This window comes from Anabas testudineus, chromosome 19, assembly GCF_900324465.2.
Source record: "Anabas testudineus chromosome 19, fAnaTes1.2, whole genome shotgun sequence".
In the NCBI taxonomy this organism is placed as follows: Eukaryota; Metazoa; Chordata; class Actinopteri; order Anabantiformes; family Anabantidae; genus Anabas; species Anabas testudineus.
The window spans coordinates 15,477,768-15,727,463 of record NC_046628.1 but is presented as its reverse complement, the minus strand read 5'-3'; the positions used below and the strand labels follow the sequence as shown (position 1 = coordinate 15,727,463).

The 249,696-nt window shown below is 41.3% G+C and overlaps 9 protein-coding genes across 18 annotated transcripts; 6 read left to right on the top strand and 3 right to left on the bottom strand.

Moving 5' to 3' along the window:
- Nucleotides 1-22,402: 22,402 nt before the first annotated feature.
- On the bottom strand, nucleotides 22,403-67,232 carry tbkbp1 (TBK1 binding protein 1). The gene is made up of 10 exons (XM_026350795.2): nucleotides 67,034-67,232; nucleotides 47,644-47,902; nucleotides 44,762-44,887; nucleotides 41,324-41,428; nucleotides 39,982-40,129; nucleotides 38,332-38,534; nucleotides 36,752-36,813; nucleotides 31,709-31,824; nucleotides 28,827-29,614; nucleotides 22,403-26,762 (listed from the first exon to the last, which is right to left on the bottom strand). The coding sequence occupies exons 2-10, from the start codon at nucleotides 47,884-47,886 to the stop codon at nucleotides 26,634-26,636; spliced, it is 1,920 nt and encodes a 639-aa protein (XP_026206580.1). The 5' UTR covers nucleotides 47,887-47,902; nucleotides 67,034-67,232; the 3' UTR covers nucleotides 22,403-26,633.
- Nucleotides 67,233-71,771: 4,539 nt separating this feature from the next.
- On the top strand, nucleotides 71,772-78,487 carry pdk2a (pyruvate dehydrogenase kinase 2a). Its single transcript, XM_026350796.1, has 11 exons — nucleotides 71,772-72,038; nucleotides 72,501-72,642; nucleotides 73,156-73,227; nucleotides 73,409-73,593; nucleotides 74,741-74,830; nucleotides 74,977-75,054; nucleotides 75,450-75,526; nucleotides 75,644-75,742; nucleotides 76,439-76,549; nucleotides 76,887-77,000; nucleotides 77,190-78,487. Exons 1-11 carry the CDS (start codon nucleotides 71,921-71,923, stop codon nucleotides 77,331-77,333), a joined length of 1,230 nt encoding a protein of 409 aa, XP_026206581.1. The 5' UTR covers nucleotides 71,772-71,920; the 3' UTR covers nucleotides 77,334-78,487.
- A 2,549-nt stretch (nucleotides 78,488-81,036) lies between these two features.
- Nucleotides 81,037-84,220, top strand: LOC113156004. 2 transcript variants are annotated; one of them, XM_026350792.1, is made up of 9 exons: nucleotides 81,037-81,170; nucleotides 81,302-81,370; nucleotides 81,823-81,894; nucleotides 82,254-82,316; nucleotides 82,491-82,533; nucleotides 82,646-82,825; nucleotides 82,905-83,174; nucleotides 83,282-83,374; nucleotides 83,627-84,220. In XM_026350792.1, the coding sequence occupies exons 2-9, from the start codon at nucleotides 81,359-81,361 to the stop codon at nucleotides 84,034-84,036; spliced, it is 1,143 nt and encodes a 380-aa protein (XP_026206577.1). In that variant the 5' UTR covers nucleotides 81,037-81,170; nucleotides 81,302-81,358; the 3' UTR covers nucleotides 84,037-84,220. The 2 variants fall into 2 exon arrangements, with proteins under 2 accessions (XP_026206577.1, XP_026206576.1); XM_026350791.1 differs by having other exon boundaries at nucleotides 82,643-82,825.
- Nucleotides 84,221-85,137: 917 nt separating this feature from the next.
- Nucleotides 85,138-146,075, top strand: myo1d (myosin 1D). Its single transcript, XM_026350728.1, has 22 exons — nucleotides 85,138-85,563; nucleotides 100,027-100,235; nucleotides 100,580-100,673; nucleotides 101,976-102,141; nucleotides 102,223-102,276; nucleotides 102,569-102,664; nucleotides 103,155-103,271; nucleotides 103,386-103,589; nucleotides 103,979-104,124; nucleotides 104,273-104,387; nucleotides 104,535-104,705; nucleotides 111,172-111,242; nucleotides 112,195-112,269; nucleotides 112,586-112,718; nucleotides 113,273-113,439; nucleotides 115,832-116,039; nucleotides 121,929-122,152; nucleotides 122,793-122,931; nucleotides 123,302-123,406; nucleotides 123,596-123,709; nucleotides 128,862-129,016; nucleotides 143,297-146,075. Exons 1-22 carry the CDS (start codon nucleotides 85,469-85,471, stop codon nucleotides 143,451-143,453), a joined length of 3,015 nt encoding a protein of 1,004 aa, XP_026206513.1. The 5' UTR covers nucleotides 85,138-85,468; the 3' UTR covers nucleotides 143,454-146,075.
- A 3,123-nt stretch (nucleotides 146,076-149,198) lies between these two features.
- Nucleotides 149,199-153,571, bottom strand: cdk5r1b (cyclin-dependent kinase 5, regulatory subunit 1b (p35)). 3 transcript variants are annotated; one of them, XM_026350806.1, is made up of 3 exons: nucleotides 153,320-153,571; nucleotides 151,039-152,167; nucleotides 149,199-150,448 (listed from the first exon to the last, which is right to left on the bottom strand). In XM_026350806.1, the coding sequence occupies exons 2-3, from the start codon at nucleotides 151,941-151,943 to the stop codon at nucleotides 150,427-150,429; spliced, it is 927 nt and encodes a 308-aa protein (XP_026206591.1). In that variant the 5' UTR covers nucleotides 151,944-152,167; nucleotides 153,320-153,571; the 3' UTR covers nucleotides 149,199-150,426. The 3 variants fall into 3 exon arrangements, with proteins under 3 accessions (XP_026206591.1, XP_033182702.1, XP_026206592.1); XM_033326811.1 differs by having other exon boundaries at nucleotides 151,039-152,164; XM_026350807.1 differs by lacking the exon at nucleotides 149,199-150,448 and having other exon boundaries at nucleotides 151,035-152,167.
- A 1,163-nt stretch (nucleotides 153,572-154,734) lies between these two features.
- On the top strand, nucleotides 154,735-162,516 carry psmd11b (proteasome 26S subunit, non-ATPase 11b). Of its 2 annotated transcripts, none has more exons than XM_026352042.1 (13): nucleotides 154,735-154,863; nucleotides 156,308-156,409; nucleotides 156,508-156,704; nucleotides 158,005-158,062; nucleotides 158,269-158,463; nucleotides 159,803-159,947; nucleotides 160,061-160,121; nucleotides 160,426-160,488; nucleotides 160,744-160,869; nucleotides 161,025-161,060; nucleotides 161,153-161,204; nucleotides 161,315-161,457; nucleotides 161,554-162,516. In XM_026352042.1, the coding sequence occupies exons 1-12, from the start codon at nucleotides 154,773-154,775 to the stop codon at nucleotides 161,455-161,457; spliced, it is 1,269 nt and encodes a 422-aa protein (XP_026207827.1). In that variant the 5' UTR covers nucleotides 154,735-154,772; the 3' UTR covers nucleotides 161,554-162,516. The 2 variants fall into 2 exon arrangements, with proteins under 2 accessions (XP_026207827.1, XP_026207826.1); XM_026352041.1 differs by having other exon boundaries at nucleotides 161,549-162,516.
- Nucleotides 162,517-163,551: 1,035 nt separating this feature from the next.
- Nucleotides 163,552-181,997, top strand: LOC113156374 (vesicle-fusing ATPase-like). The gene is made up of 22 exons (XM_026351480.1): nucleotides 163,552-163,642; nucleotides 165,454-165,539; nucleotides 166,443-166,539; nucleotides 167,156-167,195; nucleotides 168,462-168,628; nucleotides 168,833-168,940; nucleotides 169,108-169,183; nucleotides 169,761-169,916; nucleotides 171,662-171,861; nucleotides 172,934-173,099; nucleotides 173,272-173,346; nucleotides 173,803-173,990; nucleotides 174,589-174,684; nucleotides 175,119-175,275; nucleotides 175,388-175,521; nucleotides 175,665-175,731; nucleotides 175,864-175,943; nucleotides 177,361-177,495; nucleotides 177,661-177,774; nucleotides 180,230-180,285; nucleotides 180,490-180,566; nucleotides 181,301-181,997. Exons 1-22 carry the CDS (start codon nucleotides 163,631-163,633, stop codon nucleotides 181,321-181,323), a joined length of 2,310 nt encoding a protein of 769 aa, XP_026207265.1. The 5' UTR covers nucleotides 163,552-163,630; the 3' UTR covers nucleotides 181,324-181,997.
- Nucleotides 181,998-184,793: 2,796 nt separating this feature from the next.
- wnt3 (wingless-type MMTV integration site family, member 3) lies at nucleotides 184,794-201,177 on the bottom strand. Its single transcript, XM_026351471.1, has 4 exons — nucleotides 201,007-201,177; nucleotides 189,577-189,818; nucleotides 186,786-187,051; nucleotides 184,794-185,273 (listed from the first exon to the last, which is right to left on the bottom strand). The coding sequence occupies exons 1-4, from the start codon at nucleotides 201,084-201,086 to the stop codon at nucleotides 184,794-184,796; spliced, it is 1,068 nt and encodes a 355-aa protein (XP_026207256.1). The 5' UTR covers nucleotides 201,087-201,177.
- Nucleotides 201,178-202,985: 1,808 nt separating this feature from the next.
- Nucleotides 202,986-214,619, top strand: ormdl3 (ORMDL sphingolipid biosynthesis regulator 3). Of its 6 annotated transcripts, XM_026351477.1 has the most exons (5): nucleotides 202,986-203,042; nucleotides 206,033-206,117; nucleotides 210,608-210,813; nucleotides 211,327-211,478; nucleotides 212,437-214,619. In XM_026351477.1, the coding sequence occupies exons 3-5, from the start codon at nucleotides 210,640-210,642 to the stop codon at nucleotides 212,570-212,572; spliced, it is 462 nt and encodes a 153-aa protein (XP_026207262.1). In that variant the 5' UTR covers nucleotides 202,986-203,042; nucleotides 206,033-206,117; nucleotides 210,608-210,639; the 3' UTR covers nucleotides 212,573-214,619. The 6 variants fall into 6 exon arrangements, with proteins under 6 accessions (XP_026207262.1, XP_026207260.1, XP_026207261.1 ...); XM_026351475.1 differs by lacking the exons at nucleotides 202,986-203,042; nucleotides 206,033-206,117 and adding an exon at nucleotides 209,718-209,996; XM_026351476.1 differs by lacking the exons at nucleotides 202,986-203,042; nucleotides 206,033-206,117 and adding an exon at nucleotides 209,718-209,996 and having other exon boundaries at nucleotides 210,569-210,813.
- The last annotated feature ends 35,077 nt before the right edge of the window (nucleotides 214,620-249,696 follow it).

The window sequence follows — 249,696 nt, the reverse complement described above, 5'->3', positions numbered from 1 at the left end:
CTATGACAAAACAGGGCAGCTGTGCATTTCCACACATTCCTCCGGCCTGCTCCATAAACGCAGATCGCCTCCCCGCCACTCAACATTGCCAGGTTTCCCTTACAGACACCATACCTCCCAAGACACATCCCCACCCTGCACCCACCTCTTATGCAGACGGACGGCCCTGCTCAGCCGCCGTCCACATGCCGTGGCCTCTGACTATTAAGAAATCATCACCCTTGTCAGGTCCAAGCTGACCCTGCTATACTAAGTGCTACTGTCAGGGTCAGTTGGTCCAGGGTCAGCTGCGCAGCTACTGTACAGTACTGTACACACAGAGAGCATTATGGAAGGAGAGTTAATGACTATTAAAGTCCTCAGTGTCCACACTCACACATTTTCTGTGTGGCTGAATTTGTGAATGATTGGTCATGCAGTTGTGCCTCTATTAGAAAAGAAGAAAATGACATATAATATTAAATAGTGATGTTCAGAAGTACACGGGAGTACATGGAGTATTTTGTTTTCAGACTGAGCCAGGCTAACCTCCCGTTTCCAGTGTTAATACCAAACTGAACTAACCATCTAAGGAGATAAATCTCAGATTAATTTTTCCTCTAGATCCTGACAAGAAGATGAATAAATATCAAACTGTTCCTCAGTATTTCAGATTCAGACTTTTTATGTAGATGATTTATATTGAACTAAGTTTACAATAAGCTCAAGACCATCTTTTTAAAATTGTGAACCACAAACTGCACTTTATTTTTATGCCTGAATGTTTATTTTATAATGCTTGGCTAACTTAATTAAGTTATTTGGGGCATGGAGAAGTGCAGTGTGTTTTCTTCCTGTGACAAGCTCTGTTGTCTTTGTCTATCCAGAGGGGCAGCTGATGTACAGCTGCCTCTAATACCTAATAATCAGGCCATAAATCCTGCTGAACTAGGAGCCAGGTGCTGTCAATTAAACCAAGGATTTTCATGGGACTGTGTCACCTATCCAGATGAAGCACAGTTTGTACATTTAATAATTCAGGGACACTTATACAAGTTCGGGGCATGTAGGCGCCTCACGTTGTTTCCGTTGTACTGTCTGCTCTGTCCTCTTAATCGCACTCTGACATGACACCATCCTTAACGTATGTTTAACTGCTGTGAAACATGAATAAAATGCTCAATGCTGTAAATACGAATCTCTTAGATTTTCCCCACGTTAACCTTCACCTCACTGTCCTTTCGTTCATATTGACCCACTTGCCCAACTCTGCTCATTTCCCACAGTTCACCTCAGCCACGCAGCAGGTACAGTAAATTTAGTTGCTGCAGAGAAGGAACATTATCAGATGAACTTCAGTGAAGCTCATGAAGAAAGAGGCTCTGAGGGAGCAGAGTGAATGTGGTTTGACTGTGTTCTGTCAGTACACACATCTAATAAAGTCTAATTAAGTCCTGGTCACAACCTGTGTCTGACTGTTCTATGTTATATGATGACAGAGATGTCACCATCAGGGAGGCATGATGACAACGAGTCTAAACATCAGCAGAGTCAGGAGGGACGATCTTCAGCAACAACAAGTCCTGTAGCGTTGGCACTTTTATACTTGAACCTTTAAACTTGAACATCAGATGGTGATTTTCCAGGTGCGTGTTTCTACCTTTGTGTTCTGCGTCACACTCTGAGGAAGGGGAAAAACCGTGTCACACAAATTTCCAGTAAACAGACACAGATTTCAAAGGTTTCTCTGGAGATATAATCAACTTTATCACTTCTATCACTTCAAACTTAGACTTGGTGAAGAACACTGCCGGAGAAGGTGCAGTCGATATTCACTTTTGAAGAAAATCTCTTGTGAAAGCTGTGTTAAAAGAAGCCTTTCCCCTCGCTCCTTAACGTCCTGAAAGCTTGACGCTGGGGGCCTCGATATTACAATCACTGTAATGAAGCCAGGATTGATTGAATGATTGGCAGCTTGAGACATGGACAATGAATGACCTGAGCTCTAGAAACAAACACGGTGATGGACACGCTGTTCTGGGGGATGTGAAGCCATGGAAAGTACAGCAGGGTTAAAGCACAAGAGGCTAAGACCAAAGTGTGTGTGTGTGTGGGGGGGTGGGTGTAGGCAGATGCTGGAGTCCGGCAGCCCTCGTTTGCTGCACTCGCTCCTGGGCGAGTGCTGGCATTTGTGTGCAACGTGTGTAATGTGAATGTGTTTATTTGTGTCTATGGCTTGAGTGGCAGGAGGCATAGGGGCAGTGCTGGGGGAGGTCACACACGACGAGTGAAGAAGGAGGAGGAGGAGGAGGAGGAGGAGGTGCACTGGTACCGAGCTGGTTTATTTATGTGTGTGTGTGTGTGTTGGGACTCAGATCAGACACGTTTATCTGGACCCGGTGGCTTTAAGCAGCGTTTCAGCTGACAACAGCTTGCCAACCAGAGGTCTTGCCTGCCACCGCCGCCACCTAAGCCCTCTGATTCATCTGTCCCTATCAGTCCACTGCTATCTCTATCAATCATTAGAAATCATTTATTTTTAGTGGGATGTGGCCTCTCGCCCTCCTCGCTGCCCTCTTGCCCCCTGCGGGCCCCCTATTGCCTCGGAGCCCCTCACTAATGAGTGTCAATCTGGAGGGCTGTGGCACTTTTACTGCAGACACCTCCCCTGACAAACGCAGGGCTTCAGTCAACATGAATCATGCATGGAGACGCCAGCAAAAGTGACAACGGTGCCATCCGCCGCCAAAGCCCTCTCCTCATTTTCTCCCCAGCCTTTTAAAAGTTTGTTCCTAAAAGCCACAACATCTTTTTGTTTTTCTTCGGATGCAGATGATGTTCATGCTCTTGCAAGCTGTTGGACACCTCGGCTACAGAAATACAACTTCTAACCTGTGTTAGAACCTGTTTTTTTACTGTATATTAGCATATGGGGTCATTGCCAGGTCACTATTTAAACCACAGCCTCCCTCCCCCCCAGCACTCAGTTTGCACGCCTGACCTGACTATTTCAAGGGTCCCTCTCTATGTGATGTAGTCATGATAATTTGAACCTTGACGACTCTGTTTTGTCAGGAACAGGGACACGCTCTAGGTATCAGGGTTAATGGACCTGAGTCTCCAGTCTAATAAATTAATCTAATTGTGTTTTAAGTCAATACAGAGTGTGTTTATCCTCTGTGTGCTTTTGATTCTTGGGATGCTGGCGTATTCTAGTAACCAGGCGGACGTCAGAGATCTATTCTGGATGCCTGGTGCGACAGCCGGCCAGCAACAGCAGCAGCAGCAGGGGGAAGGAAGGAATGCCGTCTGTCCGGAGGCCTGGGCAGAGTGATCGCTGATCCTGTCGGAGGAAGCGGAGATGGCGGCTCTCCTGTTTCATGGGTTGTGGAAGACAGAGAAAGAGAGAGAGAGATGTGAGGAGTGAAGGAGAGTTGGACTGGGGACATCATGAAAGGGAGAGTGAGATTGGTGGCAGCGTTGGGGAGGGGGGGTGAAGGCATTTGGTTTGGTGCCAGTCGAGCCAGCGTTCATGCATGCTGCATTCCAGGAGCTCAACACTACGGTGTTTCCTTTCACCCACACTGACTTCCATCCACCACACTGCAGCCCACCCCAACAGCACCAACTATTTTTCAATAAATCTTTATTGAACACGTAAAAGCAGGCGCTTGTTGTCTTGTTCAGCGTGAAATTAAACACACTGAGAGATAATTTAACCTTTAATATAACTTTTTCTGTCTTGTATGGGAGCTAATGTTGAGCTAATCGCTCTAAAACGGGTTAAATTGGTTCATATTGTTGTGTAACCAACATAACCTAGTTCTGCTAATGAGTGATTTAAGCGAGACAGTGGTGGTTAAACTCTTCCTCATGTTGCCCTTAAATATCTGCCCAACAACACAAATATATTTACCAGGTCGGTTTTGTGGTGCACGTTGATAGAAATGCTGGCTGCCGCTGTCAGTGCTGGGTTTCCAGCAGTGTGATGAGAGAGACGCGGTTCTTGAAGCCTTAAAATTTGATATCAATACATCAACAGATGATATACAGCCATCCAAGTGCATGTCATGGAAAGATGTTAATCATTACACTGAAATAATTCATGTCTCTGACATTAGTTTTGGAAGGACTTTGGAAGAACCTGGAAACTGTTCAACTCTACAGCAGCAGCGTGTTGGACGTACTGATGATCGACTGACATACTGTTGGTTAGTGGCCTTTATAAAATAGTAAAACATAGTACATGATGGGTTTGTCCAGAATTTACTGAACATAAATAAAAAAGATCATCCTGACTTAATCAGTGCCCCGTTTCATGGTGAGCAAAGTTAAATCAAATACTTTTTGCTGGACTATTTAAGCCGCCCGTGCCGCCCGTGCCATGCCGTGCCGTGCCGTGCCGTGCCCACTGTTTGACTGTATTGCTGGGCCGGCTGATTTGGTAACGTGCTAACTGTGCTCCTAAGACCACAGGCCTGTCGTGTTAGTGTGGTTTATCTCGGTGGAGGAAATCAACATGTTTGTGCTGCACTCTCTTCGGCTGCTGACTGACTTTAGCAACTCTGGTGGTTAAATGTTGGTAGAATTAGCTGAAGGCCTCAAGTCTGCTTCCTGCTTCCTGTTGTTTGGGTCCACAGGAGGGTTTTGCTGAGATGATGGACGTCACTGCTTCACTTCATCAAGCTAAGTGTTTGCAGGTTTATTATTATCTTTATTGTTTGCTAACACGTTTATCCTGAACTGATATCTTGGCTCTAGTGAGTCTGTATTTTGTGTTTGGTTATGTCCTGGAGTCTGGTGGTTGATCATTTCTGGTCCTGCTTTGATTTTACGCTTTTTTTTTTGTACCTACTGCCCTCTGACTTCCTTTGGTTGTTCTTGTGCCTTGTGATCTTTTCATACTGTTAAATATAAATCCCCATGTTTGAGTGTTGCAGGGTGAAGTGGTTTTGCATAAATCTTTTAGCTTCAGCTCGTGCTCCTCATTGAAGGCAAACCATGAGGCCATGTAGTGGTCGGGTGCTTTACAGATGATATTTCATCCTGTCAATCACCATAATTATCCAATTTAGCTGTAATATGAAGATTCTGAAGCACAAACGAGCGTCTGCTGCTGTGTGGCCTTCACCTGCTGCTGATTGTCAGGTGTATTATTGGATTTACATGTGTCTGTACTGAATGATGGGACAGTTTATTCTCTGCTGTTGATGATGTTGATGATGCTTTATTATGTCTCAGCACACTGTAGCACACTTTTTGCCTTAGTTTAGATTTTGGCTGACTGAAATGACGCCAGCTACGTGTCTATGTAACATGCTGGAAATGACACCAGTGACGTCGTCGACATAATTTCAGTTTCAGACTTGGATTGTTTCGCGTAGGACATTGGTGCTGTAGCTAATGACTCACATGGCAAGATGTGAAGTGACATTTTGAAGTGACATTTTAAACTTCAGGGAACATTATGCTCAGTGTGCGTGGTGTCACATCTTGGCCTCCTGCCTCCAAGTGCCCTCGAGCCAAGCACTCAATCCCAACCTGCTGTGGGGTCCACAATGAGTGTATGTATGTATATATGTAAGGGACAATATCTGCATCCCTTCAGCATGAGTTTGATTCTATCGTGTTGATCAGTCGCTATTAGCATCAAAATAAATGGATGAATAAAATAAACATGTAGAATCTTTAACGTCAATTCTCATATTTAGAAGATACACTTCACTCAAGCAACAACAGGTTCCACTTTACAATCTGGTTTCAAACCACAATGTGACGCTCATATGAACACACTAAATGTGAAAACCATCACGACCTTTGTCATTTCATAGTGCAATTCCTGGCTTGTTGTGCAGTTTTCTTTGATATATTTGTTTTAATCTATCAACAGTTGATCATCCTGTTAACATACTGTTCTTGGAGTCTGATTCTAGCTCTCTAGTGATGGCTGTGGAAGTTTTTTGTTTTCCAGAGGTTGAGACCTGGATGAATCCAGTATCAGCCGTACTCTACTTTAGGTTTTTTTCCAGTTTGTTTACTTGTAGCTGTTTAACTGTGTGATTATCTGTTTGTGTTTATATTTACATATTATTGACTTGTGGGAGATGAAATCTGTGCTTTAATCTGTTTCCCTACGTGTGTGACTGTGTGTAAAGGGAGATGCTTTTGTGTGGCTCTGGGTATTTTTGTACACTTGTGAGCGTCTGTGGATTTATACAAATCAGCGCATGTGTGCGAGCGTGCACGCCCGTGTGAGTGCACCGTGGTGGACGGACTGTCAGCTCAGGTTAACCTGATGCTGAGTGGCCACACCTCGGGGGTGTGCAGGCCTGTGAGGCAGGCTCTCTCTCATCAGCAGCATTAGGCCGCCGTGTGTGATGGCTGCTGACCCCCGGCAAAGCGCTGGCCCGTGACCGCTGGTTGGCCGGTGTTGAACCAATAATGCCAGGTTCTGGGCTCACTTCCTGCCAGGAGCAGCCCTCACTCTCCTGCTGTCAAAGAGTAAGTGGCCAAGGCAAATATGGCACTTTGGGTAATGTGTGCTGGGCCTCATCGAGGACACCCTGTTAAAATGTTAACATGCCCCATGTCTCTGAGTCATGAACCATGGAGGAGATGGACGAGAGGGAGGGAGCGACGGGAAAGTAGTGTGAATAAAACTTTCTCCACTTTCAAGAGGGAATCAAACAGTAATTAAAGTTGATTAGAAGTTCTGCAGATTTAGCCATCATGTCTGTCAGTTATGATAACACTCAGCTCACCACATGAATCGCTAAGATCAGGATATACACGCTTAAAGGCTGTCTACACACTATGCTTCTAAAATAAAACGTGATATTGGAAGCAGAACATGCTTGTGATGGTGGTGGAAAGTTAGATGTCAGCTAGACACAGGCACATCAACAGGACAAGAGATGTGAGGGAATGACAGAACGTATCTACCGTTGCTGGTTGTCTTTAAAAACGTCTCACAAAACTGTTGTCATCACACACATAATAGATCCTTGCTGTGTTGTGATAATTAAAAAGGAGCCAGGGGATTTGACTGAACTTAACTTTGAAACAAAAGGCAATAAATTCATCACCTAAATACTTTTAATTTTGAACTCTTAGTTTTTAATTCACATTTCTTTTGAGAAATCATATCACATGTCATTAAAACAATTTTTAGGTGGAGTTGCCCTTTAAAAGTGTTAAAAGATGTGTATGCAGGTTTTAAACAAACCCCACCGGGTTAGACTTCATTGGAAGAGAAAGTGAAGGTGGTTAAATGTTAAGATGATGACCCAACCTTCACAGTTGTTGTCAGAATTTACTACTGGGCTACATACACAATTCAGACACCCCCACCCAATGTAACACCAGCTAAGTAGCACTCTAAGGTAACATCACCTTTCAGGTTTGGCTAATCATCTAATATGAAATAAAAATGCTTCAACACAGTGACAGTGTAGGCATGTTGGATCCAGTTCAGACCTGTAATCTGTGAACGGAGACATTTGGCCCCCTGTTGTGTGATGGTCAACAACGGCAGCAGGTGCACCATGGGGGAGAACCACAGGGAGGCAGAGCCACCACCAGGAAATGACCCCTGCCACAAAAAACAACAATGAAAAAAGCCAAGGTTTTGGAGCCTTGAAAATATGAAGTGACAAAGGGTGCCCTTTGTGTGGGAATTGACATGGTATGAGGCTGACACTGTGCACCCTCTAGGGGTTGGACTTCCAGTCAGGATCAAATGCCAAAACTAGGTCAGGGGGAAGAGACAAGGAGGAGGGATTGTTAATATTAAGAAAAACGGTGGCAGTTTATTGTAGTGTTAACCAGAACAGGCTGTGCTGACACTATTTTCATCCACTCATCCTCTACGCTCAAACATTTCTTAAAAACCCAAAGCTGACAGCTTTATCAGACACAAGACATCAGTAGCCAGTAGACTCTGACAGACTTGTGGTTTTGTAGTGATGGTTTTATCCATGCTATTGAGAAGGCATCTGTGGTTGTTACCACAGGTCTCTACACACCTACAGACAAAGGGCAACAGATACTGACAAAAGCAGCAAATGAACTTTAGCTGAGTTTTATCAGCTAGATGTTTTGCAGGATGTTATGCTGCACAGAACAGTTGTTTGGAATAAATCTTTAAGCCCTAAAATTACATTTATGTTAGATGGTGATTGTGCAAAGCTCATGAATACCAAAGACTATCATTTTCATCCTGAATCCCACTTGTATTCTGGTTTCAGCAATAAAAGCAGTTTGGGGAAAAATGTTGTTTTCAGTAAAATATTAATAAAGTCCAACAACTGGTCTTTTATGTTTCAAGTGAGACCTGATTTTGACAATATTAAAGCAAGACTATGATCTTTCCCTCACTATACCAAGGTGCTTTCACTGTAAACTTACAAAGAAATAATATTTTCAGCTGCAGAGTTGATATTTTACAGATAAATTCAGCAGGAACCTTATGCAACTTGGCAGGTACATGTAGAACTTGATTGACAACTTTGGCTTTTTAAAAGTTTTTTTTTTTTTTTGCAAGTAATAGATGAAATGAGAAGTGAAACTCTGCTTTCGTATCACCACTATTATCAGAAGATGCTGAAAATGACACCCGGCTTCCTTCAGTGCAGATGAGAACAAAGAAGACCTGAAACAAGTAGCTGATTAACAGGAACAGGAACAAAGTATTTATATATATATATATGTATTTATATATATATAAATATATTTTAATATGTGTTAAAGCGCTGTTTTCTCTCAAACCAAACTCCATTTCAGGGCTGTGCATTTTCTAATTTGTGTTAACAAGGTGGAATGCCAAGTTCTTCACTTCCCCTCCAATAACCCTCTGCCTACCAGCCATGACTTGCCTGGAAAGTTCTCATCTGGGAACGCATGGTCTAGCATGGCGAGATGAACAACAGCAGTAATGACAACAACTGGGCTGATCTGCCCCCTCCAGAGGAACAGGGGTCTGGCTGGTCCAAGCACACCGGCGACCGACCCTCCCTCTGGCCCTTGTTTGTCACGAGCTGACCCTTCCATTTAATTAATTAAAATTAGCATCTGTCCCCTTGGCATTGACTTGTTACGTCAGATAGAATCAGCTTTTGTATCTGCGGGCCCCCGGGGCTGCTGGCCCTAACGAGGCCCAAGATCCTAATTAGACATTGTAAGAGGAAGGTGAGTGTGGGGGTAAGATGGAGCTGGACAAGGAAGAGAGAAGAGAGAAGTGGGGGTCTGAGCAGGGGGCCAGAGAGCGTCCTGCTGGGCTGAATTGGCCCTGTGGGGAAATGGGGTATTTATACACCCAGCACCTAAACATGATGGAGGAGGGGGAGGTGGAGGAGCCCTGAATCTTTCTCTCTATTTATTGTTGCCACACAGGCAGATTTAACTTTAAAGTGTCACAGTTCAGACTCTCTCCTCCAACTGTGAGGAGCTAAAACTAAACTTCCCCAAAATCTTCAACAAGGAATGTATTTTAGTATTTTAGGTGGTGGGAAAGAAAACTGGTTGTTGTGTGTCAGATACAGACGGAAATAAATCACTGGAAACTGTCATTTACAGTGTGAACATGTCCTCACCGTCTTACAGGCTTATGAATTACGTCCTCTGTGGACAGACATGTAAAAGACGCACATATTGAAACAAACTCTTTCAGGTTGTTTGGCTCCTATTTAGTCATTTAGTGTTCATTTAGTGTTCATTTAGTGTTCCTTAGATTCATTTAGTGTTCTCATTTTCTGTCTCAGTAGTTGTTCAGTGTCTCTGCAGCATTAGCCGTGCATGTTAGCTCATAACCATAATTCAGCTTTTCATAACTGATGGGTTTAGGTACATGGTACTTTCTGTTTTTGATTTGGAACAGAGTTTGGCTTCCTGAGCCCATCAGGCATGTTCAGTAATCCATATCTGGAAAACCAAAACAATACAGTCTAAAATGAATAAATGAATCATTAATAATAGAACTTTTAACAACTGTTGTTTTTCCTTCTTCACGTCTCACTTCAGTTGGTTCCAGTGATACTGTTAATTTTAAGTTTGCCTCGTGTCATGCACATACACATGTGGCAGATGTTTGACCCGCCCGCCCTACCTATCTCGTGTCTAAAACCACATCTATCATAGTTGCTCTTTGGTATCTGAAGCATTTGTCAGGGCTGGTGGCTCTGCCTGGGTTTCAGGCCAGTGTCATATCGTGATCAGCTCACTATCTGGGGTCGGTAGAGACAGATGCTGGTGTTCAGGCTGCTGCTGGTGACGAGGGATCAGCCAACACAAGCAGACAGGATGTGGGCAGCGACTTGTCCTAGATAGACGTCTGTCAGTAAAACAACGGGTGACATGGAAGGACGCCCGTGTGGTGGGAGATGTTAAAGCTTTCTGAAAGTACTAGAAGGAGACAGAAGTGAGAGCAAGACAGAGAGTGGGACTGAAATGTTTCTGGTTAAATCAACAGCAAACTGCAAACCTGCAAGAGTGAGAGCAGGTCTGTCTCTGCAGTAGGCCGAGGATGATGCACGCACACTCCTACAATGATGTCTGGTTTACTGCTTTATCGTATAGTAGAACCTCTGAGAAAACGCAAGTGTTCCGCTGGGAAAATATGGAACTATGAGCTTTTAAGATAAGATGGAGCCAGATTATTAAGTGCTTTATATGTGAGGAGAAGAGTTTTTAACTCTATTCTGGCCAATGGAGAGAAGCTAATGTAAGAGAAACATGATCTCTCTGCTAATTCCAGTCAGAAACCAGCTACTGGGACGTCCTGTCAATAATGAATTATTCCAGTCTGAAAGTAACTAATGCATGAACTAGTTTTTCAGCATCACTAATTTTACCAGTATTCTTCAGGTGGAAGAAGCAGTTCTAGAGATTTCTTTTATCTATGAAGTAACGGAGACACCTGGTCAAAGATGACCCCAAGACTGGACGAACAGCTGTCATGCTAATGTTTGCAGCTTAAATTACAGCAGGTACGGACGCTGGACCTCAACAAATATAGATCCGACTATTTCTTGAAATGTTCTTATCTGTCTTATCGTGATTAAATCATTAGGTTAATTTCCTGACTAAATATCACTTACGTAATGATTCTTTTTTTTTAGTTTAATATCTCGTTAACATGTGGTGCCATTTTGCAAACCACAAGCGAGTATCTGTTCTTCAAAGCTGTGTGTAAGTGTGTGTGTGTGTGTGTGTGTGTGAGGTATTTGAAGGGGGTGGAGGGTGGAGGGTGGGGGTTTAGTCAGTCAACACCCAGTTTGAGACTGAGCGGACTGGGACCACATGCCCTCTTTTATCCATGTCATATTGAAGTGTTCTCTCCAAATCATGTCCCTGTCACACACCAGCTTTTTTTAAATTTAAAATATATTTATGGACGTCATCATTTCTTCTTGTAAGTCCCGCTTGATATCATATTGTTAAATAATTGTTAATTATTGTCGTTTCTAACTTGGTGCAAAATAAAAAAGCAGCACAATTAATTGATTAAGTGATTAAACAACTTACATAGTTAAAATCATGATATAAATAAATTCATATAAGTAGAGAAAAATTAAACAGTCAACTAAATAGAGGAAAAATGGGAGAAAAGGAAAGTGTTGATTGCTGGCTGTTGTTCAGTGTGTGTGTGTGTGTGTGTGTGTGTGTGTGTGTGTGTGTAGCTGTGAGGAACTCCTTCAGCCAGTCTCCGTGTTTGTCAGCTGGCAACCATTCTCAATATAAGCTCTCTAATTGCTCAGAAAATTACAGCCAACGATGATTTCACTTGACACAGGCTGACATTATGGTGACACCACAACGCCTCGCGCGCCCCCAGCCCCCTCCCCCATTATCTTCACCTCCCCTCCCCTCTCTGCTCAACACCCTCCTCAGGATGTTGTGCCAGCCCCCATTGACTGGAGCCTGGCCCCTGGTGACCGCCGCGTGCCCTCTGCTTGTTGAGGCTGTCCAAAGCGGTGATGTCCCAAACTTCAGTCTGCTTTGGCGTCGCTCTCTGCCAGTCCTCATCACTCAGACAAACCGTGTGTCCGTCTGCACTTCACGTGTGATCTTCATAGATGCATCAGTGAGAATGTTTGTGCAGCATCCTTGAAGGTTTCTGTGCTTCTAACTACGGGTGCTTTTTTCTTCTTTAAGTCACTGTCCTAAACGACCATCTGATTGACTGTGATGGCAGCAATTCTCATAATGATGGAATGAAGATAGATGCATAAGGAGAGGGGACTTCAGAAATTCAACATTAAAGGGTTTATTAATTGTTGATGTGCATGTGCAGACTTTCTACTGTAAATGCATGCGTGCACAAGCGAATGTGAGTCAACGCCCGCGTGTGCACGTGCACAAACGTGTCCATATACCCGGGCCCCTGCAGGTCAGGATGTGTCACCTCTTTGTCTTGTCAGTGTTAATGTGAGCATGGCCAGCCAGGCGTGGAGCTGTGACAGATCAGCAGATGAACCCCTGCTACCGCACCCACTCCCACCTCCTCTGACCCTCCCTGCTTTCAGCACAGGGATTAAATATCCTTTACTGTCTGGGCATCACCTCTGGCATGTGGGATTTTTATTTAAGTTCAGGTCAGAACCTGCCCGTCACTGGTGCCCAGGCTACGATGCGTCACAGCGCCACAAGATGCCCAGTGGGCACTGCTGGGGTGACCAAGAGAATCAGGGTGATAGCGTTGTACACCGCACAGGCTGAAAGCTAGTGTCACAGCAGCAGTCTGCAGCTTTAACCTGTGTCATGAACCAATGCAACAGCACATACTGTATGTGATTGGTATGGATGCAGAACGGGTACGTATGGCTTGAGAAGCAGGTTACATGTGCTGCTCCTGTCGTACCGTGTAGTAAAAACCTCCATGAAGCTGACCTTTGCATTACACAGCTGTGTGCCTAGCACCACGTTCTCAGTAAACCTCGTGGCTTTGTGGGTGAAACTATGTAGTGCTACTTCTGATGCTGAAATGGGAAGATGTTCAAAGGCTGAGCACATCAGGCCTCAGATTTCGCCATGATAACAGATTTTATAGATTGAGTACTAAATTAAGTACCATCAATGTCAGCAGTGTTGTAGTGCATGAGATGAAGACACCCACCCTCAGACTTGTGCGAGCCATCACTCCAAGTTAAATGTGTTTGTGTGTATAACTTAAAGCCAGAGGTGGAGAAGTAGCTCAATACATTAACTACTGTACTCACATACAATTTTGAGGTACCACAGGGTTTCAGTGTCTTGTCCAAGGACTGCTCTACCAGGCTGTACTGATAGAAACTGTAGATGATTCATTGTACTATTGTCATATAAATAGTAATTTATAATTTATATTTAATAGCATTTTAGAAAATGTCTGAGCTTTTCAGGACATGTGATCATCTCTTTATATTTTATACTTGTATCTTATAATCTGACATTATTAGTTTTACACACAGTGGACAAACTGATAGCTGAGGACTCATTTCCTCTTACTGTAAATTAGCAGCTCCATCACAGTGTCACAGACACTGTAGGTGGGTCCCCCACACATAGAGGGTTAACACGCTTGCTCATAGTCTGTGTTACCCAAACTTAGTCAGTGGAAGCCTCATGACTCACAGAGTCGACCCTCCACTTACTGAGGGGCAGAGACCACTCATCCTTAGTGTAATGGACATGTTAACAAGAACACTGAATGGAAATTATTACAAGTGTGTATCATAAATATAGTTTATAATAGTTTCAGTTCTGTACATACTGTGGTTCTCCAAATGGTTTCCATTATCCCATCCACTCAGTTAATAATGGTCATCATCATTTGACCTTCAGAAGGTGATTTTGTGTCTTTGGTCGGATACGAACACGTGTCTGTGACGGATAATTAATCTGAAAAAGGATGTAATATCACTGCTTTTATATATTGGAATTAGTACAGACATGAGACACATAGGCGACAATTCAGAGATCTGGTACATGCTGTGGAGTTGGATCAAGATGGAAATTGTGACCTAAGGTGCACAGGAGCTACATGTTGGTGGATGAATGAGTCATTCTGTTGCACAGAGGGTGTGCAGTAACCACAGTGCCAATCATTGTAGGCACATAGTTGCTATTTGACCACACACATAAATCTAAATATATTCCTAGCACCACTTTGCCTATGTTTCGTCACTACAAGGCTTTGTATAATTTTAAGTCTTTCAGTACAAGTGCTGACACTGTTTTTGTTTTTGAGGAATATAAACTGCAGCAGAACTTTGCACAGATAAAATAGTAGATTTAAATCTGGAAGTGAAACTCATAAAAGTGAACTTGACCCAATTTTTGGCCAGTCATCTTATGCCAACTTTCAGTACCTGACAGTTCTACTATTCTAGTGTTGCATAGTGATTTCTACCAAAGAAAACATATAGAGATATTCAGTACTCATCCCTTCATGTTGCATTGCTTTAAAGCCTAAAGAGGAAGATGACATCAACAGCACCCAGTTCTCTTAAGGCCAGAGGAACTCCTCTTGGTCCCAGGAAGGTGAAATGTGAAATTTTTAATTGATATTTTCCACATATAAAACAAAAAACCTAATAATAGAGATGGAAGTGGGTCACAAACTGTTCTCTTCTTTTTTTTTATTGCATTATCTTGAATTAGAGAAACTGCAGACGTATCACAGTCAAATCTCCAATAATAAAATCTCAACATTTTCCCGTCCAACATCTCCACCCTCTAATTTCCTGTCAGCTAATAAGCCTCAAAGGCTTCTCTCATTATCTTCCCTGCCACCTTTACTAGACAAAGGTGGCAAAGCTTTAAGTGTTGCTGGGTTTCCAAACCAGCTGGCAATAATTCTGTGTAGCACGGACTCTAGTGAGCTGATGTGATGTTCTTCCTCATGTGTTATTTTTGATCTGCACTCCCGAAATCTAAGTTGATTTGTTAGTAAATGAAAATTGAATTCAGTTGGGCTCTAAAAGTTTTTGTTTTTAATCCACCCAGAGGACCCCTGGCTCTGCTGGGTGCTCCTGTCATTCATCCAGCCTCAGTGATGGAGGTGTGGCGGTAGAGGAGGTGGTGGTAGCGGTTGTTAGGGATGTGTGATGTGTTGTGACAGCGGGAGCCAGGGCTGGCGGGCGGTCACCATGCGGCACCATATTGCCAGGCTCCCCGGGGATGAGGGATCAGCATGCCAGCCTTGCCAAGAAGTGCTAATAGGCGCAACACGTCTTGCTTTCACACATTAAGGCAAGCGAAGGGTGACAGATCAGAGCTGTGATACTGCTGCCTGTAAGGAAAAAAAGGGGCCACACCGCCCGTTTGCCATGCAGTGCAGGCTAATGATGAAAACTCCCCGAGTCGAGCAGCATGCCCACCAATCACTGAGTTGATATATTTGTAGACAGACATTTCTCTGTCTTCCCCTTGTCACAGAGTGGAGACCAGTGCAACCTCGGTCTTCTAAGAGTGATGCTCAACTCCATATTGTAACTGACAATAAAGCTACAAGTGTTGAAACGGGATCAACACTTTTCGTGGAAGACATCTAGTTTCTCACCCAAAGCAGCCGAGGTCAAGTGGGCTGCTCTGGGCTACAACACCTTTGTCACATCTGTTACCAGAACCCACAGCTTGGATTCAGCCTGCTGATCTGAGAGCTTTGCGGCGGAAAGGAAACGATGCACTCTCCCTTGTTACTTCCACCTTAGGGTCCATATGGTTGATTTGGCAGATTCTCAAGCACCTGCCTCCGTTTGTTTGCCTCAAAGATGATTTGGGAGTGTTTTCACAGCAGAAGGGTGATCTGACTTCAGTTTACTGTCCAGTCGGAGATTTTCTCTAATGATTATTTTTATATTTAACAACTGTTAATGGCAAGATATTTTTTCATGTGCATACTTCTACTTCAAGGCTGTGTGTCATTGTATGAACGAGGTGTTTTACTGCTAGTGGAGAGATACAGTGGCAAGAAAAAGTACGTGAACCTTTTGGAATTTTATGGTTTTCTGCATTAATTTGTCATAAAATGTGATCTGATCTTCACCTAAGTAAAGAGTGTTAACAAATATAATGTGCCTAAAATGTTAACACAAAAAAATTCTGATCTTTTCTTTAATGGGAACAATCATAAAAACCTTGTGTGAGTGAAAAATTAATCTACAGTAGGTAAAACATCGAACAAGCAGGGTGTCTGTGGCGGGACACAACGAAGGAAGCTGCTGTTTACTAAAAAGACACTCCACAGCTGTATAGACTGATTAAACTATATTCAACTATTTGTAAAGAACACTCAGCACCACATCTGGTGTAAAAAGGTCACTGCCCATCACCATGAAAACGTCCCAGTCATAAAGTTTGGTGCAGGAAACTGTGTCTAGTACACAGTGATATTTTTGGCCAGTGATGCGTTTCTGCTGTTGCTTTGTTCTGCCTGCACACAAACAACTTAATAAAAAATGGTTTCCCTAGTTTGTTGTGAAAGATTTTGACTGGTCTGCACAGAGACCTGAACTCAACACCTTTGGGAAGACCTGGAAACCGACTGTGGGAGGTCTAATCACCCAACGTCAGGGCCCAGTCTCTGGGGCAAAATCAGAAAGACCTCGCCCATGTTCACTATTTTATTTAGACTCTTGTTCTGCAGCCAGGCTGGAGAATGGGTGGAAGTCTTTCCAGAAGAGGTTAAAGCCCTTAGTTTTAAAATGGTACACTGAACTTTAAAAATGTGAAAATAATTAGAACAAGGCTCTGAAAATATCTTCTCCCTGTAACACTGGGATGTTAGCCGGTCTGTCTTCAAAACATAATCGTCCCTGTCAGTGGAACAAAGATGAACTCACTGGAACTGTGTGTGTGTGTCAGGTGTGTGAGAGAGATTTGATGTAGGAACATACCCCAGTGAAGACATCAGTGGCTGCCTGTTCTTGATCAAATATTAAAGCAAGAGGCAGCGCTGACAGAAAAAGCTGGCACATTTTTAGAGTAGCTCCATTCTTACTGTGTTTACCTTCTAACATCTATAATGAATGGCACCTTCCAGAACATGCTAACACTGTACTGATACATTGCATGAAGCTGTGTACTGCACGGCTTCATGTAGGATTCTTAGTAGGCTTCACAGTGTAGGCCTGAGGCGTGATTAGAAAATGAAAGTGAAAGTAAATGATTTATGGAGATGGTGACTCACCTCGATGTCACCCCTGAGGTTGGTGGGGGAACCAATCTGCGTGGTCTTGGAGACGTCACCTGACTAGAAGAAATGAAAATGCTCCATCCAGATTCCTCCTACCAGTTGTTCCTAAGCTTTTTTTTTTTTTTTCTTGTGTCCCTTAAAATAAAACAGCTGTAAACCTGGATGTCTGGTTATCATAGAGATGTTTTAGACATCAGAAATGGTTCATTCACAGAGAATATCATAGCATCTACCATGTATAGGTAGATGATTAATGGGTCAGTTGTACATTTTATTTGAAAAACAAAGATCATATTTTTCTTTTTTTAAATACTTGACATCTGTGGTTTAAAGATTTTAGTTTTCACAAATGTTTGCACTGGATAAAAAATACAAATAATGTTTGTCCTATGTGGACACGTTGGACGTCATTTTCGGGACACTGGGCTGCAGCAGGTGTTGAACCTCACTGAAGCTGAAAGGGAAGAACATCTCCTCAGCCAAGCTTCAGTTCCACGTACTGTACTTTTGGCTATGGAGTCTGTTAATTATAAGAGACTCTTCTCCTCCTCATAGGATAAAGAGCTAAACACACACAAACACCACTGTGTTATCTTGTTAACACCATTCAATAAATCTACCTACTGGGCAAAACACACTGTACGTTAAGTCTCTCACTCCTCCCTCTTCTGTCTTTCTCTTTGTTATTGCACCATAACACCTTGAAAAAAAAAACTTGACTTGCCATACTTTTCACTCATCCATCCATCCACCCCTCCCTCCCATCCCCCCCCCCCCCGTGGACGCCTGCGGCCCCTGGGGCCACGCTATGCTTGCTGAAGCGCTGTGTTGTTGAGCGACCGTGCTGCCTGCCATCAATATGGGTGAGTTACAGAGGTCGCCAGTTCAAACGCAGTTCACCGCTTCACGCCGACACTAACTGTGCCTCTGCCCGTGCAGAATATGTGTGTTGGAGTGTCAGAGCGTGCAAGTGCGTTGGGACAGATGCGAGTGTGCAAAGAGTGGGTGTGTGTACGAGTGTTTTTGCTTCCTTAGTGCTTGCATGATTATGTGTGTTTGTGTGCTGTCCTACTGTGTTGTATTGTATTTTAAGGCCTTGCGTGTTTACTCACTCAGTCACAGCAGTGATGACTGGCTTCGATCTGTGGCCCGGGCCTTCTGCCAGCCGACATAATGAACACGTTATCACTGGAGCATGTGAGACACCAGCACTGATTCCTCCTAGAACCGCAGGTGGTGCATGTGTCTCCGATCCACGGTATCACTATGCAGCTCAGTCAGTAAAAGGAAAATGTCAGAAAACCATCAACCACAAATACTATGGTAGTATAGTAGTCATATCACTTGACCTTTCAATCATTATCTTTATGCAGAGGTGTGAGACTAAATGTGAAAATGTAGTTTATGTGTGATCATCTTATCACAGACCCAGCTATTGGGTCGTTCTTATTCACAGATTTTCCTGTTGTCCCACAACTAAACTAATATAAAATAGAGATTTGATTGCAGCTTATTAATACGTCTCTTTAATTAGACCATTACAAACTCTTGAATTTGCTGTAGAGCTAAATAAGGACGTCTTTAGAAATCAGAACATCTTTTGGAAAGCGAGTACCTCCTTTTACAAAACATTTAGAACAGTGACGACATGCGTTTTTTTTTTTTTTTTTAACGTCTTAAATTTTTAATTCTACTAAATTAATTAATTAATTATAATTTAATCTATAAAATAAAGTGTCTCTGGCACCTTAAAGAACGTTGACAGGCATAAATGTGGTGAGCCGAGCTTGTTCCTCCTTTGCTTTTACATTAAACGTGACAGACAACATGTAAATACACATGGCTTCAGTGGAGTGGTGCACGGTGAACCAGGGTAAAGTCCTGTGGTGTGTGTGGTTTATGTGGCCATCTAGTGGGCTGGTGAGACACTTCCCACATGGAAATCACATCAGGGATGGAAATGTTAAAAGGAGAAATAACTTTTTTTATTTAGTAAATAGCATCCAGCGACTGTACTGATGCTCTACTTTCACCTCATGTCCAAGGAGAAGATTTTGTATTTTGTTTGCACAGAAAAGCAGATTTAAAACTAAAAGTACAAATAAAAACTCTTCTTCTTAACAGTTTCCAGTACCCAGTGTAAACTCCTATAGTTAGACTGGCTGTTAACATGTGTGTGACGTGTGTGTTGTGAATAAGTCTGTTGAAATATGCAAAATAGAACCTGAGGGAAACTTCCTCACTTTACCTCCTACAACACTCCAGTTAAACACTTGAAGTTTTTACAGATCTTAAAATACTTTCTGTTTTTGGGCTTTTTGGTGGTGACATGAAACTCCTCTCTATCTATGATGTATTTCTGCTTTCTGTTAGATTTCCAAACCTTTTCTTTTCTACAGGTTTTCTGTCTTTAAGTAAAGTCTTACTGCTGTCAAAATGAGTAAAAGCCCACTCTGAAACCACAACGTTTCAATCCTGCTGAGCAGGTCGTCTGCAGCTGTGCTGAAACTTCAGTGTGTCAGTGTGGAGAGGAGAATAAGTCCTTTATATTCATTTCCCCTGCACTGATTTTATTATTTTTTTCCCCCATTCCCTCGTGCTGGTAGACATTTTACACTGTTTTCTATGGTGTTAGACAAACGTTAGCTTATATATTAACACAAGTCGAACACAATAAAGACAGTTTCACAAAAATAAACAGTCTAAAACGGCATCTGACAAAGAGTGAAATGCTGAATATTTTCAGTAATTCATACAAATTCTTCCAGGACATGTAAGATTTCAGCTCAAGTTGATTTGGTTTAATGCGATTGTTCAACAACCACCACCCACCAGTCCTGTTATAGACTGAGATAAATAGGTTTATGCCGTCTGTTTGTCTGAATATTAGTTATCTTAGTCTAAACTTAACGTCTTTGTGACACTGGCCTCACCATCACACCTCTCTCAGGATCCAGGTTTCAAGTGGAAAATCTACTTTGAGAACAAAAATGAATATAAAGAATTTGTTTTCAACATAAAACATTTGATGAAACGTCAGCAAAGGCCCAGAAGAAGGCGACAGTCTGTAAATGTCTGTCAAAACAAACAGTGGGTACAGTCGATACAATAGTTAGTAGTGTATTGAAAAAGAAAGAAACCACTGGTGTACTTAGCAACATGCACAGACGATGTAAGAACAGGGTAAATCTGGACTCATCAGACCACATGACCTTCGTCCATTGGACAGTTCTTAACCCAGTTTTAGTAGTTTCATCAACGTTTTCTTTGCTTGATTCATGCGGGCAGTGTATCTTAGGCTTGTACAGCTGCTTCTGAAACAGGCTGACTGATCTTTAGTGATGATATAACTCAAATCATAACTCTAAATTCAGAGGTGGAAACATTTTAGCTGCTAATTTACAGAGAAATACATCGAAATAAGGCAGAAACTTCATCATGCAGCAACAGGATGAACCAAAACACACGACCAACACAACAAAACACCGAATCAGAGGGAGAACGTTTAATCTGATGATGTATCGATCACCTTTTATTAAACTGTGATCTCGTCGCCATGAGCAGCAGGCAAAGTTCAAGATGTGGTGAAGGTTTTTGGAAATACGGCACTGACAGAAAATATTTTGACTTCTAAGAAGTGTGTTTGTGTACAAGACGAGGAGGGGGGAGGGGGGTGCATGTGTGCTGCTGTTTATTTGCAGTATCTGAACAGCGTATCATGTCTTGTGAGTTTGTCTGTGTGCGTTGTTGTTTTTCATCAGTGAGCAAAAGTTCTGCTTTTTATCACTTATTGACTGAGTTCGTGTGGTTTTCATCTCTTAGTTCTCGCTGCAGGTTTGTGCTGCTTGTAGCTGCTCATATAAGTCTACCAGAGTTTGTGGTTTTGTGGCCCGGATGGGTGGGTGCATTTTTCTTTTTCCTGAGGTAGGCTACGTATTGAGGTTAGCGGCACATAGCTAAAGATGTAGGAAACAAACTTGGTAAGATGCTTGGTGGCTGAAGGAGGGAGGTCATGGTTTGAGGTAAACAAAAAACGGCCTCACACAAATAACACCAGTCTGCAGAACTTTACTTTGACAAAGATTCTTTCATCAACAAACGTGAAATGTATTTTGAAACTGCAATAAATAAGTTGTGAAGGACTTCAGTAAGAATAACTAAACTAATGTGGGGCCTGTCGTGTCTCACTGGAACCTGCTGTTCTACTTGATGGAAGTCGGTCAGTCACTAAATCAGATGATAAAGTTGTGACATATAAGCTTCCACAGGCAGCTTAACCTGAATTCAACCAAAACCTAAAAATAAAGGTATTGATGCAGTAACTTATTATCATATGTAAAACTGATAGATTTTTATTTATTTATTAACAATTAACAGATGTTGAGGTCACTTCCAGTCTGTGTGTTTGAACCCTTAGATGTAATGCACCAGTAGCTTAGTTCAGTTATTGTGTTTTACTACTTAAAATGTTCATTTTATGCTGTTTTTGTTTTTACTACACTTGTGTTTAGAGGAAAATATTGCACAACATTTATCTCGCAGCTTTACTCACTAGTTACCTTGAAGATGTAGGTTCTCAGTTAATAGACATTTTTACAAACATTTGTTCAGCAGACAGATGCTTATGAACTTCATAAAGAGAGGTTCTGTCGAAACACACAGTCACAGAACAGCGCTGTTCACAGAGTGGAGATATTCCCTTTAAATGTTTCTGAGCAAAGCTCACACTTCAGGAAGTTGAAGTAGTTTTCTTGATGGTATTTATTGTTGTATTCATATTATGTGTGCAGGTAGAGCTATGTGCAAAGGCTAATCTAACGTGATTACTGCTGCATATTTTAAACAGAAATAAGAAGTTATACTGTAGCTCGTACTGTTTAACATTGAATATAACACACTCACAAAACATGTTTTTGAAGTTGCAAAATTGTGAAACAAACCCAGTTGATTATTCAGTGTGAAGTATCGTGTGTCAGCTACTGAGCCAAACTTCCCTCGTTCTTAACTCGTAACTTGATCAACTTTTAAATATTTTACACGCAAAAACAGATACTTCATTACAGTCAGCTCCTTCTGGGCAATATGTCTGTTATTGGAAGTGTTCAAAAACACAAATATTGAATAACACTCTTCTAGACGTATTTTCTTTATTATTTTCTTGACATTAACTCCAGCGACAACGTTGAGCTTCGTGTGCATCACATGCTCTTAAACTACTTAACTTCACCCGTGAATAAAGAAGCCAGTTCATAAAGTATTTCAGTGCAGGTTTCAGTTTATTTTCAGAATATTTACAGATGGAGAGAGAAAAAAGAAAGAGAAAGTGTCTCTTTATAAACCTCTGCGGTTGCGTTTGTTTAGTTTTTTCACACTCAAAGTTCCACCGTGCAAACGCTGTAGACATCACTTCTCATTAGTGTTGTGGAAAGTTTATTAGTCCAGAGGTCTCCGTGTGCCCTTCGTGTTACCCAGGAGAGAAACCTGACTCACACTGTTGCTGTAGCGGTGTAAGAATTGTTTTGAATTCTCCGTTAGTCTTAGCCATGTGTCTCCTGAGTAAAATCTGAGGGAGGTTTTTAAGTAAAGTTTCCTGATAAAGTTAAATAAATGTTTTATTTAAATGTGACAGGCCTCCTGTTCTCTCCTGCTGCTGGGACACAAAAAAGAAGAAGAAGGACAGATGAGATGATTTCAGATTTCAAACTTTCTATATCTCGACAGTCGATGGAGCACATTGTAAACCTGAAGTAGTGAAGGACCTCAGCACAGGCTGCGGGCGTGCAGATGTGTTGCTGGATAAACATCCGTCTGTGTGACATCGTGAGCTCATACAGGGTGTGCTCACCATGCATAGTTGCTGCTGCCGGCCAACAGTGTTGTGGTTATGAACATCCCAGCACCATTAACCACAAGGCAGCACCCCTCCACACACCAACACATACAACAACCCTGTTAATCATGTCTTCTGTTTCTCAAAATACAGGAAATCATTGGTCTTTGGTTGAGCCAGTGTAGGTCCTCTGAACTGGGGGGTTACATGTACACTGTTTGTGCACTTAAACATGTCCTATATTTGGGAGGAAAGTTGCTAAAGTGCTGTCAGACTTCAAATTAAATAAACGACAACGTCAAATCTCCAAATGCAATTCAGTTCTTGTTGCAACATTGCAACAGAACTGCATCGTGCACGTTTTCATGGTTGTGCTTCTTTCTTTCGTTCTTTGCTTCGCGATAAATCAGACAAGTAAAATATTTCTCTGTAATGACTGAAACTTTCAGGAGAACATAATTTCTTTTTCTTTTTCTAAACCCACTGTACTATAGGCAGATCATTTGATGTCATAGGTGAGAAAACCTGAAAGTGCTCACCGTCATATCCCACAGCTCAACAGCAAGTGTAGTTGGAAATTAGTTGACTAGACGGCAACAACTACATAGTGAGTAAAAGAGGGAATGTATGGGGGGGTTGTATATAACTTGCATATAATTTACTTTTAATGTGGTGGTGGCTAGAATTTTTACATATATACTGATTTACAGATACTCCAATTTGAAGTTGTTGAGTAATAGGGTACATGTTACATTACACACTTGTAAAATGTCTGTACACAGCTTTAAATACTTTTACACAGAATGACACAGGATCATACAGATAGTATAGAATAACTGGGAGCCCTCTTTGATTTAATGGTCAAGTATCCTCACACTGCCTTCAGGGTTTATTATCTCTGACCAGTTCATTTCAACTTTAACAGAAGCATTGTAATCACCAGGTTAACTGCAACATTGCTAACACAGGTTGTGTGGCACAACAAATAAAAGGAGGTGTCTAGATTATAAATACATATAGTTTATATTTGACACTTCTTTGAACTTCACAATTCTTCTTGTGAAATTCTGAATAGTTTCAGGGTTTCCCCCAGGAAACCGGTTAGCAGAGGTGGTAGGTGCTGCCTGAACTCTGCCTGATTGGACATCGATGCAAAGAGCAACGCAGCACAATGCTGTGCAGTAGTCGTCTAGTTGTTTATGCAGTATTTTATGCATATTCTCTTGTGTAAAGCGAGCACCCAGCTGGCAGTTATGACTCTAAAAAAAATAGCTAGGCTCCCTTGTTAAATATGTGTTATCTCCTGTGTAAAGTAGTGTCTGCTCATTTTCCCTGAAGCTTAATAAATTAAATTTTTATGACCTTAGTGGAGGCACTCTGAACTTCAGGCAAGACAGGTCACCTCCACCTCAATGTGATATGAGAAACTTTTTATTTCTTCATTTTTTATGAAGCAACTTGATGTTAAAAAAGCCAAATTTAAAAATGCAATATTTCTCTGTGTTACTCGATTGGCATCAGAGAACTCCAGAATTAATCAGCTTTTATTGACGGGTAACATGTAAACAAAACTATACACTGCTCTACCTGCAGAAAGCAGAGGGACCAGAGTCAATCTAAGGAGATTTCATTTGTTAAAAATGCTGTGACCGACCAGAACTTGCACGACCGTCTGACCATGAAGCAGCAACTACCACCATCCATTCATTTTCCCGACATCTTCTTTAGCAATGTCGCAGTGTCTCGGTGAATACAGTGTTTTCACTACCAACAGAGCCAGTGTGCAATCCTGCTGGAAAAAGGTCCACGTGACAATACACTAGCATTTTCCATTAATCTGATATTTTGTGATCCCTGTGGAAATAGTCTTTTCTCTAAAACTGCTAGAGCATGCACGGATTTAGTGTGTTGCCCAAAAGTGCTTCAACTCGCTGGAAGTTAGCTGACGCAAAGACCTGCTTCATTCTGCCACCACAGTCCCTGCTCTGTGTGCTCTGCTCTATTGCATGTCATCTTTTCAGTAACTTCAAACCTTTTTTAATGCATGGGTGGCTGTGTAGGGGCATCCCCAACATTAGAAACTGCACATATAACTGAAAGCCTCATATTAGCTGACATCAGTGTCACTTTTTTTTTCCTTTTTACATATTTTTAAAACTTTTTTCAATAATAAAAAAAAAAAAAAACAAGTTCAAGTCCTACAAGTAGATCTCAGTAAGATTCCACTTGTGGTAAAAATTAAATACGTGTATCAAAAGAAGAGTCTCGTCTTCGCTTAAACCCTGTTACTGAGAGGTGACGATGTATCGGGTGTCAGATCTCCAAGATAAAAACATCTGCCACTTTTTCCTCAAAGCAGATCAGAAGCCTTGATCTCATGCAGCCAGCTGTGTGTGTGTCTTATTGTTCAGTTTTTTGTTGGGTGGCCTGGGCAGTCGTGACATCAAACGGTTGTGAGGGTCAGATCTTCAGGAAGACTGAGGAGAATCCCAGTAGATAAGTTAAAGTCTGCACAGAAAAGTATCCCAAGCTTTGGGGATTTTGGACGTTGACTCCTCTATGTACAGAAGTGCGCACGCACATGGGAAAAACCTGTCACCAACGTGAGACGTGGTGCTTTAACGTTTGCAAAAATATATTTTCATATTTTTTGCCTTACAGATATAAATAGTAAATTACATGTGGAAACTGAAAACAGGTACATTGTATAGGTTATGCTAACGTAAAGTGCTAAGATACTAAAAATCTGAACAGGCCGCAAGCATAAAGGTATATTCTAAGGTATATTCCCCTCCACATGTAGAGAAGAAGCAGTAACATCGGTGCCCCGCCCTGCAGGGCATGGTCATAAATCAGTTAAAACCACCTTGAACTGGATCCAAACTTGCTTTCACATTCATATTCTCCAGCTTGTTAGATTTCTCACCAGATGAATCACTACACTGGAATGTTTAATACTTGTAACTGACATGGAAATGTTTTATTGTCTTAGAAAAGTGAAAGTGAACTGGCAGCAAACCCTGATCGACTAAGAAGTGGGCATCATTGTCAGATCATTTCAATAAGCCAGCGTTTACCAGATCACTGTCCTTGGCATGTAGTAGACAAAATCCTCTGCAAAATACACTGTACTGTGTGTGTGTGTGGGAAATTTCCAAGCAGGTGTGAAGTATGTAACGTTATGTGGTAAAAGACACCTAAAATCTCCCTGATCGTCGACTGCTGAACACTGAAACAAACCACTTGACGTGCAGAGCTCCTCGACCTGCCAGCCCGCTTATCACACCTCGTCTTCGGCTTACTTTGCCAAATCAAAGTGTACTAAACCGTGAAGTGAAGAACAACACAATACCTGAAACTGTCTGAAACCACACAACAAGACTCATAACAAAACAGCTGTGACCAGAGTCAGTGATTTTACAGGCAGAGCTGCGTTAAGAAGAACCAGTAAAAAGACTCTGCGCTCACAAATCCAAGACGGAGCCGCGTTTCCGCACTTCCCAGAAACACAGGAAATGCACGTAGGTAACTGGTTGTAAATGTAATTCTCTGTTCGGCCGGGTCTGCCAGCCTTTTATATAACATAAGAAAAGAGCGCAGGTGTGTGTGAGTGTGTGTGTGTGAGTGTGTGTGAGCTGGTTGCCATGGCAATCAGATCTTGCTGTTCTCCAGGTGGGAGTCAATGTGCTTGATGAGGGCATCATCAGGGTACCCGACAGGGAAAATCAGCTGGCAGAGAGGGCAGCTGCGCATGTCGCTCTCCTCGGTCTCCATCCAGAGCTGCAGAGCAACACACACACACACACACACACACACACACACACACACACACACACAGATATTTTGACATCAGGATCAATCACATGTGGTCCTCAACTTACTCACTGGATCGTATTAGTCATTGTGTGGGAAGCAGCAAAATTACATCACCACTTGAGATTTACACAACCATGGGCCAGTTGATCGAAAACAAAATAGACTCGTAGTAAATCAAAGTGGAAACTCTCACTGAGCTGCTGCTCTTTATAACACTGGAGAAATAGATTTGGAAATGATGCTTATTTGGTTTCTTTCCAAGAGTGAGATGAGATCTCAGATATCCATTTCTGTGTTTTAAGTGGAGGTTTGTTCAGCCACTTTTAATTGATTATTTGATTCTTTCCTAATTCAGAGGAATTTATTTACTGTGATTTTTAACTGTTGTAAAACATTTAACTCATCATTTCTACTAATAATCATGTTGAGGTATATCATTTACTTACTAACCTCTCTAAACTAGTCGTAGTATCACAATGAAGCATAAGTACACAATTCACAATAACATTGCACAATCAAGTTCTCCGACAAGCTGCTGAGGGGTAGTCTCTTCAACCGAACCATTTCCAACACGCCTTTATTATAAATGTGTAATATTAGTAACGGCAGCAGTTGTTATAATAATTGTAGTCATGAGGCCAGTCACAGGCCAGTTGTTTATGTTATTTATAACCTGCAAAAATGTTTAAATTTGAGCTGATATCCACACATATTAATGCAACGCATCAAGAAAACATACTTAGGTGGGATGAAGGACAGGTGTCTTAAAAAGTGTCTTGAAACAGGTGTTCTTAAGAGGACAGATATGTTTTGCATGCAGTTAGGATTCCTGTGACGTCGTAGAGACTCCACAGTCGAGATGTACTAAAGATGTATTCAGATGTGTATCAATAACTGATACACGACTTCAGCAGCCTGAATGAATCAGGTGTTAGCAGGTCTTTTAAAATTCCTCTTAAATCTCCTCCTTGTGAACACATCTTTAAAGCCTTTATTTTGAAATTCATAGCTGTACAAAGCACCTGTGCTTAAAGTTACAATCAATCCGTAGAATTTCTATCTGCTCTTAAAATCACTTTTATTCGAATCCCCTCCTTCACCTGACTTCGATGTCTGGAGTTCCCCTTTCGTGTTAGCCGACCTTCACCGTCATGGTTCACAGAAACTAACAACAGCGAGAGGAAACAGGAACAAAACGGTGGTCTTAAGTGTCAAAGTCTGATGTTTCGATGACCTATCCATCCTCCCCAGCCTCCTCCATCTGCGGACTTTGTGGCTCTCTGACCTCACGTTTATTTTTCCTTTGCAACCAATGGACAAACAGCCATAATTCCCATAGAGGGTTTTGAACATGTAATTATTGAATAATAATAAGTGTTAGTTCTATTGTCTGTCTCAGTCCAAATCTCTAAAGCTGTTCTATTTACAGTACCATCACTTCTGTGCAACATCTCTGGCCCCAGCTTGGGTTATTACTTGTTGGCGCCTACCAAACCTGGCAACCTCACTGGCTGCTGAAAAGCAGTTTTAACACATCAGCTCAGATGTAGTGCAGTGTGTTCATTTGCTGATTTTAATAGTTTTAAGGCCAATAGCTTAACTTCAGATTGAGCGGGACTAGCTGATTCTCTCTTTACGCTAAACCAGCCTAGACATGGTGCATGGCGGCCTCCGTTTTAATGCACAGTCATAAGATTAATATCAAACTTCTCATCTTACTCTGAGAATATAAGCAAACAAGTTTCTCAAAATGCTGAACGATTGTTTTAAAGGAAGTTGGAACTAGGAAGAGACAAGGTGAAGACAGATGCCTTGAGATGATTGTGACTTGTAGTGTGAAAAAAAACTTGGTGAAAAGATTCTGAAAAACAAGTTATTTCTGTGTACCAGCTCAGCATCCCTGCGGTAACTGCACTTAAGACAACGTGACATTGAACATTTTAAAAAATGTTGTGTGTTCACGTTTGCTCAGATGTGTATGTGCATTAATGCTTTTATACATGTAAGTGATATTTTATTTTAACTCACATTTATTGAAGGCCAGGACTGAGCATGCTCTGCGGACATGTATCCAGGCTGCGAGTGGCAGCTGAGGGTGTTAGGCCTCTGAGGGATTGGGAAGGCTGAGCAGGATGCCGGGCCTCTCATGACACCGCTGGGCCCTGCAGCAGAAAGAACGCCAAGTGTTCGTGGGGGGCTGATGGGATGAGGACAGGTCCACTCCTCCTCGTCTTCAGAGGACTGTGGGGGCTGGGGTGCTGGAGTTGAAGGAGGAGCGGGCTCAAAATGAAGGTGGGCCACCTCTGACAGGGGGAATGGCATCTCACGCGAGTGGCGCATTGAACTCTCCACGACACCCCCGTCTCCTCCAGCACCACCTTGATGGGGAGACGGGGAGCCTCTGTGCTGCAGTCCACCGTGAGGAGAGCCCACAAGTTGGGGCTGCTGTTTTGGGTAGCTGTCAATGTAAGGCCGAGACTTGGGCAGGGTCGAGACAGGGTCCAGGGAGAAGCGAGGTGGGCACTGGTACGCAGAGGGGTCAGCAACCTCAGAGTAACTGCGACGGCCCTGGAAGCTGGCCCTCAGGTGCTGGGTAGGCGGCCGGCAGGAGTAAGAGGCAGGTCCGTCGTTGATGTCCAGCAAAGGAGAGCGACGGTGCATGTCAGGGGAGAGGCGCTGCAGGACTGGGGAGCGTCTCTGTTGGATTGGGGAATGGTGAGGTGGGGGCGGGACTGGAGAATGGCGCTGAGAGATGGGCGAATGACGCTGAGATACTGGAGAGTGGCGCTGGTGGTGGATGGGAGAGTGAAGCTGAACTGAGGGAACACAGGAAACAGAAACACAGTATGAGCTTGAGCAAATCGCGATTGTACTGTACGAACATAAGAGAAATTCGATTGAACAACAATGTTGAATGGCCTGCACAGGTCACCGATCTCAGCTCCATCCACCCTCGCTAATGCTCTTTTGGCTGAAACGGTTCAAATCTCCAAAACTGAGGGGATGAAACCAGAACACCTGAGCCTGTCATAGCAGGTGTCTCTGCACTGTTGACCATCCACAACATGTTTTTACAGAAATAGTGAGTTACATAAATATATCTGTTGACATTTCCAGTACAAGCAAAAGAAAATGTTAGTGGTTCATGTTTGTTAGACTCAAATCTGACATTCTCAGGACACATCACTGCTGTTCCCTCTGGTACACCTGTTGTTCTCTTTCTTTTTCTTTACGGCACCGATCAGACGAAAGCTAATCAGAAGCCATGTGTGACCGTTTTCACAAAACAAACCTTCCAGTCACTGCACCCTGAGATTAAGTTAATAAAATGCGCATTATGTTCCTCTATGAATTCATAAAAAGATTTAGATCTGCACAAGTGTAGCTGTAGTGTTTCCTGTAATTACAAGATATGCTGATGAGTCAGTCACCCCTGTAGTCACCACCATAGCTCCACTTCCCATTTCAAAGAGGAAACATCATTTATGGCCGTTTGGCTGAGGTGTTAAAGGGGAGGGGGTGTTTGCGCTCTAGTGCTCTCTGAAGCTCTGAATGGGGAGGTAACGAGTCAAATGGCACTACTCAGCTCACGCTTATTCTTACAGTACAACACACAGGAGAATTTTTATGGCTCCACACTAACTCACAGTTATTGATTATATCAACGATTCATGAAAAGTATTTCATTTATCGGCCTCAGCCATGAAGCACTCCTATCACTTCCGACGTCACGCAGCTCGACTTTACGGAAAAGCCAAGTGGAGTTTGGGGTTTTCGCTGTTTTTCCCACTGTTCACTGCACAGAAATAAGCAGTAATTCACTGATTTACGCAGCACAGTTTTCCAGTTTGTAAAGGTAATGCATGCGGTGCCTTTTGGTTTGTGGTAGGTAGTAGATGCACAGTTGTGAGACATTAGCTATGTGTGTGACTGTGTGTGCAGGAAGAGAAAGGTGTTGCTACTGTTTAGCACTTGAAAGTCGAACTCTACAAGTCTGTGCTGCTATCTTTACTTTTCTAATGTGAGAAAACTAAATCACACCGACTAAATCACCTCTTTTAGTGTCGACGCACAGTGTAGATTTTAAACAACCTTTAATTTAATTCTGTTAAAGGAATTAAATGTCACATACAATAATTAAACTATCCTAATAGTAAAAATATTGTGCTGTAATAAGTATCTCAAATTTCAGATACTTTACAGGCGTATTTCAGTTTTATTCAGTTTTTATAGTACCTGTACCTGTGCTTCTTTTGGGTGCCATATTTAATTTGTGCACAGTTTGGCGCTAAATGAAAGACTACTTTAAATGTCGGACGATGTGCACGTACGAGCTCGATTTCAGTCAATTCAAATATTTTGGAAGCTAAACCCAAAACATTACAAAAATGTAATTTGCAGGAATAAAACTTGACAATGAGAATGGACATCGCAGAATATATTTAATTTAAAAAACTTAAAACCTAATTGAAAAATGTTTCCGTATTTGAAGATTTAGAACTTTTCAATTAGAAAAAATATTGAGGAAAAATATGTAAACATATATGACAGCAGGAAATAAAATAGTAGTAGTAAAATATACTGAAAGTAAGTGCAGGCATTGAATCTTTCGGTAGAGGGGAACTACCCAGCAGTTTATAAAGTGGCTCCATCAGTAAACAGTAAAACGGTACTCGGACATTGATGCATCAGTAATGAATCATTTTACTTGTGACACATTAAGTACTCATTAAGTATTATCTCTACTATCCTGAATGTAGTTCACTTATAACATAGCATTTGCACAGTGTGTTATTGCTACTTCAAGTAAAAGAACTACTGTAAATACTTTCTCCACCGCTGAGGGAGACGCTGACCCACTTTTCCATATTTGAGAAACACTAATCTGCACGGGCACTGTAGATACTAACCTGGACTAGCCTGCTCCTGTGAGGCTTTCCTCAGGATCTCCGTCTGCTTGGAGCTCAGCGCTTGGAGGCGTCCCAGTTCCTCTGTTAACTCTGTGTAGGCCAGAGCCAAATTCACCCTGGAGGAGGAAGGGAGGCAATTATGTAATTATCATAATCAAGTGCTTTACAACTGATTGTACAAACACTGTAATCTTTGTTTAGGCATTAAAATTCCTGCACCACCACTGAGGTGGTATGAAACTACTACAATCTACACCTACCCAACTATTTATGCTCTGCAGCGGTGACTGACGTGGCCTCACAAATCAGGTTGTCTAATTAAGAGCTTTGTAGTCTAGTATTTTTAGATTGTAAGTTGCAGTACATATTTAAAGTGCATTAAATCACACCATTTCATGCGAAATGTGTCATGACTCTCTCAGGGGCCGTGCTGTCAGAGCAACTCTATTTCAAGAACCGTAAACAAAGATGGCTGGCGTGCTGCTTCTCTGTCTTTGAACCATGGCAACGCTCCGTCTTCACCTCAACTCATTAGTTTAAAACTGATCTGAATCCCACAATAGAAACAAATGTGAGACGAGCATTATAGAAGTAGATATAAGGAACAATCCCTCAGCAGGCCGAACTAATCTTCTATTTGATAGCTTAAATCGGATAAAGAGTGATATTTACTGTATGTGGTTAAAAGCAGAGAGACTAAAACCGTGTAGACTGCAGTATGGAACAGGATTCTGTTCAGATAGAAAGAAGAAACTAGAGTAGTTAGTCACTGCTGCTGCGTGCCCTCAAATCTGATAACGCACTGCTTATCTCAAATGTCTAACCAATTTTTATAAACTCCTCAGTGTTGACCTGAAATTGATTCATTCCTGCCTGAGTGTTTTTTACAAGATGAGAGATGTGAAACCATGAAATCTAACTTGAAATCTGTTGAGATAATCAATTTGAGTAATTTCTTGTATAAAGATCAGCATTTCATGAAAAAGAAAGTTTTGATTAGTTTCAGATGCACCGGCCACTTTATTAGTAGGTGCATCAATCCAATACAGCAGCTCTGCCATGAATTCTACTTTTACAAGGTTAGAAATTCAGATTTTGTGTTAATAATTCTACTATAAATGTATTATCGAGGCGGTGCAGTTGTACTGGAGTGCATTAAATTAAAGGTGTGTTAATGTTTGGCCTTCTCGCATTGACCAAAAAATAAAAAAAACATAGCGGCGTAACGGCAAACATGAAAATCATCACATTCGGGCAGATGTGCAGACATCACATACGCTGACGATCAGCATAGAGATGGAACAAAAAGAGGACGTTGTTTGCACAAGTGCCAGATTATCGACAGACGCTGATCTGATAAAGCACTTGATACCCAATTTAACATCTTTGTTGATGAGAATTTGACTCAGCTCATTCCTTCATAGAGATCGTGGCAGATAAGAAGGTTACAAGCAACTCTTATGCACATCCTGGGCACTTACTGCATAAGTAGGAATAGACATGAATTCCACTGCAACACTGGCAAATGAGGAAAGGAAAAAAAAAAAGAAGAGAGAAACTCTTCTGCATCCTGCCAACACAGCAAATAAAACAACCTGTCAAATTAAAAAACATGTTCCCCTGCACCCCCGCGCGCTAACTTAATTGAGTCTTCCCACTTGTGTGTATGTGTTTATCCCGCTACTTCGATGACTAATAACAGCAGATTCTTAGTTTTACTGCTGAAGAACTATAATCTCATTCTTCACATTTATTTAACAGACGACTGCAAAGCCACACGCTGAGAGGCAGGTTTGGAAAGCTGCTCTGCACAGGATGCACCTCAAATTCTGAAAATCACAGAGAGGGACCCCGGCGTTTCAAGGAAGCTCACAATTTCATAAAAACTGGAAAACAAGTCAGAGCTTCCACTGGTTAGCTGGCTTTGCGACAGGCCCACTTAGTTTTTCCATTAACCTACTATGACTCAGATAGAGTGGGGTATCAAACCCCCTTCGTCCCCCACCTCACAACAGACAACAATCTTCTTTGTGGTACGAGTTGGAGGAACCAGTGCCACCGCTGAAATGATTCAGGGTCATCTGCACTGAAATGAGTGCTCTGCCTGTTTGTGGCTCTGAACAACGGCCTTCTGCAAACATACATACATTCAACGCATGAACAGGAACATAATCATTTAGGTTACTTACTGGCATGGTGGGTGGAGTGTGCTGTACAACACTGATATCTTATAATGCCATTGATCCGCTTGCTTTCACTACTCTTAAGTAACTCTCATCTGTGGCTGAACATTGTCTTTACTCTTTCTTAAATGCAGGTGTTTACTGAATTTCTTGACAGTTTACATTCATGCACCTCTTCCTTTTTCACACTTGCGCTATCTCACTTTTCAATTTTGCTGGTGTGTTTTGATGATTTGTGTCAGAGACCTGTGCCAAACTGTGACACCTCGCACCCGTGGTAGCATTTAGCAAAGCAGAAGTGTGAACATCTACACATGAGTGCACGTGAGGCAAACTTACTGTAACTTTCTGTGTTTCAGAGAGTGTGTGAAATTAGGGGCCCTGTTTGTTTTTGTTTTTTTGTCTCTGTGTGTCTAAAAATACTTTGCAAATTTTCCAGCGCGTTCAGTTTTTTTGCATTTATTTTCATTAGTTTCCTGTTGTTTGCTTGTATGTGTGTAACTGCACACACTGTACTATGTAGATTACAGTGCGTAGGAAGAGTGTGATAATGCTAAGAAAGCATTGATGAAAGGTAAATCAATCGCTGCAGCAGTATATACTGTACACCCAGCTGGAAGATGATTAGGTGGCTCTAACTAACACTAATACATCAATAAAGGTGGTAATGTTCAGTTTTTGTTCAAACTGTTGTTTAAGACTGAACATCATCTTGTATCTGAAATAAACTGCTGCCTGAGTGTGTGTGTGGGGGAGTTGAAGTGAGCAGTGTGTGGGCTGATATCTGACCTCTGATCGGATCAAGAAAGACCCATCTCCACATGTGAGCTCCTCTCTTTCTCGGAGCGATAATACATTTTACTTTGTGTCATTCACTATACAGAAAAGGCCCCAAGGGTGAAGTTAACGCTTGAACACACGGTGGTCATCGAGATGAAGGTGGATATTCACTGCTGGAGAGGACAGGTGTTAAACGACCATCACATTGTAGTCGGGGGTTTTCACACTCTGCAGTCCGTGCTGTCCTGTGCTACTTTGGCTGCGCATGAAGCTTTTTAAGCCGAACACAGCGAGGTGTCAAACAGCTTTCACACCAAGCCGCTGTGCAGCACACGTTCAGTGACGACTTCTGCTACACAGTTCAGCTTATAAGTGACATTTTTTTAGGGCTAACTATCAATAAAAATATAAAAATATATTTTAAAACACTGCACTATGATGTTAAGAAGTCAGGACGTCCTGAAACTGCTGTTACTTGGTTATTTTTTTAAACTAGAAACGGGAATTCCACTTCAGCTTGAAATCATTGCGTTGTGATTTATTGGAAACAGCTCATTTTCTGAAAGCTGAAGAGGGATTAGTCAGTCGCTCTATACGCTGAACTATAGGAAGGGAAGGGGGTGTATTGCCAGGTGGCTGGCAGCGTTTACAGTGTCTCTTGTGGTTGTGAGGGCTGCTGATTCACGTATTATTAGTTGCGAATGAGGTAGATGAAAATCCACAAATGTGATTGTGACGAAAATGTGTAAGTAGCAGACTTAGCCACAAACTGCAATGTTAGAAAATTAGAAAATAGATGCAAACAAGCAGAAAGAAAAAAGATGGAGGTGGTAAGAAGTAAAACATTAGATTAACAACAACATGTACAGATAAAATGTCTAAGATGTGTCTTCCACTCACAGATGTTCATGACTTTATACTGGTCAAAAAAGTTTTAAAATTATCACAGTGAGTGAAATTTACTGCTAAAAATAAATAACTTTTAACCTTTTCTATAGGTTAAATGCTTTTTATAATTAGGGTGAAGATGTTGTACTAATAACCACACACGAGATCTTTCATATCAATCTGTGCAGTTTACACTAAATGAGCCCAATTACAAGAAAGAGCACCAGGAAACAGGGTATAGGCATCGTAGGTTTTCAGTGGGAGTTTGTTATATTGTTGAGTAAAACCAAAAGGTGTGACCAAGGTCTGGAAAAAGCAGTAGGCCTACACCACACACTCTACAAAATCAGCCTTTCTTTGCTGCCTCACCATTTACTTTCAGTTTGCTCCCATCGAAACATTTGCGGGGTTTCATTGTGTGGGAGTTTTTTGCTGCCCAACTCTCTGTGGTTTTTATTTTCTCTCTCTCTCTACCTGTGACACCTTGTAAACAGTCATGCAGCTCTTGGGTTACTGACGACAGGGTTTGAAAATAAGCTACTTTCCCTCCTCTCTGAGTTCTCAGAAGGCGTCACCGCATGCAGCCCATAAGGACGGAGAAATGAATGGTCACAACCAGTTTGAATACTCACTGCGGCTCTTATTCTTTTGGTTTCGTGTTTGGATGATTAAAAGACAGAGTGCACAGATACAGTAGATGGGCTTCATGCCTCACACCGACATGAGGAAACGGACAGGAAGACGTCCTGCTACGTTCATACACTGCCCCCTGCTGCTCAGAATAATCTCTCACCAAACCTCCTGTAGCACATATTTAATCCTGGAGTAGTGGCGTTACAGTTGAGTGCACGTATAGCAGGGTATATATAACATGCAGCTTTGGTGCCCAAACCCTAATACTTTATTACGCTGCATTTGAACCCAGTTAGCCGGGGATGGAGAGCTCCCCTACTTTCTAATTAGGCCCCTGGAGGTCGGCCGCAGCAGGAGAGTAAAGACACAGTTGAGCAGCAGCTGGTGAAACATTCCTCTTTTTGCTCTCATCGTTTATTCTCTGTTGTTGTCGTAGATGATGCTACTCAACCCATATCTCCCCCTTACAGTGACTCCACTTTACTTCCATCTCTCGTTGTTTTGTTTCCTCCCCTCCCTCCCTTCACCTTCCACCCAGGGATCGGCCGTGGTCACTTACTGCTCGTCTCCCACCTTCTTTATCCACTCCACATCACACTGCTTGCACGGAGAAGTCATTTCCTGCCGAAGTAGAGCGTGAAATTAGATTAGCATGCAGGTGCTGGTGGAATATTGGACAGAATGTGACAGCAAGAGTCTATTGAGACGACATGTTTGAAGGTAACACTGTCAGATATGGTGGATCTGTGGGTAAAAACAGACCCCAGCTGATAATTATTATTCTCAGTTCTCAGTTAATAATAAGAGACTGTGATGTGTGAAGAACTTGCTGGGAATTAGCTTTCATGTTAAGAGTTTGATGAATCTGCAGAAAAACTTTTAAAAAAAAAGTTCTGAGCTCAGGGGTTAAGTGTCATGTTACCTTCTGACAGTCAGGTTAGCAGGTTCTCTCGCTTTAGCCTCGTGTATATATATATATATATATATATATATATTTTTTTTTTTATCTGCTTCTCATCAAGAAAGAGTAAATAAGCATAATTTCTCACAATGTGTAGTTAGATAGATACTGCATCTATATAACTACACATTGTAGTAGTCTGTAATCCCCTCGGTGGAGTCTGACACCACTCAGATGGGACTCTTCGTCCCTGTGCAGACCACTGATTTCAGCTGAACTGCCAGGGTCACGGCTTTAGTTCCCACTGGAGACACCCAAGCTAAAAATACATGCCTACTTTAAACACGGTATGATTTGGATGAAATGTTTTCTAATGTGATTAAAGCTGTGTGGGAATCAGTCGAGAAGCCACAGGAGTAAATGTTGGACAGTTATGTATCCCAAACTTTCAGGCCTGGCATGAAGGAAATTAGGTGCAGAGAGTATGTTTGAACTGGCACCCACTCATAAACGAGCAATTAATGTTGGCTGTACAGCGAGGCCTGGCCTTTTAGCCAATCAGAGGACTGCAGGGATTTCTAATGGGTTAGTGAGTTGTGTATCATTCTACCTGAAGGGTTGCTGAGCGAAGCAGAGCTGTAACACAGCAGGGATGTATTCTGCACCGGCTGAGGTTCCATAATGTAGCTTTAATCATCCGTTTCTACTTTAGTTAATAGTGTTCACATCAACAACCACATCAAAGTGACAACATGGAGACTTCTGAAAGCTCTGATATTTCTGATTTGACATTTAATGGTATGAAAACACCAGGTAAGAGTTAATGGTGTTTAATGGTAACGTTAGAGAGGGATTCTTCTGCGACTCTGCTGGCTATGAGTAATTTGTTTTAGATTAATTATAGGCCAATAAGCGGCTGGTCAGACCCTTTCTTATTAGACATTTCCAGCGAGTCTACATTGAAAGCTTTTCAACCTGTCGTCCCTCTCGTGTGTCTGAGAGAACAGATTTGATCCACTCAGGTGTAACGGCTCACAATTGTGTGTTGAGCTCTCAGGGCCACCGTAGTTTTGTGGTCTGAGTGCTTTCAAAGCATGGCTGACCAGCGCTCAGTAGACTACAGCACCTGAACGTCACCAGTGTGGACACAAACTGCTCAGATAAGACTAATCAGTCCTGCTTATTTTTGTCCTGATGCCATCAACTCCATCCATGTGACACACCAAGCGAATACTGACCCGCTCCCTCTGGCTGCTCTGCAGCTGCCTTATCTCCTCCTTCAGTCGCTCGCACTCCGCCTTAAACTCCTCTTCTCGCTGACATGCCCCCTGGGCCTCGTGCCGCGCCCCCTCTAATTCCGCCTCCAGCCGCTGCAGCTTCAGGTCAGACAGGGCGTCCAGGCTGCGGGAGCTCTGCAGGGTCAAGGCCGGACAGTCCAGCACTGGGAGGAAAGACAGATGAAAGGCAGGGAAGAAAGAAAGAAAGGGAGGGAAATGTAGATGTGAAATAACAAAGAGGACGCCACGTTTTCATAGCCTCTCTCCTGACTAATGCACCGTTCTGTGAAATAGATGAATATGAAAAAGCAAAAGAGCTGACTCCGTCCAAGGGCAGCATCTTTCAGTTTGTACCTGGGTGATATGATCTGCGTGGGCACGTTAGTGATTCAGCTCCGCTCACACAGACTCAGTCCTTGAGCCAGAAGACACAGCGGCAGCATCTTTTGTAACCCTGCTCCTCCTGCCTCCTCACCAGCACACTCGTACAGTATGTGCAGTCGCAGGTGCACACACACGCAGATATTATCTCGCATTTAACCATCATTCATTCACACACAGTCATTAATCAGCGCTGTACATCACTAAATTGTAAACTCCTAACTAACAAGTTAATGAAGGAAACGACAGAATAAGCTTTTAAAGACTTTAGCATTAGTGGAGACATCTGTTGAGGTGGTGGTGACACGTTTCCATCAGCACCTACGCTGTGGGAGAGGGCAGAGTTTATCATCTACCGGCTCTAGAACAGCTTAAGTTTAGTAGAATCTCCTATACAGCAACAGTGGCCTGCATATTTTATAATAAACCTGATTAAACCTGCTGATTTATCCTAAACCCTGAGTGATTTTTGCATTTTATTCCCCTAAATACAGTGAAAGCAGTGTAATGGTCTGGCTTGTTTGAAGGATATTTGAAATTTTTATACATTTCTGATGGAAGAATTAATTTGCATTGTAATAAGTCGAATTATCTGACAGGTTTTGTAGCATTTGGCAAAACAGACAAGTCACAATAGAGATCAGTTGGCTGACAGATGGAAAGAACAGGCTGAATAATACAGAGAAATGGTCAAAGTTACAGTACCACTCATTCCACTCCAAATGTTTGTGAAGCCAGAACGATTGAAATTCAATCACTAGCACCCGCTTAGTTCACAGGTCCAGTTTTCTACGACCGTGACTGAGACAGGATGTCCAAGATGGCTCTCTTCATCAGGCCGAGGATTCACCTGACCTCAATTAAAAATGCTTCCCGGACAGATTGTTGGATTTGATCAAAGCACGAGACACAGAAGAGAGATGAGCAGCGTAGTCAGTAACTTCAAGTGGTACTTGCACTTTTACTTGAGTATTGACTTTGTGGTCAATTTAAAAGACACATGAATAGAAGAAGACAAAAATAGACATTAATTAAATATGAGGTGAGAGTAAAAGTCAGTGTAAGCTTTGAATAAATAGTCAGAAATGTAAAAGAAGTTCATTAAGGCTCAGGCAAACAGAAACATGATTTAGAATAACGGAGTCCTGCAGCAAACTGTTGTGGCTTGGTTTGTTACAGTATATGATTACATCTACAGACGTGAATAAGTGGGAGCTGACGGTCACTTACTGTGTGCGTCTGGGCCGGCGTGGAGCTGCAGATACTGCATGTCCTTGCTGTGCAGCTGCATGTTGAGTTTCTGCAGAGAGTTGTCCCTCTGCCTCAGAGCCGACTCCAGGTTCAGGATTCGCTCCACGTGTTTCTCCACCAGAGTGGTCTGAAATCACACATTTGGAACCACCCTTTAGATCCCAAATATACAGAATAGAGTGTGGATATAAAAACAGTGCTGATGAGTGAGTGAGTGCAGAGCTGAAAGGTTAAAGGTCAACGAGACCCAGCATGAAGATGGAGCCCAAATTAATGATGGCGGCCCCACTCCAGGTGACACTGACACTGTGTCGGTCCTTGGAGAGTAGCTACAGTTCCAACATTGCTGGCACACCTCATCCCTTTATCTCTCTGACCACATAAAACTGCTGAGGCTGCTCGGCATGAGCTGCTCCGTGGACTTCACTCTTATATGAGATGGTTTATTATCACAGAGGGGATCTGGGGAAGACCGGCCAGCCAATCTGTTCAGTTGGAAGCTGCTACCTGGTCTGAATCCACTTTGATTTGTAACCAGTTCTAGAAATATGTTTGAAAAGTAAGATTCTCACAGTTTGAAAGCCACTGATGACTTACAGATGAAGCCAGTTTTAGTTTGTTTCAAATAACAGGATGCTGCATTATCTAATGTGCTGAATTTGAAAACTGTGTGTAATCTCACAGACGAGAAGCAACTCAATCACGTGTGTTTTTGTGTCAGAGAATACATTTCTCCAAAAGGACTCTTCTGTTTAGTGCTGGATGTAATGAAAAACATTCTCTCAGGAGGCAATTACTTTGAAATGAGCTGTGTAGTCTGAAGAGCGTAATCAAAGTGATGAACTGCATTTTGTGAAATGTGTTTTTTTCCTGCTCTTGCTCGTCCCATCAGAGAAACAAATGACTAATGTGAGGAGAAACAAAACCTAAATACATATTACTGTCCTCTTAAATGGACATGTATGAAATGATTTATTATTAAAAGTTAATATTGTTTCACAGACTAAAATATAAATCTATCTATTTAATACTAATTAAATTAATGGAGGAAGAAGTTGGGGGTACTGTAAACACATTTTTGTCCATGATTACATCGACAAACAGCCACTAAAGGGTTGGTCCAGATATTTAGTATCTACCTGCCATGAATCTTACACCATGTATGCTTGCTAAAAGAAACCTAAACATCTACAGTTGTGCTGAGTTTCATATTTTCTATTCATCCCTCATCAGCACAAAGTAAAACTGTAAGAATTTATTAATAGGCCCCATGGCTGACTACTAAACGTGTGTGCACAGTGCAGTGAGCTGAGTGTCTGACCATCTTTTCGAGATCCCTCTGGAGGTTGTTCTTCTCCATGTGAATCTTCTCGTAGGCCTGGATCACATCCTCCAGCTGCTCCTCTCTCTCCTTCCTCTTCTGGAGCTTAAATTCGAGATACAGAGACAGACGAGCTGAGCCCGAGAACAAGCCTTGACATACTTACTTACTTTTTTCTAAAATTCTTTGTCAGTTTTCAAACTTCCTCACAAAGACGGAGAAAGAGAGGGAGAAAACACCAGAAACTTTCATTGTGAGAGTCATCAAACGTGTCTCTTAAGAAGCTGCAAATTTAGGACACAGAAATCCTGACAGCTCAGCATGTACAGCAACGCCTCCCCCATCCTGACGAATGGAGAAATCATGATTGCAACAGTATTTGAAAAGAACTGTGTGAAGTCTTGCTGATCTATTCTCCTCTCAGCATGATCTAAAATAAAACAGGCGTAGATTATTTATTTTTATTGACTACTATATGTGTTTGGTCACTTCAGAGCAGTGGGAGAGCTGGCGAGGACAAAGAGGTGTCGGGCTGCTGTGAGCCCCTGCGTCGAGGTCTATTCACTGTGTCTATGGTAACATATGCTTTAGAAAACTGGCTCCAAGGTGAGGACGCCTTGTCAACAGCATCGTGACTGCAGAGTGCATGGTTTACTCCAGAGGCAGATTTCTGAAAGGACACGTACACAGAGACGTGACTTCGGCTTTCACTTCCATCTGGACACTGTTGGTGGGACTGTTGTGTTAAAAAGTCTCTTAGCTAGTTCATTGTTTTTTGGAGAGCATTATTTGCTAAACCTCCTTAAAAAATACAAGTTACTGTGTGAATCATCTGTAACATATTGTGTTTAAGACGTGCTGTTATTAAAGATTTGACCTTTATATTTATCACTACTCATCAAAGTAACTGAATATTTTTGGCTTCCAACCAAACTTGGTGCAAATTGTAGCCACATTACTTTTATTATTGGCAAAGGAAAATGCAAATAACGCATGTTTCTATTTACAACTGTTGTGGATAGAACCATATTTTACCAATATTCATGTAATTACAACAATATTAGAGTAAATAAGTGTGTTCTGCATGTGTTCAATGTAAATTGCTGTGTAATTGTAACTTATACTTTAGAATATAAACCTCAAAGAATTAAATTTCTTCTAACATTAGGTCACTATTTATTTCAGGTAAATTTCCTATTTGGTTGATAATTAATGGTTAAATGGTAGTAAATGTCATTGTTTGCTCATTTTGGAAAATTAAATTGGTGGAAATATTGTAACTACAGGTTTTAACTACATTAAAAAGTTTTCTTTATACTAAATGCTTGTAATTTAACTACGCTTTTACCCTTACTGCACTCATTTGATTCAAAAAGTTATTACTGGGTAATTATTTACTAATTAATTAATTAGCGAGCTGTAATTTACTAGTTTACCTGGAAATCATGATAGAAATAAGGCATTTCTGTGAGTAATGTTAGGTTTCTTCATCCCTCTGCACACACCTGAATATCTTGAACTACTACAGACACGTGGTTAATCCATAAAACTACATCATAATCTATTAGTAGATTATATTTTAACAACATATAAATTTGCCTTCTAAGAAATCTCTGACTCATGTGGAACTAAAATCATCATCATGTCCTTCTCCAACTTATTTCCTGCCCTGTCTGACTTTATGTCGAGATCTACCAGAGGTCTTCCTGGTTCCTGGAACCCACAACCTGAGAAATGATATGTAGTCCACATTATACTACTACTAATAGAAGCAACTGTGCATCAGCTTTGATGACACAGAGGGTCATAATTACTGCAAGAGAAAACTGTGCTTTTAAAGGTGAGATGGAGAGCGTGAAGTGTTGAGTGCAGCTGCTCTTTTCAGCTGCGGCTGCTCGTTAGTGGCTGCAGCGTTTTGCTGCTGACAGCGTTTGTTTCTATCATCGTCTCACCGGGAAGAATTGTGGATCAGACTAATTATCTTTGGATCTATTTTGGATTGCGTGTGACTGCCCTCGGCGTCTTTTTTTTGGCACTTGTATTAAAAAAGAGATTGGTCAGATAATCAAAAATGTTAAATCAGGAGCTCTCAGGTTTTTGAAACAATCTTGGCTGATGTCTTGTTGTTATTTACATATCGGCTCAACTTGCTGTGCTCATCACTTTCTAGTTCCCCCTGGATTGCAGTGTTTCTGAGGGGGCACTGAAATGTGAAGGACGCCGCTTTGTTGCCATGGTGACTCACAGGGTTGGAAAAGGAGCTTAACGTGTATATTTTCTAATTGTTTTACTTTAGTTTGAGTTGCCGTCTGTGCTGATTTCCGTGTTTTGTGTGCGTACTGTAGCTTTAGGTGCACTGAGCTCTGAGCCACTGTATTGTTTGATTTTATAAGAATTATACTTGATGCCAACTTTAATCCTTTGTCGTCTGTGTTGCACGTTGCCTTATGCTCATTCTCTGTTCCGTCTGTAAATGACTTAAATAGAAAACATAAGTTATCACAGATTTTAAAAAAACAGAACAGAAGTTGGTCACTGTTTTCTTCATTCTTTATCCAACACATATTCCCAGACTACATTTACACACTCCATGCTTGCAGCTCGTTGTCACTTCATGTTTTATGACTTTAAATTCCTCTTATGCCACTTTTCTTTACTTCCCTTTGAGACCAGCAGAAAAGCGCGAGTGTGTGTCCGTTTCCAATAGAGCACGCTCCGTGAGCCGTGGCGTGTTTCATCACTCTCAATGCTCCGGTGTCGGAGCTGTGTGACCTTGTGTGTCCCACACTAATCGTTTCCTCTGCTCCCATAAAGCACCTCCTTCCCCTTTCTTGCTCTCTAGCTACCACTGCCTTCTTGGTCGTTTCTCATTTCTATTTCCCCGTGCTCTCGTTCACACACTCATTGCACTAGTGGGTTGGATGGAGTAGCCTCAGCACATTATGTGCCCCGACATTTTCATGTCTCACTCCAGGTATAGCAGAGGAAAAGTAGCAGTGTATAACTCTGCTAAGTCCTTCTGAATCACTGTCCTGATGTCTGCCGGTGTGTTCCTGCACTTACAGATCGTGTTTGTAATTTAAAAACCTGTAATCTGAACATCACTGCAGGATGTCTTAAAAACACACATCTTTATTTATTTATTTATTTATTTTTCCTTTCTTAAGGCGTACACACTCATCCTGCTCCACAGAGCTCCTTGGACACTTAAAAACACAACCATGTTATTTTACTTGAGCAGTAGCTTTAGTGCTTAATTAGTTCTGGACATCTTTCAGATATGTCCACCAGCGTTGGCCACAATTCACTTGTAATTTAATTAGTTTAAATGCAGGGAGGGATGTGTGGGAACAACACTGGTGATTAGCTTTTCTTCTCAGGAGTCTGAAAGTCATAGTGAATATACAGTTCCTCGCCCTCGCTCATCTTTGCTCTTACCTCGTGGGTCAGGACGTTGACTCTCTGCTGCAGGTTGCCGTTCTCCGACTGCAGCAGCGCCGTTTCCTTGCTCTCGAAGGAGCAGTACGAGTTGGTGTCTTCCCCAAACTCGCTGATCATAGGGAACTGCAGAAAAGAAGAAGACATTAAAGAAATGTGAAATTGGCCATTAGAGGAAGTGATAAGAGTGATACCATTATTTGTCTGCTTATTCTATTTTTTCTCTTCTCTATTTCTGATGACTTCACTCTGCTCATCATGATGCAAACGTGTGTTTGACCCAGATATCAGTCTGAGGATCAGGGTTTTATTTATGCCATATCACGTTCACTTGTTTCATTTCTTGAACTAGATTTTATTTCTCAGTTCTTCTAAACTAATCACAGAACTTTCACTAACAAGTTGTTTTAATCATACTTTATAATTACATCCCACACACTAAAATCTAGGGAGGGACTATGACTCAGCTGCTGTTTGTCAATCTGTCTATCATTTACTTTGTTTGTCCATCTGCTCGTGTTCACAAAACATTTGGGAGTGATAAATACTTTTCAAAATTACAAGGGTGGGTGCTGCAAGTATACAGACATGTTGTCTGTACATCAGTTTCTTGAATACTCTTTTTGACAATAGCTTATATTCAGATAACAGTTCAAACCTTTGTATAAGAAGAAGTCTACCACCCTGTAGATGTGAAGTTTTAGACGACACAGTGCAGGATTCTTTTAGTGGGATTTGTTGACAGGAAAATGAAGGAAAATAACCCAGTAGTTCTGTGTCATCTTGTCACTAAAGCTAATCATTCATAGAACAAAACATTTTTGCTGTTGTATATAATTATGTAGAGATTTGAGGTGCAGCCATAACGCGACAACATGACATCAGAACCGGTAAATTAAGCAGAAATAATGACATAATATGCAGCTTCAGTTAATTTGATATGTAATCCTAACTTTCTGATGCTAAACTGTTGTTTGTAAGCACAATGCTGTGATAGAACAAAAGACAAGTTATATAACGGCATATGGTTCAACCCAAATGAACACATTTACATTTAGAGTGCCAACCATGAGCACAGAGAGCTTTTCATTTTCTCTGTGAAGCCACTGCCACTGATGCAATATCTATTCAAGGAGCAAACAATCTTTTTCCATTTAGCAGAACACCTCTCTCTGCTCAGTTTAACAGTAAATGTTCACAACATGGGCACAAGCCCCCAGGGGGTCTAAGAGTTCTCGCAGTGCCATTCATTGGGAGCTCCAAAGCAGAGAACAACCTCACTTCAACCCGAAGAGCGGCAGCGTGACTCCAGCTGCACTCCGGCATCTTATTTTTAGAGGAAACCTGCAGCTCCACAAAAATGGCTTTTATAACAGATCAGGGGTCAGAGTTTGTGTTGTCCAGCCTGATAATCCAAATCTTAAAAAAGGCACCTGCTGTATTTATAAAGCCACAGATGTGACAACTCCTACTCCAAACAGGCAACATCTGCAGCTGTTCCCCTAAAACCAACACCTGCCTCTCTGGGAATGGGCCCTGAACAAACTGCTGCTTGAAAGTTCGTCAACAGAGATGTGGCAGCCTGCAGCCTTCAATAACAGCTGCTCACTAAGAGGATGCAGGATTTCTGCACCGACACTTAAAGTCAGCAAAAGGCAAGTCAGAGTCAAACTTTAAGTTAAGACGAGCATCTGTCCTCACTGGAAGATCAATCCAGCAAACCCCAAAATGTCAATCAAATCAAATATACTGTTGTAAAATCATGAGAAGGAATCATCCTCTAGTATCAGAGCTTTCTGGAGCTACAGACGTTCAACACTAGCATCACAGAAGATTCAGTTTCTCTATCAACCAGATCCCTGGTCGACTGATGAATGGAGCAACAGCTTCCATCTTTTTGGACTCGTCGTACAGCAGCCATTCTGTTCCACGCTACTGATGCTAATGTCTCCTGCAGCGTAAACCCAAGTGAACGAAGACAAAATGAGCTGAAGGAAAAGTGGCAGTAACAGCATCATCCCCATTTATTCTGAGAACCCTGTAAGTAGAACATCACAAACTAATGATAATAATAAGCAGGAGTGGATTTTTTTTCTTTAATCCCACTTTGTTCTTAATAACAGCGGTTTCTCTTTACAGCAGTATCTCTCCTTACTCCCACATTTCTCTTCCTGTTTCTGCGCCTTATTGCATCTTTCCACCCATTTAAGTCCCTCTTTCCACTTATTTTCCCACTTTTCCTCACTTGCTGTCCTCCCACTCTGTTCATTCATGCTCGTTTGTTTTTTCTTCTGGCAAATGTTAGAAGGTGGATTTCAGTCTCATCTGTTCTCTTATCCAACCAAAAGCAGTCAAATGTTTCCCCCACAGATCAAACAGGTGCAGGAATATTTAAAGTCACCGACTTTAAGCCGGTACAAGCTGATATTCTGATATTCAGTATTTAATCATTAGAAATATTTTGAGAAATACAGGATGGTGAAATAGATTTGTATAGACCTGTTGTTACAAATGGGACTCTATTATTTTTATTTAGCACTTATTTAAAGTTTCAGCAGCCTTCCACCCTCTGTATTCAGTTATATATTCCTTCCATGTTTATTCCCCTGCTGGTCCAGGATCAAAGTCCATCACAGCTAGTTCTCCTTTAATCTTTGTGCACAATCTCACGGCCTCAATAAAGATGTAAAATGATGAGGCTGAGTGGACACAGCTCTCCCCCCCTTTCAAAGACTTCCACTAAAGCAAAACGCAAACTAGCTTTATAGTTGTCAGTGCTGGAGACCTTGGGTCTAAAACCAACAAGGACAAAAACAACTCGGATTATTAGTTTCCATAAACGCTGCATTGTTTGCTTCAGCTTTGAAGTGCAAACCCTTCACCTTGATTTCATAGATCTTGAGCTTCCTCTTGATGCTGGTGTTCTCTCGCTCCAGACAGGCCAGCCTCGTCTTGATGTCCTGATAGGCGGTGATAAGGGCGAAGTGGGAGGCTGAGTAGACATCGTCGTGAGGCAGGGGCGAGGAGCGCCACGCCACGCTGCCACAGCCATCATCCTTCAAGCCCCCTGCATTACCGTCTCCTCCCAGCAGCCCCAGCTCCCCTCCTCCAAACAGAGACTGCATCACTCAGAGCCTCAACCTGTGGACACACACGATATGAGCTTATTAATAATTAAATCACCAAATTGTTTCCATTCAATTAAATGTTCCCACCAAAAATAAAACCATTTCAGTGCTCTGCCTGTCAGAGGTCGACTATCAGCACTCCAGCAGCCATCCTGAAAACATCACGTAAGCAGCTGCTTCAACAACAACAACAACAACAAAAAGAACAAAGCGCTCAGATCGCTGGCTCACACAATGTAAAATATTCAAAAGCAAAGTGGGTGCAGGGAGACACAGGATTTCAATGTTGTTCCAAATTTCAAGATGACTCAGCGTTATACTACGTCTTATCACTTCAGCAGTTAATGGTGTGTGTGTGTGTGTGTGTGTGTGAGTGTGTGTGTGCACGGTGGTGTCCTGGTTTGGATCATGTTTGTAGTAGAGGCAATTTCACCCTAAGAGTGCAAAGTAGGTGGAGACATAATGTGAAGATGTAAAAATCCACCTATAACCCACATCTATCACTTCAGTTCATCACTGAACAGAGGAAAAAAGAAAAGGACGGAGGCCGTGAGAGAACCGGAGCTCAGGAGTCAGACGTGCACAGTACGGCAGCACTCTTCACACAAACATGACTGAAGCATGTTTTATAGGTACTGTAGCTACTTTAAGTTTGTACATTGTTCAAATAAACACAGATTACACAACAGTCTAGTGCCGTTGTTCCTGAATTTTTTAAACCACGCCATCACTCCAGACAGATTTTATAATAGCACTCACTGTTAGTGAACACTCACATGCAAATGTCCAGGTCTCTGAAAATCTGCCCTCTCACTGGCCTGAGAGTACAAACGTTTTTACAACTGTGTTCGAGGAACTGTTTTTTTATTGTGTTCCAATAAAAGTTTGGATAAAACCAAATTTCACTGAAGCACGACAACTTTATTATACCAGCTTCAGACAAAGCAGCCCGAGAAAGTTCAACAAAACAACAACAGCAAAGTGAAGCAGCGTCATCGCCAAGTGGTTTGAAGGAAGGAGGAGATCAACACAGGTGCCAATCAAACAGGTTACCTTTGAGAGGAGCCATTGTTACAAGAATACAGGAACTTGACGCCATTGAAAGGTTTACAGAACAGAGGCAGTTGGCAGGAGCTGTTTTGGCCTTACTGGAGACCATCCATTTACAATACAAGTACAAGTACATGTTCAAATTGAAATTCTTCTCACCTGTGTGATTAACACACGTTCTTTAATCAGCAGTCAGCACTAATTCAGAGCAAATGTTATCTTCTTATTGTCTTAGTTTTTTTCCAGCACCAGGATTCTGAAGTACCTGAACACATTTATTTCTTATCATATCTTATCCAGTGCCATTCTCCTCCTTTTACGTCAGTGCATTGGCTTTAGGTAATATTTTGGGATTTCCCCTATAGGCGCATGAGTAACCGTGTATGTGCTGTAGCTGATATGTTAATCTGACTCTGATTTACATACGAGTCTGGTTCGTGCTCTTGTTTCATTTCACAGTACTTAAAAAAACATGAGGTGTGACAGCCTACGCTCCTTGAGTGGCATGATGAATGAGCTGGATAGTTAGCCGACCATGCTGCATCACAGCCAACCAGTCTTGGCCTCCCTCCTCTTCCCCACAGACCCTGGGCAATGCTGTCAAAAGTGATAAATAGCACCTGTGATGTCACATCCCTTTTTTTGTATAGCGATGCGCACAGAAGTCATGGAGTACGGGATGTAGCCAGGCACATGAGAACATTTTGATTGATTTACAGGTACAGAGCGAGTTATACAACAGCTAGCTGATTTGATGTTCACTGGAGTGGATGCTTTCCTGACTTGCAGCATTGCCTTGTGAGTCAGCGATTGCCTACTGAGCTATTTTCATCTGCTCCCTTCCTCCACGGTGCTATTTTCCTTGTGTTTCAAGAGAGAGGGGGAATAAAGCCTCATCCAATCTATGGCTCTTTTCCATGCTGGTCTAACAGGATGATCCAAAAGCACTCCTACATGTACAGGCGTGCACACAAACACAAGTCTGTGCACATGCAGCCAAAAACAGCACAGTGGCACGGAGAGAAATGTGCATGTGCGTGTTTGGCCAAAAAGACTACACATACACAGGCGGACTGTGCCAGTCACCCGCCAGCTGCCTGGAGATTGGTGTTTACACTGGGAAGATATTGGGGCCCTGTGACTTGTACTGTGCTCACATTGTGTCGTCAAGTACTGTGTGCTGCAGTGTTTTAATATATCTGCACTGGGTACAAGAAATTTCAAGAGCGCAAATAGGTTTAACCTTCAGTCAAAGTAACAGCAGCACACAGTCCTCCACAGACGCCATATTACTGAGATCATGAAACTGGAGCTGGTGGAGACCAAAACAGAGCTAAAAGGAGAATGAATACCAGAATGCTCAGTGTTACACTTCTGCAGAATATCCTCAACATGAAGAACTTAAAGAGGTCATTATGACCTATTTTTATATTTTAAACTTGTGCTGCTGCCCCTACACTGGCAAAGAAATAGGGAATCCAGCCCCATCTTGTGCCTCTCATGTAATTCATATATTATAGTCACTTAAAGCAGTATGTGGCCACCATTCTTTCATTTTTGTTGTTTCTACTCAAAGTCTGAAGGTATTTCCTGAATTCTCAAAAATAATGTGGTTTGGTCCAGGAAAAGTATAATTTTAAGCAGTTTCTCAGGTATCTGTGTTTGTTTATATCCCATCAACAACCAATAAATACAACAGTTAAATACTATAGAACAATCATTTGTAGAGAACACCTTAGTCTTGATTAATAACATGCTCATATGCTCCAGTAAAGACGGTGCAGTGGCCACTGATAGATGTGACTTCAGACAGGATCAAATAAAGGACAGGGCCACAGGAACATCTATTTAGTCTGTGGCAGCACATAAATAAGGCTTTTATCACACATACGCACACTCACCAGGCTTCCACTAAGCTTCTCTTCTGCTATCCCTTCCTTCTGCTCTCTGCTCTTTTACCTAAAATATCCTTCATCCAGCTTCATCCAATCCCCACCCCCCACCCTCCTCTGTCCCAGTCACACTATCCACTCTATCTCATGGACCTCAGGGCTCATTTGCTCCGGCTTTGGGGCCCCATTGGATTGGAGATGTGAAGGCAGCCTGCTCCGTGCTTCGTTATAGCAATTACCACAAGAAGTCATACATTACCTGGGGCCCACATGGCATTTGCTGTTCCACTGAGACTACCTCGCTCATTCTCTTCTCTCCTCTCCAGAGATAAAAGCTGCACTCCCCTTACAGACCTGGAACATCTAGAGCCATGACCTGAGTGGGTGACTCTGAGAAGTTATTGTTCATTAACTCCACATGTACCTAGATGTAAAAACACAACGCTGTAGGTCTAAGGTCTAAGCTCCCAGAGTCATTTTCCATCAGAGGTCGGACCTTCTGACATTTTCTTTCTAACACAGCTCAGGTCTTAATCAAATGCTGCCACTATGATGTGAAGTCCACAGCAGCACATGTTTATAGTAATTTTGTACCTCATTAGAACAATTATACTGTGATTTAAACTATACAACTGTGCAAATGTGAACACTGACATGTTATATTATTAGTCGTGCTAGTAGCACAGAAAGTCTGTTTGTCCGTTGGTCAGTCAGTCCACGTGGATCCAGGCTGATGCTGTTCTTCTAATGCACTCTTTAAGAAGAACTGGATCGATTCCCATGCTTTGATGTCCCTCTCACTATTCACTGTACACAGACTCGTTATTGCACCAAGGTTTTAATCTAATATTAGCTGCTGGATGATGTTGCTATGACGAATTCCTGCATTAGCTGATTTGAAGTTATCCAATACTGTTATTCGTGACTACATATCTGCAACGCTATGTCTGCTAATTAGGAAATACCTGTACATGGGAAACACTACACCTGCGAAACGTGCAGCGGTTTTAAGCATTAATTTGTCATAAAATGTGATCTGATCTTCATCTAAGTCAAGAGTAATAACAAATACAATGTGCCTGAAATAATAACATAAAACAATTCTTTGACCATGAAACTTCTATCACTGTATTATCATCCTAAGGCACTTTCGGCCTTCCAGTCTAGCAAACAGAGCTTAGGCACTGTTTGCTCGTATAAAAAAGGCAATGAAATCAACATTCTCTCTTGTGGCTGATGACTTTAATGAGAAATTTTATTAGAGGACCCGTTAGAGGTCCAGCTGAGATGAGCATCTCTCACACTCAACATGTGCATGAATTAAGCCACAGAAATAAACATTCAACTGCAAAACAAGTTTTAAACCTCATCACCGATGCAGTATGAGAACACTTTTAATCCTTCATATTGTTTTCCATTATGGTGCCACAGCTCATTCATCATGTACCAAATATTGAGCATCACAGCTTTACCCATAATGATTGTGCCATGAAGTCATTACTTTAAAAGACAGATGACAATATTACTAAATGCATGACTAGAAACGACCGTAATCTATTTGACTACTCCAGGATTTCACAGCATTGTTCCCTGAATTTATTCATTCATGTGCATCTCTTGGATTTTCTTTTGCTTTCCTTTTAATTCATGCAGCATTGTCTTACAAAGGTGCAGCGTCCACTTAAAATCACTTACTGGAAATCCTACAAACTGCGTTTTAAAAAATGGAACTTGGTTTTCTTGTTTACCGTATGTTCAGTTCTCACATTTCACATTTTTAGCACCATGGTAGAACTGTGAGGTGGTACAGTATTATTATAGTCACTGAGGGCTGTAGAGAGGGCGGCGAGGGCTGTAATATTACAAAGAATTGCTGTATTCATGATTTAACCTGACATACAACAGCTGGAGGACGACTGAGTCTCGACATGGTTTCTCCCGATGCGCTTAAAAGAACAAATCTCATTCATTTACAAATATTCACAACCCAATCCAAACCCAGAGTTTGTACTTTCTGTAAATAACTGCAAATCATATTTTTGGGCTCCTTTGAGGATTGAAGCAACAGATGATTGTTTTCTCCATGGGAGATCTGTTTGTGTCTGCCAGTGAGCTAATCATGGATTAGAGTACACTATAATGGGCCAAATCTCCTCTTACAGATGTTAATATTAATATATTCTGTTAACTCTTTGTTTAGTAACACCAATGAAAATAATACTGGTGTATAATCATGAGCTATTTTTATCTTCTGCATTAAGCCTCTGCATGGATTTGTGTGTACAGACGGTTTTGTCTGTGTATTCCTGTGCCTCTGCTGTATCCCACGGATTCCAGATCCACAACCAGGATCAAAGAGGAACTAGAGGGATTGAGTCCTTTCAGAGTGTGATTTTTAATGTTGGCTCTTGTATGAGGGAGATGCATCCACCCATGAACATCACTCTCTCTGTACCTCAGTCGTACCTTTTCATCCCATCCTTTCTCTTTCCATCCTCCTCTTTTTGCTCCCTCCTCTCTGTGCGGCAGCTTAAAACGCTCCAGCTCTTCTCGTGCCATCCTGTGTTCCCCACAAGTGTGGACGTTTGGCACCTCTGACTCAGACATTATGTCTGTGAATGGAGAGCTCAGGGCGGAGAGGTGGTGTGCCCCTCTGCACTGCATTTACATGCCAAACGATCCCACGGTTGCTACCTTTGCTCTGCTGCACCTGTTCCCTCTGCTAAAGTCTTCTTTCACAGTGAACGAGGCCAGAACTGGACAGTATGCACACACTGACACTGTGTGTTTGTGTGTGAGTCAATGTGCTTTATGTGTGCATGTGTGTCAGTACAAGGACAAAGCAGCAGCAGGAGCAGCAGCAGGAAAAAAGCTCTTTGTGTGTGAGTGAAAGGTGGTAGGTATTGATGCACTAATCCAATGTACTGAATCTATATTGATGCCGTATTAAATGGAAGCCTAGAAACACAATAGAGTCACGGCCATGAGTATGGACAAATACAGGAGCATGTTTGGAGAAGAAAGAGCTAAAATTGAATATTCTCCATTGTTTATCTTAGATTTTGTTCAGACGGCCACAAAAGTCGTTTGGAGACTCTGAAATAGTCATTTACTAATCAAATGGAGTTCAGTTGATTTAGAGCAGTAACATACACTTGTTGACATAAAATCACAAAACTAAACAAATTACTCATAAAACAATTTTTATTTTGTGAATTAAATGTGATTTTACAAACCAAAGTGTGTTGTGGCTTCTGATCTTTCAGTATTTGGTGGTTCTGAGCTCACATCTGAAATTAAAAAGGTTATAGTAATATCGTAGCTTTAATAATAGAATAAGGAAATAAACAAACAAACATAGTAAAGGTTTAATTCCAGCCCTCTGCTCTGTTCTGTGTGTCCTTCACACTTGGTTACCTAGAAGACACATGGCTTCATATTGTACTGTATGTACTTATCAAACACATGTATACTGTACGTGCACACACTCACCTCAGCACCAGGCCCACAACACGTGCCACTACTGTCCATATCCACAATACACACACCCACACACACACACACACATACATACATAAACAATACAAAGCACTTACACGGCCTGTCAGTACAGGAGATAAACACCACCTCCGACAAATTCCGTGCTGTGCCATGCCATACCGCGCCATGATTCATCACTCTGGGAATCAGCCGTGTAGGCAGGCAGTGTGTGTGTGTGTGTGTGTGTGTGTGTAAGGCAGCTGCCATTCGGGAGATTGATGGCAAGGGCAAGATGGAGACAATGAGCTGTGTTGCTGCATTTTTCCCCTCTGCTTTCTGTTTTCTGTCTGCTCCATCTCGCTTTCCTCTCTTTCTCCTTATCTTTCTTTCCAGTTGTGCTCAAGAGAAAACGTAGATTTCTTCCCCCCCTTCTTCCAGCCACCCCCTCTTCCTTTCTGTTCTTACTCTGTCATTCATCCATCTTGGTATTCAGCAGCAAAGTTCATCACAGCCCCCCCGAGTAGAGGAAAAGCTCCACTCTATCTTGACGTTGAATGAGAACTTTCCCCACAAAAGACATTAATCTCCTCATTATTACTACAACCAATCCAGTACTTGGATTTCCTTTGCTCTGGTATCTGAGTCTAAGCTGCAGCCCAGTAACAGAGATCCGAGAGGAAAAGATGGAGAAGCAAAGATAAGAATTACCTTTTTCTCCTTTTGCAATTAAAGCCCAGCCTCCTTTAACCAGTTTCACGATGTCTTCACAACCATACACACATGCATGCTGACACAGTGAGTTAGTTGGATGACTCATGAGCACCAGTGTGCTTCCCAGTGAAACAAAGGCTGTAATTTGGTCTCAGCTGTTACAAGGCGCATTAAGAAAGAGAATGTGATGGTTTCTCTCAATGCACAGTTGGCACGCCAGCAGGATGGAGTGAAACATGGCTGCTCAGGACAGATGAGATGCACAATGCAGTGAAAAGATCATGTGTGAGAGGCGTGGACACAGTTAGCGTTAGACGTCAGTGTGAGCTATTTAAAGCTGCACTTTAATTTATTTAATTTATTTCTGTATTAACAATGATTCAAATGACTAAAGGTGAAGTGAAAGATTTTTCTCAGAATTACTAAGCTATGATGAATTCTCACCTGACAGCTCTAAAAGCATTTTAACACCTTTCAGCCAGTTGTTTTGGTTTTCTCATCAAAACAGTGCTACCAGCTGTAATATGCAGGATGTATTGTTTATTCCTTGAAAGTCACTTTTAACCATTTGCCCAGCACTCACTGATTGCTTAAAATTAGTACCTTTTGGATTTTTAGTCCAACAAAATAAAGTACTGACGATGTAACTATGAGAGATTGAGAGAATCCATATTCACTTTTTTTTACATTTCATACTAACGCAGCCCTAATTTTGTGCTAAAGCTCTGATAAGTACAAAGTAGGGGCCCAGTCCTCTCTGGGATGTGATTTATTAATGTTTGAATATATTGTTCATAGCACAGTGTTGTTCTGATTTTGTGGTTTCATTTACTGATGCGGCAGTTGTGGATTGCGTTCCCGTAATCTGCTGCGAGGGAGGATGAGACGGTGAGGAAGACGTTGTAATGCAAAACAGTACAGCATGCAAAAACATCACAGACATGAAATGGAAGTCATATCAGTCAGATCCCAACACAGGATCCTCTCTGGGAGGTTGTGCCTCACAGTAAATTCATACATTAATGCCAACCAGAGACCTGACAGCTGGAGCAGCTTGAATCTTTCCACTGCTAGTGGCCTCGACTCGTACTTGGCTCTCACTTTTGTCTTGTTCCCCCAGCATCTAAAGGCTTGTATGCTTCACAGAACATCACATCCTCCTTCAATGTGTCTGTTCTGCTGTCATGCACTAACTGACTAAAAGACAGACTGATAGTCAGACCCACAGGATTTGACACACACTCACAAATATGCTAAGAATGAGTTAAATTTAAAAAAATGGTGCTAAAAATGCCAAATAATGCAAAGAGAGCTATTTTTATATTTTAATTTCAACCTCATTCAAGTCAAATGAACTGTTCTCTAGTAGAAATGTCCTGAGCAATGCATGAAAAAGCACAAAGCAGACATAACAGACAGACCTACATAGAGGCATTACAAAATGCAGAACACAACATGGTTTTATACAGACATGAGTTTGGTTCATATTTGTTTATTAGACAAATATTCCATATCTAAATACAGTCAATCAAATCCAATCACATCTGATAGATATAACCCAAACTATTGCAAACAGCTGCAGAGATGAATGCTCGTTAAAAAAAAAAAGGTTAATTCCAATCTGGTGTCCATCATTTAAAGAAATAAAGATCCATCAGAACCTGAAAGAAAATAGGACCAAATGTTTAATTGGCTCCCAGTGCTGATATGACAATCTGTGGGTGCTGATTAATTAACACTGCATGCTGCTGCAGCTTGTTGATGAGTCCAGAGTCAAGATGATGTGTGAGGCAAAAGAGAGCACTGGTTTAGATCAGAAAGAATACACGATACACATGAGCAGTGCATTGTGGGAACAGCATATGTGCTCATAATGTGTGCACGCACGTGTGTGTGTGTGTGAGAATTCATCTATACATAATGGATATACCTCTGTTCATCCAGATGATGCTGAACAAAAGAATACAAATGACGTGTGCATGTGTGCGTCTTCGGATTGTGTGTGTAGGCTCCAGTTGCACGGGTGGCTCTCTGACAGTGTTAGTACATTACTTTAATGAAAGTCACTGCCCTTCTGCAAAGGACACAACCGCTTAGCCACTGACGCTGGTCTCCTTTCCTCTCAGTGTAGACGTGCACACACACACACACACACACACACATTAGCTTTCTAAACCGCCTTCTGCAGCTCTGTGATGCTCATCTTATTACAGAGAGCATACATGTACATGTGTGAGTGTGTGTGTTGTGTGAGAGACGATCAAAGGACAGCGAGCGGATAAAGGAAGAATTCAGATCCCAAGAGGGAGACTGGAGCAAGTCCAAATGTCACAGACACTGAAACATGGAGACAAATTCATGTTCACATACATAGTTTCTGTCTAATTCACTGTGCAGGGTATTGTTTTGAGCCCTGACTAATAAAAACAGAGAATATTATTTCTAAGAATAACTAGCCCCAATATGATGGACCATGCATATTCAAAGGTAAACTTAAAGGACAGAGCTTTGAGGACTAGATTTCTATATTTTTGTTACTTTCTAACATCACATAGAGAGGTTTAGGTCATCAGTCAGTTGAGTCTTTCTCTCTCAGAATCTAAAATGTCATTGAGCTTCTTCATCTGTGCCATAGAGCTCCACTGTTGTTGAAAAGCACATTCGTGACCCACACTGCTGCACTGGTTGACTTCATTATACAAAATGTGAGGGCTCTGAAAAAAGAGCTCTAAAGGGTGACGATGGCCACCACTTACAAAAGTATGTTAGGTAAAGAAGAAACAAAGGTGATTGCATGTCACCTTTGTTCCACCAGCTTCTTACTACACATACATCTGGATTACAGTCTGATGCAGAGACTGTCAGATGTGAGTGTGTTAAGGTTGATTCAATTCCACCCTGCACGTTTATCAAGCACTAATTTGAAAATGACATATCTCACATATTAGGAATGAAAACACATGTAACCCAGTGCAGCAGCGTGGATCACTTATGTGTTTTGAATTGTTTTTGAACAGGAATTGACGTCTACTGCTCAGGTAGAGAACCTACCCCACAGATTAACAGCATGTAGGAAGAACAACATGTTTTAGCCTGCAGGTCAGAATACATTTCTGTGTATATATGTCTGATGGATGAAGCAGCTCGTAAATGGGTCATCCCTCTCTCTCTCTCTCTCTCTCTCTCTCTCTCACATGTATATACAGTACCTAAGAAGGTAGGAAACCCAGCCAGCACACAGACATATGCAATCAGCAGAGTAAAAGAAAAAGGTGGAGACTGAAGAAAGAGACAGAGATGAACTGTAACCATGCGACCTGAGGGACTTGGGGACCGGCAACACTTGTTGAGGATAAAGGAAACAACAACAGTAGATTAAAGCACAGCTGACACGACGAACACAGATAGATCAGAAAGAGACGGAGAGATGAATGAAGGCAGACAGGTTAGAGAGGTTTGGAGGCTGGGCTGCACTTTCTGTTTAGAGGAACAGGTAGAAGGAGTTGTACCCTGGATGTTTAATTAAGTCCTGTAGAATAACAAGGCAGTGTGAGTAGTTTTCATATTGAATGCTTATGTTTAACTTGCAGTTCTTTGTCCTACCTACAGGAGAGATACCAGTTAAATTCAGGGGTCTGAATAATAAGGAGAGAAGGTTAGAGTGCATTTTACCCCACTCAGAGAATCATCTATGATGATTGACTTCTCACTGCCATTGTACTCAGTAACACTTGGAATAAGGAATTAATTGTCTCCACTTTTTGTGTACAGTTCATCTGGTTATTGGCTTCCACTAACATGGACAGCAGCCCACGCAAGCAGCAACACTACCAAGGCTTTACTACAGGAAACACAATGTGCCTGCACACAATCTTGGAGCTTGCATAGATGTCACACTGTTTCAAATACACACTAAAGTCTTTTAGTCTGGACTTAAGGAGCTGTTTGCTAACATTTCCAGGCCCCAAAACTGCCTTAATCACTCAGTGATTTATGGGACATGTTTATGATTTTAAAATAGCTGCTTTAGATCTTTAGTCTTTAATGTGGTTCCTGAAGTAGTTTTTGTGTCCAAGGACAATGAAAAGTGATGAAGATCGCTATAAAAGTGCCAGTGTTGGCTCAGCAGAACATTTTTAACTCCGACTGGTTTTAAATTGTGCTTTAACAGCTTTAACAAAAAAGGGGGCAACATGCAAAAACTGCTATAGAAGACACACTAACTAAGTATTTGTTTGCATCAAAATGTGCATTTAACTTGACAAATAAACACAACATCGCATGGGCACTTTTAATGTGCACTGAAGAAGGTGCAGTAGGTTTTTGCTCTAGTTAATGGTTTTAACACATCAACTGTGCTTTAACAGCCAATGAAGCCACTCCACAGATTTAGCTTTAAGCTAAGTCTCTCTCTCACGAAAATGCATTATATCTAACACACATGCTGAATTATTTTTTCCTCTCATGAAACATCTATAAAACAATAAAAAACAACAAATCCTGCAGATTCCTGCCTCTTCTTGGTGCACTGCAGAGAAACAGTGTGAAGCAGAGGGATTTGCATGGATGGCATGCACTAGATGTTTTCATTACAATTAGAAACTCAGCAGGGGGTCGACCATCAAAACATAGCTGAATAGCAGTAGCAGAGAGATGCTGCACAGTGTCTTTACATGCTGCTTTGGTTAAAGGTAAACCTAATATTTATGCCGTCCTGACCTGTAAACAAGCTCTTTCTAACTACACGTCTACTAGTAACAAGCAAAGTCGTAACAGCAAAGAGTACGAGGTACAAGGCAGACGGGTCCTCTCTTACAAAGAGTGGACCTAAATAAAATCCACTTTCAGTCCTTTCAAGAGAACAAAATGATGATGCACACAGACAACAACAGATACTGAGTGCTTCCTCTCAGTCTTGCTCAGTAGCCTACATGTCATTCTCCCTGACATTAGCTGTATTTCAGACGTATTTATTAGAAAATCTATTTGCTGTGCCTGAGTCCTGCTGAAATCATTCTTTGTATCCCCAGAGTCATTTTGATGCTGGTTTCTTAGCTAGATCTGCTCCACACACAAGCAGTCGTCCTTATTCTGAAAGTGACAGTGTCATCAGTATGCCTAAATCTGCCCTCCCCCTCTTCACTGCATGTGTTTCATATAATAAAATGTCACAGCAGCAGAAGCAGAATTAAAATCGCAGATGTCAACAATAAGACTTACTTACAAAACACTAGTGGGGCATTCTCAGAGTGTGAGTAGATATTTTTAGGTGCACCAGAGGGAGTTTAGGCAGACTAGCAACGACATGACAAGCAAGTGGGTAACCTGGTTTTCCTGAGACACAAAAAGAATCGTGAATACCCAAGAGCATGAAGACTCCAGGCCCAAAACACACTTTAGACCCTTCTCTTGAACCAGGATCTCTCTCACTACACACACACACACACACACACACACAGAGGACCACTCTTTCCACTCTGCTTCTGTTTAACTGCTGCGGTCACACACACATAAACCTGTGCATGTTACTCTACATAACGCCTCTATGGTTGGCACTGTGTCTTGAGTGGGCAGAAAGAGTGAGTGGTCACATTACACTGCGGTTACATCACATTCCTTCAGTCTCCCAAGCAACCAGGTGTCCTCTAACAACAAAAGCAACACAACTATAACCCTGTTATGTCATCCTCCAGTTGTCACACGATGTTCAAGGTTCCTTGTCAAACGAGAAAACACTTCATCACAGTCATGCTGTATTACTGGACAAAGTCTTGGTGGTGTTTGGTGCAGTCAGTGGGGTTGTTCTTGAACAATGAAGAGCCAGGACGGGGTGGTGGGAGGTGTGAGTTTGTTCAAGAGCAGTAAAAGCTGAGTTTGAAAAGAGGTGAGGCTTTTCTTCGCTGAACGAATACGGCTAAAGTGACTCATCTGAAGCCAAAACTCAGAGAGCAGAGCTTTGGTGCAGGTGGGCTGCTCATGGATTTTTCACAAGCAGGAGAAAAGAGAGAATCAGTGGTCACTGCTTGGCCCACAGATATTACAGCACAGTTATGTAAAAGGTTGAGAAGCCAACTGAGACCAAACAGGGGTGAACAGGATGATACATACATAGATGTCTTCCCTTTTTTATCACTTTTACTTGATCAGAGTTAATTTTTATTAATCCTGTTGGGGAAATGCTTTTTACTGCTCTGTAAGCATAACACAAACCACAGTCACATTTGTTATCTAAGCTTCAGTTTGGCACAGAAACATCCTGAAGCTGGGAGCGATCATGCAGCATTTTACACTATGCTATAAACCTGATTAGTGAAATCACCTCGAGGCGCAGAGGAGCTGCGTGTCTGTTAAAGACTGGACTTCAGCTGCTGTTTGATTAATAATGGAAGGAGTTTGACGCTGTGTGCTCTGGAAACAAACAAGTTTATCAACGTGTTTGTTCTCTGGTAAATAACCTCTCATGACTGTTTTTACTTCAGCCTCAGGAGATGTTGTGGTTAATGGGATCTTCATACTTACTGGATTAAAAATTATTAGCACTTAGTCACCATGGTGACTGGTTAGCATCTTTTAGAAGTGGCAGTTTCTCTCTTGCATTATGGGAAATGAAATGTGATTTAATTTTATTGATACTGTAGACCCTGCTGTAAAACAAATTGGATCTGATCTTTATTAAATTAACAAGTATAGATCAACATCATGTGGTTAAACTATTAACAGACTACCAGTGTAATCTACTGTATAATCTCTACTGAAGACACCATTCAATATAAACATGGCTGCATTAACTTAAAGTTGCAGTGTGTAAGATTCTCATTATGTCTTTGTTAGTGTCATTTATTAATATCAACACAGAGAGCGCTGAAGCAATGACCTCAAACCCTGAAACCTGCTGCATGGACACAAAACAAAACACGACCCAGTCTCTTATTCTAAGAGCTACACCTACATGGAAACATGTGATGTACAATATATTTAAATCATAGGAACAAAACAGCGTGTCGGTCCCTCTTCTCTCTTTGTCTCCCTGTTCCTTTACCCCGTGTGACCCTTAAAAGCCATCTATGAATATTCCATCAGCCAGCAGGGCCTCAGCTCTCCCTCTTCATTTAATGATTCAGTCTGTAAGTAGCTTACATAAATGTCCATATTTATACTGTATATGACCATAATCATAGCATAAGTGTGTAGAATCACGGCGAGAGCAGACCCAGGGGCATAAAACATGGAAAATAAGTATGAAAAATTGACAAAGACATTGGAGGAAAATTGAATACGTTTTGCATAAATTAGCTATCTGTGAAATATGTCAGTGCTGTTTCTATGCAGGGTGCATTTGGTCTAATGTGTGCTGCCCACTGGTGATGATACTGCCGAGTAAGAGAAATGATCTCATATCCTCAGGTCTAAGCCGAGCTCTCAGGTACTCGGTGCAAACTACAACTCATCAAGCTGTAGAGTGAGCAGAGTGGGTTATTACAACGTCGGCGTGGCTCACGTCCTGTAAAACTTACTGTAAACTTTGTTAGCTTCGCGGCGGCGCCTGAATCAGTCGCACAGGGCAAATTCAGTTCGGACAAACTCACTGGTCACACACAGAAGTTCATTTTTAGTGGAGATACCAGATACTAAATGTGCCAGAATGAATGTTGAGGTGATCCTAAACCACACCAATGCTCTGCAAGGTTAATACTTATATTGGCAAGCTGCTCATAATTAAACTGAAAAAAATGCAAATATTTAAAGGGGAATATGTTTATTTACTGATGCTTTTACTAATTTATAGTTTAAAAAAAGTGCAGCAAGTCATAAACCAACATTTTGGACAAATTAAAAGTTTATGTGATTAGTAAATAGCTCTAAACAGAAATTATTCTGTTTTGCAGGTCATAAATCAAATTTTGGATAAATTAAATTTATTTTTATTTTAATTAATATCTGTAGAGATTATTCAGCATGATCAACATCAGTAGCTTTAGAATTGTAAAAGCTACTTAAAAGTGCATTAGTCAAGTAAAGTAACCACAGAAAGATTCGGGGTGGATCATAAATCTTTATTTTCTCAACAGTAATGAGCTCTGAGGTTAATTTACATAAATTTTATGTAATTATTTTAACATAACACTCATTTCTATACTGAATTATCAGACGTTTATTTGTTAATGTTAAACCTACAGTGTGTCCTTGTGAGACAGGTGAGAATGACAATTAACAGCTGTTTGTCCCTTCCTGATGTGGCTGATGTACAGTCAACTCAGCTATCATAGGAAATGGGGCACGGTGCATTTGGGGTATTTGAAATCAAATACTTTTTTGGAAACCAGTCTGAAAAACACATCACTTAAACACGAGCAACTCCTGACTCACAGAGCTGAAACGCCAAGGACGAGGACTAAAATACAAAAAATCAGCCACGTCTGTTTGGCCGAGTCCTTTTTCACCTTTTTTAAAATAAAGAGACAAATCTATGAGATCGCTTTGTGAGTGCAAATCTTTTGTTTTGTTACTGACGTCTAATTTTCAGGATTTTAAAAAGTCCCTAATGCAGAACTGAGTTTAAAATGACCTTGTTGCTAAAGAAGATTGAGAACAGTTTGTGCTTTTTCCTCTTGTTGCATTGATCGTGCAGCACACTTGTACTTTTGCTTCCATTTTCCTCATAACAAAAATGGTAACAGTTGATTGTCAGAACGCCCAAAACATGCACGAGCATGTTTAGCTTTTAAAATTAGGGCGTCTCGTTTGTCTAAGAAAGTTAAGGCAGAAAGTAACATGAAGCTATACTGCAAAGAAAACATATTGTGGAAGGTCTAAATACCACGAAGCAATATTAGTGTTTATTTCCTTAACGTTGACTGGAAACACACGTTTTAATTCTCTTTATTGGTTTATTGGTAATGTGGGCACCAGGTTTCAACAAGGAAGAAGAAAGTATTTAGATTTGGATGTTTGGCCTTAAAACTAAAGATAAAGCTGTTGGGATTCTGGATTTATGTGTATTAATAACTCGGTAGGGGTGTTTGGAGATTTAACAATGTGGACTTCTGGATTTTCTATTTAAAGAGGATTTTCTGACTGTGCGACCTTGGAAGTGGACTTTTGGATTTGTGGGCAGGATTTACCAACCAGTGGAAAGATTGGCCTTATTGTTCTGCTGGTGCCACGTCGTCACCCTGCGTTTGCTGTAGCAGGAGTTTTATCATCACAGAGAGCACTGCACTGTTTTCTCACTGCTCACCTGTCGACCTCGGCCATTTTCTCTGCTCTTCTTCTGGTCTCGATCATCTCTTCTGCTCACCTGTGCTCCCATGCCTGTTGAGCTTGTCTCCCATGTCCCGTGTCACCCACCCACCTACCCCGGCCAGTCGACCTCTTTGAAAGGTTAGATAAATGTATTGTTATGAGGAAAATAGCAAACACAGTTTTCGTTTGCTGCGATGCACTGTGTGTTCTGTGAATCATTTCCAGCATTACATTTTCCCATGCTGCCCCTGCGATGATCAGTGTATTGTCATATTATTAATGGCGGAAACTGCAGAGCTGCTACAAAAACTGAAACACTAAACTATATAATCAGCAGTTTTTTTCAATTTGCAGGTGCTTTTGTAAAAGATTATTTTGATTTGAGTGAGAACTGCATCGTGTGTGTCTGCAGGACTGATTTCAGATCATTGAACAAGTTGCACGAATAGCAACTGTTTCAGCTTTTCGAATTAATTCATTCAACAGAGAAAAACACTTCCGCTGTTCAGTCGAAGGTGTCGATGCTCTCATTCTGATTGCGTCAATTACCCTCCCCTTCCCGTTCCAAACATGCACACACACACACACCCTCAGTTGCACAAACACCCTCACTCCACACAATGCAGTGGACTTGCTCCAGTGCAACTCTCCTCAAGGTCAATTGGCACCATCCAGCTCCAAAACATCTCAAATTAACTCCAAAAGTGAAACTAACACTTGAAGGGCGTGTTTCTGAGGATGAATCATCCACGACAACAGAGCCCAACCCAACCTGTTGGAACTGGGACACATTCTTTTGTCAAGTGTTTTGATGCTGTTGAACTACAGAAACTCTGATGGAATATTTTGGATTCAACTGAGACAGTGTTCTTGGTGGTAATGTAATAACTTTCCAAACTAAATCAGACTGAGAGGCCATTTTCCTCCTGCGAATGAAATGACTGGCATCCTCTAACCTCACTTCACTTCACAGCTCGTCCTCTTCCAGAAAAACAGCATCAACAGCACTCATCAGCACATAACAAAGTACGTTATACAACAGCGTCGAGCACAGAGGAGCGGGATGTGTTGGGGGGAAAAACATGATTAACAGAGAAACAGTAAAACAAGCCCGAACTCATCAGAGACTCACACTCATCAGTACAGGAACTACAGTGGCTGTGCAGTTGGTGATTAGCAGGTAGGCTCAAGCCATGATTTAGTTCCCTAAATTAGCCCCTTCAGAAAGGACCCTCTGGGAACAGACAAGAAGGGAGGGCTGAATACTTTAAATAAAGTAGCCAGTAAGATGAGGATGGATGTAAAGTGAAATATAAGGAGCTCTAAATGTGACCTACTGACCGCTGACTGCAGAGATACTGTCTTTGTGACTGACGGCTCATTAGCTTGGAGCTAATTATCTGGTCTGTCTAATATTCATGTGAAATAAAAACTTTAATCTGAATAATCTTTTACTGCACACACGCTATCATGGTTAAAACATGTCTCTCCAGTATAAACCCGGCTGCATTTCAGCACCACGTCGCTGTCCGCTCTTAATCCTCTCCACGCCGTCTCCGGTGCGTCTGCTATCAAGGCAGAACACGAGAAGCCCCATTAAAACAGCATTTGAGACTTTATTCTGCTATTCAGTACAGCTACATCCCCTCAAGCATAAGTAGGACGATGAGTAACATTATTCATGCTCCTCTACTCCTGTGTTTACTTGATTTACAGTGTTCGTATTTACAAAAGCTAAAAGTGTGGTTCTATGGAAGACAACGTCCAAACTGAAATAACTTGACAACTATGGAAAGTATTGTCATGAACACGAACAGGTCATGCTTTGACCTGATAAAGTCAAATATCCTCTTATAGTGAGCATGTCACAGTCTGTGTTTTGTCATTGTCGTCTCGCTCACATCAGTTTAAGTACAGGATCTCAGGATGGTGATTTTTCATTTAGTGAAGCAAATTAAATCATATTCAGCTGCAGCATCAACCAGATCTTCACTACAGCTACAGCCACGTGCAAGAGTTTCTATTATGAGAGGAAGGAGCAAACAGCCGCTTCCTTTTCCTCCTCTGTTATCTAACCTCATGCTGTGTGTTTGTCTTTCCATGACAGAAATACTTCACTAAATGGTCCAACAACCTACACATGGACTATTTTCTAATCTGCTATTTTAGTAAACAGTGACACTATTTCAGATTTAAAGATTTAACAGATAAAACAAGATGTTCTTGTACATGATTAGATCTATTGTGACTTCGGTGACTGTAGCACATGTAATTGATATTCAGGGGGAGGATGTACAGAGTTCAGCTGTTCACAAGCTTGTGCTGAGATTTGTGTCTCTCTCTTTCTTGTGACTCACCTGGATGCTAATGTGCAGCGATTAAAGCAGGCCACAAACCAACTACCCGACAGGCTGCGGGCTACTTTTGCTGGCACCTTTCCATCAGCGCGGAGCTGAAGTTGCGTGTGATGCTGATGTTGCCAAAGCTCCGCGCACACGCGTCTCCTTTAAGGAGGAGATGTATGCATCAGCTGTGGTCGCTGCAAATACGTACAATACATAAACAGTGTGTGGTGAGGGTTTTATTTGCTCTCACCACGCCGTGTTTAACCCTTTTCAAGACGAGGTTGTGCTCCGGCGCGACGACTAAAACGCGGCGGTGATGCGCCACGTTAGATGTGAAACATCCCGTTTGCTCTGTATCTCCAGCTCACATTGCATCCGCCACATGAAAGACCCTGCACGGATTGAATAAAGAGGATAACTCACACGCTCCCGTGGATCGATCCCTAGATGCCATCGGTCGGGTGGGTGGGAGGCGGGGGGGCAGAGCACCGCCGAAAAAGCGCTCTGTTTCTCGGCGTGTCCAGTGCGCGCTAACAGCCTCCTGACCGCTGCTCCGCTCTTCCTCCTGTGCTCCTGTGCTCCTGTGCTGGCACAAGCACGCCTCCTGTAGCTGCTACTGTGCAAGACTGAGCATCACATCGCGCACCGTGGAGCTCCACTAGTGTGGGATGATGATGTCGCGGGAATAGGAGCGTCAGCTTCTCCTCTTAACGAGAACATTTATGTCTCCTGACTGAGTCACCCTGCTTTTAAGAGGGAGAACCAAGGCAACGGGTCTCTCAGCAACTTGAAGGAAGGATCAGGGATCTAATGATCAGATTTAGATCATATTGTCCCTCGGGAATTCAGATTTGTTCACATTTTCTAAACAGCACACAAACAGGCTGCAGTGTATTTATAGCCCAGGCTTTATGCAAACAATTCAACAGCTTACATTTAAAGCCACATGGCTCAACCAATGGCTGCATCCTCTATACATGAAAACTCTTCACACCTTCTGTTTTCCAAACTGTGAAGAAAAAGTGTCTGTGTGTGGCTAGAATTGGCAAAGCTGCCAAATTACAAGAAGACGAGTGGGTCGAGGCATCGTTTTTAATCCACGACTATATTTAACTCCTCCGTTTTCATGACCTTCACTCTTACAGCTATAATTTGGGTCATTGCCCCACTTTTGTGCAAAGAATGCTAAATTGTCATCTTGTTTCTGTACTGTAAACACTGTAAACAGGAGCTCCAAATAACTTCTCCAGATACATCCAATGGTCTCGTCTAAATCTTCCCAGTTGATGCTGTTTTAGCAGCACATGTGTGACCCACACAATATGTGTTCAAACATTATGTCTGATTGGTCTCATGGCATCATGTTGCACTAAGAGTCTTGTAACATCTAAAACTTAAACCCGCTTCAGCCTGATTCAGGGAGTCTTATTAGCACCGCACTAAACAACCTTCTCATGCTAGTTAATTAACTCCTTAATGATCTTTCAAACTGATTGTGTGACATGTGCAGAAAGGTCACCAACCTCTTCTGAACTCCTGAATCTTACGACACACTGCAGGACTACAGGACTCTTCCTGTGTAAGAAATGAAGCCTTTTCACTCATTTCAGGAACAAAACTCTGAGATATGAGTCTCCCAGGTTTGTGTGCTGTCAAGTCCCACAGGAGCACATGTGAGTGATGGATTCATGATGGATAACCACAGTCTTGTGCCTCTGGGATCAAAAACTGTCTCCTCCATCTTTTTTACATTCAGCGTGAGATGGTTCTGATGTCTCCATTTCACAACTCCCCCGTACAGTTATGGGGTGCTATTCTTGTGCATTAAGCCCAAGATAACTGTGTCATCTGAGAATTAAATGACACAATTATCGAGGTTCATTCCTCTGCAGTCGTGTGTTTAACTCAAGCAGAACAAGACAGCAAACACTGACAAAAGGCCACACGTTACTAGCAGAGGACGGGAGAACGCAAAGCTCTTTACATGCACAAGTACTATTACAACTTTATGTGTGACCTTTTATGCCGTATTTTAGTTTTTCCATGTATATTATTCTTTATAGTATCATGTTATCTTATAAGTTATATTTTTACTTGTAGTATTAGGTGTAGTGTGCACCAGCTGCTGGATGTCTTGCAGCCAGTGTAATGGAAATATTATGTATCAGGTAGTTAGGTTTAGGGTTTTCAGTCTCTGTGCTGCTGTAATCTGTGGTTTTCATAGTCGTATCCTATAGAAACATAACAACATGACTGATATGAATAAAAGCACCCAGGCACTGTGTTTTTGCGTTTGCTGTGGATTAGCTTACATGGTATCCAGCAGTTTACCTAAGTGATTGCTGAATTGCTTCTGCATGTTTAGCAGCCTCATGCTGTTTGACCTGGAACACAAAGGACAAAAACAGCTGTGCACTCAATCGTATTGATGAAACAGAGCTGTTTGTGGGTCTAATTTTAACTGAATGACAACGTTTTTATGTTAAAGTTTCTTATCTATATGATTTCCTGACATGTTGTGCTGTTATTTCTTAGACTGGGTCCCATGTTAATTTCATTTTGACCTTAGATGTTTATTTCTAAGGTCCTTTAAAATTCATTTGAATTGTTTGTTTTCTTACCTTTAGTTCAGTGTTTTCTGGCTCTGGATTGAATTACCTACTAAATATCAACTATGTTGTTGTTTAAAGAAGCATTAGAGTGATTCCTGTTAAGGACCAGTTATCATAACCATCTGGGTCCATCCTGAATCAAATACATGAACACATCTAAAACATCTTTTGCTATCAGCCTTTGAAATATTGTTCACTCAAGTTTTCTTTCTTCCATCTCTTGTTCCCTTTGTACGTTTTTTTCATTGTTCACTGTCGCCACTTCCTTTCACAGTGATTATAATGACCATGTAAAAGCACAATTCAAAAGCGTGATTAGTGGAACATCTTTTCTAATCTGTATTCATGTAGCGCAGCCGTTCTAAGTTGATTCATGAATAGGAACTAAACCTCAGTGAATGTTGTAATGATTACACCGATCAGACAAATTGTACAAATGTAATGGTCCTGATTAATTATTTAATGTTTTGGTCTTTTCAGAACAGCAGGAAGCAGAAACGTGTCATAACTGAAAATTGAGTTCAGTGAGTAAAGTTCGATTTAAACTTTAATCAGTAGAAATGTTTTATTCTAACAAAGTGGACTGCTTTCCAACTGGAGTGCAATCAGGTGCACTGCATTGGCTGTCATCATCTCCTCTTGGCCTGCAGCAAAAAGGAAACTTCCACTGGCGTCGTTGTCCAGTTGGTCACTCTTCAAAATGGCACAGCACTGACAGCATGTCCAAGCATGTGCACTTTACATGCCTGAGCTGACTGCTGGCAGGAATGTGGTTTGATGGAGAGCAGAAAAATACTGACAGTAGGCACCTTCACCCCTGACTGGTTAAGCACCGTCCACTAGATGTGTCTCTTGGGCCAGTTTTAAACAAAAAGACAGGCTGCAGTTTGTGATTACAATAGAAGAGTGAAGCTTTTAGCCCACAACTTATAGCCGTAGTTTCAAAATCAGCTGTGGCTTTTCTTTATTGGCCGTTAAAGTTAATATAACTGCATACAACATTAAAACAGTGCTTTCACATGAATGTATCAGTAACAACATCTGTTTCAGTCCAGATGCCAAACTTCAACCTCGAAGGAACTGGTAGCTCTAACTGTCGGTTTCTTGTGGTCAAACAGCAACAGCAACGTCTTGTTCTCTCTTTTAAAAACCACCTTTGCCTGAGGGACAACATATTTTGCTCCGATTTAAATGTGTAGCATGACAAGTGACAAGTTATGTGTCGACTTGAAGGTATTTATATTTAGACTTTGTTGCAAGCAAGACATAGAGTAAAAAATATAAAGCAGCTTATATTACAAATGTTAACTAAGGATCAAAACACATTCAACTGAAACAAGATCAAATCTCTACAAGCATGAATGTAGCTAATGTACTAAAAAGCTGAGAAAACAATATGACTAATACTTGTTTTGATATTGTCTAGCGGGGATCAGCTCATTCTGCTCTGTGAGCTGGCAAAGCTGCAACGAGACGTGATATTTTGTTGAACAGGTTTCTGACATTTCATTGCAAAATTACTTTCAGGGTTGTGTTCCTTCCCACATACTATTACAAATAGTGTAAATGAGCGTTTTTATGTCGAGTCAGGAGAGACTGGCTTTAAAAGGACAATCCAAACTGTTCTGACACAGCCGCCGCTTATATAACAGGCGATCTGCCCAGGACACGGACAAAGGCATTTCTATTGAAAACCATGGCAGGTTTCCAGAGAATCATTCACAGAGTCTGAACTTCTGTCCGTCAGGAGGGAAAGAAATCAACAAGGAGCAGAGGGTGTCTGTCCGACGCTGTTATCCTCCAGATTAGGATCATATCTTGCTATGCGCTGTTAAACTGCATCACCTCACATATTCCTTCATGAGTTAATATTAAACTGAAGCTACATATCATACAATACTATAAAATACTAACATATCTACACATGTTCCCTTATAACAACATGATTATTATTATTATATAAACTCACACACAAAACTCGCACCTATGAATGAAAGTGTTAAAACACCTGAGCGCAGTCCAGAGTTTTTGTTTTGCTCAAATCACACAGACACTGAGCTATAGGAGGTTTTTGTACTTTTCTATTAGGGCAATCATCTAATGAGGAGGTCAGAAATCATTTTTTTACTCAGCCTTGGCAGACCTCCACATACTCTCTTAAAATTAAGCATATTCTGAACTAATTTATGGGAAAGTGTCTAAATCTAACATAAGGAGTCTGCAGCTCTGTGTCCCTGTGGCTGCAGAGCTGCAGACGTGTGTGTTCCCTGCTGCCATGATTTCAATTATAAGTCATAAAAAAACGACGCATGGGCTCACTAAGGATCTATAATTGGCATATTTGTCCAATTTAAACTTAGTAAATCCCTTTTCATGTCATCACAACAGGACACAACAGCCTCCTGAATGAAAATCAAACCGTGGTGTCCAAACTGAACTAAACCCTCCCCCCGGCGCTTCCTATTGGTCAGTGTCGAGCACGAATAACGATTCCTGTCTTCCTATTGGCTGGAGCTCGTCACCTTCCAGTTGTTGCCTTCCCTGTTTTCATCCGGTGGTAATAATAACAGGTTCGCGCTGGCGTTGGACTTGAATCCTGGACTTGAATCCTGGACCTGAATCCTGGACCTGAATCCTGGACCTGAATCCTGGACTTGAACCCTGAAGAGACGAGCGAGGATCCAGACTCACAGCTATAATGAAGTTCGTTCGGTTTATAATGAAAAACGCCGCTTTGGCCAGTGTTCCCAAACACATCGAGCATTTCTCTAAATTCTCTCCTTCACCTCTTTCTATGAAGCAGTTTCTGGATTTCGGTGAGTAATGATCCACGTTTCCGAGGGGTGCAGGGGGTTTGTCATGTACTGGGGGGGGGCTGCCTAATTGTGCTCATTGTGTCTAGTGAGTAAATAAACAATGCACCGTGCACGACTGAACATCTGCTGCAGCAGCATAGTGCTCATAGTGCAGAGAGTTGCGTCAGATACAAGGTCAGGCTGCACATTGTGGGCCACACAGGGACTCAATGCTCTGCTTTCACCCCCAACCAGTGGGTTTTCCCTGTGCAAACAGTCCAGGGTGCGTGCACAGCATTAGGTTATGCGCATTTACACCATATAGTGCCTCATATTCCTGCAATAACCAACCATCAGTGGCTTCTAGTAGTAATGTTAATACCAAACCTTTAAACAGTTTTACAGATTTATTGGTGCATTAAAAAGTGTTGTTTTCCTGCAACATGAATCAAAAGTGAGCTCCTCTTCTCTGTTTTCCTTCAGGTTCAATCAACGCCTGTGAGAAGACGTCCTTTGCCTTTTTGAGACAGGAGCTCCCTGTAAGACTTTCCAACATAATGAAGGAAATTAACCTCTTGCCTGACAAGCTGCTCAGCACCCCGTCTGTGCAAATGGTGCACAGCTGGTAAGCCAAACCAGGAAATGTGATTTAAGTTGCCAAACATGTCAACAATGACTGTGGTTTTATTTCCACTGTGCCAAAACAGAAGAGCACCACGTTAGTCCTGGAACGATCTATTAAAAGCACATTGGAGCTCTGATTGAGAAGTGAACAGTCACAGCTGCTGACTTGTTTACTGCCATGTAGTGGGATGTTTCATTTCCCCACCGTGATAACGTCATGTACAGAATTACAAAAGCAGCCTTTGACCGAGTTGAACGGCTTCCAGTTCTGCTCTGTGCAGGGGGAGGAGGTGCGCCGGCTGTGAACTTTACCCTAGATTCTCGTCACGTATCACATGACCTTGTTTGCAGCACGGCCCGCTTCTCTTGCCTTTGTGAGAAATTCACAATGACACAAATATTCCTGCAAAGACTGAAAAAGCACAGCGTTTTTCAAACCAGTACCCTAATTTATAAAGGTTCTGCAACTGCTGAATGTTTATGTGTGTAAATGCTTTTATTTCTGATGTTTCAGGTACATCCAGAGTCTAATGGAGATTCTTGAATTCCTAGACAAGAATCCTGATGATCACAAAGTCCTTGGAGAGTAAGTTTCTAGTATTTGGTCTAGGTTCATACTTTAATCCTGTTAGTTATGAACAAATGAGCAATTAAAAAATGTACATATATGTTTTGACCTAGTGTGGAGGATGTTAGCTGTTATAAATGTATAATAACTAGAACATTATATCGTCTACACCCCATCCTTCCTTTTCCTTCCTCGTCAGGTTTGTTGATGCCTTAATTACCATCAGAAACAGGCACAACGATGTGGTGACGACCATGGCCCAGGGTATCATCGAGTACAAAGAGGCCTTCCCCCAGGACTGGGTCACTAACCAGAACATCCAGTACTTTCTGGACCGCTTCTACACGAGCCGGATTTCTATTCGCATGCTCATCAACCAGCACAGTGAGTAGCAGTCTAGTTCTAGTTCGGCGTCACTGTCAGTTTTTATATGATGTTCATATGATTGTCAGGATGCAGCTGGTGCAGCTTGAGACTTATTTCACAGTTAATGTTTGGAAACACAGTGTGTGGAGTTTCACATTTCCCCGAGCTAGATTACACATAAAAATCACTCTGTCATACCGGCTGTTTGACATTATTATGCTCACCGTGCTCTCTGTCACTTGTTCGACACCCACAGGAAAAAATAAGTCTCTCCCCAGAAATAATCCTTCAAAACATGTCGCCCTCCAAACTTTATTGTCACATCCATTACAGATTTCTGTGTGGGATGTCATTGCTGGGAGGTGTGGGAGCAGTTAGTCAAGTTAGACTGCACACCATAAACCTGGAGGAAACGCAACCAAAACTTTTTTATATCTGTGCAATGTTTGTTACAAAAGTATGTTGGGATGTTAACACATGCAGACAGAAGCAAATGGGATATGAGTTACGGCAATTTACATAATTATCCTTCATCTTGTCACGTTAATTGTCACATTTGTTTGGCTGTAGATGGTTATTTCAATGCTGACTCAATGTCACATTAACTTAATGGTGCATTTATGTGTTTTTTGAGAAAATGTTTACTCTCTACCAAGCAGTGTCAACTATAGTGATGTCTTTAGGGACATCGATTAGGCTGCCACTCAAAGCTGACATCTCCGCCTGTGGAGTCTTTGAGTAGCTGTGAATGTGTTCATATTCAAAAGGAAAGCAAGGCTTTAATGTTCTTCCTCTTTTTACTCCAGCATGGATGTGAATCAGGAGACTTCCATGTTTTCGTAGTATTCTTCATCTAGTCCAGAGTAGACTCAAAGGCTTGATAAGCAGGACTGTACTTTGAGGTACTGTTGTTCTTCAGGGTTGTGCTCGAGAGCTTGTAACGATGTCATCAGTCATGCAAAACAAAACAAAAGATTGTTGATCCCTCTTGTGATATCGCAGTGTTTCAAAGCTCCTGTTTCATGAAGAGAAATTAATAGGCTTTACCTAACAGGTTTTCTAACTGTGAATATTTGTATCCTGTGTGCGTTTCGTTATTCCTGAACTCGATATGCTGATGATCGCTCTCGGCTCTTCATGGCTTGACATTTGTTGTTCTCTGTAGCTCTTATCTTCGATGGCACCACTAACCCTGTCCACCCGAGCACAATCGGCAGCATTGATCCTCAATGTCAAGTTGGAGATGTTGTCCAAGGTAAATATGACTGAAGTTTGATGGGTTTGATATTAGGTCCTGAAAAACATGTGGAAAAACATGTTTCATTATTTTTATTAGTACATGTTTTCTGTTATATATTTTTTGTATTGTAATGAGACTATTATGTTCCTTCATTTGGTCAGATGCCTTCCACAGTGCCAAGATGCTGTGTGACCAGTACTATCTTCACTCCCCTGATCTGCTACTGCAGGAGATGAACAGTAAGTTTACACTGATTTCATCTGGCAGTTTAAATACTAACTTAATTTGACTCTTAATCCCATACCCCAAAGGGGAAAAATCCTTGTAGCTGAACTAAAGAGCAAATAGAGCCGAGCCTTTGTGTGTGTACATACATTGAGTGACTCTATGCATTTTTCAGCCAGATGGACTTGACAGGCCTCTAATTATAGCTTTGCAGTTGATGTGATGCCTTAATAGGCCGAGTTGACAATACCAGCACACACACACAAACCCTCCATCCTCAAAAACCATAAAACCAGAGCAGAGCAGAATAATTGCCACTGGTGGAAAAGCACCCAGGAGTGGTGAGAATAATTAATTTTAAATGAAGTGGATGAAATTAAGAAACACTATTTGTTTCTCCCCTGTGCAGACAAGAAGACAAAGCATCCCGTAAGCATGGTGTACGTGCCATCTCATCTTTATCACATGCTGTTTGAGCTCTTCAAGGTATGAATGATATACAGTACAGTAATGATACACTACTAATATACTCAAATGGATGTGAATTTATTATAGAAACAGGTTTAAATCGAGGTTTATGACGTTATATTTTCCTTTTTGTAGAATGCAATGAGGGCCACCATTGAGACCCATGAGAGCAGCAACAACCTCCCACCGATAAAAGTCTTGGTGTCTCTTGGAGGCGAGGACATGTCAATCAAGGTGAGTGGCAAATTAAAAGATTATTATGGTTATTATAATAAATACTGAAACTGCTAACAGTGACTGTGTAGCACAGACAAAATATATGTTTCCAGGAGGTTCCTTCAATGTGCTAATATGAGGTCGATTAGAGCTTTAAAACTGCCTCACAGTCGCTCTTTTATCATTGTTAATATGTTTCTAATGCACAAATTAATTATGTATGGCGTCTGTCATGTAACGACCACAGATAAGAGTTTGTGGAGCTTGGCACAAACACAACTCCAGTTGATTAATAGGCTGCTTTCTACTTGCCGTACTCTCGTTAACATGGTGATAATAAGTGATTGTTGTGTTTACAGCCTGCTGTGCTTTGTGTAGTAGCAAAAGAGAAACTGAAATCTTTTTCGTCTACATTTAACAAAAGAATGCCAGTGATCAATGGTGTTTTTTGTAATTAATTCATTAAATTAATTAAAAGGGCTCTAGAGGTTAAAACATGTTCTGTCTGATGTACTCCATCGTCCAGCAGCAGGGCCTGGTCGTCTTGTGGAGTAAACAAACAGAACGCCCACATAGCACCCGCCCTTGAGTTGAGGCCAAGTGTTCATGACAGGCACGCACTTGTCTGCTGGCATCATCTCTTCAGTTTCCATGACTCAGCATCGTTCATGCACCTTGCATCATTATCTCATTGTGCCTCTGTCCTATCCCTAGGTGAGCGACAGGGGTGGTGGCGTCCCCTTCCGTAGGATCGAGAACCTTTTCAGCTACATGTACTCCACTGCTCCTGCTCCACAGATAGGAGACCACTCACGCACTCCACTGGTAAGTAGAGATACAGGCGGTGGAGAAGCAGGTTTTTATTTATTAACTCATTTGCACTCCTACGTGCATTAAAAAACAAATATAGGTTTTGTTAGCAGGCGTAAAGACACTCCTTATTGCAGCATGTGCCATTTGTTTGCATTTCTGCACAGCCTACACACATCAAAATGCTCATTTAGACTTTTATTTAGAGCCGCTTTGCTATTCAAATCCAAGCTTTTTCAAGAAATGGCCGAGACGATACACAAAACCAACTTGGCAAACAACTTGTTTGTTCCATGGAAGAACAAAGTCCTCATATACCCTCGATCTCCTCTCTCTCTCTCTCTCTCTGCAGGCTGGCTTCGGTTACGGTCTGCCCATTTCTCGTTTGTACGCCAGGTACTTCCAGGGCGACCTGCAGCTCTTCTCCATGGAGGGCCACGGCACAGACGCTGTCATCTTCTTGAAGGTGAGCCAGACATGGTGACCACGCATGAAGCTGCGATAGGAAGCCAAGAGTTTGAAATTGTTCTGCACGTAACATAGACAGAAGTCTGGTTTATGACGGTTTTGTCAAACTCACACCAAGCTCTGCAGACCCATGGAGCTCAGGTAGGACATGCCATTTGTAATTACATCTTGTTTTTTGTTCCTACAGGCTCTGTCCACAGACTCCATCGAGAGGCTGCCAGTGTACAACAAAACTGCTGTGAAGAACTACAAAGTCAGCCAAGAGGCTGACGACTGGTGTATACCCAGTAAAGAACCCCTGGATCTGAGCACCTATAAGGTGGCCAAGTGAAAATGTCCTCCATGCTTTGTGCTTCATGCCTGCGTAGCAAGAAGCCTCCAGAAAATCTGTCGTTTATATTCCCATGTCGTCATCTGCCAAGGCAGATGAGTGCAGTCTGGTTTTAGCAGTAGCATGTTCATGTTGTTTTCAGTCCCTGTTGTCCTTCTGGGTTCTATCAAGAAAATATTCAAACATAAAACAGCTACTAACAGAAACTAATAGTCACAGTCACCTCTGAGATTTTAGAGATGCAGCTCCGGTGTTGCATAGGATCAACAGAGAGTGAGTGTGTGTGGACACGGAGTCCAGTGTCATGTGCAGGTAGGGAGCGACAGGAAGCACCCAGCATGTGATGGGTGTAAAAATAAGTGAACTGACAAAGAATAACAGCAGGTTTCATGTTTTCCAGTTTCAGATATTGCACTTGTAGTAAGGTTTTACAGCAGATGTTTGAAGAAGGACATGCGGAGGTATTCAGTTAAACAGGGTGGAGCCTGTTGTTGAACAACTGATAGGCAACCAGATCCTATCTTCTGGAGGAGACGTCACCCAAGCCTTACAGTAGCATCTTCACCCAAAGGCTCATTTCACGGAAATACTTGAACTATTCAAATGATTATTTTTGTTGCCTGTTGGTGAATTTCAGGGACTGTAGCACTGCTGGCTTCGCAGCTTTGAACAAATGTTTGAGTTTGAGGTTGACTGATCATGTGCTTTGGTTTTGGGTGTTTGTTCAGGTTTTTCATATTGCTTTACAGATGTCATCACTCTATTAGCACTCACTGATAAGATACAGTGTTATCTTAACCTCAGTTTTCTGGACCACATTTTACAGCAAGCGGCCAGACTGGTGTTGGGGGTTTAATGCTTTTAGCATAGTTCATGACGCTTCTATTATTAAATCCCAGAAGGCAGTATGTGTCATGTGCACCCTCCACCAGCCTGTTATCCAATAAGACACAAGGCCAGTTTCAGATCATTTATTACACTGTGCCATATGAGGAAAAAAACTCCCTGAGTCCATATGTGTTGAAAATCTTTCCTTTTGTATTATATTTATCTTAATCATACAGTATGTGAAAGGTTATTTTTTATAGTTGCACTAGATTGAAATGACTGTAAATACTGTAAATACAATTAAAAAGAACAACTTCAATATCAAATATGCTCCTGTTATTATTTTGTAAGCTCTGTGTGGGTTTAGACAGCAGCTAATTATGTGTACCGGAATGATTGATTGTGTACATCAGTATTTAAGGATCCCTATGGTGTTAGAGAGGAAAAACAAAGCGTGGGGAAGTTCAACAAGATCAAGTTCACCCACTTCACCGTGCAGCTATTCCAGCTCCAGACCCTTAGGCACAAAAAAAAGATAATCTCATTGCATATGTGGTTATGGAATACTTATGTCTGTTTCCACTCCACTTGTGTTCCCCTGTCTGTGAGTAAAAAGAGCCAAGTAAGACAGAGGTCAGCATGAGAGAAAGTCACAGGCTTGTCGTTTGAGGTCAGAGGCACGTGAGACTCATGCTAAAGGGTAAGAGCCCCGAGGGAAATCTAATAATAGCCGGCTTCTGCTGGCATTTCGTGTCACATATTTTCAAGGGGCAACTTACATTTTACATGTTGGTAATGGCATCAATGAAAAGCAAACTGGTTTCTATAACACATTTTATATTTCAGAAGAAAATAGATACACAAGTAGATTAGTTTGACGGGAGCTTATAAAATGTGATGCATTGTTGTTGATGCTTGACAACAGTAACCAGCTCCTTAAGTTCAGCAGCCCTTCAGATCTGTTGTGAAGGGATTCACATTGTTTCTGTGGGCGGGGTACTGGTGGCTCTGGTTCTTGAGGACATCACTAGATCACTTTATGATTGATTGCATTAAGCCTGAATCTGAACTTCAGCATCAACTTTGCTTCTATTGTCTGCAACAATCTCTGAAACTTGACTTGATCAAGAGAAAATCCCATTGACCTGCATCTTTAAAAGTGGATGATTGAAATGGTCATACATAAAACGAAGTTCGAAGGTTTCTGATAACAAACCCCGTGAAGAAATGCACAAACAATATACCAAGCTGGAGCGAATGACGCAGGCTGACTTTTTAAAAATGTACTGTATTGTCTGGCACTTCTATGGATGCACATTTGGCAGCCCTTAAAGTGTGTGTGTGTGTTTGCCAGTCTTATTTGTTTGCTAAGATCCTGCTGGCGGCAGATGTCAACGGATCATTTTACAGTCGGTCTCGTGTTTATAGGGGCCAACAGGCCCGTGGCAGCAGCTCTAAATAAGGACATTGAACCAGAGTGTTTACTCCCAGGCCGCCAGCTTACATCAAGGAGTGGAAAGAATCCAACAGTACCTTCCTCACTATCTCCTACAAACAAAAGGCCGATAAACTCTCCATAGCAACAGGGACAATTGGTGCAGTAGACAAACACCTTGTCTAATATATCTATGTTAATGTGTACTGGAATTCTGAAAGAACTGTGAGCTGGGCATCTATCTTCAGCTGAAACAACAGAAATACATTTAGAATTTAAAAAAGATATGAAGTATGATATAAGATATTGAGTCAGCTGGACACCAGGTGTTGAACTGGTGGGAAGTGAGCAAATGTTGAAAGACCTTGGAAATGTCAAACTATTATCTGAACATAACCAGTGGAAGAAGGTAAAAAAAAAATCATAATGAAGAAGGTTTTCAAGTAGGTAAGAAGGTTTAAAGCTTAAAATCACTTCAAATGAACACATTTTGGATGGTGTTAGGGGAGCTGACAGGGCCGTGAAGGTCCGTTTGATAAAACAGGTTGTGAACTGCTAAAACTACTGGTCCGGTCCCTCAGTGACCTACGGCCTCGTGCCCTTATTACCCACAGTGAGCGTCCCAACAACACCCAAGCCTGCATACGTGAAAGTGGCCTTTGAACATAGTAGGCCAGCTTCCAACAGAGACCGTGTTGACATAACCAGTACTTTCATGGAGAGTTTGCTGTGACTTCAGCAACGTCGTGCTCCGGTTGCATTGACGCAAACATGTCTATGTTGGTTTGAGCTGCATGTGATTTCATGAGCATGTGATGTACTACAGCAGTTTTCCTCTAGTCTGTCAGTCCGGTCATAAAAAACCAAGCAGAAGCACTGAAGGACTGTGTTATATCCCTTTTTAAATAAAGAACACTGCTGGGTTACCCTCTAGTGGTCAGTTTGGTAGAAAACAACTTCTTAGGTGGAACAGTTTGCACACAGCCGGCAGCATTTATAGATATTGAAACACCTTTAAATGATCACTGTTACCTTTGTATGGTGATATAGTCTTTGCTGCTTTTCCTTGAGTGACAGTTACCTGTAGAGTCAATCCACAGTTTCAGCTTGTTCCTCTAATTCATTTTATATTTAACACCAGTCTGTGTATCATATCATTACTATCACATAACACACATTTAGATGTGCTCAGGACAAACTTCCTAATTACTTTTCACTGGTTGAGTGTGCTTGAATATTAATAATAAGTAAAAATGAACACATCACTAGTTTACATGACTGTTTTCACACTTCATCCATCTGTGGGCAGTGTGGAGTAACTGTGCTGCAGAAAAAGAACAACATTTACAGTTCTACCACTCTCTGCTGACCATACAGACTAAAAACTGCTAACGGCGAACTAATTTCATGTCTACGTTTGCAACTTGTCTGTGAAAAGTAACACCTTAACTGAGTGGGAAAGATGCTGTTAAACTGAAGTTTGTAATTTCCCTTTTGTTTGTGTCACCTCCTGATGAGTATATAAGGTCATTTACACGCTGTGGTTCAGTTTCTCATCATGCTGACATGAAGAGGTAAGAGTAGCTTTGAGAATTATGCTTACATTTCTACACAGTAAGATGTAAAAGATACTCAGTAGTTGAAAATACAGGTGCAGACAAAAATAATGTGGTTTTGTCATTTTAATTATTTATTATTCTTTCAGTGCACACGGTGGTGAACAGCTCCTTACAACAAGCTGGTGGCTGTATAAATACTGTACATGCACATCAAGGTACATTTACTTTCATAATATTTTAATATCACAAATATTGATAGTACTATTTATGTGTTTATATATACATATATATAATATATACACTAACAACGATATCAAATGTGAAGAAATGCTATAGATTTTTCAATTAATTTTATTTAAATACAAAATTAAATCACAAATTACAACAAAGTAGAACTGAATTCAATAAACAGACTATTTAATTGGTTTGCTTTTTGTTTATTCCATCTTATCACATTTCACATTATTTTTAGTTCACATTTACAAATCGAGCCAGAGTCATATATCAAAGTCAAATAATTTACATTTTGTATCCACATTTAGTATTTTCTTGAACACAAATTGTGTCTTCCTCCATAAAAGTGCAAACATGAATACAGCATTTCCACTGACTGTCCAGCTAAATGTCATCTTTTACATAACTATTGTGAATCTGTCGTTGTCCCCAGATGGTCGTCTTAGCTGTGGCTCTGTTTGTAATATTGTCGTCTTGTGCAGTTGAATGTTGGAACACAAATTCTGTAAGTATGAAAAAAATTAAATTCATACATTATGCAACAGATGTTTTCTTTAACACAGACAAAACTGTGCTGAGCTTCTATCACGCTGCATTTAAGAAGAGAATAGAATAATTCATTTACTGTATGTAATGCAGACAAAGAAAACTAAATCCTTTCTAAATCTGATTTGTTTGTATTTTATTCCAGTTTTTGCCTCATAAATCAGTAACTTTTAAAAATGTATATTGTAAAAAGTATAATTTAATCTAAAAAACACCCGAATCGCCCTTTAAAAAGCTCCTCTTCCTCCTGTAACATGTAACATGTAGGTTTCACGAACCTGCCTGAATGTTGATCTGTGCTAAAATGCTGTATTGCAGGAGATGGAGAGACTAAGGTGTGAACAAACAACACTTCACCAACAGCAGGATGCTCTCGCTCAGGTAGCCTCTACTCCATCCTGTCATTACATTTACATGTAGTCATTGAGCAGGTGCTTTTATCCAAAGAGACTTACAATGTACAGTGGACGGCAGAGTAAGTGTGAGGTCTTGTCTGAGGACCTGTTGTACCTCCACACTATCCAGCCACTGAATGTGTTATCTCATCATTCACAGATGCGTCTAGGATGCCACCAGGACAGAGCTAAGAAGGAAGTCGGTCAGTCAATCAAATCACTACTTTCTTTGCATGAAATATTGTTTTTGAGCTGCTGACTGACTGAATTAGGCTCAATAACATCAAAACTGGTGAAATCTCTCTTGTCAAGCAGGAACAAACATTCTCACTTACGGTGCAGTTGATGAAGAGGATGACAGCTTGCATGTTTCTGAGGAGGACTCTCGGAAACAGGGGGACCCTTGCTTTCACTACACAGTCCTGGACCAGGCCTGGCGTGCCACCAACACCACCACCAGTTATAAGAGATGTGACCGTAATGTCAAATGGAATGGTAAGTTCACTTCTACTAAGGTTTTTCCTCTAATAAAGATTAATGTAAACACTTACGTTGGTTTTATTGTCCATCAAAGGCTGGTACCGCCTCTTCTACAACGGGAAGAGTATTCAGATGCCAGAGAGGTGTGTCCCTGTGGACAAATGTGGCACAAACTCCCCGCTGTGGCTGGCGGGACCTCACCCAAAGAGGAGGGACGGCATCGTCACCCGCAACGTCTGTGGCCACTGGAAGAAGGACTGCTGTGCTTTTAAATCCACCCCCATCCAGGTCAAGAAGTGTCTCGGCAACTATTACGTCTACAAGTTCACTCAGCCGACATCCTGCCGTTTAGCTTATTGTGCAGGTACAGCATGGTGGTCAGAAACAGGACTTAGTAATTCAAAAGTACAAGGGAATGTAGACGACACGTTTACTGTTGGTAACTGAATTGAGTTGTTCATCTATTCTCAGATATCAACACACTTGTATGTGGGCGATGCAGAAGAAACCAATCCTGCGTGAGTCAAGATAAGATTAACTGGAGGTGTAAGACAAAGAAAAGAAGTACGTTATTAATTAGTTCTTGTTCTTTTTCTGCTTCTGGTTGCTTCTTCTTGACCTGGTTTGAATCTTGGCAAACGCACGTCACAGCTTTTGTAACATCTGGACAAAGCCGGGCCAGCTGTGCTGCACTGTCTCCAGTCTTTATGCTGAACTAACATCACCATGTTCTGTCTGAGCTTTTTCAAACTGTTCCTCGGTTAAAGTTCAGCGCAAAAACAACTCCAACTAATATATTTCCTTTCTTCCTTCCAGTTCTTTCCAATCCACAGATCCACTTCTTTGCTTCTTACCCCGGCCAACTCACAGGCAAGGTGAACAGAATCAAGTACAGCAAGGTGCTTGTGAACATGGGCCGGGCCTTCAACAGGGGAACCGGCGTGTTCACAGCTCCAGTCAAAGGAGTCTACCAGTTCTTCTTCTCCACCCAAACTGCAAACACCAACCTGAAGACTGATCTGTGGCTGGTGGTCAACGGCTACTGGGTCGCTGTCTCTCACACTCACGTCTTCCGTCCCTCCACTGTTGGTAACTTGTCTACATACATGACGTTTCTCCGCAAAGGTGCAGTAGTGTACGTCACCCACAACTCTGGCAGGTCCTGGGCCAACGGTTCTTCCATGACGATCACCTTTGGAGGCTCACTGCTTGCACAGTGGAAATGATGTAATGAACGCGTTTTACATTGTGTAGCTTTTTAATTTATGCTTAATACTGCATATAAAGGCTATGTTTATTTTAACAAACACCCTCTCCACACACACAGAACCATTTCCACAATAAAACACTCTGGATGCACGTCAGCTAAATGTAATAAACAATAAGTAATTTAATGCCTGAATGCAACTACAATAAAATAATAACTAAAAATGTGCTGTTGGTTTTTTCTTTGACTGCTTTATTAGAGCATTTGATATTAAGAAACAAACTATTGTTAAAAAGTGATGGATCTAACATTATAGTGTATAAGCATCTTTAAATGATCAACAGTAGATATGCAGTAGGATGACTATAGGGTATATTACACACTGTTATATCTTTAATAATTACAATAAGGTGTTTTACAGTTTATTAACACATCTGAATATGTAATATACACAGTAACTAGTAACTAAAATGATTGTTAATATAAAAAAGACAACAATATTCAGCTTCTGCAGGACCTGTCTCAGCTTCACGTGGCTGCAACGTTGATCCTTCCAGAGTCCAAAGAAGCAGGAATGATCTTTACGCAGGGACAGAAACCACTGTTTGTGTTTCTAGGTTTTATTTATATGTGAAAAACTGAGAAACAAATGCACAGTGAGGTCACCAGAGCTTTGCTAAATAAACAGATCTAAAGGCATTTACACCTGTTTTACACGAGGTGGCGCAGTAAGATCAGTGGAAGCTGTGGAGGTGGAGGCCCAGGAGGCGCCGGCAGATCAAAGCTCTTCATGGTTTCTGGACTCACAGATTCACACAGATCCGAGTCCGTGGTCCTGGTTTGATAACGACACAGACTCTGCAGTAGCTGCACTTTTCATTCAGAAACTATCTGATGAGCCCTAATTTCTCCTTTTATGGAAGCAGCGGGCATCACAGCACCACGTTTCTCCGTCATCGCTGAAATATGACTCAGAAGCTGTGGGGCAGTGGTCTTTGGAAATAGTTGTAATGCTTTTCAAGTTACACACAGGGCCGGTCTGCTCCGACCCACACCTCTGCACGGCGGGGAGGGGCGGTGCTGGGAGGAGCACGCCCCAGTCCGATTGGTTGGACGCTGGAGCGAAACTCCAGGAAACCGTCCGGAGCTGGCGCACGGTGCAGCGGGACGGACGCGCCTCGGCATGAACAGGAAACTTTGTATGGCCCTGAGGACTTTTTGGGATAACTTTCAGTTTGCAATAGAAAACCTGGAGATCTAAGAGGAACACCTCGTTCAGCATCACTGACTTAAACTAGTTTTCAAACTAGTAATGAACCATGACTGAAATTACAGCTTGATGGGAACGCGCAGCGAGCACGCAGCGGTCCACTGAGGAGAGGGGCTCACCTTCAAAACAACCTGTGTCCAACTGTTAGTCCCACAAGCTTCGCTGAGAATAAGGTAGAAGCATGGCTGAACACGAGAGCCTGGAGTTTGGAAAGGCAGACTTTGTGCTTCTGGACAACGTGTCCATGGAAGAATTCATGGCGAACCTAAAACTCAGGTAAGGCAGCTCTCACCGCGGTCATTCACCTCTGCGGGTCGGAGAGGTTCTCATGAGCTGTGCGGGTTCATTTAGAGTCTTTAACCCGCTTCAGCTCGACTGTGTTGTTGTCATTAGTTCATCAACAGGTGCCACACTTCTAACAGGGTGCGCGTCCTTGTATTGTTCGGCATCGCCCCCACTTAAAAAGCAGGAATGCGGCCCAGGTTTAGTCCCCGCACCTGAGTTTCAATTTCATCTCCCGCATGGGACATCTCATGTGCATGGTATGTATAAACCGGTAATTCCTATCTGAAGTATGCAGAGTGAAACTCCACCCGAGCTGTGCGCACTGCCCCGGTTCGTCTGCTCCGTCCTGTCGTGTCAGCTCGGTGGCTCGGTGTCAAGCATGATGTCAAGCAGTCAATGAAGGTGTGTGTGTGTGTGTGTGTGTGTGTGTGTGTGTGTGTGTGTGTGTGTGTGTGTGTGTGTGTGTGTGTGTGTGTGTGTGTGTGTGTGTAGGGGGTAACATTACGTTTCAGCAGCTCCTTCCCTCAGCTCTGCCATCTGCGATGAAAGTGCAAACTGATCCCCGTCTGAGTCCGTCTGGAGAACCTGGGCCCAGCAGGACCTGGTGCTTGAGGACAGTTTAGCTTCAGTGCAGCTTTATGGAGAAGACTAGAATTAAAAGTGTGTGCTGAACAGGATTCTCTCTGTCTGGAGACAAACCCACTCATTTTATAACTGATATACTGAATATAAAGTGAATGAGGATTTTTACATTTGGCTCTTTTCTATGTTTGAATCTGGTTCAAAAAGATTTGCAGCATCTTGAAAGTCCATTCAGACTGGATGTACTCTGTTTTCATGGCACAGCTCATAAAAAACCATCATCATTTCACTTCCACAGACCCTGTCCAGTCTTTTACACACTGCTGCTACAGTTCGGTGACACGTTGAATAAATATTTGGAGGATTTTAAGGATGCAGGTTGGACGGCTCTTTATCCCGTTGGCTTCTAGTCTGCATCGTTTCCCATCTATGGCAAAGCAGAGCCAGCTACAGTTTACACCATGGACTGAGTTTGACATTCATTTTTCTGCCCTCTGGTTCATAGATGAAGAATGTTTTAATCCCTGTTTTAAGGAGGAACGCTGACATTTTCACAAGCTGTGTATCTGTGTTTGAACCCGATACCTAAAGTCTATGAGCTGCTTTTCTTGTGCCTGTTCATGGTTTGTTTCAGCTATGTCACATTCGTCAACCTTTCGTGCTTTATTCTGCTTCACGTATGTTAATTCATGCTGGTAAACGTAAAATTGAAGGTGCAGTCTGGTATTTTAAATCTCGGGTGTTTCTTTGAGATGTTCTTCTCATTTCTGTTTGTACAATGGAAACAAGTAATGATGCTGTTGGTGGAAAAAGTAAGTGAACTTACTTTAATTTGAACCACCTCTAGCAGCAGTAACTAATTTCCGTAGCTGTGGATTAGACCTACATCCACACCTAGAAGCAGAAAAGCAGCCCCAAATCCTGATGCTCCCTCCACCATACTTGACTATTATGATAATACTGGTTTATTTTTATGACTTTAGGGAAGATCAGGTCACATTTTGTGGAAAAAACTCTGTTTGTGCTAATTAGGACGACTGTATGGATTGTAATTTCAAATTAGTGACTAAAAGCTCAATACTTTGTTTTGTCAGCTACTGTAACTCGTTACTGTTGTTTGTCCAGTTTAAAAGGATTTGTTTGGGACAAACAGTTCAACAGGATTTCCTCTTGTTCTGTATTTTAAATATGGAAATGAGTGGACTTGCATTTTCCTCATGTTTATGCATCATTTGTTCTTACGCAAAACGGTGGCAGTAGGTAAATTAAAAGTGGCTGTCGTGTCAAATGTTTCCACACTGGTGTCAAAAGGCCCCTGGTTTAGACTGATGACGTCAAGGTCTTATAAAAATAATCACAATAGATGATGTTGGATATTTTAAAACACATTTACGCCGGGGATGGGGAACTTCCAATACATGAATAACCTACGTTCTGTACAGTCCCTGAACCCATCAACACCTGCTGTTGGTTTTATTGATGACATAATCTGTTCTTTAGCTAGAAGCTGAGAGATATTTTAATTTAGGGAAGGCAGAGGAAGTTTAAGGGTGTTCATATACACCACAAACGAAAAGTTGACAGTCAGTGAAGTCATCCTCTGAGTGTTGGATCAAATAGAAGCTTTCACAGCTAAATGATGCATTTAGCACATACTCAAAAAGTATGAACTATTAATTGGTAACATTTATTTCAACGTGTTTAACTTTTCTTCTTCTATAGTAAAATAAACATTTATTTAGTGAATCATGTGAAGAGGAGGAAGTCTAAGAGGAGAAAGTGCTAGGCAAAGACGACAAGGTGTGTCTGGTTAACAGTGTTTTTATAGTCATACCTCTTTAATTAGATAAGCTGGGATATGAACAGTAGCTCTGGAAACCAGAAGCAGCGAGACCTGAGAGCAACCAGACGACACCTGGCCTCATTCTCCCAGCTTCTCCCTGCAGCTACACAGCCCGGTCTGGAGATGTGAGGTGTGTTCAGATTGTTATTTGCAGAGGGTGTGACCGGCCAGGAGGGCTTCCTTTTTGCTCCTTTTCCTCTAGTCCAAGAGAATGGACCTGCATGTGTGAGAAGTCCCCTTTAAACAGACAAACAGAAGGCATGAGGCACAAAGTAGTGCTGCAGTTTGTCTGCAGACCTCTCCCAGGTGGATTTTATGTAACGTTAGGGAACTGAGCGCAGTGTAAAACCTGCTGCACCCTGAAGCTCAGCCCCAGACGAGACTAATTCATTTCAAAACCTTTCTGGGACAGAAAACCCCCAAATATTTTAATTTGATGTGATTCAAAAGCTTTGACATGGACCAGACTTTACTTACCTCCACTCATGTGCAGGGGATTTCTACCTTTGTCGTTACATGTGTCGTGTAGGTGATGAAGTCTTCGGTGGCTGCATGGGAGTCATGATTTGAAAAAGATTGCTTGTTTTGCCTGAGTGTAGCCAGACACGGCTGTTCGAGTTGACATTTACTTGTATTTGACTTGAGTTTGAACCATGTGGCCGGTCCCAGAGACCCTCCCAGTCTCTAAATAGAGCCCAGCAGATGCCCAGTCTTTCTGTAGAGATGTCTGCTGGGATAAAGGTTCATGGTAAATTCCTGTAGGGTCTTGGGAATTTAGTCTGAATTGACCAGTCAGCAGATAAGAGTGGGCCAAACCTCTGCAGCACAGCCCGCTGGGCCACATGTTTATATGTGATAATGAACTGATATGTGATTAAAAATGACTCATGATGGGAAAACATAAAGGAAACGGACTAAAGGGAGTTGTAGTATTAAAATATACTTTTAATCTGTGATAGTTCTCTCCTCCTTTAAATTTATATTTAATTGGTCCCTATAGGGATGTCATGAGTCCCACAGAGGAGTCTCCGGCGCGATAGATACCACGGGGGCTCGAACCAAGATCCCCAGTCACTGTAATGATTACAGCAAGTTAAATTAATACTAGTAGCACTGAGTAAAGCTCTATGCTCACTGTAGGTTTGACTGTCCAGTCAACATACAGTGTGTGTGTACCCACATGTCACGCACGGCTCCTCTGCCACTAAATGTCTTTATAAGGAAGCATTTTCTGTCGAATGGAATCCAGGACAAAAAAAAACATTCCTGCAACAATACTGCGTTTCCCAAATAATCATGGAAACTTTCTGCAGAGACGTACAGATTTACACTATGTAAACAAACTGTCTGTTCTTGTGTAGTTAAATGAAAACTAATGTTAGTTTTAATCTTGTGATGGTGCATCATGGGTGGGGGCTCACGCACAGTCAGTATGTGCACTAATAGACCGTCAGCACCTTGTGTTGATCCAGTGGTTGAGATGATCGTTTCTACATGAGTCAAAATATCGTGATGAAAATCCTTAAGTGATTCTGAGTGATTTGACCTTTGAACCCCTCAATGGGGAGTTAAAGAGGACTTTGAACAGGAAGTCTCCAATAATATGGAGCAGGCCAGTGAAACAGGAAAACCCACATTTCCCCTTGCCCTTGCTCCTCAGATTTCATTGTTTCCTGCAGCTCCTCTTCCTAACCGAGCTTGTTATCTTGGTTAACACACCTCTGTAGAAGGTTTCACACTATTACTGGATTTGATCATAAGATTGTGTGGAAAATTATCATCTGCTGGTAAATTACAGACTTGTCTCCCTTTGCAAGTTCTCTACCTGCAGAAAAGCTAAACGAGGTGTGGTGCAGGACTCTTTCTGTTTCAACAACAAAGGGATCAAAGTACCAGGTTAGACTCCGGTAGACAAAAACTTGCCAGGGACAGAAACCCAAGGTCAGACTTTGTCGTTCTCCTCCTGTGAGATATGGTCCAGTTAATAAGGGGAAGCACAGGTGCTACAGGAATCCTGTACAGCATGTGTTTATATGTCCTGACCTCCCTGAAGTTAAAAGTACCTGCATCTTACTTGGAAAAGAATTTCAGGCCTCAGGGTCTGTTCCTCTTATTTAGTTGCTTTTTAACGCCTTTGTTCATTCCCCAGCAATAAAAGCAACGTGCAGAGCAGAGCGCTCAGTCGTGGCTGACATATCTGTACGCCGCAGCTAAGATGACATTTGGTGAAAGTGTGCAGCAGATGCCTCTAAGAATATTTAATTCCAACCCGCTTATTAAAGTTTTTTCCTCTTTGCGGTGGTCAGTGACTGGAATAGAAGTATTTATAGATGAATGTTAAGATAGAAAGTTCTGTTAGCTTCCTGCTCATTTGCCCAGCAGCAGCAGCAGCAGAGTGCTATGTCAACAAATATAATAATAATATCCTTAAAAAGACACAATCTGAAGCAGATGATTGCTAGTTCTACTAATAAAATATATATAAAAACAATAATATAACATGTTCTTTTATGTTTTTGTAGTCAAAACATCATAAAAACGCTGCGTGTAAGAGCGGCTTCAGTGCCTCAGATTCCTGTGAGATTCCTGCTAATCACGAAGAGAAAGTCTCTCCCCCTGAACTGCTGGATTCATAGACGGCTTTTTTCAGAAATGCCTCCCAGGCCTGCTCCCCTGCAATCCAGCAGTGAAAAGTCCAGTCTCGCCACAAGAATTTCCATACAACCGTCTGTAATCTGAAACACATTACCATCCCTACATAAACAGGGGCGATGCTTGTGTAGCTTTATTCCACGTCTCATTTGTGGAGCAGGCCCTTTAAGTGCTTTTTTTATTCGCCTGTCTTAGTTTTTTGCCATTTCTTGTGCCCACTTTGTTTTTATAATTTGAGGTGATAAGGCTGCTTATGAAACCTCTTTACTTTTTGTACACTGATCATAATATTTAATAAGTACTGAAAACTATCCTGTGTCGTTAATCAGCACTGAATGCTCCCTCAGATCAGTGTTTACTTTATGATCTAAAACAAAAGTAATATAAACTGATCAGCCACAGTATTAAAACCACTTAACCTGTCTTTCTGACTCAGAGGTTGCATAAGATTGACCGAAAATACGTCATAATCTACAATTATCCATCTTCCATTTTCCTTTTTTAATAATGATTTTATTAAAAATAATTATTAAATTCATTATTATGATGTCATTTTGCAGAACAAGGTCTTATCGTATGCATTCGTAGGGCTGTGGAGCACGAGTCTGATTATACTCAGCACTAGCCGTTCTACCATTAGCATTACCAGCTTCTCTTAATCGTGTGTTCGGGGACAGTACAGAGTGCAGGCAACCTGCATTTCCACATTGCTACTGTGTCGTGCCACTGGATTATTTAATGTTGTTGGGCTCTGTCTGGCTCACGGTTTAGGAATCTGCTGCAGTCTCTGTCTGCAACATTACCCCCAGACACCACTTCTCAGAATCCTTGTTCTCTGACCCACAAATACAGACACGATGCATTCATGCTCTTCTTATCGCCTGTCTGAGCCTCATTCACTGAGGAATCGGCTTTCTTGGCCTTGTGTTTGGGAATCCCAAATTGTGAGAGTGACTCAGATAGCTGACGTCTCATGTTTGCAGAGTGAGTGCGTGTTTGTGACCCTAAGTAGTTTGTCTTTGTGTTGTGTGTTTGTGTGGGTGCTGGGCGGCTGTGATGTCACTTTCTGCTTCCAGAGTTGTATTGTTCTCCCGTCCACCTGTTGGACGTGTGCCCTGAGCCGCAGTGGGGGTGGAAGAGCTTACTCACTTTCACAGCCAACACCTCACATCACTTTACAACACACACGGACACACACAGGGCTGAGTCATTATTCAGTAAACAGTTATTCTCTTTAAACTGAGGCGGAGGTTTGAAGGAGTTTGAAGATACTTGTGCGTCTCTGTCATTTGTCCATCTCTCTGTTTTTGTGCTCTTCCATGCCCCCCCCCCCCCCTCTTCTAGCCCAGTAGAAATCATAGTACTTTCCTGAAATAGCGTGATGAGGAACGTCTGGTTCTTCTGGATTCGTTTCTTTTCCCTTTTTTCTCTCATTCTTGTTTTTCTACAAATCGACCTAGTCATCCATTTTCAGAGCCAATGTGTTAAAAGCGTAAACAGGTTCTGGATCAGGAGAACCACAAGGTCCAAAAACCCCACTGTCACCTCTCCCTGACACTGAATCAAAGTGAAATCATCCAATAACACTGGAAATACATGTTACGGTGACGACTGTGTGTGTGTGGAGGGTCAAGATTTTAAGTTCAGGTTAAATTTAGCTTTGGAAATGAGGCGAGGAACATACAGCACTTTAACAAAGATAGACTTATAAATGTGTTAAGAAATGGGTGGAGGATGGCTGCGATCCCAGGCAGCCACCTGATCTGCAGCCAGGCTGTTTACACATGGCTCCCATCCCCCTGAGTATGCAGCGCCGTCAGCCTCATGGGAAACGTCCTGTAGTGGGAACGGGAGGAACACGGGCTGCTAAGCGCTGTTCGGGCGTGGTCCTACGACGACGTCTGTGTGTTCGCTTGTTGCTGTGTTGGTAGAAGAGCAATTTTCCTGCTGGGTGCAGGGCAGGATGTGACTTAAGTTAAATCATTTCCTGTTGCCATTAATGCCAATGAACAGTCAAGTGAATCTGAGCTGATCAGGGTCCAGACTGGATCTAAAGCGAGAGCTGAAGGGGTTATTTCCCCATTGTGGGATGAATAAAGTCTGTCCTATCTTATCTTATGTTTAAAAAGAGCAGAATGGATCAGACGCTACACGAGTCTCCAGCGCTCTGATCGAGGTCAACGCTGGTGAAATAGATGTGAAAACATGGAAACCATCACTGTGTGTAGTGTGCACAGAATTGTTAACAGGAAATGATGAGTGATGAGGGTGAAATCAGCATCATGACGTTATGATCAGAGCTGCAAATATCTCACTGATGATTTCCACTATTAGAGGATTCATTAATTCATCACACTTGAGATTTGTCTGTATATCTTGGTATATTTATCATTTTAGTCTTTATGGATGAAACAAGAACTGATTCTGTTAGTTTCATTATATGTTGCCTTTAAGCTCTATTGTATTATTAAGTACAGTAATGGAAAGATTAGAAATAACAACAGCAGCGTCCATGTCGCTGTGTTTTTATCACACCCTGCACATCGTGTTTTCACAGCAGGTGTTTCTCTCTTTTTAAACTGTGATAACATTGTGCAGCATCATTCAGATTCAGACAGGGCATCATTAGAGGGCAGCGAAGTGAGACAGAGATTTGTCTTTAAACCAGAGCCAATCTGTGTTTAGGTAATACGAGACTGTGTCATCAGGGTGTGAAAAGATCTTATCGTCAGAAGACATCTCCATGTTTAGTCTGTGCACACTTCACTGTTTCTGAATGCAGAGTGAGACGTCATTTAAAGCCTTGTGTGAAACTCTTAAACAATCAATCGTTCTGCTCCAGCCCTGTTGCAGGACAGCTGTGCTGTTAGCAGTGAAACTACGTCCTTTCATTTTGCCAGAAGATTGATGTGAGGGTGGATCTGTTATGTGTTGTGTGGGCTGTGTCTCCTGCAGACGGTACGGGAGCTGCTGTTTAGCACTAAGCAGGATTTACACAGCAGCGGAAAATCCCTTAATGCAGAGCCCAGATGTCTGATGGCTGCAGACCGTGAACGAGCCTCTGTCACACTGCTCATAAACGAGTGGAGTGAAGGAGAGAAAGGTGGAGCACAACAGCTCCTATGACTCTGGTGGGTCCCCAAAATGAAAACTACATGTCTGAGGCAGGAGCCCAGTCTGAACTTAGACCTCAAGGTTGACAAGTTGACAAAGAAAAGCTGTTTATAAGGCACCAAGGAGTAATAGTTTTCCCAGAGAGTTAGCTACTGTACATGAATCACATAATACACACTGACCACCACTTCATCTACCCTGCTACCCCCTCATTACTGTCCCCTATAAATTCAGTGAGTTGTTGCAGGCTACAGCTTTAGCCACAATGTGAATCTGTGCTTGTTGACGTTTCGGTAAATTGGAACCATGCTGAATTGGCTTTTAGCGCTTCCTGTTTGTATTGTACACATGGTTGCACGGTGCACGAGCACAGGATGCTTCAGAAACCTTTTAACATGTGATAGTTTTCAGGCAGTTTCTGGAATTATTAGGAGCATCTGTTTTATTTATGTAGACTTGTGGATGCTCCGATGTCCCCTGAAAGTGTCATACTGGCTAAAAATGTGCTTATGTACAAGATTATTACACATTTAATCATTTTTATATCATGATCTCAGTTCAGACTCCTAAGAAATCTTTTTTTATGTGGTAACTCCTCTGTCATGTTTCTATTAGTGAGAAGATCCACTGCATCAATAAATGACAGGACTGAGTTACAGCATTCAGATGTGGAGACAACAGAAAAACATCAGATCAACTCAACGGTTGTAGAAATTAGTTGTGATTTGTATTTTCCTATCGGCGATCACTATTTCATCAGCAGAAGTGAGAGAGAGCGTTAGATGAGTTTTGCCTTTCAGACCTCACTCAGTGACCTCATTGCTGAGAACTGACGCTGGTCAGAGAGCAGTGATTAAACTAAGTAAAGAACCAGACTGATTGAAAGGGAAGTCATCGTTTCTTCAAGAAGCTTTCACTTTTGCTTGTTGTCTGTTGGAAGGAGTCCTTTAAACTAAATGCATCGTCAGCTTTACAGCCACACAACAGCACGAATTACCTGCAGTTTAATAGGAATTTAAGCTGCAACTAATGACTTTTCATAACCCCACTGATCATTCTCTTGATCGTCTTTAAATGTCACACAACAAGGAACAAATTCCCTGTAGAATTTATCTTCGTCAAATAACTTTTTCTATATAAAGATTCAATTTACTATTATTTACATTGTCATTTTTTCTTGAAAGGAACTAAAACATTTATTTGTTCATTAAAACATTTGCATATTTTCTCTTGATTGTCTGAATGTTGCAGTTATAAAAGTGCCGTCACCGGTTTTGCATGATATTTTACACCAGTGACTCGCAGCATGCAGATGAGATGAACAGTAACAATAAGTATCTGCTGCTCTGTAATCAAAACAGAAAGACAGGTTCACCCAGCAGCCATCGGATGAGCCCTAAGGCGTGCTGCTATTATTCTAAACAAGAGCCGCGATGGCGACGGACTGTGATAAAAGTGGAACAGCCGCAGATTATCTCTCTGCCCTTCATAATTCCTAGAATGACCCTGAAGTTCAAATGCGTAATGATGAGAGCACGTGCTGGCTCAGCTCACGCCAACATGAGCCAGAGGTTTTACCAAACACACCAACATGGGACACGATACAGAAACCGATTCAGGTGCAAATTTTATAACATGAGTGCAGATGGACGTCTGGATCGACACTCGGTGGTTTTGATTCACAAGACATTTGTATCCTGATCATACAAATATTTAATCTCTTATCAGAAGTGTTTTAATGACACCAGTGTGAGATTTTGAGCGGTGTCACTCTTTACCTCTTAATTCTTCAGTTTGTTTTTTTTTTTTAGTTTTTTTTTTCAGGGGAGAGGGATTGTTGGTGAGAAAATGTCATAAAGCATTTGCACTCCTCCCTGAGTTAACCATAAAAAAGACCCACCCAAACAAGATTGGAGACAGTGGTTGTGCTCGGCTTTGCTCTGTAATTCATACTCGAGGGGAGTGTGTTATGTGTGTGTGCGCGTGTCTATATACATGCAGGAGGTTTGTGCACCAGTGTGTGTGGCATTAAGGCTCCTCTGGTATTTTTAGGGCAGACAAAGTTCCTTTGCAGAGCAAAAAACATCAATCATGTTTCCCCTCTGTTTTTGTGTAAGATGAATCCTTAAAGTCATTTTTTAAAGTCAATGCACAGATGTTTTTACTTTAATTAGCTTTAAGTAGCGAAAAGGAACCATGTTTTTGAAACACACGAGTAAAAGTGCAACTAAAGAACCAAACTCCTTGAATATCGAGCTCCAAATAGACGTCCAAGGAGCTTCCTTATTGGATAGTTTCCTATCCCAACATAAGCTTCTGGAGCGTGGGTGGTTTATGGGTACTGAGTTGCACTGTTTACTTAGGGAGTGCATGAATTTTATGTGACTGATGAAGAAGAAAAGAAACTCCCTCCCTTCAGATTGCACACATCACAAGCGTCCTCGAGGGTCAGCTTGAACTCTGCCTGCGGTATTTGTTAGTAGTGGTGCAGCGAAGGTGAACAGACTGACAGGTAGTGCTGGTACAGAAGAGGTTATAAAGTCATTTTAAAAAGATATTAGAACGGATGAATGTCGTATTATTACTGTGATGGCTCGTCCTCTTCCTCTTTGTCTCTACACCTTTGCTCTCACTGACTCATTTCCTGGCAGCTCTTTGTGGGGTTCCTTTTGGAAAGTGATCACAGGGCCTCAGGTCGGAGCAGTTTAGACACTCTTCCCTTCACAGCAGGACACAGAAAGATGAAAGAGGCAACGGAAGGTGATACAGTAGAACACTGGAGGCTTTATACCGTGAAGCCAGTCTTTACATAGTGTTAAACTTTATGTTTTTTAGATGTTCCACTGCCCCGAAAATGAAAACAACAAACAGATGTTACCTAATTCAAATGTAATCACGTTTCCATGTACCTATAAATAGCATTTCTGTGACTAAGGTTCTCTAATCTTTGGCCTGTGTGTCGTTTAAATCCTCCCGAGTGAGAGTGAACAGATGGATGAGACAACCCCGACTCTCCTCTTCTCTCCTCTCCTCTCCTCTCCTCTCCTCTCCATGTTGATCCTATTGTGTGTGTGTGTGTGTGTGTGTGTGTGTGTGTGTGTGTGTGTGGCTTGATTGTGGTATATTTGTCCAGTGTGTAATGTTTTCATACAGGGCAGGGACAATGAAAATGGCAGACTGACGCGCCCAATAATATTTATACAATTTTACTCTTGACGTACGCTTTATTCTTTATTTGCTTTATTTTGCCTGAACTTCACATCATTTTTCAAACAGAAGCAGTTTTCATGACTTGTTGGATATTAATAAAGGTTTTGTGCCGTTCTAATAGATGTTAGATATAATGCGTTTGTTTGTTGTTTACTTACCAGCTGATTGTTGTATTGTGATACAGTATATTTCCTGGACATTTTGACATAATAAACCTGATCGTCATTGTTGTTTATGCAAAAATGTGGTTAGTCCAGCCCCCCCATAAAACACTGCTGCTCAGTGATTTACAGCACTGTAAAGTGTCTAAATGGCTTCATATCACCCACCATGAATGTAGTACAGGTAACATCATGCTAATGCAGTGAGAACTCATTCTAAGTGTTGGTGCAGGTTGAAGTTATCGTCACCTCCCTCTTTGGAGCCAGATTAAAGCTCCGAATTTAAAATACCTGTACATCCTCATTATGGACGTCAGGCCCTGTAACCTTCTGTCTGTGCATATCCAGCTGGCATCTCGGATAACCCCCCCCCCCCATCATGTTCATCATTGTTGACAATTCCCCAGAAGCTATTGTGCATGTGCATTAAGTGGGCAGCTCGCCGTGTCTGCTCAGGCGGAGGGAGGGGGGGGAGACAAAGACCTCCAATTGACATCTGAACAATGGAGCAGGCACACAGCAGCCTCCTGACCGAGGGGAGGGAGGGAAAGCACAATGGGTCGTTGCACCAAGGGAGGGAGACCGTGTACGTTGGCTCAGAGATTCTAGTGAATTATAGTGAACCTGTTTATTCTGCATTAGCATGTGAAACATGTACAGTGAGATGCTCGTGGCTGCTTTATGTTTCTTTATGTATAAATATTCATACACTTTAGTGTCAGTATTATCATTTGTGTATCATGGCACATGGCAGTTTTCCTTAAATTACATTTTAGAAATATCTCATATTTAACAGAAATACATGGAAAATAATGGTCAAATGTCTAATGAGTGGTTGCATAATAGATGGTCGTGATCTTCTGCTGATACAAGCGTCCCCCGTCCAACACACTTCTCATGCCACTGTCACTGCTTTGTCAGTTCGTGCTGAGGTTTAACGTACACTGTGAATACTGTGTGCACCAATCCTTCACTAGGAGTTTAGTGTTTGCCAAGTGTAGATATCTGTCAAGGTTTGAGAAACTGATAAACACCAAGAGCTCAGTGTTTTGGTTGATGCTCAAGGCCCTTTATTCGAACAAACGCTGTGAAGTATCATCAAAGCTTGATTTGTAGTTTTATGACCAAGTCAGCATTTCAATAAAAAAAAAAATAATATCTCAATATTTGGCACAGTTTTAAACACACAAGTGCTTGATTGCGTTTAATTGGTACATGCTTCAAACCCACAATCACAAAAACTTTACACAGCAGGCCTGTTATGACTGTTTTGGAATATTATGCTTTTAGACATGTTTTCCAGGCAGCGGCAGAGGTTTGGCAGCGCTGAAGAAAGAGGCCATTCTTCTGTGGAGAGAAACTGGGATCCTAGTCGTCTGTGGAGAGGAAGGAAGTCAGGCAGGCGGCCTCGGGCAGAGCGAGACAGATAGATACAAAGATTGTGTGAGAGAGAGAGAGGGCACAGAGAGGGAAACCTGAACACTACACCCATATGTGTTTAAAACCAGAGAGAGAGCAGCTCCTGTTCTTCAGATGTCAGGCTGCAGCGATTTGCTCCAGTTTAGCAGCAGGAGCATTTTTAAAGCCCAACGCCGATGTTAGGTGATAATGTCTGTCAAAATGAGCGTGCACTTCATCCCACGAGGGTTGGATGAGCCTGTTGGTTGAGGTCAGAGTTCTCATATGAGTGTGACCAAGGTCCTGAGTCATGACAGTTCTGTAAAATGTTGTTGAATCCACGTAAACAAGATTATTCAGCTGGTTATGACTTGTTGTGATTCAAGGTGGCTCATTACTGTGGAAACAAACAGGACGGAGGTGGTGGGTCTCTGTTAGGTAAACAATAGACATCCACAGCACATACAGCTGCAAACCAAGCATTAATAATCCACTCGGATACAAAATTAGTCCAGAGTTATACTAATAATACAAACGTTTGTACTTCATCCTACTGCATTTTGCTTTTTCTAGCAGCCTCCTCCAGACGCAAGATATTCAAAGTCACACATCATCCCCCATAGTTCCCAAAGATCATGTTAGTATAAAATGACATTCAGAGGCTGTAATTACTTTTACTCTACTGTAATTCAAAGGCAAATATTCAACTTTGTACTTTACTTTTACTACTACAGAGTTCAGAGTTCAAATCTCTTAGTTGAGTGTTTGTAGTTTTGTTCTTCATGTACACTTTAAAGAAACTTGTTAGAATAAGAGAGTCTGGACAAACCTGCACAACTTTACTGGTTGCTGGAGCTAATTCTAGTTTTAGTCAACAGGTTAAACTTTTACTTGAGCTTGTGTACTTTAATTACTTCTGAGCGTAGCTGTGTCGCCCACAGCGAACCGGACTTTGTGCACAGGAGCATTGTCGTGTTGAAACAGGAAACTGTGTTTCCCAAACTGTTGACACCCAGTTGGAAGCACACTATTGTCTAAAATATCATTGTGTACCGTAGCATTAACACAAAAACATGCAGGGAAGTGTGTCCATGTACCGTGTATTAGAAATGCACATGTCAGATCATACAGATAATGGTGCTGCAGGATCAGACTGCAGTGGAGACATTATTGGTGCTTATAGAAAAACCTCAGCTGCCTTCAGTGTGATTTAACAAACAAAACTGGACAGATGTGATTGCAGTTAAAAGTTTATTTGCAGATTACAAATTAACATCTTGTTTCCGGCATGATCTGCATTCAGCTGTGTTTTTGCTGCCTGTTATGGTTTGTAAGAAATGAATCAGCATGGGTCCCCAATATAATGGTTTATAATGATTTCAGTGATTTCTGTTTTTTTATTAACACTGAATATGAGTAATGTGTTTCCAAACGTTGCAGGTTTAATGTGTGGACAGCTTCTTATTCCTGAAATGTGATTTTATGTATCGGCAGGTTTGACAAGGGGAGGATCTACACTTACATCGGAGAGGTGGTTGTTTCTGTCAATCCCTACCGTGCCATGAACATCTACGGCCGCGACACCGTAGAGCAGTACAAGGGGCGCGAGCTGTACGAGAGGCCGCCCCACCTCTTTGCCATTGCTGATGCTGCTTATAAAGCCATGAAGAGGAGGAACAAAGACACTTGCATTGTCATCTCAGGTAACATGGGAAGCCCCATCCACCATTTTTATCTTTTCCACAGAAAATTCCTGCTATTTAATTTGATTGTTTCCTCTCATAGCCAGATGTTTTCACTCCTGAAGGATGTTCAAAGGGAGAGGACTATTAAAATACCCTAACTTCAGCTGATAATAATAAACGATTCACATTCATTTTTTTTCTTTAAACAAATGTTTCATGTGGGCACAAGATGAGCAGCAACATGGAGGCTGAGGATGAAGCACCACTCAGTGGTCAGAGGGGGAAGTGAGCCCCTCAAAATACTGATGTCATGTGTCAGTATCACAGCAGAAATCTATTTATTATTGTCTTCTCCTCTCCAGGGGAAAGTGGAGCAGGAAAGACAGAAGCCAGCAAATACATCATGCAATATATTGCTGCTATCACCAATCCAAATCAGAGGGCTGAAGTTGAAAGGTGAGCTTAACCTGTTAAATCTTAACAAACCACGACCACGAGTTATAAAACAAAGAATATTATCTGATTATCAGATGTGTGTTATGTGTCCTGCTGCAGAAATGTTTTCACTAAACAGTCTGATATACAAGGTTAAGAGGTGAGCCCTGTTTATTCAAATGAAATACAAATTACAGGATGTGTAAAGTGTGTCAAAGCCCCACAAATGGTTAAAGAGTGTTAATAACTCATTCTTAGCTGATTGTATTTAACAGGTCACACTATCTTATCACAGCCTAAATGATATTCCAGGAATGAATAACTTGATGTAGTCTCAAATCATAGTGCGGTCTAGTTACGCCTCGACGCTGTAGGTCTGTAGTCAGTGTGGGCTGGTCCTGTAGATAAAGGACAACGTGCACCATATTAAAGAAATCAAGCAGATGATATCATCAGCTCTGATGTGAGGTAAATAAAAGGCAGGTCAAGAGATAAGGATACGACTTAGTGGGAGGACAAGGTCGACAGTTACAGTTACAGATTACATGTTGTGAATACAAACAGCTCATGATACATATGAAGACACACAATGAGAATGTGTTGATCACCAACACCACGCTCCTTATCTGTAAATGCAGGCCAAACAAAGACTGAACCCAGCGGTGCAGGATTTAACTTCAGAAAGCGTCTAAAAATATCAATTCTCTGTGACTTTTTACGACTGTTTATGATTTGTCTTTAGCCGCAGTCAAAAAAAAGGTTTCAAATGTGCTTTTCTGTTTCCTGCCTCTGGAGTTTTGGCACCAAACTTTATAACTTAACACTCCACTGTCTTTCTGTGGTCCAGCAAGCTGTGAACGGAGAATATGGCGATGAGATAACATTGTATGAATAGTGTCATTAGCTTTTAGCCCAGTCATAAAACTGAATCAATAACAGGCCGTGTCGTCTTTTACGGTTTATGAAAACAGCCTTTTGTGTTGCACAGCTACTCAACAAGCTCACATTGTAGATTTCCTTTTAAAAAATCCTAACATAAATAAGTCTTTTCAGCTTCTCCTGTTATTATTAGTGTAAACTGTGGTATTGTACCACTTGCTATTGAAAATGTGTATCCCCGAGCAAATCCAGACAGATCAAACAGGCTAAAGATTCTTTTCTTGATCCTTTTCAAATGTTGACCTCACAGTCAAGTGGGGTTTGTGCTGCATTAGCACGTGTCGGCCGATAGATGGAGCTCTCAGTCACACTGCTTCACACTACGAGACGCTCTGTTATCCTGGTTTAACCACTCGTGTTAAAAATCAACCTGCTTTCTCACAGGGTAAAAAACATGCTGCTTAAATCCAACTGCGTCTTGGAGGCCTTCGGCAACGCCAAGACCAACCGCAACGACAACTCCAGCCGCTTTGGCAAGTACATGGACATCAATTTTGACTTCAAGGGGGATCCCATCGGAGGCCACATCAGCAACTACCTGCTGGAGAAGGTAAAGGCGCTCAGATGTCACTGGTATTACATGTGGATACTGATCAGTACTTACTTTGTATTTTCCTCCCTCACTCAACAGTGCAGAGTGATTTTCCAACAGGAAGGAGAGAGGAGCTTTCATTCATTCTACCAGGTAAACGTGCTGCACACCTGTGTGTTGATGGATGAAACGAGCATGTGTGCAAGCAACCTTTATTTTTTATTTCTTTATGAAGCGTGTGAAGGAGTGAGTTCAGTGGTGGGTTTAGGAAATCATGGAGCGTTTCTGAGGGGTCAACAGACCTTTTGTTCCTGTACGTAGGAGAGTAGCTGTTGAAAACGAGGCCATAGTAGTTGGAAGCCTGTGAAGAACTATACTGACTATACTATACTGTACAATAAACCATCCTCTGATACAATAACGTATGTTTCTGACCCTCCACCAGCTGCTCAGAGGAGCTCCAGATTCCCTGATACGCTCTCTTCACATTCAGAAGGACCCAGCAGCCTACAACTACATTAAAGTTGGAGGCCAGATTAAGGTACTTTTGCACACATTAAAATATTCTTGAGAGTACGTATTTATCACCGTGAAAATAAGTTTGTGCAGTAAGATAAAACAAATATCTGTGAACTCGATGAGTTACAGCACTTACAGTAAGTGTTGTTGTTTGCACTGCGTTTTAATTAAGACTTGTGCTGTGTGCTGCCGTCTTTGCATGGCCTTAATAAGCAGGAACAAAACCACTTGACAGAAACAAACAAGCTTACGTCATGGAACATGATACATCCAAACAGCTGAGGTGGCGGTTTGTACACTGTGTGCCCGAGTGACTGTTTTTATTTTCCAGACAATGCAGTTCAATTCCAGTAATTAAATTAACTGGGAATTTGACATCTCTGTGAGGTTGTTTGGAGAAAGGGAAAGGCTGTGAACCTGTGTATTTACAGTATTAGTCCAACATTATGAAGGTTAAATATAAAAAGTCCTTTATTGTCATTTATTCTCTAACATGTCTCCTCTGTGTCCAGTCTTCCATTAATGATGGGGCTGATTTCAAAGCGGTTGCCGATGCCATGAAAGTGATCGGCTTCACAGGGGACGAGATTCAGACTGTTTACAAGATCCTGGCCACCATCCTCCATCTGGTAATAACTGATAAAACCAAATCCCTGTTTACTTCTGGTGCCAGTTGTGTCCCAGATGTTTCTGCATGCAGAGTGGACTAATGCACATGTCGTGCCCTGTTTTGTCTCCTGTAGGGGAACCTAACATTTGGAGTGGACGGTGATGTGACCTTAATAGAGAACACAAAATTGGTGTCTATCCTCAGGGAGCTGCTGTCTACCAAAGAGGAGAATGTGGAGAAGGCTCTGCTGTACCGCACCGTGGCCACGGGTCGAGACGTCATCGAGAAGCAGCACACAGTACAAGAGGCCAGCTACGGACGGGACGCTCTCGCCAAGGTTATTGCAGTAAAGAGAGAAAAGTACATGTTGCTGGTGTTTGTCACAAACAGTTGTTCTGTAGCGAGCTGCACAAAAAAAGAAACAAACAGCACTGATGCCCGCAGGCTGGTGACATTTCACTTAGTACTTGGTGATATTTTTACTGCGATTCACACTGATTCACAAAAGCATGAGTCACAATGTTGTGACTCCAGACAGAAGCTGGAGACTGTGGAGGAAGAAATGTATGTAGGCAGTTTGAAGACCAGCTCTGTGGGCTCTGAACCAAAGTCTGACTCATATTCTGACATCTCTCAGCCGTTCATCTCTAACTCTAATTGTCTGTGTGCAGCCCATTGGTCTACTACACACTTTTTACTGTATGTTTAATGTTGTGTCGTTCTCAGGCCATGTATGAGCGCCTGTTCTGCTGGATTGTGGGACGTATCAATGACATAATTGAGGTGAAAAACTATGATGCCAAAATTCATGGGAAGAACACAGTTATCGGGGTTCTGGACATCTACGGATTTGAGATTTTCCAGAACAACAGGTTTGGATGAGGCCAGATATATAAATATTCACTTATTAAATCTATATTCATGGATTTATAAAGTGCATTTTATTGGCTGTAATATATGTTTGCATTCCTCAAACAATATTAACATAATGTTTCATCTCTTCTGTTTGTTGTGCGGCAGCTTTGAACAGTTCTGCATCAACTACTGCAATGAAAAGCTGCAGCAGCTGTTCATCCAGCTGGTGCTGAAGCAGGAGCAGGAGGAATATCAGCGAGAAGGCATCCCCTGGAAACATGTATGGATGCATGAGGCTATCATTCCATAAATACTCTTATCTCCATGTGATTCTTTAGTGTCATAAAGATGCGGTGTCCAGTATAACCTGATGAATTCATGTCTTCCTGGTGTGATGTGGTTTGACGTCTGTGTCCTTTGTTGTTAGATCGATTACTTCAATAACCAGATCATCGTGGACTTGGTGGAGCAGCAGCACAAGGGGATCTTCTCTGTGCTGGATGAAGCCTGTATGAATGTGGGCAAAGTCACAGATGAGGTTTTCCTCCAAGGACTCAATACCAAGCTGGCCAAGCACGCCCACTACACCAGCCGCAAGGTAGGAAATACAGCTGCATTAGCTTTCTCTGGCTGGTCACTCGGAAACTGAAGTTAAATACAGTAGCTGGAAACATAGCAGACTATCTGCCCCTCAGGTCATTGAACAAAATCAATTTACAATAATCTTCTTTTCTGTTACTCCATCTCATTAAAATGAAGCAGGGCACCACCTCGTGATGCAGCTCGATGCTTCAGCAAACTACAGTACATCCTCCAAAAGTTATTCCACACGTCATTTATCTTCTGCTTTGTTGGCTAATATGCTTTTATGCTATTTTTAATATTTATTCAGTCCCATTTCCCTAATTTCAACCATTGTTTGGACAGATCAAGATATTTAAACATTACATCATTTAGACTAAATTAATTCAGAATCAGCAAAATGCACATTTGGTTTTTATCTTATCTAAATCTAAATGTTTTCCTTTGTTACTACGTTTAATCAGTTATAATCTGTATGATGATGGATTTTATCACAGATCAGTGTCTTGACATGTAAATAACATGATAGATAAAACAAGTAAACAGTCAACAAACCCTAAGATAAAGATTTAGCAATATTTCAGATGGTGGTGAAGCAGTATGTAGCTGTAGTAACCTGAGAACACAAGAGGGCACTCTGTAAGTAAACGTTAGCACTAGGAGAAGAGCCGGAACATGATCCAGTTTACTAATCAGGAAGGCTTACAGTCTAATTCACTCTAATGGTCTGTAAGGCTAGACAAACATAATCCAATTTATTTGTTAACATCCTGGTTTTGTGTTTGGGATCAGACACAAGTCGCTCATCACTGATCTGGGGTCGGTGTACGAGATGTACCGGTGATGATGGGCATGCAGAAGGGTGCTGTTGAGTAGCTCTGGAAGCACAGCAGCATTATTTCAGTGTGTGCAGCTCTGTCTCCGTACACAAGGGGGCACCAGCTGTCAGAGAAAGAGCACGTAGAGTCTGACTCAACACTTTGCACAAGTGATGTCACTGTCAGCCAATGGGAGTGTATGGAGCTGGTGCTTTGCTGTGTTGAATGATGTTGATGGTAGGCAGGGTGTATTGATTGCTGAAGCTTCTCTTCCTCCAATCATCTTGGAGTCAATATGCTCCCTGCCGTCGCCCCTCTGCTCCTCTCTGACCTGCTCCTCTGGAAGAAGCCACTTGGTTTAAAAAGACGTGGAGTTGAAGGTTGAGACATGCAGTGATCCAGCTGTTACTTCCTGGAACTAATATCGGTATGAATCAATATTTGCTCGAGATCTTTTTTTTTTTTTCTGTGCTGTTTGGAGCCATGTTTCCAAGCAACATTAGCACAATGGACTTTTTGTAAGGAAGGAGTGTGAATTGTTGGGAGCTTCAGTACATTTCCAGGGCATTAAGGGGAATAGACGGTGTGTTTGACTGAAGTCAAGACTAAAATATAGTCGCTCATGCACTTTATAAACGGAACAGAAACATTAGAACAGCATAATGGTCATTTGTTCAAACCAGTCTCCAACTCCAGGTGCCCACAAACTAAATTAAAGTGATAACAATAAGTGATTTGTTAAATCAAATCCTGAGCTGCAGTGTTTTTGTGTGTTTCATTCTGCTGCTAACTTAATGTTTAGTCATCTATGTTTTCACATATTAATTAAAACTAAGGGTGATTTTTTTTTTTTTTTATTATGACCCACAGGGGCTTTAATTGAAAAAGTATAGCAGCAGGGCTCTTATGTCAGCACCTCCTAGTGGTCAGCGGTGGTCATTACTCTATGATATGATATTATAAGACCTGTACCTGTTAGTGATTTATGTGGCCTTCATTCTCTATGCACTGTAGAAAACCAGGTTCAGCATTAAGTGAAATTGTTGTTAGCACTCACACAATATGAACTCATGATGTTAATACATGATGTTAATATTTTTGCAGCCTTGAGATCATTAAATTGTTTTCAGCCAAAGAAAAAAGAGCCAGAAATACTTTCTCTGTGTATTAGTGGGACCTGAAATAGACATCCTAACCCGCACAGATGATGCAAATTAGGGAAAGACGTTGAAAGTACGAGCTCTGCAGACTTTAAAGACCCACCCCACCATGGATCTCTAGCCTTGCTGCTCACAGTTCTTCAAGTCTGTCTGCCAGGATAAAAGTGTGAAGGTTGAAATAAGATGAAGTGTGAGAGAAAGGAGGCGAGAGAAGAGGAAGAGAGGTTCACAGGGAGAGACTGGGAATAAAACGTGAGAGGAGGTGAGATATGCACAATAAGGAGACGAAGAGTTGATGCCTGTATGAAGAGAGAATGAACACACAGACTAGAAATCCAGTGTTATATATTAAATCACACTGGATTCATCAACTATGAATGTCGACCTTTATTTAGTGACAAACCCACTGATATTATTATCTGTGAAGCTCTCCTTGTTCTCTCATTTACGACCATTTCAGAACCAACACTTTCATCACTTTCATCAGCTGATGTCAGCTGTCAAATCTCTAATAAACCCTTTGTGTGCAGCACCTTCTTGTTTCTAAGTCTTCGTCAAATGTAAATCAAAGTGGAGTGAGTTTTATTCCGTCAACATAAAATATTTCAGTTTTTTAATGTGGTCTTAGACTCTTAAAAAGACAGGTCGAGTTGGTTTTTCCAGAGCTTTATCACTGAGTACAGCTGTGTGCTGCTGCTGAAAAGGAGCCTTGCTGCCAAGAGGTGAGAACACAGAAAAGATAAACGCATAGGAAGAGTCTGAGTCGGGGATCTATTCTCGGACTTGTTTCTGTAACGCGATCTGTGCAGTGTGTCTGCAGCTATATTCTCAGCCTCCCTTCAGTTCTGAATGATGCTAGCCTCTGTCTTTCTGTCTACGACACAGACTCTGATGCACAGATACCCACACCCTGTGCAGGATTTTCTCCCAGTTCATTCACACATACTCTGGATACTTCATGTGCACAGTTAAGGTGCAGCACACTCCCACGTTTGCTGATACACCACTGTTCAAACACATGTTGCCATGTTTCTGATGACGGATCAAAAAGAGAAGCTTTCCATCTTTTCTCATTTCTTTTTCTCAGTCGAAGTCTAGTCCACACCTCTAAACTAATTTTCACCTGACTTTAATTTTTATGGTTGTTCTCAATAAAGACATTAAAGATTTTACAGCTTTTTTTTGTGTGGTATTATTTTAGCTACGTTATATTTGTTAATACTCTTGGCTTGAAATAAATTAACCATGAAATTCCAAGAGGTTCACATACTTTTTCTTGCCACTTTAATTTGCATTCATCAACCATATAAGCTCACGTCCTATCAGCATAGATACTGTAGATCCCAGCGTCCCACTTCCCGTCAGTGTTGCCTTCTTACCTCCGTCATCCCCCTCGCTCTCGGCTGAGTGTTGCTTTGATCTTCTCAGATGTGATTTTTCATCTTAATCACTTGCTGACACATTAGCGTCTGCTGGAGCAGCCATCATCTCATCTCTTACTATTTTCTCTCTCAGTAGCTCTTTGTTTATTTTTTTATTTTCTCCTCTGCCTTTCAGCAAATAGCATGTACAGGAGCAGCATGCTAATGGGATGTAATGTGTGTGTGTGTGTGTGTGTGTGTGTGTGTGTGTGTGTGTGTGTGTGTGTGTGTGTGTGTGTGTGTGTGTGTGTGTGTGTGTGTCATTCACACATGTATGAGTGCATGTTGGGGGGCTGGGGTCACGCTTTCACAGGCCATGTGTTACTGATGCTAATCACCAAGACGCCCTGGTCATTAGTTCCAGGGAGGCACAAGGTCAGCAGTAGCATCAAGGACATGTGAAGGAGTCGAACTGGTGTTTATAAGAGGGTAAGAGGGTGAAGCACTGGATGTAAAGTATCTGCTGGAATAATAGCCAGCAGTTCAGTACCAGCGCACTTTGATGGGATGGTTTGAGGGCTGTATGTCTGTCTAGAGTGAGGATGTAGCTCAGTACACAGTGTGTAATACCCAGACAGCTGCCACTGAGTGCACTGGGCATGAAAACACAAAATCCATCTCCTCATCTGTCGCCTGGATTTGCTCCCGTGGCACCCACTGCGAGTTCTTGACATGTCTGGAGGCAGTCAGATGCTGCATGTTGGGAGGTCGGGCTCGGGCCCTCATTAATGGCTGTTGAGTCCAGGATGGTTGGAAAGTGATTTCACGCGGTATGATAGAAGAGTGTCAAGATAATCTACTTTTTAATTATATTTGTGAATAATTTCACTCATTTAAATGAAGATCAGATCAGATTTTATGACAAATTAATACAGAAAAGCATTGGTTCACATACTTTTTCTTGCCACTTGTATGTTTGGGATTCATCATCTACAGACACGTCACTCTAATAATGGCTAAAGATGAATATGTTGGGCGGACGCGTCTCATCATCGCTTCCTGTCACATTAAGACCGGATGCTGCAGCAGCATGTACCTGAGTCAGACCACCGTGTTCTTGTTATTTTCTGTCTCTCGCCTTCTCACCTCAGTTCTCCCACTGTTTACCGTTTTCCTGTCTGTTTCATTTTTTTCTGCAGCTGTCTTTAGTGTATGTTCCCACTCTGATCTGTCTTTGTCTGTATTTTAGTTATTAAAATTTGAAACTAAGAGACCTGCGGCCTTGTCTTACATCTCCTGTTTAAGCTAATTGGTTTTTTCCTCTTGTTACATTGACTGTTCCCTGACTTCCACTGTGCCTGAAGACCTTGTCTATCTACTAAAGATCTACTCTAATCAGTTTATTTGCATCTCTGGCTGTCGGTAATTTCTGCTCTACAGATAATGTACAGACTCATCATCAGAGTGAACGTCTTTAAAGCAGTGTAGTGTCTCTGTATTACTACTGTACCTGAAGTAGCGCCACCACTCATTTTATCAAATGTACTGTTTGTATTAAAAACAACTAAAAATCACATTTGTAACCTGCAAAGTTTCAGGATTTCTAACATCTCTGTTTATTACGATTGAATTTTTGTGTGTGTGTGTGTGTGTGTGTGTGTGTGTGTGTGTGTGTGTGTGTGTGTGTGTGTGTGTCTCAGCTGGCTCACTCTCAACTTCTTCGCTTCTTCCTCTTCTTATTATTCTGACCTTGTTTGTCCTCGATCCCTCTACACACACACACACACACACATACAAACAAACAAACACACACACACCCCTCCTCCACCACTATCACTCACTCAGTCTTAACATTAGGTTGAACACCAAACACAGAGGAGGTGCTAATAATAAAGCTGCCAAGATGTGTGTTTGCTTTATGTGCACACTGCATCAGTGTGTGTGTGTGTGTGTGTGTGTGTGTGTGTGTGTGTGTGTGTGTGTGTGTGTGTGTGTGTGTTTTGGAGTGTGACGGGTGGATGAGGGGAACTGTGGCTTCCAGCAGATGCAGGCTGTCTGTCTGGAGGTGCATCTGTTTGTCTGTCTGTCTGATCTGTATGTTTGTTTCTAGTGTTAGCAGCATTTAGCCCCTGAACAGCGTGGGTTTGGAATTTTGAATTTTATTATGAGTCGATGAAGATCTGGAGTTTTTAAAGTGCATTGGAAATCTACTACAGAAACTACATTAGTTACTTCTGTATATGTTTATTTTGTCTGCAGATCACAATTAAATGAATGAATGAATTAAAACTCCACCAGATATCATTGGAGCTCTTCTCATCTGTGTTTATCTGTAGCTGATTGTGATGAGAACTTCTCGTCTCCCTTTAATCTCTGATGTCAGCGTAACACTTTTAATAAATCACCAACTCCCACAGACTCATAACTTTACTCCTTACTTATCACAGGCTGCTCTGCACTTGTGGATGAAAGAAAGAGGCCTAATCACTCTCATCAGTAGCTGTTGGAAAGACCTCTCTGCTTTTCCTTGTTCTCCTGTTTGCTGCCCTACATTTTCTCTTTTTCATGTCTCTTCTCTATCCCTCCACATTCATTTTCTCCTCTTCCTGTCTTGAAGTTTCTTCATCACTGTCTTGCACGTTCTTTTCTTGTCTTACTCGTGATCCTCTTCTTCTTTTCCGTAAGACTTTATTCGCCCTGACAGTGTTGGAGTTTTCCGCATCACCGCATCTGCTGCGTCAGTAGCTTTGCCGATTCTGCATATCATTCTTCATTCAGGTCTAATGTAGAGATGTTGACAGATTAACCTTTATAAGGTGAAACTTACTGGAACCTTTTAGCAACATGCCCGTGCAGTCACTCTAAGTACGTTTTTCATGTACAACAATTTAATATTAGTGTTATTGTGATCTACTTTGTTATATAGCAGTTTATCTGAGAGTTAGTCTCATCATGTTAATACATCACCTGAGTGCAGGCATCGACTGATTTACTAGAAATGTAAATGACCGCCAACCAGATTCATGGTTTCATTCAGACAGAATGTGTTGTTGAACTTGAAGGAATAATAAACATCATATTAAAACTAAAGGATTGTTCGGAGATGACCTGACCAACCGTTACTTACTGCTCTGTCTCTGCAGCTTTCACCAACTGACAAGAGTTTGGAGTTTGACAGAGACTTTCGCATCAGGCACTATGCAGGAGACGTGGTGTAAGTATCTTAACGTGTTATTTATTCAGGAAAAGCTTTTACTGGTGATTCATCCTCATTTCCACATTTGTACATTTTTACATATTCATGCTGCAGAGCTGAACCCACAGTCTATCTGGGGGGATGGGTTCTTGGGGACATGTGAGAACTACTTATTCACACCAAAATATATTTCTCATTATCATATTTCAGCCAGGTTTCTTTGTGTATTCAGTCTGTGAATTGAAATCTTTTCCACCGTCCAGTTATTTTCCGTGTCGGGATGCACATAACCTTTGATTCATTACTGTAAATCTGACCTTTGACCAGCTAATTTGTTGATTATTTGTTGATAATTATGGTTTTTATTCACATGCAAAACCTGTTGGACCAAATTACTCCTGTCAGAATAATAGTATAAAAAATACATGTAGTTGAAAATATAGTAGCCTGTGTTTATTGAATAATAAATGAAATATGTCAGCTTATGTCTGCTGCCCCCCAGTGGCCATAAATCCACAAATTTCTGGATTATTTTATTTAAATCACATCTTCATCGTGTGATGTCCTCCTAAGATGGCAGCACCTTTCCTAATCCCTTGGACACCGTTCAAATGAATACATCACACGTGCTAAGCCCCCAAAAAGTGCTCTCAATGAAACACGTTGAGCCCATTTGTGAGGGCTAAGTGTGTTTGCTGCCCGGGGGACGCTCCGGCTGAGGAGCGGGGCCCGACTGGCAGACTTGATTGATCCCTGAGCCACTTAAAACAGGCAGGAGGCAGAGTGCACCTCACATGTCACAGCACGCCGTATTAAATCTCTGGGATTAATAGCAGGTTCATCACTAACAGCACACATTAACATAAAGTGCATATCAGCAGGGGGCTACGAGGATACAGTGCATTACTGGTTTAATGTGTGTGAAGGTGTGTATGCACACATGCAGTTACCTGCCTGTCTCTTTTCACAGGTACTCAGTGGTGGGTTTCATTGATAAGAACAAAGACACTCTGTTCCAGGATTTCAAGAGACTGCTGTACAACAGGTGACACACAGACTAATAATCAGCACTTGAACTGCTTAAACACACTCGTTAATGATTTTCTTGCAGAGTTTTTCTTACAGTCAATGTGTAATGTAATGTTTTTCTTATTTAGATAACGGGTCTATAGACCAAAGATGTCAGGAATTGTATAGATTATATTATTATTGTATTATTATACAAGTAAATACAGTGGATTTACAGAACAGGTTGTCATGGTTGGAGCAGACTATTCATTATTTTGCTCCTAAACTACTACACTGAATCATTTTAGTATTTTAATTCTAATCTGCGTGTTCATTTCCTTGTGTCTGTGCAGTTCTAACCCAGTACTGAAGGGCATGTGGCCTGAGGGCAAGCTGAGCATCACGGAGGTCACCAAACGGCCGCTCACAGCTGCAACTCTCTTCAAGAACTCCATGATCTCACTGGTGGAGAACCTGGCCTGCAAGGTGAGGGCTCAACTCTGATTCATGCAGTATCCACGTAGAGCCGGTGGATTGTAGGAAGATTCCTGCCACAGATGGTATTAACAGACACAAAATCCAAGGCTGGGCACTTGTTTGGAATCAGATGAAGGCAGATTTCTAAACTGTATGTTAACATTTTTCTGTTTTAACCTTTGAAGATTTATTACACAACATCACAAACGGCAAAGAGACAGACTTAGAACCACTATGCGTATGAGAAGAACAGAAAATGGTCTTAAGTCAAGGACTAGAGTTATATTAAATGTTTGTTTCCTCCTCGTAAACTATGAATAAAATGCACTGTACTACATTATAATCAGAATTTAAAAATGCTTTAATATCAGTGTCAGACGAAGTATACATCTATTCACAGCTCACACTTGGGACTCTGTCATGGCAGCAGCAAATGTTTTAATGATTAATTATTAATTATGGTGTAAATGAGTCAAAATTAATATTGTAATTACCCAATATGTTGTCCAACTATTATTTCTACTATTTCGTGCATGTCGTTAATTCGCTGTTGCCCTTTGTAGGAACCTTACTACGTCCGCTGCATCAAGCCAAACGATGTCAAGTCGCCTCTTCTGTTCGAGCAGGAGCGCTGCCGCCATCAGGTGGAGTATCTCGGGCTGCTGGAGAACGTCCGAGTGCGTCGCGCCGGTTTCGCCTACAGACAGACCTACCCTCGCTTCCTGCAAAGGTACCATGGATAGTAATTCATTTGATCAACTCAATAAAGGAACAGCACAAAGTTAATGGAAATCATCAAAGACCATGATACAAAAATAGGTTGAGCTTTTTATTTAGTCCCAGAGGAGGTTTACTGTGAATGTAAACAAATGTGAACTATGGAGCAACAACAGAACAGGGCAGGTCATTAAATCAAAGATTAAATGCACCACTGAGACAGAGCTTTTTTCAATGAGCAGTGAATTCATTTGGTTAAGTACGTTAGGTCGTGCCATTGAGGAAAAATTACCTCAATTACGATTGATAATTTGATGTATTGTCCAAAGGAAAAATACATTATTAACAGCTCTACAGTAACTCGTGGTGTTTAATTTGAAGGTTAAATGTTTTCTTGTCAGACTTTTACAATCTTTGTACGAGGAGTGACACAGTTTGCATTTAAAAGTGCTGAACCCCTGAAACTGTGCACTGGCCTGCTACAGTACATAAAGTCCTAACTGTGCAGTCTTGTGTAACACTAATCAGTTTGCATCTAATCTAATCTTGCAGCTAATCAGTTGTACCTCGAGTAACGTTTACAAAACAGCCCCCTCCTCCTCCTCCTCATCATCATCAGCTCCTTTTTTTCTCACAATATTTTCATCAGTTTCCTACAAACATTGTGAATTTGACCTTGATTAAAAGTATCGTTAAACATTATAATTACTACAGAGAGATTTGATGTAGAGTGTTTAAATACACTGTTTCAGCGTTGGTAACAAACAACTGCACAGCAATGACCTGTGGTAATAACTCACGTTTTATTCATATGAAGACTCAAACAAAGTCTGTTTACATCCCAATTAAAACTCATTATCTTGCATTGAGCAACCAATATTAAAATGTATAGTTTTAAAACAGTTGCTATAAGGATTTATTATTATTATTATTATTATTATTATTACTGATTATAAGATTTATTTTACAGCTGAAAAAAAATATACTGGACACAAAAATCTATGAACAGAATAAGTACTAAAAACGTGTTAAAGTTATTGTTATTGTTAACAGCTGTTAACTTGTTTGGTCTAAATGTTCTTTCTTTCTTCTTTTTACTACTTTGTGTCATTTTAGGCACTAAACAAGTAATCGATGCAAATAATCATCAGTAGTAGTTGTAAATAAATGTGGGTTTGTCAGTGTAAAGTCTCACACACACGGCTCCTAACAGAAAGAGACAGAAGAGAGAGTCAGGGCTGATGTCAGCCAGATTAAGGCTCAACTTCGGAGTCTAGAAATGGACAGATGTGCATCCTCAGACTCACAAAATGTCACTAAATGTCACCTCATGTGTCCCCACGGAGGACGAGCAGAGCTGCACTGATGTTACTCAATCGAGTCTCTCACATCTGATAAGACCCAGAAATCTTCACTCGCATGTGGTCGTGTCACAGATTCTCTGCACATTGTGTAACGGAGAAGATCTTAAGCCTGACGGTGACATTTACATTATAGTAATTAGCACACACTTGTTACAGACTTGCCCTTATTGCCCACTGCCCTTGTACAAACAGTGGACGCAGCATTAGGTAATGAGACTTTTGCAGAACATGCTAACAAGGCGTCCGACTGTCACACCAATCCCTCTCACTTGGTGTTACATCAGCGTGATGCCAGTGGGTCGGCTGTGAAATGACACGAGGTGCAGTGTGTTAACACACTCTGGGATCTTCTTTGGATTTTAGTAGCCAGAGAGCATCACTGCTGTCCTGGAACTGCACCATAATCTTCATTGTTTCACTTCAGCAACTTGGATAAGTGACGAATAATAAAAAGAATATGTTGTCTAACCAGCCCATTCAGGTAGCTGTGTTAGCAGCACCGTCTGCTTCACAACAAACTCAGCTCTGTTACCATGCATCAGGCTGCACACAAAGGCTTCTTCATTCAGTCTGTCATTAAATTTAAATCAGTGCTAAAAGCTCTCTTCGAAGTTCTCTGAGTGTCGAATTTTAGTGCTGACAAAGACTCTTTAGATCACGGTTTGACCTCTTACCCAGTCTGTAGGTGCACTACATACTAATTAATCCTCTTATTCAACTTCCGCAGTGTCGCGTGAGGAGAAAGGTTCCACGCTTTACACGGTACAAAAATGAAAACAATTAAATGTTATTGATTTAAGGCTAAATGAAATATTTGTACACACGTTGGAACCAAACGCATGAAAACAACGTGGAGCCCAATTCTGTGACGTTGTTGAGGAAATGTATGATACAGAAGAGGCAAATTTGTATTTGGATCAGTCATGATAGAAAAATCCATTCTCATGTTTCCATATTCAGTTAATTATAAACTAGTTAATGGAACATCTGAGTTAGTTCAGTGCTGTGTTTGCTCGTATGACCACTTTCTCCCTCAACCAGGTACAAGATGATCTCAGAGTTTACGTGGCCAAACCACGAACTGTCATCAGACAAAGAAGCAGTGAAGAGGCTCCTGCAGGGGTGTGGGTTCGACCACGACGTGGCCTACGGCAAAACCAAGGTCTTCATCCGCACGCCACGTACCCTCTTCAGCCTGGAGGAGCAGCGAGCCGAAATGGTGCAAAGAATCGTCCTCTTCCTCCAGAAGGTGAGATTCTGAAGATCGTGAGGGTCCAGGTTCAGTTCTCTTTGAAACTCACCGGCGGTTGTTCTGCATGTGAATGACCTCATACACCTGGAAAAAGTCAAATAGTTTCTGCAGGTTATACAAGCACTGAGGTATTTTTGGAGCTGATATAATGTGTGAAATGTGATGTTATGTCTCTGCCTCTTCTCTCTTTTTCTGTCTGAGTTTTCTCCCACACAGCTCTACAACTATACGAAGGGGAGAGAGGATGTCAGACGTTCAGCTTGAGACGTTTGAGGGTTTTAGGTTTTAACATTGCTGCTGATGTGTTATTAAAAACACTTGTAGAACGCAGATTTGTCTTTGTAGCAGAAGTAAATCTGTGTGAGCTCTCATTAAAATAATAGGAATAGAAAGCAGGGTAATGTCTTCATGGTTGTAATTGAAGAGCTCATGTAAATGTACAGCCAAATGTATACAATAGCAAGAAAAAGTTAGTGAATTATTTGGACCAGTTGCTACTGGAAAAATGTTGTCAGGACAAAACACATCATTTTCTGGTCTTGTTTCACTGCGACCAAGCTATGAGCTATGAATGTTGATCAATGTGTGTGCACAGGCCATCATGCATCAGTGGTTTTGTGACACTTCCAGGCGCCAGTGTCTTGGTGCGATTGTGCATGTCAGATCAGCGTGCACAGCAACACTGTCACTTTGATAGATGGAGAGATTGGTTTTTCAGCATAGAGTAGTTCTCTGTCCGGCTGTCAAATTAAGAACACGCTATGCAAATCACCTGAATGCTTCAAATTACATTTCAACCTGTCAACACTGTTGGTGTGTGTGTGTAGAATGAGTGTGCACACTCTGCATACATCATTCAAGGACTTACAAGTATTAAATCCAGGTGATTGATGTTGAAACATTTCCCCAACCTGTCGACGTATTAGAATCACGTGGGCAGATTCCTCCACACTGTGTTGATCTTTCTCAAGGAGTATCTCCAAGCTCTCACACATGAAAGGTCTATCCAGACAAATTAACTTCTGTGGGGGATGGATTGGTTGACCTTTGTATTGATCTGTGCGACCCCGTGCAGATGAGCGTTCCTTCCACCTCTCCCTCAGGAGCGTCCTATCTTGTATCTCCCAGGATAAGCAGCTTTGATAACGAAGGGAAAGCCCAGAGGAGTAGCTGACTTTCCACCAAAACAAACATCACAGCATGGCAGAGGTATCGGAGTGGGAGTGTTTAACGTTGCCCTCTATTGACGTTACGGCTCCCCTATGTGCAGCATGTGCTTCACACACAGACACACACAAAATCAAATAGTGGTGTGACAGCAGAATTGACTCCTGTATCTGTCATGCTGCTACTCAAACAAACATCCCAGCCTGAGTCTGATCTGCTGCGCCAAGCAATCCCCTTATCAGCACCTGGCACACCACACTGCCTTATGCCAGCCGGGGCCACGGTGCCAGGACTGTCACACTAAAGCTCAGACACACTTCTAGTCCCTCCATTTGAGTTATAATAATACTACCTAGTTTGCTCCATCAAATAGCAAAAATACACAATCTGTGAATCAACACACTTCCACAAGAGGAAGGAGTGACGCCTCACTGTGGCACTGCCGGTCCAAACTGGGACAGCATCGTGTTTTCTCTTTAAATAACCAGAAGCTCTCGTCCTTCGAGGAGGTGGAAGGTGGAGGAAAGGATGCAGGCATTTAATCCTGCTGTTCTCTCCATCCTTCGCTCCCTCCTTCATTCTGGTTGTAACTGTGCATCAACACTAGAGATTTAAAAAATGGCAGCTAGAATAAAATCCACAATAAATACAGATGTTATAAATTATGCATGGGCCACCATCACTCAACATTTAAATTAATATTTCATAAATTCAAATGCAGCCATCCACATCACAGGATCTGTTGGCGCTTGTCAGAGCAGCAACAATGACGAGAAGAGCGACACCCCCCTGGTGTATTCTGAGTCACAGCCTTAATTGCTTTCCAAAGCTTTACATAGTGTCTGTGCAGCAGTGGGTTTATCAGACGTGGTGAGTGTTGAGTCTTAGGTAGTCGGCTTTCATAGCAGGACCACAGGGGGCTTCTGTGGGTAGGGGCTAAATGAAAAGGTCTGGAATGGGTAAAGAGACCTATTTTATTCTTCTTTATTGTTTCCTGGTGGGTAACTCGTGTCTTGAGGCGATAAATTCTTCAGTAATGACTTAGGTCTTGTTTTGGAAGAATTTGACAGGGGAGTAATCTGTGGGTCGCTCGTGCAGCCTTCAGGTGAACAGCTGACTGCTTACAGCAAGTCTAGAAACGTTCCTCTTCTCTGCTTAACTGTCCAGAAACGATCTGTCTCCTCTTCACACCAAGCAGAGACGTGATCCGTTTCCTCCATAATCCTATGATCCCTTCTGAACCTGCAGCGTGCTTTAGTTATTATCCAAAGCTATCACCTCCACGAAAACGCTGTAGCAGATCAAAGCAGACCAGTTTGACTCTTTTGTAAAAATCATGCAGCTGGATTCTCGATAAAGGAAATGTGCTTTGTGTGTTGCTCTAATCATCGTCTCCACACCTGACTGACTCCTGCATGTTATTCTAAGCCTACACTGCTGACTATTACCAACAGTCCTGTAATCTATTTCGCTCAGTCTCATCTAATTGATGGATGGCCATTCAGAGTGGTTCAATTTCATCCTCAGTCCTGAAAACATGCTTGTTTCATGTCATTAAAGCCCAGAGGGAGAAAAAAAATGTAAAACGTCTTTGTAGTAGGAGTCCTGATTGAAGGAATGAGGAATCAGGATCATTACAGTGTTGATGTTACCGCTGTGTGTGCTGCTGCTCACTTGTGCTCTTCATTGATTTATGATAATGACTTCTGGCCCGAGCGTTCGTCCACCGTCTCCCTGCGACAGCCTGTGGTCAGAGCACGTTGCAGCCTCACTAAACTGTGTCACACTCTCTTGATTCTGCCTCCCTCCACTCACCACGTGTGTGTGGGGGTGTGTGTCGAGCATGTCACTGGAAAGCCAGCTCAATATCCCCAGAGGATGTGGAAACTCGGCCATTCAGCAGACGACTGCAGTCAAGTGTGTCAATGGTGCAGACCGGCCTGTCTGACTTTCCATGTCAGAATTTGGTTACGTCTCTTTTTCTCCTTCTAAGGGACAAAAGAAAGCGGTTGTTTTGATTTTTGGTTTAAGTCGTTTGGCCGTGCAGCTCAGTTAATGGCCTTTTTATTGGAGCTGCAGTTCTAAAAACTTGCAGATTGAAGACATTCAGTAGCTGGTAATGGGTCCCGTCCGTGTTCTGCTCAGCTCAACATCTCAAACGACACCTTCCAGCTCACCAGTTGCCCTGGCACTTTTGATTTGTGAATGCTTTTACCCAGTGTGCATTTCAGACTAGCCAACCTCCCAAATAACACCCCAGCAATCTGTCCCGCTTTGTTGCAATGAAAGATCCGCAATCTGGCTTTGATGAGCTCGTAAATCCATGGCTCTGGAGCGTGGTGAGGGCAGCCTCCGTGATGGCAGAGTCTCTAAAAGGGTGATCAGATGGCTTTATTTACCCGGGTAGTGAGGGCGCAGACCGTCAGGGGCCTTGTTATTGGCTTGATTTATCCACAGTCCCCTGAGTGTCATCTTCATCAGCTCACCGGCGTCATCGCAGCACAGTCTGCTTCGCTGTTCGGGAGGCAGAAAATGTGTTTATGCTGTGTGTTTGGGTCCGTGTGGGTGGCTGGATGGCTCCGTCGTAATTCCAACCTCTTGCTCCTTTTTCCACCTGTCACACACCTTAATGAGGCTCCGAAGACGGTGGAGACAGTTTATGTCTGCTGAGATCTGATTCATTGTTGTCGCCCCTTCAACTCCTGTTGTTTACCGTGTAGCTTTGGATAAAGCAGTTGCTGATACGTGCAGCATATGGATATTAGCTTTTTGCTTTGTTGTTTCCTGTAGCGCTCTAATACAGCCCGAATTTAAACGAAAGTGACTCTTAACCTGCAGTCAGGCCAGATGATAAAACTCATTCATTCCTCCCATGTGCGGGAAAGAGAGACTCATGACAGAGGTCGATTAGTGATGAATATGTACAGTAGCTGCTCTTCTCTCGCTCTCATCCATTATGTATTGGAGACAATGCAGTGTAGAGGAAAAGAACCATGAGTTTGTCAACCTCAGTTTTCTCTGAGAAGTAGTGTTTGAGTTAGAGCGACGCAGCTTTGGTCTGTGCTTCTTTTTTCTTTCTTGGTGAAGAACTAACCGTTCAGCTGGACGACCATGAATGTTTCAGGATATCAAATCAATTTTTAAATTGTTTATTTAGCTTTAGACGTGTGCGTCATTTCTAAACAGATAAAGGACGATGTAATCCTTTGATTATTCTTAAAAACATCCATATGAACTCTCACACGAGTTACATACTCACTAATCGGTCCAGCACTTTTGATTTTATGCATGCAAGCAGTCGTTTGCATCAGTTGACCAATCTGGGACAGAATCATCAACTTTATGGCCTCATCAGGCCTGATCTCAGCTTACTGGACTTAACACATGATTACATAAACGTTGGGGCTTAAAAGAGCCAAATTAAACCTTCCTTTTCTGAGAAAGACAGTGTGAGCAGGCAGCCTTGATCAGTAGATGGCTGACTGACCTTCTTTCATTGATCTCGCTGTGATTCAGCTTCTTCTGAAGGCCATGCCGTTTCCAGTTCAGCAGCAATGCTGTGGACAAGTCGATGCTTTCAACTAGATCATTTAATTACAGCTCTCCTATGGAGGCACCACCGTCTTTCATTACAGAGTGAAGTCTCACATTATAAAACAATGTAAAGACTTATATTTGAAGTTAACACAGTTTAAAGGTTTTCATGTGGAATCACGTGGATTAATCTGCTCTCATATTCTACTGGTGCATGATTTGTCCTCTTCTCTGCCTCTGATTAGACCCCTTGTCTGATCAGATGAAAACTGCCTCCCCCACAGTTTTAATATTCAAATATAAGAAATCCTTTTTGCCGTCGGCCCCCCACACACTTTACAAGATTAAATATTCATGATCTCCATGATTACTGAGCTTTACAGTTAGATGATATCCAGAAATGAGCCTCCAGTGCCGTCTCCAGTGTTGCCTTTAATTTGTGACTATTAGACGTGACAGCAAATGCATTTTATTGCTGATTATTTCCAATAGTGCAGCTACAGTGTGGTCAAATAAATGTGTAAATAATGTAAATAATTGAGAGGCGGTGTGAGTAGGAGAGAGAGAGAGAGTATAACGTAAGAGGGGAGCATATGGTGGTGATTTTAGTGAGTGCGGATCAGGAGTTAGGGGTCCCTGAGGTCCCACTTACATCTATTATTCATGTTTTAGAGGGTCTGATAGCTACTCAACCTATGTTTGGCTACAGGCAGGGGTCTTAGGGTCTTTATTTCAGTCTGAATCCACGTTCAAACATTTAAAGCACATACAAAACTCTAATGAAATATTTTCTGACAAGTTAGAACAAAACTGTTTCTTTATTTTCTTTGTAAATTTATGCAAAAAATAGCTCCAGTTGTTTTTAATGCCTGTTTATAGCCTTTTAGCGCCAATGCATAAAGTCTAAAGTTGGTCGGTCAATATTCTACTAAATAAATTCAGTCTAAATAAAGCAGTTCAGCCTAGCCCCTCTTTGTTTAAAGGGCACTCCACATTTTATACATACTGTAAAGTTTGTTTTATAAGTGATTGTAAGCAGAGGTATTTATGAACCCACTTAGTTAACACTTAACTACAGTAGATATGACCCAAGACTTGAGTTTGGCCGGGTCTAAATGTCTGCAGGGCTCAGGCTTCAGTATTTACAGTTACTTGCATTTAAAATTCTGTTTTCAACCTCTACAGGTTTGGAGAGGAACCATAGCCAGGATGCGATACCGGCGGATGCGAGCAGCTCTCGTCATCCTTCAGGCCTACAGGCGCTACAAAGTGAAGTCCTACTTCCGCGAGGTCCACCGCCGCTTCAAAAATGTGAAGTCGATGAAGGATTACGGCAGACATGTGAAGTGGCCAACACCTCCCAAAGTCCTGCGCAAGTTTGAAGAGGCACTAAGGAGCATCTACAACAGGTACGCAGACAAGATATCAGCATTTTAGTGTCTTCAGATACTACTTCAAGATTCAGATTAATGTTGTCAAGCTGCTAAGTGGGTAAGTTTTCAGCGCTGTACATCACTCAACACTGAGACAGAGGACGAACCTTTGTCAAATAACATGTTTTTAAATTGCAGTCTTTTATAGAAAATCGCTTTCTTAAATTGGCTGAACTACAAGTGGATCTGACTCCACCACAGGAGACGACGCACGGCCTCGAGTGTTATTTTACATCCAGATGAGTCCGTTTGAAGCAACATTCGCATGTTTCCTTCCGCCTTGGGCTCACACTGGACATTGATTTTTTTTTTTTTTTCTTCCTCCATCAAAGGCGCATCACTTCCTTTCATCCCAGCGTCTGTTTGCTTCTCTTTCTATTTGAAGCTGTGCACAGTGAGACAATAGCCTTCCTGCAGAATGTTGTTGCCTGTCAGAATGTGTGAGTGAAAGGCCAATAAGTACAGTACAGCTGGGGCCCTACTCCAGTCCTGCTACACCCCCAACGTACCAAGCTATCAAGGCCTTGTGCAGCATCCTCGATGGAGAAAGTTGATCTCCCTGTGCTCTTACAGTAGTTCTCTCTTTATCTCTTTGTTTGGTTGTTCTTACCTCCAGGTGGTGGGCATGGACACTAATCAAAGGCCTCTCTCCAGAGGAGGCACTGCAGGTGAGGGCTAAGGTAGCCTGCCTGGAGGCCTTGAAGGGCCAGAGGGCCGACCTGGGGCTACAAAGGGCCTGGGAAGGAAACTATCTGGTGAGTAGGTGGGATGAGGGTGGAGTGAAGTAAAATGGCTTCTTCTACTGAGAAGGGTGAAGAGAGGTTATAATATAGTTAAAATAAAATCTAATCTATTTTTACTCTGGTACTTCTATTGTTCTAATAACTACTTGTAATTACTGAACAGTGTGACTAGTCATATATTACAGACTCCACTGTGGTCTATTGTCTATTGTTGGTGTGAAACAGAGTTAGACGTCAGTGGCTGCTGTGACTATTCTCTGTTAATTATATTGGATTTAGAGAGTTTTAGTCATTGGAAACTGCAATAAAAATGGATGAATTGTGTTTATGCGCTGATGAATGTTTAATTTAACACCTCTTCTTTCTTCTTTATGTCTCTCAGAAGCGAGACAGCACCGACACAGCTGCATCATTCACACTCGTCTCCAGCGAGCTGCAGCGAAAAGACAAATTCATGAGAGTTCTGTTCTCCTGCAACGTGCGCAAGGTAGAAGGTTTTCAGATTTCATGTTCACCACTAACTGCACGGACACACAGTCACAACGTGTACACACAAATAAACCCAACTGTTTCTGGTTTGCACCACATCCCCCTGCAGGCTGTTTGGCTGTGACTGTGTTTGTGTGCACTTACCGTATCCTGTGGGGTGACTAATGAGCAGCTTTGTTTTTTCCAGATCAACCATTTCAACAAGGCAGAGAACCGGGCGGTGCTCATCACTGACCGCCACCTGTACAAGATGGACCCCCTGAGGCAGTACAAACCCATGAAGAGCATCCCCCTCTATAACGTATGACAACACTATTCTGTTAACAGCCAAAGACAGAGTGGTAAACAGAGGGTAGCTTAACAGGCACAGCTGTCACACAGGTTACATACTAACAGAGATCTTCTAATGCAAAACAGGCAAATATTGGCTGATTGTAGCTGCTCAGATGTGACGATTCGCTCATTTTTGCAGCTTTATATCATTTGTAGTTGAATGTTTTTGCGTTATCTAACCATTGGTCAAGCTAAACGAGTAAACCAAACGAACTGATGAATAATAACAGATTAATTACGAATGAAAATATGATTTGTTCCACCCCACATGAGAAGTTTCATACTCAGCACTCAGACACATGTTTTTTTATTCTTTGTGTTCTGGGACAAAAATAAAAAGCAGCCAGGTTCAGGAATCAGTGCTATAGGTGAGAGTATGATCTTTGATTTCCCAGAAGCCTGTTATCAAGCAGCAACATGTCAATATGCAAAAATACCGTTGGGCTCCACAATTGGCTGCTTTTAATTCATCTTCACGCTGTGATAGGTGCATTAACGCTGCTACATGCACACAGCACATGAGGCTGTTTCCATGGCAAATGTGCCCTCTGTGTGTTTGTGTGTTGGGGTGTGTGTGTCTGTGTGTTTGCTTGTGTGTTTGTGTGTTGGGGTGTGTGTGTCTGGGCTTTATGCCGTTTGCTTGTGTGTTAGTGTGTTAGTGTGTATCATAAACAGACAAAAATCGGTTGCGTTTCAGGTAAAATTTCTAATTTATTTGTCCTATATCATCTGATCCAAATGTAATCCACTTAGTTCATGGAACAGATAAAACAAACAGGTATCAGGGATCTTTAGAGATGCTTGTGAGTGAGTTTCAGACAGTAAACTGCATCTTTTGGCTAAGCTAAGCTAACTGGCTTCATACAGTAAATTCTTAAATAAGACTCGGTATTCAAATAATCTCAGATTATAACTAAAGTGTGTATGAATGAGCGACATGTCAACAATCTGTCAATACTCTAATGTTATTTCGGATCTAACCGTCTCTCCTGTTTTCGTATTTTACGGCACCACTGACCTTAGAGGAGATGCAGAAATGAGACAGGAAGTAAAGGTGCGATACAGACATCTCTGAGGCGGATACGCCCCGCCGTCTGGCGAAATGAGTGAGATATGAGATCGGTGCTCGGTGACAACTGTGACGAGACGCCCCGGTGTTCAATCTGACAAAGTGACAAGAGAGAATTAGACAGCCTGGAGATGGACACCCAAAGCCTGTACTGCTGCATCTGGAAGTGGAATGGGGACAGATGGTGTCAGAGAGAGAGAGCAGCATGAGTTAAGGAGACTTTTAGTTATTGTTCATTCAGAGAAAGACACACACACACACCATGAGTTGATAGATGAAGCTCAGTCCCGTGCACGAGGCATATGGGGAGCCATCAGTGTTGTAAGACGACAGGGGGACACACAGTATGGTTTGCAGTTTTCACACATCAATAGTGACACAACAAGAGTAAAGCAGTAAACACAGAGCTTCACATACGCTTCGTAACAAAGACATTATGAAGGATAAAAACAGCTACAGTCCATGAAGGTACAACACTTGAAAGAATATTTCTGTACATAACGTTTCAACTTTTATAAGATAATGGTGTCGTTTATTATTTTTTGTATGTTAGCTAAAGTATTTTCTTGTCATATTGTAGTACAGAAGATGTAACCTTAGAATATATTGTTTAATTTCCCATAAAAGCCCGATACACATAGCGTTTGTTGATTTATTAGGAGTTAGATGTGATGTTAACACATGACAAGAAAGTGATCGCTCCACAATATGTTTTAGCTGCTGTAGTTAATCTGTAGTGAAGTACACTCATCTTTATCATCACAATAACACGACTAATTCTAACTATTGACCTGCATCCGTAACACCAACTTGCATTTGGTCAGGGTGTAAATATGCAAAGACAGGTCTGAATAAGTGTAGAAAGAATGGTGGGAAAGGAAGTGGACGTACCAGAGATGCAGTGTGACGTTCAGCTATCGATTGGAGAAGGTCAAACAGAGGGGAAAGCAGTTAGCTCTCCGTTGATTAGCACTGATAGGCTAATGCCACAGCATCCCCTTGGCTCCCTATGCTGTGTATTTACTGCTGTCCTGCAGGGCGGCACAGGGAAATGACTGAACTGATGCATGACTGGTTCTACAGTGAGGAGCCAACAAGCGTCTGCCAAAGGATTTATTCTACAATTAATGTCTGTGCTGCAAAAGTGCGACTATAATCCTGTATTTCTTATCAAATAAAACAAACACTGTTAAAGTAATGGTGAAATAGCCGTTCTGTTAGAGTCATGATGCCGTCTTCTCTTCCACACATCCCCACCTCACCCCTCACCCTATCTTAGTACTGTCTTTCCCCTCTCGCTTTCTCCACGGCTGCCTCTCTCTTCCCATTGTTGTCATGCCAACTTCCCAGGAGACAGTGTTGTCATGGATACCAGTGTGTGTGTGTGTGTTTGGGGGGGGGGGGGGGGGGGGGGTTAAGGCGGATCAGCTGATGTCTGGTATCGTTTAGGCATGTGCACAAACCGGTCTCCTGTATGTGCACCTTTTTTTTTTTTTTTATCAGTGCTGATTATTTGTGATCTCTGCGGCTCTCGTTCCCGTGGTTACTTATCGTCTTATTTTTATATTCAGCCGTTGATCATTTACTTCAGTCTTTTTATTATTTCCCATCCTCCCACCACTGCTGCTAAGTGACCATATAGGCTGTGCTTATACAATGAAATGAATAATGTACATGTGCCTCTGTGCCATCTTCTTCTAACCTTCCTCTAAGTCTGTAAAGCTCTGAACGAAAAGTGGCCACTTAATGTAAGTAGCTCTCAAAGTGTACACGAGATCAAGGTGAGATGTTGTTGAAGCATAAATTAGAAGTGTGTCAACAGACTAATATATCTTGCAGAGGATGCTCTGTAAACACTGGTGCTCTCACAGCCTCAAGTTGCATGGCTGCACAGCTAAGCTCATTATATGGGATTTATTTAATCACAGAGCCCCCACCTCTTTGTTCTTGCTGCTTTTTGTCCCCTCTTCTGTCTTTACAGGGCTGTTGGGAAGTGTTATATAACCAATAAGTTGCTCCCATAGGAATACACAGGGAGAACCTGCTGTTCAAATGTCCTTATGAGAACCACACAGCAGAGTGGAACAGACAGGAGAGCAATTGACATTAAGCATCGTGGTCCTGTCTGCATGTTCCCAACGTGAACACCGTGTGCTGCAGAAGTTTCCTCAGAGGTGCTTTCACCAAATTACACCCACTGGTGTTACTGTTAGGGAACATTTATAAATGACAAGACGTGAACAAACAAATAGTCTCCCTGATTCAGAAAACAGTGAAATGTGTCGCTACCTTCTCGTGTCCAATAGGACAGTACCCTTTCTTTCTAACATCTCTTGAAACAGGACAGTTGTAATTCGTCTATTGCACCATAAAGTATTACTAAGGAGCTTTTAAAGTGGGTTCATATTGTCAGATGCAGATTGAAACCAAAACTTTCATTAGAAATATCCAGTGTCTGGCCATCTTTAAATGTTGGCCTATCATCATCGTCATCATCCGACTGGTGTGTGACAGATGAACAATAGTACAGATGAGTGGGCAGATAAATGTCTGGGACAGATTTCATTTTAAAAGTGATTTGGTGAATTAAGATAAAAAATAAAAAATGAGACAAGGAAACGAATCAGAAAGTATCATTAGCCGATTCATTAGAAACATGGTTGTGGTTCCAATCAATTAAGCCTTTAATATAAATGTAAATGTAATTAAGTGCGAGTGGATCTCTACACAGAGGCATGGCTTAAGGCTATAGTTCATGAGGATTACATGAAGTGTTTGTTTCACATTTGAGATAAATAAGTTGGCTGTTATCTCTGCTGCCGGTAACAACCTGTCTCTGTCTGCCGTCCTCTGATGGAGAACGTGTCTCGGCATCGCACTCTGACGAGCCTGTGGTACTTACAGCACCTGACTGGCTGCCCTGTGGCTGTTTCCTGAGCTGAGCGAGGAGCGATAAATTAAAAGAGGAAATAAATGGCTAAAAACCTCAGGGAGAGAACGGTGAAGGACACCGATGAAGGCTAGATGAGCGATTAGAGCACGTATAAAAGAAAACGGGGATAGAAGAAAAGGAATGAAGGGGGAGTTAATGAGACGAGGCAGAGCTCCTCTTCCTCCTCTGGCTCTTGAGAAAATATTGGTTTCTTCCTGTTCTGTCTTCTTTGAAGACCTGTGAAGCTAAACGATTGAACTGTAAAACTGGGATTTCCCTTTTAGCCCTACCACCCTCTTTTGGTATCTGGTTCAGGTACATTTGATTGGTCCTTTGGGATGCTGATCAATAAATCCTCACACCGAGCTCCAAGCGCTGATTTTACTCTTAAGTGGGAGAAATCCCACAAACTACTAGACACCATCCAAACACCATCACTGAATATTTGTATAATTATTACCTTTGTAGATCGTCTTCACAATAAAAGATAAAGTAATAGACAAAAACAAGATGCATATAAAGGTAATGAGACAGTAGGGCAAGGGTACGCGCTGTCACAGTGCCTGTTTTCTCTCAGAAGAGAGTATCAGTGGTCAATTACCTTAAATATTCGATATGTTACAACAAGAGGAATGTCTGACATTGCATTCATACAAGTTGAAATGCTAATTGGAACTATATTTTGCATCAGTTTATGCAACCGTAAAAGGTTTCTGTGGCTCCAATGACTGTGAGGTCTGATAAATATCCTCAGATAAGACTGAGTCAGTTGTTTGTTGGTGATGCTGCAGTTTTGAAAATGAAAGTTAGAAAGTAGAAGTAGTAGTAACAGCTAACCAGGCCTCTGTAGCTTGCTCCAAATCTCTGCTGCAGGTTATAACACACCTTAATCCCCAACCAAACGGTCAGCGGGTGAATTGCACTCTAGGTAATGTAGGCAGCAGGGATGTCGGATTCCTCCGCTGTCTTGCCTTTGCTTCAGGTGGTTGCAGAGACCAACGTAGCGTGATGCAGAAACTCCAGTGGAGTCCCATTCGTGCTTGAGTTTCTCTGCAGGCTTTATGTACATATTTATTTCTGTTTAATTGGATGTGTTCTTCCTCTCTCTGTATGTCCCAGGTGACCGGAGTGAGCGTGTCCCCGGGGAAGGACCAGCTGGTTGTGTTCCACACCAAGGATAGTAGGGATCTCGTGGTGTGCCTGCAGGGTATGGTGCCTGCCAACGAGAGCCGCATCGGAGAGCTGGTTGGCACCCTGCTTAGCCACTTCAGAATGTAAGTGGTGGTAGGAGCTGAATTACTGATTTTCCTGTGATGATATTCTCATGAGTTGTTGTCTCAAAATGTTTGAAAACACTGACCTGTGGGTGTCAGTTAATCAGCACACTGTCCCCACTTAAACCGAGTCATTCCCAGCAGAACTGCAGAACAACCTGCTCTGACAGGATGACGGTAACAGTGGGTAAATGACAGGGACGTTGAAATAACCCTCTCTGACTCTACCTCTGCCACGTCATGTACTGTTGGTCCAGATGTGCGGTGTGGACTGATGCGTCTTGTGGCTGCAGGATTACACGGCGCACAGTCACAGCTATCCTCACTCGAACCCTAATGCTCACTTAATCTGAGCTCAGCGCTTTTCCTGGGGATGGGATGCTGTGAACATTAATTCAGTCTCCAACCTCCAACGCGGAGAAAAACACAGATATAGACGACGCGCTCAGGTTAAATCCTTGAAGCCTGCACTCGCTTCTCCTTTCACATTCTTTTCTGAAACAACACAGATACTAAGATATTAGAGAGTGGTGATGAGAATAATGTTTTGTTCTGCTGATCAATACAAGATAAAAGATGAACAAAGCCCTGAAACTTGAATAAGAGCTGATCTGAGTTCAGTTCAGTTCAGCTGAGGTACACACTTTATTTAACAGTGAAACTACCTAAATAAGAAGATAACAAAACTCGTTTGCTTCTTTTATTTCCTGCTTAGTCAAAAGGTTTCTGCACTAATTGGACTTTTTGTCGCTTTTTAATTCAAGTGCACTTTATTTGACTAAGTTGACTGGATTTGTCATGAAACCCAGCAGGACTCCAAAAATTAATTAGCCATAGTTATTGTTAGCATGTTCTGTTGCTGACTGGTCTCGTGGCTCATGGGGGGTTTTGTTTAGACCTTTTGTCTAATGAAATATTGTGAGTTGAAATTAATTAATGGATGGATTTGACTAGATTCTCTGACTACAGTAAGTTATAGTGGTTGATGAAATATGTATATGTATATAACTTAACCTTACTGTGTAATATGGGTTAGAAATAATTCATTTATTGAAATATGTTTAAAGTAACATCATTTAGTTTGTGCTTTAGGGTTTAAACTGCTCACTGTGCATCAGTAGAAAAGTCAACGCCAAAATAGAAAAACAAAATCAAATTATCAAGCTTGTTTTACAGTAGAGTCGCTCATTAAACTGTGGAAACGTTGCTGAAAATCCGATCAATGAGTAAAAAACAAGATGTAATTTGCGCTGATGCGTGGCCTTTCCAGTTAATTTGATCACTCTGTACTTCTCCTACAGTACGGTTGGTGTTTTGGTGAAGGCTGATTTTATATCATCGCTCATTTCACTGATCATTGGAATGACTGCTGAACAACAGTCTGGCACATGTATTGATTTGTCTGTCTTTGTGTGTGCTATGGCATGATTGTGAGAGAGAGAGAGAGAGAGAGAGAGAGAGGGGGGAGCGGGACAGGATTTGTGCATGGAGACAGATGTGCCTGCATCTGCTTATCTGAGGGAGGTGTGCACGTGCTCCATCATCGCCATTCTGTGATGGTATCTTGTTGAATTGTTGAGCCCATTTCTCTGTAGGTGTGGGGCTGAGGAAAACCTCCACTGGGCCTCTCGTAATGACCCGCCGTGTGCTTCGCATGCCGACTCATCCATCACCGTGAAACTCTGACAGAACAAAGGGCACGGCAGCATGTGGAAAAAAAAAAAACCTGTGTGCGTTTGTCTGTCTGCATTTCTGTGTGTCTGCATGAGAAGGAATTCCTGGGAGGAAGTCTGCATGTGTCTGTGCTCATGTCTGTGTATCCGTACTGTCTGATGCTGTGCATGCAGTGCAGTGTCCCACTACAGCAGCTCCCTGTACATGTGGCTTTAACCTTTATCTCTCCTTCAACATGCTGCACAGTGCACAATATGCACAATAGCGGGCAGGGAGAAGGGCAGCTTACAGCAGCAACAAAGCAACTCTTTATCCTCCTTAAAGTGACAGCGAGGCCAAAGCAGAATGACACCGCTGCCGGGACTAAACCCTCTTCTTGTCATGCCGGCGTCTGGATACTTGAGTTTCCACGAGGTGCGATTTGCTTCTGACAGTTTCTAAATCTGCTTCAGCATTAATCTGTTCTTGAATATTGATTGTCGCTGAGGACTGAACTGGTTTGAATTTTGACATAACGTATCAATACTACACCAAGTTGCCTCCGAATGAAGTGATTCAGAGATTTCGGCGGCGCATACATAAGAAGATAACCCTCTTATCAGCCATGACGCACCATGTGTCTAGAAAAATTCAGAAATGCTCGTTCTGCATCAAAATGAAGAAGGGGATTAAATTCCCATGCCTTCAGCCTCCGTTCTCCCCCCAGCCTTCCTTTCTTGCCTTTCTTTCTGCTTCCTATTTTTGAATTCATCCCCCTCTGCACTCACTTCAGTTTCTCTAGAACCCCTCCCGGCACCCCTGGACTCCCTCATCCCTCTTCCCTTTTTCTTCCCCGGTCTCCCTCCCTTATTTTTGGAGAGGAGGTAATGAAATATTTAACACTGTGCTGCTGTTGAAGCCTATATTTAGATGAGACGGAGCCACCCCCACTTTCTCTCTGTGTCTCTCCCTCGTGTGTGTTGACATGCACCCCACGCAGCAGTGACTGCAGAACTCCCAGCCAACAGTAGACACCCTGTATCTGTCACACATAAACTCTGCAAAATCGATGAGAAGCAATCCAAAAGACCTGACTTCATGTTCCACACTTTAATGTTGATTTCTGTAAATTCTCACACAGTGAACACTCGGCACCTGCCCTCACTTTGAAATGAGACGGCTCTGTGATGGTTTTAATAACATTTCATTTCATTAGTACAACAACAAACTGTGCTATCATCACCTCTGTGTTTCACCGAGATTCTGTCTCAATTAATTTTTCTAACACTCAGCACTTTGAAACTCAGCAATTCCTGCACAGATGTTTCACAATAAAAGCATCAATCCCTCCCTTTCTTTGTAGGCTTTTAATGTGAAATATGCACATTTTATTTATTTATTTTTACTGTTGCTTTATTTGCATTTGCTTAGGATGTGTTGTTTTTTTTTTTTTTAAGGCAAAACTGATTTGATTTTAATTTAATAACTTAGAGCAGAAATTTGGTGAATGTGACATTAATCAATTATGACATGTGCCCATGTTCTCTGCATCTTTTAGTTTTAGTACTTAGAGCATTCAACAGTCTTGCACACACTGCTCTATTATTAGATGCCAACACTGCCACAGGCTCTGAATTGTTGCATTTACTTTATGTGACTTGGAGCAACATAATGTCACAATAAACACTGCAAAATGAATCAGACTTTTCAAAATAAAAGCACTAACATGTAGAGATAGTACGCTACCTTCCACCTGTTGTTTCTTCTGTTAGAGAATCTGTGATAGTACAAAGATAGTATGTGTTGAGGACTAGTTTTTGAGACATTAGTGGTCAGATTTTACAGATTTTTATTGACTTTAAGTCGATGAGCCTTTATTTGAAGAGACATTCACGGTAAACGGCACAGGAAAAACGGCTGCCAGACTCTAAAGGCAGAATTTGTATAAAAATGAATATCTAAACTACTACAGTGCCACTGAGCACATTAGGATGTTGAACCCCACAGTGCTGCAGTGGAGTAAACCTCAGAGGACGGCCACATTTAAAAAGTGTTTTACTGCAGTATTTGTAAATGTCTTGTGACTTTTCAGTCTGAACACATTTCACTTCTTGTCATGTTCTTTCCCGACATTTCTGTACGTTTATTTCTCAGTCAGCGCTGCATCACACACTCTGTCTGCTTCACACCTTTCCCACTGAGATCTGAATGTAAAAATAGCTTAGTGTTGAATTATTCATCCACATCCTCAGTTCTCACAGGTGGCAAAGTGCAGCTTAAAGATTTCTCTATCAAAGAATCATGCAAACACATTCTTGCTTCTTACGTGTGTTTACGGTCAAACGGCTCATTCCCTGTGGATTGTTTCAGTAGCAACAGTTGGTTTTAGCTCCACCAAGCTACCGCTGCTGACCGTGTCCACAGTGACCAATGAAAACCCCAGTGCAGCGATCGATTATGTGTAGTGGGGGTGTAATGGGAGTGAGGGGTGGAGGTAATTGATGGAACTTTATTAACCCTCAGCAGCTGTTCTCTGCGTTCTGGTTTTAGTGGTTTTAAAATGACTAATAGAGGGGACTTCATTTTCTCTGTATTAGTACAGTTGCACATTTCAGCTTCCAGTGTTTGCATTGGTCGCACAGAACAGGCAATCTGGAGGTGAGCCGGTCGAGGCATTTCACAAATGTCAACTTCATGGTGATGCTAGAGGAATAGTCAGGGGATCTCTGTCTCTCTGCTGGGTTTAAATGTCTGTGCAAAATGTCACGTAAAGCTGCTGAACGGTTGATGAGAAATTTTAGTCTTTAAAAACTGTAAAAAGTAAAAAAAAAAAAGTCTAAAAAAAATTAATCATTTATTGATTTATTGTTTTTTTCATTTGATTGTTACATGGATTTTTGTTTTTGGATCTCTGTCGTCCGCCTTTTGACGCTCCTCGACTGTAAACTGTCCAGATCTGTCTCCGTAACAGAGGTTTCCAGATGTACCGACCTCGTATTTGTCTTCAAGCATCCCCGCTTTGTGTTGTTATTCTCCTCTAACCTCCACCACCACCTTTTGTCCTTCTCTGTTACCTCCCACATGTTCTCATTCTTCCTCTCCTCATCCCCTCACCCCCCATCCCATCTCTCTTCCTACAGTATGAGTCAGCAGTAGCGTGCACTACACAGCTCTTCATTGATCTCTCTGAGTGACATGGTCATATTCTGTTTCTGCCCTTGCTCCTGCCCCCTTTCCTGATCAATTAGCCGCCCCCTGTCTGCTTCTGACTGTATTTGCTAATCCTGACATCCTGAACCAAAGAGGGGAGAAAAAGTGGATAGAGAAACAAAAGTGTGTGGGTGTGTCAGGACTAGTGAGCAAACAGGGAGGGAAGGGAGGTTACTGCAAACGATGCAACAAGGATCAAGTGAAAAGACGAGGTGAAAGATGATCAGATTCACTATCTGACAGTACACGTCTGTCTTAAGGATATGTGGAGGGCACTGGGTGTGGAGAAGGCGTTTTATTGATCTGCTGAAGTAAAATCTGATTTACTTATGTGTTCTTGGTTCAGGTAACATCGAGAATCACATTAGTCTGCAACAGTGAGCTGTTGTCATCAGATTCTCAGACATGCTGGCGTCAGTGGGATTTGTTCATCATTTCCTTCTCAGTGTTTAAACAAATCTTTTATTTTTAGTTATATTTTAGTTAAGGTACATGAGGCCAGAGGCTGCTGTGACACTAAAGGTTGGAGGAATTAAAGGGAGGGAATTGCAACCGTTGCAACAATGATCAAGGACGTGGGATTGTGTGAAAATGTGAAGTTAAACATGTTAAAATACTGTAAATGAAGCTATCCAGTGCCCTGACTGCAGAGACGAATGAATATTAACGTTAATAGACGTGTCAAAGTGCATTCTGTGTCACATCTGGAGATGACACCAACATTATTTGTAAGTCAGATGAGGGGAAGGTGAGAAGGAGGGTGGTAGAGAGAAGAAAAACAGAGCAGGGGAATGAGAGAGAGAGAGAAAGCCGAGCTTCCTGCCTTTGTCTTCCTCTCCAAGGTCACCCCTTTCTGCTGAATCAAATAGTTCACACTGATAGAAGTGGGCTTCTTTCTTCTCCTCTTTCCCTCTTTCCCTCCATCCCTCCGTCTCTATCTCCTCTTCCTCCATCCATCACCCGTCCCGCTGCTGCTCCTCCCTCCCCCTCTTGTTTTTCACTTCACATTCCACTTCTCCTCCTCCCGTATCCTTTCTCCCTCCTTTCTGGGGCGCTGCGGCTGCAGTTCCCATGGCAACCGTTGGATCCATGTTTGTCTGATACGTATGCCGTCCATTAATAACCCAGCCGGCTGAAGATAGTAACGGCACATCTCGTCCTAGACCACAGACAGAGGCGCAGAGACGTGTGAAGAAAACCACAGGTTATAGAAAAGACAAAAATGTGAGATGAAGACTATAAAAACATTTGACTGAAAGAAAAGGTGCAATTGTGGCAGAAAATCAGCCTGCTATGTTTTTTTGTTATCACAGTGTGTCCGCACCAAAACATCTGTTATATTTGCTCATTTTTAAATCACAAAGCTCCTGATTTATGGAAAATTTTAAAACTTTTTCTTGTTTATTTGCATCTAAAATTCGACCACTTTGGCGTCTTTTAACATATTGACTTAAACAAGTAAGTTATTAAAACAATATAGTTTAATACAGTATTAAATCCTAAAGTACTGGCACTACTACAAACATTAGCTACTTTCTTGGTGCAAAACTTGTGCAGCCTTGCGATTAGTCACCAAAGGTTCTTCAAGGATAATCTGTCTGCATAGTTGTTATATAACTTCCAATTTAGAAAAGCGAATTGCATGCAAGTTCGCAAATTCTCTTAATACAGAAGAGACTCATACACACTCAGTCATTGTTATGTGGGCCAGTGGGGAGCCCTGCTCGTCTCATTGGCTCTGTGCTGCAGCCTGGGGGGGGAGGCGGGCTGGGTGTAGTGATAGATGGCAAGAGGCCAGGCCAAAGTGTGTGTGTGTGTGTGTGACTGCGAGGAAGTGTTTGTGTTCTGAAGGGGTAAGTGCACATTAGAGATAATACTTAGAGTGTGAAAATGTCCAGCACGTGTCAGAGGTTCTGTATGAATGAAATAAATGTGAGAGCTGGTGTGACCTACTTTTCCACTGCAGTGAGTCCCTGCATCTTTCTGTCTCATGCAAACACAGGTCCAGTGTGTGACAGAGGGGTTGACCCTATCTACTGTGTTTTTGTTTTGTAGCACGAGCAAAGACGCTAGCACAAACCTCTGTAGCAGACGGCTAAACGTAAAGCTCGGTTAATTAGTCATTTGAAACTAAATTAATAATCAGTCTTAATAAATTGTTTAAGCTGCTTCTTGTTCCTCAATTGTGAGCACATATTGTTGTAAAGTGAATATGAAGCAAGAAATGTGAAGATCAGAAAACTGTTCTGGACATTTTATAGGCATAACAATTCATCGACTAATCCAAAAAGAACGATCAATATAATAATCATCACACACAGCTTCTGTGTGAGTGTTGCCAGAAAACCACAGGAGTCATCTGTGCAGCTGTCTGCTGTGAACATCATTACATTCTGCAGCATTGCAATAATGCATGAAATCTCATGATACATTGGAAGAAAATTGCACACTTGTAATTAGCTCTGACCCTCTGACAGATTCGGCACTCGGGGACACGTTTATTAAGCCTCATTTCAAATGCATTCTAATGGGCAGAGATAAATGTCACCGGATTTACAGAAGTTCACACAATTAGCAAGGATCCGTTTTGCATGGAAAATTCTCTGTGTCTGAAGTTTAATTGCAGCCTTAGTAAATTATTTGAAATGCACTGACTTCATTAATGAGTGTTTCTACTTCAGGATCACCGTATTTTTCTTTCTATCCGAGCGTCTCAGACAAATCACAGCCTTAACATTTGAATTACAGAGTTACTGTTTTAATTTTCTTTTTTTATGTTTCTCTGGACGTTAATCAGAACGTAAACTGCTGCTGCTGTGTGAGGTGCAGTACGTCTGCTTTAGTGAGCTCTGCTGTATAAATACTTTAAAGTCTGTCTTTACATGTGCACAGAGCTAAATCATGTCTTCAGACTAGAATAGTGCTCACGTTGTAGTACGTGCACTCTAGTGCAGCATCTTACTGCCCCCTTTGGATAAAAGCATTAGTCCGGTGCTGTACAGTCAGGATGATACAGTAGGAGACCTCCACCCCTTAATCCTCCCCCCACCTCCTAACACACATGTTCCACCCAGCAACAGCACCATCTCATGTCCCACTGTCAGGCCAATTGTGGCACACCCTCCTCCTCCTCCTCCCCCTCGTCCCATTCTTCTTTCCCTCCTTCCACATCAGTTGTTTCTCCTCCTTCCCTTCATTCAGCGTCTATCACTGACTCATTTCGCCACCTGCCATTAATCTGCTCACCTCTCACCTTTTCATCAAGCTACTTGTTCTGCATCCCACCTTTCCACTTTCCTCCCCTTCATCTCACCTCCTCGTCTTCCTTTTCTTTAATCTCCTTCATCACATGACTCATTCATTACACCTCCATCTCTTTATTGTCCACCTTGCCCTCTTTGTTTCTGTATCGTTCTGTGTCATCCAATAATTTCTGCATTTTAATCCCACTTTATCCAACATCCAGCGCTCAATTGAATCACATCTACTGATCTGGAGCAGAAGGTGTGAGCACAAACATCGACTGTGGTTTTAATTCAACATATACTAAAACATCTACACTAGCAAGCAGGAACGAGTTCAGGTTCAGATTCAGAACTATTACAGGTTGACCTGAAAGGGACAGTTTAGGTGCTTCACTTTATCTCTAAGAGCTATTTCTTTGTCTTTTATGAAAATGTCCTCAGTAAATTAAATTAATTCACTGTCTATTTTAGGAAAATAGACTAGAACTACTAATCCAAGCCAATAATAACTTTTACAAGGACATTTTACACGAACAGACACGGGATGTTTCACAAATTAAAGCAGTTTCAAATTAAGAAAATAAATTATTTACATTTACGAGTGAGATACAAGGTACAAGGAGGAGGAGCGTAAGGAGGTCTTTTATAAGGACCCCTACTGGAGGTAGCCACAGCGGGGATTCGCTCCCCAGTTTCCCACATGGAGGCTGGCCATCGACCACACTACACACCTCTCTGCTACACCTTCAGTTTATTCAGCTTTTATTTGTTGGTGTGGTTTTTTCTTTCTAAGCTGTGAGCAGCTGTAACAAGACAAACCAATTTCCCTCAAGGGTTAAAGAAGTTCTTTCAATCTTGAATCTAAAACTCGTTTAAGAGCAAAACTAAGACTGTTATGACCCAGAGAACAAACATGCAGTGATTCACTCTGGACATTCAATATAGAAGAGAATAGAAACGGTGACGTGTGAGTAGATGAGAACAGACAAACCTTTGATTGATGCATTGATTGCCTTTAATGAACAGAATTGGAGCCTGTGCCACTTGAGAGTCGAGCGGCCTCCCTTCACTAATGAGGAACTAATTGAGGCTGCCTGTCTTTCTTTTTTCTGTTGTGACACAATGTGTGGCCGCTTATTGCTTCAGCTAATGTGTTTTTAAGGCAACTTCATTCAACCTTGAGATGGTGGAGAGTTGTTCTGAAAGGGCAGAGACGCAGCTGATCGGTGACTAAGGTTTAGCTCACTGGCTTCATGACACGGAGAGAAGAACAATGAGAATCACACCATCCAGCACAGAGCTGACCTCCTACACGCTCACGCTTGTTTAACCCTCCCGCTGTGTGGCTATTATGGCTCTTCAGTGTGTGTTAGCCTCCACCATCTGTGGAGCAACTGCAGTATCCTCCAGAGACAGAAGCCTTTGCTTTGTACATTTCCGGTTCTGTTTCATCTCCCACTGATCTTTTAAACAGAGAAATGTGGAGGTGAGAAGTCCTTTTGTTCAACCTTGGCATCTGTGGACAGCTTGCACTCTTATGTTATTGATAGCCTTCATTCACCTGCTGTCCTGTTGGAATAGGGAGAGTGTATCTCCAGATGCCGTGTGGAGAGCCCACCGGTGGTCACCCCACATGTTGCCATCTACTCCATCGTCTGTTCTCCTCAGGGGGTGTTGCAAAGAATTATGGGCTGTGTGTGCAGGAGGTTGGTCTTGGCCAAGCTCCCACAAACCGTGATGGGGGTGAGAGGCACTGATGGTGTAGTGGGCAAATTTAGGATGTCACAGTGAAATAATTACAGGGAGACCACAAGATAAAAATAAAAACACTGCGTTAATGAAGGCTTCGCTTTAGCAGCTTGACCTCTGAACCCGACGTCTCCATGTACACTAAAGATTGACCTCCTATCTTCCTTCCTTTCTTTTCCTCCTCGTACACACTTTAATCACAACCATTTCTGCTGCCAGTGCATTTTTACCCCCTTTTTTTTATGACCTACTTAGTAATCGCTCCCGTTCAGCTCAACAGCTCTTCTCTCCGTCGTGAGAGGGAAAGATAACAGTTGAGAACAGCAAGGCACAATGAGAGAGGCAAAAAAGAAAGTATTCAAGGAGAGACCCAGAGCTGCTGCACTTTCACAGCTTCGTAAATACTGTAGCGTAACATCTGGGGTTCACCTAACGTGACAGTTCAGGAGGAAAACAAGAAACAGCTTCCAACAAGCACCACTTCACGTTACTTTACATCACTGTGAGCGAGAGGCTGCTGCCTCACAGAATCATTTGAATAAGATGGCTTTCAGTGCTGCATTTGATCTGGTGTTTGGGTTTTTATTCTCGCCTCTAAACATTTTAAGATGCCTTTTGTCAACTTAGAAGTGAATTTGGAAATGTGAAGACGTGGGGGTAAACATTTTAGAAGAAAGGGAGAAGGTGGTGAAACATTTCAAGAATAACTTAACAGAGGACAAGAGAACACCGCTGCCTAATTCAGGAATCACCTACAGCTCTCTCACTTCTTTTATTTTTATTTTTTGTACTGAGCATCATCTGCATCTCACTGCAACAGTATCTCACGGACGTCAGCTCACTCAGCATGCTGCTCGTCCCATGTCTCCCTCTGCATGTTTCTATAATTCACAAACCACCCAGCTGCAGCACCAGCAAACGTTGTGCACAGTGATGCTAATTAAAGAACTGCACTCAAAAAGCCTCCTAGGCAGATTTCAAACCCCAGCCACTTTAAAGTGGGGCAGACGAGGCCATTACAGGTCCATCCATCCAGACTGGTGTACAGTAGCTGCCTCTGTCTCGGATCTCTATTCAGGACAAGTATTATTCCACCTCAGAGAATTATTTTCCATCTGATGTTGGTACTTGTCGTGTGTGTTTTTGCACCTCTATGCCCTGCTGGCATCTTTCTGTTTTATTTCCAGTGCGAATATAGCACACAGGAGCATGTGAGGCCTGTGATGAAGCCATGTGAGAAAAGAAAGAGTGTGACAGTGAGAGGAAGAGATGCTGCATCACGTCTGGTGTTAAATGTTAAATCGATGTAGTTGACGGGGCGGCTACTCAAGAAGAGGGAAAAGTAGAAAAAGAGCATTTACAATACTAATACTAAAAACTGAAATCAAACATTTACCAATGTGATGATACAGAAGTGCTGTGTACATGAATTGTTTTTCATACTGTTGTGTCTGATCCAGCTGAGACAGAGGAAATAGATGTTCTTATAATGTGCAGTACGGTCCGGTTATCATAAAGGCAGCATGGCTCCGTCTTCAGTGTGCAGTGTGCCCCATGGTGCCTGACCTTCACACACACATGTGCTTCTCCTTACTGTGCCTGTAAGTACTTTGTTGTGCTCAGAGTGGTTTCACAAATAGAAATATTGATGCGAGGAGACTTTTTATTTTAAAGAAAGTGACATCACTGTGTAAAGTGGACATTTGTGTTTATGTTGTACGTTACTTATTATGCAGATTTAATTTAGTAATAGCTCAGGAATGAGGCTGAGAAATGCGTTTGAAATACATCACTGACAGGGTTTGAGCTCCTTCGTTTGTTGGTGTAATGCACTGTGATATTTTTCATTATAAAATCACTGTTTAATCAGAATTAGAAATAAAAAACCTTCAACTCTGATCATCACCTCCTCGAAGTCCCGAGTCTTTACAGCCAGTCGGCCTCGTAGTGTGTCCCTCCCATCTCCATCTTCCCCACCTGCAGTGCTCATATATTTTTCAGCAGTACAGAGCCTGGGGAAGAGCCAGGTACACTATTAGAGGGATGACTCAGAAGTGGGGCTGGGTGGCTTCACAGACTGGAGGTAATCCTGGCTGCTCGACCTGAAAATAGCCTGAATCGTCCTCGTCCACCGTTCTCATTTCTCCCTTTCAGCACCCCTTAACTTTTTACTTTGTACTTTCTTTAGATCTATATTTGAATGCCTTATTTTTCTTTTTACCACCTCCTTGGGTCTTGATCCTTTCATTTCCATTTCACTTGTATACATCCATTTCATCCATCCGCTCCCTCTTCTGCTGCTGAACTCCATCCTTCCAAATAAAGAGGAGACACTTTTGGGAGCAAGCGAGCGTACACTCACATGGCATAAAGGGCAGAAACACACACGGGGAATGGGGGGTAGGGAAAAGGAAAGAATTGATTTTCCAGTTGGAGAGGCTGTCCGATGAAGGACTAAGTCTGCCCTCGGGGCTCTGACTCGCTCAGACCAGCTCCTGATGGCCGGTTGCGACTTTAAGATTCAACTTGTTTTCCTCCTCACATTTGGAGGACCAGCTCGGTGCTGATGGATTAGAAAGGTGTCAAAGACCTGTTTGTGTATATGTGTGTGTGCCCATGTGTGCCTAACCCCGTTTGCCCTTCATGAGCTCAGCATCCCCCTCTGGCATTTCAGCGAGATGGCGAAGTAGAGGGAAGGATGAGAGACGGTTAGAGAAAGAGGCATATCGCAACACGCAAACACACAGTGCCGATGGCTGGCTGGCAGCCATGACAGATGGGGGAGTTCAGTTCATGGGGGTTGCCATGGAAACCAGCATCAGTGCTACCCTGAGCTTCTGCTCTCTGCATAAGCCGAGATAGAGAGTCTGCAGAGGAGTGCAGCGTGGGCAGCAGAAGCCTCTTGCTTGTTGTTTATGACTTATTGTTGTTGCGCAACAAGTCCGTGCGTGTTATCAGGTTCACGAGTCATTTCCCAAGTTTCGATTCGGGGGACAGAGATTGGCGGCTTTTTGCGTGAATCCGACGGTAATTGCAGATAATGGATTTGTTTACAAATGACACAGGCAGCCCTGATCGGTAACTGTGCCAGTGAGAAAGTGTGTCACACTGAGCACTTGACTGAACAGAAAGAGATGCACGTTTATTTATCACACTTTTAGCTTCCTGTCGCCGCCCCTCCTCTCTGAGCGCCATTTACATTTACATTACGTCTTCCTCTCACTTCCTCTAAACCAGAGGATGATTATCACACAGTCATCTTCTCATCACCCTGTACATTACATTTTCCTCTCTCTCTCTCTCTCTCTGAATAGCAGCCTCGCAGTTGATGCCGTTTCCTTCTCGGTGGTTTATTCCCATCATCGATCGCGTTTAAGCACGAGTGAAGCAAAGCACACGTTCAGCCACAAATAGTTTAAGTAGATGTGACAGGCACTAAAAGCCAATCCACTGCTGTGCTCCAGCCCAGCTAGACCATATGGATCATTCTCTCCACAGCACTCTGGCCTGATTTCTCCTGTTATTCATCTTAATTTCCGTAGTGTGCCTGCTGAAACATAAAAACACAGACAGTATATCCTGCAAGAGGATTATAGGGCATGCTGCATCAAAATGCTGCACATACACTGTTATTCTCTCCCACACACTCCTATATCCTGTGACTCGTACAGTCATACTCATGCAGCATCGTAATCTCCCACGTTCCGTACGTTTTCACTATACTTTATTCTCTTTTGTGGTGGTTTATGTAAGACGTGAGGTGATTTTATTTATATGCTCCTTATAGTGTAAATGTCTGAAGCTGCTCAGCCACTGTGCTGCCTTGTTAAGAGTTAGATGAGTCAGTCGATCCCCGTTTCAGTTGTATAAAGTTAATGTGAAGCTAAAGCTGGATCAAGTGTCAAGGTCACCTCCACATGCCCACATTGCCTTTATGATGAACCCTAGAATTTAAATTAGCTTAGCTGCTATGATGACTGCTCTCTGTTCCTGATACGTATTTTCTGTCTTAGATATGTTTTCAATTATTCACAATAGGATTCACCATCGTACTATAACACGTATCAAAGTATGATGGTATGGGTGAGTGATGCAAAGTGTGTTTATATGGTTAGTGTGTGAGAGAAAGCGTGACCCTCTGTGTAAGAGAGTCAATGTGCATATCACAGTATCTACAGTACAGTAGTAGGATGTGGGGAAATTAATGTGCTTTATTTGTGAGATTACAGTGCAGCCCGTGAGAACAGGTATGATTTATGGCCTAAGGATACTGACTGTACACAGCTTTTTATCTCTGTTCAACTCTCACACACACAGGTCACCAATAGATGTATATCTGGTTTCTGTGCATTAAACTACTATGTGTACCAGTAATAACGTGTCCGTCTGGTTTCTCTCTTTTTCTTTTCTTCTCTTCCTGCAGTGAGAAAAGGAAGCTGCAGGTGAACATCGCGAGTCCCATCCAGTGCAGCTTGAACGGGAGGAAGTGCACGGTCATTGTCGAGCCCAAGATCAACCAGTCACAGCCAGACTTCATCAGGAGCCGATCTGGTTTCATCCTCGCCGTTCCTGGGAACTAAACTGGGCCAAACCAAGACACAGTGACAGCTGATTTTAAAACCAGGCCGGGATGATGATTATTTTCTTCTGAGTCACTTCTCATTTTTTGCAGAGCTGCTGATTATGTGACAGTGTAGATAGCGACTCTACTTGCAAAGCCATGCCAAATTTAACCTGTTTTGTAGATTTCTATGCAATGTTATTATAGAAAGGAAGAAACATACAATATGCCTACGTGCAAAATGCAAAATATGCACAACATGATCATCCACCAAATGGGTGTTTTGTCCTTTTTCTTTTTTTTTTAATCCCTAAACAATTTGCTTTGTGCAATATTTAGTTTATTGAGGACTGATTATAGCGAATGAAGGTGCGACGATATTATGCAGCAACTGTTTGCAGAACCACTGATGTTGCAGAATAGGAATTTATAATCCCTGCAGCTCCCTGTGTAGCAGCCAGATCAAAAGGGAAACCTTAAAAAAATGAAGTAAGATGATGTTAAAGTTTAGATTATTAACTTTAATACAGAAGGTGCTAATATTGTTAATGACCTAGATTAAAGACCCCGTAGTTGGAAAATGAAAGGAACTACAGCGCCCACTTTAAGTTCAGTGAATGTTTACAATCACAGCAAGTGAGAAAATGTGATTCAGTCAGTGTCTGATGCTCAAATTGCAAATCATTGTTCGTCACAGGATGCTGAGTAGGATGTGTTGAGCATATCCTGAACATCGCAACCTGCTTCACACAAAGCAGTCAAATCGATTTCATTAAACCCTCTCTACTGCAGCACCTGTACTTCTATAATATTCTAACACTGCTTCCATATCCAAAGGCAGATTATACTGTATTTAGGCAGCAGATGATTATAAATATGTGTATGCACAGAACATATTAACTAATACTGAAGAAGACAAATATGAAGACAATATTTAAAGCGTTATGTTTTTCCCATGATCATTTTTAGTTGATATTCTCTTTTAATATAACACGTGATGCTTTATCTTAACAGCAAAGTGTTGCTGGCCAGTACTGTATAATCCTGTGTGCACTCCAGCTCCTGAACAGTCTCAATTGTTGTCTTTGTGTTAGGTGAAAAGCCTAATGACTTGTAGTGGCAGTCCTCTGGAACAGACTTCCACTTGACAAATATTCCCTTCATCAGAGAGAAAGAGTGTCTGAGTGGGACTGTGTGTATTGTGTGTGTTGATTAGCTCTTTTAGCTCTTTACTTCTTGGCTCAGAGACTGGGAGCCTGGCTAGCGGCCATAGTGGAGGGGCGAAGACAGTAAAGTCTGTAATCAGAAGTCCTGCCCTACTTTACCTCCCCATCAAACGATGGGAAGTGTCATTAAAAAACGACTTTTGTCTGATCTTGTTAAGTTCTCCCCACTTCTCTCAGTGTGGAAAGCCAAATCACACCAGTCGCACGATCAACACCTCTCCCAAGCTGTCGGCTGCGTGCAAAGTGTTTTCATTCTTTGGGAAGTGTTAACACGTTTCAATATGTTTAATGCACAATTTGTGGCAGCGCACAAGATCACAAGATGAAGATAAGTGGCTTCGCAATTGATGAGTCTTCACAGTGAGGAGTTTAAATAAGAGTTGACAGTGCAACACAGCTAATATATACATACAGATTCATGTTTTTGTTGGTTTAATGTTAAAATGCAGTGTCAGGAATCGACTTATTCCTGCACGCATTTGCTTAATATTAAGGTCTCATAGCCTCATCTGCATTGTCTCTGCGTAAAGACTGAAGTAAAGAATCCTGACTGTGGGTTGAGGTGATGAATCAGAGCTTCCTCAGTGTCTGGCCTAGTTGAAGAAGCAGAGCCACTTACATTGACTTCACGTTAACAGGAAGGTAAACTTGTTAGCAGTCATTTTAACACAGCCTCTATTTGTGTCGTCTGAACAAGTCGTTTATCTTAATTAGTTTGCAAGTGCCCCTGTGTGTTGAGGAAGCGAGTCTCTATTCTACCTCGCAGCTTCGTGCTGGATGACCTTATCCTGTTGTTTGATAAGACACTTGGGCTCAGTTGTGTTGTTTGGGGAAATTGGTGCATTCATAGTGTGGATTAAGGATGTGACATTGGTAGCATTTTCAGTGGAGCTCAGGCTCAGTGGTTGCCTGTGATGAGAGAGTGTGTCTGTCTGTGTGTGTGTGTGTGTGTGTGTGTGTGTGTGTGTGTGTGTGGACTACAACACTGCAGCTCTCCATATCCTCCAGCATGGTAATCTCCCACAGGGCTTCTCCTCTCTGCTCAACCACTCCACGCTCATCTTTAGGATGGCCTGCATGTCACTTCTCACTTCAGCGCTTCGCTCATTTCTTTAAGGCAGAAGGGGGCGGGGGCTGGGGAGGGTTGGTGAACAAAGCCTTGTTTGGCATCCTCACTTTCTTTTTCCTCTGTCAAATCACTTGGCTCCTTGCCCAGCTGGGCTGGTTCTACCATCCTGCAGGGCAGTGAAGGTTTCCCTGTTTGTGTTTTTTCCTTCCAGCCATCCTGCACCCAGGAGACGTGCAAACAAAGAAGGAAAGTACAGCAGCAACAATACATGTCAGACAACAGGAATATCATGCAGGAATGTAAAAACCAGAAGAAAAAGGAGCAAAACTTAGCTTATTAACCAAAACATGTAAATACTGTGGGTCTAAAACATAATAGAGAGAGTAAAGATAGTTTGTCAGAACTACTTTCAGCAGCGTATTCATACATGTGGTGCAATGTTAACAGCAAACTACAGCATCTCCCAGTGCAACACAACAGTGGAGCTCTATGGTGCAGACGATAACATATATCAAGACTCACATGGACAATATTTGCAAATAGGTTGAATTAATTGCAGATTTTGGTCTATAGAGCTTTTCCCACATTTGCTTTAATCTGCTCTGATTTGTTTTTATGTTTAAACCCAAACAGCAATAATGATTTTTTTCCTCATTACATTGATTATGAACTTAAAAATCACAAGCTTTACCAAATTATCCCTTTAAGAAATGGGCATAGGTTAACAACAGGAGAGTTGTGCTGTTGTGTTTTTCCCTTTATTGAAATCTTCAGAACATTCCTCTGTTTTTTTTGTGTTTTTGTTTTGTATTGTACACATCAGCCAAAGGGGAACAGATTCAATTAGCGCTTCTATAATTTATTCAGTGGTTTGATTAAAATCTCTATGTATGAATTAGTAAGTGCCTAATTTTATAATAACTTTATATTTTGCGTATTTGTGTAATATTACATACCAGAAATAAATTGTGTAAAGGGAACTGTTGTAATATTATTTTGTGCAAATGTATTCTGTCTAAATGCAGATTTTGCATTTTCTGATGTTCCATAATGAAAAATGTCATTAATCATTTAATTAATAAATTTATTTGCTTCAGATTAATTTTTCGAGCTTGCTTACGTGTGTTTTCTGATGATCTCCAGTGAAACTACTGGAAGCTGTGTCTAGATATCATGCAAATACGGTTTCTCGAGACCAGCCCTCTCGAACGTGTGGTGTGCTAATAGCTGGGTAGAGCTCAGCGTTAATCCACCCACTAACAGCTGTTTAACCGGGTGACGTCGAGACGACTAAAAAACTCCCGCAGTCGGCATGACAACACTGCTTCCCACTGCCACTGTGTGTCAGCCACTGCAGCAGGATCCACTAATCCACTGGCTGATGGATGTTCATCTGTTGCAGATTGGGATGACTCCTTTTCCCCTCGTCAAGTGTAGTGACTAAGACTAGACTAACTGACCTGGTGGTTAAATACATGGAGAATGAATGTGCAGAGAGGGAAAATGACACAAACTGTGTGTCTGTGGGGGCCTCTCGCTTTATTTGGGGTTAAAGTGTTAAATGGTATCAAGCCAGTAAATGGCCCCAGTAAATACTCCTACAGTTGGCAGAGGTTATGTGGAATCCAAATGTTGGATAAATTTATATTAGAGATCGATCTGCATTACTGTATCATCATGATAAATTACCAGCTGTGATAAAGCCGACTGCACAAGACGAAGCTGCCAGCAACCCGAATCCTTAGTAGGAGATGAAAACCATGTGCTGTGTTGAGAATGCATGAAGGCTATTTAGTTTTTTTTTTTAATAATAGCTGGAGCAGTTAGTAGTGGATAGATGGTTGACATATGCTAACTGCACAAATCTACTGAAAAAGGGTTAAAAGGAAAACATAATATTCACATTAACCTTCAGTTTAAAATGAAATTCATTAAAGCTCATTAATCGGACTGTGGTGGCATTTGTGAATTTGGGCTCCATAAATATGAGCCCTGCACCATCAGAATCAATGCATGAAGATGTTCCACATTCAACAGGCACCAGACTAACGCTAAACAGTAAAACCTTCATGGAGGTGCAGACAGTTGATCTGTGAGAGGAAAAGATCTTCACTTTGATGCCAGCAACTGGGATTCAACTGTTTAACAGTGGATGTTGGTCTGTGTTAATGAAGCTTTCATGTTAATAGATGCTTAATGTCTGTGTAGACTTAGATTAAACGTGTGCACGTCCGTCCACAGCTGGAGGCACAAAAAGACAAGTGAAGCCCTTCAACGATCAGTGCAGTTTATTTTTCCATCACAGTACAAAAATAAATTAAAATAAGCAGAAATCAACTTAAAAAAAAAGTTTCCATTACAGCAACAGCTTTTTTGTGTTTTTCCAAAAAAAAAAAACAAACAGCGTCAACACCCCTCCCTCACCCTCTGAGTCCTGTAGTCTTAGTACCACTGTGGTCGGTGTATGCTCCTCGTCCATAAGAAAGCAATGTCACACATTCTTCTGTACAAATGAAACGCTGCCTTTCACACACGCACATTCACTCACACATGCAGCTGTCGAATGCCTCTTTTTGAAGGTCTTAACCACTGTTTCGTTTTTTTTTTATTATTTAATCTACAAAGTACGCAACAAGATACAGAAAAGAATTTGACAGAAATCTTTAACTATCACTTGAATCTTTTTTTTTTTTCCGTATTTTATAATCTTTTGAAAGTATTTTCTCAAACAACTACTCAATAATGCAAAGTGGAGAAAAAAATGGCACATTGTAAGTGAGTCGGGGCACGTGGACAAAAAGAAAAGGATTCTGGGTGTGTGGGTTACAAGCCCTACGAAGTGCATGCCCCGCTGTTGTCCTGCCACAAACACACCAAACGAACCGTCTCTCACTGATGTTAACTCCATCACCGGTTAGCTCATCTGACTCATATTTAACAAAGCAGTGGAGACTTTCAGTTCTCTGGGAACTGCTTTAACACACAACAGACGCCTTTTGATGGCACGATTAAACTGTTTTAGATTTCTGAACACTGCTGCAAAGAAAAACATCTACACAGCTTATATTGACATGAGGTGTGAGTCCTAGTAAATACATTTCTGGATGGAAATACTGTAGCTTCTCCTTAGGATTGCAGTTATTAAGGTGACAGCCAGGAGCTGCAGTGACGTAGCTTCGACTATTTTCCTATGAAAATGAAAAGCTACATCCCTAATGTCTTATGTATGACTTCAGTTTTGCTTGCCGCTGTGTTCCCATGGCACATTGCAGCAGCAATTTAGTCTACTGGATCGAAAATGTGACTGGAGGTCATCTCCTCCAACCCCTGGGTGGATGTTCGCAAGGTCGCCTTACACTGGATTTGCACAGAGGTGATGCTGAGTGTGTAATCCTTAAGGTAAGCTGTGCTTTCACTGCAATGATGATTAACAACTGTCATTAAAATAATGTATTCTCCTTGAAAATGTGTGTGCTTTCTCTTTGTGATATGTGGGACAGCAGGTTAGGTCAGCTCCTCATGCAGGACAGCAATGCAGGACAAAACTATGTTTTCAGGGCATTTAGGTTATAACTCAATGATGTTTTGTTTTGTCAAGGTGTTCTTGATGGTGCCACTTTGGTGATGGTCAGATTTAACATTGGTTTGGCTCGAAGGGCTGTTTAATTTGATGTTCATTAATAAATCCCTGCAACATTAACTTGCAAAAAACAAATCAATCTTCATTCCCCCCAAAGATAAGCACACCTCCTCTACCAGAAAACCTCCTCTCTTCATGTCCTTCCCCTTTTCAAAGTCTCTCACGAGGATTATTCGTTTACTTTAAATGTGCCTAAATAATAAATATGTAAATGGCGATAATGTAGGTGTCAGTAAGTAGTTATTAGTAGATGAAAATCCACCCCATCATTCAACAGCTGGACAAACAGGACAGTGTTTGAGCGTTCTCAAAGATATGGCACTGTTTAAACATTTCTATGCTGAATCAGAAGCACAAAATCAAACATCATTCCAAAATGGCTGAAACACAACCTATGGACAAAAGTACAAAAAAAAAGAGTCCCTGGTAAACAAATAGCCTATTTTAGCAAGCATAGCTAAATAAACTAGTGTCACTTTGTTCACAGCATTCTCTAATGCAGATGCAGTTAGTTTACAAATCAAGTAAAAAGAAGAAAAGTAGTAGTTGCTCCTGCCCTCCCGGAAACTCTGTAAAATTGCATGGCACACGTGCAAAACATTACATTTCTATGTAAAAAAGGAAAGAAAAGAAATCAAAGAAAACTTGCAATAAATAAGCCTCCGTAGGTGTAAGCCTCTGAGACGTGAAACATCCAGTAAGTTGTTTTTATTTTTTTCTAGATGAAAATAAAGTAGGTCTTTCTTAACACACACAGTAAGACCACTCATCATCGGCCATACGTCCTCTGGCTGTTGTCCTTTTAGCAAAAGTCTCACATCGCAATGTTTCCTTAACATCCATCCAATCTGCCCTCGTTTGTGTAAGTCCACAAACAGACACCCACAAAAATAAGGATCCAGCATCGATGGGCCCTGGTGTTCCTCCCTCTAATGGCCAGATATGCATTGCAGTCCAGTGTCCACACTAGTGGAGGGGATGTGGTTGTTGGTGTTCCAAAGAGCCAGGGTGTGCAGCCAGGGATGTCTGTTCATCCGTGATGCATGAAGAAAGCCAGTCAGGCGATGGCCCTCACCCTCCTGCAGTAGGCAGTGCACATCACATTGTCAGTCAGAAGGTCACTGGTAGGCTGCTGCAGCCTCAGTCCTGTCCACATTCATTGCTGTAGATGTATTCTTCCATTTCTAATGTTTTTTGTCTTTTTGTCTGAATTGTTTTTTTTTTTTTAGGGTTTTCATATTTCATATAGATATATATTTGTATGTTAGCAAAGGATTTACCCAAGTCTGGCATTTTTTGTTCATGTATCATCACAGACAAAAAAGCTTTCATTCTCAGGTTTCCAGAAAAACCCTCCTTTGCTTGTTTGAAAATAGATTTCATCTTACTGAAGTCATGCTTTTTAAAGCCTGTGGCCAGTTTTAGTGACCATTGCAACTTTTACTGTATCCCTCAAACACAATGCAAACGCCTGAAATGAACTTCAGCCAAAATAACCGAACCTCGCCCCAGAGTTGGATATAAACTTGTTAGAAATGTAAAATTCTTCCTAATTGACTGAGTCCCACTGCAGTTTGAACAATAATAAATAAATTCCGGTTCCCTCGTCAAAATGCCAGACTGGGGTACCTCCCCTGACCCCTCTGCCCCCCCCCCAGCATCCCCTCACCGGTCCAGGCCAATGAGCAGGCGGCTCCTCTCCTCCTCCTTCTGACTCTCGTTCTTCAGGTCGGCAAACACCTGAGTGAAGTAGTGCGGGTCGGAGTTGATTTGGAGCATCTTTGCGCTCATCATGTTGATGATGGACAGGCAGCGGTCCCAGAAGGTCTCCTTGGAGCTCTCCACTAAGAAGGGCTTGAGAGGGTAGGAGATCTCATTGCCCATGTAGGAGTAGGACAGGTAGAGGCAGGTGAGCAGCACGGCCTGCAGCTCATGCTCCGTGGCCACCTCAGAGGAGACCACGTCACGGCACAGCATGTAGACAAAGACCACGTTAGCAGGGGTGATGAATCCTTGGTCCTGCCAACCTTGGAGCAGCAAGGAGCGGTCCACGCTGCGCAGCCATAACACTGGGTCAGTGGGTGACAGGTGCTTCAGCCGATAACAGCGCCGGCACAGAAACTCCCCAAGGCAGCGCAGCAGCTCGCTGGTGGAGGCCTGAACAATCACTCTCTTAGGAGTCCCAGGGGCCACATTGGAGTTGGCAAGGGGGGCCTTCTTGACAGATGATGTTGTGTTGTTTGAGCTCTTGGTGAGAGCTGGGGTGCTCTGATCCTGGGTGAAGGTGGACAGGTTGGCGCAGGACTGCGACTTCTTCAGGTTTTCATTGTTCAGGTGGGTGACATTGTTCTGGTAGGTGCCGTTGGGCTGAACCTTCTTGGAGCCTTTCTTCTTGGCTGACACTGCTACAATCCGCTTCCACGGGAGCACGTTGATGAGCGAGTGGCGCTTCAGGTTCTTGTCTTTAGCGTTCTTGCTGTTCTGGACAGCCGTGTAGTGGCCCACCGTGGCCGGTCCATCCTCAAAGAGAGCCGCCTTTCGGTAGCTAGGTGACAAAGACAGCACTGTTCCCATGGTGACTGCAGAGAGATGTCCAGGAGCTGCACTGGGTTAGAAGAGCGTCTTGCCGAGGAGATCCCGAGGGTCTCAGAGCCTCAGTGCACCAGTGTACCGCTGGGCATCTAAAGCCTGGGAGGAGAAAGTCCTGTAAACAGCCCTCTGAGGGGATAACGATCACCTTGACTGAAACGGTCTGTGTTGTATTTCAGCTCTCTGTCGGCGTCTCCAGATGGCCACTGCTGAAAACAGAACAGATCAATAATCAGAAAAATTATTCAGCTGCTTTCAAATTATCCCTCAATACTGACAAATAGCAAAACAATCTGACATTAATTCTATAGTTGTTCATCTTCCAGCAGATAAAATCACAGGATCGGCTCAGTAATGTGCTCATAAATGTGTGGCTGAGTGGTCTATCTAGCAGTACCTCAGACTTATTAGCAGTATTGATTGGATTCAGTAAGAGGTGGAATAGATCAGCATATAGCTTCTACTAATGAATTCAAACAGTATGGATCCTCCTTTGCTGCAAATGTAATACGCAGGAGAATCATCCTAACGTTGAAAACACTTGTGTCTGCAGTGGAGAACTGGGGAATTAGGGGATTCATTCATAGGTATGTTGCTTCATATTTGATTGAAAATGAATCCTGTGTGATACATTTATAAACATTTTATGATGAGAGACCCATATTCTGTGGGCAATGGCTGACAGGTCTGAGCGAACCACCCTCACCACACTAAAATGGAAGACAGAAACGTAAACACCATAATAACAGGTGAAGGTCGCGTTTGATGCATATAGGACTCAGCATATTCACGCACGAAGCCAAGGTCAAATGATTTAACCCCAATAAAACGACACAAACAATGTTTGTTTCTCTTTGAATCGACATGTTTTCTTCCTCACTGCAGTAGCTTTGCATACGAAACACAGGATGGATCGACTCTGCTCCCTTCTGCAGTCTCCAAACTGCTCATCCCCCCGATAACAATCTCATCATGAATTAGTCAGTTGTGGAGGAAATTCCAAAACACGGTCTTTTAACGTGACCTCTCTGGGGTGATTTAAAGCTACTGCTGGGCTCCTTGCTGTGATAAAGAGGAGTTGTATCCACCGAGTGCTCTCCGTGGTGCTGAAACTGAACGTGTGCGTCGAAATCAAAATGCTGGCCATAATAGGCGGTGGCTCAAAAAGAAATCCTCATCTTTACCATCAATATCTCACAATATGTCGTTAAACATTGATCTCTACTGCTTCACATTTGCATTTCTTTTTACTTAATTTCTTAATTACATATAGATGCGCATCACCTGCTTTTAGATGTAATGGATCCACGAATCTGTGCAACCTAACGACTACTCCACCTTCAAAATGAACTCCAACTTACCCGATGTCCAGCTTAATGAGAAAATAATGCGAGTTGGAGAGATGGTGCTCCGCGTCTCAGGACTGTTTTTTTACTTACAAAACGGGATTAAAGCCTAAAATCATCTCGGAGAATATAAATGCAACAAAGAAAATAATCCGAGCCGCGGAATAAATGGAAAGGGTGGAGAAACACGCCTGATGTTGGCGGTGCGCAGACGATGGTAGGCAGTTGTGGAAGATGAAGATGTGCTTCTGGTCCTTCTGGCCGTGAGATGCGGATGCTGCGAGGGCTGATGTTGTGTTGTGTCACTGACTGTGTGAGGATGGCTGACGCAAAGGCGGTGGTGGGGCGCCGCTCTGCGCCCTGTGCGCGCTGCTGTCTCCGTTCAGAAACAACTCCGCCTATGGCCACACAGCAGGCGGCCATTCACAGTGAACCTAATGAACTCATGTTCTTCTCATGACGCTGTCAGCAGCAACCTAACACAATCAACACTATTCCAGTAAGGTTGTCCAATTTTTATTCCTCTTATAGGAGCAATATGTCTATAAAGTCCCTGTGGTCTTTCAGTGGAGGTTTGTGCGCATAAGTTGTGGTCAGATCCTTTCACATAAATAATACTGTTTAATTTAGTGTATCAGCCAATCATCATATACAAATACATCTATACTGAATATATACTGTTTGTGCACTAAAGTTAATTCTGTTTCTATTTTTTTGTTTTGTTTTGTTTTGTTTTTCTTTTAAAATCTTAATTCATCGGTTTAGGCTCTGTTGACAGTAGGTCTATAATCTAAAACACAACATAGATTAGGTAGATTTTGAGATAGGACAGTTCTCCATTGTTACCCATGTGTAGGGATTGTGTGGTTTAACAAAGAAGCTATTTTGAGGGGAAAAGGCAGAAGAAAGATAATTACCTTTGTCTCCTCCTCGTGAAACCTACTAAATATTACCACAAAGAATATTGAGGAGCATGAATGGCCTGAGGCTAGGAGATTATTTCTTAGCTTTATAATACTTAAAGATGTACTGCATGCTTTAATTTCTGCACACACACTTCAAAAGTAGGAAACGGTGTGTTGGTATCACCTATTTTAAAGTCCTGTATGAGCTGTGCAAAAAGGTCTATTCTGGAGTAAAATGTGTAAAATGTTTGAGACAAATAATCTCATATTGAATGTTTCCATCCAGTATAAGCTTATATTTTCCTACTGTTTAAGTGAGATTGTGGTGTTTTTATATAATTCTGTATAGTTATATTTTGTAAGGTCTGTAAAAATAACTTCGGTTAAATGATAAAAATAAAAATGAACTGAATTGTATATTACTCATAATGCCCGTACTTAATAAGACTACATTTCCCTAAAGTCTTTAAATCCCGGCATGCAGTGGTGCACTGACGTCACATACGCAAAGTAACGTAGTCGCCGCACGTAATTTTCATTCAAGCAGCATTTGAATAAGGAAGATGGCGGCTGCAGCAGTGGTTGAATTTCAGAGAGCCCAGTCTCTCATTAGCACGGACCGCAACGCCTCTATCGACATTCTGCATTCAATAGGTAGGTGTTCGGCACGGTGTCTGAGATGAACGCTATTCCTCTGACCTCTGTAATGTTTTCGTCAATCAGTGTTAGGCGGACGGTTAGCATGCTAGCCAGTGGCGTTCGCTAGCAAGAGCCGGTGGTGCACCGTGCTGACTCACTGTTGAACGGTGGGTAACGGTAACTGCTAGTGGATGTTAGCTAGTTAGCTCCTTAGCACTTTTGCTAACTGTAGGCCTGGGCGTAAAATATGTTACGAATGTAATCAGTCATTTCACGTTTTTAATCGAGTAGCTGGAGTTTTTGTTGTTGTGTCAGTGACTACAAGTTTCTAAGTGAACTACTTTTAGCTTTATGTAAAACTGTCATGTTAGCGTGATTGCTGTTGTGGCTAACGTCATTAGCTTGTTGTCAAAGCCTCCAACATTTCTTGTCAACACAGTAAAATACCTGTCGACTTTAGCATCAACGGGATAATTATGTGTAGTTGGCGAAGCGTTTTCTTGTAATTATGTTTGCCCAGACACACAAGCAAATGGAAATTGCGTTGGTATAAACTGTAAATAGCTCCTGTACTTTCCACAAACACCACTGTCCTCAAATTGCCTTGTCACCCGAGCACTCATGCTGTCAGTTATTCCTCTCCCTAACTCATGTTTTGAAAGGCTTTTTATACATTTCTGAAATGTTACATTAAATAATGTATTAATAATTTAACAGAAAGTTATTTCACCAAATTACACAACCATGTAAGTCGTTTATTAAACATCAATCTGAGCATTCAAATGTGAGTACTAGCTGTCTTCTATTTGATATCCCTGTAATACAAGTGGTATACTCTTAATATCTGTGGGCCTTGTTGTGCTGGTTGGGCAAAAACAAACTGAAGATGTCACCATGGGCAAAGAGAAACTATGATAGACATCTATCTATCAATCTATCTATATAATTGATATGATTACTCATGCTGTCAGTTATTCCTCTCCCTAACTCATGTTTTGACAGGCTTTTTATACATTTCTGAAATGTTACATTAAATAATGTATTAATAATTTAACAGAAAGTTATTTCACCAAATTACACAACCATGTAAGTCGTTTATTAAACATCAATCTGAGCATTCAAATGTGAGTACTAGCTGTCTTCTATTTGATATCCCTGTAATACAAGTGGTATACTCTTAATATCTGTGGGCCTTGTTGTGCTGGTTGGGCAAAAACAAACTGAAGATGTCACCATGGGCAAAGAGAAACTATGATAGACATCTATCTATCAATCTATCTATATAATTGATATGATTACTCAGTAGGACAATAACCTTGCATTCCCAGCTGTCAGATTGATATGTGGGTTTAATTTTGTTTAATGTTAAGTATTACTGAGATGTAGAAGTCCAGATACTATGGTTGTGAAATGGCTATAACATCACAGATTCAAATTATCTGTCACCTTTCTTTAACAGTGAGGAGAGATGTTCAGGAGAACGATGAGGAAGCTGTCAGGGTTAAAGAACAGAGTATCCTGGAGCTCGGGACACTCCTGGCCAAGACGGGACAGGCTGCAGGTAATGTTAAAACTTTTCCTCTGTGCCTGTTTAAAGACACTGTAATTAGTTTTATTCTGGGCATGTTTCAACATTTGTTTTTTTGATGCCATTTCCAGAACTAGGGGGTCTGTTGAAATTTGTCAGGCCTTTCCTGATTTCTATCAGTAAGGCCAAGGCAGCACGGCTCGTTCGCTCTCTGCTAGACCTCTTTCTTGACATGGAGGCAGCAACAGGACAGGAGGTGGAACTGTGTCTTGAATGCATTGAGTGGGCCAAGGCAGAGAAGAGGACTTTCCTACGACAAGCTCTGGAGGTAAGCCAAATTCAAATAATCTTATTATAGCAAACGTATAGGTTTAACACTTAAAAAATAAAAAGTACTCATTTTAGTTTTTTTGAACAGGAGAAAAACAGGTATACTTTCCACTTGTATTATGTAAGAGGTTAGCTGTTGCTTTACTTGCTGTTTAGTGACTGACTTTGATGACTGATGACAGTGAAAACAAAAGTGTTATCCCCAAACATAAACATTAACTGTGGGACGGATCAAATTGAACATTCTTTATCATGGAGTGGGAGATGCTGTGATGCCACACAAATGATGGGGCAGCATTTTGTTGTAAGTAGATATTCAACACCACCATCATGGACTTTGGATAAACACAAGTTCAAACCATTTACTTTGGTTTAAAGCAAAATAAAAACAGGAAGCCTGATGAATGTGATGATAATGCAAATATGTAAGCGAGATGTGCTCATACATCCAATACACACTGCTGTCTATAATGACATCATCCTGCTGTAGCAGACAAAATGAGTGTACTCACAGCCAGACACCGGGCATGGCTTGTGTTGTGTCATAGGGGCTAAAAAATGACAAACTTTGTTTAGAAAGTACTGTGTTTGTACTTTGTGTTTAGTGTGAGAGAGAAGTCTTGTACTTAGATAAACACTGTTTTTTGGATTTGCATGTCTTCACCCATCTGTTTGTTACATATTGTGTTGAAAAGTTATTAATCTGCGCAAAGCATTAGTGGGGAACATCAGACTTTCTTACCACCCACACAAAACTAAACTTTTCATACTTATTGTTTTGTGGCATCATTTAACAAAACTGCCAGCTGTAGCCTGCACAGACAGTCCTGAATGCTGTTTCAGGCTGCTGCATTTCAAGTAAAATGATAACTTATATGGGTTAGTGTTACATTCCACCTTTGAGGTCCACCTCCTCTCTCTGGCACTTTCTGTCAGGATACAAGAAAAAGAAGGAAACTCTGTAGTTTAGAAGAAGTCTGTGAGTGCCATTACAGCATCTTGACATGAATTGCTTCATAGTAATGTTTACTGATGTCTCACTCACCGCACATATCTGTATCCAAGAAGAGACATTATGAAATGTGTCACAACTTGTTGCAGTTACTCAAAGATTTAGGAATTCAGGAAAAGTTTTGCAAATGTGCATGAATCCTGGAAAAGACTGTTAAAGCTAAGATTTTTCATTTTTATTTTAATGGATATCCCAGTACTTAAACTACATGTTGGATGTTTTCTGTAAACCAGTAGATTGGTGTTACTCCTCCTTGCTTGTCTAACATCACACTCTCTTTTTTCAGGCACGACTCATCTCACTCTATTTTGACACCAAAAGGTACCAGGAGGCCTTGGCGCTTGGTGAGTGCTTCGAGACCAGGCGTAATCTGTTCTTCATACATTACTACTTGCTATGACAAATGAAAACCACGTTTTCTGGAGTACAGCAAACCTTCAAAAGATGTCTTTGCCCATTTATCCTCAAGCTGTATAGAAAGTGTTGTACAAAGTTTTGTAGTTTCTGTAGTTACTGTGCATAATACAGAATCTCATTGTGTATCCCTCAGGTTCCCAGTTGCTTCAGGAGCTGAAGAAGATGGATGATAAAGCTCTTCTGGTAGAGGTTCAGCTGCTTGAAAGTAAGACGTACCATGCTCTCAGTAACCTGCCCAAGGCCCGTGCTGCCCTTACTTCAGCCAGGACCACCGCCAACGCCATTTATTGTCCTCCAAAGCTCCAGGCAGCACTGGACTTGCAGTCAGGTCAGAAATGTTTATTCTCTCATCCAGAATTTTTCAGTTTCTGAGCTTGCTTGTCTGAGCTCGGAGCTTGTTTTATGCTTTGAAGGTATTTAACGTTTAATTCAACACCTTAACATTGTGTTCATGAGAATCACTCCCACATGCTCTACTTATATTTTTCACATTCTTCATGTCCACCCAAATACAGAAAGCTAAATGTGTTCCGAGTTCCCATCATGTTTGTATTGCGTGTGTGCAAAGTGTCTTTATATACACCCTCACTAATAGTATGAATAGAAGTGTGTGTGCACTGGTACTGTGAATACATGTCTGTCCCAGTACAAAGTATGAAATGACCTTAAGGCCTATACTACAAAGGAAACTGATTATTTAACAGTGAAAGTGTGAACATTATTATTTGTATTACTGTTATCACTGATATATAAGTAGACAGAACATTATGTGACTTGCCGGTGCTCAAAAACAAATAAAAATAGTAACCCAGCAAGAGTGACCTTTTTCAAGACACTTAGAAAGAAATAAGTGTTGGTTGCATTTAGCTGCAAACATCAATCCTTCAGCGTGTAGCCTACCTAAATTACCTCTGTCTCAAGGTATTTTACTATTTTACTAGTCAATGGGCAAAGCCAAAGGTATGAGCTTTATTTACTAGACCAAGTGTGTAAGATTAAAAGTAATGGGGAATGAAACGATGACTTTGTGTAAAGCATCTTTCTTGATGTTTTTCTGTATATCATTTTATGTCTGTTGGTGTTTTTCCTTTGCTGTACAACACATTGCTCGTTTACAGTCGTTTATTATTCTGATATAAATTAACTACCACTGGGAGGTGCCAGGATTCCCCCATCAGATGTTTTATATGATGAAAACACGCACTAGAACAAGGTTTTCAATCTACCATTTATTTCTTTTAATTAATTATTAAATATGATTAAAACATTCTTCACATTTTATGGTTTTTATTTGCTGAAACTTAAGAGTAATACAATTTTGTAAAGGTACAAAGTGGTAACTTCACACAAATAAATACAATTTTAAATTAAAATTAGTTTATATTCATTAGAATTTATTTCACTCCAAACTCTCAAAGCAAAAGTGGTTTTGAAATAAAGGGTATATGGTTTATTCTTCAGTGACTCAGTGTTTACTGAGAACTATCTCAGTTACACAGTTTGGGTTTAATGATGTGTGGGGAACAGCTGCGAGTCATGACACAATCATGCTTATTCATTGCTTTCCTTTCAGCTGCAGCTGAAACTGCTTTCACATTTCAGTGCAATTGACATGATTTATTTTCACTATAGATGGTAACTTTTGTGCTGTGGCATTTCTGTTGCAGGGATCATCCATGCAGCAGAGGAGAAGGACTGGAAGACAGCCTACTCCTATTTCTTTGAGGCCTTTGAGGGCTATGACTCCATCGACAGCCCGAGAGCCATCACAGCACTCAAATATATGCTTTTGTGCAAAATTGTGCTCAATTTGTGAGTCGTATTTCACACATTTAAATGCCATAATTTCTATATATTTGGAATCAATACTAATTACAGAATTAATACATAGGGTTGCTCATTTCTGTCCCATCTTTCTCTTTCAGACCAGAGGAGGTACAAGCCTTGATCAGTGGCAAACTGGCCCTGCGATACGCCGGCCGTCAGGCAAGTACTACCGCCATCGTTGTTTTTGTTTTTCCTGCGTATTGCTCCTGTTACAGGATTAAGGATGAATCCTAAATAATGATGCACTTGACTTGAACTGAAAAAAGCAGGTCCCCTGCTTTGTGCAGGAGACCTTTTGAAACCAACTTGTCTGCAGTGTAGCTGACAGTGTTTCAGTTTTAAAGTTACTTCAGGTCTCTGTAATTACCTTTACTATATATTAGCAACATATGTTTGTGCAGCTAAAACATTTCATTAAGGTTGTGTCTATAGAATAACACAAAGATGTTCTTGTCCTTTTCAGACAGATGCACTGAAATGTGTTGCCCAGGCCAGCAAGAACAGGTCATTAGCAGACTTTGAGAAGGTAAGTTTGTGTCGATGATTTTTAATATAGTAATGGTTCCATCCAGACTTTTGAGTCTCTTTTTTTCTCGAGCTTGTAACACATTAAGAAAGTATCTTTTAGATTTCTGACTTTGTTTGATTTGACTTGCTAATATAAAACACAAAAACGTGTTTTTATTAAGAATTTCTTAATGTTTAATGTCATTTTCATAGTATGCCTCCACTTAATCTGCCTCACTGTTTGAGCTTTAAGTCAAAGGTCTGTATCTTCCAGGCCCTAACAGAGTACAGAGCAGAACTGAGGGATGATGCAATTATCAACACTCACCTGGCCAAGCTGTATGACAATCTGCTGGAACAAAACCTCATCCGAGTCATTGAACCATTTTCCAGAGTACAGGTAAAGACCTCCTAGTCACTTTATGTATGAAAGTTGCTTTTATAGCATTACATTACATACGTCTTTCTGATAATACTGGTGCTGTTCTGACCAAACCTGAACCATTTTTGCACACATGATTAAGACCTTTTTTGATTGTCTCCTTCTTTTTTCAGATAGAACACATATCGGGTCTAATCAAATTGTCAAACGTAAGTTTCTTTACAGTTATCCAATTGCTACTGAACATTAAATACGCCATCTGTACTCTTCTGTTAATCATTTATTGTTTTCTTCTTTATAGGGAGATGTTGAGAGGAAATTATCACAAATGATTCTGGACAAGAAATTTCACGGTAATTACAGTTTTCTGTGCCAGTAGAAAGAAATATCAACTGCATGCATGTCACCGGCAGTGCAAGAGGCTTCAGTGTACTGTAATCTATATTTTATGACACTGCTGCAGGAATCCTCGACCAAGGTGAAGGCGTCTTGATCATATTTGAAGAGCCCCCGGTGGACAAAACATACGAAGCAGCCTTGGAAACAATTCAGAACATGAGTAAAGTTGTGGATTCACTTTACAACAAAGCCAAGAAGCTGACATAGGTAAAAATATTTATGCAAGAAATGAAACATGTTTTTAATGCTCTATCTTCCTTCTCAGCTAAGAGTTTTTTTCTTCCTTTTTCTTTATCAGAACAGATGGTTCGATGGAGGAACTGTGTGTGTTTGACCAGCGTGTGTAATATTTTAAGAAGGGGACAAGGGAGAGCAACAAAGTCCCACGAACAGCAACAAAACAGGATTCCCCCATCAAACTCCCTCTCTCCTCCCTCAACGGACAATTTCATCACTTCTCTTGTTTGTTTGTTTTTCTTTTTTTCTCCTCTTCTTTTGGTATCTCTTCAGGATTCTGTATAACACTCAGCGGCCAAATCAGGCCATCAGGGAATATTGTACAACCACAATAAAAAAAGATGAAAAGGTTTAAGAATACATATATGTTTATATCTGCTACAAGCTTGGGCTTACCAAGCCTTAAACTGACTTCACTGCAACCTCAAAGGTGCAACATTGACCTCTGCAGCCTCAGACTCTGCTACCATTTGTGGATGCAGAAATGATGCTTTCTCCTTCTTTCTTCTTATCCATATCTTTCAGAAGCACACTGTTAAGTTTTTGGAAGGTTGGGATACTCCTTGGGATTCTGAATTTTGGTCAGACAGCTCCCTCTAGCTTTTATTTTTCCTCACCTTATCAATGCCAACAGTTACGTTCCCACTGTATTTCAGATATGTATTAAACTCAGTTTATTTGTTTTGTGCTTGTTAAAAACAAAAAAAGAGAAAATCAGATGGTTGCCACATATCTGCACCTCCTGCTTATCTACGTTTATAGAACAGACAGGATGCCATTTCACCACTGGTGCCACTTTTTTGGCGCTTCGGTTTGCCTCAGTGTTTGGGTGCGGTATGAAATCGAAGGGCAGAGGTGGAGATTGCCTCTGTGTGTCTGAGAGTCATCCCTGAGTGAGCAATTCTCCATTGTTAGTTCCTAGCACTAGTGTGGTATGCTAGTAACCAAACAATTTGTATGGTTTTGATTTGGTTTCTTGTTTTTTTTCTCTTATAAATACATTTTCAAAATAAATATTTTGTATTTTAAGGGTTTTGTCTTGTCTCTTGCAAAATAGTGCAGATGGTAATTTGATAAACTGTGTTTTACAGTATAAGGTGAAGAACACAATAAATGAGCCACAGTCACCCAAATGTTAGCACTTGAAGATACAGGATTCCCCTCAAGTCCCTCCTGTTGCTATATTTGTCATTAATTTCAAAAAGCCACCTCAAAGTCAAAGGGCATTAAATCAGTTTAACTGTTTGGGATTGTCTTTAAGTTTGGTTTGATTTTTGAACAGCTTCTGTTGTCAGACATGACTTGAACTGTGAAACACTTTCTGGATAAGATGAGTTTCATCAGCAGGACAAGCATCTGTGGCCCATCGCATGGACATGTTGTTCTGACGCCTCTGCCCCCGTGTGTCGGGGTAGATGCAAGTTTTCTTCACAAGTGCTACAAACTAAAGGATTTATTATGTTCTGGTTTATAATGAGAAGCACCATTATATCAGTGTAATGGTGGCTGTCAAAGGGGAACATTGTAGATTTAATGCCTTTTAGTATTTGTTTACCAAGGTGCAGCTTTCCACTGTGACCTTTTTAGCATCAGAATTAAAGAAGTGACTTTGCCTCTCCAATTCAAACTGTTTTACTGTTTTACTTCATAGTTTAAAAGTATAGTTTAGATTATTTTGGAATTCAAAGGCAAGAAAAGGCCTGATGTCTAAATACGTTTAAACAGAAGTGTCCAATTTAATACATAGTATAAGGCACTAATACAATTCAAAAATGCAAAAATTGATTCCCAACTATAATTTAAATTTGTCTTTAATTGAAATATCCTTTCCTGAAGAAAGGAAAAGACAAAGCATAACGTTAACTAAAACACATAAGTACAAGAGATGTCTCTAGATACTACCTGTTATTCAGACTTATTTATTATATTTATTTAAGATTTTATTTAATTATTCAGTGATTTGAACAAAACTAATTAATGGACCACTCTCATCTGTTTACACACGTCATACCTTCAACAACTCCTTGTGCGTCGTGTGCGCGATGACATCACAGCACGCCGGGAGATCCCGCCTCTTGCGTCGTGTCACTCGTTTCTGCATTTCTGTCCGCGGAGCACTTGAACCTGGCAAAAAATCACAAAGATGGCCGCTCGGGTGAGTTTATTTAAAGTATATATTAGTGTTTAAACACGTATATGTCAAGTACGGATATAGAAAGTACTGAATTTAACGTGTGGTTAAAGGAACAGAAGGTTTTATGTCACGTAAAGTGAGCCAGCGCAGCAGTAGTCTGTGTGGTAGAAGCGCTTGTCAGTCAAAACAACCCGGAAGAAGAATGGAGGATCTTATGATCGCAGCTGCTAGCATGTAGCATGTTGTTACGTCTGTAAATTAATACATATGTTAATAATAAAAGGTGGATATTTTGCCCACTGAGCTGTCACAGTTGCTAAATTGTTCCGTCAGTTGTGTCACTGACTTAGACAAAGGCTCCAAAGATAGCCTCCACTTTAAAAAGCCAGATGATGAAGTGAAGGAAGTGAAGCAGCAATAAATGGTTGAAAGGGAAGAAGAAGAATTTCAGCTGGTGTAACTGGACTGATGATAAATGCTCAGTGGCCATTTAAACAAAGTGTCTGCAGAACAGCACTCAAATGCACACAGCTCACAGATCTGTAGGTACACCTGCCTAAAAGTACAAGTAATTCAGTCTAGTACAAGTCAAACCTCTTCAAAATCCCTCTGCAATCAAAAATATTTGTTGAAGGGGACTTTGCTGTGTTTTCTGGTCAGAGTGATGCACTGTACTATATGTGCAGCAGTCTAATAACTCACTGAACGACGTGTGATATGCAGATTTAACTTCCTGCGCACATACTGAAGTATGAGACATCAATATTTATCATGAGCTGCCCTCGCCTAGATATTAGACAGCGGTCTTAAATGCATTAAAATGTTATGAGATCTGGTTTTTAGTTAGTTAGAATTAGTTTTACATGTCAGAATAAGTTAGAGGCTCTTGATAATACACCACAAATACTGTATCTGCATAGTGTGAGCACTTTTAATTTGTCTTCTTGTAACTCTTGAGCCAAATTGTGCCTTTACTTGATATTTCATCACCAGTCTTGCTTCACAACGCTCTGGAGATGTTTAATTTACTCGGCCTGTGGCTAATAATATACCGCTGTCAAATAATACTGCAACCGTCCCATGAAAATCTGCCGTTGTCTGTTGAGTTGCTCGGTGTGAGGAAATGTAGTATGTCACTGATGGAGTTTCTGAGAAGATTTCACTTTAGTTCAGAGGTGAAAGAGCTGCAGCTTCTCTCAAAATATGAATTGTTTAACTTCTTGTTAAAGAGCTTTCACTTCTTAATTAGTCATTTTAAGTGGATATCTTCCAAAGTTGAAGTCTTTTTAAATTCTCTATTTTTGTTAATGGACTTTCTCTGTACGTGTAGCTTAAGATAAGTTTTTTTTACTAAAAACATGAACTTTGGGAGATAACTAATCTCCTGAAGTGTCATATCAGCTTTATTTACTGTATGCTTGAATAGATTTTGGCACAAACCAGGAGCTGTGGACTTCCAACACCTCCTCAGAAAAGGCTTCAGGAACTTTAAAGCTCTGTATGATCAAGAACAAACATGTGTCTACTGCACCGATTTCTGAAAATATTCATGCAAAATTGTATTTCTAGTCTTCAGACATTGTGGGAGTTTTCACTCTGAAGAGATCTCCATGGTAATACGCATGTAATGATAAATAGTGGTTTGGTGGAAAGGTAATGACTATGTTCCTGGGGGAGTGAGAGCGAAGCTTTGAGAATGCTGACCCACACAGTCTTGTGAATGCTGGAAATGCTCCATAATTATGTTACGTTTGTTCCAGCTGCAGAAATAGCATCATGTACTGTACCGTCTAGTTTTACCCCTTGTATTTTTCTCTCTGTTCTCTTTTCAGACTATGCAAGCGGCGAGATGCCCGACAGATGAGCTGTCTTTGACCAACTGTGCCGTCATCAATGAGAAGGAACAACAGTTTGAAGAGTGAGTGGGATTTCCTCACTACAGTTTGATTCACACCAAATGCCTCAGTAGCTTTGTTATGTATTAGTCTGTGATCTTCACTACCATCAGCCTGTTTATTGGTTTGTTTTTTACTTCAGTGAACTTTCACATGGCAAATGCTCCTCTCTCTCTCCTCTTGGTGTCTTAGTTATTGCTGCACTAAACTTTTATTTGGTGTCTGAGCTTCAATCTGAGCTCTTTGTAGTAACCGTGGCAACTTTAACGAGGTATTTGTCCAGATCAGCGGGATATTTATTAAGTACAGTTGCAGTATTAGTACAGTGCTCTGTTATGTTGAATTCCTTTAATATGTTTATCATGATTTTAAAATTTTAACACACAAAACCTGTCTCACTGTTCAAATAATAATAATAATAATAATAATAAAAAAAGCCCTCTCTTTAAAATTCAAGATATTAAAAGCAAAAGAGGCTTTTTTTATGACATTTTATTTTTTTAGGACTAGTATTTAAAATATGCAAACTAGAACCATATTTACAATATTTTAGAGCCTAAACTTAATCTCAGTGTTCATCAGCAGACTGTTTGTACACTGATGAGCTGACCACATGTGGTTGAAAGCTCAGGAGATGCTGCTGAGCACTCAAGGTCAAAGTCCACGCCTGCTGAGAGAGATGGTGACAGAGGATACTGTTTACTGTCGCCTCACAGCTCGAAGGACCCAGGCAGACAGGCTGATGTATTGAGTTGCCAGAGTAAGTGAGTCAGGTCTTCTATCAGGTGTTCTGTCAGGTCTGTGGTAGACGGCTGGGATTGGCTCCATTTCCTCTGTGATTCTCAAGAGGAAAAGATAATGGATGAATGATTTTTTTATTGTTTTGTACCACAGTTCATCTTTTCCTCTGTCTGATTTCAATTCAGACACGTGACTGTACGAAATTTAGCCCACAAGTATGTGTTCACCCTGAAGAGGCATCCCAGTGTTAACCTTGGATCAATTGCCTTCAGTTTGCCGCAGGTACAGTAGGCTTCAGTGTTGTTCTCATGATTTGGATATGTTGATGCACCATACACAATCAAATATGGCCCCATCTACATTTCTAACTTTATTTACTTTACTAATACTTCTGCAAGCATTTTATTGTCTGTTCTGAACTTATATTCTTTAGGTCCAGGTGTTCTCCAACTAAAATCCTCTTGTGTGGTTGTCTGTGAGCTCTTTGCATGAAACTTTTTGATTGTCTCATTCTGTCTGTTACTGCTTTTTTCCTCCTTTGCCTTGCCTCTCTCTCCCTGCTCTTCCTTCGTGTATAAACCTGGCAGCCGCGCCGGCACACAGGTACTACTGTAACCTCCTCAAGACGGTCTTATTTCTCTAATAGAACCTCCACTGATTTGATTAATGTCAACTGAACATGGCACATACAGATATAAACTGTGTATTTCAGAGCAAAGTTAAGGTGTGAAATAAGACCCTGCTGCAGAGGAACGTTACACAGATGTCTCTGTGAGACGTGTAGTGATATTTAAAATATAGCTTTTGTTTGTTTTCAACCCATGGCCTGTATTCCACTGCAATAATGTGTCCTGATGCAAAGGACTTGATGAATCTAACTAATTTCTCTGTTCTGTAGAGAAAATGGGCAGGCCTATCGATTGGACAGGAAGTTGAAGGTAAGCTTCTCATTTATTTTTTTATTTATTTTTTTCTCCACAAATCTACCAAAAAGATCTAAATCGACATTGAATTGGTGCATGTTAACTTATTCGTATTAAAGCTGAATATTCAAACCTTTCTACCGCTGTAGGTTTTGTTTGTCTTTTACAGCCTTTTGTCATTTCTTCTATTCATTCGTCATTTGTTGATTTGCAGTGATTGACAGTCTCTCGGTCCTATCACTGGGTTCATTCTGTGTGACAGACACCCCACCACAGTAGAAATATAAGCACCTCTGACACCAGACCTCCAGAGTTTGAAGGATTCGTGCAGCTTACATGTGGCTGTCAAAATCACATAAGACTCTGCTGACATCTGATTACTAATTACACATGGGGTTTGGAGGGAGTGCTATTATTTAGATGTCATTGGGTGTAGAGGGAACATAATTTGCCCAGCAGCAGTAACGACAGCATGACAGAATGAGAGGGAGAGACTGCATGTACAGCGTGTCTGAGAGACTGGTTAGCATCAGGAGAAAGAGAGGACGTCTTTGATATAAAAAGCTCCCTCAGGGCAAAGTGATGTCCAGAGTGAAAGTGCTTTAAGAATGAAAAACATCACTGAAAATAAAATCCTTAGACTGAAGAAACAAATAAGCCTCATCCTCCTTGATATTCACATCTTCCAATGAAAAAAACATTTAATTGAATTTCCGTAATAGGCAGTGTCTGAGATATGATGAATGAAACAGTTAATGATCTGGCAGCAGTAGAAGCATCATCGCAATCTGGAATTAATCTACTTACAGGAGCTCTCATTTCCACAATGAGGCATTAGCATCTATTAATCTTCAAATCAGAAGCTGCATAGCGAGTTGCTGTTTTTATTTTTCACACTTAAGTAAAAAGGGATCATTGTGTTCGATTATAGGAGCTCACTAATGAGGCATTTATTGATTTGGTTACCAGTGTATAAATTAATTAATAAATAGTTATTAATTCATAGCTTAATGAAAAATGCCATAATATCTGAACCCGCACCATTTAAATATAAAAACCATGAAAACAAATATGTTTTTTATTTTCCCTTTTCCAGCAGCAGAGGGCAACAGATTGCTTAAACATTCACTGTAACAGTTTAAAGATGTCATTTCATTTTAACAGCAGTAAAGCAGGGACCTACAGGATAAGCACTCAGGAAAGCCTGGGCCTGAATGTTGAAAAAAAAAGGAGAGCAGTTGTCTAAACTCTAAAGCTAACCACAATGTTTCTTACCTACAGTGACAAATTACACGTTTGACAAGTCCAAGCAGTGTATAAGCAGCATGACAGTGGAGATCGACTTTCTGCAGAAGAAGAATGTAGACAGCAATACGTACGACTCCGACAAGATGGCCATGGAGTTCAATCAGCACTTCAACAATCAGGCCTTCAGTGCCGGCCAGCAGGTGATTCATTACTGGATTAATGACTTCAGGTTTATAGCCGTGCAGTGTTCTGATTCATACTTGCATCTTAAAATCCTGCCCAAACATTTTGCGCTTGTTGAAGTCTTCTGCTTTCATTTTGAGTTCATGCTTGTTGATTCATGATCCATTTTAATAGAGAATTAATTAAAATCCTTCTTATTTTAATCTCACTTTTGTTCCTAGCTGGTGTTTAGTTTCTGTGATAAGCTGTTTGGCTTGTTCATAAAAGACATTGAGGCCATGGACCCCAGCATCTTAAAAGGAGGACAGTCATCTGGCAAGAAACCGAAGGTACCATAGAGTAATACTTACTGCGCCATCATGTTCACATCTCTCTTTGTCACCATCAGAGCTTGAATCTATTATTGTAATGAGCATAGTATATATAAAATTAGTCTGTGGCACCTCACTAGCTAAGTAGACTCAAACTGGTCGTTTTCATGTTTGTCTTTCCTCAGATTGAGATCGGTTTGTTGTTGGCAAACAGTCAGGTGATTTTTGAGAAGTCAGAGACCTCATCCATGATCCTGGTTGGTGAGTGTTCTGCAAAAGAAGAGCACTTTATCTGACTTTATATCAGATCTGATCTGTAGTGATACAAAAAGGATTTTACTCTGCATTACATCTGGACTCTACAATACTCGATAAAACCACAAGGGGGCACACTTTACACATTTAGCCTGACTTTCTTTCCCCTTTAACTTTGTGAATCCTTCTTATCTCACTTCATCCTGTCTTACCTCAGGTTAGGGATTCTCTGTGTCTGTCACGTAGCATCCAATGCTTTTCTCACCTCATCATGTAAAGCCATTTTGTTACCGTGTTAGAAATTTTCATCAAAACTTGCAAAAATGGAACAAAAACAAGCTTCTAGCACTTGATAAGTGTTGAAAAGCAGCAAAAGAGCAGCTACATGCTACAGATTGTGTTTGAATAGTGCAGGTTATGGCATCTTTAAAGTTATCCTAAAGTTAGGAGGGCTAATAATTAAAAGAAACGCAAACATTAAGGAAATAAACACCACTGTATGCATAAAAGCAGATGAGAAATGCTCTTTGGAAACAGGTTTTCTGTTTCTCTCATCTATTAAGTTTGTGTTTCACCTTTCCAGGAAAAGCCAAGACCCGTGAGTCCCGTCAGTCCATCATCAGCCCTGACTGGAACTTTGAGAAGATGGGTATTGGAGGCCTTGACAAGGAGTTTTCTGACATCTTCCGTAGAGCCTTCGCCTCCCGAGTCTTCCCTCCAGACATAGTGGAACAGATGGGTGAGTTCTCCTTGTCTACCTCACCATCACTTATTTATGTGTTTGTGCCTGCTCTTTCACTTTTTCCACTATCTGGTTATTCATGACTTCACTATAAAGTCTCTCTTTATTATGTGGGTTCTAAAAATGTTTACTTCAAGTACACACAAAGACAAATCCTAGTCTCTAGGTTGAGCACAGAGGACAAACACTTCCTCTGTGCACATTTCTAGTGTGCTGCTCATTTAGGTTTAGGGATGCATCGCACACTACATTTGTCCTGTGTAGTCACTGTTGTCTCATTGTTGCACAGGTTAATAATACCTGCCTAGTTTAATTACAGTTGCCAGGTAGTGTACAGCTTGTGATCCCTAAATCAACATTCAAACTAGAATAGGGTCTTTGAGAAATGTTTTGTTGCATAAATCAGCAAAATTCACCATCAACAATTAACTGGTCAACTGTGGCACCTTGATCACGACTTAAAGCTCTGGTATCCCCCTGTACACACTCATTATTAGGTCTTTGACAGCTGTCAGATGACAGTGATGATCCACTTTTCATTCTAATGAAAGCCGGGTAGTCTTCTTTGTGACTCACACACATGCACACACTCACGTTGGTCCTAATCCTTGCTCCCAGACCTAGAAGTCTTGTGAAAACCTGTTGTAAGGAAATGTGAGCTTGGCAAAAACACACATAACTTAAATGTGGTACAAAGTGCTCAGGGCCTGTGGCAGTGTCCAGCAGCATGTGAGCTGACCTTTAGCCTGCTGGTTGTGCGCAGGAGTTGGCCTTTGGCTGTGGCCAGCTGGCGGCTGTAATGAGATGGCATGCCCTGATAGAGCATCCAGCTAAAGGTAAAGCTGTAATTGGCAGGCGTGGGGAGCAGGGAGTCCAGGTGCTGACAGAGAGGTGGTGTGCATGTGTACGTTGCACATTTTGCATGTGCGTTGCAGCAAGAGTTTAAAAGTTTTACCTCGTCTTCCCTTTGCTCCCAGAGAGGTGAAGCAGACAAACAAACGCTTCAGTGCTTTCTCCTCCAAACCCCGACACAACCACACCACGTTTCCCCGCTTGGCTGGAGAAGCTGTTCTCTCTTTTCTGCCCCCTCCACCTGTCATCATGGCTGCTTTTCCTTCAGCAGGCCCAAATGGCAGCTCAGATCGTTATCTGGGGCCTTTCAATTAGTCTGGGCTAAATGTCATTAAGCAGGTGCAAAAGTCAATTAAAAGAGCCACAATGTGACCGAGAGTTAGTGGAGGACTTGAAGTATTGATGTTTATAGAGACAGAAATAAAATGAGTAAATCAGAAGTGCTCAGATGAGCCTGGTGTCATCCAGTCAGTGGATTTCTGGTTTCTTTGCTTCCAGTTGACACATGTTTTCACTTGCAGTTTATGCATTGACTAAAGTCTGGCCCCTGAAATTCCTGTTTATTGTCACCACCACAACATTTCAAGCACATGACTCTTCATCAGACAGATAACATGACACAGGTGCACATATTTAAGATGTGAGTTCATGGTTAACGTAAGCGAGTGAAAATGTTATTATGAAAGCAAACTTTATCAACACAGAGTCAAAAACTGTTTAAATAATTTCAGGAAAGTCTTTTAACTCTCCTTCAAAGTAGCAAATAACCTTCTTTGATATAGTTTTTGGAAGTTTGATTTGAGTTTTACAACGAGCAGAATTGTTTTCTGTGTTTAACATCAGCTCCTCTCTGCTGGTTGTGTGTGTGTGTGTGTGTGTTGTGTCTCCAGGCTGTAAGCATGTAAAGGGAATCCTGCTGTACGGACCCCCAGGCTGTGGCAAAACCCTGATGGCACGACAGATTGGTAAGATGCTCAAGGCACGGGAGCCAAAGATCGTCAACGGTCCCGAGATTCTCAACAAGTACGTCGGAGAGTCTGAGGCCAACATCAGGAAGTTGTTTGCAGACGCAGAGGACGAACAGAAGCGGGTAAGGGAGGGATGCGTTTCAGTGTATATACACACATTCAGGGCCATGTGCTTTTAATTATGAGCCATAAAATCACTAGTTTTTTTAACTATTATAAACGACATATTGTTATAAACTGGTAGAATTAAAAACCAAGACAGAGATAAAAACAAAAACTCCTCGTGCCACACAAAATGAATCCAGATTAACTCTGAACATCAGAATAAAAGGCAGGTTTGTTTAAAGTCTATTTTCCAGTTATCCTTGTGAAACACTGATAAGGACTCTGATTATCTAAACAGACAAAAACTAATTTCTCCAGGAGTGGAGAGATCTGCCCTTCAGTCAGACATAGCTGTAATAACTTTGGTAAAGTTCTGGTGTGTTTCTGTGTGTGTGGCAGGGGGAGGAGGATGGTTGATGACGGTTGGTTTGGACAGTGAGACACTAGCATTGAGCCTCACTCTTCACCACCTAATGAGGGGCTGGGTTGTCTCTGACCTCCCATTAGACCTCCCCACACACACACCATCCAGTGTGTAATAAGCACAGCTCCACACCTGCTTTAAATGCTACGTCTCAGACTGACAGGTCTGTAGATGGAGGGATAACCCCCCACCCTGCTGCTCTGTCACTTTTTCCATCTGTCTCGATGTCGAGGGTCAACACTGATGTTCAAGTCAATATGAAAGAAGATCAGTGTTGTTGTCTTTGCAGAGAATGATAATTTGGTTGTATGTGTTAAATTGAACCAGTGCCACTGCTTTTAATAGTCATGTTAGCAGAGGGGGTGGTATCTTCCTCTACAAGGTCACCTTCCTACTTACAGTATTTACCTTGACGTTTCAAGTAAGTGTAGTAAATCTAATGGTACACAGCTGATTCTTAGATCTACTAAAGATGTCATGTAAGGCTGCTAAATGGAAAATGGAATAATTCATCACAGTTTCAGGTGTTGAGGTTTCCTTAACCCGAAGACTGTGAAATCGTACTGTGGCTCTAAAATCAGCTGCTGGTGCAGACAGATGGGGTAGAAAACACATTTACAGCCTTTCTTTCTTACTGTCATTCTCCTCCTCTCTCTGACTGACAGCTCGGTCCCAACAGCGGCCTTCACATCATCATATTTGATGAGATCGATGCCATCTGTAAGCAGCGTGGCAGCATGGCAGGCAGCACAGGCGTCCACGACACCGTAGTCAACCAGCTGCTGTCAAAGATAGATGGAGTGGAGCAACTCAACAATATCCTGGTTATAGGTGCAGACACACACACATAAACTCACCTTCTCCTGTTTATGCTAAGTAATAACATAACATAGGCTCACTAGTGTCATACCTGAACATCTGCCCTCTATCTCATCTCTCCCGTTCATACTTTTCCTCTGCTTTCCCTCCTTATTCGCTATCTGTCCATCTGTTCCTCCCCCAGGTATGACCAACAGGCCCGACCTGATAGACGAGGCTTTGTTGAGGCCAGGAAGGCTGGAGGTGAAGATGGAGATTGGTAAGAAGTGAAGGAACACACAGATAAGGTTTCACACGAGTGTTAAAAGTAGTTATTCATGTGTGGATCAAGCTGAAAGGAGCAGTAGCTGAAAATATTTATTAGATGTTGGAGTGAGTCAACATGTTACTGCAATGATTTATTTAAATGAACAACTTCTTTAGTTTGAGGGTTTTTTAGTTATTAGCTATTCTGCCAAAGGATAAAGAAAGTATAAGTTTAGACAGGCAAAGTAATTATATCACATTATCCTCTTCATCAGGCATTTCACTCAAAGACCGTAACAAATGCACAAACCACCACTAGTTCAGTGGATGTGTTCTATTCACACAGTTAACATGTGGATCTCTTTGTTTAAAATAGAGAAGTACAGGAGCAGGACACCTTACAACAAACCTTTGTGGTTAATGCTACATTTACATGCCTTAAAACTTTACTTTCCCTTTCTTCTGTCAGGGTTACCGGATGAAAAGGGTCGTATTCAGATCCTGAACATCCACACAGCGAGGATGCGAGACAACAAACTGCTGGCTATTGATGTAGACATCAAGGAGCTGGCTGTGGAGACTAAGAACTACAGTGGTGCAGAACTGGAAGGTCTAGTCAGGGCTGCACAGTCCACTGCTATGAACAGACATATAAAGGTCAGAGTCCAGAACATCTTTTATGTCGTTTTAATCATTTACACTAAATGTGTAAAATACTCTGACAGATGTGGTGTGTTGTTTTGTTGTGTGGCCTGTGGTGTAGGCCACACACTGGCTGAGCATGATATATTAGCGTCTAGTGCCAGTTTAACCAGCCACCCATGTGAAGAAGGATTGGGTACAGAGCCCAGGTGTGTGCACCCTCACTTACAGTAAGTGTTTTATCAGGTGCATAGGCTCAAATCTATATAACTCATTGGGACACGAAGATAAGGTGAAGTTCTCATCTGTTAAATGTTCTGCCCCCACACACACGCACAGAGCAGCCGATATTGGAGGGTGATGATAAATGACAGACAAGGGCCTTACACATGTCTGATGGCTGTGACGTTTCCCTTCACTCCTCTAAGCACTTATTCTTCTCGCCGTCTGACCTTTCTGCTCTGAGGGAGCACATTGTCTCCTGTCTCATTGTGCCATCTAAATGTGCAATACTTCATGTGATGGATTTTACCAGCAAGGGCATGGAGTTCATCCCGTAATGAAAATAACTCACTATTTGCCGTCTTGTTTTGTGTGTGTTTGTGTGTTACAGGCTAGTAACACAGTGGAGGTGAACACTGAGACTGCAGAGAGGCTGCAGGTCAGCAGAGTTGACTTCATGGCATCGCTGAACAATGACATCAAACCTGTAAGTTGCAGCAAAACTGTCTCTGTCTCTTCTGTTCATCTTCTGTTTCTGTGTCAAACAGGTTTTGTACCCACCTGTTCTAAGCAAGAGATCAACAACCATATACAGTCTGTCTGTGCATCTGCACGCGATCACAAGGGATTTAAAATAAATCAATCAAGGTGTCATTACGGTGTAGACCGTCCGCTTTAGATCAAAAGGTTAATGAAAGTATTTAATGAACCGTTTAGGAATCAAATGCATTCTATGAACACTCCAGCTCCACTGTAGTGTACAGATGCAAAATTAAAAAATGATCTGTGTTCAAATACTTGTGGACTTTTAATGTTTAAAAAAAAAAACACCTCCAGAAATCGTTTCTAAGAATTTTGAAGTAAGAGTCACAGAAATGCGTGTGTACGATATAACTCACTGTTTTTCTCTTTCCTATCCAGGCGTTTGGTACCAACCAGGAGGACTATGCCAGCTACATTATGAACGGTATCATCCGATGGGGCGACCCGGTGTCGGCGGTCTTACAGGACGGGGAGCTGCTGGTGAAGCAGACGAAGGACAGCGACCGCACCCCACTGGTCTCTGTGCTTCTGGAGGGTAGGACACACTCATACACAGTAACCTAATGCAACTCAAGGCCGTTTTAAACACTGACAAATAATTCACTTTATCACAAACACAATAACCTCTGATGGTTCTTAACCCTCAGGACCACCCAACAGTGGCAAGACAGCTCTGGCAGCTAAGATCTCAGAAGACTCTGAGTTCCCCTTTATTAAGATCTGCTCCCCGGACAAGATGATCGGATACTCTGAGATTGCCAAATGTCAAGCCATCAAAAAAGTAACACTCATCATCAAACAAGTCTGGACATTGAGAAACAAAATAAATTTAATAATGTGCAGGTCTAGAAACAGATTTCTTTCTTACCTGACAGAGGACTTGGACCGACTCATTGTCTTGTTGTATTTTTCCATCTTTGATAGATATTTGAAGATGCCTACAAGTCTCAGCTGAGCTGTGTGGTCGTGGACGACATTGAACGTTTATTGGGTGAGAGCACAGTTTTCTGTTAGTGTGTTGATGTTTGTACCTGAAACTAGAGCTTAAACAGAAATTAAGAATTGCTCTTTATTAAAATGGAAATTGTGAGAATTGCTAATAGAAAATGATCTGTTTGATCAGACTACGTCCCAATCGGACCTCGTTTCTCCAACCTGGTGTTACAAGCTTTGCTGGTTTTGCTGAAGAAACCTCCTCCAAAGGTAACGAACTCTTTCCACTCTTGCTCTTTGTGCGGTTGCTAGACCTCATGTGGCAGAAAGAGGGCGGCAGATCTTACAGATACCAGCGCACAGGCTCGTGAGGGATTGTTGGAGGTCTTCGGCTGCGACTGGCATGTGTTAGCGACTGCGTGTGAGTGTATGGTTATTAGCTAGTGTTGTGGTCCAGGCCTGTTGTGCTCACAGTGAATGGTGGTGGTGGAGACCCATTTCTCATAGTTTCTTTGGTTGTAGCTGTGTGTGTGTGTCTGTTGTTGATGGGTTTGTGAATGAGAGTATAGCTCGCTATATGGCTGCATGTGCATGAGAAGTGGTGCGGGGCCTGGTGCTGAATGCCTGGCCGCAGTGCTCCTCTGGGGTTGTAAAGTGTTGAGCCCAGCAGGGTGCCTGGGGCCGGGGGAGGCCAGGGGGACACGAAGGAGAATGGGCTCTGTGAGAGAGCCAGGACCTGGCAGCACCACCGCCTGTGTGGCACCTCATCTGCATGCAGCATCACAACCCCCCACGCCATGGGGGGGGCAGCCGGCAGCCATAATCCCCCTGTCTACTCACCACTCCTCTGCCTCTCCTCCTTGGTCTTCTTCCCCTGGTCCTTCTCCAGCTCATCGGCTTAGCGGAGCGACAATCCTTTTGCTTCTCCTCTTTCTGCTCTGCTCATGTTTGTCGTCTCTGCCGTTGTCCTCTGTTGTTTTCTGTTGTGTTGTTCTCTCCTCGTTCCTTCTCTTCCCTTCTTTTCCCTTAATCTGGTTCACTGTGAATTAAAGAAGTTCAGCGAATCCCCAGAACTCCCATTTACATCCACTACATATACCACATCCTCACTCTGGCAATGACTCTGGTTAATGGTAACACTTAAGCTCAAGACAGGAAACATTCAAATGAATAGCCCTCTGATGAAATTAATACACTAGGTTATGGAAAAAGGGGGGACACATGACTTTACGGGACTCTTCTCACCTGGCAAGTGATCATTTTAATTTCCTCTGTTATATTAGAATTGAAACAACATGGTTCAGTTCTGTTCACCTCTTGAGCTCAGAAGGGATTTTATTCTTGCCAGAGTTTGTTCTAAGTGGCCACATTATGGTTGTTCGATGGTGCCTGTAGAATCTCTTATTCATTAATTTATTTTTTATGTACAAATCTTTGACTATGGCCATTGTGCTCCACTGTTTTCCAGCTTGTTGTAGTGGAGTTAAGTGATTTCCAGCAGCCTTGTTCTGTTGTACTGATTTTTATATTCATTTCTAGTTTGCTCAGTATTCCACAGACTGTACTGTTCATGTTGCTACTGGTGATAAGTGATGTTGTGTTAGTCAAATTAACTTATTTGTATAAATAGCCATGCTGAGAATCCAGTTTAGCCTTAATTCACAGCTCATATCTGCTCGTCTTCCAGGGTCGTAAGCTGCTGATCATTGGCACCACAAGTCGTAAAGACGTCCTTCAGGAAATGGAGATGCTAGATGCTTTCAGCACCACCATCCATATTCCCAACATCTCAAGGGGAGAGCAGCTGGTCGAGGCCCTAGAGGTAAAAGGACACACCTAAACACTTTTAAACCCCAAACTACTTAATAGACTTGATGTATGCTAATCAACTATTTCTGAATCTAAATGTATTTCCCAATTTTTAAATTTCAAATTGACCAATTTAAATCTCATGATCATCTCTTTTTTCCGTCTGCTCTCCACACAGCTGCTGGGCAGTTTCCAGGAGAAAGAGCGCGCCAGCATAGCTAAAGCTGTGAAGGGTAAAGGCCTGTGGATTGGCATCAAGAAGTTGCTCATGCTAATTGAAATGGCTGCGCAGGTGAGAAAGAGATATTTTGTCTGCTTGTGGTTTTTAGCTGTGCTAGCAGAAAAGCAATTTGGTACAAACATCCCCCTGAGGATGCACATACTTAAGATTATTGCCAAATAAGTGGAGAACAAATGACCTCTTCATTGTACTCATGGTTACTGTTGATGTTTGCAGTTGCGTTAAAAGTACTTGCTGTGTTTTTATGATGCTGGTACAGCTCCATGTACTGGTGTGATTTGATTATTATAGAGGGTCAAGTAGACGTGGGTGTAATAAACTAATAAGAGCAGCTTGCATGTTTAATTTAAAACACACATTTCAAATTGGTTCAGCCTCAGTGTTATTGTTTTTCTATTAGTGTGGTCTGAGCTTGAGCAGCCTGCCCCCCCTCCTCACATCTGGCCGGCATTCTCAGCAGTCAGCTGAATCCGTCTCTGTCAGAAAACTGTCATCTTTCAGCTGGAATGAAACACTGTGTGGCTTTGCCGATGATTTGTTGGGCTGAACGATCCAGTACATTTGTAGTTCACAAACGATTATCCAAAACGGTTGAGATCCAGTAAATTCATCGTTATGAAACCATGTTTTCTGCAGCTCTCCAAGTTACATTCATGTGTTCTGAATCAGTGGGAAGCTACTCATAAGAACAATCATGCAAACTTCATGGTTTTGTTGTACATAGAATTTAGATCAGTCAGAACAGGAGCCTACAGATGGGGCGTGTTAGACATGTACGTTAACCCCAATGAAAATCAACTCATGTTTGATTCTTGGCTTCCTTTCAACACACGAGTTGCATATACGTATGGTAGGTATGTCTACTTCACCTTCTGCCTTTAGAGGTTTTGTTGGTCACACAGCTATGTGCAGTGGCTCAGTCGAGCTGCAGTCCTGTCGCACATGATGTTGTCCGCTGGGAAAATCAGTTGGTGGAAGTTGCACTTTCTGAGATGCAGTATTATTCGTGCCTCTCTGGATTTGATGCCTTTATTGTTTACTTTCATTTAAAACCTTAGAAGCCTCCTGAGAAAGTGGTTCTAGTTCTCACTTCTACAGCAAAAAGTAAGTTTATACAACATACAGTAGAAAAAGAGAGTGGAATTCAGTTCTGTGGCAGTGTGGGAACAAAAGGCTCCAGAGGTGGCAACTTAAATGCCTCTGAAGGATTTAACCTTTATACTCCACAACGACCAGATGTCTTGTGTTTTCATCTCATTGCCTTGTTTTGGTTTTGGTTCAGACACAAATATTCAGTTGGTGTTGGTTTGTCCCTGGCGTGTTAAAATTATACTCCTCTTGCCTTAAGCTGCAGTCAGACCAAAATTCGCCGGGTTAAATTTACTCGTGTGGTGTGGCCAAAAGCACAGTGGACTGGAAATAGCACGAGTAAAGCTGTAAACATAAACTGAAGGAGCCAGCATGGCGAGGAGACTAACAACAACAGTACACAAATCTGTAAATTATCCTTTTTTTTTTAATCGAGCACTTTAATATCATGAACAGCTGTCAGTGTTCTCACACACCGCCGCCAAGCAGCATCCCATTTCCCTCCTGCTTGTATTAAAAAGCAAACAGCAGGATCAATTTGTGACCTGAAACAAATGGGGTTTGTTCCGGTTCACTCAGATTGTGTCACACTGCAAATGTGAGCTTGACATTTGCAACAAGCTTCATTTTTATCATAGAAACTGTGTGAAAACCATGAATATCTGCAGCTTCTTCAGCACTCTGCAGCTCCAGTGGCTTCCAAATAATAGATTTCTAATTACCTGGTAAAACAGGTACCAGACATGCAGCAGAAATTGACCTAAATCTGACTTCAGGCTGCCGTTAATTTGTCCTTCTGGCTGTGCGTCTGTGGTATGTCGATGATATGTACAGCCTGTTTGTTGAGGCTGGATGCTGTGTAATTGCTGTGGTATGCACAAATGCAGCCATGTTCTGCACCCTGCAGCCCCCCCAACACACACACACACACACACACACACACACACACACACACACACACACACACACACACACACACACACACACACACACACACACACACATACACAGCCCATCTTGAGCCTGAAGAAGTATGAACCTGTGTTTGCCGAGACATGCTGCAAACACCTACACGCATACACATACATACTGTAGTTAGGCTTCAGTCCTCTCTTTATCTTTTTTCCTCTCATTCCAAAGTTTCTGACGGCTCTCATGTCTTAACTATGGTAGCTACAGGCAATTCCAGACATACTGTAAGTTATTGCATAGGGTGCCATTAATTTTACTTCCTCTCCCCTCCCTTTCTCTCCAGTGCTGTTTGTACGAACTGCAGCATGAACTCCAGGACCTGCAACGATTTCAAACTGTTCTGATGTTTCGTCACATTGCTCCTGGATTTCTAATGAAATCAGTGCTCGTTAAATCCGTAATGAATTCTGTGCATGTATGCAATAAGCTGTAATGTGTCTTTTAGATGGATCCTGACTACAGAGTAAGCAAGTTCCTGACTCTATTGAAGGATGAAGGAGCGTAAGTATTCCTTTCCTGTTTCTCACCATTAGTCCTTTGAGCCAGTCGGGATCGTCAGTGACACTGAACACACTCGCACCGTGCACACATCTGTCACTTGTGTAGCAAAAGGAGAAACCTAGTCTGAAGCACTGAATGTTTACATTTTGATTACTTTATCAAGTGTGATTAATAATAGACATTTTGTCTTTTTTTTTCCTGCAGACTGGGTTCTAATAAATTCGTGAAGAACCCTCTAGACCAACTGGAGCCGCATAGTCTAAAAGAGGCATCCTTCATTGGTAAGGCCTGCATCAGGCAGCGTGAGGGGGAATCTGTAAACTGCCAGTTAAGCTTAGTAATTTCTAAACTCAAATATACGTAAAATAAAGAGTAAATAAAACAAATATGAAGCCACGATGACGCAGTTAGCTTAGGACACAAACAGCTTTTTGTACAGATCCAACAAACATGTTAATTTGTGACCTTCAGCCTTTCTGTTGTCTGATTCTGTGACATGTGCTCAGTCAGACTGGTAGTTTCTCCCTGTTTACAGACTTTTTCTCTCTCTCTTAACTACATTAGGAACTGCACAGACACAAAAGTGCTGTGATTTTTATCTAACTCTTGACAGAAAAGCAAATGAAAGCACTTCTTAAAAACACATAATGTTTGGTAATCTGTAGTAAATGTGTTTCATTATCATCAACATCATTAGTACGAGTACAAATGGTTCAACTGTAAATTTAATATTCCTCAGTTTGTACACTGAGTGTCTAAATATATGTAATTAGTAATATGTACTGTTCATGAGAATTATTCTTTTTAAAGTTATCTGAGTGATGAAAAACAAAACTTGAGCAACTTTTCAACTTGCCGTGAGAGCTTTGCTTCTCATCACAGCCTCAGAGACTTATGGTATAGTTAGCGCACAGCGTGCCTAAAAATAGGTCGACTAGACAGGTGCTCTCTTGTGGCAGCGTGTCTCCTTCGCCTGCCTGTCTCATCTCACTTTTATTTGTCTCTCTTCACTCAGTTACTGACAAATGGAACCTCTGACAGAGCGAGGCAGCAGAAGGAAGCCGGCGAGAGAGTTTCCACCTCTCTTAGCATCCTTCCTTCCCATCTCTGAAGCTCAGTTCACTACCCTCTTCACTGCAGCTCTCTGCAGCAGAACCAACCAGGCAACCTCCTCCTCTTCAGCTCTATGTGAACATGTAAAGTAAGAGAAATGAGCAGAGATTGTGGCATCTGTGTATATTGCATTTCTGAAGGCCTAGTGCTGTAATCTCTGTGTGATGCTCTCAGCACTCCACTGGATTTTTTACATATATATAAAGAGTCAAGGCAAAAAAATAAAGGAGTGAATACACAAACACTAATTAAAATAATGTTTGGTCATAGAGAGCTTATTTGTATGCACATATGTAATCTGATCATTCCAGGTCAAGACGGCTCACACTTAAACATCTGATATTGTACTTATGATCATCTGTACTTGCTTGTGTTGGACCTTTTTATTTTTATGAATAAATTAATTCTATAACCAACTAGAAGTTCTGTAGCATCTGGAATTAATGAAGAAATTAATGATAACCAAAGGCATTAAATGGAGGTTTCTGCATGCTGTTTGAAAGATGCATTGACAGTTTGGGGTGTATAATACTCACAGATTAATATGGAATATTATGGATTATGAGGTCTGGCAGCAGTGCAGACATATTCTCTTCTTGAACTTGACTTCTTGAACTAATAAATCAGAGAATTCAAATCATTTCTGGTTTATTGGTACGTTTTGCAGCTTCTTCTTATTATTTACTAATGTCTGAAGCACTTTGCAGACTGTGGATTAACTGGAGTATCATGCTAGTGCTAGCTTCACACTATCTTGTACTTTTAGTCCTTGTAATACTAGAAAAAAAAAAAACTACAGTCAGTTGTTTTCATTATCACATGTTCTCAATATCATGACATGTTGAAATCCTACAAAGTGTCTTATAATTATGCATATGCAGCATAATAATTTCATAATTATGAGAAATGTGACATCTCATTATGAGATGATCCTGCTCAGACATTTGAGGTTAACCTCCAAAGCATCTATGTTGAGCAATGATTGTACAACTCAGCAACAGAAAACCCTGTCAGTCATTTACTAAGTAGCTACTGCAGCATGTCTCTGCAGTTCCTCACACACAGAACAGCTGTTTCAACTACCAGTCGCTAGTTCATTTATATAAGTCAAATAAACCAAAACTAGTAGATTATTAGCTGTGACTGCTGCGTGTGTGCACCTCCGTGTGTTTAACGTCTTAATTTTATAGCAGAGTTGCCATTATTCTATATATTTATTAGTTTATGCAGCAGTTTATGTGTAAAATAGAGTCAAAATATATATGTGTGCATGTGGCTAAGAAGGAAAAAGCAGCAGACAGTTTTGTTCTTCAAATATATAATCTTAGTTCAGTCATACAGATATATACATTGTATAATAAATAATATTTATAAAAACATAACATTTACGATTATAAAATAAAAAGGGAATTATTCACTTTAAAACATTTGTACAAAACTTTGGATATAGCGGGAGGAGTAGAGGGTTGGGGGTCGGAGGGGAACTGAACACAGAAACATAGGCCCACGTAGGCAGGGCTGTGTGGATGACGCAAATGCTAAGCTATGTCACAAAGAGAGGACAGCCTATACACTACTGAGTAACATGTCTTTTTGTTGTAGAATATAATTAACAGGAAGCAGGTGGGACTGTCAGAACATGTTGTATGGAAACCCCTCGCAGTTTGTTCCATCATTCTGAAGAGCCAGCCTGACATTAGTCCATCCATCCATCTATTCTTCCAGCCGCACACACAGCTTTCATACGTAAAATCACCCAGCTCCTGATGATGTTTCCCCACTTGTCTTGTTTTCTGGCCTCCCAAAAATCACAGCTACTCTCCTCAGTTAACATAAAACCATTTCATCGTGTTCGACTTGCACTGGGCTGACGCCCGTGCCTCTCCTCAGCAGATCGTATTATATTGTTCTTCTATTATCTTCAAAACCAAAAGAGTGAAGCAGAAATGTTCTGCGGTGTGCTGACAAGAATACAAGCTCACAAATCAGGCTCCTTGAAAACCTCAACTATCCATCCGAGGGGAAATATAAACCGAAGGATGTGAATGCCAATCAGAAGGGACTCTGCACTCAGGTCTCCACATGTCGTCACATGTCCCCCTTTTTGTTTGTTTGTTTTTTTACAGTAATAAAAGAAAGAGTTGCTTCAGACAAGTATCTCTACGATGGACCTGATGAATCCAGATAGTCTCTTAGCTCATAAAACCAGAATGAATATTAAACATGCTAAAGCTTGGCTGGAACTTGAAGTCTGATACATAAATTCATAAATGATCTTATACCCACTCAGTACAATAAACACTATCTTTTACTGGTTGCACTCCTTAAGTGTGAATGATACATAACTGTGTTGCATCACACTTGTGAGCAGTTTACAGGGGCCTGAATACAGGAACAAACTTGTCATTCATAACAACAGCTAGCTTGCAACAAAGGAGAATTTCCTCAGATAAACGATGCTCCTTGTTTTTTTACCACCTGGACTTCTGTGTATCTGAATAGTGCATACATATACATGTGTAGGGGTGTTAGATAGTGGAACGAGCATGCTTGTTCACACACATGCCCCCTCCTGCATACCTCGAGTCCCAGCCCATTGGTAATATTTCAGAAATGCAGGGCTATAAAATCAGGCTGCAGCATATATCTTCCAGGCTTCTCGTTTGACTGGTGCAGTAGAGTCAGCAAGAAGTAGCCAAACACCAAGGATTTCATCAGCTCAGTAGTTTTCAGAAAACAGGTTCCTCCAACTCGTCGTCCTCCTGTTTTCAGTTCAGTTCAATAGTTACAAAGTGATGGTTTCCTGCGGCGTCCATCATGTTCAGTGTAGAGGTTGGTTTAGTTTAACACAAAAAACAAAAGGTAAACCGGCCAGACCGGCCGGAGAAGTGAGGTGTTAGTTAGAAGATGCTTTTTACTCAAAAGCAAAAAGAGTCTGAAAGTTTTTTTTGTTGGTTTTTGTTTTTTTACTGCATTAATCTCACAGGTAAAAAGTGTTACTGTACATGCCACAAGCATCGTGTTGGCATGGAGGGGGAAATAAATAAAGACACAGAGGAAGGGAGGGGTAGGTGATCACGGCCCAATGCTGCAGGGGCAGGAATAAGGGAGAGTGGCACCACCACCACTTCCTCTCAACACAGGACACTTTCTTATTATAGATATTATGGAAAATCTAGAATCTAGTGCAGCGTTTTTACAAAAACAAATTACAGAAGTATCCATGACTGATGTGCCATCACCCATCAGGGCTTGATTGTGTGGAGTGTGTCTGTGGTGGGGAAGCAGGGAGGTCGTGCAGGAGGTGGGAGTTGAAGGGTGAGGGAGGGGAGGGAGGGGAGGCGGCAGCACTTTTGTAGTCCAGCAGTCAGTTTGTCTGAGAGCACAGGCTTCTCTCACTTGCACGTGTGCACGTCATAGACACGCACGCACTCCTGACAGCTGACGTAGCAGCACCAGTGAAAGATGCAGTGACACTTCTCTTTGCGCTTCTCAGTCCGGGTGTTGTGGCCTCGGCCGCAGCAGAGCAGGTCGCAGCCCTCGATGCCGTGTGACGACACGTTGCAGACTCTGTCGCGCGTCCCAAAAGAGCCAGTCTCCGGGTTGGGCTCGCAAAAGTTGGGAGAGCCCTCGTAGTAGACCAGGTCACGCTCAGTAGGGTGCTTGAAGAAGGCGTACTTGACTCGCAGCGTCTCCACCCAGCCTCGAGACTCACGGTGCTTTTCCACCACCATCTCCGAGGCGCTGTCATACTTGTCCTTCAGGTAGTCACCCAGCATGCGGAAGTCTGGCTGCGCCCACCAACAGGTCTTCACCTCACAGCTTCCTGACAGGCCGTGACATTTACAGCGCAGGTGCATGTGGTCGAGGATGGTCTGAGAAACACAGAAGACACGTTTACTGGAGGTAGAAGTTCACTGAACAAACACCACCTGAATAAAAGCAAGAGAACGTGGTCCTGTATCCTAAAGAGAGGACTACTAATTCAGCTCAACCTGACAACTGCCTTTCCTGAAGCCTTACAGCTGCTAGGTGCTGAGACGGTCTGTGGATGTTTTGACTCTTGCTTTCTCCCTCACCGTCGTCCCACAACAGGCACACTATGAGCTTTTCAGTGCTCCCTTCAAGCCCTACAGACTGTGAGGATTTGATGCACAAGAGTTGCTTTAAGTCTAATCAACCAAAACGACGCTTTTATCAACTTGATTACTGACAGCGTGTTTAGTGGAGTCTAGTCAGTTACCACCAATTTTATGGTCAGAACTTTACAGGAAGTTCAGTAATGCAGACGAATAAACCCACTAAAGACTCTCAGAGCACGCCAAGAAAAACAATACGCCAGTGGCTACGATTTCTGTTTAAGTGTCATGCAGCTGTGAAGTACAGACGCTCCGTGCTGCTGCTAATTCTCTCTGAAGTCAGTGGCTCACATCGTGACTGTGCTGCCGCGGGGCATGTTTTACCTTCGTGTTTTGATTTTGTTGTGCTTTAATTTAACAGTTATATTTAGCTGCAGAATTCCCCCAGCTGGGGCGGAAGGCAGGTGGCTGTGGCACCTCTGGGTTGAGGAAGGGGAGAGTGGTGGTGGGCGGAGGGGTGAATAGACTAGTGACATCACACTATGAGCTTGTCATGCCAACATCAAGTCCCTGAGGCCCCTGGGGCTAAAGACTTGAGCGTGAGAGGGCCAGGTGGAGAGGAGAGCCCTGACAGTACTGCTGTTCACTTAGCTCCTGTGGTCTCTCCGGCTGCTCCTGTGTGCTCAGATCAAAGGGCCGTCTTGTTACCGTGTGGTCCCTCCGTTTGCCCCTCAGCGAGCAGCCGGGGAGCCTGTTTACTCCCCGAGGTGACAGCCGCCACTGATGTTTAAGTCTTAGTTGATTTCCCTCTTTTCCCGCTCAACTCACTGAGTGCCAGAAAATTTTTCATCAGGATACAAGGCATGAAAAGCAAAGTGTAGGGGAAGGGCAGCAGGGAGGCTGTTCCTTAGATGAGTAATTAACCAGTCATTCAAAGTCAAGTGCTCATTTTAAGGTGGAGACCTGAAATGTGCTAACAAGTCAAATACCAAATCCCTGCCCATCATATTAACAATTAATGATCCCAAATAATAATTCTTCTGCCAGACAGTCAAGTCTTTGTCTGTTGTTTGCTGCGTCTTGGTTCCAGTTTTCACCTTTTGATGTAATTTATGGAAAAATGTGCTGAGGTTGTTTGATAAATTGGACATAAGACAGTTCTGTAGAGATGACGCGGTTATGATGAGTCAGCTCTACAGCTGTTCTTTAGACTTTTTAGTCCTGTGGTCATGACTGTGTACACCTGTCTGTCCTCCCCTGTCCCCCTCCGTTTGTGCTTCAGTATGCATTACAGTAATCTGTCCTTACCGAGCGCCCTGCCTCGTTGTTGTGCCGGTTCATGGCAGAGCGAGCGTCTGGCCGATTTTCTCTGGCATCTGCAAACTCTCTGGACACCAGCACCCCAAACTCTGCGTCCTCGCTGCAGCCGCCCCACTTCCAGCCCTCCCCTGGAGGCCCCTTGTGATGGGAGTCACAGCCGCACATGGTGGATGTTCCCTCAGCGCAGGAGCGCGTCACTGCAAACGCAACGCCTGCTGAAGCTATGGCGTGGACGAATGCTGACTCTCTGGTTGCTGAGAGAGACGGATGAAGACAGGCCGAAAGACGGAGATAAAAAGAGAGAGATGGAGAGAGTGTCAGTCTTGTGTTAAACATGGACAAGGCCATCTCTGCTGCTGACAACATCCAGACAGAGGTATTGAAAGGGATACCTCCAGGCAGTAATCTTTTAACACAGCATTTCATCTTTGAGGAGACACATTTATGTGTTGGTATTTGCCTTTGGAAACATATTCTCACAAGCCGCTCTTTTATTCATTTGACATCATGTAAACATGTTTCACCATATTTACCGTATGATCCTCGTCAGTAATGATCCTATTGGGCACATGAAGAGTTCCTGCAGTGACATCAGCCTTTTGTGGTTGTGTCAGTAGTACCTAACGCTCGGTGGGATCGCAGTGACCTCCTGTCATCCCTAAGGTGTGCTGCTTTGCATGTGGATAGTGTTTCAGGAATGTTGTCACCCCCCCTTTTACCCTTCCCTGTTAAGAGCCTGAGGCCTTCTGGTGAAACCTAGCAGTGTGTCAGCCTGCATCTTTTTTACACTGAACGATGGAGTTACACCTCCTTTGAAGGCAACAGCTTATTATGTAACTGGACACCATTGTTTCACAATCACAGCACACTTACTGTGGCTCAGCCATTACACTGCCAGCTCTGTTACACACTCATAAAACACACACACACACACACACACACAGGTATGTGGAGATGTCCTTAAGCAGTGGCTTGATTTCTCAAGAGCATCAAGTGGCCTCGGTTTCTGATGCGCTTGATCTGGGTTTTTAATTTTTTGTGAACATAACCAGAGAATGAAACTGTGAATGAAACCAAAAAAAATCTTCCGCAGTTCTACATGCAAAGAAGCTTTCAACTCCCCATCAGACCACTTTACAAACCACAAAGTTACTAAAGAGCTGGAGGCTGATACGCAGTACAGACATATCTATATGCTCAAAATGTTTTGGCACATGTACAGGAAACCACTGTATATGGACCGATCTGTAATCATCTTATTGAATCTAAATGATAAAATAATAAATAACTCTTGAGTCTCATTTATAGTAAAAATAAGTTTTAGTTAAATTTCCAATGAACCCTTGCATGATGACACGCTGAATCCAGGTTGGGCATCCCTGTTCACCCTGGCAAGCCTAGCTGGGCCCTCCACAACAGGGGCCTGTGAGCACTGGGCCCCTGGAGCTCTGGCTGTTAGCCAAGGCTAGTGCTGCTCCTGCTACCTGCTGGGCCCATCAATCCGCCTTTGTTTCCCTTGTGTCACACTGTATTATCCACACAAAGGGCCCAGCGACTCGCGCCCCCACAGTCCCACTCTGCCCAGAGCTGGCATTCCTTAAACTCCCTCCCCTCTCCCTCCAGCCACCACTTTGCCAACACCCTGAGCTAAACCCCCCCACGCACACACACACTTCCTCCAGGCATCCACCAACAGCACCACCATGGCCAGCATGTAGCTTAAGGTGGTTGGTAGCTCTTCCTCCCCTCACTCGAACATTTCCATTCATCATTCCCAAAGTGACACATTCTCTTCCTTCCTTCCTTCCTTCTTTCCTTCCTTCCTTACTTCCCGCCTGCCTTTGCTTCCCTATCCCGGAGTGCACACCCGGGCTAGGTTAGGAGAGATCCCCTTTCAGCCTGTTTTCATGACAGAGTCAAAAGGGCGTGTGAATGGGGCGTCCGTGGGAGCTGGACTGTGTGAGGCGCGCACTGGTCTTCATGCACAGTAGGGGTTGAGCGGAGCCCCCCGGCCCTTTTCTATTGCCTGTAATCTCATTTGGCCTCCTCTCTCCCTTTTATTTGACTGAGGAGCTTGGACTGCTCGCACTGCCCATTTCTGCCCAGATTCCTTCCCCTCTGACACATAGGGTAAATCATTTCCAATCAGCAGCCTCACTCACAACACACAAACGTCTACATTTATAATTAGGGACTGCAAAGCCCAGATCAGGACACCTGTGCTGTTTGTTTCACACAGTTAGTGTGGAGACATCTTAGAATTGGTATTCTGCATGTGAAGCGTCTGATGGATGTCTCCAGTATATCAGCTGTACTTGTCAGGTTTTGCTGATAGATTTACTGCGTTCACCCTCTTTCATGTATGAGAGTGTAAACACTGTTGGGAAACCCGAAAACACTCCACTGACTCCCAACACAAATATGATGCTGAAGGTAAAGATAGATGGAAGTTTGCATAATGTGTCAGTGCTTGTACCTGTGCTCATTTCTCACTGCAGCCAGGAAAGGTGTATATTATTGTAATTGCCCTAGTTAGTCATTTGTCAGCAAAAGCCGAGTGCACAAGCCGGAGGGCGGAAACTGTTAAACACTTACAGTTTGCAATAGCCTCAGCCATACAGACCTCTTTTTACAGTCAGATGTTGTTTAGCACAGATAATTTAGATATATTTATTTCATACACTAAGCCTCAGTTCATATAGCTAAATCATTATAAAGTAGAGCAACAAATATTTAATGTAAGGTCTTATTTGTAAAAAAAAACAAAAAAAAAACCTACCTTTATCTAAGACGGGACCAAAGATGGCCAGGTTGTCCTTGATGGTGGTACAGTTCCATCGGCGGCCCCTAAACTGGTGCTGGCATTCCTGAATCCCCAACTTGACACCTTCAGCAACACTGGGCATGATCTCAATGTAATTGCGACAGAAACGCAGCTGCTTGGGCACCAGGCCGGGGATGGAGCCGCACAGAATGGGTTGAGAGCCCAGTGATGAGTACTGCTGCCCAAGGGCCAGGGACCTGCAACACACAGACAGGGAACGTAACACTAAGTAGAACTGCTAGACCAAAAAATCTAGGGCCAGCAATTAACAGGTCACCAGTGTGAACATCAATCTGACAAAAATCAAAACTCAATCTGTTAAGAACTTCCAAATCCTGGCAGTAAAATGTGTGGTCAGATTTAGAATCTTCTCTACATAATCTTTAATCGAATGCCAATATTCAACTGTATGTCTTATGAGAATTCCTGCCGCTCGTCATATACAACCACAGTTTTGTATCTGCGCTGGTGTAGAAACGTTTCAGTGGACACTCAGTTGTAGTTCTTTTGCAGTTTCAAAGAATGTGGGAATTAAAATTGCTTGCCTCACAGCCCAGCGCTGTGGCCTCCCTGAACTCAACCCCACAATAGCAGTGATGGTGACATGCCAGGGAGGCCTCCGTGAAAGGCCGCCCGCTCTATGAGAGGAGACTATATTCGTTAATCTCAGGTTTTACTGTAAGCATAGCTCTGTGACAATGCAGTGATTCATTCTCCAGTGTTTTGTTGACTTATCTGCTTAATGTAGTTTATACAAAGAGCTCCTGTTTATTTTGTTTTTCTTCATGAGGAGGAGGCTAATAGGCCCACTTCAGGGCAAGGATACAAGCTATTAGTAGTGACTTTTCAAAGTGTTCCTACTTGTTAGCATACACACAGATCTGCTGATCTAACAGATAACACACACAAACCTGTTTGCGTAGCTCGGGAAAAGCCCCCATGTACAAGTTGAAATATATAAAAACACCTGCCTTTCCAGTTCCACCATTAATTTGTGGTTTTCCTCTGGAGCTAATGTTTTAAGAATGACAGCACTTACAGCTGAGTTCGCTGGTGTTGGATAAAAACGGTGGATCTGAAGCTGTCTCACCAGAAGGCTCGTCAGATGTGCCTAAGCAAGGATTAATCACCACATAGAGACAGCCAAGATCAGCTTGTGATGCCAGAAACCATTATAGTTTCATTCAAGTAATTAATTTTAATTGCTTTCCATTTCTTTCGAAATAAGAGAGAGAGAGAGAGAGAGAACCAGTTTGCCATGCCCATGTTTTAACATGCTTTTTGTGATGACAAGCTCAAACAAAAGTGTACAGTTTCATCCAGAAGCTAACACATTTACTATAAGATGTTGGATTCAAATTTCTCGTTTGTTTATTCATTACAATATATTTCATGGTTAGAGGTATAAAGATGTTCAGCAAATTCACAGCTCTCAGAGAAACGCTTTAGAAGACTCAAGAAGACTCTCTGCTACTTGGCTGGGCCGAGTCTGGGCAGACAACACAGTGCTGGAGGCCGTGAGAGGATCGCAGGGGAACAATTGATGCTGATCAGATCAGAGCACCACTCAGGATGACCTCAGGACCCCCGCAGGGTGCAACCCAATCATAGCAGCCACTGACTCTGACAGATGAGTGCCGTGCAGTGCCCCACCCCAACACAAAAGTAAAGCCATTGAAGTCACCGGGAGAAAAATCCCCTTTGGACAGGTTCACAGCTCATGTGTGCTTTTGCTTTCTACATGGCTAGCACCAAAACCCTACCCTAAAGAAAAAGATGTTTTTTTTTTCCCTTATATACAATAAGGGAAAAAACATCTTTTTCTTTCTAAAATAATGTCTTGCCCAATTTGATGTTCCCATAAGACATTATATTGTGTTCATCAATCTCCATTCATGTTCTTGTCATGCGTTTACCCAAGCAAAGACAGCCACATTAGCTCATCTGCCAGTCCCAACCCCACCACCATCATTGAGTTCAAGTGTTGCTGACTTCACTCTGTCTGGTGACTGAGTGACTAAGGACCTTAATTACACTGTCTGCCAACTTGGTTACTGCCCATTAATCTCTCAGTCATGGGATGGAGCAGAGTGATTGATACCCTGCACAGAACTTTGATTTGAACTCAGTGTTACATGCTCCCCAACGTCATCCACTGTCAATTAACATAAGAGATTTCTCTACTGCTCAGACGAGTTGACTGTGTATTCAGGCCACTGTGCCAACCTTTTTTACATTTTAGGTTTCAGGACAGCTAAACTGCCTGTCCACAACTATGACATACTGGCTTAACCAGTGAATTTGTGATCTCTGATGGAATCAATTACCCAACCACACGGGACTTTGTGGTGGTCATAGCATGTTTAAACTACAGGCTACGAATCTGCTGGCCTATTTGTCTTTGTTTGCAAAGGATGTGCCTCACATGATCCATTTGGAAAGATGAGATGAAAGGGATTTCTTTTTGGCTAGGTGCTAATGAGAGTCTTAACCCTCAGGGGTTATGAGGCGTATCCTGCAAACAGACACACACGCAGACGCATGCATGTAGACCACATGTGTGCCATGCTCATTCTGCCTGCTTGCCTCACTTCTCAGAAGCCACAAGCAACATGTCTCAACCCAGTAAGGGAGCAGCAGATGCAGAGACCTCCGCAGAGGCAGAATGCCGGGGGAATCTGCTACAGGGGATGAGACAAGCTGCAGAGCAGCAGAGAACTGCAGGGCTTGGCGGGTGCATGCCCAGGCAGGTCCACATGAGGCCTCTACTGGCCTGGGGGTTTTACAGCTTGGTTGGGGGTTTTCTTCATAGCTAAAGTGGGCTGATGTAAAGGTATGATGGGCTGCTGGAAACCACAGAAATGAAGCAGAGGAAACAAAGGGATTCCACCACACACCTTGCTAGAGAGTGGAAATTCACGCAATATAGACTTTAATATTGTCAACAAAAACTTTTGACTCAACCACTCCCAATGCAGTAAAATCACTACTATAATCAATCACTGCAATGTAGTTGAGAAAGTGAATCTTCAGGGCTTAACTCGTCAAAAACATTTCTATCTGCTTTTAGCACCTAAATATGACCATCTTAATCCAATCTTCCTGGAACTGTGTCAACATTTACTGTACTATTTGAGTATCCCTGTTGCATCTTGTTTTTATTTTGTCTCTCAGGAAGCTCAGCTTGAGTCAAACAATGAGTCAAGAAATTGTAGCATTAGAAATATGTTGCAGCTGCAATTGTGGGAGGTCCGTATTACAGGGGTCACAGTGTAGCACATGTCTGTGTGCAGATGAGCTTTCTTGGTGTGACATGTCCAGAGGCACAAAACGTACCAGGTGACCCTCTGAACCTGTTGAGAAAAACAACACATTTGACTTCACTGCCTTTATCCTGATGGTCAGTTTGAAGGTCATGACCAGGGTTCACATGCAGGTATTAAGGAACAGGTGTGCTGATCTGATCTCCAGCCTGTTTTCCTCAGTAATGACACTGAAGGTAATTATTATGATATGCCTGCTCCTACTAAAATTCTGCATTGAGTTGTAACCTACATGTCATCGAACAGGACTCCTATTTAGCCATCGGGTTGCCGCTTAGCTTTAAGTGAGGAATGTGAAATATTGCAGGTGAGTTTAAAATTGCTCCTAGTTGCTGAAAAATAGCTTAAACTACATGCGCAAACCTCCACACAAGCGCACAAAAATATAGATTCTAAAAAAACGTAGTATGTATATGTGATGATCAAATTAATCAAATTAGGATTTACAGTAAATGACTTAAAGGAATCATTGCCTCTCATACTGTTTATACATGCACAACTGATATTAGACTATATTCCTGATACCTGTTTGCTCTTCTTTTTGCTCTTAATAGCAATGCATTGCCCAAAATATTAAAGTGTAATATTAATTAAATGCATTAGCATTCAACATGAACAGTTTTGGTCTGAGTGTGAAATATTATTCTGCTCACTGCAAAACGTATGCGGATATGTCACTTCCGGTCGCCATCTTTGATCAGAAAGTGGAAAACACAGTGGTTTGTTATCTGTCAAGTTATTATCGCACTTTTTGTTGGATAACGTTAAAAAGGTGTTTGAGGAATCTTTAAATGTCTTCTAAAAACAGGTAAGTTGCCTTTTCTAAAACGAAATGCTGCTTTCTTTTCTAAAACATGGCTTGAAGTAGGACTAGCTAAATATTAGCTATTAGCTTCCAGCGCCATAACACTTATTCTAGGTGATCTTTTAAATACAGAATTATAATTAAAAGTTAGATGAAGAATGTCACAACACAATATCACATAAACAGTCAAAGAAGAGCTGAGGAACTTTCATTTCCTTTATTACACATATTTGCTACTACTGTTTTGGGGTTTTGTTCTGTTTCTCCGTGCATGTTATTAGCTGCACTATGCTAGCACAACAAATATAATTTAGAATGTACTGTAAACATTCATGAAACATTTGAATTTGAAATTGAGCTAATTTTAATGGCTTCACATTTGATACACTAATTGATAGAAATACGTGCTTTATAAGCTCAAGTGTCTTGTCTGTAAAATCTATATGGCAACTAGCATTAAAAATAGCAATGCAACAATACAGTCCTATCTTCTAGAGTAAAAGTATTAGCCTAAAAAATACTAAAAGTAAGACAACTTTTATCCATTAAGACCCAATTTACACATCAAGGAATATTATAGTTTATTGTAATTATTGATGCATTCTAACATTCATCATTTTTAGTGTTGCAGCTCATAACAATAGGGCCTAGTATATTTCTGCAGTTATGTTTTATGCACTCATAAGTTTTGAATCTAGTTAATAATGTAGTTATATTTGAAATTACTTTGCCACTCAGCTTTTGAATTTCACACCAGGAATCAATAAAGTCTGCATTTTGTGTTTCTAATCTAATCTGAACAGTATCTTGTGAAAAGTAAATGTAGTGGAGGAAAAGTATGATATTTCTCTTTGAAATGTACTGAAGTTCAAGTATGAAGTAGCAGAGATTAGAAATATTTAAGTAAAGTAAAAGTATCTCAACTTAAGATGCATGTATGAATGTACTTAACTACTTTCCAGCGAAAGTAGGAGCTACACAGGTAAGCTTATTATTGAGGCTTTAAATTGCAGTGATATTAAATTATTTTCTAATAGTGATTTAGGAAAGATTTTTAATATATTATTATTACTGGATTAGATGTTCATTTTGCAATATGGTTTCCATTTATATTATGTGCACTGAATAAGTTAATGAAAATATTTTAGTAGTTCGTAGCTGGAATGTTGACGTGGCTAACAACATGTGAGAGTAAAGCACGAAAAGAAGAGCGGGATTAGAGGACCTGTCACAGTCAGTTTTTTTCTGTGCGCTATTCTTTAGGCGCTGTTCAAAGATGGAAACGTGGATATGAAAGCTGCATGGTTTTGTTGCTATTAACACTTATATTGCAAGAGGTGAATGGCTCATTTGTGGTGCCCAGTTTGTGCAAACAGTGTAATGGTCTATGCTCTGTACTAGAATTGCACTCCTGTAGCAGGACATGTTGAAAACCGTTAAACACAGGGTTGATGTTTGATGGTTTCATTTTACCAGTTACTGAGTTGCTGGAGTAAAATGCACTTCTTTGTTTATATCTGATACTAATTAATATCTCAGCAAATGATTTATTTATATTAGTTTATATAGTTTCATTAACAGAGAATTAAATGTTATTATGTTGTTTGGTAATTATGACTATTGATGAGATATGAAAGAGTTTGGCCTTCATGAACTGATTTGATGTGGCTTGAGATTTGATCAAATGCTATCCTACTGCAGAGTTTCCCCATAGTAATTATTGATGATGGGTGCATGTCATTCTTAGCCCTGTCTGAACAAGTTAACTTATTTCACTAAAGAGAAATTAATGATGTTAGCTTATGCTGAGTTTGTGCCTGAGGTACTGAGTCCTAAGTGGCTTCTGTCACTTCTTCTGAGAGATGCAGGCTCCTGTAAAGGCCTCTGCAGTAACAGGCTGTGAAAACATTGTTTGCATTAAACTCTAATCTACCTCTAATTTACCTCTATATGTTGACGCTGCAGCTCAACTTGTCAGATTTGCCTGCAGGGCATCATGTTGCTAAATGAGGCCCTAGCAGAGCAGTTGGAGACGTGCACTGAAAACATTGCCATCAGAATCTCATTTATAAATCCCACAACAGCGTCTACAGAGAGATAAAGGCACTCGAAAGAGAGTAAGTGGGCCAAGGAAAGTTGCCGGCTTTGCCTGAGGATGGGACTTTTCCTGGTGGAGGCTGGAATGCACAGCTCCTGTCTGTGTTTTGTTGTCTTCCCTTTTTCTTTGGCACACTTTTGATTTGTAGTCCAACAGCTCCTGGCTGATCAGATAAAAAATGACAGGACCCTTGAAAAATGTTCCAACCTGTTCTTTCTTTCTACCTCCTTTGCCTCCCCTCCTCTCCCCTCTCTCTGCAGACTGTTGCAGAGAGATGAGTAACACGAAGTGGGAAACTGAACAGAGTGTAAACTTGTGAACCTGCCTGAGAGCAGAAGCAGCAGCAGCATCAGCTCTGCACAGAAATGCACAGGAGAGTAAAAGACACTGACAAGTGCATGTCAGACTGGAAGACTAGTGTCCTGGTCTGGCTTATGTAGGTGGATAAAAGTCCAGCTGTTGTCGCGAAAGAACAGAGCTTGTTTAAATGACAGACTTGAGGGACTGTGTGAATGAACCACAACTCAAACAGTGCATTGTTCCCTGCCACTGTTCATTAGGGGCAGCTTGTTGGCACTGCTGCTTGAATTCCCAGCAGTAATGTATCCTATGCAAATCATAACTAGTAATGGATTGTCTGGAATTTCTTTGGGGAAATTTCAAACACCACATAGTGTTTTTAAAAGTTACCAAAAATCTAATTGCTATTGACTTGCTCATGATTAGTTGATTAAAAAATAAACCTGACACCGGAACTGGTTATCAAAGCTTGTCAGTCAGGTTAATAACCCTACTCCTTTAAACACTGTCCTGACCAGTAATCTAGGAGTCGTACATCAATACATTTTTTGTGCTGACTCAAATATACTGGTCATATTCACAATATCGTCTCTTATTTAGTATTTTCGAATTTAGATTTTTTTAAATTAAGCAATCATTGAGTATTTGACTGTAAAAAGTTCTTGTCTGGCCTCTTTTATTTTGAGAGTCTTTAATGATTAAAATTATTACCGTTTCTCATTAAAAAAAGATAAATATAATAAAAAAAAAAGGTATTTTAGGTATTTTTTATAAAATCACCACTAGCACTGAAAACCGTAAAGGATACCCAGCCCCCAGTAAGGGTAAATATGTGCAAATCATTTCACTTAAATGTGTGAAAATAAAGTTAAAGTGTGATTTCAAACTATTTGAAATCTTTTTTAGCACCATTTTTGACAACTTTCTTAACTGGAGCTCTTGTAATTTAGACATTGAATGATAGTCCTCACTTCCTTTCCACACTGCATCTAATAGCTGTTGACCTGGTCAGTGACCTGACGCTTTAGGCTGTGTAATGGCTGTACAGGTGCGATCAACACATCTTTGTTAGTGACAGAAATTGCTTTCTGCTAATAATTAACCTCTGTAACAAGCCATACAGACGAGATCAGCCAGGTAATGAAGACTTTAAATATTATGTGTGTGTGTATGTGTGCCTCCATACGTGTCCCCTAATGATGTCTTTGCCCCTGGCTGTTTCCTTTTTCCCTTTGAGGAACTGCCCTAGCCTGTGTTTTAGTGCCACTAATAGCTGTGCACTGGGGGACTTTGTCATTTCCTACAAGGACGCATTGCATGTGCTTTGATGATGGGTGAAGATTAGGACTTGCCTTCACTGCTTTGAAATACCACTCTCCTTTGAACCTCTCACCTAGCTTGGGTTTGACTGTATAACGTCATCCTACATGATTGTTCCCTGTATCTTGTAGCATGTTATGAGGTAACATGTTGGATCAGTGCTAGTATACGTTTGGTCTTTGTGCAACATAGTTTGAAATTATTTTATAAAATACATTGAAATGCATTTACGTCACGGGATAATAAATAAAAGTGTTTCACTTTTAAGCAGTGTACTCCTTTCAAACTCTATGTGGACACATTTCTCTTAGGCTTTAGCCCAAAATTATCTTTGACCCTGACCCAGCCATTCCTAATGGAGCCCTGAAGTTTCTCATGAATGACATTCTTCTGGACTTTCAAGCTCCTTTCTCTACCGTCCGCTGCACTGTTCAGAATAATACCCGAACATCCTTGATCTTTTCACATAAGACGGCTGACAGAGGATTTTCCTGCAATAAGAATCGTTTAAGTGATCCCTTTGCCAATGGTAGGGGTTTTGGGGTTGAAGATTGGATTGAGGATTGGTGGTGGGGGTGTCACAGTCACATAATGACATTCCTGAGACCAAGAGATGGACACTAGAGCGCCGTTTAAGCTGCTCAGGTTGAACTGGAAAAGTCTGTGTATAGACTGGAAGGTTTGGTAAACCTAGATAGCTTTGCATGAGATCTCTCAAGAGGCATGACACTAATATTATTGAGGCCTTAGTGGTTCCTTTAACTCCCACAAGTAGCATTTAGGTTTATATATGTTGAAATTTTAATGTAATAACAGATTTTAAGTGTAATCACAGAAAGCTGTAAAACATCCAGAATCCATCTAATTCAGCATTTTATTTTTTCTAATAAAGTTTCTACCTTTATTACTTGTTAATAGATGTTTTATTTTATGCATCTAATATATATATTATATATATATATAAATTAATTATGCTCAGCATCAACAGCATTTACATCAAGTGTACAAGGTGTCTGCTTTCTCATGCAGCTTTAACAATGAGGATTAAGAGAACAACAGTTAGCAGATTTTAACATCTTGTGGCTGTGCTCTGTGATATGAGAGTGTCAAAGAGATAATCACTGCTGGTGCTTAGTAGCGGGTACTAGAGTAAACTCAATGGAGGTAATGCCTTGCTGAAAGTGACTGTCATCGTTCACTTAAAATGATCACTGTTTACGCAAGAACACAAACACACCACTGACTGACAGAGTGACTTAAGCTGTTCTGAAGATGGTTGATGGGTTAAGCCACATTGGCTTAATACAATCCCAGCCGTGACTCTTATTAACGTTGTTGGCTTTCAGTAAGAACAACATATTATGTCATAATGCTCAGCCTCAAGTTCTTATATTTTAATATTCCTCCATTATTAAACAAAGGTTTAAAGGTGAAACCAAAACACAGCAATAAGTCCAAGAACAGATATTTATTCATGTTCAAACCACACAGAAATGATGGTGTTGTCAGATAATTGGACAGCGACACCGTGGAACCTGTGAATAATGTGAAGTCACAACATAGAATTAAACTGTCACAAATTCTCTCAAAACTTGATTTTGACCATTTTGTGCAAAACTACTGTTTTCCCAACATTCTTGCATTTCAAGAAGGCAATTTACTGCTCTGTCTCGCCTCTCCAAACCCACCTCATTAGTTTGCTATGCCTTTTTTTTCTACTACACCTCATCTTCATCCATGCATATGTGCATATCACTGGAGTTATTTATGCCCTGTTTTGTTTTCAACACCCCATCTTGTAAAAGCAAGGCTGCCAGGCATAAAGCAGTCAAAACTCCTCTTCCCTCCAACCCGCTGCACCTCGGCTGGAGAATTTATGGCCAAGTCATCGCCCCTGAGACAGAAGCTGAGAGGAGCCTGCCTGGGCCCTTGCTGAAACTCGGCACCCTCTTGTTTGACGCACCACCTCATTTTGTCTCCTTTTGGACATGTTCGACACCGCGGGGTGATGCCACTGACAGCGCTGTTTGACACCCATTCCTCAGCACCTGCCCGGTCACCTGGAGCTACGGCTGGGCTTTTCATCTTTCCACCTTCCTCGTAAGCCCTACCCCAGCGTGCACTTCAAAATTTGTTACCCAAATCAAAGGTGGTGTGCATTGTTAAAGTTTGAACATTATACCAGTGTCATGTAAGCTCCTTGAACTGAACAGCTGCAGGTAATTCACAGAGAGAGCATCCCAGACTCTTTGTCACTGTTGTCTGATGGTTCTGGCTGAAGCCAGGAGTGAGTGTAAAGTCCTCTTTGCCATTAACACTTCAGCCCTGTGGCCTGTGTGCTTGGCAGCTGTCTGCTCTGTAAATGAAACCAGAAGATGCTCGCGGTTTGGACAGCACTATGGTGGGACCACATGCTAGTTAGCCTACTAAAAGTGCAATAGCTCTGACAAGTATTGTGTCCTGAGCCAAAAGAGCTTTGTCATACGCCTACGCAAATATCTCCAAAATAGAAGCTTTATGTTACAAAAGGAGACCAAGAGCTATGAGGTCAGCTGCATGTAGCTGAATTTGTAATGAGATAAACCTCTAAATTTCAGTTGCTGGTGCCAAAAGCGATCTGGTTTAATTTAACAAAGAATACAACCCTGCGGCACCTAAACATATTGTGTCCTGACAAATCCGTAGAGGAGGGGGTGAATTGTGGTACAATTGAAAAGCGAAATGATATGCTTAACTGTTTTCCAAAAAAAAGAATTGATTTAATTACAACTGATACCCCATGACAAACTGCAAAAGTGTAATATATGTAATAATTTGTAATATTAAAAAAAAATGTTTAATACGTTGTCGTAAATGCATGTAATAAATCTACCAAAAAGAAAAACAAAAACAAAATCGGATTCAATTCACAGCATGGGTTCGGGCCGGCGGCCTGAATGCGGAACAGTGATGCACAATAGCCAACAAAACTAAATGACAGTGATTGTTTAAGGCATGTTTGTTCTTAAGGCAATCCTGAAATTATATGTTTGTATTTCATTAAAGAAATATATTTTGGTTTGGCTTTTTGAAGCTTTCATGAGCAACACCAGTGTTGTTGTTCTGTTGTATGTAGTAGTGAATAATCTTTTTGACTCACACTGTTGTGTAGAAATTGCTAGCATGTCCCTACAGCGCTGTTGACATGTCATATCAACATGGTAACCACTCGCTAATGTATTTTTCTCTTCAATTCAAAAAGAAGTCAACATATTTTAATTATTAAATGGTTGCCAAACTTAAAAAAAAAATCTTCTTTGCATCACAACATGCTCCAATATGATAAATGGACCTAAGTGTAGAGGGGAAAAGAATGGCGAGCCTTTTCCGTTACACTAGTATTTGAGGTTAAGATTCTTTGGACTAGGCCGGAGAACATTTTTCCACGCAGTCAACTGAAAGTGCACATTCTGCCCTCTCAGAAATGATCATTTGACCAAAAAGACTCTCTGTCTTTATGCATCTAGGGTCTGATGCTGAAACTGTGGATTTCTACTCACCACCAGATGGGATAGCCTCCAAGCACCCGTGAGCTGGACAACCACACACACATCAAATATCCAATCAGATACAAATCCATGAGGTAAGCCTTGTAGTGTGTGAGAGGGCAAATGAATCAATACATAGAACTTCCAGTAGGCAATGAAGACTGAAGAGTTTCCAGGAAGAGAAGCTTTAGGGCAGCTTGATTGTTGAATGAGGGGAAAATTAAAATTATATTGAAAAAAAATCTTCCTCCTGTTTTTCCCCCCTTCTTTGAGTCGGGCCAGGAAAGTGTGTCTGTCTCCTAGTAGTTAAGAGAACAAGTGTCTCTTACACACATGCACACACGCTCCTGCCCGTCCTCTCCTTCCCTCCCTCTCTCTGAGGTTCTTCCCTAAGGTAGATATCTTTTTCTCTCTCTCTACTTTTTTCTCCCTCAGGATGCCTCATCCACAGGCCCAATATTAACGGGGGGGAGAGGTGGGGGGAATGAGGTTTGGAGATGTCAGCTGGCAAGCCAATCACAGAAGATGGCCTTAGGTTACGAAAAAAAAAAATTATTATTCGTTCCCATCTGTCAATCACACGCCACCCCCTGGTAATGTGGAAAAGAAAGGGAAGAGTGAAAAGAGGGAGGGAGGGAAATGAGAGAGGGAGGTATAGGGAGGGACACATGAAAAGGTAGAGTAGAGATGTTACTCAACTTGTTTCATCCTTGATTGCTGAGAAAAATAATTCCCCAAAGTAGCTGGTAGGTGAAAGGATGTAGGCCAGCCTCGCCTGGGGATACAGGGTTCACAAATGCTGACGTACATGTTGACACTTTGATTTTTAGGGGTTGCACCCTGACTAATTGATCCGGATATACACGGATACAGTGAACAAGCTGAGACACATAACGTCAACACACGCATAATCTCCGTCCCACTCACAGGGACATATACAGTGAATTTTCTAAATTGTAGTCCGCCCACCCCACCAGGGGAAGACATAAAAGGGGACACAATAAAGCCATAAACTGTGGCGGTGGCTGGGTCAGGCATGCAGAGGTTATATGCTTTAGCGGCCCAAAGGCGACACATTTTACATCAATACCATTGTCATTCTGATGGGCTGTGGGGTGGGCAGCCATGGGACAAGGAGGAGAAGCAGAGAAGGTGAGACAGAGGGAGACAGAGATTGAAGGAGCAGGGTGGGACACTTGTCATGGGCTTAGCCTAAAGTAACCAAGATTTGATTCACCCACAAGGAAACTGATCGGGGTGAATACAAACAAGATACCCAGCAGAGATCAAACAAAGACAGTTGTAGTGATAACAATCTTATCAGTCTGTCATCATGGAAATGATGAAAACCAAAGACGTGATCGCTGTAAAAGACATTTTGCAACCAATGACAAAGGGCTTCATCAGAAAATTCACATAACTTTCGTTCTATAAATGTAAAGTTTCTCTAACATTGGGATTATTCTAATCTTCTGCAAAACTGTTTGCTGATAGATTTTTTTTTGCACCATGCACAAGCCGTTTGTGCTGCAAGTCTCAGGAATGTGATTTGTGAAGATGTAAATGTGTATTACAAATATATTTAAATATTTGTTACCAGACGGATTAACTGATAGACTACGCAGTCGATCAAGTGTGTGGAGCCATATGGAAGCCAGCCTTCAGGAGAACTGTTTCCAAGTAATCGTACTGCAAAATCTATTGATTTAATAATGCTGCAAAAAAATGAAAACTATTTTAGGGTGAAGATTAATTTATGATGCTGCTAAAATGTCAGGTAATGTTGTCAAATGCAGAGATTGTAACATGTCTGTCATTCTGATAAAAACACTGTTGCACAAGTAATTTTAAATGCACTAGCAGGTTTTTCCTTCCACGTCTATTGGCTGGGGGCCACGGTCCTTCTGCTGAAGACCTCCGGGGCATGAGTGAGCTCGTCGGACTGAGGGGGCTGGACGGTCGCTCAGCAGGGGCTGGGAGCTTGCACTCTGCAGAGATGAGGCTGAGTGCCCACCGCAGGGGGAGAGCCCAGTGACCACAGTCTGGAGGTCAGTAGAGGAGTGCCCCCCTTCACTTACCCCTTCTGTGTTTTATTTCTCCATAACAAAGAAGATAGGAAAACAGGCAGTGACTGAGCAGCACTCGACCTACCGCCCTGTTTGAAAGGGCAGGGGGTGGGGGGTCCCGTGAGTCTCTAAATGTGACAGTAATTGATAGATATCTTTGTGAAACGTGTATGAAGCCTGCTCTCTTGCCAGTTGTGGTGGGGAGTCTTCTGCACTATACCAATAAAGATGACTTTTCAATGCCTCAAGTCAAAATGCGGTATGTCATGATGGTGCTGACAATTAGGGCGGTCTGCTTTCAATCACAAATATTGTTGTGTGTTACGGCATCGTCAAAAATGTGCACAGCTCAGCTCTGGGATTTGGATGACACTTTATCTGTAGGAGCAATAGACTGTGTGCAGGGCCAGGAGCCAAGAATGGATGGGGTGTAATTTATGAGTGCAGGCAAAAGAATCAGTCTGCGGTCAACATCTGAACAACATTGAAACCACGTGTCCCAGGTTGAGGCCACAAGTGCAACGTGAACTGTCTGGGAAGGCAGAATAAGGTCAAGAACATCGGAGCCTGATCTCCGAATGACTGATCAATGCTTGGTGGTGGTGTTTTGTACAAATGTCTGCAAAGGAAGGCCTCACTCTGCGTGTCTGCATCAGTAGGTGCACAGGAGGGGGAGGCACACACAGAGGTCCCCTACCGGGCCGGTTTCTACGGTGACCTGAGAAAGGCCGTAACCAGGTCCGGCTCTTTCTCAGGCCTAATCAGCGTATTACCACAAAGAAGGACATGTGTTCAGCCCCCCCCCCACCTCTTTGCCCTCCCTACTCAATCCGACCAGCATGGCTGGACACAGGCAGCCAATAAAACCAGGATTAGGAGGGTATCTACACACACTGGGCTGTAGCGAAAAAGTTTCTGAACACGCCCAATCCCGCCCTGCTCCCTTCACCAACTTCTTTTCATCATTATTCTCAGTCTCTCATTGCTTCCATCTTTCACTTTATTTCACTAGTTCCCATGTTTATATCCTTCCTTTGCCTTGTCCTTTCAGAGCCCTCATCCTGTAAGCTTTTCACACAATGTGGCATCCAGAAATTACTCATTTTGTAGGAGCAGTTCACCAAAGTCCCAGTGCCTCTTGCCCACCTCCCCCTTTATACCCTGGCGCTGGTGCTTTTTGCTGTTATGATAATGACATGTGCTGCACCACAATGACAAAGCTGTGCATGTGGACAAGTGGATTCATGTGAATTTACGCTCTATTTTTTGTTTGAATTCACGCTCCTCTATAGATTATACGCAAGATGGAAACCTTCCACTTTCACTCAAACATATTTTCTTTTGCCTTCATCTGTGGAGTAATTGGCTGATTAATTAATACCAGATAATATTATAATAATGTTAATAAGTCCCAGTGTACAGTCTGTTGTGTTTGTATAGGAAGTACATCGTGCTTACTGTCACAGATACATTTGGAAGGGATGTGCCTCTTGTTGGCTGAGTCCCTGCTAATGTGTCCTGGAAGTGGGAGAGTGTTAAAGATAATATCAATGCCTTTGTTGGGACTTCTTAAAGACAGGGGGCATAGACAACAAGAACTCTTCCCCCAAATAAACCTTTTTCATTAGAGCAGCAAACACTTCATCCCTTGGCTGTGTGAGGGAAGCTCTATTTGTGTGCTCAGCAAGGTCCCACAGGGAAGAGCCTAAACCCTCAGCGGTCTTCAGCCGGACACTGAGGCGGCCTAATTAAAGGGCACTTAAGCCCCACAATGTGCTGCGGTGCAGGTTGGAGTTGGTGGGGGTCCCCACCGAGAAGGACAGAATTCATGGCACTCGTAAACAAGGGAGTCCAGGACAGAGGGACAGAAGAGGGCTATGTGCCAGAGACTTTGTTCACACAAGATGAAGAGTCAACAGCCTCCCCATCCCTCACCCCTCCTCAGCCATCCCCCCTAATAACCACCTTCTTCAGAGGAGCTGCAAACACAATACCATCCCACTCCCCTCCTCTTGCTCTCAATCTCTGTTGGGACAATGAGGGGAACCCCAAATCCCACCACCTCCACCATCCTCCTGCCCCTCCCCGACCCCCAAACAGACACTTCTTTTATTGAAATTCTTTGGTGTTCTAATCCTCAGCTTCCTCCAGGGGCAATAATGGACTCCCTGCGTCAGCCTTTTCCAGCGAGGCTATCATGCAAGCCTGCCTGGGTCACAAGTCCACCTCTGCTATTGGAGAAAACTGCTCCATCAGTGTCATTCCTGTCACATCCAGCTCATCTAGAGGCCATTCAAACCCCAGAGCCATTAACTTTAAGAAAACATTCGTGTTAATCGTATTTCTGTATTTTTAAGTGACGTCTTCTGTAGTGTTGCTCAGTGACAGCTGATAATGGTAGAAAAAAACAAACATAATCACATGGATTTTGTTGGGAATGTTTTACATTCTTCACCAGCTTCAGCTATCATCTTTGTTGAATTTGTACAAATCCACTTTTTGGCTTCACTGTGTCGAAGTTCATCTGTACACCATTTACAATTCAGTTTTAATGGATTTCAACGAACATTTTCATGTTGCTTAAGAGTTGGCAGGGAGTGCAGAAAGTGCTGCTAATTAATACGTGAAATAACGAGAAACACAGTATGCTGAATGCAGATTTATAATGCATTTTTGAGTGGAAATATAAAATAGTCATATGTCTGATTTTAACGTATATGTATAGGAATAACTGTGAGAGTTATAGTAAGTGGAGTAACACCATGTCCTTTCACTTTGCAAAGTAAAATTGGTGAAAGTAAATGCACTAAGGCATTATATATGAAGTCACACAGTCACAACCTAATGCATACAGCCCTGTACATGTATGTATATGAAAACCTATATATTAATTTTTCTTTACTAGAGAGAATTTTTCTTTACACAGAGATTGAAGTTTGCTCATTGCGCTTGTGTTATCTACATCACTGTAGGTGTATCACAGAAGATACTGCCGGTTAGCAGCAACCTGCCCAAAGTGTGTTAATGGTGACATCTGCTGGTCACATGCAGTTATTGGTACGTCTTCTTTTTTTTTTTCTATCTTTCATTCTCACTCCTCTCTTTACTCTTATACAGAGAGTGTTGTGCTAATATATGTATTTTAATTAGGATAAAATTGGGCAAGCGCATAGTGTTTTCATTGACAGCTTGGCCAAAGGTTAGGATGGGTTAGTGGCTCGATTTCCGCTTCCATATGGCTACTAATCATTATTATTATTATTAAATTGCACCACTGAAATAGCAATATCTGCTACTCCAATTGATGTAATAGTAAATTCCTTAGCCACAACAATTATTGCATTCTCTGTTACAATAAAGAAAGCAAGCTTCATTTCTTCAGGAGTAGTGATATCTCTAGTTTTAAAACTTCAATAGTTTAAAGACTACACAAGCCTCAATACATAAAACGTTGGCTTTCATAGGTTTGACTGACTTTAGAAGCATTGAACTGCATGAAAATAGCAAAAGAATATGTAAAAAAAATTAATAATCTTAAATGTTAGAGTTCAATCAAGTAGAAACTTCATTGTCGACCGAGCATATTGTTCTGGGGTGTGTTACAACTTCAGTCCTGGTGCTTTCTGTGTTAATACAGTTGACAATAGACTCACAGCTAAAGACATCAGGTGATGCCAGAACAGGAATGCATCTCATCATTAAAAGCTTTTACTACTGGCATAAGTGCTAGTAACAGAATCACATTACAGCTGAAAGCCTTATCCTGGTGTCCTGTAGGCATTAGGCAAAGTGTAGAGAAATGTATTCTGCAGAGGACATATCTAAACATCTATTAAAATTATGGTTTGAAGAAACGGATACGACCGCAGGTCTTTGATACTTTGATTTTATCATTGGCAGTGGCAACGATAAAAGCCAGAGTTGTCTTACGGCAAAGATCAGATATCCAAATAGTCATTCTTTCTTGGCACAGTGTAAGTTTTTTTTTTTCCCCAGATGGGTGTAGTACAATAAAACATGAAAGCAAAAACCTGTCGGCTATTGAACTAATAGAATCTTATTAATAAGTAATTATCATACTTGTTCAGACTTATAGTTTGAGACAATCTTAATTTGAAAAATCTTTTTCACTTTAAAAGTAATTTTATTTTATTACTTACAATGTCCTCACACGTAGTTTTCACCTAAAGTGTATTTACAGTACGCTGCTGTGAAAACTTGGAAGTCTATTGTCCATCTTTAAAAACAAAAATGTGTCTCTCAGTGTCAAATATAACCAGATGATAACGTGCTGATCTGATATTGCAGGTGGGCGTCATCATTTGTCGCTGTTCTGAGGTGTATTTTATCACTCTCATGTATTTGTCCATTGTTCCACTGCCAGCAATGATCTCACAGTGTTGTCATCCATAGTTCGCAGTTGAACAGAGCTCTAGGTTTACATAGCAAAGACAGCTTTAGCACCCAAGGCTACGAACATATGAGAGAGTCCGCTGTCAGTCGGCCAGGCTTGTTTGATGCTTCTCATCACAGAGGGGTACACTAAGAAACAGAGGGTGTCGTGTAACATTGCATGCAAGTAGAACACAGTTGACCCGTTAGGCCTCGGGCTACTGTAGGCCTAAATTAGTATTAGGGCTTATCTTGGGATCTAGAACATGACACTGTTGGTCTTTGATTTTGGGACCAAAGTATCCGCGTCGTCAGTCATTTTTTTGTCGCCTCCAGCAAGGTCGCTGCTCACCTTGTTTTTAAAAGAAGTCAAGGGCCTCCTTTTATACACAGGTATTAAGTCCTAAGCACAGATGTGTCAGAGCCAGTGGCTTGTTTAATTAAACTAGCTCTTAGTACAGTGAATATAAATGAAATCTGAAGACCCTTGAAATGCATGTAGCTTATCTGGCTTAGCTGCAACTTTGGCCCAAACTGAAACACAAACACAAATATTGGATGCATTGCCAGTCATGGTCAGAGGATGAATCCTGCTGACACTGATGAAAACATGACTTTTGCTCCAGCGCCACTACAATGTTGAAATGTCTAAACACCCTCAGAGAGAAAGGACTGGAGTAAACCAACAGATTAGCAGTCTTTAGTTGTGCAAATAGGCTACGAGTTGAAGAGGACAAAGGCCTGAGTCAAACCTATATATAGTCAATGTGCAGCAGTCTGTTCTCTCTGAGGTTTGCTGTCCCTTATCTAAGAAGCACTTGTTTTAGCTGTATATTTTTGGAATACATTCCTTCCACTGTGTCTCAACAACTATTGGATGCATTTCCATAAAGATTTAGTGAAATCCAAGGGATTCATTCTTTTGCAATTCTCTAACTTCTTATGCAGCTACTGTTGCATCGTTACTGGGTCAGAAATCTTTTCTGAAAATTTGCAATTTAGTCCAGTACTTTCCTTAAGGAAGGTGTTGTTGGACAGCTGCGTATACATGATGGTGCTACTACAAGGTTTTGGTGTCTTGTTATAAATCACTTTGACATATTACCAGGAGGAACCAGGAGCCAAATCACTAACCATGGGGTTCATAGATTACTACTAACTGAACCACTGCCGGCCTAGTGACATGCCTATTATCTTTATCTGTTTGTTGTGTTTAATGCTAATAACCAAATGCCATCATGCTAACAGGCTAAAGTAAGATGGTGAAGATCTAATGTGATATAAGTCGCTTCAGATAAAAGCGACTTAAATAACTAAATGTAAATGATATGGTTAATTTTTTAAGGGGCTGATTTGAGGTGTAATGGAGGCTTTAGGTTTTCTCATCACACTTCCTATTGACTTCCAGACTTACCATGATCACAAACTATGCTTTCAGGTAGCTGATGCATGGGAAAAATGCCTTCCAGTACCAAACTTTGGACATTGATCACTCCAAAAGTGGAGGTGAAACATTGGCCAAACAGTCATTAAGGTGCAGGACACTTAAATAAACAATCTTGCCTTTGGACTTGCTTTTTGCAAGAATCTAAAAGGAAGTAAATAGCTCACACTGAATCATTATGACATACAATAAAACTAAAATACATAAATTATACAAGACTGGCAAGTTACGTTAATTTGTGTCTGGGAGCAGCTCCAACCTCCTGCAACCCTCAATAAGATGAGCATAATGGCTAATTGGTGGCTATTGAATAGGATAGCCTTTATTGTCATTGTATACAATGAAATTGGAAAGAAAAAGGGCAAAAATGTACAGTATCACAGTGCATCAGTGTAGCTTTATTTCAAATGTCTACTGTTAGTCACAAAAGACTTATATTATATAAGAATTATAAAACAATCTAAATGTTATTTAAATTATAATGTAAAGTTAAAGAAAAGTATGTTGCTGTTATCCACACTAATACTTAAAATTGTTTAGATAATTAAAATAACAAGCCAAATTATAAATTAGTGTTTAAATGTTAAATATAATATATATAATAATATCTAATATAATAAATTACTTGTAAATCATCAGTGTCAATCATGAGCTTTTCTCCTGATCCCGCCCCTGAGGTGACGTCGCGCGTGGGCGTGGTTCGCATGCCGTCAACGCATTGGACGGCGATAGGTCAGTCGAGGCCATGTGACGCAAGCCAGCCAATCACAGCGCAATGCGAGGAGTTAAAAGCTCACCCGAAACATGGAGGGGGGGGGGAGAGGCGACGTGAAGACGAACAGCGATGACGTTACATCATAAACGGCGCCGTGTTGTCACCAGCTGTTCGCCAGAAGACGAAGGAAAAGTGGATGTGTCTCAGCTGATTGTGTGTGTGCGAGCGGACCGTAGCACTTAGCGGCACGTTTGGAGCTGAGAGATACGGAGCGGTGACTGATCGAGACCCTGGAGCCTCGCCGGTCTCCCAGTGAGAGTCTCAGTTACATAACTGGAGGCATCTCTGAGACAAAAACTGTGATAGAGGACTAGTGCACATACAGGTCGGAGTTGAAGCCATTTTTCTCTGCAGTGAGTGTTTTATTGCTTTGAAACTCCGTTATAATAGACAGATATGAGCACACATTCAGCACCAACAGTGCAGACGAATCCACTTGTAGATCTACGTGTGTACTATTGTGCAGCCAGTTATAATTTAGACAAGTTACAAAACAGCATGTCCCAGTGTCCAAGCTCATATTGCCTCATTGTTTATTCTTGTCAGTCCAAATGTTGTTGACCAAATGAATGTTGACTTTCTCAGCTGATCTATCCTAATTTAAATCTTTAGTTTCTACATATATACAATGATAACAGGAAGTTTCAATCATTTTAAATGCATTAGTAAATCTAAATGTGTTATTTATTACACCATGCAAAAGTTCTTGTATGTATAAGAACATAATTTCATATCAGTGTCTGAAAGTTGGCAAATAATTATATTGTACTGTCACCGAGCCCTACATAATACCAAGTTAATTGACTACATTTGACTTGATATACTATCCTGGCACAGTTCAAGCCTCTAACAACATCTATGAATAAACAGCCAGACATGTTTCTGTTTATCTTACAGCAGACAGAGAATCACACCACCTCATTTGTTGTATCGTAGGTCGTGTGCTTTGAAGTGGCACCACCGCCATCATGAACGTGGGCACGGCGCACAGCGAGGTGAACCCCAACACGCGAGTGATGAACAGCAGGGGAATGTGGCTCTCTTACATCCTGGGCATCGGCCTCCTGCACATCATCCTGCTCAGCATTCCCTTCGTCAGTGTACCTGTGGTCTGGACCCTCACCAACCTCATCCACAATTTGGTGAGCGGAGCCAAATAGCCGTAGGCACCAGTACCAAAGTTTGGCTGAACTTTTAATCATTGATTTAGGTCAGTGAAGGACACGTAGTGGTCTTTAAATGAGATGAATGGAAGTAGGGAGACAGATTAGGTGAGTTAAATAGCACATATCTTACAATTCAGGCAGATTCTGCTGAGAAAGCTGCACTGAGTTGGTCTGTCTGTTGATCATTAACTTAGAAAATGCAATATTAACCACAATTTGTTGTTACACAGGTGTGTTTAGCTTTGTTTGGTTTTTGCGTCTAAGCGCTAAATGTTACTATACAAGCTCATCCAACAATGGGAATCCACAATAATGAAGACATTAATTTGTTGCTTCTGGGCCTTTCCTGGGCGTCTTTGTATATTAAGAATATAAAAGTGACCAAGTCCTGAACCTGTATTTTCTTCCAGCAGTTTTCATTCACCAGCATGTAATTTATATTTTGTTCTGTATATTTATTCTGTCTTCTATTTCTCTTGTCCACTGCAGTGCATGTACCTCCTACTTCACACAGTCAAAGGGACGCCCTTTGAGACCCCAGATCAGGGCAAGGCTCGCCTCCTTACACACTGGGAGCAGATGGACTATGGAGTACAGTTTACTGCTTCACGCAAGTTCCTCACCATCACGCCTATTGTCCTGTGAGTAGCCCTTCAACCCAAACACTGCTGCTGTCCAACCTGGATCTGGTGGTGAGGGAGCTTTTTAATCAGTGAGCTCTAATAACTGAATTTACTAGGTCTACCTTTATTTCAGTCCATACCAGACATCCCACCTCACCTGGATGTTCAGATAGCCTCCCACAAATCAATAGTGGCATACACGATATCCAGGAAACCGGATGTATCTTTCTCCTTGTCCTAAGTGCACCTATCACTAGCCTTGTTGTGCAGAGTTTATGAGAAGAAACTGAACAGAGGGCATAGTGTGAGCAGTCTGTCATAAGCTGGGGGGTGTACTGGAACCAAACAGAACAAAGGTTATTTTTCAGCTGGCATCTCTCTGAAATTATCTAAAAATTAATTTTTACAACGTGAGATATCTGCCGGACACACACTTGCACTTGGCTGAAGTCACCATGTACTCGTTAGGGGGAAATCTGTGAATATTGTACTTGTTATTATAAAATGTGCTGCTCTTGTATCTTGTGTCAACGCTCTAGAAGAGTGCCAATTGATTAGCATTCATGCTGCAGCTGTACTAGCCAAGTTCACAAGTTGTTAAGGGGCTTCGTATTTGCAGCAGTGCTCCTCGCTGCTTTAATGCCCTTTTCTGTCCTCATTACCCAGCAGAGTTCAGTTTACAGGGCAGCAAGGTTCCCTGAGGTTTATTTGCCAGCTCAGCTTGAACATTGTAGTGATAGCAGTTTTGCAGGTGTGTACTGTTTTCTGCACCAGCTTCATCATTTTGTTTCACACCCCAGGAGGAGTTGAGGCTCCAGATTTTAAAGCTACACCATGTCTGATGCTCACATGTGGCCAGTGTGATGTCATGGACTTCAGAGAGATGCAGACATGAATAAAGTTTATCTATAGTTATTCTGCTCCCTCACACTATCCCCGTAATCAATACTTCTTCTGTTATTTATCTCTGATTCAGGTACATCCTAACCAGCTTCTACACAAAGTACGATCGGGTCCATTTTGTGGTCAACACCGTTTCCTTACTCACTGTTCTCATCCCCAAGTTGCCGCAGCTGCATGGTGTGAGGATCTTTGGGATTAATAAGTACTGACAAGGCGGAAGAGGACACCTCCTTTCCTAAGTCCCCATGGACTACTGAGAACACACAGAGTATCAGGCCTCTGCTTTGGCTAGAGATCCATCAGGATCTGTGGCTCTTTGGCTCCTGGCTCTTCTGCGCAGCACTCTAAATGAAGCCTACTGGGGATACTGCCATGTTACCAAACCCCTGGAAAGAGACACAATACTCTGTACAGAGAGGACAAAAGGGAATGTGTACTGTTATGATTGTCTGAGGCCTTTCTCCTTTGAGTTACAGGTTTTCTAGAGATATTTAAAAGAGCGTAAAAGGAGAGAGTAATGTCCAATTCTTCAGAAATGACAGTTTTCTGATGTGACAGGTTTCTGTGGGAGAGAACGATGTTGTTGCACAGATGTTACGTGCCATTTTACATCCACTGGCAAACTGAGGCAGTAATCAAAGTTTTTTGTATGTAATGACACATTGCTGTATTTATTCAGCTTCACTCCCATGTGAGGCCTCCCCTTCCTTGAGGTTTGTAGGGTTGGAGGACAGGAACAATACTTTAATGAAATGCTAAGGGAGCTGTGAAATGCTGTGGAGGCAAAGACACAAGAAACCTCAAGGTTTTATATTTAGCCCTCACAGCTCCAATCAGGGCCAAGAATGGGAAGCTTAGCAACTCTTATTTTTATCTGACCAGTTCCTTATTTGGACTCCTCTTGTCGTGGTTTGGTCACAACAAGCCTCCTGTCTGCAGACTCGTCTGGCCTGTGTGCAGAAAGTATGCACTGAGCCAACACAGCCAAAAGTCCTGCAACAGGAAAGAGTTAAATATCTGCTCACCATACTGATAGTTATGCTGCCTACTGCAGAGTACGCAGAACCTGGTACATTGCTAAGTCTGTGTTAAGGTGTTTTTAATGTTTTGCTCACAGTTTGACTGGATTAGAAACACTTGACGATCTTTTTAGCCATTTGATGGCACCAAACAATCAGTTAAACCCAACAAAGACATATTATCATCCCATAATTTGGGGTAACAGTAAAGCTAAAATCCCTGTTTAAGTACCCATAAGCAACAATATTCACTCTTCATTTAGTCCAGCGTGCACCTTCTTTAAATCTGCTTCTTTAGCTGCTAAATGCTCTAATCACAGTGAACTTTACCTCACTGGTAGAAGACAGTTAAAGGACGTATTTCAATAGATTTTGATCCTGATAACATCGAGTGCTGCCTCCACACTGTCAGCCCTTTATGTTTTTTTTTTAGAAGGAGTGACAGTTTTCTGATCTGCTAAATATAACTTGGGTTGCAGTATGTAACTAAGCTGCCTTACATTAAAGTAAGGGTTGACATACTACTAGTCTAACGCATGGTTCTAATCAAGTTTCATTGCCTTTGGCCATGAAAAGCAGTTTGTTTATGTGAAGGAACAAGTAATGTGAATGTGTAGAATGGGAATCACTGGCTAAACAGTGATGCAGTGACTTAGGAGTGATTACGATTATCTTTACTCACCTACAAGAAGAAAACTAGATCATCTCAGACTGTAGCTTAAACCTAAAACCATGTTTTAAAAAGGAAGAGTGACGTATACTCTTTCATTTACACAATACCAAATACTGTTCAGATCATCATCAAACAGAATACAACTCTGGAAGTTTCCCAGTGTGTTCCCTGATGTAGTAACAGCAATTGTTATAGTAGCATTAATATTACTCCCAGTGGAAGTAGCAGCAGCAGTAGCAGTCGCACTAATGAAAGAAATTAGATTATTATAATTCATGCTATTTCACACTAATTACTGCTGAACCCAGAACAATTCCATTAATCTGTGTGGAAGATGGATGTGTTGAATTGACATAATTATAATTACAGTTCCACCAGTAACAAACATCAGCTTTCATTGATTCGTCATCGTGTGTCTGTGTTACCTCTGTAAAGAGTTTCCTCCAAGGACATGCTGTAAGATTTCATAGCACCAAGTGACCATGCATTGTAATACGTTTTTTACTGGACTATTGAAGATGGCTGAACTGAATGTAGATTAAATGTGAAACCATGTGCACAAGGCTTCAGTTTGTTCGTAACTTGCTTTTTGTGGGAGACGTCTGGACTTGATCCAGTGTACAGTATTTTTCAAAGATCATCTCTACATTTTATATTGTTATATTTGCTCTTTGATGTTGTTGTGTTGAGTTCTTCAGGGTTTAAGTGAAATGGACAGAACGTAGAAAAAGGAATACTGTTGAATGTGTGGTTCTACGTGATGTAGCAGCCTGTGAAGGGATTTGAAACCTGTAGGATCCTCCTGCCTTTCTGTAGCTTTCATCAACTCTCATCTGTGCATTTGTGGAAGCTTAACAAGGTCGAGTGTTAGATCCTTGATCTCATTTAAAGATCAGAAGGATCACTGTTAATCTTCACCTGTAGGCTGGATGTAGGACACAGAATCATTGTTTTCTGCTTTCAGATTTAAGGATCTGCAGTCATGACGTTACAGGGTTTGACGTGTGGCCTTTATTTTCAGTATACGCCTTTAATGAAGCACACTTTAGTACTTAGTTTTATGAAAGTGTTTTAAATTTGATTTCTGCACAACAGTGATGTGCAACCAGTGTCTCTGTTAGTTTTCACCATGGAGGTGTGCATTATTTTTCATTAGTTTTATGTCATGCAAATACAAGTGTTCTGAGAACTTGACGAGAGTTGTTTTCCTGCAAAACACCACACAATAAAATTTACGTTAGTATACTAAGTTGTGCGGCTTTGTTCTCTATCAGCCTGGAAACAAACCAGCGCGTCAAATCAAACATTTAATCCTTGGGCTTTATTTCAACAGTGCAAGCTGAGACAGGTACTGTAACGTGGTTGCTCTGTCACACAACACCAGAGGCTTTTTAAACATTGATTAAGTGAAAGTAATGATGAGGTATTAAGAGTGGATGTACGTCTGAACTTTACTGAGTGAAATGCAAATGTTTGCTTTTCCCATAAGGTCGTGTTTTTCCTCTTTGTGATAATAAAAATGTTACTTTTTTCTAAGAATCAGTGGTAATTTAATAAAAATCTGTTCCTTAGTTAAATTTTTATATCATCTGGGCTGATATTGGAATTTCAGAAGGTGAATTCATGGTCCCATTCATGAAACTACCTCCTGTGGTTAAAATGTGAGGCGTGTAATATACCATGATGTAAAGTATGTGCAGTTCACAGACAACACTTGCTTTGTGAAGATTCTGTGTGTTCAGGCTACATAATTCTTGATAAAGGTAAATATAAAGCATGTGGACCAGCTCAGAGAATAAACAAATATCAATTAACAACAAAAAGTCAAACTAGCTTTCCCCTGCAGAGGGCAGCAGATGGTTGCCACTGACCTTAATCTGAAGCGACATGCAGTTCCTATAAATAGAGACGCCGCAAGGGAGAGATTATTGGTTTTTTCCTCGTCTTTTAGTCCAGGGGTTTTCTCCTCTCAGCTCATTCACTCATCTATGCACATTCAGACTTACAATCTTGTAGAAATGTGATTGTTTCTTCCTTTGTGTAATGTTGCTTTTACTGAATTGCTTCTGATATTGCCCGACAGTAAACACATGAAGAACCATGAAAGTGCGTTCTGTGGAGGTAAAGATGAAAGTGACTGTGTAAAATGTGAGAATATGTGCGAACGTGCTCTCTCATAAAATAGAAGAAGTAGTAATATTGAAAATGCAGGGACAGTAAGTGCTGGAGCTGGAGTTTGTACAGAATGTGAGCAGATAAATCTGCAAGTGGTCAAATAATGTAATGACTAGTAAAGGATTTATATAAAAGTACCCACAGAGGGAATCTGTCTCTTCACAAAAAGACGTCGGAGAGACACTAATTCAGTTAGAAACAAACCTGGGTGAGGTCCAACGTGCAGTTTGGTACTGACTTTAGTATTTCTGTAGTTTTACTTCAGTAAGCTTTGATGGATTTCCATGTTCATTGCAGTGGTGCTGTTACTTCATTTAATGATTTTAATGCATCTTACGGCTGGTATTATATTGCTGAACAAAGTTAATCAGATTAAATTACTGGGAGTTACTCGAGACCACCATCTTTCATGGTCTTAGCACGCTGATGGTATAATTAAGAAAATGGATAAAGAGAAAAGCCCCTCCTGTGTCACGTCATTGTGGAAGACATCATCAATACATTAGTAGTATCTGCTTTGCAGTGGTGCTCAGTTAAACAGGACAGAACCTAATAGATGCCAACTAGTCTAGAATAAAGTTTAAAGTAGATTGTTTTTAAGATGTTCCTGGTTTCCAGAATTTGATATGTCTTACTGTCAGCTAAACAACTGTCTTCATCAGGAAAGCAGCAACAGTCTCCATCATCATCTACAGTTACCATGTTGTCCTTTTTTCTCCCACTGCTGTAGAAACTGTGCAGAAGCATCATTAATACCAGTGCGCCCTGATCCTGATCACATATTTAATTTTCCTTCATCTCAAACTCCTAACTTCATCAGATGTTTGTGCTCTGATCGATGCAGGCAGCGCGTATGCCCTCTTCTCAGAGAAAAACAGAGTCACATCGCTGCCACGCAACCAGCAACATCATTCAATATGGATGTCAACCCCACCAGAAAGGCAGCACCCCCATCAAGGCCTTAGCAACTGAGAGGCCGCGTGGTGGTGCCAGCTCTTCAGATTGAGCATTTGAAAAATGCATGCCGCGTGTTGCGAGGCTCCCACTGCGTGTGATGTGTTTTTCTGTGAATATGACAGCATCAGGGAGGAGATAAAACAAACCAAAGATTCACTCCGCTGTTACCCTGCTGGGACATTGACACACTGCAACCTGATAATAATGTGCTTGATCATGAGGGTTGTGTGTTGTGTGTAGGGGGTGAGGAGGAAGCCTCACTGTAAAGAGGCACATAACTATAAATGGAACCAAACAAGAACTGGATCAATTAATTATGAGCACTGGATACCCCACGGGGTCTTTGAACTAAAGAAGAAGAAAGCCGAGGGCAGGACTGACGACAGGAGACAGTGTCCCCTGGAACGTGCAGTGCTGTCGCTGTAGTGCACTGCGGGGCGTCCAGAGAGGTCCTGTAGACTCTCGTGAGGTCAGAGCTCGGTTAATTGGCAGTTTGGACAAACACAGTGAAAGAACATGTTCTGAAAACAGAAACACATGTAGTTTGAAGCAGCAGAATAAAGTTGATGATATGTTTGTCTGCGGCACCTTGGTATGGATTTATATATGTTCCTTTAAATTATTGCTCTGCTGTGCTAAAATTAGAATTAGCATTTCTTGTTTTTTTCTGCTGTGGCTCAAGTTATTTCTGCATGAAACGTTCCTCACTGCATTGACATACACAAACAGCATGCACCAATGTTCAGAAGGATTGTAAACGATGGAAAATCCACAAAGGAGACAGAGTAGTCCTGTGTTCCAGTGATATGTTGTGTTTCCAGTTTCCTGCTTTTCTGCTGAAAACTGTAAAATTGAACTATTTAAACTTTATCTTTATTAAACACATTTATCATTATCTTTGTGGCCGTTTGTTGTGTCAGCACTTCCTCCACTTATTCATTTTTAGAGAGGCTGAACATTTTTAATCAAAGCAGAGTCTGTGGGATCTGGTAGATTTAGATAACCAGGCTGATGTGGGCTAAAGGTTCAACATCCAGTGAGTGATTTCTTCAAGGGAAAACTGAAATCAATTAATTGTTTACATATATATTTACACATCTCACTGTAAATAAGAAAAGCATAAAGAAGAATATAAACACAAATATACCCATCAGTCATTGAAAGATTCAAGTCCAGATAATATTTAATGCTGATGGAAAACAATCAACAAGAGCTCGCTGAAGCTTGATTGTTGAGCAAATGCTAAATTGCTGGAGTAACCCTTTAATAATGCAGAGGAGACAACAACAAATGAAAAATGTATAAAACTATGCTAACAGTGTCAAATGCAGTGCTTTAGAGGAGTCTCACAGATCCCAAACTGTTTGACTCGAGACTGAAAACCACTTTAGTGCTTTTACAGATGAGCCAGTCCACGGTGGCACCTTCAAATAATGAATAGCTGTTAAGAATGAGCTGTCTGCCCAGGGCAGAGCTACAAGCCATCCCATAAAGCCTCGCCCAGATCTATCACAGGAACTATGAATATTCATAAACTGTTCTGGTTTTACATTATTAACATACTCATTCCACCCAATAATAAGATTTATGATTGCTCTGTGACATCCAGAGTTTAAACCAGTGGCATAAAATCTGCCCGTCACCATCGTTGTACCGCGGAAATTGAGAAAACGCTCCAGAAATGCAGTCATAAATAAAACACATCACGACTTAAGAGACAGGCCTAATTAGTGTTCACTTCTCTGCAATTTAGCTCTGCGCTGCTGGGTATTAAGCCATGACTAAATCTGAACATTTCTAATTAATTACCTAGGGCTTAATGAGCATTTTGCGTTGCCTTTGTGTTGTTTTTTTGTTTTATTTTGCCTCTTCAAGGACACTCGGCTCCAGTATTTGTGTGTGGGTGGTGTTTGCATTGGACTCGGTGGTTTCTTTATATTTCTTTGTGCAAGTGTGGGGCGTATTTTCACCACCTGCGTCATCGCTCTGTCGTGGAAACTGCACTGTAGCTGCAAGAAGCTCAAAATCGAGAAATCACAGCTACAATATCTAAATGAATAAAAAGGCCTTTTGGATCCATCACACTTGTGTCTACATCTTTAGCTGAAGTCCTAAAACACCAGAATGTGATTCACATTCTTTCGAGCTCATCCTGCCATCAACGTCCTAAAGGATCCAGTAATTTCATCCACTACTACAATTACATTACTGTGACACCACTTAGAGCTGCTTGAGGACTGAAAGCTTCTCCACAGGTGTGGAGACATTTCCGAGGTGTTACATATGTCTCTGCGACGAGCACGCTTGTATCCACGTGACCTTAGTGTCTTTTTAATCTTCTTAAGTGGTGCGGCTTGAACTCCTGCCAGAACAGAACAACCAAGAGAATCAGACAAATCACTCCAGCGGCTGCTCCCTGTGCATAACTCACTTAGGAACTGAAATTGTATTGATTATATAAAAAAGGCAAAAGCATATTCGTTTCTGAAAACTGAAAACGAATGGGCTTTTTTTCAATGGGATTCATCCACGACACCACCAGTTTGGTAAAAGACAAAAGTAGGTGTTACTAGATCAGAATTTAATCCTTCTGTTCACTTAGAAAGCACTTAAAAGACCTTATAGTACCTCCTCTCAACCTCTCCTCTTTCCACTCATCTCAGCTGGTCGAGGCAGATGGCCGCCCACCTTGACCCCGTTTCAGATGGAGATTTCCTGTGTTGAAGGTTCTCCCTCTTTATAATTTGGCTCTTAATGAATCCAATTGACTTAACGAATTAACGAATTGTCTCACTGTATGTTATCACTGAGGAAAACTTTAGTGTGTCATATAATAAGTAGGTTATATTCTCTAAAATTAGGTAGTGGAGACAGAGACCGTGGTCTCGAATGTAAATTATTTAAGTTAAATTACGTGTGATGTGTGATATAATGGACCAATTATTATTGATATGTAGAGTCCATCTTCTTTTGCACTCAGTGATAAACGTTCAAAGCTTCACCGGTAAAGGAAAACTCTCCGATTGGTGAGTATGTTGAGTTTTAATAATTAAATGTATACTAACTTTTTAAATTAGAATGACTCAAACCTTGAACCTTATCATTAAATTTAGAGCTTCTTTCTCCTCTCTTATTACCAAGACTCACTGACAGCTGCTGCCCGAGGGCAAATTAGTTCTAAAAAATAATTAGATGGGATGGTTTGAACTTTTCAGTTGTTGCATTGCAATCAAACAAAGAAATCTTATTATTTCGTAGAAGACATTTTTGGCATATCATAGCAGGAAAAGAGCAAGTGTAATGAACTGCAGTCCAATTAGGAAAAGCAGTTCCAGGGTTCTGATACCATCCACGCTGGATTACTGGGACTCATAATGAAACTGAGCCCTCATTAATGTTATTTACAACAAGTCAATATGTCTGCTGTGAAATACTCAATGGTTAATTTCATTATGAAAAAACACTAATATCATTATATTAATAATATTGTGGAATATGCTGTGTTCCAGTTCCATTAAAGATAATTGGAAACAGTGCATACTGTGTGCTAATTCTCATACTACTCATACTTTTTCTTTTTCTTTTGATGCTTTTGCTTTACATTTCTTAACTGACAGGAAATAAAAGAACTTGCTGACGCACATCAAACTAAGTTGGACTGAATATCACAAAGTTCACAAACGATAACTAATTTAAGAGTTTTCGGCCAGCGTTTCAGATATCTCACCACCAATGCTTATTGCGTCTATGTTTTATTAGTTTATTTTTTAATTTCAAGGTGCCAAGTAAAACATTAAGGACACAAAGCTTGAACAGCAAAATCTTAGATATTGATGCTGCAAGAATACATTTATATTGTAACAGTGAGAGAAAGAGAGAGAGAGTAAATCAAATAAAGTAATATAAAAGCATCAGATGTTCACTCAAGAAATCAATATACATAAATTTAAGATGAGTCTTTGTCAACACAAAACTTTTCGGGTTTTATGTATTTCATACTTGTTAATTTGGGCTCTAACCTTCAAGCAGCCTACTTCATCTATGAATAATTTAACAAACACAATCAAACTATCGGCAACAAAATCAATTATTAATCTTGATGCATGCTTCAGTTTTAACAAACGTAATTTAATTGGTGCAATAGATCAACTATGAAAAGCTGACCGAATCCAGACTGGAAGAAAACTCAAATAAACTTCAAATGAAGTGTGATTTATGAAAACTAAACATATTTACTCATGTATGAAATTCACAAACTACCCAACAGTATGTACCATGACTAAGTATGGTATCAGCTACACCAGCTGCAATGTTTAGGCTTAGGATTAGGCTATTTTGCTTTTAAAAAGTTTTATTTCAGTGGCATGTTAGAGATAATGGACCTGGAACTGGATTTCTGTTCTGGATATTTGACCAATTGAATTTGAATTTAGTCCATCTTCTACACAGCTGTACAGTAGGGGGCAGCATACAGCACCTTGGTTTGGAGTCCGCCATTAAAATCGAAGAAGAAGAAGAGGCTCTGTTTAAAAAGGCTAAGGCCCGCCCCCTTGTTGTCTGATTGAAGTGCAGGTGAGTTCCGTTTCCGGTTGCTGTTTAATGTTTAATGTTTAATGTTTAATGTTTATGTCGCATGTATTTAACAGAACTACATTAAACTCTAAACTGTCATGAAAGTAAGATATATTGCATGAATATCATGAAAAATCCTAATGAATATTCTTAGGAAAACAAAACAGTATGGGGGGGAAAGAAATGTCTGTTTGCCAAATTGTCTGCAGATCGATGTGCTGATCAGTCAAAAAATGCCATAATTTAACATGTGTTATTAAAGGAATTCAGTAATAAAAACATAAATCCTGTTAACTGCCCCCAGAAAACCTGCTGTCCAGTTATTGGAGGGCAGTGATGCATAAATATAGAAGATTTGGCACGACAGAAACTTGAAGACTACATATTTTCTAAAGCAACCATAGTTGGTATAATCATAATTATGGGCAGCAAGAAGTCTGCACCCGAGGCAAAACCGTGATCAGAATACAGTACTGTAGTTAAATACAATGAGGTTAGGGTATAGTGTTACTGTCACACCTCTGAATTTTAAAACAGCCTCCAGTTTTCACATCTGGATTCCAGATAATATGGTTGGACATATCGTCTTTAGGTCTCTATGTTTTGCTAATGTAAAAATGTATGGTAATTATTGTAGTGATTTTAATACTTCTGTTTATTGTGTGCAGATGATTGGGGACAGTCATGGACCAGCAGTATGCAAACTCATCAGCAACACAGACGGCAGCATCATGGTAAGACCTGTTAAACCTGAGTTTGCTATTTCACTTCAGTAAAAACAAACATATTTCACACCTTCAGTTTTACTTGATCATTAATATGTACAGTTTCTGTGGTAGTGCAGTCAATGCCTCTGCTTTTACGTGTTCAATATCAGTGGATGTTTTAGTTTTTAAAAACAAACCACAACATCACAGTTTTAAATCTAACCCGACATTTATCAAAATCAGAAATTGGGTCATAGCACAGCGTGTTTTCAAATACTGTACAAGGAATTAGTTTGATGATGTGGTGCAGAACTAGTTAGCATATATAAGACAGAATGAATAAATATACACAATGAAACACACACACATTTATATACATCAGATTTCAGCCAGAGATGGTATCGGATACTTTTAATGAAGTAAGTCATCAGTATTGATTTCTTGGTGTGCCGATGCTGGTATCGATACTAAAAACAAGTCCAACTGAGTTGATACTAGAGGCATCGATTAGCCAACCCATACCATGAATTAATGTGCATCGAGTGAATGTGGGCTTAGATGCTTTCTGCTACTTGTGCCAGTAATTGCTATTTTGATTTGTCCTCGTCATTTAGCTCCTGATCTTTTAAATTTTACAGCCATGACTCAGTATAACCCGGTTATTCTGGATTCAGCCACAGCCTCCTGTGACAGACCTTTAAGTCAGTGTGTCCCTGCAGGGAGCTTGCCCCCATACATTATGGATTGTCAGCTCCACAGATCATTATTTCAATCATTCCTAGGTGATGGCATGTAAATGATGAGCAATGTAAGTCACCCTGGATGAATCTGGTGGTGCAATGAATAATGCATCAGAATAGCAGGACACTGAATTGGACTCCTGTGTCCACTCAGCCTTCCTTTCATCCATTTGTTCTTTTATACTCTCTCTTTATGTATCATTGTGCTCATCTTATTCCTAACCCTCCTTTCTCTTTGTCTCCTGTGCTTATTTGCTTTGTCTTCACTTCAGCTTTGCACAATGTCTCTATCGTCCTCCTCCTCCTTTCACTGTCCCTTTTTATTCCTCTGTGAAAACGTTAAGAAATTATTCACTGAGATTTTTTTCCCCTCTGCCTGGGCTTGAGCTGAGTGCTTGGCTGATTTGTGGGGAGCACCAAGGTCAGCCACAGTGGCTGCTGCTGCTGCAGCAAGAGCATCTCTCCTATTACCTCCCTTCATGCATCCATGTAGGAAAATCGCCTGCTTCAGTGGGCTAGTGAAGGAACAGAGCAGCAGGCATCAAGCTTTAAAACATGTGTGACTGTTAAAACAGTTTTAGCTGATGGCTTGTAGTGTCTTTCACTTGCATGTAGCTCGGATTTTGCCAGATAACGTCCAATACTACTAAGAAAATATTAGGAGTTGCATGCATCAGTTGGTGGTGTGGTTTCTCCAGCTGGGTGCCACTCGATCGCAGCTAAGGTGACGCAAAAACAATGAGGCTTTCAATGACCAGTTAAACCTCAAACAACAAAATACCCTGTGGAAACGGTGGAAATAGGTCATTTCTTTTTTTCCTTTATTAATTCAGAGAATGTCAACGTCTCCTCATCACAGCACACAGATCTAATGTTTGTCCACTTTACTGTGGCATTTAATTTAATAAAGTCTATTTGCGTAGCCCAACGTTTATCCTTGCCTTGTCACATTTTCAATCAATCAATTTAAAAAGTTTTAATACATTTTCTACTTTAGTTAATTTGTCATCATGTGGACACTTGCTCATCCAGTCTGAAAATCACAACTTGTTATGAAGAACTGATACTGAATATATTGTAAATGTCTAAATTAATAATTAATGTTGTATTTTAAATGTAACGTCTACATTTATTCTAAATGGGGAATAAGACTTTTCTGGAGTAACAATCTCTAGGCTGCTGTGGACGCTTGTTTGTTCAAAGTGTCTGACTAATAGTTAATTTAACTGAATTGAGTTAGTTTTTATTTCCAATATAGAACAAACTGTTGGCATCTTGTCTTGCTAAACAATAACATGCTACTAAAACTTCACTCATTGTAAACTATGGATTACACATGTCACATCTCTCAACAGCGGCTGAAGTGAGTTAAAGTGTTTGTGTGTTTGTAGGTGACACTTTGGGAGACAGAGAGGATGAATTCTGACCAACCAACTGCAAGATCAATAACTTCCCGAGTCAGGGTAAGTGATAAATGAATGAATGAATAAAATGAGTTGTAAGCCTGCAGTGGGGACAAATGTTTTTTTTGTCTTGTAGCTCAGATTGCACAGACACGAGTGATGTAAAGATTTCTTGTTGGCTGAAAATTGAATTGGAAAACTTGGTTTATATATTTTATTGGCAACATGTGAGGACTGTGCTGATCTTAAGAGAGGAGGAATCTGTGAGGTCGACCTGTCGTGTTTAATTAAGATGAACAAAGAAGGATGAAGATAGAATTACATTGTGTTGTGTGTCATGAGGTCTGTGGTCAAATTTCTTCTACATCTGGATCATTAACATGTTCTTGCAGATCCTGAATACTTTAGTTACAATACAGTTTAACACACAGTGCATACAGCAGCTGCTAATCAGTATCAACTGCTCATGTAAGTGGATTATGTTGATGTTAACGTTTCTCTCTTCATCGTCAGACGCAGATGAATAGAAAGATGTAGGTGGAGGACGGCAGCCAAGTTTCTGCTGTGGAAGAGCAACTAGTGCAGAAACAGATGAGATGGACAAAAGTTTATTATAGTGTTGTTAACTAATTATATAACGCCGTGGACAACATGGTTTAGTTGGAATGTGACCATCGGTTTTTGGTACTTGACAGCTTTAAGTACTGTTGTGATAGACGCATTCAGTTGGTATAGGTAGGTGTACTTTTAATAACTCAAGTTTAATAAATTTCTCTGATTTGTTCCTAAGATTAACTGATACTGCATTGTGTACTGGATAAAAATATATTACCCTTCACAATGATTGATTGGGTTGATCTTATCTGTCACCTTCTCAATATTGTGGAAAGATATCATCAGTAGAAAGACTGTGGGGATTTTCTGTGATTACTTTTTATATACGTATGACTTCTACAGAGTTGAATATTGCCTTGACTATTAAAGTCAATAAATCCTAAAAGCCTGTCCAAATCCAGATAATGTATAGTTGTGAGCTGTGTATGTCTGAATATGAATCAGGCTGCTGAGGACCAAAGGTGCTCGTGCCCTAAAGGGGGCCATACGTTTGATTATAAATGTGTGCGCGTCACGATAACTGCAGCGATTAGTCATAACCACAGCATTCGCCGTGTCCCCTGTGAGAAGGTGGATGGAGCGGGACAAAGTAAAGGAGGGTGAGGGGGTGATGTACAGTATGTATGTATGACATTGATCTGAAACAGGATGGGGGTGGGGTGCGAGAGTGGAAACAAGACCTGCCGGCAATTAGCCGTGGCCCGACTTAGGCATGAGGCATAGCAGAGAGGCAATTAACTGACAATGAGAAGACGAGTGACCTGTCCATCTCCCTGTCGTACATCATGCAGACAGGCTGCGGCCCTACTGCTAGCATTTGCGGTCCCATTAGGAAATCAGCTCTCACTCATATTTCTAAGGTCTGAGTTGAGGAGATCAATGAAATGAGACGGACTTGCTGCCAGCAGGCTACTTGTGTCTAAGCGAGGCCATCACATCTCTCCTTGTCTGTTCTGAAGTGGATACAGGCAGAGCTTTGCCTCAGCACTTTGCTTGAGGCGTGATGAGAGTGAGCGCACTGATGATGAGTCACTTCCACAAGTCGTTTATTGATCGGCTGCAGGGTATTATATCTCAGTGCTCGTTAAGAGTGCTGTCCACCCGTCTGCTCCGCTTATTTTCATGGAAATGATGATCTCTGAGATGGACAGTGTACTGCTAAGCAGTCGGTTATCATGGTGTCAAAAGAAAGAAATGAAGTGGATAAGAAGGGATCAGAGGTTTCAGGGTGTGTGAATTAGGCAGGTACATCATTTATTCTATTCCAAATTGGTTTTGGTTCTCTGGACATAACATTTTCCTCTTGCATTGGAGAGTAAATTCACTTCAGACAGAGATTTTATTCCAAGCATTAAGTGTGTGTGTGTGTGTGTGTGTGTGTGTGTGTGTGTGTGTGTGTGTGTGTGTGTGTGTGTGTGTGTGTGTGTGTGTGTGTGTGTGTGTGTGTGTGGTGCTTATTAAAATTCCACATGAACAGCCACACACTGCACCACTATGACAGTCTGAGTTAGTGCCATTTGCACGTTTCCTCAGAGATTAGACATTTGTTTAAAGAAGGAAATCACTGGAGGAGTGTGAGAGGGAACATATGCGAAATTGAAAAACAGTCAGTCGGAATGAAACTGCACCAAGTGAACATGGAGAAATGTTAACGTGTAATTTCCTAATTCTAGTCCTCCCTAAAAACTGGAATTAAATGCTGAAGGGACCACTTTTAGTTTAGGTCATGTTAAGTCTGGCAGCGAGTGGATAGTTCCCTCATCTGTACCGGGGTAGAACATCTCGACATATGCCTTCTTTTTAACACTTCACTTCCCTCTGATCTTTGCCTTCAGTCATCTCAGTGGGCCCTGCTTAATGCGTTTTCCCTGAGGATCAAAGAAAACATGAATAGCTAGATTCTTGACAGGTTACTGTGACGGGTTTGACAGTGCATGCATCCTACAGTTTTACAGCAGTGGGGATCCCTGTTGGCGGAAAACAGCATAACTCAAAAGTCATTTTATGTTATTTCCCCACAGTAACACAGCAAAGCGGAGGTACATACTTCAAACTTATATGTACCAGTGCTGACAGCTGGGGGTATAGATGATGAACTGTACATTAAATTAAAAATACAAAGATGTCTGCTTACAGTATGTTGAACGCTGATTCAGAGCCAGTTTCTCTGATTCACAGTGTCTGAAGAGAAAATAAGTGATAATAATTGAAAACTCTAATAGATTAAAAGGTGGCTCAGCTTTGCTAAGTGTGATTATCTTTATTAGCATTACATGTTTTATTGGCTGTATAGTTTGAGACAGAATGTTTCTAAGAAGGTCTGAAATCCAGCTTAGGCACAACTATCAGGAATATACTGTATTCTATTAGATATGTTTGGGGCTGTTGCTGTTTAATTGTACTTAATATTTAGCATTTATACCATCAACAGGACAATAATATGCATAAACACCTGTCAGTATAATGCAATATAATTCCACTGCACCACAAACTGCAGCCTTCAAAATAACAATAAAGTTGAATCGACACCTGTTTTTAACAGTTTCAGCAGCATAATGATCACAGTTCAAATCATTTATCATACAAAAAGTCAAACATTCACTAATTCCAGCTCCTCTAATGTGACAGTTTGCTGCTTTTTGGTTTTTGAGTCACATTAATGTAGTGGTATTGTTTGTTTTCCTCTTTAAAGTAACATTGTGTGGTAAATTGGGCTCTATTTATCAGAGGACTGCTCTATTAGGGTTTTTCACTGAGCAGTTTGAAGTAATTCCATCATGTCATCATCATCTTGGGCTCTGAAACCGAGCAGTGTTTTACTATAATAACTACACATTACATTACTATAATGTAATGTTGTGGTTTGGAGGAACTGTCTGAGGAGATATCTTGGACTGTGCTACTTCATATTTACCATTTTGTTGAATCCTCCAACTTAGTGGAAGTGCAAGAGTGAATTGCTGAAGTACTCCTTCACAGAAAATAAAATAATCAGTAGCTTAATCAATAATAGTAATAATTAGTTGCAGCCTGTGCTGGACTACAGCCAGCGCTGGAGGACATTTCACCCGACACTCACGCTTTTCATTCATTCTTTACTCCGTCATCTCGTCCTGTCAGACTTATGTTTGACTTTAGGTTTGGATACAGATGGAGCCTGGCAGCTCTTTGGAGCCGTTCCCACAGTCTGTAAAGTGTGCTCCTGGCAGTGTGTGTATGCATTTGGTGAATATGTGTTCACTATTATAATCATTTTTTACGTGTGGTCAGATGTACAGTATTGGGTTTTATGCGTAGGTGTGCGTTAATTCTTTGAGTCTTAGTCACTGGAAGAAAAAATCCAGTTTCTCTCACACACACACACTTATACAATGTTACATACATCAGTCAAAATGGAAAATAAATCACGTATGTTCTGCACAGCATGAAAATAAGCATGTCACTGGTATGTCCTAAAAAGAAATCCGTGAGTCTGACCTTGACTTGTTCGTTCCTTGAGTAGATCTGGTCGCTTTTCAAATGTTTATACATCTTCACAGTTGCTGAAAGGAGCCAACTAAAACAAATATCATTCTTCACGTGACTGGGAATGTTGAGCAAGATTAATATGAAATTGTAGAGAGTTCCTCTGTCAGACCTGTCGGTTGAAAACAAGAAAGCTGAGAAAAATGGGCCGTTGCGGGAGTGTTTCATTTCATATTCAGCTTTAGTGACCAAAGGAATTGATTAAGAGGTGGAGAGCTGGGGTGACCTGTCATTTGATGGTCATATTCTTGTATGTATCACAACAAGGGCTGCAGTAAGTAGTTTTATTATTTGTAACTGTCAACTGCACTTGATCACAATCCTGTACTTTGGAAATAGTTACATGTTCAAAAAAAGTATATTTTCTCTTTGTCTGGTTGAGTAATCAAAGCCTATAGACATCCAGTTTACAATATGAACAGTGGAACATTTAAAATAAAGTTAATCCAAAATGCTGCAGCCAGAGTTCTGAGAGATCATATTTCTCCTACGTTAGCTTCTCTCCATTGGCTCCCTGTAAAATACAGAATTGAATTTAAAATTCTTCTCCTCACTTATAAATCACTTAATAATCAGGCTCCATCTTATCTTAAAGACCTCATAGTTTCATATCTTCCAAGCAGAAGTCTACGTTCTCAGACTGCAAGTTTACTTGTGGTTCCTAGAGTTTCCAAATGTAGAATGGGAGGCAGAGCCTTTAGCTATCAAGCCCCTCTCCTGTGGAACCAGCTCCCAGTTCAGGTTCGGGAGGCAGACACCCTCTCCACATTTAAGACTAGACTTAAAACTTTCCTTTTTTATAAATCTTATAGTTAGAGATGGATCAGGTGACTCTGAACCATCTCTTAGTTCTGCTGATATAGCTTAGTCTGCTGGGGAACCTCTACTGATAAACTGAGCTCCTCTCCTCTCTCCTTTCTCCTGTATCAATGCAAATGCCACCATTGCATGTCATTAACTTTGTGTCTTCTCTCTCTTTTAGTTGTGTTTCCTCCTCTCTGTCTCCCTCTCTCTGTACTTTTCTGCAGGTATCCTCGGCCTGGAGCTGTACATCTCCAGAATCCAGTTGACCTGCCCTTGCTTGCATGTACTTGCTGCTTATTGTTGTCTTTATTTTCTGCTGTTCTTTTCTCTCTTCTCTTTCCACTCACCCCAACCGGTCGAGGCAGATGGCCGCCCACTATGAGCCTGGTTCTGCTGGAGGTTTCTTCCTCTAAAGGGAGTTTTTCCTCTCCACTGTTGCCTAAAGCTTGCTCAAATGGGATTGTTGGGTTTTCTACATTATTTTTTGTATAATTATACTTTGTAAGGTCTTAAACCTTAAACACTGTAAAGTGCCTTAAGATAACTTCTGTTGTGGATTGGCGCTATACAAATAAAACTGAATTGAATTGAATTGAGTTGAAAATGGCAAATACTCAGATAGCATCAGCTGAAACCAGAGAATAGTTGGAAATTTTGCACTCCCAAAAAGTAGCACTTTACAGACCACTGATTTCACAACCTGCCCAGTATGCAGCAGGATTTTTGGCAGCTGGGCATAATTTAATCTACTGGAAAACATCCATGAGCCAGAACAGAATGGGTGTAGAGGAGAGTGGGGCCTTAAAGACTAAAGAAACTAAAATTAGGAGGTATTGGAACATGTATTTGCACCTTTTAAACTTGAATATGATAAGATCTTGAATCAGCGATTTCAGAATAAAATATAAACCCTAAATTAAGCACAATAATAACTTTAAGAATGTAAATGTAAATTTTTAGAGTCACAGATGCCTTTGTAATTGTAACTGATAAATAGCTGACACAAACATGTATAATGAGAATTTATGAAGCTCGTGTTAATGTTAAATTTCAACTGAAGCAGTCGCTGTTTTATTTATTGTCATTGAATCGGCTCCAGAATACACACAGCTGTGACATTGCAGACTGTAATTATGCTTTTCCTCTTGTTTCTGAAGGGACACTGTACTGTATCTGGTCGGTTTTACTGTTTTAACTCTGAAATTGAAAATATCGACTCATAATATTGTGGAAACTCTTATCTCATTGATGAATGGTAACTCGCATTTTTAACGATAACCCTGTAAAATAGCACCTTCTATTTTGAATAAAGGGGGAGACTGCACCCTAATGTAAACTCTTATTTAGCCTTTTTAGTTTTAAATCTGTTACTTTAGGGCAGATTATCTTCCACAGGAAATTAACTTGGCTACAGTATTTTTTCAGTCTTAAGATGCACGACTGAGATAAAGCACAGAATGAGTAAATAACTTACTCACAAGAACACACTGCATAACACGGAGTTATTAGGACAATACCAACGTAAAGCTGAACAAAAACGTCCATCCCCTAATAGAGGAAAATGTGTTTCAGGAGACGTAAAGTGTTTTCTTTCTATGCATGGTTAAAAAAAAAAGTTTTTAATAATCAGAACCAGAGGGTTTACATCAAGGCAAGAGAAGAAAGTAGCTGTTCAGAGAGAGGAAAAAAGTTTCAGTGAGCGCCAGCTGCATCTTCATATGGATACAGAGTGGAGCTCTTTGATGGGGTTTGCATTTTTTAAGATGTTCTCAATCAGAAGGCTTCTGAATTCATCCCAAGGTTTTAGTTTGCTGCTGTATAAAATATCAGTCCAGAAGAGTTTTGCCAGCTGAGTTTCACAAGAAAATTTCCTTTTAAAGTTAAAGAGGCAAAGAGGGGGATGGGTGCTGGGCCGCATATGAATATATGCTGTATATACATGGAAACCCACACACACTCGTTTATGTGCTCCTCCTCTATTACAGAGATTGCGTTTCTCATTCCCTTTCTGCTGTTGTCCTCATGCGTCTCTGCTTGGCCTTTTCCTCCAGCTGTTGCTTTGATATTAGCTTCATGAAATCTGTGTGAACACCATAGACGCAAGTAATCCCCCCCACTGCAAGGGTTTGTTCAGATGGGCTCTCATTCTCTTATCTTCTTGCGTCTTCGCAGTCTTTAATCCTCTCACCCTCAACAGAATACGGGAACCGTCAGTCTTTGCTCTTCTTTTTTCCTTATTTTTTTTCATAACTTGGTGCAAGTAGGGTGAATGGATATGTTTTTCATCACTTTCTATGGATGTCTGACTGGGTATCTTTAAGGTCTCCTACAGATGTCCTGATCAGGTTCACTGCTCTATCCTCTGCTTACCTATTTTCTAAAAGTATGTGCCTAAAATGAAATATTATATTAAGATTACATTTAAATGATATATGTATATACACATGTGTAAGGGCCGGTCTTTCTAACCATCAGAGATTTTCACATAGTTCTTCTTCATTTTCATAAAGACAACCAGCTGAACTACTGGAGCAGAATGGATTGACTTTGGGTTTCATTCTAATGCTAGCTTAAGCCTCTTGGATTAACTGTAAGTCATAAAGCAGCAAAGTCAAAATAAGCAAAATAAGATAATCACTAAAGTGTCCACAACTCATCCTGCGGTAACGTCGGCTCCAAAGTCCACTGCTATCCATTAAACAGCTGCAGAGAAAGTTTACTTAAATTACACCGTGATGTCATGACAGCATTAAAGGAAAAGAAAATCAGCAGCAGGCTTCATTTACAGGGGAGCACGGTCTGTGCAAAATTTCATACAAGAGATATTAAAGCAGATCAAAGTGATGGACCTGACCGGCTCCCACTGCCATCACCAGGGCTATTCGAACTTCTCATGGAGACCACTGATTATTTTTGTTGTAATGGTTGTTGCTTTGATGTCTAGTCAAGCAACTCATGTTGCAGCAAGTGGTATTGATTTTATGGTAAACAGCATAAGCCTGCCCAGGAGCACCCCCCAGTTCAAGACCAAATAAAAGCTCTAACAAGGACATTTACAAATAAGAAACCCCTCACTGCTCAAGAGACATGGATGTCTGGGTCTAAATATTGACGTTTTCTATTGATAGCTGACTGCAGCTACTTTCAATTTTGAGCTTTAAATGTGATAATGAATGGGATGCTTCAGACCTCATTATGGTATCGAGCACAAGTTGAGGGTGTTCTTCCCCTGCTGAAGAAGAGATGATGATCCCAAAGTCATGCAGCTTTCAGACGGTACACTGAGGCAAATGGAGCATGGATCATTGTCCGTGATTTGGTCTTGCTCTCCTTGCTGTCAAGGATGATTACTGGCTGTCATCAATGTTATTAAAAGTATTATTACAGTCACTGAAGTTATATTTTGTTCTGTAACATATTTCATCCAAGAAATGAAGCAAATCTGACTGAAAGTGCTGTGAAGAAGACGAAGCATGGACTGAAAACTAATGGAATCAAAAATGGTGGATTTGTATCTTACTGCAGTAAAAAACTTTGATAACTTATTTCCCCAAACAACGACTTCCATCATCACAGAAAGTGAAAGTGAAAGAGTATAAATATGTAAAGATGAGCATGGCATTTATTTTGTTATTGCAAAGGTCAACCCCACACTCAAGTTTTATTACCAGTTATTATAAGATCCTCCTTGATATTCAAGGCAGTTCTGAAATCTTAAATTGTGTTGTAGATTTACATCATCATCATATACGTTTAGTTAGGTTGTCAAGATATAGATGAACATGACAGTGTCTGTGGGTTTACAGAGGAGGTGTATTATAAGCAGTAGTATCAGTTTGTCTCTCTACTGCAACACTTAGCCAATCTTGGGTATTAATGGTGTTGTGAGGACAACAAGAACAAAATGTTCCAGTTAAGATCCAGTCATCAAAGGTTACTGTGATAAAAATGTGTTGTTATTCATGCAGCATCACACTTTGAAAGAAGTCAGGCTCTACTGACTGCAAAACACTGAGGTTGAAAAACTAATATTTGAATTGAAACTGGGTACAAGTAAACTCATTGAAAGGGATGGGAGTTCCGATAAGGAGAAAAACTGTTCCCCTGTCTTGGACTCTATATTATAGAAAACAACCTGCTCCTCACACAGATGCACAGGGTGAAAAATGTGGTATGAAGCAATGAAGGTATTTTCTTTCTTGCTAAAATTCTGCAGAGTAATGCAAATGCCTTCATGATGAGTCTTGATTTCCATAACATCTTTAAGGGCATTTCTATTAAATGCAAAAATTACCTTGTCATATGAAAAAGATAAGATCCAGTTTGCAGAAATGTCGAAGCTCAACATGAACCAGCCTATTAGCTTATTACCTACAATAAATCTAAATCAGTCTCGATCCATTATTACCTCAGAGCTGCTGATAGACGGTGAAGGATACAGCTCAGGAGACTGTCAAGACATCCAATGACATAAGGAAATAATTCTAATGAAATTAAATTAAACCATCCTGATGGTGCAGAGGTAGAAACAAATCCATGATTTGAGTCGATAACGTCGTCTTGTTTTCCTTCCGGTCAGAATCAACTCGTGATGCCTCTTAAAAATCCTGCTCAGTTTACACTCTGCTGCCACAGTGCATTGGTTAATTGATCTAGAAATATAGACTGATATTCTGCAGTTACACTCTTTGTTTATTGTACTTTAAAGACATAAATAGCTGTTTCCACATATGCAGAGGAGTGCAAGTTCATTTTCCTGTCTGACTGACTGATTGCACAGGATAACCAGCCTGCGGGTATTTCAAGCTGCACTAATATAATCTTGGAATTTATCGTTGTTTAGTGAGATTAACTCTCTCTCCGAGGCCTCCTCCTCTCTCTCCCTCATTTGCTCTTCATAAAGGTGATGATTAATTGATTTAGTGTGATTGGCCACCATTGGCTGCTCCTGCCCCACTCCACAGAAAGCATTAGTATTCTGCAGGTCGTCCACTTTGCACCTGACTGCACCATGTAATTCTAGTGTCAATGATCCCAAAACTGCAAGAAGTATGTTTGACTTATTTTTGGACTGCACCTGGTTTCAGGCTCTTAGTCTCCAGCACTTTTAAATGTGATGATACTGATAAATATGTAACTTACCACACATAACGCTCCTGGTTCTCCTCCCTGTTGCTTCTCTACTCTTTATTTTCACCCACGTATTAACAGACAGCATTTGATGTAAGAATGTTCCTCTGATACTTGAAGACATCTGTAGAAGTGCAGCTAAGATTTAAGACTGTGCTGTTTGGAGGGTGAGGGCATGTTAGCGCTGAAGAACACTGTGTTCTGCTCAAGTAGGTCTGAGTCACACTGGCGATTTCTAACATTATACTGTATGTAAACCCAGTCTGGCAGCAAATGTCTTACAGGAAATTCCACTTAAAGTTAGCAGAGCTTAAATAACCAGAGCTAAACACACAGAGCTGAGATTTATCTTCAACATATCCTCTTCAACTTGCAAACAATGTACTAGATAACAAGGTGAACAGTGCACCTAGTAAACACTGTGTGTAACAGACTGCTCTATTTGAATCTATGTAAATTGGATTTACTCTGAAATTTGTAGTGTTTTCATGTAAATGTCTACATTTTGCCTAGAATGCCAGCTAAATACATACATATCAAATAATGTATGTCCTCATGTGTACTGTATTCAGTGGCTCCTAGACTGTGCAGTGTAAACAGAGTTGACCTTCTCTTGCTGTCATGTGCTGCACTGTGGCGTGATGCCAAACTCTCCTACATACATAAAAATCTGCCCTGTAAAGGACACTGAATGCAGATGTAAGCCTCAATAGTGAAGGACAAAGCCGGTATCCCAGTATCACTTCTCATTGATAAGTCTCTCATTTGAAATTGGTTTTAGTTTTGGAGGAATCAATATTTTTATTGCTTAATAATATTATGTGTCAACTTAACTCAATCGGTGCATTTAAGAGTCATTTTACATTCTGGGATGTAAGAAAACATTTGTATGTATAAATGTGTATATAAATATATGTAAAATAATGCTTTGACTTGTGTAACTTCAGAACTACAAGTTTCAACCTAACTACAGCTCTGGTTTAAAGTACAACAAGCCTGTACTGTCTTCTTGGAGGCTTTGTGGTATTGGTAGGAGGTGAAACTGAGGGGACAGAAAGGTTGGAATGAACGAGCTGTCTGAGGATACTGTCCCATTCAGACACACAGCAGCCACTTGATTCAAACACGGAAACAAGGTGACACAGTGGTGTTTTTAATGTTCCTGCTTCTCACCTTCTGTTGTTGCACTGTCCTCAGTTTATCAGTTCTTATTCTCAGGACAAGTAATCTTTGCAAATCGATCTGAGACTAATTGATCCAACAGAGCTAACTAGCCCAGTGTAATCGACTTGCAAATCAGCTAATGTAATCAACCCTATTCAAGACTTGTTTTAATATGATGTCTCTTCTAGCCTGGAGCAGATAGTTATCCAATAATGAACAAGGACAGAAAAGCAATTCACAATCTTAGAGAAGATATGAAACTATATGGAGTATGACTAATGCCTGCAGAGGGAATATAACATACTGTATGTTCTTGGCTTGCTGCCACAGATATCATTGTAGAAGTGACTTCTTTTTATTGTAAGCTTCCTTGATAGGCAGCAGTAGATCTGAGTAAGAATGCAGATTAGATGCAGCAAGCAGCAGCTGATGCAAAACATACCGCCTAGAAAATATGTGAGAGATTTTATTTTCTTTAATTTGATAGCTCAGTGTAGACAGAAAATATAAATACACTTTCTAGACTGGGGTCTGGATGTTTCTGGATTAGGATTTACTTCAATCACAGCCAACTCCTAATGTTCAGTTATGGGGAAGAGAGACGTGCTTTTTTCTGTTGTCTTTTGACGTTTAATTTCAAATTTGGGCAACATTAGAATGCACTTTAAATTGTTAACATAGCTTTAGGTAGTAGCTTTAAAAAAAAGCATGCAAACAGATACTAGCATAGTAGACTTAGAGCTGAATTTAATTATCTTGATCATTTACTTTAGATGTTCTCTTGACCTTAGTATAGATCCAGCACAACTTAATCATTAGTGGAACACAGTATATTCTCGAACACAAACAACGTTTATTTAAGTTGGACCAATGTGACATTTCTTGAAACTTATGATTTATTTGCTTGTTGAACAATCAGATTTACTTGTTAAAACCATGTAACTGATTAGGCTAAAGATACTGTATATGTATTGATAGACACAAATATCATGATGCTATGCTGTGAGAGATGTTTTTTTCAAAACTTAGATTGAAAATTGCAATATCAGGCCAGACATTAAACATGACATGACTTTACATTTATTTCACCTTTCCTTTAGTGTTAATCATGCCCCCTAAAATCCTAATGTGCATCACAACTAAAATTATTCTGTACTACACGATATTATACTGTACTGTACTGTAGCTGTGCTCTGCCTGTATCAGTGGATGCTCTCCTCTTTCTCTACCTCGCTATCTGTTTCTTCTCTTCTCTCTTTTTTGCCCCTTATGCCAATTAGCTGTAATTACCCAGTCAACTTAAGTCCCACCAATGCATAAAAAGCACTTCACCGATAAATTACTGAATAGACAACAAGTGTATTTTTAGTGGCAGCAGACACTTAGGAACAATGTGATCCTTCCTCCCTTCTTGGCAAATGCCAGCAGAGGATGCTGCAAGGGCAAGAGGAGATAAAAAGGTCAATTAGAAGAAGAGAACGGAACAAGCTGTAATAAATTAAGAAGGTAGCATGCTTTGCACAGGTATAATACCTGTATGCAGTTAAATGGTGATAAAAATGGTGGCAGCTGTGACTGTTTTGCTTCCACCATGCAAAGAGCCGGAGTGAACTTCAGTATTGCTCAATTTCCATTCATGCCAGACCAGTTTCTAATGGCATATTTGGCACTTAGCTTTTATCTTGTCATGTGTAAGTTTAAAGATTTTATTCACAGTCAAAATGGTGAGAAAAAGTGATGTCAGACATCCAACTTGAAGCTATGTGTGTAATTAGTGCAATTAAAATACTTATTAATAAGTAAAACATTATTAATTTAAAATCTAAATTGAAAACCTATCAACAACAACAAAAATAATATCTGAACATTTGGTTTCATCCTTAGTTTCTTATCACTTCAGTTAACTATAACTTCAGTAAAACGGAGTAAGAAGTACTAGTTTAGTACTAGTACTTAGTACGAGTACTGCTATTGTTCCTAACCACATTAACTGTGTAAAGTACTGTAGCTATAAGAATTTACAGTTTGCCCAGCTAATAATATTGAAGCTAAATGTCTAAGCTTCTACAACAAAATAGTTTTGTCAGATGGGATGAGTTTATTTTCTGGTGCCACTTTCTGAAAAGGCCTTAAATCTTTATTTACTGATCACTTATAGGGTACGCTGTCAAAAGGTTTTTGATCTGGTGTTCATGTTTCTCCCATGTGAACAATTTGACATTGAATACATTCACACTCATCAAAATTTAATGTGCACATCTGTAAATATTCAATGGAAATTTACTCAGAAATGCCACACAAATCCTGTTTGATATAAGTTCACATATTGTCACAGTGTGTATCTCTTTTATGAATAGCAGCTTCCCTGTGCAGTGTGGTACATGCATCATTTTTATGCACATGTGTTAATACATCTGGCTCAAGGGCATTGAGAAAAGTTGGCGTGTTGGATCATAGCCTGTCTAAAGTAAATAAAGCTTTTTAATGAATCCTAAGTTCAACACACACACACACCTGAACCCTGCCTTGGAAGTCTGCTTCCATCTTCCTTCTTCATGACTCTGATCTAAGAGTGGGTGACTCACAAATCTTATCCAAACCATGACTCAACGCTGAGTCATCTGCGAGGCCAGGGATCAGATTGTTAAGTTGGAGAATCGTTTTGGTCAAAAACATCCTTTTAATCCATTAAACGCAGTAAAAATAATCTGATCTGCTTCAGTTTTATGATGTTAGAAGGATTTTACATATCTGTGTTTGTTGGTATTGGCCGATGTTGCTCATGATGACATGTGTATATTAGTTTTGGAGTGATTGTTATAATGTACTTACAGTATGAGCAAAACTAAAGCACAGCACAATTCATTATTTCCATAGCTTCTGGGTATGTGGTTTTGTCTGTTTGCAATTGTGAATAAAGAGAAGGTTTCTTTGTGTGTGTTTGGGTGTGGGCACACGTGTTTCTGCGTCATAGCTGAATGTAATGTATACTTCTACTGTGAAATGCTGAAAGATGATTCTTCCACCATTCCACCAAATGAAATATTGCCTTATACTAGCTTTTTTTTATATTATGACAGATGTTATGTCTTTTTTTAATTATGTTGCAATGTTTATGAAAGTTTGGTCAGTAGAGTCATTGAAAATATGAGTGTGAATAGGAATTAAGGTGTTAAAATGTCAGATACTGTAGTAAAATGGTAAACGGAAAACATTCAAGACCCACAATCTGCTGTATATCACTGAGCTACATCTGCATCAGGACTTCATGTACGTGTGCACAACATGTGGATGTCGTGCACAGCAAGCTAAAACTATGCCATCTTAAACAGATCTCGGAGTATATATATTATTAATAGTGAGCAGGCCAACAGCAAAGATATGACCCTGCATACCTCCTGCTCCCTTTCCTCATTACTGCCTGATGAGAGCTAGAACATCCCTTTAGGGCTTAGTCAGAGCACTATTAGCTGCTCTCTGGTGACTGAGAGGTCTTGTGGAAAGTGTAGTCAGCCGTGGCATACCAAGCTCTAACCGCTCATTCATTCAGTCAGAACAAACCCCCACTAGCAGCAGCACCTCCTGTCAGCAAGTGGTTGTAATGCAGGAACTACAACCAAATACGTAATTATGCAAATGGTGCAGCATCGCTAAGATTAGATTGCTGCTGCCCTTTTGCCTCTGTGGCTTAAAAGATATGTTTAGAGGTGTAGTGTTTAAGGATTGTGTACAGCAGCCGTATGAATCAGCAGCTCATCATAATTTAAAATCTGCAGAATTCTCCACCTCTGGTGCTCTAAATCTACGTTTGCTAAGCTGTGATTTATTGCAGGACTTGTTTTGATTGTTTAAGACTGCACAGGTGTGCTCTACCTAAAAGTGGTATCTCAGTGGATCTGCTGCATTGACAGCCTTGGACCCCTAATAAATGATTCAGCAGCTACTTAGTAAACAGTGAGTAAAATAGAGATACAGACGTACTGAGCAGAACTTAATTTGATGTTGAAGGAAACAGTCTGGGCGTAAATGCAGATCAGATTAATAGTATCGTATGGCAGATATTATTCAGTGAAATATACATTTTTCTTTAACTTTAATCATCTCCATAGTTAGAAATGTATTTACTTTAGTTTTCTTATTTCTTCCATTTCTTATCATGTTGACTCAGCCATACACCGAACTGATAGTGAAGACAGTTGCCAAGTTCCCACGGTGTTCAGGCCGGGCTGTATGTTTTCTTGCGTTTGTTGACATGGCAAATAAGTGGCGCCTATTTCCAAGTAATCATTTCCTGATATTTACTTTGCCTCTGTGAGAGACCAGACAACATTAGATTTACTGTGTCTCTTTATTGCTCCATGTACACGAATAGTGGCTGTAACACGATGTTGGTGTTGGACATAAGCTGAAGCTTCTAGTTTTGACTAGATGTCTCCTCTCCTGTAGCAACTATAGGGACAAAAAATTAAAACATGTCAGTTTACTGTACTCTTAATAGATATAACCGATAAGCCATAATAATATATAGGCAGAACATCCTGACATGTAGTAATAAATTGGTTAATAGGTTAATGAAACATGCTTTTTATTTGTCAGCGTTGTGAGTTTGTGAGAACAGGTGCAATCTAGAATATCCACAGTGGGTGATGGGATACTAAAGCTTGTGAAGGACAAACCTTTTCTCTTTTGGCTGCAATCAGAGGAGCATATGAAATGAGAAAGGCCCCATAGGTTGGTTATTATTTATTCAGGCTTGAAATACAGACCTTGAGCTCCAGAACGGGGATACAGCTGTTCTGTCCTGAGGTTAGAGAATATTTCATGACTCCGGGTGGAGAATCAAACCTAGACCTCTCTGTAAAATTATAAAAATGTAGTGTAGCTGGGATCATTCAGTCAGTAGATAATGTACATTATGTTCATTGTTTCTTACGCACACAGCTGTCGACATAGAGACAGATGAACACACACGGTTGAACACAATTCTCTTGACATGCAGCCTATTTACACACAGACAAACACTGTGGATCTCATTTAGGTAGCGGCTGAAAAGAACACAATTACTGCAGCCAGGTTTCAGGATCCAGTACCAGGTAGTTAATAGTGACCCCCCCCCCATTACACAGAGCAAAAGCATCTACTGGTATTATACTCTAAAAACATTAAAGGCTCAATTACTGTATATTACAATGAGGGTAGTATTTGTTATGGTTTTAGGTGTCACTCCTGGTGGCAATTAAGATGTGGTACCTGTCAGATGCAAAACAAACACTAGTTAATACAAAGGTCGAAGCTACAAGGAAACAAAACACAGAAGATAATGTAGGATTTAATGAAATTTCCAGGTGATCTAAACTTATTTAAAAGAGTAAATACATTATTTTCTCTAGAAAACACCAATATACAGTGGCAAGAAAAAGTATCTAAATATGTAATTTAAATATAAGTTTTCTGCATTAATTAGTAATAAAATGTTATCTGATCGTTATCTAAATCGATAGTGTTTGCAAATATAATGTGCCTAAAATAATAACACAAAAGAAATTCCGATCATTCATGTCTTTCTTAAAAACAACCATCAACCAGCTCATTATATTTGTTAATACTCTTGACTTAGATGAAGATCTGATCAGATTTTATGACAAAATTATGCAGAAAACTGTGAAATTAGGGAAGTTTCACATACTTTTAGCAACACCATTATTTGAAATAGTGTAATCATACATAAGGACAGCTACCTCTGTGGCCTGCAGAGAAACTCTAATAGGCAGTAGATGCCATGTGCAAAGAGACGTAAATTCAGAAACAGAATATAGTCTATTACTATCTTTAGTAAGGAGTTCTAGAGATCAAGCTACCACTCTGTTAGCCAGTCAGCTTGTATATGAATGTGTTTTGGCTGAATCATACGTGTCTAGGAACATATGTAGACATTGATGCTATAATGATTCACATATCATAAATTATTTAAGCATTTTATCCAGATGTTATGTAGACAGACATTTACTTTCTTTTACTTCTGTTTCGTTTTTGGGCTGTGTGATGTTGACTCTAATCTGTGTGACCTTTTTAGAGGCTGAATTTCAGATGCAGATGGACATAAATGATGTACCACATAAGTATTCACCAGCTGTCTAATCGATGCTCATTCTGAATGCTGCACACAGTGTTTGGCCGGTGGTTATACAACTGTTGAGTGATTTCCTTTGCTTTAATGTGATATTAGGTATTCAAGAGCAACAGATGCATCTAATGCCACATTAAAATGTACAGAACAGAATTTATACCTAGCTATTCCCAAATGGAAACCATTACTGACAGGTAATTCAACATATGATAGACAGATGTAGTGTTATTAGTATAATAATTTGTGTAGGTTAAAAGATGTTGTGAATTCTTTGCATCTCCCTCAGTGAGTTGATGAAATTATTATTTTTACCACAAGGAATGACATGTTTCACAACACACCATCTCCGCTGCCGAGCACAGACGTGATGAATTACATTGATCTGACATTGGCTGCCCGATCTATCGTCCATTCCTGTAATTTTGTCCTCAGTTGACAATAATGTGGATGGATGTATTAATATTTAATATGCAGTAGGGGGTAATGTAGCCGCTGGCCCCCAGAGCCAAACCTCTTTCCTCTTCCTGTGCTGCTGCTGCTGAGTTGGCAGGATGTCGTCAGCCACTTATCCACTCAATTACCACTAATCAGCTAACAGGGCCCATGTCTTTCAAAGGAAACGCACAATCACAGTGGTCAAGTTTACATACATGAGTACATATTACACACATAAATGGACAGATGGGAATTTAGAAGTGCACACACCATGCTCAAGCACAAACACACATTTAATTTAGCCGCTGCAGCCGTGGACTACACAAGACCAAAAAACAAAAGAGTTGAGCATTTGTTCTATTATTATTATTTCTTTTATTTACAGTATAAAGACAGAGAACACTTACCTCACCTACTTTATTTTTTTCGTTTCAGCCACCACAACTCAGGAAGCTGAGTGAGAATCATGATCATGTTGCAGACTAGAAATCACTCTGAACCTGCCACAGTGAGTTTAAATTCAGGTGCATCCTACATGTGGAGATCTGGAAGTTAAATCATGACAACTGGACTTTCTTCTTAAGGCAGCTTCTTGCTTACACCCCTGAAATACCCATGCAAGTACTGCTCCAGGGCCATGTGCTGTTTACAATGATGTAATCGGGCTTGGCAAAGGCTTGTCATGTTCCTCTTAAATTCTTTTTCTAAAACTCTGCATTGCACTAGTGTGTAATTCCTTGTGAGTGATTATCTCATTGCTTTAAGGGAACTCTGACCAAAACACTTCCTTCTCTGCCTCTTTCCGATACGCACCAATAATGAGTTAGCCAGCATATTTATAAAGACCAAAACAACATATGTCACACAGACCCAAAGTCTGACTGACTGAAAATGAAATTAACAACTTATGGAAATCTAAATAAAGCATTAACCACTGCAGATTTCTTTTATTCAGACAGTTTGTGCTGTGTATTAGCTCTCGCTCTCTCTCTCCACTCTCTTCTCTTCTGTAGCTACATAAATAAAGCAAAAAGAAATCTAAATAAATAAATGAATTAGTATGAGCTGCTTTCTACAAGTAACCTAAAGTGCATGTAAACATAGTCAAGAACAGTAAGTGTCTGGAAAAGAAGGTAGGAAAATACCCTAGATATTGTTTACACTAATATTTGCTAGTGCTTGCAAACTGTAATCATGAAAAACATTTATTCCTACTCCATAACTATAAATATCCTTATTGCACATTTCTGTTCTATTGTTTAATTCTGAGGCTTTGTCACCCACCTCTAGTATTCACAGTGTTGCAGGTTGCTCTGACACTGGCCTTAAAGGTTGGGTATGGCCTCCATGGTGGATGTGTGAAGTAGTCCTAATTCTCCTGGGAATGGATGAAAGGGCAGGATGATAAATTGAAGACAGATTGTGTCTGAGGCCTCCCCTTCTGTTGAGGGAGGGACTACACTTGAACATGATGTGCTTTGACACATGCACTGGAACCCTGAACTTCTCCAGACTTGTTTCAGTGGCGAGTATGGACATTAAACAAACTTTATCCTGCAAGCCCCCTATCAAAAAAATCAGTACACAGGTGTACAAGCACCTCTGTGTAATGCCTAGAACTGATTGTCCTGAAAATTAGGTGTGGAGATTCTTTGAAGGATTTGAAAGGAGAGGATTGTAGGAGTTGTGACCATTAAACCCTAAAGGTTCACATCTACCCACTCCCTTTATTTAGTCCATCTAATGAACCAATTCAGGTCAGGAAGACAAAGGTCGCTAACAGACTTTCCTCACACAGAGGAAGCTACTTGCAGGAGTAGTGAAATGTTTCGACCTAACAAGAAAGATATCTAGTTGCCATGACTCATCTTCCAGACAATCTCACCTGGATAAGGTTTGGCTGGATGTCACTGATTTGCTGGATTTGATACAAAACAATGAGTTTAGGTTTTTTTTCTCCTTTAGAAAGTTCTAAGAGATAAAAAAAGGAAAGTTCTTTGATATGAGCTTGAAAATATGAGTGAAAATGTAAAACACCCAGTCCCTATCACGTCAACAGTTATATGTAGAGTGTGAATTATCACTTCGCCTTCAGCGAATTGAATCAATTAACTTTCTGATTTTGGGCCAGTTCTGAATGCATTTTGCGATTGTGTTTCATTGTTTTATTCCTATTTAAATGATTCATGACACTGAATGTATTTTTCTCCATAGCAACAGAGGAAGAGACTCACGGGTATCATTTAGAGCCATCTGGCATAATAGACTAACAGCAAAAACATTATTTCTCAGAAATTAGGTTAATTATTACTACTGAATGGCAACCATAACATACACATATGGTTAATTTAATCAGGAGACCTTTGTCTTTTTAAATATGCTTTCAGTCTTGCTGTTGCTTCTTTTTCTAAAATTGCTCCACTCAGCCATTACAAGTGCACTGTAGATACTAGCAAACATAAACTGACCTAGTTATCTGAAGCGGGACACTTTATATTGGGCATTAAAAAAATCTTCTGTGGAACTGCGGATCAGTAAAACTTGATGGGCGCATCAGGGTAAGAAGAGAGGCAGGTGAAGTGATGCACCCATCATGTCTAGTTCCTACTGTACAAGCCTGTGGGGGCAGTGCTATGATCTGGTGTTGCTGCAGTTGGTCAGGTCGAGGTTCATTAACATTATGCAGTCAAAGAATGAGGTCAGCTGACTACCTGAATATATTGAAGGACCAGGTTATTCCATCAATGGATGCTTTCTTCCCTCATGACACAGGCATATTCCAAGATGACAATGTCAAGATTCATTGTGCTCAAACTGTGAAAGAGTGGTTCAGGGTGCATGACGACCATGGACGCTTAGGAAAAAAAGAATTTGCCATCTGCTGATTTCTATAATGTAGCCATGTGTCTTTTTTTTATGGCACTAGCTGTAAGAATGCATACAGCGACAGACAAAGGAACATGTTTTTTTTTGCAGTTCACACATACCAAGCCACTGCAAAACCTCTTTTTACTAATTATCAGTTGCTCTCACACTAAAAGTTAAATTATAATTATTACTCTTCCCTAAATGTTAGCACGGCAGGTTCACACTAGTACAATGGAAGTACATCTTCACTGCGAAGTTTGTAAATGCATTTGACAGATTTAACTACTTAGATATGAACAGGAACAGCAGAGCTATAAGGTTATAATTAATGGACAAGTTGGCACCTTTAGCTTAATGCTAATATTCTCATGCTGGTTAGTCAATAACTTCTACCGTGTTTGTCATTTAAGTGAAATATTCTAACATTTGCAAATTAGCACATGTACAAAGCACAGCAGAACATTTAAATGTCATTAGTTTAGCAGATGTTTGTTCATACATCAAACTATTGAACCAAATGTAAAAGTTAATGGATCAAAATTATTATAATTCATCTGGAGTGGTGGATGTCTACACCAAACGTTAATGACGATCTATCCAGTAGTTGACACCACCACAAATGTCAAACACATGGTGGTGGTACAGGAAAAATATCACTTACGATTCATGTTGGAGATGATTCAGGCTATGAGCGTTTTTAAACTTACTGTTACTCTGTACAAAAATTGTCCAAGAGGGATTAGAGAGCAGCTAAACACCAGCTGCCATTATGTACGATACATGATGGTGTGACAATACACTATAGCACAGTTGGGTGTGGGTGCAGATGCAACAGTGCTCACTTGTGACTACACCATATCACTGTGTCAGTGATGCCAGATGAAACGTTTAATCAAGTATTATTTTTTAACCCTCTGGAGAAAATTAGAAATGTGCAACAGTGTTTTTTGGGCAAACAGAGGGAGCGAGCGTATAAACACTTTATTTTTCTAGACGTGGTCAACACATGTCTCAGCTAACCCAGCATAAGGATTTCTTTAGCTGCACTTCATGCAAGTCAGTTGAGTAGCTTTAGGGCTCAGTGCTGTACATAGTTTTACGAAAGACCCTCCTAGATGACTAAATACCCTAACAAAACACTTTGTCATCCTTCCCTTTTTTAACCCTTATGCCTCCACTTGTTTCTTTCTCTTTTTCTTTCATCTCTCTCTGCAAGATGTTACATGGTGAGTAAAAGCTTATGATTACACGTTGTGTAGAATATGCATAAAACCTTCAGCAATTTGAATCAATTCATTTTCAGATTCTCTGACATTTGTCATCCACAGAAATGCTCTCAGTCCTTTCTCTAATCACTTAGTGGATGTGCTCCAGATGGGCAATGGGCCTGTATGCTACCAGCCTTTTAAAATGTCTGCATTGCAGAAGAGACGGAGCTTGTGAAGGAGAGAAATGTGGAGATGTAAGAAGGGTGTATATACAGTATGTGTGTGGGGAGTTTTTCCCTTTGGCAGACTGACATTTCTTTGGTGTGATTGGAAAGATTTGCAGCAGCAGGAATTAGAAGTACATGCCAAGAATGAAAGCTTTAGACAGTGTGATGGAGGCTCAAGCTGTTCCAAGAGTCTGGAGTTGTGCTGGTAAAGACACATCAACAGCGTGCCTGTACTGTAGTGGAAACAGACTGGAAAAAAGTCTTATCTGAGCTTTAAGATTGAGTTGTATGATAATATTTATACAGAACAATTTTGTCAAGTGTCAGTTTCCCATGGTCTTCCTACAGATAGATTTATTTAGGTTTTTAATTCACTGGATTAGACAACAACTGCATTCCTGTGTTAAAATATTTTATGCCAACTTCTGCTTAAATACATCACTTAACAAAATGTAATTCTTTTTAAAGCTCAATTGCTGCATCATTAGTACAACCGACGTGTAAATGTGTCACGTTATATATTGGACAGAATACAGTTTTCAAGTTTCAGAAAATTGAGACTGAGCAGAGCTTGAAGAAAGGGAAATCCATTAGGTGTGTGTTTTGTATATAGGCAAAAGAAAAACAGAAGAAATGCTCGAGTGAGAGCATTGGATGTGTTCAGAGATAGTATTATGATAGCTTATAATTAAGAAAAGTGAGGAGAAGTTTCATTTTTGTCTGTTTCTGAATGAAAGTTCAATAATTCTGGAAAGAAGATGTGCATGATAATTAGGCAGTGTGTACAGTACATCATAAACGAATAAGTACTAAATAGGTTTTACTTACTAACAGTGAACAGTTTTGCTTTTTGCCAACACAGACTGTCAGCTGCTGTTCAGAGTTTATTTTTCCTGACTGTAAACCTCAGGCTTTTGGTCATCTTTGCATCCTTTTGTGTCAAGTCAACCATTAGAGTACTTGGATACATTCGATGCTGCATTGTCCTGCTTAAATATCATGGCCCATTTAAACTGCTTCTTGTAACACTGCTTCTAAAAAGAGCCTTCTATCATCTGGCAGTAGTAATTCCATTTTTCAATCTATGTGCCATTTGAAAAGGTCCGACTAGTTCATTATCAATGATAGCAGCGCACATCATTACCCCACCACCAACTTTAAACTGTGCCCGTTTATCCAGCCACGGGTCCACCCAACAAGTGGATCACACCATTAGTCCTAAGGTATTTTGTGGCCAGTTCTTGACGCCTCAGCTTGTATTTACTATTTAATGGGGGCTCTGATTCAGCCTTTCTCACCTTGCCAATGCCATCTGCCATTCTGCAGATTCCAGGAAGTTCTGACAACTGATGGCATAAAGACTAAAAGGTTCCTGGAAGTATCATGCTTTATTTTTTGCAGATCTCTTAGTGAATTAGCTTTTGTCTTCAACAAGCTTTTTGCGATCCTGTTTATCCACCTTGACAAATCATTTGATTGTTCCGTGATCAGGTTTTAACATTTTGGCTTTTTCAGTAGTGTTGCATCCTCCTGAAATACTTTTGTCAGTTTTGTCTTTTCCTCTGTGACTTTTTTCCAACCCATTTTCCTGAGTAGCCTAATAACTGTACACACTAGAATACAAAGCGTGCCTCAATTGAAGCCAGAACTATTCCAATCACTCAACATGCCTAGAAATTCTGCACACACTGTTTATTTCTCAGTTTGTAAATGAGTATTACACAGCACACAAATCATTGCAGCAACAATTTGCTATCGAGTTGACTCCCTGTGGTTTCAATAACCTAGGCATAATGCGAGAATGCAAGAATTGTGTGTAGATTCAGATCCAATCAGATTAGACATTAGAAGCTGCTATGTGGGCCCCATACAGCGAGGCAAGCATAGAATTGACATAAAGTTGATGTCTATCATCCCAGTGGGTGTTGCATGACATTGTGGTGTAGAGTTCATATGTCTGGCATTCACGCTACTATATGTTTATTTATGTCCCAAATGTGGTATATTAGATGATAATAAATGAAATCTCAGTTGGAATCAATGAGAACTAAACACAGAACACTTCACTGCAACAAAGACATTTGGTTTGGCAGAAGCACTTGTGAGAAATTTGAGCTCACATTCTTCCTACTTGCTTACAGCTTTTCTCCTTTGCTTCCAAGTGTCTTGTTTTCTAATGTGGAATAAGACACATCAGGGGAGAAAGGGGTGTCAAGACTAGTTTTATTTATATACCACAATATTTCATCCGAACTGGGGGTGCCACAGTGGCACAGTTGGGAGCACTCTCACCTCACAGAAAGACGTTCTGGGTTCCAGGACCCTTCTTACCCCTTTTCCACCAATCCAGGGTTCATTTGGAGCAGTGCATTGGCAGGTGCAGTAACTTCAGGCTTAAAAACATGCAGGATCAAAAGAGGTTGGCACTCCACAGCTGACATACTGTGATAGATAATGTGGCAACAGACAGGTAGAGCTGACAGGTGAGGAATGAGTCTGTGAGGAGGTGGAGAAGGTCAAGTCCTTGCAAATGGAGGAAGGTTTAAGGCATTTGGTGGGTGGATGGAGCATGGGGAGAAACAGAAGCCAAAATGTCCAGAATAAACAGGACGGGGACAGTAATCATGATAGATTGTTGAGGTATTGGCTTTATGTGTGGTTAGAGCTGGAAGGGTAGCTGCGAACTACACAGAAACATGATTGCAGTTACCAGCCAGTCTTACTAAGTGCCAGGTAGGAAGCTAGTCTGGTCGCTAATTGGACAAAAAGTTTGTTCAAGGGATGAAATTTTACTCCAGTCCAATGATAAAGTCATGCTGCCTTTGTGAGGCAATTTCTACTTGGGCTAAAGAGGTTAACAGATGTGGTTTTTATATAGCTAATATCATAACTTCCTCTGTTTTGAACTCTCCAGCTCTCCCCAGGAAACGCATGGGTTTGCTTTGAAATTTCTCTGCCATAAATCCTTGATGTAATTGAGCCCT

Bases quoted from the DNA above. Each gene is read 5' to 3' on its own strand.
- cdk5r1b (XM_026350806.1), bottom strand. From the start codon at position 151,943: ATGGGAACAGTGCTGTCTTTGTCACCTAGCTACCGAAAGGCGGCTCTC. The intron at 150,449-151,038 runs GTGAGGGGATGC...TGCCTACTGCAG, and splicing joins CTGCTCATTGGCCTGGACCG to GAGGGTGAGGGCCATCGCCT.
- wnt3 (XM_026351471.1), bottom strand. From the start codon at position 201,086: ATGGATTTGTATCTGATTGGATATTTGATGTGTGTGTGGTTGTCCAGC. The intron at 189,819-201,006 runs GTGAGTAGAAAT...TGTGTGTTGCAG, and splicing joins GGAGGCTATCCCATCTGGTG to GTCCCTGGCCCTTGGGCAGC. The intron at 187,052-189,576 runs GTAGGTTTTTTT...CGTCTCTCTCAG, and splicing joins TGGTCCCGTCTTAGATAAAG to CAACCAGAGAGTCAGCATTC.
- pdk2a (XM_026350796.1), top strand. From the start codon at position 71,921: ATGAAGTTCGTTCGGTTTATAATGAAAAACGCCGCTTTGGCCAGTGTT. The intron at 73,228-73,408 runs GTAAGTTTCTAG...CTTCCTCGTCAG, and splicing joins GATCACAAAGTCCTTGGAGA to GTTTGTTGATGCCTTAATTA. The intron at 73,594-74,740 runs GTGAGTAGCAGT...TGTTCTCTGTAG, and splicing joins CATGCTCATCAACCAGCACA to CTCTTATCTTCGATGGCACC.
- psmd11b (XM_026352042.1), top strand. From the start codon at position 154,773: ATGGCGGCTGCAGCAGTGGTTGAATTTCAGAGAGCCCAGTCTCTCATT. The intron at 159,948-160,060 runs GTGAGTCGTATT...TTTCTCTTTCAG, and splicing joins TGCAAAATTGTGCTCAATTT to ACCAGAGGAGGTACAAGCCT. The intron at 160,870-161,024 runs GTAAAGACCTCC...TTCTTTTTTCAG, and splicing joins AACCATTTTCCAGAGTACAG to ATAGAACACATATCGGGTCT.
- LOC113156004 (XM_026350791.1), top strand. The intron at 82,534-82,642 runs GTCAGTCAATCA...TCTCTTGTCAAG, and splicing joins CAGAGCTAAGAAGGAAGTCG to CAGGAACAAACATTCTCACT. The intron at 82,826-82,904 runs GTAAGTTCACTT...TGTCCATCAAAG, and splicing joins CCGTAATGTCAAATGGAATG to GCTGGTACCGCCTCTTCTAC.
- myo1d (XM_026350728.1), top strand. From the start codon at position 85,469: ATGGCTGAACACGAGAGCCTGGAGTTTGGAAAGGCAGACTTTGTGCTT. The intron at 100,674-101,975 runs GTGAGCTTAACC...GCTTTCTCACAG, and splicing joins CAGAGGGCTGAAGTTGAAAG to GGTAAAAAACATGCTGCTTA. The intron at 104,388-104,534 runs GTATGGATGCAT...CTTTGTTGTTAG, and splicing joins AAGGCATCCCCTGGAAACAT to ATCGATTACTTCAATAACCA.
- ormdl3 (XM_026351477.1), top strand. From the start codon at position 210,640: ATGAACGTGGGCACGGCGCACAGCGAGGTGAACCCCAACACGCGAGTG. The intron at 210,814-211,326 runs GTGAGCGGAGCC...TGTCCACTGCAG, and splicing joins CCAACCTCATCCACAATTTG to TGCATGTACCTCCTACTTCA. The intron at 211,479-212,436 runs GTGAGTAGCCCT...TCTCTGATTCAG, and splicing joins ACCATCACGCCTATTGTCCT to GTACATCCTAACCAGCTTCT.
- tbkbp1 (XM_026350795.2), bottom strand. From the start codon at position 47,886: ATGCAGTCTCTGTTTGGAGGAGGGGAGCTGGGGCTGCTGGGAGGAGAC. The intron at 29,615-31,708 runs GTTAGTATCTAC...GTGTTCCCTCAG, and splicing joins ACAGGAGCAGGCTAGTCCAG to TTCAGCTTCACTCTCCCATC. The intron at 26,763-28,826 runs GTGAGTTAAAAT...GTTGCTCTGCAG, and splicing joins AGTCCTGGCCTTCAATAAAT to CTCTGGATGGAGACCGAGGA.
- LOC113156374 (XM_026351480.1), top strand. The intron at 167,196-168,461 runs GTAAGCTTCTCA...TCTTACCTACAG, and splicing joins GATTGGACAGGAAGTTGAAG to TGACAAATTACACGTTTGAC. The intron at 180,567-181,300 runs GTAAGGCCTGCA...CTCTTCACTCAG, and splicing joins AAAAGAGGCATCCTTCATTG to TTACTGACAAATGGAACCTC.